Source organism: Cydia splendana, chromosome 1 (genome assembly GCF_910591565.1).
Source record: "Cydia splendana chromosome 1, ilCydSple1.2, whole genome shotgun sequence".
In the NCBI taxonomy this organism is placed as follows: Eukaryota; Metazoa; Arthropoda; class Insecta; order Lepidoptera; family Tortricidae; genus Cydia; species Cydia splendana.
The window spans coordinates 33409613-33672626 of NC_085960.1; the positions used below are offsets into that span (position 1 = coordinate 33409613).

At 38.1% G+C, this 263014-nt stretch overlaps 8 protein-coding genes and 1 long non-coding RNA gene across 12 annotated transcripts; 5 read left to right on the forward strand and 4 right to left on the reverse strand.

Moving 5' to 3' along the window:
- Window positions 1–3222: 3222 nt before the first annotated feature.
- LOC134793947 (uncharacterized) lies at window positions 3223–132512 on the reverse strand. The gene is made up of 3 exons (XR_010144598.1): window positions 132341–132512; window positions 132086–132267; window positions 3223–3350 (listed from the first exon to the last, which is right to left on the reverse strand). It is a non-coding gene; the product is annotated as an uncharacterized LOC134793947 (long non-coding RNA).
- LOC134798419 (peptidoglycan recognition protein-like) lies at window positions 21817–22713 on the forward strand. Its single transcript, XM_063770845.1, has one exon. The coding sequence runs from the start codon at window positions 21817–21819 to the stop codon at window positions 22711–22713; it is 897 nt and encodes a 298-aa protein (XP_063626915.1).
- On the forward strand, window positions 45182–85517 carry LOC134793827 (ATP-binding cassette subfamily G member 4). Of its 2 annotated transcripts, XR_010144589.1 has the most exons (12): window positions 45182–45462; window positions 79160–79330; window positions 79798–79934; window positions 80177–80322; window positions 80600–80838; window positions 81015–81265; window positions 82665–82833; window positions 83291–83391; window positions 83698–83853; window positions 84418–84623; window positions 84875–85112; window positions 85288–85517. XR_010144589.1 is itself a non-coding variant. In XM_063765530.1 (11 exons), the coding sequence occupies exons 1-11, from the start codon at window positions 45234–45236 to the stop codon at window positions 85014–85016; spliced, it is 1947 nt and encodes a 648-aa protein (XP_063621600.1). In that variant the 5' UTR covers window positions 45182–45233; the 3' UTR covers window positions 85017–85517. The 2 variants fall into 2 exon arrangements, 1 of the variants encoding a protein (XP_063621600.1); XM_063765530.1 differs by having other exon boundaries at window positions 84875–85517.
- Window positions 95566–109860, forward strand: LOC134798423 (O-acyltransferase like protein-like). The gene is made up of 13 exons (XM_063770856.1): window positions 95566–95679; window positions 96389–96449; window positions 96788–97052; window positions 104036–104224; window positions 104578–104654; window positions 104901–105100; window positions 106304–106418; window positions 106849–107063; window positions 107422–107606; window positions 107778–107898; window positions 108092–108263; window positions 108984–109126; window positions 109697–109860. Exons 1-13 carry the CDS (start codon window positions 95566–95568, stop codon window positions 109835–109837), a joined length of 1998 nt encoding a protein of 665 aa, XP_063626926.1. The 3' UTR covers window positions 109838–109860.
- Window positions 116063–126071, forward strand: LOC134798428 (O-acyltransferase like protein-like). The gene is made up of 8 exons (XM_063770869.1): window positions 116063–116259; window positions 116957–117116; window positions 117381–117495; window positions 117942–118156; window positions 119140–119321; window positions 125024–125144; window positions 125386–125557; window positions 125881–126071. The coding sequence occupies exons 1-8, from the start codon at window positions 116063–116065 to the stop codon at window positions 126069–126071; spliced, it is 1353 nt and encodes a 450-aa protein (XP_063626939.1).
- Window positions 132513–150475: 17963 nt separating the features above from the next.
- On the reverse strand, window positions 150476–222298 carry LOC134793854 (ATP-binding cassette sub-family G member 1). 3 transcript variants are annotated; one of them, XM_063765587.1, is made up of 13 exons: window positions 221756–222298; window positions 164003–164120; window positions 162994–163111; window positions 162465–162563; window positions 160887–161032; window positions 157663–157786; window positions 157440–157554; window positions 156832–157046; window positions 156101–156269; window positions 154084–154184; window positions 152768–152923; window positions 152112–152320; window positions 150476–151537 (listed from the first exon to the last, which is right to left on the reverse strand). In XM_063765587.1, exons 1-13 carry the CDS (start codon window positions 221904–221906, stop codon window positions 151396–151398), a joined length of 1863 nt encoding a protein of 620 aa, XP_063621657.1. In that variant the 5' UTR covers window positions 221907–222298; the 3' UTR covers window positions 150476–151395. The 3 variants fall into 3 exon arrangements, with proteins under 3 accessions (XP_063621657.1, XP_063621650.1, XP_063621643.1); XM_063765580.1 differs by lacking the exons at window positions 164003–164120; window positions 221756–222298 and adding exons at window positions 162182–162194; window positions 163574–163652 and having other exon boundaries at window positions 162478–162563; XM_063765573.1 differs by lacking the exons at window positions 164003–164120; window positions 221756–222298 and adding an exon at window positions 163574–163652.
- A 13096-nt stretch (window positions 222299–235394) lies between these two features.
- LOC134793739 (5-formyltetrahydrofolate cyclo-ligase-like) lies at window positions 235395–245424 on the reverse strand. Its single transcript, XM_063765399.1, has 3 exons — window positions 245089–245424; window positions 244415–244667; window positions 235395–235634 (listed from the first exon to the last, which is right to left on the reverse strand). The coding sequence occupies exons 1-3, from the start codon at window positions 245209–245211 to the stop codon at window positions 235414–235416; spliced, it is 597 nt and encodes a 198-aa protein (XP_063621469.1). The 5' UTR covers window positions 245212–245424; the 3' UTR covers window positions 235395–235413.
- Window positions 245425–249003: 3579 nt separating this feature from the next.
- LOC134793843 (esterase B1-like) lies at window positions 249004–255606 on the forward strand. Its single transcript, XM_063765565.1, has 4 exons — window positions 249004–249111; window positions 249791–249926; window positions 253020–254314; window positions 255224–255606. Exons 1-4 carry the CDS (start codon window positions 249044–249046, stop codon window positions 255384–255386), a joined length of 1662 nt encoding a protein of 553 aa, XP_063621635.1. The 5' UTR covers window positions 249004–249043; the 3' UTR covers window positions 255387–255606.
- A 1375-nt stretch (window positions 255607–256981) lies between these two features.
- On the reverse strand, window positions 256982–261882 carry LOC134793915 (splicing factor U2af 38 kDa subunit). The gene is made up of 5 exons (XM_063765631.1): window positions 261580–261882; window positions 260956–261110; window positions 259975–260132; window positions 259384–259583; window positions 256982–257147 (listed from the first exon to the last, which is right to left on the reverse strand). Exons 1-5 carry the CDS (start codon window positions 261621–261623, stop codon window positions 256997–256999), a joined length of 708 nt encoding a protein of 235 aa, XP_063621701.1. The 5' UTR covers window positions 261624–261882; the 3' UTR covers window positions 256982–256996.
- Window positions 261883–263014: the final 1132 nt, after the last annotated feature.

Below are 263014 nucleotides of genomic sequence, written 5' to 3' on the forward strand. Positions count from 1 at the left end.
GCCAGTCCCACCCCCACGCCCCAGACGCCCCAGATATCGCTGGTGCGACATGGTGGAGGCGGACCTGCGCGAACTTCGAGTCAGCAATTGGCGAGAGGTCGCACAGGACCGAGAAAAGTGGCGCTGTCTTGTGTCGGAGGCCAAGTCTCATTTTGGGTCGCTGAGCCAACGGAGTAAGTAAGTAAGTAAGGCCAGTCCAGACAGGAACAATTTTTTGCCAATCGAGCGCCGGATTACCGGACGCCTACTGTAAGTTATAATCTTTATTTGCTCTCGCCCACCCCAAATATAAATTGTACCTTGTATTGCTATTAATATTAAGTGGACTGTTCCATATTGCAAATGGATTTAACGTGTTCGTATTAGTTAGATAAAGTTATTTTAGTAAATTGACATTATTGACAGTGAACCTTTAGCAAAGTGCTCTAAAAGTAATATGTGGCGACCTTCATAGATGATAGAAGTCATTTGAAACAGTCTGATTGAGATTGGGACATTATACTATTCACTAAAGGTCAGGTTAAGATTTTAATATTCAATAATCGCTTCAGCGAGTATTAACAGCGAATTAGGTACATCTTTGAATGATTATCCCTGCCTGCCCTGCCTGTGAAGCCGATGGTCCTGGGTTCGAATCCCGGTAAGGGCATTTATTTGTGTGATAAACACAGATATTTGTTCCTGAGTCATGGGTGTTTTCTATGTATTTAAGTATTTATAAATATGTATATATTATACATATATATCGTTGTCTAAGTACCTACCTACTCACAACACAAGCCTTATTGAGCTTACTGTGGGACTTAGTCAAATTGTGTAATTTATTTAATTATTTTATTTTATTATCGTTAGATGTCAAGATCAAACATCGTCAGGTATTACTGGACGCCATATTACCCGTTATTTCATGGCTCTTCTACACCATTGGCCATGATGGGCAATTGCAGGAGATCCCGATCATGTGGAGGGCTTAATGGACTACAGCGGTCCATGGATGGCGATGAGGGAGCGTATTCGCCATTCTGTACTTAGGTTTTCGGGCAAATATCAAAGAAAGTGACGAACATGATTCCATACGTGTCCAGACAATGGAATAGTCACCCATTCTGTAATGGACCATCATTGCCGATGGTGTAGAGGTATTTTACTTTAAAACGGTCCATCTGTTACTTATTTTATAAAAATAAAACTACTTATCCATTCCAACACAGTTACCAAATCAACTTAGACAATAAATGTGCGAAGTGCGTCGCCTAAGAGCGATGGCTGGCGTGATCGTCGCTCGGCGTGCGTTATCATCAAGAAAACTCTACTCGAGAAAACTTGAGAGACACTGGATAAAATTCGTTGATGTTCCCCGAGAGACGTCATTCGAGACAATCGGTCAAAGTTCCCGCCACTTTACCGAGCTCATGTGTGTATATAAACATAGAGAAATAAGAACATAAGTACGTTTAAATAGAGTGCTCACGCCATAAGTATAAATAGGTAGGTACTTGGCTATATGCTCACTTTATACATTATTTATAGAGGGGGAGGCAGTAAAACTTATTATATTAAGGAGGTTAGCCTTGGGGCTCCCTCTGGTCGCATAATAACTTTTGTCATATTTTTAATTGTCATAACACTTTATTCATAAAATTGTAAGTCAAAAAATCTTTAGTCAGAATTATTCCTGAGCATAACTGGGTTTTTGTCATAAATGAGTTATGACATATTTTTTATAGTCATTAATTCGCATAACATTTTAAGTCATCTGCTTGATATCCATAATTGTTTTTCGTTCGAAGTATTGCAGTGCATAGTATTAATATAGACATAAAAAATAAGTCATATTTGTAGTGGTCATAATGTTTTTTTCATAAATGTTACAATGCATGAATAAGAAATATGTACCTATGTTTGTGACCCACCTATGAAGCAAATATTACTTTAGTCATAATCATAACCACAGAACGACCGTATAAAAGAGGAGATCCAAGGAGAGGAGCCCCCTCCTCCTCCCTAGGAGAAACGGTTTTATAAAAGAAATTAATCATAGATATGAGAATTATTCAAATAGTAGGTAGGTTAGGTTCGTTAGGTTTGTTTAGATGCCCGAAGGGCAAACTACGCAGAAATAGGAGCCCCGCGTGAGCGGGGCTCCGTCGAATTGTTTTTGGACGGAGATTAGGGCTATCAATAACTAAGTATGCCTTAAACCATTATGGTTGAAAATTATTATGCTACAAAACGTTATACGTAAAAACATTATAAGTATCGATAAATATGCTTTTAGCTGGTATGACATCTGATTCAATATAATTAAAACCTATATGCACAAAAAAATTATGACAACTGCTGAGTATGTCATCAAATATTATGGCTAAAAATGTATGACACAATATAATATGACTTTTCATTTGTATGCGCAATGATGATTATGACACAAGTTGTTATGCGCAACAAAGATATGACTTAAATTATATGCAACCCAATATGGACCCGTTAGCCTTCATCTGCGATATTATTTCTTATTCTTATTGTTCTTATTTAGTACTTCCATAGTAAATTCAACCCTCGACTTCCTCTTAAGCTATGAATGAATTTTTAAAAAGGCGGATCCATGAGTATTCGTGAGGTCTTGAGCTCACAGAGCAATCACAGAGCCTTTAGTATTTTATTGGTAGGGATGGCTTTTAGACATGTATGTACATATTGATGTATCCATGTATGGAATAAACACTCTAAGCTTACATTTTCTCTATGTCATAAGTACTCGGCTACCTCGCCGTCAATTCCCTGTAGTGCGCTAACGGCAAGAAGATACAACATTCTGACTAGCCTGAAGGTTAGGTTAGAGAGATTTTAAATAAGTATGACGCTCTTTTTACGTTTTTTTTTGTATTTACAGTCAAATACCCTATTGTATGGTGTGAAATAAAGTACAAGATAAATATTAGATAAACATACATACTTAGCAGTAATTTTTAAACTCGAGTTCTATATAACAAATTGAATAAATCGGATATAAATATAATAAGCGGCCAAGTGCGAGTCGGACTCGCCCGTGAAGGGTTCCGTAGCAGCAAGTAACATAATAAAATTCTTACTAGATCTCGTTCAAACCAATTTTCGGTGGAAGTTTGCATGGTAATGTACATCATATATTTTTTATTAGTTTTATCATTCTCTTAGTTTAGAAGTTACAGGGGGGGGGGGACACGACACATTTTACCAAAATGTCTCTCGCGCAAACTATTCAGTTTAGAAAAAAATGATATTAGAAACCTCAATATTATTTTTGAAGACCTATCCCTAGAAACCCCACACGTATGGGTTTGATGAAAAAAAAAATTTGAGTTTGAGTTCTAAGTATGGGGAGCCCCCAAAATTTATTGTTTTTTTTTTTGTATTTTTGTGTGAAAATCTTAATGCGGTTCACAGAATACATCTACTTACCAAGTTTCAACAGTATAGTTCTTAGATTATAGTTTCGGAAAAAAGTGGCTGTGACATACGGACGGACAGACAGACAGACAGACATGACGAATCTATAAGGGTTCCGTTTTTTGCCATTTGGCTACGGAACCCTAAAAAGTAGGTGAGTTGACCGTGACGTCATTGTATAATGTTTCATATAAATTCCATATTTAGCAAATTGTTTTGACAGTTCTTAAAAAGAAACTGATTTGATTAGTAGGAGAACACAATACAATTCTGTTACAATTTTCTATATACTTTGGTTGGATAGTGGTAACAAGGGAAAGTTTCAAAAACGTATGGAAGTTTTGAAACACTTTTCTTTTATTGAGATGGAAAGAGCTCGTAATCATAATATGAAAATGCAGAAAATGGCACAATGTATAAAAGTGGCAAACCCACTAGGTACCTACATCAAAACCATTTCCGTTATCTCTCACATCAGTAAGCAAGTGAGTTTTCTTTGTTGATTAACTCCGAAAATCGACATGATATTAGATTCTGTGAAGCTTTGATAAAATTGTTTTAGAGGGGACGATCAAGGGCCCCCAGGGGTTATTAGCGACTGCATAGTATTCGGGATTCCTATGGGATCAGAGGGGTGTCGGTGAAATGGAAACTAGCCATGTGAAAATGCTTTCATTGCTTTCACGCGTCGCCAGAGGCAATTTAGATGTTGCGGTGTTTATGTTATCATGGCGGGTTTTTGGAGGGTTATTTATCAAGCTCCGCGGACGGTGATATGTGCAAATGGTGCAAGTTTGGAACAGATAGCCGTCTTGATATTATTTTGCGCCTCCTTGCGTCGATATCTTTTCGGAGCAGTGGTGTCAGGTGTGGGTTAGAATCAGTGGTAGTTTATAACATTCATAAGTGCAGTGTAATGTGCTTGTGTGTGAATTGATGATGATGAGTAAATATTTCCCTTCGTCATATATGTACCTACCTACGTCTTTTTGATTTTACTTGTTACTTTAGGTACATAGTTTTATTGGAAGACGTGAGATGAAGTTGTATTTTCTGTAGAGATGCTGGATCAGCTTTTAATTTATTCAGATTCTCTGTGAACTCTCAAACTGTAGTATACCTAACTTTATTTAAGTTATTTTTTACTTATAAGTTTAGTTTAAGATTTGTTATATTTTAGTTTTAATTTAAACGTTTAGTTTTTTTTTCACTTTGTTTGTTATTAATAAATAAGTTATTGAATTATTGCGTGAATTATTCCAGGTGACTAAAATTTTTTTATGTTATTTGTACCTACAAGTATAATTCAGAATTATCTAGTAAACTCTTCAAGGATAATACGTATACAATACGTACAAGCGAAATACGTATTTAAACGGGGTATTCAAATAAAACTGAATGAATATTGTATCTAGAGATATCATTTAATCATTCATATCTATCACTTTGAACTGAACTTTGACCTTTGATTTTAATGAATATACATTTTCCTTGACAATTTCAGAATATCAAAATGAATTGAGTTTTCATAATTACACGTGCCCCGATCGTACTATAAATACAAACCAATACCTTGGTCAATACATATAAATACTATACATAAGTATGGTATGGTATGATTAAGGGCGTAAGGCTAGGAATTAGGAAGGGAATACAACATTTAAACAACTTTAGCTTTGTTAGATCTGACTGTAGACCTCGCGAGTCGCGTTAAGCCTAGAAAATGTAAAATGTAAAATACTTAGTTCGTTGAGTCGTAATAAAAGTAAACTTATAGACGCTATAGGCGCTGTAGACGGTATAAGAACTATATAATTATATACTCTCATCTGTCATTTATTAACGATAGATAAGGAATAAATCATAAACGGGTCTACCGCGATATAATTTCATTGTTTTTATCTTAAATTCCGACGTTACAGCTGAGTTGCACCAGCTGTGGTCACGGAAAGACTGACGTCCCAGTCACATTCCCGTTGACATTTGCTGGGACGTCAGTCTTTCCGTGACGTCAGTCTTGACGTTCACGCTAGCGTTTAATGTCAGTGTCAAACTGGTGGTAGCCGTACAGAAGCTAATATTATTTAATAGGTAAGTACGGTCGGTGCCCCAACCAAGCCGAGTTGCCATACGAATTGTATAGAAAAGTGGATACATATGTTAGGGAACCCACTGTACATGCATTTATGAAAAGTAAAGGAAAATTTTTGCAATGTCTCAGCCGCGTTACTTATTCATTTTCGTTATCCTACACCGAGCCTATAAAGTAACGCAAAGTAACAAAAGGGAAGCAATGGCTCGTCATAAATAAAGGAGCGTCGTACAGAAATTGGTAGCGCGGCGTCTGCAGCGGGATGGCGCAATTACTCAATCCACTACACACCCTGTATATACGGACGGTGTTTAGCAAAAATGTGTCAACCCACATTTTGCAATAAAATGTCAACTTTAAGCGTCATTTTTGACATTGGAAATGTCTTTTCGTTCGCTCCAGTATAGGGTCCGATTTCACGAAAAAGTGCGAACCCCTTATATCTCAGAAAGTTGTGAAGATATGATATTAAAAAAAGGCTCACAAGACGCATAATCACGAGAGCTGTAAGGTGCAAAAATAATTATTCGAGAAAGTCAAAAACAAAAAAAGTTATGGTCGAAATAGTGAAAATAAAATTCAATATTTTCCGAATTTTTGATTTTGGTGCTCGATAATTTGGAAACGAAGAATGATATCAAAATTGAGAAAAACGGCTCTGGACAATTTAGTCAGCTAGAATTTGAGCCTAAAACAAAGACGTTCGGCTTAAGGGTTTGCCCTGTAGCCTAACCTTAAAATAGTCAAAAAGACAGAACGACATTTTTCACATGACATTTATGATTTCATGTTTCGCAGAGTTCGTTATCGGTGTTTGTTGTGAATTATCGGGATTATGACGGCAGAATAACACTTGCACTGCGTGGGCTATCAAAATCGCTGCAGATTTTTCTTGGTCTAACTCTATCTATCCTGTTTGAGACGGGCGTAGATAACGTGTTCACTATTCGACAATCTATGCATTCTTGTGGTGGTGGAAATAGAAATAGAGATAGAGATAGAGGTAGAGGTAGAGGTAGAGGTAGAGGTAGAGGTAGAGGTAGAGGTAGAGGTAGAGGTAGAGGTAGAGGTAGAGGTAGAGGTAGAGGTAGAGGTAGAGGTAGAGGTAGAGGTAGAGGTAGAGGTAGAGGTAGAGGTAGAGGTAGAGGTAGAGGTAGAGGTAGAGGTAGAGGTAGAGGTAGAGGTAGAGGTAGAGGTAGAGGTAGAGGTAGAGGTAGAGGTAGAGGTAGAGGTAGAGGTAGAGGTAGAGGTAGAGGTAGAAATAGAAATAGAAATAGAAATAATTTTATTCGTGAGCACAAACACAAAATAAAAACTTATACAGAGAAACATAAAAAAGAGAAAGTGCCACGAATTGGTCTCACCTCAGCATGTTGCTGGTGGCTGCTAGCAGATAGCTGATGCTGAACCCTGGCAGTATCTAGTGGAGCTCGGGTTTAATACAACATAAGCACACGCTGTTTTGGTCATCGGACTCGTCTCGATGAGCACTTAGGAGAGTAGTACCCAAGATAGAGCTGATGCTGAACCCTGGCTGTACCTAAAGGAACTCAGGTTTGTTGCAACATAGGCACACGCTGTTTTGGTCATCCGACTCGTCTTGATGAGCACTTAGGAGAGTAGTACCCAAGATAGAGCTGATGCTGAACCCTGGTTGTACCTAGCGGAACTCAGGTTTGGTGCAACATAGGCACGCGCTGTTTTGGACATCCGATTCGTCATGATGATCACATGGTAGAGCATTACCCAAGATAGCTGATGCTGAACCCTGGTAGTACCTATTGGAACTCAGGTTTGGTGCAACAACGCTGTTATGGTCATCTCTCGTCGCGTCAAACTGCTGTCAAGAAAATTTCATATCTTGCAGCAAATGGGCCGCTGCCGATCAAGACTCGAGTGACGATAACGGCGATGTGGCTACCACTTCTCGAGTTGACTACGGATTTGCCGTGTAATAATTTTCTTGTACTTTGAACATTAATATATCCTGCTTATTAATCGAAATATGTAATATGTACCTATACTTATGCGCCACGGCGACAATTATTCAAACTTCGGTACGCGTGTGGAAATTTTGCAATTTGTTTGTTTACATGCGTTATGTCCAGGATACTTATGTTAATCTAAGAATATAATAATTATCATTCAACGTTGTAGTTTTATTTTGCAACTTTTTCCTTATCCAGACTTTCTCGTCACTCAGCGACAATATTTTTTCGAATTCCGTAGATTCATTTCCAATGTGCTCGATAGTCGTGTGAGGCACGAAATCTGTGAATTTTTTGAGTTGACATCTTATTGCGTAATAAATGTGGGTGGACACATTACTGCTAGACACCATCCATTATTTTACAGGGTAGGGTCGACCCTCTTACTATTTTAGTCAAGGTCTGCCTTGAGGTTAATTTAATATTTATATTAATAGGTATTAATTTAACTTTATTGCATAAACAAAGAAAATTGTAGAAATGGCGGACTTAATGGCAAAAGGCGTTCTCTACCAGTCCACCAGGCTACATATATGTTGGGGCCAGAGGATCCGAGAATCATAACTTACGAGAAGAAATTTGACCGTGGAGTCAATATTATATGTAAACATAATTGATTAATTTTTGAAAAGTGTTGTCGACATTTGAATGACTTTTTTTTTGAAAAATTAGTTTCTTAATGATTGTGTATAGACTAGAGGGTTTTTAACAACAAACAATATAGAAGGTGGAGGACACTTATATATCGACAATTTTATGGCACTATACAGCCAATTGTAAGGAGCTGTTGATATTTGTATGGCAACTTTACGACATTGTATGGCAGTATCGACGAAGTTAGAACATTGTGGGATAATTTTATTCTACTTTGTACCGAAAATTGGTACGCGGCGTCTGCAGCGCGATGGCGCAATTACTCTGTATATAGCAGGCTGGGTGTGATTATTTTACGCAACTTAAGTTATACATTTTTTTTTCATTTTAAAACATCATAATACAAAAAAAGTATCTATGTAACATATCATCGCCTAGTACCCATAGAACAAGCTTTGTTTAGTTTGGGGCTAGATTGATCTGTGTAAGATTGTTCCCAAATATTTATATATTAAATAAATGTCAAATATTAAAATAAAAATCTCTGACAGAATGATAACTACGGAACCATACACTGAGCATGGCCAGACATGCTCTTGGTCGATTTTTTTAAGTACACGCCTTAGAGGCACATAGCGAAATAAAATTATCAAAGTAATAAAGTGTCTTTGAAAGGAAGAGGAAGTTCTTTTTTTTATTTCATAGTATCTAAAGGTAATATCCGGCCCGATCGGTCTCCTATTATACCTGCAAAAACATACAGTCGATGGCTTATACGTTTATTCATAAATCTACATCTGATATATCCAAATTACATTGATGAAATATATTAGTCGCAACAAAGACATATGTAACTTCGTATAAGATGAATAAAGTCTAAGGAAAACACGTGCCTCGGAAATCAAGAAAAAGTCATTCTCGGATAGATGGCGCACTCACCTTTAGCCTATGCTCGGCTAGATGGCGTGACGACACTGTTTCATATTTAACAATTTTAACACATAGATATCAGTGAATGAACATGGGTCAAAATTATATAAAAATAATAAAATCATTTATCCATATATAGATTTTTTTTTGATAATTTTATACGTTTTCATTTTGAGTTTTAGTCGTGTGTCGATAGATGGCAGTAAATTTACTGCGACTACAAAATTTACTATGACAGGACCCCTCTATACTATCTATTCTCTTTGGTCGCAAGGAGACTCAAATTGAAACTTCCGTGCCGTAGTTCGTAAAGTTCGATTTTAACCTTCTGTTATACCTAGTCCGTAACATTCGTAGTCTAAACTTTCGACCACGGCGTAATCCATAGCGAATTATAAAGTTTAGACTTCAAAGTAGTACCTACAATATATAAGATTCTAACACCCCAATCCAATAATATCCTAATCTATAGTTTAGGCTTCATAGTAGTTCATAGTATATGTGATGTCCCAAGGTACCTTATGGCGGTTGGCGTTTACGCTATTATTAACGCCGCTCCAATACTATTGCGGTGCTATGCGACGTAAGCCCCATCCACCATATGGTACCTTTTCCAATGGAATGTCACAGTTTGGATTTTGGACCCGGGTATGTCCTTAAACTACGTCCAACAAGAGAGGTAGGGCACAGCGTAATGTCATCACGCTTGAAACTGGAGCAGCCCAACTGGGGGAGTACCTCCACCTTACAGAAGACCACAGCCATAATAGCACTGCTGCTTACTCTGTAGGTATGTAGTGCTGTGTTCCTGATGGTGAGTAAGGTTCCCAGAGCTCCAACCCCCCCCCCCTTCTTCTCTTAATGATGTCGCAGTTAAAGAGGCTACCCCAGGAGGGTACCAGCTGCGCTAGCGCTGGAGAAGCCCTCACTGGGCTTCCATGCTCAGGTAATATTATGCCTGAGCGTGGACGCCGAGGCCGCCCCACGTCGTACTCTGGGGGGGGGGGCAAAACCGCGCTCAATCATCTGCCATCTGCCCGAGGCAAGAGCAAAGCAACTTCGGCACCCCTTGCCACACTGGCCGTGGACTTCTGCAACATTAGGGGTTTGCATTCCAATCTTAATGCTGTCCATCTACACCTCGAGACAGCTAAGCCGGCCTTGCTCTTTTTGACCGAGACGCAGATATCGTCTCCAGCGGACACATCTTATCTCTCCTACCCTGGGTACGGACTGGAACACTCCTTTTCGCCTAGGGCTGGGGTGTGCGTGTACGTTAGAGACGATATCAGTTCTCGCCGCCTCCGCAATCTTGAAGGTAGGGACCTCTCCACCTTATGGCTGCGTATAGACAACGATGATCATCCCCGTGTCTATTCGTGCCTATATAGGTCCCATAGCGGTGATGCCGAAACTGACCGACTCATTGAGCAGATCCAAATGGCTGCAGACTCTGTGCAGCAACAGATCCCATCCGCTGAGATCATTATACTTGGTGATTTCAACGCCCACAACGCCGAATGGCTGGGCTCTAGCAAGACTGATCATGCGGGCAGATCTGTTTATAACTTTGCTCTGGCATATGGCTTAACACAATTGGTCACTGCGCCTACGCGAATCCCAGATGTGGAAGGCCAGGAACCTTCCCTGTTGGACCTTCTGCTGACCTCTCATCCGGTTGACTACCATGTTTCCATTGAGGCCCCACTTGGTTCGTCGGATCATTGCCTGATCCGGAGTACGGTGCCACTCGCGTGCCCGCCGCGTCGGCGAGTTGCTTGTAGCCGCCGGGTGTGGCACTATAGGTCAGCAGATTGGGACGGGATGCGTACCTTCTTTGCCCTTGGAGGCAGGTTTGCTTCACGCCGGATGATCCCAATGTCGTTGCTGATTCTATTGCTGACGTTGTGCTGCAGGGAATGGAGCTATTCATTCCATCCTCTGTGGTTCCTGTTGGTGGCAAATCCCAACCTTGGTTTGGTCGCTTCTGCAAAAGGGCCTCTCGCCGAAAGCAAGAGTGCTACCAAGCCTGGGTAGATGCAGCGACAGTACGGGATGTAAAGACTAGCGCATTCAGATTCAGATTCAGATTCAGATGTTTTATTGGTAAAAGGCAATCATTTTACAAGTCAATAAATATATGTACAATATCCAACTGTTATTTTACATTTCAGGTATTTGCTGATAAATTATTATTACATATTGATATTAATATTATCTGAATATTATATATTTACATTAATTTTTGCATTTAATTGTCTCATTTCAAACATTGTCAGAGATAATCATATTAAATTATCTTTGTCTTACACTAGTACTAGCACCCAAAAGAAAAGGATGAGTGTAGTTTTTTGTTCTTATTTACTGACAAATTTTACCTATATTTTTTGGATTAGTGATGATATTCTATGATTCGAAAAAATCATCAATGCTATAAAAGGCCATGCCTAGAAGATATTCTTTTAAGAAAGATTGCATCGTTTGGTGAATTTTTAATATCTGCTGGAAGAGCATTATAGATTTTAACGCCAAACACAGCGAGCGACTTGCGAGTTTTGGCTAGGCGGGCGCGCGGCACGAGCAGCAGGTGCGGGCGGCGGCGCGCGTCGCTGCCGAGACGCTGCGCGGTGGTCATGTATGAGCTTAGATTCAGTCTGACGTATTTGCAAGCCTCAAGGATGTAAATGCTATGCAAAGTTAAGATTTTGTGTTTTTTAAATAGTTCTTGTGCCGGGTATTCAACAGGTTTTTTAGCAATAACCCGGATGGCACGTTTTTGGATTTTGAATATCCTGTCACGATCGGCTGCGGTACACCACAAATCAATTCCGTAGGTTAGAATGGAATTAAAGTATCCATAGTATGCTTTTTTTAAATTATCTATAGACAGACTGGGAGCCAACCTCGATAATGCATAGGACGCTGAAGACAGCTTATTACAAGTTTCATCTATGTGTGATGCCCACGATAGCCCCTCGTCAATTACAAATCCTAGGTATTTTACGCTATCAACTTGCGGCACAAGTACATCATTCAAACTTATATCGAGCATACTGTTGTTAGTTTTGCGCAGCTGAAAATGAATTATATTGGTTTTGTCTACGTTTAGACACATACCATTGACTGTGAACCATCGAGATATTAGTTTCATAACTTCTCTCAGTTTGGATTTTAAGTCTAATAAATTATCTGCATTAACTATGATGCATGTATCGTCCGCGAACATAACATATTCTGGGCCGATACATGCTGATGTGATATCATTGACAAGCAAAAGAAACAGGTAATTTCCCATTGTCGAGCCTTGAGGAACCGCCGCATCAGCCATGGTTTCCAGGTTAGACTTTGCATTTAAGACGTAGGTACACTGCTTACGATTGCTTAAAACTGATTCTATTAATTTGTGAAATTTACCTTCAATACCGTATCGAGACATCTTTGCCAAAAGCAGCGCGTGGTCGACCATTTCGAAGGCGCGCGAGAGGTCACAGAATATCGCCGCGACCTGTCGCCCGCCCTCCAGGTGCGCTAGCACGCGCGCCACGACGTCGCGCGCCGCACTCACAGTCGAGCGGCCCGCTCGATATGCATATTGATGCTCATTCAGAACATTATTGGAGACTAGGTGTTTTAGAATTCTGGCACCAAGGAGGCGCTCAAAGATTTTTGAAACTATAGGAATCAATGATATTGGACGATAAGATTTTGGAAGATGCATTTCACCTTTTCCTTTATATACCGGTTGCACTTTTATAATTTTAAGTGCATTTGGAAATTTTCCCGTCAGAACGCAATCATTAAATAACTTTAGTAGTAGGGACACTAAATTTGGAGGTAGGTATCCTAGTATGTGGGTTGACATATCATTCACATCCTTTGATTGTTTAAGTTTAATTTCTTTAATAAACTTTATAATTTCTTGAAGGGTGAATAATTCAAAATCAAATTTTAACGGTATCAAAGGCAGATAGTTCTCAAGATATGCAAGTGCATCACTAGTGCATGGTTTGACTCCACCGTGAGTCGCCGACACGTAGTGGTGGTTTAGCCGCTCGGCGGCCGCGGCAGCGCGCGCGGCGTCGCTCGCGCCCTCGGACCGGCTCACCAACACGTCTAACGCGCAGTTTCCTCGCTTATTATTCTTACAAGTTTCAGAAGAGATAATTTTCCATATATTTCGGCTCATGTTGTTAGTATTACTCTTTGATATTTTTTCATTTAAATAATTACTTCGTGTGTTTTTTAGTGCAACCGAGTAAGTAGCTTCAAGTTGCTTAAAAAAGGAGTATAACTTTGCCTCCAGGTCCTTCAAAAGAGTTATTGCCAGAGCAAAGTCACTGCACATTGGTAGAATTGGCGAGAAATTAGAGCGCCTCCCTTCGGGAACTCGTGCGTTCTGGTCTCTTGCCAAAGCTATCCAGGGAAATTTCTGCACGCCATCTTTTCCGCCTCTGCACATGGGAAATGATTCATTGGCCCACGACGCAAAAGACAAAGCCGACCTTCTGGGTAAACTCTTTGCGTCCAACTCGACTTTGGATGACGGGGGATACGCGCCGCCGACCATACCGCGGTACGAGAGCTGTATGCCGGATATCCGGTTAAACCAAAGCTCACTTCTTTCCCTCGACACTCATAAGTCGAGTGGGCCTGATGGAATCCCTGCGATTGTGCTGAAGATGTGTGCTCCTGAGTTGGCACCGGTCTTAACGCGTCTTTTCCGGCTCTCTTACACTTCTGGCGTAGTCCCAACCTCGTGGAAGTCAGCTTTGGTGCACCCGATCCCTAAAAAAGGCGACCGCTCAAACCCGTCCAACTACAGGCCAATAGCTATAACCTCCCTTTTCTCGAAGATAATGGAGTCCATTATCAACTGCCAGCTCCTTCGGTACCTAGAGGATCACCAGTTGCTTAGTGACCGACAATACGGTTTCCGTAGAGGCCGCTCGGCTGGTGATCTTCTAGTCTACTTGACACATCGTTGAGCACAGGCGATCGAGACAAAGGGTGAAGCATTGGCTGTTAGCTTGGATATTGCGAAGGCCTTCGATCGCGTTTGGCACAAAGCACTTCTTTCGAAGCTACCATCCTATGGGCTTCCCGAGAAATTATGTGTATGGGTCAGTAGCTTTCTAGCAGACAGAAGCATAAAGGTCGTAGTTGACGGTGAATGCTCAGACCCCATGTCTGTGAATGCTGGTGTCCCCCAAGGCTGTGTGCTATCACCCACGCTATTCCTTCTGCATATCAATGACATGCTGCAAATCAGCGGCATTCATTGTTATGCTGATGATAGTACAGGTGATGCCTTTTACACCGGCCGCACCAATATTTCTCGGGAAAACGTCATCGAGAGCCGGAACAAACTTGTGTCTGAAATTGAGACTTCCCTAAAGGAAGTCTCTGAATGGGGTCGACTTAACTTAGTCCGTTTTAACCCTAGCAAGACACAGGTTTGCGCGTTTACCGCAAAAAAGTTAGAGTTTGTCGCGTCACCTCGTTTTGAGAGCACTCCCCTGAGTGCCGCAGCCAGTATCGGAATCCTTGGTGTCGACATTTCGAGTGAAGTCCAGTTCCGCGGTCATCTAGAGGGTAAGGCTAAATTAGCCTCCAAGAAGCTCGGTGTGATCAACAGATCGAGACGGTATTTCACACCGGCCCAGCGCCTACAGCTTTATAAGGCGCAGGTTCGCCCACACATGGAATACTGCTCTCATCTGTGGGCAGGGGCACCCCAATACCAGCTTCTCCCTCTGGACCGCATCCAACGAAGAGCGGCTCGAATTGTTGACTGCCAGCGTCTTTCGGAACGGCTTGACTCCTTGGCGCTGCGTAGAGATGTGGCCTCGCTCTGCATTTTCTATCGCATGTATAACGGGGAGTGCTCCGAGGAATTGTTCGGATTAATCCCTGCCGCTTCTTTTCGCCATCGCCCTACGCGACAACATTACCATCTTCATCACTTGGATGGTTGGCAGTCCTCAACTGTGCGTTTCTCCAGAAACTTCCTGCCTCGCACAGCCAAACTGTGGAATGAACTGTCGCCAGCGGTATTTCCGGACCGATACGACCTACAAACCTTCAAGAAAAGAGCGTACTCCCATCTTAAAGGCCGGCAACGCGCTTGCAACCCTTCTGGTGTTGCGGGTGTCCATGGGCGGCGGTAATCGCTTACCATCAGGTGATCCGTCAGCTCGTTTGCCTCCTATTTCATAAAAAAAAAAAAAACATATAAGCTTCCTGCCTCGTACAGCTGAACTGTGGGATGAACTGTCGCCCGCGGCATTTCCGGACCGATACATCCTTCAAAGCTGCAAAACGCAAAAAACTACAATCTAAATTTCGTTATTGTCTCTATTTCATTATTGTCGCCAGCCAAGTAAGTATCACCATTTTTTTTATTGAACTATTACATTAGCAATGAGTTGTCATTTCTGAATGTCTCCTTGCCGATTATAAGTAATATATTGAAATGTGGTATCCGCCCTTCAGAAACGCGCACGCTGGCAGCACCTGAAACCTGAAACAGACTTACAAATTGTACGCAAGTAATTAATTTCATTGGCATGTTCAATTTAAATTATTATTAATGAAATAATTACCGCAATGGGCTTTGTGTTATTACCGGCGAAAACAATTTTATGTACTTGACCTGAATATGTGTTAAATGTAGTAATGTTCAGTTTTATAGTTGCTCAATATCATACTAGATGTCGTTGTGCTGTTCGGCTAAGATATGATAAGATAAGATATCGTTTTTGCGTTTATCGTTTATATCGAGCTAATTATTAGGCCTAGCGCGCACTGCGATTTTAATTTTTGCGACACGATTTCGAATCGCTCTGTAATAATATATCGCAGAAAATTCACTGCGCGCACTGCGATGAAAAAGTCGACGATTTGTTCATTCTCAACATGGATTTCGTACCGGGCGCTTGTGTCTGAAACGTGTCTTTAATATGCGACTGACGAACGTATGACGAATATGCGTATGACTTTGAGTATTTATACCACAAAGGTGATCTCCTTATATTTCCATAATTAAATGGTCAACATCTACCGTCTCATCTTGAGACTACATTGGAGAAGCAAGTTCCGACATGTTGAGGCTTGGAGAGCGAAATGCCGACTGAGGTCCGGGGTGCGATTTTATTATCGCAGTGCGCGCGGGGCCATACAACTCCGTATGCTGCAATTCACTTTGCGACAATCGCGTCGCGAGCAGTCGCGGAAAAATGTGACAAATCGCAATTTTAAAATAGCTGCGATTTTTTTGACGCATATGCGCGCACTGACATATAAACACATACGTTGCATTTTTGCGACAAAATAATCGCACGACAAAAAATCGTAGTGCGCGCTAGGCCTTAAGAATTTGGTAAAGTAAATTTGCTTTCCGAATAAAGGAGTACCTAAGTATTAAGTTAACAAGTGAATTGTTTCAATACAAAATATAGTCTGTCAATCAACTTTGTCAGTAGAAAAAGACACGATACTTATTCAAATGTTCTATGGGACAATAACCCTGCATTTTTTAAATTTGCAGCTTTTTTCTACTGACGGGTGACGGGTATGTTTCTAATGACGGAAATGGCTTGACAGACTATGAATTGTTATAAAATGCAGGTGTTTCTCTATTTACTCGTACATCACTTACATTCGCAATATTCGTAGAGTAAAAAAATAGAGTCACTGAATTTTTAATTGAAATTCGCGTTTATTGTTTAAAAGCTTTCGTTTTTACGGCACGTCGAGAATTTTAAAACACAGAGTAAAACGTATTTTACTGGTTGTATTAAATATATTAAAAACGGGTCACTCACGTATTTTAAGTCGAAAAACGCTCGACATGTTTCACTCGGTACCGAGGAGTGTCATCAGGAGCTTGCGTTTACGGTGACGGACCGGCGCAGACTCAGAATAATATGTCTGTGTCTCACGGAAGTTTTGTTATTAAAATTTACTGGTTGTTTCTATAAAATTCTATCAGAAAAACAATCATTCCGGAGCCCGGTTCAGAGGGCCTACCGCAAACCACGTTCGATGTGTTGCCTCTCTGTCGCACTTGTAAATTCGTACGTATGTGTGACAGTGAGGCAACACGTCGAACATGGTTCGCGGTAGGTCCGTCCGCTTGAACAACTTGTCACGGTTTAGATTACGACCTTGAAGATCGCTCACGCTGATGGGCGCACGCGATATGGCAGGTGTCAGTTTTGATGCCTTCAATCGGGTTGACACGATTTAATAGGGGGTATTACTGCAATGTTCTGCCGACAGAGTGCAGTAACCAGCGCCTCTAGTAAACCATAGAGTACCTTATACATACCGTGCCTTAAACTGTTTTTTGACAAGTTTTTACAGACAATAAAATATGACATTGATGGAAACGCGAAAATCGAAATTAAGTTATCTGCCTCTTTATCGCTCGAATGAACAAGAGTGATAGAGAGGTTAGTTAACGAAATTTCGATTTTCTTGTTTCGCGGTAGACCCCCAGATTGTGATAGATTGTGGTAGTGGCGCCCCCTACGCACAGTTTCGCGTAATATTCCCTATTGCTTGCATTTCACCATTGTGATTTGTGACTTCAGCGTAAAATATTGAGAGCACCACTTCCTACGCAACTGCCACATTTATGACGTAAACATGGCAACAATTTAGCATGGATTTTTTTTAGTTCCATTTTATTTAATTTCTACTATTTTATGTCGCACTATACCAAGGATCAGTATCACCGATAAGGCAAGCTTTGCAGGTTTTAAGACCGTCCCGGGAAATATGTAGAGCTTTTGCCTTAGGGGCTATTCATAAATTACGTCATTTCAAATTAGGGGGCGGGGGGGTCTGGACATCGGATGATGGTAGCATGACGTAGGAGGAAACGGGGTCATTCGAAGCATGATTTTTGGATGATTTTAGGGGGGGGGGGGGGGGGGGTCAAAAATCGTCAAAAAACGATGACGTAATTTATGGACAGCCCCTTACCCCTAAATTATTTGGTTGATGATTCCTTGAATTCAGGCCAAGGTCACGAAATCTCGTCAAATCCTTTACAGCATAATTTTCCCGTGCATATAATCCAATTCTACATATTATACGTTGTCATTTTTTATTACATTGATGTTTTTTCTCGATTGTGCATGGCGCGCGGCGCACTCGCGATTCTAATAAAAGCGGCCCCTCGAGGCCTGGAGATTGTAGACAATATACCTTATGCACACAGAGATATGTCCACTAGACCACTCACAAGCGTGACATGATCGACAGGAACACTTACAATTTTAGGTTATTCCAAATCAGGATTACCTTTTGATTTGATCATTACAATCCTGACTGAAAATTATGTGAACAAACCTACAGATTATTGTTTTACTTTACTGATAAAGTAAGAATTCCTGAGAATTCCATAATTTTAGCCATCGCTAAAATATTCATTAGAATTTAAATGCAGTAATTCACATGTTTGACTCGAGTATAGATAAGTACATATAAATCACTTAACATTATATGCACATATAAGAATTACGCGATGGTCCTCCCCCATCGTTACGTAACACTTCTTCTGTAGGTAGAGACATTGAATTTACTATACCTACCTCCCAACAGTTCCAAACTAGGCCTTATTGGAATAAGTCACACCCGCGACTTCGTCTTTAGTTACCGAATAAAAAAACAACAATAAAATATTAAATAAATATTGGACATTTGTATACGTGAACTCTTTTTATAGGTATCTTCTCTCTTTAATTACTTTTGTTTTGACTTATTTTCTTATTTATTTTTTCACTATAAGTATTTTTAACTGTAAAGAATTTTCTAGTTATATAATTGTGTTTATTTTAACTGCAAACAAACGATTGATTGATTGATTGAATGAACAATATTTCATACAATACATAATATACATATACATCAATCCAGGGTTCAGAGGCTGTATGCCATAGGTACATATGTCTTATGCCTTATACAACTCTGTTACCAGTTACATGCGGTATCTACTCAGTTAATATATATCTATAAAAATACAACGTCCTATATAAACGACTCGCAGATATCAACTCCAATCTGAGTTTATACAGGATTTCATTTTTATTTGTGTATCCTCGACGAACGAAATATGAGATCGCGAAATTTTCCTCGTCTTCAATCAAGTTTTGACAAATTGTCTGTCAATTAGAATAAATCTTTAAATTAAATTGATCTAAAAGATTATTTATCTGAATATCATATTGACAGAGAAAATACCAGTTTTAAACGTCAGTCTACGCAAAACAGATATTATATTACTTAATTGTAGGTAATACGTAAAGAGGTAAAATCTAAGAAAAACCGGGCAAGTGCGAGTTTTTTTTAACTCACGCACCGAGGGTTCCGTACAAATTTTCAATTGTTTCAAGCAACTATAAACATGAAAGTTTATTTTTTATTAATCTTGTGTACAGAGCCATCTGTTGGCGAATCGGATCACTAATTCTAATTTGCCATACCTAATTTATGGTCTGGCAACCCCAATTTGTCAGTAAATAAAACACGCACGCACGCAAGCACGCACGCATGCACGCACACACACGCGCGCGCGTCCACAGCCACAAGCACAGGTATGCCAGATGTGCAAGTCGTAGGTAGTCAATATAATTATGTTAGTATTGTAAGTACTCTAATCTTATTTACTTACAATAATTGCTATGATTTGTCTGTTCGATGATTCACAGCCACAAGCACAGGTATGCCTGATGTGCAAGTCGTAGGTGTAGTCAATATAATTATGTTAGTATTGTAAGTAGTCTAATCTTATTTACTTACAATAATTGCTATGATTTGTCTGTTCGGAAGTTTTTTGAAGTAATGTAGGTAAATATGTCGCGCCGGGGAATTACCTTATCATCACTACACCTTATAAAACAAAGTCCCCCGCCGCGTCTGTCTGTTTGTGTGTTTGTATGTTCACGATAAACTCAAAAACTAATGAACGGATTCTCATGCCGTTTTCACCTATCAATATTAGAGTGATTCTTGAGGAAGGTTTAGGTGTATAATTAATTAACCCATGCGAAGCCGGGGCGGGTCGCTAGTTAACGTTATAGCGCAACAGGGCTCGCCAAACATTCGCGGAGACCTATCTAAACCCTGACCAGTAATATATGATCATTGTCAAGAGGGCGCTGTTATTCTCATGTAGGTATATGGTGACAGTCCAGTATAGTATGAAAAAAATAGTTTCAGTGAAATTCCGCAACATGACGCGTGATCATGTGTATATTCCTGCTTTACTTTCTTATCAAGTGGACACTGGCACATAAACAACAACGCTAATTTAACATTAAATCGTATCACACATTAAGCCACATTATCAATATAAACATTCTAAACTAAAGCCCCATTTAGATTGATCAAGAACTTGCATGCAATATTCGATGCGAGTACATTCTGTAGGTACATTGCTAATTAGAGTACAATCAATTCAGACGTTCGAGCAAATACCGTAACGTCCCTAACCAAAATCCCATGCAATTTCTTGAAATACAATAGAATAGTAGATTGTTAACCAAGGGATGAAAGGCACTCATTTCTGCCGAGGTAGTTTGGCGCTCGAACGCAGTGAGAGTGCCAATAGTACGAGGCTGAAATGATGCCTTTCACCCGAGTTAAACACTCTACTTTTCATTTCGAATACGAGGAAAGTAAAATGCATGTGTTTTTTTAAAAACATGACTAAGTATAAATTTTTATATAAATGTTTGAAGTGAAAACTTCTTTAGCGGCGCTGTGCACTTTTTGAGGTGGGGAAAAAATGATAAACTCGAGACAGCGTAAGGCGTAACGCGTAAGGCGTCTCTTTCTACCGCACGGCGAAAATGTATGCCTGAGCCTGCTGTTTCATGTAGGCGGCGCAGGGCGCTTGCGTGACGATATGTTATATGCGACGGACAATGTCATTGTTTTTTTATTTAAATGCCATCTAGTGAGTTTCCCTCAAACTGGTATATAATACTCACAGTGATGTGCTTAGGGGTTTTAAGTAATGCGACGATACAACGCTAGATGGCGTTAACCTCAATAGGTATACATAGTGCTGCAGACATTTTGCACTATATGGCCCTGTTATTAATATTTTGAGTTACAATTTCGTTGAGTTTTCACTTCTACCGGCACTCCCGGAGTGCAACCCGTTGTTTTTTTGTCAAAGGTTGTTGTAAAATAGACATCTGGTGGCACGGTAGTGCCCCCGCCAAGGCGAGCCTGAGTAAACTTACCATGAGTTTTCCGCGGCCGTAAACTCTAGCGACTGCGTCAACTCAAACGCAGTAGATCTCGCTTGCACCAATGTCAGTACGAGAGAGAAGCACTGTGAGTTAGTTGACGCAGTCGCTAGCGAATATGGCCGTGTCAACCTCGTGTATAGGTGAAGCTCAAGACAAATGCAAATTTATTTTTATTATTGGACTATCACTTTTCGTTTACGGAGGCATAATAAACTAAAATCAAAGGAAAGGATAAAATAAAATTACATTATAAATTATTCTAGACTAATCTATCTATACTTATAAGAGTTATAAGTACATGAATTTGTATTATGATCGTCATTAATATTTATAATATAATATTAATAAATGAATATAGATACTACAAATTAAAAATAATCAATCTATGTCAACAATTTTATCCATTCGTAAACAGGGTTTCGCGTAGATTATGTTTATCGCAGGAGTGAATTTAAGTGAGTCGCGTTCTGAGACCAGTGCAGAGATATTGTGTGTAAATCATTGTGAATATTTAGTCATGGGGTCGCCCAGTGACCAGGGCATGTCCGGCTTGGAGATGGCAGTGGTGTCCGGGCCACCCACGGAGCTGATGCCAACCGGGCCACCAGCCCAGATATTCACCATGAATATCGGCTCGAAGTTCATCTCGGCCACGCAGAACGCGGAGAAAGCTAAGTTGGTAAAGGCGTACTCATGCCCGCTTTACCTGTTCTTAAGTCTCTCGTGCGCATGCATCTCTCTCGCGCTGGTGCTGTGCACGGCGCTCGTACTCTACTTCTCGCTCGTGTTCAAGAGCGGCGAGTTCAACATCGTCGACAGAGCCCCTCACGAGTGGAACATCACCCGTGAAGACTGGCTGGCGCGCGACCACACGGACAACACCACGGTGGCACGATTCGCGCCGCTCAAGCTGGTGGTGGTGCAACACACCGTCGGCCCCGAATGCCACCGATTCACCAACTGCGCCACGGTGCTACGGAGCTTACAGAGGTACTACTTGGATTCGAAGGATCTTGGCTACGATATACCGTATAACTACTTGATCGGCAACGATGGACGCGTGTACCAAGGCCGCGGTTGGAACCGAGAAGGAGCGCACACATATGGCTACAATCGGTGCTCCCTCGGCGTCGCTTTTATAGGAAACTACAGTGAAGAGCTAACCATTCACAGCCGCGTGAGCGAACTGCAGCTGCAGCGGTTTAACATGCTGCTGGAAGACGGCGTGGTCTTGGGCTTCCTCCGCCCTGACTACACCATCCTGCCAGCGATGGATGTCCGGAACACCACTAGCCCCGGGAGCAACCTCTACCGAGCATTACAGAACTTTGATCACTACGAGAGAACCCATAGTTTTAGGGGCATGGACTGTGAGGCGATATACAATAAATTAGGTTTACCTTATCATTTATGAATTAGTATATATATTTAATTACACAAACGGGTCTACCGCGATATAATTTCATTATTTTTACCTTTAATTCCGACGTTTCAGCTGAGTTGCACCAGCTGTGGTCACGGATTATATCGCGGTAGACCCGTTTGTGTAATTAAATATGGGTACATAACGCGAGAATTAGTATATAACTTATGTAATACCAAAAATATATTACATATATTAATTACATTTTATAAATGCAGTGTAGTGTGATGCGTGCTTGGAATCGGACCGCCTCACTGCATAATATCAAATAACATATTATTCATTCTTACGACTTAGGTCGCTGCTTCGTATTTTTCGCAATGGATTTGCAATAACTCATACCGAATGAGTTACTGGCGTTCGTACAGATGTCAGAATGCCATGCCATGGACGAAGTCAGCATCAAACAAATCTTCAAATCGAGTTACAGTGAAGACGCTACTCTTCCAGACGCTTGGCAAAAGTGGCAAAACTGACCGAAGGAAATATCTTTTCATATTCACGATGTTGGAATTTCGACACAATGCGAATTTCAAGTTTTTTGTGGTCAGCGACCTTGGCCTAAGGGTGTCAAATGTCGCCGGCTCCCTGACACTGTGGGGTTGCGTAATTAATATCAACCATAATTATGAAGTTTTTACTTTTAAGAAAAGTATATCTTTTTAAAAATAGGTACTATGTAGGTAGGTAAGTAGGTACCTGCTTATGCTAGTTTTAAGGGCCACATTATACGAGTAGTTGCCTAGAATAAATATTTACATTCCATTTTTATTTCATTTAAATGTAACCGGCAAGCTATTTAGCAATTTCTGTACGATGTCCGATCGTGGATAGAGTTAGACCAGATAAGTCTGCAATTATTTTGATAGCACACGCAGTGCAAGTGTTATTTGAAACGTCAAACTTCTATGACGTATAATAACACATGCACTGCGTGAGCTACCAAAATCGTTGCAGACTTGTCTTGGTGTAACTCTAGACACTAAGTGCCCCCCTCCCCCCTTGTTTGGCCCTCGCCGGCAGCTGAGTCATCATTTTTTATGCTCGTCCGCGACAGGTAATCAGCACTGTTATCACTTATCAGCGCTGCGAATGAATTCAATAGAGGTATAACCTACTAAGATAGCTAATTATACGGTTTAACTCTAACTAAAGTAATTAAAACCAAAATATTACTTTGCTAATCCGCGAAAAGCAAACCGCAAATTCGCAAAGCAAATTCGCGGATTACCAAAGTAATATTTTGGTTTTAATTAATATGGATTTCCGCAAAGTAACGCCTGATTCTATTCACTATCTAACTAAAGTATTTTAGTGATGTGTAATAAACCAGTCATTGGTCCTCTGCTGCCGGCGTGGGCCGAACAAGGGGGGGGGGGGGGGCACTAGTGTCTACAGTTAGACCCAGACAAGTCTGCAACAATTTTGATAGCACACGCAGTCAACGGTTGTTTTACTAATTTTACTAAATACCTACCTCACTGGCGACGAGGATGGAAGTCACTCGTGCGGCATGTTTTGGAGAGCCTATTAATAGGTCTCCATTTTCAAGCACTGGCCTTTTATCTAATGGCACGCGCAGCGCGCTGCCCAGCAGGTGGCAGTACGCGGCACGCAGCTATCGTGAACGGCTACTCATGCACTGCTAGTGCTTGAAAATGGAGTATCTTAGTGTTAGTATGACCCACGACAGTTTAAATTCGATTAGTTATAAGCACTTAAAACATCATTATGTAAGAATGATAGAGACACAGAAAGCGTTTCGTTGTCGTAACGCAAACGATTGGCATCTTGGCTAGGCTCTCAAAGTCCACCTACGTAAGTAATTAGTGGTTGTTTTTGGAAGGAGGCACACATATGCATACACATAAAGGCACCTATTTGTTTTTGCTAAGTTAAAACAAGTTTAAATTACATTGTGTGCACATACTGTACCTATATTGTATATTTATATTGTATTCGCACACCTGACAATTAAAATCCAATCACTATCAAATTATGCGTCAATTAATATAGTCCATCATCATTAAACTACTAAACAATTAGAATGGAATATACCAAGTAATGATACTAATGATACAATAATTAATTCATTAGGGTATTATCATCACATTATTAACTACCAACCATATGTGATACTAGTTTCTGCCCGCAACTTCGTCTGCGTTTAATGATGATGATGATTGAAATATACATAGTTAGTTTGAGGACCTTCCCCGGACCTCAAACTAACTACATACGTACATATGGGCCGAATATTCGGTAATTATTCGGTATTCGGAATAATCGGCATATTTTTCAATGTTCGTATTCGGCCGAATAGTACAATTTGAAGTGCCGAATATTTACCGAATAAACAAATTATTTTTGTAGGGTGTCCCCTAGCTGGCGCCGGGCGCGGGTGAACTTCGCTGTCAGGCATGAGACGGTTCCGTGTCTTTTCATAAACATTCCCGGCCGGTCCAAAGGGGAAGTGTCAAAAACACGTGCGCAGTGCAGATCGCGGACCTGTATGAACTTGTTTTCAGCGTTTTAAGCAGTTTTAGCCCAACCGAATATTCGGTTCGGTATGATTTGAACCGAATATTCGGCCGAATATTCTGTTCTGCAAAGTCCATATTCGCGCAGCGCAGCCCATCTCTACTTCATACCAAATTTCATCTACGAGTAAATCTACATTTTCTAGGCATTTTTTTGTAAAGTGTACCTAGCAATGCACTCACGAGAACATTCCAAAGTTGCAAAACTTTCCACATGAGAATTTCTCGGTAACTTCTGAGAATGTTCTCGAGAACGAGAATTTATTTATTTATCGTAGTTTATACCATGAATATTCACGATAGTTTAGGTGTAGTATCCTTACCCCCAGAAAATTCCGACTTTTGGTCTACCGCTTCCGGTCAGAAAATGTATGACGGCCCGGCCAAACGGTCGGACCTAGGTGTGGGGTGCTCGACCAAATGTCATAGAGGGACCCTGGCAGTTTTTGACGCCGCCATGTTTTTTTCAATATGGCTGACTTTTTTTTTTATTTTTTCAAATGTTGTCCTAGCGCGCTGAAATTTTGGTCACGGAATCTCGGGGTCCCTACATACCTATAAAATTTTTTTTTTTGAAAAATGCTACAATTGCGGGAATACTGGTCACTTTTATTTTGTATGGCAACTTTTAAACGGTGCGTGATAGGTGGGGGGTGCCCTACCAAATATAGGAGCAAATAGAGGGCCTCGAGACAAAACAAACTGCATTAAAAAAATCAAAATGGCCGACCTTTTTTTTTTCAAGTTGGTCCGAGCGCGCTGAGATTTGGCATGGCGGGAGATAGAGGCCTCTAGATTCCTATGACAAAAAATTTTTTTTGGAAAAAATCCAAGATGGTGGAACAGTAATTTCCATGTTGCAGGAATGTTCTGAGAACATTCTCTAGAACGTAGAGAAGCTTTTTGGGAATGTTCTGCAATTTGTACATTGCTAAGTGTAGCTGACTTTATGTATTTGTCGCAGTCGGATCGTATAATCCGCCGTTTTCAAAAACAGGGGCGTTTTGAAATGCGGCGGTTTAACGATTAGCCGGATTGAATGCGGCTGAATGAGAATCCGCCGGAATGTATTCGACGCCATACGTTCTTCAACACGGCTAGCCGTAATGTAATACAGCGAGTCATTAGCCGCCGCTTTGACAGTTTTTAGTTCCCATTTTTAACACTCGTGGCGCTGCCTGACAAACGCTGGGGTGTCCATCAAATCTGAAGTTCGTCGGACTGTTTCTTTACAAAAAACATTTCCTTCGCAACTTAACTAGACGGCGGCGGCTTAAGCGGGGCTCCTATTTCTGAGCGGTTTGCCCTTCGGGCATCTGAAGCTACCTAACGAACCTAACCTACCTACCTATTGATTTAGTGAGACGTCCGTGAAAACATTACACTTTGGGGAAAAAAGCGTAGGTAGGTAAGTAGGTTAGGTTCGTTAGGTAGCTTTAGATGCCCGAGGGGCAAACGGCCCAGAAATAGGAGCGCCGCTTGCAGGGCTCCGTCTATTTAAGTTGTGAAGGAAATGTTTTGGAAAAGAAACACATGCGGTGGGACCATGGTAAAAATAAATTAAATTGCAAACATTTGTCAAACTCCGGTTACGTAGGCGACCGAAAGAACTGGTCACTCTACAATCTAAAATAGTAGTACGATGCGGCTAAACGTTGGCCGCCTTATTGAAGAACGTGTCGCAATGACAATCCGGCTAATCGTCGAACCGCCGCATTTCAAAAAGCCCCTGTTTTTGAAAACGGCTAGCCGTAATGTAATACAGCGGATTATACGATCTGACTACGACATATTCAATTTTAAATCAAATTTCGGGTCGATTCGAGCCTAAATTATATGAGAATTTGTTACCTGAAAACATAGTAGTACCTACATATTATTGATCGTTTGATGTTGTTTTAAAATGAGAGCGTATCCTCAATTGTATGGCGGCGTATAGATTTGTGTGACTTTTAAACCACCACAAAATTTCAAGTTTAATGGTTAATTTAAATGCCATAAATCCGATGCTTGATTTTTACAGCTAACTGATATGATTCCAATATTACCTATATTCCAATATCGGTTTGATGTCAAGTGCACGTTCGAATTGGACTGTAAAGGCCTGTGCACACCGGATACGAGTTCGTATAGACGTGCACGTGCGCGTGCGCGTTGTAGTATACAGATCCTTATGAGAGACGGCACACCGCTTGCGTGACGTGTGCGTGTGCGGCTCCAACATTTTAGTGCACGCGCACGTGCACGTCACGCACACGCAGCCGGTGTCCTCTGGCCTTAAGTCGCTCGGTGCCGGGCGGCACGAGGGGTGATTTGCGCGACTAGATCAAAATGTATAGACTTGAATGAATTTTAAACTGAAATAAATGTCATATACTAAGAAAAAGTGACCAAGGCCTCCAGTGCCCCAGGCTGGAATCGAACCAGCGTCCTCTGCTATCGCGGCAGGTGCCTGAACCACTCGGCCACCGGGCCACAGCGACATTAGTCAAATTTTCCAAGTATATGTACTTCCTACTGAAGGCTTGTGGCGCCCCCTAGCCATCTCTAAGGTAGAACAGTATGGTTCGAACCTTCTATCTGGATCATTCTCATGATGATACCGAGCTAGCGAGAGAGATGGCGCTGCCAATCAATACTATGAAGTATTTGAACAAATTAAATTATTTTTCAGAAAATATTTTAATTTGTTTTTATCAAGTAGAAACACTACTATATAAATTATAAACTGAAATAAATGTCATATACTAAGAAAAAGTGACCAAGGCCTCCAGTGCCCCAGGCTGGAATCGAACCAGCGTCCTCTGCTATCGCGGCAGGTGCCTGAACCACTCGGCCACCGGGCCACAGCGACATTAGTCAAATTTTCCAAGTATATGCACTTCCTACTGAAGGCTTGTGGCGCCCCCTAGTTTGTTCTGTTTGTTCAAATACTTCATAGTATTGATTGGCAGCGCCATCTCTCTCGCTAGCTCGGTATCATCATGAGAATGATCCAGATAGAAGGTTCGAACCATACTGTTCTACCTTAGAGATGGCTAGGGGGCGCCACAAGCCTTCAGTAGGAAGTGCATATACTTGGAAAATTTGACTAATGTCGCTGTGGCCCGGTGGCCGAGTGGTTCAGGCACCTGCCGCGATAGCAGAGGACGCTGGTTCGATTCCAGCCTGGGGCACTGGAGGCCTTGGTCACTTTTTCTTAGTATATGACATTTATTTCAGTTTATAATTTATATAGTAGTGTTTCTACTTGATAAAAACAAATTAAAATATTTTCTGAAAAATAATTTAATTTGTTCAAATACTTCATAGTATTGAATGAATTTGTCCTGAACCCGCCACCGCCCGCCGCCCAGCTTAACGCGCCGCCGCTCGCTTGTTTCCAGTCCGCAGCCTAAAGTGTGTTGCTGTTAGTATGCCTCCCAGTGAATAAGTGATTAAGTTAACCTGCTGGTGTAGTCGGAGAGCTAGCGCCGGAAATTAGTGTACAGTAATACCGGGTGTGGCCTGTAACAAGAGCAAAATATTAAACTGTACGCTGTACTCCGCAAACTGACCAACATAGCATATTTGACGACCGGCCTGGCCTAGTGGGTAGTGACCCTGCCTATGAAGCCGATGGTCCCGGGTTCGAATCCTGGTAAGGGCATTTATTTGTATGATGATACAGATATTTGTTCCTGAGTCATGGTTGTTTTCTATGTATTTAAGTATTTGTATATTATATATATCGTTTTCTGAGTACCCACAACACAAGCCTTCTTGAGCTTACCGTGGGGCTTAGTCAATTTGTGTAAGAAATGTCCAATTATATTTATTTATTTATAGCGACTTTTAAAAATAACTTGTGTTTCGATTTTTAGTACACTTTAAAATTTATACTAAGATGCAATAATGTATTGCGAATTTCGTTGTGTTTAAGGCGTAACAAGAACAAGCAACGTCAGTTACAATGATAACGGCGTACACTTAAGATAATATTTAATTTGTATGAAAATAGGAAGTCTAAGGCAGTACCGTCTTTACCATACCATCCTCAGGGGCCCCGAAGGATAGACAGTAACAGTACGTATATTTGATTACTCATAATAAATAGCAGATGATAGTAGTTAAAATGTTAGTTTAATTAGCTTTCTTTACTTTCCAAAAGGGCCCCAAATTCCTATGCGCCCAAGGGCCCCAGCATAGTTTAAGGCGGCCCTGGTCTAAAGATCGTTTGAGGAGTACAATAGTAGTAAAGTAGACTAGGTCAGATTACAAACATGAGCCCCGCTCTGCCATTTTAAGACCGAATCGACATTAGCAAAACAGGCATCAAGTTGGTTTATAAACCTACCTCTTTCCGGGGCTGGCTTTTAGGCTATATAGGTACACTAAAGTACGGATTTTTAGACCAAATCGACATTAGCAGAGCAGGCATGGTAGGTTGGTCTATTAACCCACCTCTTTCCGTGGCTGGCTCTTAGACTATTTAGGTACAGTAAAGTAGATTAGGTCAAGTCAGAAACATGAACCCGCGCTGCGATTTTAATTTTAATTAGGGAGCCCTTCTGCATAATCATTAAGCAGACTTTGACTTCGTGTATGCATTTAATCGTGAATACATTTTGTAAAAACAGGGCAGGGCGGGTATAATTGACTGAAATGAAAAATAACGATAGAATTTATATACCTAGTATTTTGTGCAACAGGTACATAGTAAGGGTTCTTAAAATTCAAGGGCCGAAGTATCATATTTAAACGAAACGAAGTTGAGTTTTTTAAGGTTAGGCCCGAGTATACCAAGACCACAATAAATATTTTTACTAAGACAGCGGAAAACACCGAAAATTTGAAATAATATCAAAGTAAATATTGGTTTGTAGATGCCTAGAAGTCAGAATTAAAAAAAAAAACAACAGTTGCAATTGTATGAATATCCCTAAGTGTTGTCAGGCGTGGCTCACTCTGCGATTTCGTCGCATCGCTGCAAGAACATGCGGCCCACACCAATTTTGGTGTCTAGCCCTAGTAGTTGCACGGTTGCACGGGCACCCGCTCTTGCGCCACCTAGCGGTCATATCTGTCCTAATAGACGCGTTTTGTTAGAGAGTGAACCTTCTGTAGGTACCTAAGTACTACTATTTTTTCTTCTGTGGTGCTGTTAGGATCCTATTAAAAACATTGCGCCGGGGCCCCGCCCATGAAGTTGATTTTGATCTCACTGGCAGTCATTTAATCGACAAATAAGAGTGCTGCAGTAGAAAAAATACAATGTATTTTTACAACTTTTTTTATGATATAGGTGGCAAACGACCAAGGAAGGAATGCCCTGATGGTGAGCACAATTAACCATCGCCCGCAGACGGTACGGTTTTTTGCAGGATCCAGTTTTCTGTAGTATGCGTGCAGGATCCCGCAAACTGAATCCTCGTGTGAAAGTTACTATATTAGCACCTATACTACTATAACGGGATATTGCAAAAAACCGCACCCGCAAAAAACTGGATGTCAGTGAGAAACGGCTCCTATGGCGCGGCGGGATGGCGGTGGGATGGCCACTGTGTCGGTTTTTCGTCTGCACCTCAAAGGTAGTGGGCCACCGATGGTGCGTACGCATCTACACGCAGGCCATTCCATAGTGCGTGTTCTCAACCATCGCATGGCCATCTCGCTGCTACAGCACTGGGCCATCGTGTAGACGAGCCATAACCATCGCATGGGCATCTCGCTGGTCCAGCGCTGGGCCGTCGTGTAGAGAGGCCATAAGTTACATACCTATATGAATTATGTCATAAAACTTATAAGTTTTAACATAAGTAAACTACTAACTACTTAACATCACTAAATCATGCTTCAATGGCGGGATTGGCGGGTAACCTTTTTATGCCTACGTTAAATTTGCATTAAGCTGCCTGCTACCAAGAAAAACGGTTATCTTGATATTATACTAAATAGCAATGAAAATAGGTCTGTTTGTAAGGAAATTTATTTGCAATTTGACCCGTTACTACTACTACTACAAATTCTGACTTGAGCAATATTACGTCAAAATGGTTTTTGTTCGCCTCGCGCAATATATAGAGAGAGAGAGAGCGAGCTTTTACGATAAGCAATTGAAATTTGTTTTTAAATGGATTTGTTTTACAATTTCTATTCTGATATTTCCATGTTTAACAAACACATGTATTTTACTTTCTTCGTGAAATGTAGTGTTTAACTCGGGTGAAAGGCATCATTGCATCTCGGCAGAAATGAGTGCCTTTCATCCCTTGGTTAACAATCTACTATTTACGGAGTGGGTACCTATTTTAAAGTTAGGTTTTTGAGTGTAATTACCTCGACATAGTGGATTTAATATTTGAACTGCTGCAATGCGGTAAGTTAATGGGAAGAGCGATATGCGAGGACGGGGACGGCCGCCAGTCACGACCTGTAATTAAGTGGCGGTTTGTTATAATTCCATTATTTTTTTATGAAAATAAGTAGGTACTTCAATATTTAATATATACTTAACACTTTAAACTATCCCGTTTTGTACACATAATTAATGTCATGAACGGGTCTAACGCGACTTTTAATTATATTACTTTTTGACGTGATAACTAGGGCTTGCAATTCGATTATTCGAATATTCGAATATGTCGAATATTCGGCCTGTTTTGATAGGTATTCGAATATTCGGCCGCTCAGGTTTCGTATATTCGAATATTTTTTTTTACTAAAAAAAAATCTCTTTTCATCCGCTATAGTTACAGTTTCTGTGTATTTGCCGGGTATTTACAGTGAATGAGGAACGGTAGGTACCCAAATGCGAAGGAAATAATGTTTTTACTGTATTTCTCGCGATAGGCTTCGTGTATACAGTTAAACCTAACTCAATGTCAAAGGAAAAGAAATCAAAAAGTATGTTTTATTACGGTGCGGCTAATGCTTTTTGTAGATACAAGCAACGTTACGTAAATTATATCTAATCATGCACCTTTAGCTAACGAATAATCCATCCAGTAGTTGGCCAACTTTTTCCCTTAAATATTCCAATACCTATTATATAATTTATATACATAATAGCCGACCATTTAGGAATCAAAACTAAACTTGCCAAGACAAATAAAGTCAATAAAGATTTAAAATACAATGGAATTAAAGGCCATTTTACAGGCCTTATTTAATTTAAATCAGAAAATGATTACCTATTAAAATTATTTTTCTCTTACATACGTGTTTGGATGGTTAAAGTAATATTAATTCACGCAACGACGCATTTATAATATTTTACCTAGAAATATTGAAAACGTCAATTTTTTGCCATTAACTTGCTTTTATAAACGTGGGCGTCTCAGAATAGGATGATAAAATCTAGTCAATTAAGTGGATTTCAGCAAAATATCATTCGTTTGAGCAATATGTGAAAAAAGCTTTTGAATAAAACGATAATAAACCGATTTCTCGGTCCTTTTCTTATTTTTTAAAAATATTCGAATAATTATTCGAATATTCGAATATCTCATCAGAAAAAGTCGAATAATCGAATATCTGAAAGTTTCGAATATTTGCATTCCCTAGTGATAACGTCATAAATCGATGAACACCGGTATCATGCACGAAAAAGTGTCACGTTGTGGACAGATCTCCATGGTAACGTTGTGGACAAATCTCCATGGTAACGTTACGTAATGTAATGGTAATGTTTTCTTATGACGTTATCACGCAAAATTATCGTCCGTAAATCGACTTTAGAATAAAATAGAATAGATTTATTCGTAAGCACAAACAATCGATATAATACATGATATAAAAGAAAACACAAAATAAGATACCTACACAGATACAGACAACCATATTTTTTCCTCTTTTTCTTTATTTTTTTTTTTTATGAACTTCAATCGCATTAAACCCGTTACTGGCATTAATTATTTAATATGGGTTCTTGGTTTAAAATATACATATAAGCCAATTCGAACGTACCTAAAAGTACATTAATATCTGATGAATGATGAAATTTAGTTGTCGGGCGTCTTCTCGCGCCAATAGGTACATGTACGTACAAGTAAGATCATTTATACTTAAGTAGCGTATACACACACCCACATACACACACACGCACACACACCACTGTATACACACCACTGTATACACACACCCACGCACACACATCACTCCTTAAATATCAATTCCACTTACGCATATATTTTTCTCCTGAACCTGTTATATTTTTGATTGTAATTTTTTTTGTATTTTCCTGCATGCACTTCTTGTACCTACTTAAATCAATCTTATATTTGAAAATGTCAGCAAAAACGTCGTTCACTTCGGTGCGGAGCTAGCTTTGTCATCTATTCCCATTTGTCCCCGCCGTACGTGACCGCCACCATACTAGAGGCGGGGACAAATGGAATGATTTATATAAAACCACCTGTGCCCGGCGGGGACAAATAGGAATATACCGAGAAACGAGTTATAAGGAAAAGCCTTCAATGAATACCCGTCACCGCCGCACGTACACGGTGAACCGGCCAATTATCGAAAACCTGGATGTTGCCGAATACCGGCTAGACAAGGGTAGTCTAACAAGCATGTGTTCAATGACTGGGCCTTGTTCACATACGAGTACAATCGACTGCAAATTGGACGGGTAGCTAAGCCTATTGAAGAACAAAGGTACCGTAAAATCAGGTAACTTTAGTCCACAACTTACTACTATGGTCCAAATTCAAGTTAAATACAGTAAAATATGTATTTAAGTATTTTTCAAATTATGTTGAGTATATAATATAAAAAGAGTATTAGTGTATCTAAGCTCCAAAATAAATCAACGTTAAAAAATGGTCCATAGTTGTACTTAAGGACTAGGTATAGTTATCTACCTGATTTTACGGCAGCAATTTTTAAATGCATTTCGTAAAGGTAGAGATGCGAAAAGTAAAAACAGAAAATTAGTAATTCAGCCTATATACATTCCATTGCTCGGCACAGGCCTCCTCTCGCGCGGCTTGGGCTATAGTCCACACGCTAGCCCAATGCGGATTGGGGACCTCATATACAACTTTTGTATTTCTTCGCAGATGTACTGCTGGACTACTGGTTTCCTCACTATGGTTTTCGTCATCGAAAAGCAAGTGGTAATTAAATATCAAATGCATGATGCCGGGCAACTAGATTTATAATACATTTTTTCACGGTTAAGAAATAGGTATGTTTTCCCGCGTCCCTTCAAAATCTTTTAAGTGTTATATATATTATATAAACAAGTATTTTTACGAACCACATATGTAACATACGTTTTTAAAGGAACTATTAGTTATATAAACAATAATATTACTTTTCCCATTGCTATAAGTACTATAAGTAGGTGACCTATAATCACAAACATTGCTACCTTTGGAGGACCCGTAGGAAATCGCCTTTTCATACAAACGTAGTCCTCATTTTCCTCTCTGGATATTAACATTATTGAAAATATTTTGACACAATTTGTTTTATATCAACCACAGCTATGCCCCACATTTGACTTATTTCGCATTTTTAATTATTATAAGAGTTAGGAGCATATAAAATTTTGTATGAAATCTGTTTTTCGCACCCAATTTTTACCATAATCATAAAATCGAAAGAAAGTCAAACGTAGGGGTAACTTTAGCGCATAGCTATGGTTAATATACCTATACATCCAATTATGTAAAAATATTTTCCATAATGTCAAATCCAGATAATCCAGATGTTTTCCATAATCCAAAATATCCAGAGAGGAATATGGGGACTACGTTTATATGGAGAAACGGCCGTCCCCTTTCCTCTTAAAACTAACAAGGAAGCAAACTAAAACAAAACAAGGGGAAAAACAGTTGAAAAGCTTCAAAAAACTGTTTGTTCTTTGTTTCCACACGCAAGTCGGCGTTTAGAGCTAATTGCCACTTGTCGTAACGGAACACATGTCGTTTATCATATACTCGATCGATAATCTATTAGGACTTCTGACTCAACCAAAGTGGAACATTTGAATTTTATAACCTGTTAAATCCGTTTTTGAAATTAATTTATTTTTAACTTTAATAGGGTAATTCGCCAGTAACTGGCCACCTGTTAGTACCTGGCCACCCTAAACTAAAAATGAATTGTATTCACCTATAAACAGAATTCATTTTAGTATAAAGTTGCAATAACTGGCCACCTTATACTAAAATTAATTATGGTTATAGGTGAATATAAGTGAATATATTTTTAGTTTAGGGTGGCCAGTTACTAACAGGTGGCCAGTTACTGGCGAATTACCCTATCTAGGTATAAAAGTAGGTACAAAATTCTCTATTTTCAATGATCCCATTTCTATTTCACTCTCAGCGCATAATAATAACCAAACGCCTTGTCTGTAATTTTCTGTACAAAACAGTCTGCCGATATTTGCGGGGAGGGGCACGTCAAATGTAGGTAAATATACGTAACGTAAATAAGTTTTTGGCAAAAATTTCATTTTTGGTACAAGCTTTTATCGCTGACTGTACTTTTCTTACGACAGACAACTAATACTCATCGAGACAATTCTAAAAACCCCTAACACAATTGGTTTGCGTTGTTTCATCACAGAGTTCCTATGGCCACCTCCTGTCTCCATCATCAGATCAGCTCGATGGTACCATAATATTGCATTGACATCCTATTTATACATGCAAGCAAAATTTCAGCTCAATCGGAAACCGGGAAGTGGATCAAATTTAACTTGCAAGATTTGATTACAGACAGACAACGGGACAGGTGAAAGTAAATAAAAGCTTGTAAAATGCATAATGACCATTGGTCATAACATAGAGTTTCGACAAAGGGGAACGCCTGTTAATGACTACTCCGTTGGGTTATATCCTCCAAGCTCTTGAGCGAGATGTACGTACAGTCAGTATTAAAAGTAGCGGATCATAACTGTTTACCATTCTCTAATACCATAACTACAGATATCCAGTAACGGATATTGCATGAAGGAGGTCATAAGAGGGTCACAAATCGCAAAAGCAGCAGTGAAGCGCTTGGAGAAGATTTGGAGAAACAGGAATATATACCGCCACACGAAAGTCCGACTTATGCGCACCCTTATCTTCTCCATATTCCTCTACGCCTCTGAGACATGGGTATGGAAGCCACGTGTGAGAGCAAAAATAGACGCATTCGAGATGTGGTGCTGGCGCAAAATGTTGGGCATATCCTGGACGCAACGCCGCACCAACGCGTCTATTCTCGAAGAGCTACATATTACCACCCGGCTTTCAACTACATGCTTCCAGAGAATGTTGACCTTCTTTGGCCATGTGGCCCGCCAAGACCCGTCCAGCTTTGAAAAGCTCGTTCTGGTTGGGTGCGTTGAAGGGAGAAGGAGTAGAGGCAGGGCTCCAACTCGGTGGTCTGATGCCATACGCGACGCTACGGGCGTCAACATCCAGGGGTCAATACAGCTGGCCCAAGACAGGGGGGTTTGGAGAGCGGTGGTGAAGAACTGCACTCCTGATGGTCACGACCCTCAGCCTTGAGGAACCGACTGAGAAGAAGAATACCATAACTAATAATAAAATAGATGTCTACGAAACTCAACTATGTTGCTTAAATTAGCAACTTTTGAAGCCGTTTTGTTTTAGCAATATTTAAGCAACTTCCAGAGACACATCAGCCGGCCTAGCCAAGGTTACAATCGCTATCGCTTCGACAACGACAAGCATTATGTCTCTCTATCACTCTTTCATATTAGTGTGACAGTGACAATTGCGTTTCGATCGCTACGGAGCGTAAGCGATTGGCATCTTGGCTATGCGGCCAGTTGTTTTGTTTATATGTTTAATACGTATATTTTTTCAGATTTATATATTTATAATTTTCCAATAATTGCGAAGACCTCTTATTTTAAAAGCAATATTCCCTATTTTTAGACAGATAATATTACTAAGCAATTTTCTATTTTCTTTACTTTTGGGACCAGCATGCACGGCCCCGTGTGTTTCTCGCCTTATTTCACGGGAGCAATTTTATAGAGTTTAAATATTACACAGTAGTCTAAGAGCTAGCCCCCGGAAAAGGTAGGTATATACAATTTATCTAACCACTCACTTGATATTTTTCAGTGAACTATATTTGTTATAATAAAATAAGGATGACAGCTGGTAGCTAAAAGCACGGGGACTCACATGCACTGACAGTTCATTTTTATATAGAGTAGCTGTCATGCAAAATATTTGTAGACATTTTTCGGAAGTTAACATAAATTTATTTAGTAATAAAAATACAGTTATATACCGGGTGTGGCCTGTAACATGAGCAAAAAATTAAACTGTAGACTGTACTCCTCATATTGACCAACATTTGTTCAGCGACTTTTAAAAATAACTTGTGGTTTGATTTTTAATACACTTTAAAGTTTATTCTAAGCCGCAATGTATTGCGAATTTTGTTATGTTTAAGGCGTGACAAGCAACGTCAATCACAATGATATGGCGTGGCGATGGAATGGACGCCCATTGAAGATAATATTTATTTTGTATGAAAAATAGGGAGTCTATATACTTCATAATTTTTAAAAGTTGTTGAACAAAAGTGTCACGGTTTGAGGAGTACAATCTATGTTTTAATTCTTTGCTCGTGTTACAGGTCACACCCGATATAGGTATTTCTTCAAATATTTTTTGAATTAAGCCCAAACAAAAGAGACTTGAATTCGACGCGAGAGATATGCTTAAAGCAGTGGGCGACACTTCTCCTTTCGGGCATTCTCGGCTCCGTTCGGCTCAGCATTGCTCCGAGCAATTATTAGGGTTGGCACAACTTGACGTCCCTTTGCGTGCAGGAGCACATATAAGATAATGACTTGAATTTTGACAACTCTAAATAGCCGAAAGAGAGTACATTAGAAAGTGATAGCATGATTCGTCCCTGGATCGCTGTCAAACTTCGGTTTTTTAGGAAGTGTCCTTTCTGTACGGTAGTACTGTTATATATTCTGAGATTTCTGTGACTCTAGCTCTTCGACTACGAGCTAGCTAGCGCTCCCTATTTTCATTTTACTACTGTTTGCCGGAGGTGGGCATGGGCACTGTTTTACTTATTCCTGGCTCTGCTCTACCGTACCGTAACTCCAAATACGGGGATTGGCCTGGATTCCGTCTGTATAGAATGGGAAACAAAGTACCTAAGCATTGCATGTGGTTTAGTAAAGTTTGGTTTGGTGGTTTGTGTCCCAGGCGAGAGAAATGGAGAGGAAAAAGGAATTAAAAAAATAGAGCGAGTAAACTACCGACTCGCTCTATTTTCTTAGTACTTATGTATTACAATTTTTAGCAACGAAAACTAATAGAGTTAGACCAAGATAAGTTTGTAACGATTTTGATGATTGACTTGACTTCTATGAAATTGTATCTTGGTCTAATAACTCTACCATACATTTAAAGGTTCAAAGTCAAAGTCAAAGTCAAAAATACTTTATTTCTGTTGGCCTAGTAACAAGCACTTATGAACGTTTTACATAATAATATATTATCTTAAGCTAATTATCAGAGCAATTTGTTGAAGTTAATATTATTCCATAGTAATATTGGATTATTATACAGATCAAATTTAATACTAAGAATTTCACAAAAATATCGTCAAACATAAAAAATTGTATAAAAAATACTAGTCTAGAATGTTTCTAGAATAAAATCTAAATGTCAATAACAAATGTCAATAAAACATAACAAAGAAGTACATACATTGAATTATCCATTTCGAGTCACAATTAATCCCACGTTGTTTTATCACTCATGTAGTCTCGTGTGGTATAATAAGCTTTAGAAATAAGTTTACGCTTTATGTAATTCTTAAATTTATTAATTAATAATTCAGTAATATGGTTTGGAAGTTTATTATAAAATGTTACACAATTACCCATCAATGCTTTTTTAATTTTATGGAGCCGTGTGACGGGTAGTATTAATATTATGAATATCACAGTTTTTCCTAAAATTAACAATATTTTTATGTACATGTCGTAGTCAGATCGTATAATCCGCCGTATTAAAGCAGTGGGCGACACTTCTCCTTTCGGGCATTCTCGGCTCCGTTCGGCTCAGCATTGCTCCGAGCAATTATTAGGGTTGGCACAACTTGACGTCCCTTTGCGTGCACACATATAAGATAATGACTTGAATTTTGACAACTCTAAATAGCCGAAAGAGATAGTGCATTAGAAAGTGATAGCATGATTCGTCCCTGGATCGCTGTCAAACTTCGGTTTTTTAGGAAGTGTCCTTTCTGTACGGTAGTACTGTTATATATTCTGAGATTTCTGTGACTCTAGCTCTTCGACTACGAGCTAGCTAGCGCTCCCTATTTTCATTTTACTACTGTTTGCCGGAGGTGGGCATGGGCACTGTTTTACTTATTCCTGGCTCTGCTCTACCGTACCGTAACTCCGAATACGGGGATTGGCCTGGATTCCGTCCGTATTGAATGGGAAGCAAAGTACAGTCGCCATCAGATATATAGGAGCGGCCAAGGTGTTCACAATATCTGAACACGCGCTCTAACGCCCTGACAATAGAGGCGTGTTCCGATATTTGTGAGCACCTTGGCCGCTCCGATATATCTGATGGCGACTGTACCTAAGCATTGCATGTGGTTTAGTAAAGTTTGGTTTGGTGGTTTGTGTCCCAGGCGAGAGAAATGGAGAGGAAAAACGAATTAAAAAAATAGAGCGGGTAAACTACCGATTCGCTCTATTTTCTTAGTACTTATGTATTACAATTTTTAGCAACGAAAACTAATAGAGTTAGACCAAGATAAGTCTGTAACGATTTTGATGATTGACTTGACTTCTATGAAATTGTATCTTGGTCTAATAACTCTACCATACATTTAAAGGTTCAAAGTCAAAGTCAAAGTCAAAAATACTTTATTTCTGTTGGCCTAGTAACAAGCACTTATGAACGTTTTACATAATAATATATTATCTTAAGCTAATTATCAGAGCAATTTGTTAGTATTATTCCATAGTAATATTGGATTATTATACAGATCAAATTTAATAAGTACTAAGAATTTCACAAAAATATCGTCAAACATAAAAAATTGTATAAAAAATACTAATCTAGAATGTTTCTAGAATAAAATCTAAATGTCAATAACAAAATTAAATGTCAATAAAACATAACAAAGAAGTACATACATTGAATTATCCATTTCGAGTCACAATTAATCCCACGTTGTTTTATCACTCATGTAGTCTCGTGTGGTATAATAAGCTTTAGAAATAAGTTTACGCTTTACGTAATTCTTAAATTTATTAATTAATAATTCAGTAATATGGTTTAGAAGTTTATTATAAAATGTTACACAATTACCCATCAATGCTTTTTTAATTTTATGGAGCCGTGTGACGGGTAGTATTAATATTATGAATATCACAGTTTTTCCTAAAATTAACAATATTTTCATGTACATACAGAATATTCTCATAAATATATTGACAGTGCACTGTCATTATGTCAAGTTCATGCAAAGATTCATGTTATTTCAGCATGTCGTTTTAAAATAGAGCGTAACTTCGATTGTATGGGAGCGGCTTTTGGCGGCGGGTTCGCGAGGCTCTTAAATATGTTTTACCTACTTTTTCGACCTCACAGGGAAAGCGCTTGGAAAGCGCGAATCGTCCGATTTTCTCAAAACTTCCCGAATGATGTAAATTGTTACCAATGTTGCCATCTACCGACAACAACCAACACTTCTTTTTATTGTAATAATGTTAGCACAGCGTGGTATCACACCTAATGCAAGGACTGGAGCTTGGGCCTACTCCATTTAGTTTACGACAGAGTTGATAGATGGCGCTAAACACAAGATTCGTACTACTACGACCGACTACGGTAATTAATAAGTAATATAATACCTAAGTAATTGGTCAAGCCAACCAAGAACGGTTTAAATACCTAGACGATATGATATAATTATATTTGCTAAGTGTAACCTTATGATTTTCAGCAGTCTATATTTATTTTATTTGATAAACGTAGGGGGCGTAGTAGAGCCATAAAAGATGTAAGTAGGTACATACCTTTAATTCTTAAAAAGTATGAGAATTATTCATAGCATAATTTACCTAAAGACTATTGGAACCATCAGTTAGTTTTATTTAATTCTAAATAGGTAGGTAGGTATAGTCACCTGCAATAATATGTGACACAACGAAGGCAGCAAAAATATCTGATACAATCTTATTTATAGAGCTATAAGAGCGTGTCACATATTTTTGCTGCCTTCGAAGAGTAGCATATTATTGCAGGTGACTGTACCTGCCATACACGGTGGCCCCAAAATACGTACATATTATACTTTTTTACTGCGGCGTGACTGCGGCATATTTTTGATAACTTTAACAAACGTTTGCGTTTATGTATCAAAGCTAAATAAAAGGAGTATATTTGAAAGATAATACGTTTTATTTTAGTTAAATAATTATTGTTTTAATTTTTAATTACATTTTGTAAATAAAGTAAAGGTAAAAAAATATTCTTAAAAATTATTTGTAAACGTAGTAGTGTCCGACCGAAACATGTTTTTTTGCCGAAACCGAAACCGAAACCGAATGTTCGGCTTTGGCTCTAGTTTCGGCCGAAACCGAAACCGAAACCGAAACTTTTGTAGACTTGTTAAAATCGTTGAAAAAATCTCATAAAACCGCTTTTACACACATATTATGGGGCTGTCAACACCCAATGTCCTTGAAACTGATGTTACTTAAGCAGTTTTTTAAGAAAATTACTAGAGTTAGACCAAGATAATTCTGCAACGATTTTGATAAGACATGCAGTGCAAGTGTTACTTTAAACGTCAAAACTTCTATGAAATGATGACGTATAAATAACATTTGCACTAGTAGCACTGCGTATGCTATCAAAATCATTGCAGAATCTTCTTGGTCTAACTCTATTCATTCACCAGTCAAGCTAACATGTAGATACAGGGTCAACCAAAAATGCGAGCGCAGCGAGCGCGAAATTTTTTGTTAACAATATCGCAAGGCCGGGTACCGATCTACACCTGGGCCTAAAAGTCCGAAGTGCCCCAGTGAGGCGAACTTTCATGCGAAGTCAAAGTCGTGCTTCAGGCTTCAGGATAAGTAGTTAAGCACAGACTCCAACCAATGTCCATTGTATTAAGCGAGACCGCAGGCCGAGCATGGCGCAGCGAGGCCAAAGGCTAAGCTGAAGTAGAGGACATGTGGAACACAAACCAATGGTAAATTGAGGTAAAAAGTGAGGCTAAGGTCGAGCATTCGTATGAAAAACTGTACTGGGGACACTTTTAAGGGTTTTTTCTTCGTTTTAATCAATAGTCAGCTGTTCAGCTTCGCAAAATATTAACTATTGAGAAAATCAACTTTGCGGCCCTAGTTGAGCGTAGCCTTTAACCTCGCTTAAAATTTGCCATTAGAGGTAGATAGAAAAATGACTGAATAAGAGCGAAAAAGACATCGTTCGACTCGGGCCGAGCTGACACTCGGCCAACGGCTACGTGCGACAGTGCTATCTCATTCACTCCGATACAATTAGACAGTGTGCGCGTTATAAGTATTGACAGCCTCTTAAGACTGCGTCGACCGTCCAGTGGCGCTCTCATTAGTGGAATTGTGTTTTATAATAAACCAATTAATTTCTGTACCTATACATGAATCAGTATATGTAGATATGTATTAATATTGTTGTCCTACTTATTCCCCAACTTTTGGTCTTTGTCCGAAGTACCATTTCGTAAGTTTCGGCCAGGCCGAAAGGTTCGGCCGTTTTTTGGCCGAAACCGAAACTACAGCCGAAACATGATTTTTTGGCCGAAACTGGCCGAAACCGAAACCGAAACCGAACCTTCGGTCGGACACTAAAACGTAGTAGGTATTTTGGGCCACCCTGCATAGCCTTACATCAAACCAAACAATGCCCTTATTTTCTATGTAGGTACACATTAATGCCGGTTGTTTTGGTTATTAAATAAATAACAGGTAATTAGGTAATTACAATTACTAATTAGGTAGTTCTTAAAAACAAAATGTGTTTTCTAATTTAGGTACTTATTTTCAAGTACGAGAGTTAATTAGGTAGGTAGCAATTATTACAAAACTACTTATGTGGGTATTGTGGGTAGCTTTGTAATCAAATACTAGTATTTTTTTAATAACAAAACAAAATAATGAAAATTTAATTATGTTTCATAAAGACAACAGCATTTTCCCATTTTTATCCGACTTCAATTTCATAGAAGGAGGAGGTTCTGTATTCGGTTGTCGTGGTTGTGGCTATGTTTTTTTTTATTTTTTTTCGCTTTATATAATAGGTACCTTCGTAAATATGTCACCTACGGGTATTTATGACTTTTAAAAGTAAAATCCGGTTTTCCTAGCCGCTGTCATATGCACAAAAGTACAATTAAAGCATAACAAAAGTATTTTAGGCATAATTTTATATATATCATCTGCTTTTAAATGTTTTAAACATTTTGTAAGGGCTTGTAATACTTCCAAGACGAGTATTTAAATTTACCTAAAAGAAACTGTTGCAAATTTGGTTTGCGAAAGCAGTAATTTAAGAAAATCACTTTGTTATCTAGGTACGTCCGAATAACGTGCATTACGTAGGTACGTACGTAATTGTAAACAAAGGAGGATTTTATTTTTAGATGTTGCTACAATAACAATGACATTGACATATATTAAGGTGAAGGTTTCCCTTCCACCGTGACCACACTTTTCATGAACCAAAGCGATTGTTTTCAGAATACCTACTTAGTTGCACTCCAATGCAATTTAATACATTGAGTGCAGGGAATACGCTCGGAGAGAGAACAGAGAACTGTTCGTAGTAGCTTTCCTCTACAAGGCGTGAAAACGCTGGGATCGGCTACGAGCGTAGCGCTACGAAAACATTGGCAGTGAATAACTGAATATGTTAATGAAAAACTAATTAACTTACGGCTCGATTCGGAAAATGAATTAGATTTCTACTAGACTTCAACAAGTTACGATACGGATAATTTAAAGATATTTGTAAGATAGATATGTCAAATTTGACGTTTCCGAGATTCTGGAGGTCCTCTTGAACGATTTCGACAAGTTATGACTTAGATATCCAAGTCACATCTAGTCGATATCTAATGTAGATCTAGTTGATCTCTAAATCGTCTCAAGATCTTGTGATTATATCGAAATCCGAATAGGCCTTGCAGTTCTACTTATTGCCGGTCACTGTCCTTTTGTCTCGTCTCGTGGTAAACATTCACCCAATAAAGCCTATTGTTCAAACATCTTCGTAAATATTGCCACTTACAAATTACCGCGACAAGCATGATTTAAGAGGAAAGGGGACGGCCGTTTTTCCATAAAAACGTAGTCCTAATTTTCCTCTCTCGATATTAACATTATGGAAAATATTTTTACGTGACATGATTTTTTACGTGAAATTATTTGCTGTAAGTAGGTATATCAACCAGAGCTATGCCCCTACATTTGACTTTTTCGATATTTTGATTATTGTATTTAGTAGTGAAAAACAGATTTCATACAAATTTTGAAATGCTTCCTAACTCTTATAATAATTAAAAATTCAAAAAAATTAAACGTAGGGGCATAGCTGTGGTCGATATACTTACAACAAATTATGTCAAAATATATTCAATAATGTTAATATCCAGAAAGGAATATGAGGACTACGTTTGTATGAAAAGGCGTTTCGCGCGGGTCCTCCACTTTCGTCTTAAGTCGATTATCTCGTGGACAAAGGGTGCTAACACATTCACACAACAATCACCCACAAAACCAGTATATTTAGACCTCCTATTGCACTAATTTAGTACCTGCCGCTATTCTGGTCAGCAAAAAGACCGTTGGCGAAGTAAAAACAAGAGCTGATGACAGATGGTCGATGGTCGCTCGCGCATTCGCCCGCGCGACATTCGCCAGCGCGCACGTGTTACGCACGCGCGAATTTCGAAACGAAAATGATGCTCGCCGGAGCAGAAATTGTCGACAAGAGTGTCGCGTTCAGTTCTGATGGTGTGGTGCTGCCTGCTCCTGCGGCAGTTCCTGCCTCGGCTGCTCCTGTTCCTGCCATGGCAGCAACAATGACCCAGGCTGCCTCGCAAGGACTGTCAAGGGTGCCTGAGCGGGAAGCTGTGGATATCCACTTCAGCAACATAACGTGTACAGTCAAACTTGGAATTAATAAAGGTATTTATTTGTATTTTTTATACCATGATGGTTGCAAAAAAGCAGACGGAGCTTGAGTTTGAATGTTCGGAAAAACGTGATATCTTTTTACTGGTGTTTGAAATATTATAAAACCACAGCGAAGTTGCTTTAGAGTACTCTACCTATTTTAAGAAGATTTTGAAGTTTAAAATACTTATAAACATTGGGAGAGTACATCACGTATTTAATATTTTAAAATTGAAAAACATTGACTATAGAATACTTACTACCGTAAACTTCTTCCCAGCATTGCCTGACTTGAAAAACTGATAGTCTACCAAACCTCTATCCATATCTAATTCATCTATCTAATTTTAAGGGTGACCGTTAAAAGGAATACGACATACACAGCTATAAAATAATATATTATTAATAACCCCGATTTCACTAAACTAATACCTTCTCTCTTATATTATTTTAAGTCAAAAAGTCTCGTCTCTAGTATTTTTCACATACGAGTAGCTTGGGTAGAGTCGCGTGTGTGCGGAAAGAGAAGAGTCATAGAACGTATCGATTCCCTTATATTCCACGACTCTTCGCTTTCCACACAGACTCTAAGGTCCACTTGCACCATTCCACTAACCCGGGATTAAGCGGTTAAACCGTTAACCTAGTGTCAAATTGTACTGGTAACCATGGTAACGCCAGGTTTAACCGTTTAACCCCGGGTTAGTGGTGCAAGTGGGCCTAAATGGACTAGGTAAATATTTTTTGCGTTTTAAATTAAGAATTGTATGGAGATGACAGCTGTCACCGTAGGTACCGTAGGTACTGAATCTAACGAAAAATAATAACTCTGTCCTCAATAGGTCAAATATCCTCTAATTATTGCAATTTCCTCAAGATGACGCAAATATCTTAATGAATACCGAGATAGCTCGCTAATCAGAACCAAAGGTCGCTTTTAAGGTCATCTAGCGTTAGATATTACAACCGGACCTAGATAACTCGTGCTTAGGAACTAATGATAGGTATCAAGTGCGATTATAAATAACTTAATAGATAATATGAATGAGTATTTCCTATTTAATAACTTAATATTCCGTGTCTTTATTGTTTAAAAAGTTAGGTTTAATGTCGCCAAAAAATATAAAAAGATGTGAACGGAATGCAATTATAAATATATCCTGATAACGACTCCTTAATGTTGAACTAACGTAAAAATATGTTTGTGTACCAATTAACTATACAGTCTAAATAAGAAAATAGACTCATCACCATTCATTACATAGAAAGTTAGAAACTACTTATATACCGGGTGTGGCCTGTAATATGAGCAAAAAATTTAACTGTAGGCTGTACTCCTCATACTGACCAACATTTGTTCAGCGACTTTTAAAAATAACTTGTGGTTTGATTTTTAATACACTCAAAAGTTTATTCTAAGACGCAATGTATTGCGAATTTTGTTATGTTTAAGGCGTGACAAGCAACGTCAATCACAATGATATGGCGTGGCGATGGCGTCCATTGAAGATAATATTTATTTTGTATGAAAAATAGGGAGTCTAAATACTTCATAATTTTCAAAAGTTGTTGAACAAAAGTGTCACCGTTTGAGGAGTACAAACTATGTTTTAATTATTTGCTCGTGTTACAGGCCACACCCGGTATATAAGTACCTAGGTTGTTACTAAATTATGTACTATGTAGTAAAATGTATCCATCCAAAAAGGAAAACAATAAATGTACCTACCATTATATTCCTCGAAGCATTAAAAACTGGTAACTTTTCGTATACCTAACTAGATTTCAATAAAAACTCGGCCGTTTTCAATGCTCAGAATTCTAAGTAACAATTATTTACAATAACACGAAGTAAAGCTAATGTAAAACCGTGTAAAATACCTAAACGCAAAAACACGACTTCTTGAAATGTAACCGTTAAACGTTAAATACCTATCCTCTTATCTTCAATCCATTTGAATGATAATTGGTAGAGCAGTTGTAAATAATAACTTAATGACATTAATGACTTAGGTGCTTAGTGTAAAAGTAACGAGCTAGACTAAATTTAATAAGTTTTTACTGACCGAGCGTTAGGTACCGAAGGTCTCCGTTGACCGAGTCCGAGCTTGGGCAAAAATGCTGAAGTATATCCGGATGATGAAATAGAATTATTTTGTCGATTCGGCTATGGAACAGCCATACATTTATTCAGTTTTCAATTTGATAGATATATAGAGATAGATATAAGAGCCAATATATAAGTAGTCAACTTGGTTGTAAATGGAAAATGTTATATAGGGAGAGGGAGTAACAACAGTTATTATTCCCAAGGGTACTGGTTCGTTAACTATGTCGCAAAGTCATGAGAACTTGACGCGGCGGCGAAAAGGTTAAAATGCGAAATGCCAAAATTAAGGTTATACATAAATTAATATTTTATCTGCTTAGTTTTACAAAATATATCGTTAATCAGCAAATACGCTATGAAACGAGATCCATGCACATAACTTAATATATTAATAGGTATATATGTGTGTGCAATTGTGCATTGAGTGCGCCAACGCAAGGTGCATGCGGTTTTGTCTTCACACACTTGACTGACTCGTAACGGACTATTATTATTTAAATTACAATGTGGGAGACATAGCAAAAAATATACACGATACTAAAGCTGCCTTCCCACTGAGGTGGAGATGAGAGGAGAGCAATCAATATTATTGGTTGTAATCCAACGGAGAGGAAAAGAGAAGAGAACCAATGCTATTGGTTGATTCCCGCACGTCTCCTTTCATCTCCACTCATCTCCTCCTCAGTGGAAAGGCAGCCATTAAGACAATTTAATGGTAAAACTTTCTCTAAATATTCAGAAAAATATCATTTTATATGGTAGCTTGGTAGCTTCTCTTTTTCAGGGTTTTGGTGGTCATATAAATGTGTATTCTATTTAACCCGTTACAAAAACGAATCGACTGCTGATTTTTTATTCATCAAAATCGACTAGTTAATTTTGATGATACACATTCCAATGTAAAAATGTAGAGTTTTGTCTCTCGTCCGATTATTTGTGAGTCCTAAAACAAAAATAAATAATGAAACGAAAATCTAAAAATATTTGATAAAGTAATTTTATTTCTTACTCATTCCGTATTTATGCTTAACAAATGTAAATGTGTATAGAAATTCTTTTCACGCCTTACGGATATAACTTATCTGATATCTCGTATTAAATATTTCGAGGTGAATTTGATTATTTGATTAGATACAGATAATGAAGTATTACTTCATAGTAAGAGAGTTGATACATTTAAATTTTATCTTCGGATTAATTACAAATTAATTTCACAATTTTCACGCGAGGCAAGGATACTTCGATAATTTCGATATTCGTTCTCTTATAACATAGATATGTATGTTTTAACATAGATTACTTCCACAAGTTCTCGCACTTTGTAAAATATACTATATTATTTCATAAACTAATAATCTATGATTAGCTGAGTAACAGTATGATAAAAGTCAGACGTTCTGTACTGATTATTTCAAGTATCAATATCGGTTAACGAAAAGACGAATTGAAATCATACTCTATGCAGCGTGACGTAATTTTTCTGTGGCCCTTATACTCGTATAGGTAATAGTTGTAGTATTGCCGTACTGCCGCAGTTTTCAGGCAAAAATAATTTATTGCATTTTTATGCCATCCTTATCGAAGCCTGATTTTTACGCCTTATATCTCAGTTCGTCATCGATATTACGATAAGAACTTTATTGTAAATTATAGTCTTGGTTCTCAAATATAACGCTCCATACATATAATCTTTCTAGCGTTGTCCCGACATTCATGTATCACTTAGGGTAGGGGGCATGAAGGCCTTGCCAAGTGACGTTTCAGTGCGATTGTCAACTTGGGTACGCCCTTGGGGTCCGCTCGGGAACGATACGCTCCCTAATGAAGTAGCCAGTGGGAGGCAATCTATACTTTCCCCCTTCGATAGGATGCCGCCAATTTTACCCAATTATGGTGTATTTGTCTCAATTGTTCTCTGTTTTGGTGCACCTAATATAAAATGAATAATATATATTTATGTAGAGCTGACTTTACATTTTTATAAAGGGCACGTACCAAATAACTGTATAAATGTAGATTATTGGCTCGCATGTTTATAAAAAAAAAAGGATATTTCATGAATAAATGTACCTAATTGACTTTCTGTTGAATCATTTGCATGCCATTTGTCGTTAGACGTGTACTAGTCATAGGTATAGCATGTTATTTAACATTAATATTTATTATCGGTGTAAAATTAAATTTTGCATGCTTTTTGTGGCTAAACATGTATTGCTACTTAATAATAACTAGCGACCCGCCCCAGCTTCGTACGGGTTAACAAATTATACACCTAAACCTTCCTCAAGAATCACCCTATTGATAGGTGAAAACCCCATGAAAATCCATACAGTACTTTTTGAGTTTATCGCGAACAAACATACAAACACACAAACAGACAGACGCGGCGGGGGACTTTGTTTTATAAGGTGTAGTGACCACTCAGCAAGCTTCGTAGCCTAAACATGGTACTCGACTGAAAAGCTCCATTATATCACGATTTTATAAAATACTATTTGCGAATCATCAGTTAACAGTGTGGACAGCACATTTCGATGCGCAAGCGCCATATCTACGATAACAACCTTTCTTTGTCTCTGATTCTTTGTTATATACCCAGTAAATTAAAGTACCACGTTTATTTGTTGTATGATTCAACAACGTAGTTGATTACATTCACATAATAGTTATAAATACTAGTGATTCTTGGACATTGAACTGTTTGTGAGGTTATCTGGAATAAACAGAAAACATTGTGTTAACCTAATAATTGAGCGTTTTATAACACCGCCATTATTGTAGCCATTATACAATCAGACATAGAACTGTTCGTGGAAAAAATGAGTGTTTGAGAACATAAAAAATCGATAAATCCGTTAATAGATTAATAAATAAAAGATATATAGCCGGTTAAATAACTTTGTCAGTAGAAAAAGGCGCGAAATTCTAATTTTCTATGGGTCGATTACTACCCTGCGAGCGTCTATTTTTTTAATTTGCCGCTTTTTTCTACTGACGGAAATGGCTTGGCAGACTATAACTCCTACTTGCCGTAAATTACCGAGAAGTTTCAAGAATGTAAGTAAATCAATTACAAATCGGGTAACTACATAATTTTCTTGACACATACGTATATGTTTAGTGCCTAAAAACAAAAACGAAAACTGTAGTACTAACTCTGTACAGACTTGGGAAGCGACAAAGTGTATCAGCGTCACTATAAATAAACGTCACATTTTTATAGGATTCTAAAGTGTATGGTGGCGAATCCACACTCTGTCGCTTCCTAAGTCCATGTAGAGCAATTTTTGACCACAATATGTAATTGAATGGTACCAATCGACTCCTTTCATTTACATGAAAAATAATTAATGTTTCACCAACTATTTACATACTTGAAAGCAATAGGTACTTATTTATTCCCATTAATTCAATATGAATCATTTTTTGGCTTCTGTGCCTATTATAAATAATATTATGTTTTAAAAACAGTGTGTTCCATATAGTTATATGGAACATCAAATTTGATCCTTGGAAAAAAAATGCATATACCTATTGACAGTATTGACACCAGAAAAATAAAGTCAGCATGCGAATTCAGCCACACACGTGTCAGATCAAAATACGCAAAACGTGTGGCGGACGTGTCGCCTGCGCAAGCCGATATTATGCGGTTATACGACGAGGAAGCTCATTAGGAAATGGACAAACAAAGGTGGTGTTTATCTGACAACACAATGACTATCCCGAGACTTCAAGAGTCATACGAACCTAGCCGCTGCCGTACAATCGATGTTACGCTTTAATATTAAAACGGCATTATACGGCCCTTTACCAGGCTGACAGTTCAAAAATGGCAATCGAATGTCAGTCTTACTCATCGAAAATTGAACACATGTTTGAAGTGCCATACGTGGGAAATATATATCCCTTAGCCTGGTAAAGGGTTAATTATAACATGATATAATTAACATAAGATTAGAGATTATGCACATTCAAGTAACATAAATATTTTATATATTTAATTAGGTACACAAACGGGTCTACCGCGATATAATTTCATTGTTTTTACCCCCGACGCCACCCCGTAAACCCGTAAGCCGTTTGTGCAATTAAATATGTGTACAAAACGCGAGAGTTAAAGTGTTATATAACATAATTATAATGTATGTCTGGTACAAATTTTCGTTGCCAGAAATTATAATACTTAGGGCATACTGAAAATTCCTGGACTGGCCACTTAGAAAAAATAAGTCGTCTCATATATCAGAATCCAGAAACTTTCAGTATGGCCCACTTTCAGTATAAATAAAAAACGAGCGAGTAGAAGTTTTAAATTTTCGACGTAGTTATGTAATGTTTATTATAGCACCTGGTGTCGTAATGGAGCACCAGATGTCCTGTATTAGTACATTATTGTCGAGGCTCGGAAGTAGCTACTTGCAGGCTGAGGATTCGTTTTAAACGGACGACCTTGGGAGTCCGTTTAATTGAATCCGAAGCCAGCAAGTAGCCTTCCAGCCGAGTCATATATAGTGCTTTTCTCAAAAATGGTGCAAGAAATATAAATATCATAGAAATATTTTACAAAAGCAACGTTCTTACCTATATATTTTCACAGAAAAAAGTAGAAACAATTGAAAAAATTAGCTCTGCCGCCTTTTTATTTTTTTAATAAAAAAAATAGAAGTGTATTTTTCTGCCGAAAATACGCCAACCTATTTGAGACAGCTAAATAGTCGCGGTACTAATCATCTGTTTGGCTGTTTAATGGGCCTGTGCCTTCATTTGATATGGCCATTTCAACTTTTAAAAAGTTTGGAACTCGACAAATAATGGAATTTGTATGCAACATTGCAGTCCCAAAATCGAGACTGCAATGTTTTTAACTTTTGAATTTTTGACTGACCATAAACTACGCGCTTCGCGACCTATTTTTTAAACAGCAGAGTCGACTTTGCCGTCCATTTTTGAGAAAAAGCTTGTAAATAGTCCTTGAGCCAATTCCCAGGATTGCCAATGCCAAGTTCAAATATTCATGACTCTACTTGCAGCAAAATGCACTCGCATATCCAGTTTGATGCGAATATTAACATATGCGGTCAACATGCATGCGGCCGCGGTCGGGTTTTCCAATCAAGTTGGCAGCCTTGAACAATTAACGCGAGATCGACTGAGCAAAGTCGAACATTGTTGAACGACACTGTCAAGGGTACTAAGTGCTACTCAGTGTTAGCGAGATGACAATTAATCAACGAGAAAAAAAGAAGCATTTGAAAAACTATAGGTACGGCCACTTACATACCAAAATTTTCAAAGGATACTTAACTATTTTTCTCAAAAATGGACGGCAAAGTCGACTTTGCCGTTTAAAAAATAGGTTGCGAAGCGCGTAGTTTATGGTCAGTCAAAAAATTAAAAAGTTAAAAACATTGCAGTCTCGATTTTGGGACTGCAATGTTGCATACAAATTCCATTATTTGTCGAGTTCCAAACTTTTTAAAAGTTGAAATGGCCATATCAAATGAAGGCACAGGCCCATTAAACAGCCAAACAGATGATTAGTACCGCGACTATTTAGCTGTCTCAAATAGGTTGGCGTATTTTCGGCAGAAAAATACACTTCTATTTTTTTATTAAAAAAATAAAAAGGCGGCAAAGCTAATTTTTTCAATTGTTTCTACTTTTTTCTGTGAAAATATATACGTAAGAAAGTTGCTTTTGTAAAATATTTCTATGATATTTATATTTCTTACACCACTTTTGAAAAAAGCACTATATATGACTCGGCTGGAAGGCTACTTGCTAGCTTCGGATTCAATTAAACGGACTCCCTAGGTCGTCCGTTTAAAACGAATCCTCAGCCTGCAAGTAGCTACTTCCGAGCCTCGACAATAATGTACTATTATAAAGATCTAATCTTCAATAGGTAATCATAAATGTGGAGATATGTCCTTATAGCAAGCAGCATACAAGGTAGTGACTACTAATACCTAATAATAAACAACCAAAATTGCGAAAAATAAACATTATAATAAAGTGGAACGGATCCCTTGGAACGCAATTTCGACTTCAACTTGACCGCGTTCCTATACCTATCTACAGAAGCTATAATATTTTTTAAATATTTATTATTCATGTCAAAAAATACAAATTGAAAATCTTAACTAACTATATTTTGAGCCATAAATATACTTGAAATATATAGAAATAAGTCACCACGACACGAATAGGAATAAACGCATGCAAAGTTTAATTCTTTCTGCTGTATGAAACCATAATTTAAAAAAAAATATCGGAAGCGGTAATGCAAAATTTCGCAGTAGCGCTGAATATGATAGAGAAACTTTAAAATATCGAGTTAAAACGTTCTTTATCATTTACCTGTCTTTTACCAAACATTCAGCGATCCGGTCAAGGATAACGATGTTAGCGAAATCTGCTACTTCGTATTTTTTTCTGTTTTTTAATAATTATCATGTAGGTACATGCTAAGAGGAATTATCATAACTGATCATTGGTAGACGTTATTTCTTTGAAATAAGGTTTATTTTCAGTAAACATTGAGGACGCACTTACGCGTAGATGCTAAAATAGTCGTGGTCAATGACAGGAATGGCATGATCAGAATAGGGGGTATTACTGCAATGTTCTGCCGCCAGAGTGCAGCTCTAGCGTCTATCGTAAACCATAGAGTAACTTAGGTATACATACTGTGTCTTAAACTGTTTTTTGACAAGTTTTCATAGATAATAAAATATGACATTGATGCATCAAGGCGGTTTGTTTACAAAGGGCCTTCCGGGAAACGCGAAAATCTAAATTTAGTGCCCGATTCGGATTTTGAAATAGACATCTATTAGACATCTTTTAGACCCACCAAGATACGATAACGATATGTTTAAGATTTAACCTGTCAAATTTGACATTTGCGCGATTCTGGAGATACTGTTGAACGATTTCCACAGGATATGTCTTAGAGATCCAATTCACATCTAATGGATATCTTACTCTATCTAACGTAAAAGTGACATTGGTTGCCCGAATTGCGGTGCAAAAGAGAACTAGTTGATATCTAAACTATAACGTATCTAGAATGGATCTAGTACGTGTCGTCTCTTGTGAATATCTTGAAGTTCGAATACGGCAGTTAGTTAGCTGGCCGCGTAGCCAAGAAGCCAAGATGCCAATCGCTTACGCTCCGTAGCGATCGAAACGCAACTGTCACTGTCGCACTAATATGGAAGAGTGATAGAGAGACATAAAGCTTTTCGTTGTCGAAGCGATAGCGATTGTAACCTAGGCTAGGCCCGCTGCTTCTTTATCGCTCGAATATGCAAGAGTGATACAGAGGTTAGATAACGGAATTAAGATTTTCTTGTTTCGCGGTAGACCCTCAGATTGTGATGGTTTGTGGTAGTGAGGTAGTGACGCCCTCTACGCAGTTTTGCGTAATATTCCCTATTGGTCACTTGTATAAAGGTGACGTTTGGATGTCAAATGCAGCTGCATCACTGTTGCGGCGTCGTTGTTACCGCCGCTGAAACTATCTTTAAATTTCCTTATAGGTACAGATGGAGTGTATAATTGTGTCCCATCGTATTTTCTCGGAAACATTCGTATTTGTCATGCTACTTCAGTCAATGTCAGTACTTTTTGTACCGAGACTGACTGAAATAGCAAGACACGTTCGTACGTTTCCGATGGAAAATAATTATGCACTTCATCTGTAGCTAAGGGACGGAATGAACATGACTGATAAAGCGTATAGTTAGTGGCTCGGCGAGATACGAGATTTTTTCAAAGTAGCCTCCTAAGGCTCAGCCATACCTACAAATGAAAAAACCGGGCAAGTGCGAGTCGGACTCGCACACGAAGGGTTCCGTACCATTATCTATAAAAACGGTCACCCATCCAAGTACTGACCCCGCCCGACGTTGCTTAACTTCGGTCAAAAATCACGTTTGTTGTATGGGAGCCCCACTGAAATCTTTATTTTATTCTGTTTTTAGTATTTGTTGTTATAGCGGCAACAGAAATACATCATCTGTGAAAATTTCAGCTGTCTAGCTATCACAGATCACGAGATACAGCCTGGTGACAGACGGACGGACGGACGGACGGGCGGACAGACGGACAGACGGACAGACGGACAGACGGACAGACGGACGGACGGACGGACGGACAGCGGAGTCTTAGTAATAGGGTCCCGTTTTACCCTTTGGGTACGGAACCCTAAAAACCCAAATTTTGCCACTGAAGTTTGAACCTCTAGTGCAGGGAATAGAGTTGATTTTTATTTGTTTGAAAATTTTGCGAACCAAAAGACATGCAACTCTGTTCCAATTGAATATGGTTTAAATTTCATCGATCTGAAGAAGTACTCTAGGTAGGACCTTGGGCCTTAGGAGGGTAGTGACGATATGGCCCTAAGCATATTTAGCTTAATTATTTCAAAATGACCCTGCCACAATACATTATGTCAAAATCATAATAATTTGGCATAATCAAGCATAATGCTAAGAGTGCCGTTACACGATATTATGATATGATATAATCCGGTTTTGAAGACAAAAAGAATATGTTATTGACCTGATGACCTTTGTGCCATAAATGACGTAAACTTAAACATATATATTATATGACATGGGTTGTTAAACTGGTATACTTACATGTTTATTTATTTACTAATTAATTATGTAGGTACTATTCGGGGATCCAACAGCTTAGCGACAGAGTGAAGATTCGCCACCAAAAACTTTAGAATCCTATTAGTATTTTGAACAACCTTTTTGGTTCCCGATGCGGCTAGAGTTAGACCAAGATAAGTCTGCAACGATTTTGATTGCACACGCAATGCAAGTGTTATTTATACGTCATAATTTCATAGAAGTTTTTTTTTTATTCGTTTGACACTTGCACTATGCTATCAAAATCGTTTGCAGACTTATCTTGGTCTAACTCTACAGACAAAGATGCAATATGGATATTGTATGTACATAGGTACATTTGTACATAAATGTACCTACTATGTGATTTAAGTGCCTATATATATGTAAACAACAAACAGTAGTAAATAGGTACGATCAAAGAGTATAATAAAATATGTATAGTAAAAGAGAGCCAACTCGCGAGTAAATGTCAAAAAACGTCGACACTAACGCTCCTAGCGGATTTTTGTTACAAACCTTTACGTATGTGTGCGTGGCACACATGCATACTAATAAAAACTATGGCGCCTTTTTCCTTGACCGTTTACAGTGAACTACAATGAGGGTTCCATTCTTTCACCTTCTTGCAAAGCAATCACGTGAAAAATGAATACACCTCATTGTAGTGCACTGTACACGGTCAAGGAAAAAGGCGCGAATATATTATGTACTATAATACCTATTCATTCAGTGACGATTTACTACCTAAACTAGTATTTTATAAATGTTCATACCAAAGAATATTTTAGTCGCAAAAGTAAAAACACGATGTGTAAAAATGACATTTATTTTTCATTACTTACATGCGTAACAAACCAAAAAAATATTTTCTTAGGGTTCCACTTACTATAGTAAATTAGTTCCAAATAATACAATCAACTATTAAAACTTGGACGTAAATTTAACTAGCTAGCACGAGCCACGAAGCATTGATGCGTTTTGGAGTCATTTTGTTTTAATTCGCACAGCCGAAAAGGCAATATCGTTTCTTTCTCCCACGCGCACTCATTTTCATCAATTTATAGTGATTATACTTTAAATTATTAATTAAAATTACAAAAATTCTTAATTTTTTGTTTGACTTTTATAGTTTGACGGTTACTATGTTTTTTGTTTTAACGTTTCCTTTCACGTAAGGCACTTGGCGAAACTATTTAGTTAGTTGTTGTTAATAAAAACCGATTATATTATTTTAATATAAATAAAATTATATTAAAACGATTAAAAAATGTGAGGTACCTAAATTACAGAAAATTTTAAACGTTTCATACTTGAAACGGAATTTGTGATAAAAATGCAAAGACAATTTATTTTTTCTTTTTAACAATTATGGCCTGGATGCGTGTTTTTTACGACACCACAGACAAAGGAGCAAACATGTTTTTCAGCGGTGACACCATCTAGTTGATTTATATGGAAGCATCAGGTGAGCAAATTTTGCCATTAATATGACACCGACGTCGCCTGTTTCTATGTAAAAAAGCCCCCCTTTTAAGTTTCTTCTCCCTGGGTACGATGTAAAGGTCCACATTACTTTATATGTAGGTAAAGCAGTTTTGAGATTCTGAAAAATATGTGATTCGAACGTGCACTTGACATCAACACGATATTTGAATCACGTTCGTGCGTTTCCGTGAAAATACGATGGCAAAAGGATTATATGCACTACATCTGTAATCAAATTAAAAGTTAAAATATAAATAACTTCAAGGATTGCAAGACATTTTATTGTAAGTTTTAGACGTATATTTAAATATATTATTGAGTTGTAAAACCTTAAAGAGAAAAGACTCGAGTTCCCACTAACAGTACTGTGTGTGTGATTAAGTAAGTCTGTATATAGATATGTGTTAGTTTAATGAAAATGCCAGTAATGAATCACGCTAGACGGATACCGGGTGCCAACTCAAAGTACATAGTCTGTTACACACTAGGTACTTATCTCGCATATTCACGCTGACTAATACCTAATCGTTTAAACATTAGCATGTACTTAAATCATAATTTTCCATCGTTTTCATTATGACATTTATGACCGATCGTTTAACCCTTGAAAGGACACACACTTATATTAATATGGCGAAAATGACCACTCTATGATGAGATTTGAGATGAGACTTGAAAACTTTAATTTGTTACATTAAAATAGTTACATTACTTATGATAGTAAATAGATTAAATATATTACAACCGGATGTGTGTACATAGTACTCAATAATAAATCTAGATACACATTTCCTGCCGTTTGGACTAGATTGGAATAAACTCTGATTAATGATCAAATACCTACCTAACATTCACGGCTAATAATTATTTTCTGATGTTATATACGAACATATAAATTAGACACAAAGATAAAAATGCTCAAAATTATGTTCATTACGATACAAGTGCGAAAAGTAGGACTTCCCAACGAGTGGCGATAAATTAAAACACACAGTGTTTTAAATCGACACGAGTTGGAACTGGAAACTGACGTGATTATTTCCATTCTCCGCGAATCTAGATTACCTAGATTCAACAGCGAAGCTAGCGGTCAGAATCCCTCAAGGCTAACTAGGTTTAGTAGGTTAACCTCTAACACTAAATATCATCAACTACTTGGTTGTTCATACTTATACCCGTTATTAGGATACCTAGGTATTAGTGGTAGCTATGTAAAAAAAATTAATGACTACTTACAGCTTGATTTTTTTCGTACCTAATTAATTCCCTGTGACATGACATCCTTTGCTACCATCGACTGTCGATATTTATTTATTTAATCTTTGTTGCACAAGGAAAATACAAACGTACAAAAGGCGGACTTAATGCTACAAGGCATTCTCTACCAGTCAACCTTCGAGCAAAGCAGATGAGATGTTCATTACGTTTGACTTTTTATGATACCTAAATAAAATTTCTAAGGCTGTAGTCTATAGGGTTTGTAGGCATTAGGTACAGCGAGCTGCAAAATTGCATGAACAGATTGGACAGTATGAACTATTAATGAATTCCTTCACTTGTATAATTTACTAAAAAAAAATAACATTCACAATATTTACATAACAATTAACAATGTATGTATACTATGGCGAATATCTTGCGAAAACTATCATAATATATAAATGCAAATACGAGTAATTTAGCATAAAATATAACACCTACAATAAAGTTAGAACGCATTTTAATCACCAACAAGTTGCTTGGTGTCGCGTTTCTGCTTATTGGACAGAAGGTCGCCGTTACGATTATGTTACCCTAGTAGCCGTGGAATTAAGAATAGGTACGTAATGTAAGCTGTAATTATTATTTCATTTGTTTGTCTAAGGCTAGTTAGTCAGATTGAGAAAAACTGCTTTAGCAAAATAATTTGACCCAAAATTGGGAAGCGAAATACAGATTTATAACATTGCCACTTCAAGGGGTAAGATGACCGGCTCTTTATCATTTGTCACCATGCCTGTCACGTTCTGTGTAAGTGCGAAAGTGACGCACTGACGCATGACATGACAGGTGATAAAAACGCGACCATGATACTGCTGCCAATTTACAGCATTTTACACACGCTAAAACGCAATTTTCGCGAAATACGATACCCACAATGGCTACAATAAAGTTAGTAGGCACGTATTTTAATCACCAACAAGTTGCTTGGTGTCGCGTTTCTGCTTATTGGACAGAAGGTCGCCGTTACGATTCTGTTAAAGAAAAAACTGCTTTCGCAAAATAGTTTGACCCCAAATTGGGAGGCGAAATATAGATTTTTAAGATTGCCACTAACTGATTTACACACGCTAAACACTGGTTAATATAAAACGCAATTTTCGCGAAATACTATACCCACAATATAGTTAGCATTTTAATCACCAACAAGTTGCTTGGTGTCGCATTTCTGCTTATTGGACAGAAGGTCGCCGTTACGATTCTGTCTGTTACCCTGGTAGCCGTGGCACTAACAAGAAGTAATTATAAGCTGTACTTATTAGTAATTTGCTAGAGTAAATTGAGGTTTGCGGGAAGTATTTAAGTCGTTTATCACACTAACTGACTAACTTACTGACGGCTTAGAACCTCTTAGCCTTCGGAGAGACGTTGGCTCTCTTTGCATGTTCTACCGTCTGTACAATGGGGAATGCTCGGAAGAACTTTTTGACTTGGTGCTTCGTTTTTATCACCGCACCTCCCGCCAAAGGAGCAAAGTTAATCCCCACTTCTGATACATGGGACACCAAAAATAAGCAGGCATCTCGCTCGTTTCTTCCCAGAACGTGCGTCCTTTGCGCTACGACATGGGATTCTTCAAGAAGCGGGTATTTAGAGTTCTCAAGGGTCGGCAACGCTTAAGTGGCTCCTGTGATGTTGCTTATGTCCATGGTCGCCGATGACCGCTTCCCATCAGGCGGCTCTCATCTCACATAAAAAAATTTGCTGGGTAGCCTGGGTAGAGGAACTTGAAGGACTTTGGTAATATACATATATTATAATGCCAAAAAACATAAGTACCTAATATTAATATAGTATTTCCATTTAATGGAAAAAATAAATGCCAATTTTTTTCAATCCTAATTGGGGAAACAATTGCTACGACATATTTACTTACCATTATAAAAATCTATGAAAAATGGTTAACGGAATGGAAACAAAAACTGAGACTCTATTATCTTTTCGACAGATCGAAAGACCTTGTACCTATTGTAATTCTGAGCAGTAAAGTACCATTTTTGTTTTTCTATTTACACACGTGAATCATTACTCATTAATCACCCAGATAAAGAAGTAAAACGACGAGCTACATTCAACAAAAAGCATGTTAGATAATATGCTTATTTAATGGGTATTGACCTTGATTCGTCACATTAGACAGTGTATTAACGGAGTCGGAGTTCTAATACCTTTTTTGTGAAGGCAAGGACGTCGCTCGACGAAAGTAGGGCAACATCAAAATAACATATTAGGTGAGAATGATTATTGGAAATAATATGTACTATTATTGCGACTTCAGTTAGTAAAACAATATTTTTAAGTTATTTTTGTAATACCTAGTTTTATTTATTATCTTAAGTAGGTACTATACAAGGAAGTAGTCAGTTTCAGTAGCGGTGAGAGTTGTATTTTTTTTTGTGAGAATGATGAAGCTTTTTATTTAAATAATTTAAATGATTATACTATAGGTACTTATTTTGAAACAGCCACGAATGTCTACCGCATGCATTGTCACTCTACTTTCTATTTATTCGTGAATATGGGTTTTGACACCAAAATTTAACTCAATATTCTCCAACTCTTAATTCTAAAACGTCCAAAATATTTACTTTTAACCTTTTTTCCTAAGCAGAATTATTACAACTACATACAGGACCGAATAATGAATTGTTTTATTTACCTCCAAACAATGTAATTCCACTAAGAGTAAACTAGATTGATGATGTTAAGAGAACATCACAAGTTATATTGAACATCAAGGGGTTAGATTAGAATAAGAACTCAAACCTTCATTGTTTTGTGTGCATTTAAGAGCTAAAGTACGATTATGATGAGGGGTGCGATTAAAAATGAATACCTTTGAAATTATTACCTAGTTATTTACACTGTCACGCGTGTTTTTACACGCCAAGGTCACAGATAAGGAGATATATTATAATAACCGCTACCACACGTTGCACAAAGACCTATTATCATTTACATGTGTAGGTTAGGTAGGTGCAGGCTAGATTAAAAGTAATTAAAACGACATAATACTTTGGACTTTGTATGATAAGCAAGTACATATGTTGTTGCATACCTACCTATGATTATTTCCAGAGGTGTCACCAATTAGTCAATCAATGATCTGCTGTTAACTGTGTTGTTTTTGTTTTTATTTGGGAGTTTTTATGTGATTTCTACTCAAAATCACTAGCTCTTTCGATCCTAAAAGGAAAAAAATCCCACTAATTTGATTTCCATTCCGTTACTATTTTTTTTAGACTACCCCCTTAACGCCTGCAACTTTACGGGCATTTAGTTAAATTATGTTTTATCCCTTTCTTACAAATACATAAAAATGTCAGATAAAGACAAACGATTATTAGCTAATAGGTTTGTACCGCGTTTATGAATAAAGGGGGCTTGTATACAGGATGTAACAAAAATAGTAGGGATCCGTGTAAGCGCATATCCCAAAAATTTCCATACAATTGTAACAAAAGGTTTATGGGTATATTCGGTATCGTGTTCTGATAAGGAAAAATAATGCTTAAAAACGAAGTACCAAAGGATTTAGCAAACGCATCAGCACGTGCGCGTGAGTTTCGGCAAACAGTGGCCGTATCGGTGTCAGTGAACGCGTGACGTCACGACAGCTGATAACTGATACCGATGTAGAACAAGGGGAGCTGCGCGGGCGCACAAAGAACACCTCGCGGTCACTGACTTTGCTTAAAGTCTTTGAGTAAGTACTTTGTTTATTTTTGTGTGTAATGCCAACAGATGGTCATGACTTAGGATTGACAGGGCGATTCGGGAAATGAATTAGAGATTCACTAGATATGAAATTGTAAAGATATGTGACGTTCCACGGCAAAAGGTACCTTATGGCAGTTGGCGCATACGCTATTATTAACACCGCTCCAATATTATTGCGGCCGCCAAAGCTACCTTTTGCCATGGAACGTCACATATCTTTACTATTTCATATCTAGTGAATCTCTAATTCATTTCCTGAATCGCGCCGTAACAGTTAAAGTGCAATAGGGAAATGATACACATCTTCTTCTTGCACTACTTTTCTCGGTATTTTTGCGGCAATAAATATAACTTTTATAATTTAGCAAATGATCCAATATTCAAAGAATATTACGGGACATCGAACCACATTTGAACCTTTGTGGCTACCTTTTTCAATTTGCCGTAATTTTATTTTCTAACTACATATACAGAACAGAAATGTTCCAGATTTTTTTAACGGAAACACATATTTCTGATGCGTCCCGAATGTACAGGTAGACATGCAATTTTTTTTTAATTAAAAAGATCCGATAAAAGTATTTAAGTATGTACCTGCTTGTTATGTTCAAAAACGCGTTATCAGTTTTTCTAACACAGTTAGGCCCGGAATAAAAGCGTTGCGCACAGGTAATTAAATTAAGTTTGAATTGAACCGATTATCGCTAAATGTAGGCATTGGTCACTATGATAAATTGGGCAACTTTTTGGTTATATTTATTTTATTCCGAGGCGACATTTAGGCCGGCGCCACACACGGCGACAATCGATTCGATAAATAATATAAACTGGGACAATGCCAGCGAGGAACCGAATAAATATTTATCTTTAATGCACATAAGGAAATACACTGTACAAAAGGCGAACTTAATGCCATAAGGCACTCTCTACCAGTCAACCTTTAGGCAAAGCAGATAAGTTGTAGGCGGTGCAAAACAAGTGGTATAGATGATACAATTAGGTACCTGTACGAACACAATACAGACATAATAAATACACAAACATAAACATACATGTATCTATATAAATAATATTGATACAAATACATATACCTACTTACATATACATACATACATATGAAATCAGATGAACTTACAAAGCAGAAACACTAAGATTTTCCAGTACTGCCAGCAAAGTGCTCACTTAAGGATTTTTAAAAAGCAAACCTGTTCGGACACTATTTAATTTTGACAGGGAGACTATTCCAAAGGCGAGCTGCCTGAATAGAGAAGGAATCGGACATGTAACCAGTTCGGTGAGATGGTATGAGACAGAGAAAGATTGCCAGAAGAGCGAAGCTGACGGACACGAGAGACACCATAGCTTAGTGGAAGAAAGATTTTAGATATTCGGGGGACTGAGGGCTGCGATCATATATAACCATGGATACCGCCTTTAGGAACATTACCGTTCAAATTCTCGGGCCAAATTAGCACACATACACAATTACGCCTACATTCAAATAAGACGACGCGTTTACAGAGCCTGTAATCAAAGCTGGTAAACAAAATAAGAGTCATCTTTATTACACTAATGGTACATAGCTAAGTGTAGATGAAATGCATATAATGTCAATAACTACCAATCAGCGACATTAATCCGCTAATAACCTTCTTGCTGTACGTACTGGCCGCTGAGAGTTCGCGGTTCATATTTGATTAGAATATGACTTGGACAGGGATAGGTTTATGCCATACAGTGAAGAACCAGTCAAATAATTCACGTATAATAATTTAATGCAGATTAAAAGATAACTAGTTAAAATGTTGTTATGACATGACAGACTAACTCAACATAAGTAAATATATAATTGTTGTATAAATGTATTCCGCTATAATAAGTATTTTGTATATTTTATTATCAATCTGCATGGCAGTGTGAAGTCACGTTCAGGTATAGTCTGTCCGTTTTTCTAAGATCAAGTACGCCATAGTAAATGTATGGCGAACTTGATCTTAGAAATCGGACTGGCTGTACAGTCTGCAAAATTTACATGGGTACACGAATCGGGTCAAAAATATTTGAACAGGCGGAGTCACAATAAATCCCCACTTTCAGTTCAGAATATTTTATATGTATATAGCCGGTCAAGCAAGTTTGTCAGTAGAAAAAGGTGCAAAATTAAAATTTAGTAGGTATAGGACCACAGCCGTTCGCGCGCTTACATTTTCTAAATTTGCCGCTCTTATAATATTTTAAACTTTCGCGTTTTGAACACATATTAACTCACATTATACGAAACGAAACTGATTTACGTCGGTAAATCAAGGTAATTGAATATAATTCGCGTTAGACCCGTCTATAATGTGAGTTAATATGTTTGCCGCTCTTTTCTACTGACGGAAATGGCTTGAGAGAGAACCTACATATATATATGTGACAGTAGAGGGTGGATTCAAATGATCAACATTTTCAGATAATGTGTTTATTTGTTAAATTAATTCAGTGAAAGCATGATAGGAAAAATGTATCTACATATAGGAGACCGGGTATGATTATCTCACGGGTTATATCTCATGAATAGAACATATTCTAGATATCTTGCCAGGCATCCACTCAATTTCATGTCTCTCTAATTGGACAGCTTTTTTCCATAGTTCTCTGCGAATAGCATCTTGTGAGAATCTGAATGGAAAGTAATGTAAAATGACAATACCAAATTTGATTATTAATTTGAAATAACTAGGTAGTTTTTTTATAGCTCCATCTCATGAAATAAAAAAGGAAAATACAAATCTGTAAGAAGGAATTTATTACTACATTTATAATTATATAGAAAATACCTAAACCAAACACAAGTTAATAAAATAGTCTACTTCATTTAGCATAACACCATCCCTATTATCCTCGCAATTTAAAAAGTCGTATGTTGTTATGAAAGTCGTATGCAGTTGTTACGTTTTAGCTTAGCACGGTAGTATTGAAAACAAATCGTCATGTTTTTTCCAAATTCTACTGAAGTTATCTGTTTACTACAAGTGAAAAGTGATTCCACTGTCCTTGGTATGAACTAAAATAACTTCTGCACCACTTCACGACACATTAATATATTTTTAATTACAAAAAAACGTTGTTTTTATAAATCAATTTAGCCATTTGTCACTGACTGTCATCTCGGTGGTACTGAGATTGCCAATCGAGCAGTTTGTAAGTACCGCCTATCGCGGGGTAGTTTGCGTTGGGTCATAATTGAGCGGACAGAATACTTCCATGTATAGCATTTCGCTGACTGAGGGTCGTTAAGAACAGAAAAAAGGGTGCAGAGCATGCGAATATTGCGACGAATACAAATAGGAAATCAGCCAAGTTTAGAGCGGAATGAGGAGACATGATCGTATTTACGGAGACAGCTATCGCCCAGGGGAGTTGAGGTGAATGATTACACAGAGTAGGTATTAATCGCAAAAACAGTATTGAATGAATAAATGAGTGACTTAAACGCACGATATTAAGAAAAAAACCTACTATAAACTTTTTGGTACATCTTAAGACTGGCGGTTCAACTTGCTGTCAGTACGACAAAAAAACTCATTTCAAAATCTTGCCGTCATTACATGATTTTGTTGTTGTGTGCGTGACTTCTACTCTCCTGACTACCTATATACTAACAACAAACTTAAGAGGATAGTGGACAACCACTTCTCTATACAAACGTAGTCCCCATTTTCCTCGCTGGATATTGACATTATGGAAAATATTTTACACGATTGGATGCACATTGATTGAATTTATTGGATTTTTTAATTATTATAAGAGTTAGGAGCTTTTAAAAAATTGTATGGTTTTTTTTCCGCTCTAACTCTTATAATAGGTAACCACAAAAATTAAAAAAAAAACAAACTATAGACCATAGCTATGATATGATTATGATTAACATACAGTAAACTTTGTAAAAATATTTTGCATAAAGTCAAAAATAAGCAGGACTTTGTACTATCTAAATAAACACATGATGACGAAATAAGAAACATATATACTTACCTACGTCAAAACCATTTGTTTTTATACTGTCATTTGGAAATAGTACATTACGATACAAGTGTGAAAACTAGGGAATTCCGTTAGTGTACACAGATGTATCACGTTTAATGTTGTGAACGATTATCAATAACATATCAATTTAACAAAACTATGGAAACAGCTGTCTCTGTTACTGTTTTCATAACTCCACTTGAGCACCACGTCGCATTAAATGGTATATACACATTTAAAGTAAACATAATGTACCATTTCGTACCTTATCCCAGTGACCGTCAATTATTTATTTTTACAGTACATCCGGTGCTCCATTACGACACCATGTGCTATAATAAGCACATTACGTAACTACGTCGAAAATTTAAAGGGCCATAATGTACTGTAAAACGTTGTGCGATAGGTACACGTGTGAATAGGTAATTCGCAACTAGTGTCGATTTAACACGTTCACTGCGGCAAGCCAAAACCTTTACCTAAAATGTAGTGCGTTACGAGGCCTAATCCGCCCCGTAGTGGTTTAGACCTTGGTGCGTTACGGGTATAAAAGTGCCCCGTACACCCAAGTCTGTTAAAACTGCTATAAAGTCCTGAAATATTTTATTGTATAATTTTTTTTCTGACAAATTTAAAGAGTATGAAATTACCTACGTCATGTTCCCTTCGCACGTAGATTCGATAATAACGTTTGAAATTATAGAGAAATGAAAGGACGGGGTTATTTACTCCCCGTATCGCACTAAAATTGAAAAACTACGGGGCTTAGCAAACCCCGTAACGCACATACCTTATTTATGTCGATAAATGAATAGTGATGGGAAATATAACAAACGATATTTTAGCGTTTACTATAGTAATAATTAGACATTGTTATTCAAGTTGAAACCTGAAGTTTTAATATTAGTAACGTCTATTTCGGACACAACATGTCTGGAACTGATTGATCAACAAAACGTAACATTCAGTGATATGATATCTCGTGAAGTATTTTACTTGTTCTAAATTATAGCAATTGTTAACTACATTGTTTTTGCAATAAACCATTCTAGCATGCGTCCCAAACGCATTATTTTTAATTTATCGATAAGAAGTCTTGCAATTCTGACTGCACTAGTGACTTTGTGGTCATAACCCCGTACGGGCCAGCTGAAATCTATACGGGGTTCTCTGGAACCCGTATCGCACTAGAAGGCGAAATTTGTTCCCTGGTCGGTACGGGGTTCCTGAGACCTCGTATATTTTGAATATACCACTTGGTTATACTTTTGACAAGAAACTCAAATGTATATTTGTCTTTATCATAGTCATAAAAATATCTAAGATACAGCTTCCGCACCAGCGAGTAAACATGATTTTTTAGTCTCCGCACTGAATGATGACATCGTACGGGGTTCAAAAGCCCCCGTAACGCAGTGAACGTGTTAAAATACTCCCTTCGGGCGTGTTTTAAAAATCGCCACGCGTTGCGAATAGGGAATATTAGGCAAAGCTCTGCGTAGGTGGCACAACTAGCACATACAGTAAACAAACATCAATGACACATCATGCGTCACTACGTCAATCACATGGCCTACCGTGAAACACGACAATCGAAAGTTCGGTTTCTGCCTCTCTATCACTCTTGCATATTCGAGCGATAAAGAGGCAGATAACTAAATTTCGATTTTCGCGTTTACCGGTAGGCCCTTGTTAACAAACCGCCTTGATGCATCAATGTCATGAAAACTTGTCAAAAAACAGTTTAAGGCACAGTATGTGTAAGTTAGTCTATGAATTTACTAGAGTCGGTAGTGCTGCACTCTGGCGGCAGAACATTGCAGTAATATCCCCTATTTCCTATTTATCGCACCTGTATTGTAAATAACTAATTTATTATTATTCGATTTTTGATAGGCAGTTTCTATCAATAAAATGTCATCTTGACTAGCATTAAAATGTTAGCTTTCGTGAATATACTGCCTCCTGTACGGATATGATGGTCGCTTATGTCTACGTGACAGTGTGATAAAATGGTGTCCGTCACTTTCTATCCCACGGTGTTAAAAAGTGACAGTTATTTTATCACGTGGATAAAGATGGATAAAGCCATCCATAATACCCCGGTGGCAGTACATCATCAGGTATAACTGGGTCAAAATTATTTTCGATGTCTCGTTTTATGTCCCCAAAAATGTGACGGAGTGAAGCTAAATGTTAGGTGAAATTTAGTTTATAATTTTTCTCAAGAGAATTATAATCTATAGCTAGACAGACATGCAATAATACTCTACTTTTTTATTTATTTGACAAAAGACAAAAATAGAAGCGTCACAGAGTGAGAAACAAGACAACGAAATGAATTTCGACTCAGCTGGGTCATACACATTTTTTAGCAAACTCATTCGCGTATGTCCTGTAGACATCGCAAATTTTAAGGCAATCTAAAGCTAATTTTTACGCGGCACCTTTACAGACGAGTTACATTTTGTCAGTACTTGAGACTCAAATAAGAAAAACAGGATATCTATATCTAAGTCCTTGCGACATGATCTGCGTCTCTTTAATACTAACCGTATTAAAGAGACTATTGAGCGAAACCAAGGCTCCAAAGTGTTCGCAAAGGACAAGTCTATTGGGCAAAGCCAGCTGACAAAGCTGAAACGGGAAGATGGCAGCATAGCGTCGAGCAAAGCGGAGGTTTTAGGTGAGATCGAGAGGTTCTATGGACAGTTATACACTTCGATCGCAAAGCCCGTTGACAGCTTGGTAGGAGATCCAAGAGCCAAGCTGTCCCGACATTATACCGAAGATATCCCGGACATCAGTCTGTACGAGATTAGGATGGCCCTGAAGCAGCTTAAGAACAACAAGGCGCCGGGCAAAGACGGAATCACTTCAGAGCTTCTGAAAGCGGGTGGAACACCGGTACTTAAAGTCCTCCAGAAGCTCTTTAATTCCGTCTTGTCCGAGGGCATAACGCCTGAAACATGGAACAGAGGCGAGGTGGTGCTGTTCTTCAAAAAAGGTGATAACAACCTATTGAAGAACTACAGACCCATCACGCTTCTGAGCCATGTCTATAAGCTGTTTTCAAGGGTCATCACGAACCGTCTCGAACACAGACTTGATGACTTCCAGCCTCCCGAACAAGCCGGTTTCCGAAAAGGCTATAGTACCATAGACCACATCCATACGCTGCGGCAAGTTATACAGAAGACCGACTTGCCATTATGCTTAGCGTTTGTGGACTATGAGAAAGCCTTCGATTCGGTGGAAACATGGGCGGTGCTTGAGTCTCTTCAGCGATGCCATATTGACTATCGGTACATCGAAGTGTTGAAGTGTTTGTATAGTAACGCCACCATGTCGGTCCGAGTACAGGAGCAGAGCACAAGGGCGATTCCATTGCGAAGAGGCGTAAGGCAGGGTGACGTTATCTCTCCGAAACTGTTTACTGCCGTAATGGAAGACGCCTTCAAGCTCCTGGAATGGGAAGGACTTGGCATCAACATCAACGGCGAATACATCACTCACCTTCGGTTTGCCGATGATATCGTAGTCATGGCAAAGTCGATGGAGGAACTCAGCATGATGCTCGATGACCACAACCGAGTTTCACAACGGGTGGGCTTGAAAATGAACATGGACAAGACGAAACTTATGTCAAATGCCAATGTTGTGCCCATCCCAGTCTCTGTTGGGAACTCGGTACTCGAAGTTGTTGACTCGTACATCTACCTAGGACAAGTAGTCCAATTAGGTAGGTCCAACTTCGAGAAAGAGGTCAACCGCCGAATCCAACTCGGTTGAGCAGCGTTCGGGAAACTACGTAATGTCTTTTCGTCCGACATACCTCAGTGCCTCAAGACGAAAGTCTTTAATCAATGTGTGTTACCAGTGATGACTTACCGCTCCGAAACGTGGTCTTTCACTATCGGCCTCATCTCAAAACTCAAAGTCGCTCAACGAGCTATGGAGAGGGCTATGCTCGGAGTTTCTCTACGTGATCGAATCAGAAATGAGGAGATCCGTAGACGAACTAAAGTCACCGACATAGCCCACCGGATTAGCAAGCTGAAGTGGCAATGGGCAGGCCACATTGCACGCAGAGAAGATGGCCGATGGGGTCGAAAAGTGCTCGAGTGGAGACCACGGACTAGCAAGCGCAGCGTAGGACGTCCACCCACAAGATGGACAGACGATCTTGTTAAGGTCGCCGGAAGACGCTGGATGCGGGTCGCTTCCAACCGGCACGTATGGAGGTCCAAGGGGGAGGCCTGTGTTCAGCAGTGGACGTCTTATGGCTGAGATGATGATGCTCCAGAGTCGTTAACTTTGATTGTTGTCCACAGAAGTGTCATTTTTCTAAAATGTGTGTGACCCAGCTGTCGCATTCTTTACGGATCAAACAACCTTAATAACTTTACTACTTTACAACCATAATATAATTACTTAACTAACCGTATTGTTACTAACCGTCTCATTTAAATCTTCCTATAATTGTCTGTTAACCATGTGGCATGCCAAAGGCCACGTATATCTAACGTATATTATCAAATTACCTAAACAAGCGATAAACAAATAATTAAACGTCTTCGTTAAATATTTCACAATGCCGATCATTTGGCAATGCTATTGACAGGCGTATGTAGGTCAAAACTAATTGATTATGTGCGTTCATTTAGTACTGAATTACTAAGGACGCTAGTCTACAAAATTAGGAAATATACCTAAATGTATAGATTGTGAATTAAGCAAAAACGTCTGCAAATTATGCGTATTAGCGTGGAAATAAATAAAAAGGGTTATTCTCAAAAAAATATGCCTGCGGTCTAATTGGCGTGACCCATACAAAATGTAGGTTTGAAAAGAGTTGTGGCAATTCGACGCAACCGCAGACATACCTATTATCAGAGAATGAGCAAAAGTATGTCGCCCGACACAGTGAACTTTTCCACTTTTCATTTATTTCCACAAGCTTTGTAGCTTTGTGAATAAATTGTAGGTACATTTTATATTTTAAAAATGACACCGAAACTATATTATAATAATAGAAAGGGCAAAGTCAAACAAAAACCTTACTAAGCGCCACTTGCACCCACCCACTAACCGGAGGTTAAGCGGTTAAACCGTTAACCCAGTGTCAAATTGTAATGGTAACCATGGTAACTCCAGGTTTAACCGATTAACTCCGGGTTAGTGAATAGTGCAAGTGGCCCTAATAGGTTAACGTTGGCTCGATAGAAAAAATCACGAAAACATATTATTTAAGTTTAATTTATTTTCAATTCTACACATACCTATTGTATGAGGTAAACATTAAACTTATTTCCTTTACTTTATATCTATTTAAAATCTAAAATCGTGACCATTTCACGTCACACGACGACTATTATATTCCGGTTTAGACAACGTCACATGAAAATTCGCAGTGTTTAGTGTTAAGTCCAAAGATCATTCAAATCTTGAATTTATAACAGCTACTTAAACGCTAAAAATACGAAATAAAATGTTTAAATACCTACGTCATTGTCTACGTATTATTTAAACAGGTTTTATTGCAGTCTATTTTACGTTTTCTAATGTTAAAGGAATCCTGTCTGAGATCAGCTACTTCCTAAATCTATGCTAGTTTTCAATAGAACCTTAATTTAATATCTGACTTAACTTGTATGTTTATTTACCCTTTGGACCCTATTAACGCATAGAGTCAATTAGAATCATAATGATAAATCGTATCCACGGCCCTGTAATACGCTTATAAATGTTATGTTATTGCGTACGGTCAAAGAATTTGTGTGCCACTTTTAGTACCTAAATTGTCATAGAGATAATTAATCAATCAATCAATCAATAATCATTTATTTAGAACTAAAATCCAGGTAACATACTATCTAATACTTACATAAATCGAGGGTTAGTACAAACATGACATTAAAACTATTTTTATTTGGGAGGGATATAAGAACAGGGTTAAGAGCAAAAAGGAACGTCGTGGTTAAAATATTTTATATATTTATAATTTGAATCAAAAACATAAATTTCATCTCAAGGCTCCGTTGAATCGCCTGCTCTTGTGTCGGATTCGGCAGTTTGCCCCGGAACCTCCGAGGCACGAAACCCTTCGGTCAGAAGTCGGTGCACTCATGGTTTTAAATTAACCTCATCAACTATTTATCTTAGCAAAGTCATTAAGTAGTGAGCATATAACGCCTTGTTATATCCGCAATAGTTAACAAAGATGAGTTTGTTATGCTTCCGCACATTTATTTACAAATATACCGCACTATCGCTACCTACGTGAGTGATGTTGTTGATACTATTCTAATTGTGGGAGAGTCGATCGCGCTTGAGAACCAGATAAGGGTAAGGATAAGGTACTAGTGCTCGACATGCTAATGCCCAATAGATGACACCCCGCTGTCACCTCTATTGACAATTAATTAAGTTTCAAGATGACATGTACTGGGACCGCGTCGAGCACCAGTACCACCACCTTAGAGGACCTATTTACCGACAAAATCGAAAATTGAAACATTATCTGCCACTCTGACAGACAAAATTGAGGCTCTCGGTGTTGGATAATGTTAATGTGTTGAACTAAATGCAATAATCGCAAAACTGTAACGTGAAACTTAATTTTTATCCCGACCAATCATTACGGTCTCAAAAAAGGGGCAAATTCTATATACATTTCGCAATGTTCTGCCGCCAGAGTGCAGCACTAAGCTAGCTAGTAAACCATAGAGTAACTTATACATACTGTGCCTTTAACTGTTTTTTGACAAGTTTTCACAGACAGTGAAATATTATTAGAAGTATTAGAACAAATTAAATTAGTTACAAAAAATATTTTCAGTTAATAAAATATTAGGTACATTGATGCATCAAGGCGGTTTGTTAACAAGCGCCTACCGGGAAACGCGAAAATCGAAATTTAGTTATCTCCCTCTTTATCGCTCGAATATGCAAGATTGATAATATCTGAGGTTAGATAACGAAATTTCGATTTTCTTGTTTCGCGGTCACCCCCAGATTGTGATGGATTGTGGTAGCAGCGCCCCCTACGCAGAGTTCCGCGTAATATTCCCTATTGTAGCCATTGACATTCCGTCATACCCATATAGATCTTAGGGTATTTTTTATAATCTCTTCTCGTACCTACTTATATTGCTCTAAAAACTACTGGTTCATCCAATAACTAGACTCGCGACTAACTAGATGCGCACCAATCGGAACGTAAACGGCTCAAGTGTCAACACAATATGTTTATCTCTGTAAACATTTCTGATGCCCGTGGAGAATTGTATGTGCGTGTGCGCATATTGTTTCGGATTTATAAACATACTTGACATTTGAAAGATAAATGAGGATAGGAGCTGCTTGAGTACTGAGATTAATCAGTTTTTATGAGATAAGAATTTGGGAGTTAGGTATTTGTTTGTATTCAAAGATAAAATAATATATAAATATTTCTTTTTAAAATATGTAGCTTCTTTAGTAATTTCCTAATTTCTATTGGCTTTTCTTGGAACTCCTCGTAAACTACTAATAGGTAGGTATAAGCAAAAAGGTATAAGTATTTGTAGGTAAGTTGCTCTTAAGAAAATTTTAAGAATAGAATAGAACAGAATCGACTAATATAGTATTACAAATGCAAAGTTATTATAAACATCGTATTTCCTAGTCTTCTTAAATCTGTACATGTAATACCTAACAAAAATTACTAAACACCTAAGTAGGTTTTATTAGATTTGTTCTAAACATAAACGCAGTAGATTTATTCAATTAATATTGTCCTTGCAACAACTCAACAATATAATAAACATTCAATATCAGCCAATTAATGTCATGTAGCCAACACTCAAGAGCAGGTCAATCTAGGAGCCTACTCGAAAATTAAAATCTTTGATAGATCAGATTTCATTTTGACGCTTGGAGAGCCTTTACACCTCCAAATCTAATTAGTAGTAGATACGGCCAAGGAACTTTAATTTCAGTACAGTCAGCAGCTGTAGTCGCTAAGCTAGCGAGGTGTTCCAAATTACCTTGACGCGCTCTTATATTCTTAACAATAAAGCCGCGTCAAGATCATTTTGAACACCTCGCCCGCTTAGCAACTATCGCTGCTGACTGGACCATTTCGTACCTTGTCACAGTGACAACAAGCGACCCGCCCCGGTATAGTCATAGTCATAGTCATAGTCATTTATTTATAATATTTTAAATATTACATGTCAAGTTATTAGGTAATAGGTATTCAGTTTTTATATAACATTCAAATTAATTAAATAATCAGCTTAATTAAAATATCAGGATAGGTACAATGTCAACACTAGGGAATGCAAATCGGTTATTTTTTGTATGGAAATAACCGCGGTTTCGGTTAATAACCGATTATTTCCATACAAAAAATAACCGAAAATAACCGATTTGCATTCTCTAGTCAACACGCACACGCTTCGCACGGGTTAACAAATTATACACCTAAACGTTCCTCTTGAATCACTCTATTGATAGGTGAAAACCGCATGGAAATCCGTTCAGTAGTTTTTGAGTTTATCGTGAACATACAAACACACAAACAGACAGACGCGGCGAGGGACTTTGTTTTATAAAGCGTAGTGACAGTGATACTATGAGGTCCCTAATGTACGAAATGGTACAGAAATTAAATTCTTTGACTACGTACTAGTTTTTTTTTTATCTAACTTTTTTTTAAATTATTATTTGTATCTCCTTGGATATTACGGGCCTATTCATATTCATATTCAATTCTTTATTGCAGATAACAGATGATCCATATTAAATTAAAATAATTAAAATTACGTACACAATAATAAAACAATAAATAGGTACACTTAAAAATGATTAAAATAATAAAATTAAAAATTAAAGTATTCAGTCTTACACAAAAAATAAAAATAAAAGGTACCTACATTTTGGAATTACAAACACAAAATAAATAATAATAATAGTTAAAATTCAGTCAATTATTTACATGCAAACTATTCCAGTGTCTCGCTATGGGGGAGTCCAAACAGCTAGCGATCATACTCAGAATGCCGTTGTTACTCCCACGCACACGGCGCATGATGGAGGCGACCCGCTTTCGAACAATGGCATGGAAGCCGTCTACTCGCATTTCCGCAAACATGCCCGATGCGCTGCAGCACCTGGGTAGTCCCAACAGCATCCTGAGCGTGTTATTATATTGCACCCTTAAGGCACTGACTGCCCGCTGAGTATAGTTCACCCACAGGCAGCACGAATAAAAAGACTGGCAAAACGCCTTAAACAAAGTAATTTTAACTTCATTACTGCATCGCGCAAACCTGCGGGTCAACATATTCCCCCGAACAGCCAGCGCCCTACGCTCCCTCTCAATGTCCAGGTCATCCGAGAGACACTCCGTGACCCAGTGACCCAAGTACTTACTTAAATTTAGCGGTTCTTTTTAGTGGTACTCCATTCAACATAATATTCGGGACCCTATCCACTTTAAAACCGCGCGACTGAAATACGAGTACCTCACTCTTCGTCGTGTTGTAAAGTCCATGAGCCACCGCGTACCTCTCACATTTGCCAAGCAGCCTACTAACTGCACACGCAGAGGGCCCCAACAGCACCATATCGTCGGCATAGCTAATATTGTTCACCATTTTACCTGCCACACAACAGCCAACCCTGGTGCTGCTGAGATCTCCTATCAAGGCGTTCACATACAGATTGAAGAGTCGAGGAGATGATAATCCACCCTGCCTCACTCCACACTTCAAACTGTACTCCTCCGATAATGCATCTGCCCATCTTACGACATTCACCTGGTTCTTGTACCAATAATCAAAAATACCGATCACTTCATCTGGCAGGTTTGTTTCTGATCTTAGTTTATGCCACAGAAGCTCATAGGACACCATATCAAAAGCTTTAGATAAGTCCAAGAAACACGCGTATACTGGAGTTTTTCTCTCAGTATAGTACCGGACAGTATGCTTGAGACTTAAAATAGCTGCATCAGTCGACAGCCCAGGCTGAAAACCAAACTGAGCATCATGCAATTTAACATATTTACTAAGCTGTCGATCAAGCAGACCGTCCAGTACCTTGGCAATGGTAGTAGCTAGTGATATGGGCCTATAGTTGGAACTATCCGAATAGTCACCGGTTTTATTTTTGATTATTGGCACCACCACCGTTTCCATACACTCGTCCGGTAAGTAAGAGTGCCGTATACACAACGTATAAAACATGGACAATACGCGCGGCAGATGTACACCGGCATGTTTAAGGTGCTCAATACTTATGCTATCGTGACCCGGTGATCTCCCCTTCGACATACTACGTATGACAGAGGCGACCTCACCAGCTGAAAAGGTAATAAGTGGGCCCGACATGCACCTCAAACCTGTCCGAACGGTAGGAGACGTGATATGCAGTGGTTCAACTTTAAAGCTATCTTTAAACATATTAGCTATTTCCACCGGCCCACTGATACCATTAACATTGAGCGGGGCGCGCGGCTTAGGGTTGAGGCTATTAGTCTGCTTCCAGAAATTGCGGAAGTCCTTTTTAGCGTGTTGCTCTGCCAGAATATCCATCCTTATCTGTTCGGCATTGTCCTGGCACCACTTCAGCCTTGATTTAAATATACGCTTTGACTCCACCATGCGAGCGTAAAAAGGCCCACAAGACGGTTTCCCATACATCAACCAACACTGAAAATGGTGCCTGGCATCCCTATGAGCCAGATAAACAATTTAATTCCATAATCCCGGTTTTTTGATAGGCTTGCGTGGGGACACAGATCCAACACGTAGAGGCCCCTTGAAGAGCTTTTATCTCATGTAGAACGCCTGCTGGAACCCGTTCACAGGTGCAACAATAGACACCCATGAACCGGTCTCAGCAGGCATTGGGACTATTGTAGAAAAAGAGAAGAGTATACCGGTCTATGGATTAACAATAGAGACTTTAAATATCTGTTATGTTGTATTGTAGTTGTTTATTTTTAAGATTATTATACTCGTGAGTTTATACCCAGGTAACTAGCTGTTGTATTTATAAATGTCGTTCATTCGTTGTGGTCGTTGTTGTAATTTCATATCACTTTATGATGTCATTGTAAATGTTTTATTGACCTGTGAAAGCCCTCGTAATCTAGGTAGGTATAGTTTGTCAAAGGTTTGACTCATTTCAACCATAGACAAAGAGAATCATACTATTTTTGTCTTACACTAGTACTAGCACCCAAAAGAAAAGGATGACTATAGTTTTATTGGTCTTATTTACTGACAAATTTGGTTTGACCAACCATACCACCAAAATGTTTTTATTGGCATTTTCAGTTTTTGATAAGGACTTAAGTGACACGTGCCGCGTGTGATTGGTGCGCGCAAAATGCATTACGAGTCGAGTCATGCTCGCATCAGTCGCATCATATCAATAACGAGTCAAGCAAAGATCTTTAAATTTCAAATAGGCTTCGTTGACAGCTAATCGCTGACGTCCGTATAGGTTATCGCAGCGGTTGAGGAGGGGGGGAGAAGGGTCAGCAGTATCGCGGAAACGGGCCCTGTCGATCAACTAGGTCATTTAGCGGGTTGTCAGGACGTTTGTCAATGCGAAATAGCCTTAACCCTTCGTATGCATTTGACGAAAATTAGACACTGAATCAATTAACTTGAAATTGTAAATTACTGTCCAAATTGTATGGGCCATGTACGAGATAAGGCATTCCAAAGGTTAAAATTTGGTTAAGCTAAGGTTAGGAAAAATCTCTTCCCTTTATCCATAAAAGTTTACAAGCCTCAATTACTTTTTTTATGTTTGTGCCATCGGAAAGTTTCCAAAATTGCGAAATTCCCATATAGAAATATTTCGGAAACTTCTCGTATTTGTATGGGAATCGAAATTTTCCGTTTCTATTTTCAACTTCAATCACTTGTCATGCAAAAGTACGTCTAAGAATTCATAGAATACAGTTACTATGTAAATACAAATAGGTATATATATAGAATAACTGATCTTTGGAGCCAGTAAATGACGCAAAACCCCTGATAATTCGTATACGAATCAACATAACAATAAATAGAAAATACAGTTTCAACCACTAAACTACCATGCATAATTATTAATTAAGTTAATTTTGTTTGCCACTTCTATAAAAGAACGCATTCCCACTTTCTAAAAAAATCTAATCAAATATGTATTTAACTCTATAAAACACGGACTCTTAACCAGTGGGGAGATACTCCTGACTTCGGGCAAACTCGGCTCCGTTCGGCTCAGGATTCCTCCGAGCAATTATTAGGGTTGACACAACTTGACGTCCCTTTGCGTGACGCTACGTATAGATCACGACCATTATCTGACTTGAATGTTGACAACCCTCAATAGCCGAAAAGGATAGTGCTATAAGTTAGAAAGGGATATCATGATTCGACCCTGATTCTGTGCCTTAACTCAAGTAGCAATAATTTATTTTCAGGGTACAAAGAGATCCTCCATGGAGTCCACGGGCGCCTCCGGCCGCGGCAGCTGGTGGCCATCATGGGCCCTTCAGGCGCCGGCAAGTCTACATTGCTGGACGTGCTCTCAGGGTACAGGGTCACTGGGGTTGGAGGAGCGGTGTTCCTTAACGGCAGAGGCAGGATCATGAGTAAGTCTCACTTTTTCTACCATTGCTATTGGACAAATTGCTGTGTCCTTTGAACCGCTGACCTTTTCAGTCCCACGGGCGGAATATTGGGCCAGTAATGACAGTCAAAATTCAATTCTAAATTTAAAAGCTTAAGCTTGTTTTTTCGGTGGCAAATTATGATCCCGGGATGGGACGATGAGATTTCTCACTTGCTCAAGCAGTTGCCTTCGTAGTTATAGCCTGTCCGATTTCTAAGATCAAGTTCGCCATACATTTACTATGGCGTACTTGATCTTAGCGAAACGGACTGACTATACTTTAGTTTCAGCTCTGTCGTGAAATACATAGATTCGGGGTACGGTAACTTTGCACAAACTTGGCAATAATAATGCATACATATCCCTATAAGCTCCATACGTGACGTAGCACTTGCATGAAAACTTACCGTGGTCCGACTCTAAATCATTTCCATATTGCAATTCCAGAGCAATTCAAGAAGATGTCGTGCTACATACAGCAAGACGACCGGCTGCAGGGGCTGCTTACTGTAGGCGAAAACATGACCATGGCTGCCAACCTCAAACTACCCACCAAGATGGATAGCTACGAGAAGGGGGAGATCGTAAGTAAAGTTACTGTACATTCTAGCACATAATAAAATCATTTGTATGACGCATATTCAAGTAGAAACACTCCCCCACTTCTTTGACTCGACTTTCACTAAGTATTTAATAACTTCTGAAAAAACGGTAAAAGTTACAACAAAACTGCCAATGAACAATGGGTACCTAGTACCTATATTCGTTGTATACTGAAGTGTGTTACTAGGACTTATAGTTTTCAAGTTATATTCTCCTTTTTCAGATAGAAAATATTCTCACCAACCTCGGCCTCTACGAACACTCCAACACTCGCGCAGCACAGTTATCCGGCGGACAGAAAAAGAGGCTCTCCATAGCTCTAGAGCTTATTAACAACCCTCTTATTATGTTCCTCGATGAGCCCACTACGTAAGTAACTTCTTTACTAACTAATAGGTTATAAATAATAAGAATTGGGTTAGCTGTATGTGATTTCTTAGGTATGTTGTGGCCAGAATATAAATTTTGATAATCTCATGAAACCATCTTAGAATTGATCACGTCATGATAAATATGATTAGGTTAGGCTTGACTTTTTCATGATGTGGCCAACCGATCTTCATGATTGCCACATCATGAAATGATCAACTATAAGATCTGACCACGATGCATACAACTATTCTAACCAAGTATCCCAACTTTCTAGAGGCCTCGACAGTTCCTCGTGCACACAAGTAGTCCAGCTCTGCAGCAGCCTCGCCCGCCAAGGCCGCACGATCATCTGCACCGTCCACCAGCCTTCGGCCTCGCTTTTCGCGCTGTTCGACCAAGTATACGTGCTGGCCGCCGGACAGTGCCTCTACCAGGGCACCACACAGAACCTGGTGCCGTACTTGGATCAGACGGGCGTGCCTTGCCCCATCTACCACAATCCTGCTGATTATGGTAGGATATGAAGCTTCTTACCTAAACTTTTACAGCAAGGAGCATTCCACCAGATAGACGCTTTCGAAAACTAATCTTTAAGTTTTGGTTTGACACTGTCAAATTTAGTACCTAACCCAAAGAGTAGTAGTACATAAAATCCCAAATTAATAAGCCATAAATAATATTGACTTCAGTAATCGAGCTAGCATGCGGAGAATACGGCGAAGACAAAATCCAACTCCTAACAACCAAATCAGAGAACGGGCGAGCACTGAACTGGTTCGACAACCCTGAGTCCATCCCCAGCATGGAGGCTCTGAGGAAGCAGTTCCCCCTGAGCGTGCTAAAGGCCCAGGACAGGGGGACCAGCAATGAGGAGACGCCGCAGTCCAACCAGAGATCTGTACTGATCAGGACAGGGTTCCTTAAGGCTAAACGAGATGCTGTGAGTACTTTTCTTATCCACTCTCTTGCTTGATATCCTTCAGTGATAGATAGACAGATAGATGGCTAGATAAATCATTTAGATAGATAAATCATATATCTGTCGTAGTCAGATCGTATAATCCGCCGTATTACATTACGGCTAGCCGTTTTCAAAAACAGGGGCGTTTTGAAATGCGGCGGTTCGACGATTAGCCGGATTGTCATTGCGATACGTTCTTCAATAAGGCGGCCTACGTTTAGCCGCATCGTACTACTATTTTAGATTGTAGAGTGACCAGTTCTTTCGGTCGCCTACGTAACCGGAGTTTGACAATGTTTGCAGTTTAATTTATTTTTACCATGGTCCCACCGCACTACATGTGTTTCTTTTTCAAAACATTTCCTTCACAAATTAAATAGACGAAGCCCCGCAAGCGGGGCTCCTATTTCTGGGCGGTTTGCCCTTCGGGCATCTGAAGCTACCTAACGAACCTAACCTACTTACCTACCTACGCTTTTTCCCCCAAAGTGTAATGTTTTCACGGACGTCTCACTAAATCAATAGATAGGTAGGTTAGGTTCGTTAGGTAGCTTCAGATGCCCGAAGGGCAAACCGCTCAGAAATAGGAGCTCCGCGAAGCGGGGCTCCGTCTAGTTAAGTTGCGAAGGAAATGTTTTTTGAAAAGAAACAGTCCAACGAACTCCAGATTTGATGGACACCCCAGCGTTTGTCAGGCAGCGCCACGGGTGTTAAAAATGGGAACTAAAAACTGTCAAAGCGGCGGCTATTGACTCGATGTATTACATTACGGCTAGCAGTGTTGAAGAACGTATGGCGCCGAATTCGCCATTCTGGCGGATTCTCATTCAGCCGCATTCAATCCGGCTAATCGTTAAACGCCGCATTTCAAAACGCCTCTGTTTTTTAAAACGGCTAGCCGTAATGTAATACGGCGGATTATACGATCCGACTGCGACATATCTACGGCATCGTCTCATTTTGCAGACAATCAGTTGTACTTAATTGAAAAGGCTTATTAAAACTCATAACCTGTTATTACAATACAGAATAGGCCTCCAGCTGTCTTTAGTTTTCCTATATTAAGAAATGTCGAAACCAGAATGCTGTAGACATTTGTTGTAATACAGCAAGTATAAAACTTGAAGATTTTTGACTTAACTAGTATGACTTAGTAGTAAATTCGTCTGACTGACTGGCAATAGTCCTTACACTCTGACGAATGCTGCCTCTGCATGCATCCCATGACACAGGCAAGATCAGCGTCCGCTCGGTGTTCACCTAACATTTCATTAAATTATCAAAAATGCGTTGGTTTCGGCTCCGCGCACGCCTCCCAAACTTTTGGAAGAATTTCCGTTTACGGGGAAGGTGTAATAAAATATTTTAAATTGGACAGACCATGACCCACATCCGTGTCCTGGTGAACATCCTGGTGGGCATCATGCTGGGGAGCCTCTTCATCAACGCAGGCAACGAGGGTTCCAGGGTGCTGGAGAACTATAACCTGTTGTTCGCCATACTGATGCACCATATGATGTCGCCGATGATGCTGACCATTCTTACATGTGAGTTTTTCAAGTTCTTACATGTTTAGCTCAGAAAGACTACGAGCACCGTTATATTGGTACAAACAGCAACACTTCTAAGTGTACATCGGTGGACCTTATTACAAAAGTCCACCGATGTACAGTTAACAGTGTGGGCGATGGGAATGGGACTGCAGGTGGCCATTCTAATTTTCGTTTTACCTATATAAGTTTAGCGATTTTGGCCATTAGGTACTTTCATTTTCTGTAAGAGTAAGAGGCTTCTTCATTAGGCTATCAATCCCGATAGCTTTGTTCAATAAATAACTACTGTAAATATTCTTAATTACAGTAACTCGGTGGTCCTTGACTGTCTCCCGGTTATGTATGAAAACGATGCATTTACCACTGCGTTACCATCTTTTTACATTTAGTTCTGGCTGGTTTTGGTTAAATTTTTCTTACTCACTTAATATTTTATAATTTCTTCTTTCAGTCCCGTCAGAAATGTCGATCCTGTCCAAAGAACACTTCAACAGATGGTACTCATTGGGATCCTACTACATCTCCATAACTCTCGTCGACTTGCCCGTATCTGTAAGTACCCTTCATATATGTATTTTACCTACTTAATTTTATTTTTCTGAAGACAATGGCACGAACTGAAATCCTTTCAAATAATTCGAAATTGGGAAGAATACATAAAAAAGTAGCTCTTGTCTGCCTGTCACCTCTTCACATTTAAACCGCTGAACCCATTTAGATCAAATTTGGTACCCGTGGTGGCCCGGAAAGGACACAACACAGGATAGTTTTTACCAATCATCATCATCATTAGCGAAGTCGCGCGCAGAAGCTAGATCACCATAATTATTTTCCTAAAACGAAACTGTTACTTTCCAGGTGGTATCATGCTTCGTGTTCAGCGTGATAGTCTACATCATGTCATCGCAGCCGCTAGAGCTGACCCGATTCGCCATGTTTTTCGCCATCTCCATGTACACCGTCCTGGTGGCGCAGAGTTTCGGACTCATGATCGGAGCAGTCTTCAACGTGGTTGTGAGTATCATTATGTGCCTTATGATTTATGCCTTTTCCAAGGATCTTGACAATAACCCCGACTGAACATCTAGCGACCTTCACCAAGAAGGAGTTTTGACCGAAGAGTGTAATCTTCCGGCGGTTCAGCGGCCGCCTCCCTGACACTGCGGAGTTGTGAACTGCATCGCAGCCATAATTGTGTGTTTTTAGTTATAAGATATATTTTATAATAATATGTATGCTAGTTTTAATGTATTTATCTATGGGCCAATAGTTGCCTGAAAATAAATATTTTCATTCATTAATTCATAACCGGTCGTACGCTGCCTTAATCCAATGGTTCCCCGCGGTCTTTCTTACCTTATCTGGCTGCGTTCTCCAGTAACTATTCAAGAAATTCTCTGCCCCAGCAGTCATCGGTTCTACGATCAGTATGCCGTATGTGTTTGATATTCTCTCTTCTTTTCTTAAGAATTTGATAAAATAAATAAATAACGCTTTCTACGTGTATCTGAATTCGGTTAATTGTCACCGTCCAGATTGCCAAGCACTACATTTGCATAACTTCAACTTGCTTTACAGAACGGCACATTCCTGGGCCCGTCACTCTCTGTCCCAATGATGATGTTCGCCGGTTTCGGTGTGACGCTGCGAGACCTGCCCTCCTACCTGTATTGGGGATCCTACGTGTCCTACCTGCGCTATGGGCTCGAAGGACTGATCAACGCCATCTACGGGATGAATAGGCCCGTACTCGCCTGCGAGGATGAATTATATTGTCATTACAAGTGAGTAGTTACTGAAGGTTCTATGATCTTTAGCGTGACTAGCTATCCTCTGTACTGGGGATCGAACGTGCCCTACCTGATTTAAATGAAATTTGGCATGGAGATAGTTTGAGGCCCGAGGAGGGATAATATAAGATAGTTTTATCAATCATCATCCCACTCAGACGAAGTCGCGGGCAGAAGCGAATTCTCCATATTTTTATCTCCATGATAATTCTGTCAAACCATATATTTTTTTCTTTTTTTTTCAGGTATCCCAGCAAGTTTTTGAAGGAGATTGCGATGCGATCCGACATGTTCTGGTGGGACATCCTCGCTCTGACCGTCAATGTTGTCGTTCTAAGAATACTGGCCTTCGTATTACTAAAATGGAAACTAAACGCAGTGCGATAAAATATGTTTGTACTGAATATTTGTGTAAATTGGTCGGGTAGTAGGTGTAGATACCAGTCTAGCTCTAAATTATGTGACAAGTGACAATTATTTAATACTAGCGACCCGCCCCGGCTTAACTTATACACCTTCCTCAAGAATCACTCTAATGACAGGTGAAAACCACATGAAAATCCGTAAACTCGAAAACTAAGTTTATCGCGAAATACACACACACAAACAGACAGACGCGGCGGGGTAGGTACTAAGCTGTGTTTTATAAGGTGTAGTAATTTAGTCTAAAATTGCCGAAAAGAACTGGTAGCAAGTAGCTGTATTAGAAACAAATTTATTTAAGTGTTATTAGAATAAATAAGTGCATCTTTGAAATTTCTGAACCAAGTTAAGTAATTTGTTAATTTGATGTGATATAAAAAAGTGACACAAAATAATCTATTGTAGTAGGAAATGAAGCTGAAGCTTCTCGATAAAAATCATTCCATTATAATAAAAAAAAAGAAATTTTGATTGTAAGGTTTATTCCAATGGAAAATGTGATGGTTAGATTTTTAATCTGTGATATTATTCCATGATATATTTTTTTTGTTATACTACTTCTACTTCGTAGTTTTGTGTCAATCAAAGACAATATGTGTATTGAAGCGTCTATTGTATGCCAATTCTTTTTACATTCCTTGACATTTAACAGCCTATACGTTGACATTTACCGACTATGACAAAAGAAGAATAAGCATTAAATTTCTTTTTTTACATGGTGAAGACGCAAGGATTAGGGTTAGGTATCTACTTCTAGATAGTTCGCTAAGAAAGTACTTGCCTAAATTATACTTCCAAAGATTAAGTGGTAAAGTATACCTCTTTTACTATTAAGTGTAAATTGTTGAAGAGTTGAGGCTCAGTACGGTTACCATCAGTTTGTCACTGACATAAACGCCGTCGAGAACGTAATTTACTTTCTATACATCCCGTTTGCACTAATATGCGAGTGCGAGCGAGATGTATAGAAAGTAAATTACGTTCTCGACGGCGTTTATGTCAGTGACAAACTGATGGTAACCGTACAGGTCACATGTTTTTAAAGTTAAAGTAATATACGCTTAGGTATATTAGTTTTAAATGTATACGACGAAACATGTTAATTAAGTAGTAATAATTTTGGAGCGCCTTTAAATATACAAACAAATCTGTAGTTTTGTATAGACATTAAGAGTCTCACGGACCCTTTGCCATAAAGCCGCTCCCATACAATACAATCTTTGCTCTAAGCATACAATAGAAGTTACGCTCTCATTTTAATAGTACATAGTTACAAGCTGAAACAACATGAAACTTGGAATAAACATAATTAGTTTATATTGCTAAATATTGTAATACAGATAAAAACAGTGTGTTTACCAGCTCTAGGTACATACCTGAAGTCCTAGTGAAAAAGGGTACAAGTCACGTGCAGCTCACGTGTAAAAGGGCATAAGTGTTACGTGGAACTTACGCCCTTTTACAACTGCGCTGCCTGAGACTTGGACCCTTATTCTCTAGGGCCACAATTACTTTCTTTATATTACAATTATTAGCAATATAATTATGCTAGTCGAATTTCCGTGCCAACTTGCCAAGTTTCATGTCAATTCCGTAAAAGATGACTCACGCTACACCGGGCCGTACCCGGGCCATTTTATTTAAAGTTGTCCCCCACACGTTTTTTTCAAAATTGGGATTTCTTATGTTATTTCTACTGAGAATCATGAGCTCTTTTGATCCTAATAGGAGAAAAAAGTGTCCCAAGATTTCCATACATTTTTCGATCTTTCCATTCCGAAACCGCCATACAAAGTCTATGAAAAAATGGTAACGGAATGGGAAAATAACCTTGGGACACTTTTTTTCTCCTATTAGGATAGAAAGAGCTTGTGATTCTGAGTAGAAATAACATAAAAAAATCCCAATTTTGAAAAAAATGTCTAGGGGACAACTTTAAATAAAATGGCCCTGGTCCGGGCCGAGGCGTCCGACACGTCATTTTCTATGACGGCTGATCAGTGATCACGTGGTGCTATCCATAGAAAACGAAGCTCCGGAAGCTCCGGCCCGGCCCCGGCCCGGTCTAACGTAAGTCATCCTTTAGTCGTTTTAAAATGAGAGCGTCACGTCGATTGTATGGCGGCGGCTAGGTTCGTGTGACTCTTAAATACTAGGTATGGTTAGTATTTTTAGGTAGTTTTCGAAGTTTATGTTTTACATAATTTAATTGTACCTACATCGTCTGTAGGAGTAATGTATGCACACGTCTGTGCTTATTTCCTATATTTTGTTTGATATTCTAGATATATTAGCTGCTCAATTATATTATTTATTATTGTATAGGTTAAAATATTTATAATAGGGGAACTTGTCAAGACATTTTTATAACTTTTGTACAAAAAATACGTTTCCTGGTAACTTTTTATAATTATCAATAAACATTATAAACCTATAATTGTCTTTTATTCAGACTTAATACGACCCCGACACTATCATTAGTAATGACATGAAATTTCATGACGCTCCAGCGTTTGGTACAGTCAGATCATGACATTCTTAAATCTCCCCACACACTTATCAGTATTTCTATCAGTATTTAAACATCATTACTTTTCACGGGGAATTTTAAGTTATTATTTTCCTAACCGTTCTTAGTTATGTTGTAGTGTACGCTTTGAAGAACACAAATCAAGACATTATTCAATCATCGATTCAAATATTTCTAACCTGTCGTAACTATACTATACTGTGGCAACTCTATGCCCGATGAGCCAGAAAAATGCAGAAAAAGAAATAGGTAATTAAAAAGAATATTAATTTAGTTTCAACCTTTTCGTGCTTGCGTGCGTCATCACTGTGTGAAAGATTGGTAGTTAAAAAATATATCCAAATATTTTTTTTTATTCTTACCACGAACCGGAAATCAAACTATTCTTAAAGTACAATCAGCATCATATAGTAGGTAGCATCCAAAGTATTCAAATAGTTCGGTACGCCATACATATAGGTATATGGTGTACCGAACTATTTGAATACTTTGGATGCTACCTACTATACGACGCTGACTGTTTTAAATGAGACCGTAACCACAGAATAATTAATAGTAAGTACTACCGTACAGAAAAGAAACTTCCTACAAAAACGAAGTTTGACAGCGGTTCAGGGTCGAATCATGCTGTCCCTTTCTAATATATGGCACTATCCCTTTCGGCTATTTAGGGTTGTCAAAAATCAAGTGATTATCTTATCTGTGGTCGTGCACGCAAAAGGAAGTCAAGTGGTGCCAACCCTAATAATTGCTCGGAGCAATGCTGAGCCGAGCGGAGCCGAGTTTGACCGAAGTCAGGAGTTTCGCACCCCTTCCGTAACTTCGATTGTATAGGAGCGGCTGTTTGTCAAAAACAATCTATAAAAAATCTAGGACATATTTTGCTACCTATCACATTACCATATATCGGTAGACTACGTAACATGGATTATTCCAACACAGACAATCTTACACGGGTATTAAGCGAATTATAAATAATGCATTATCTATTATGCATTATCAATATTATCATTAAACCGGTTAATTTTTATGATAAATATATTATGTTGATTTAATATTAAGCGAAAGATAAACTGCTAATCAGTCACTTAAACCACCAAGAAGGGGATGTATTAGTGAAAGTAAAAAAAATGATTTTTCAAATAATTTTATTCGTGTTTTTTGTAAGCGTGGAGAGTAAAATCGAGAATTTTGTTCAGAGATTTGCATACGACTATGAGTTATACGAAAATGTTTTGGATCCAGAACTGTGTCAACGACATTTACGTGAAATGGATACGTTTGAATGTAAGTATGTATTTCCATCGTGACTATTGAAAGTCCAGCTACCTATCACTTTACTAAACGCACGGAACAACGTCAAGCTCTCTAGTTTTACGAGCACACTTTTGACAATACCGAAATCATTATTTTCATGGATTGAAGGTATTTTTTTCATGAAGAAGTATGTACGTACCGATTTTTACCCGACTTACTAGGAAAATTAATATAAATGGAAGGGTACGATTTTGATAGCTTAGTGACGATGGGAAAACAGGCTGTATTTAAAAATTTCCAAAAATATGTAGGTACTATGTTTTATTAACGGCTATAACGTACTACTCTGACAAAAAAAAGTTGAAACATTTTTTTGGGCGATGAACAATTAAATATTTAATGGAAATACTGTGTCAAAAAATAGTAATCAAAAATTTTGGTAAGACTGAAATATTCACCCCTTTCCCAAAAGGTTTTAACTACAATTTACTATTAGGTAATTATTAGGTCATTACCTATGAAATTGGCGTTTTGTTCGGAGAATTTCAACGAAACACGAATTTCCATACAATTAATTTTGCGGATATTTTTTTGATGGCTAATTCAAACCAAACAAAATTTTTCCAGTAATTTTTGACACCTTTAAGGTATGTTTTCAATATCTCCATTTCTTGAAAATTGGTACCATTAGAAAAATATAAGTAATTTTAATACTCGAACCGACAGCACATGAAAAGACCTATTTTCAAGGCTTAATTCTGAACACTTAACAATAAAAAATAACAATTAATTGTATGTAAAATCGTTGTTTATTGAGTGCACTGTAGTTTTATTGTAATTGTGTATGTACTTTTGTAAAAAAAAAAAACTAGGATCAGACTTATATCTATGAACAAAAACGCCAATTTCATAGGTAAGGACCTAATAATTACGTTTAATTTTATGGTTATATACGGGGGATGAGCAATATGAGCATATGTCTTTATTACTGAGTCATGGGCATTTTCTATGTATTTAGGTATGTATTTATTATATACATACATAGATAGGGATATATCGTGGAGAACCATTTTGGAGGGCGTACCGAGTGGTCGTGCCCAGAGCGAACAAATAAGCCTCATAAAGGCCCAGTGAAACAATAGCACCCATTGCCAGATGGTCGAGCTATCGCCACGTTAACACCTAAGAGCCGGCTCACGCTAACCATAGCTTTCTCGACGCTTGCTTACTCAATTCCAGCATTCCGTGAAAGTGTTTATAGTTTCGTTTATCAGTGCATCCCAATTATATAATATTTAAGTGAAGTGCGTTAATCTGTGTGCGGTCCGTGCCTACGCAAGCCAAACGCGACGATCGTACTAGTGGCCCGGCCAACGAAAGAAAAGTCTTCTAGAAATCGATTTTCCTCATGTCGTCTCGGATATGGATGAATATAGTATCGACGCATTCAGTGTAATGCCCTGAATACAAATATATGAGATGACAAGCGCGAAAGTAGTGGGGGTAGTTGCTGTGACGTCATAAAGTCGGCAGTACAAACCTTTTTTTTCTTCTAATTGCTCTAAATTGAAAATGGCTGAATGGATTCGTCCAAAATATATACCAAGTGACTGTGAATATCTTCTATATAATGTTAAAAAATAATTAACCAGATATATCAAAAAATAAGAAAAGTACATCAACTTGAAAAAAGTATAATTTTCTGTTACATTAAACTGCAACTATTATTAAAACAAACAAAAGACCCGACAGTTCGACATATATTTTTGAAATGGTATTTTTACTAGCTTTCATTTGGTACCCATATTGCTATAGTAAGGAAAAAAAAACAATCCCCCCCCTCCAGTTTTATATTAGCGGGCGCCATTCTCAAAATGTATATAGCCTATGTCACTACCACAATTCTGACGAATTCAACCACACCTCATATGTCAAAAATGGCGCCGGCTAAATAAAAAATGGAGGGGGTGGGGTATTGTGTTTTTTTTCTTACTATAGCAATATGGGTACCAAATGAAAGCTAGTGAAAAGACCATTTCAAAAATATATGTAAACTGTCGGGTTTTTTGTTTGTTTTAATAATAGTTGCAGTTTAATGTAACAGATAATTATACTTTTTCAACTTGATGTACTTTTCTTATTTTTTTATATATCTGATTAATTATTTTTTAACATTATATAGAGAATATTCACAGTCATTTGGTATGTATTTTAGACTAATCCATTTAGCCATTTTCAATTTAGAGCACTTGAAAGTCAACAGTGGATTGTGAAATTTTTGAACGTTTTCTAATATTTTTATAGACCAAGTATTGTAAATGTTACAGTATGTTATATATTTGTGATCTACTCACAAAGCCCTTTTATTTGGTACCCCATATGGTATGTTTAAAAGAAACTAAAAAAAAAGTTTGTACTGCAGACTTTATGACGCCACAGCAACTACCCCCACCACTTTCGCGCTTGTCATCTCATATATTTGTGTTCAGGGCATTACACTGAATGCATCGATACCATATTCACCCATATCCGAGACGACATGAACGAAACCTAACCTAAAACCTGAAATTACGGCCCGCTATACGATTGCTGCAGCATCAGCAATCCAACGTCGCGACGCGGTGACTGTCGTCCCCGCCTACACCACGGCCAAATTTGGTGAGGTCGCTCCAAATCTGCTCAAAGGCTAGATGTGCCCAAGTACTAAGCCTAAATTCCTACCCTAAGTAGCTAGGCCCATAATACCACACTGATCTAGAGGTACATAATAACTAGACATTTTGACTTGACTACTCATCGACAATCGCCCGATAATCTTAATACCCTTAAATAAGCGAATAAATAACATAGGAAGACACACGTAGGTATCACCTTCAACCGACTAACAGTAGTTAGCACTCCATAAACAGTATAATATAGATCAAATATAGATCAGGTATTGCACATAGGCTAATATCTTGCAATCGCACCTAGGAAAACACAGTTTTAGAATATAGAATTCACTAGTTCATTACTATTTCAGATACCTATTAAACGCACCTATCTCCATAGATGTAAGTAAATTGAGGTAGATATGGTACCAGGCGCACGATCGTGAGCCATTAAATATAGGTTCCGGAACCTATATTTAGTTAGTCGTATGGGTGACGCCAACCTGTCAAGTTGTCAAAATCGTTGGATCAAGTTTTAGTTTTGTCAACTATGAACGTCACACGTCTACATAAATAAAAGGTCATTGCCTATCTCGCAACTGCACGTAAGAAAAATCTAGAAATAAAATTAGGGCACTTATTTCAGTACATTGAATTTATTTCAGTTAAATACCTAGTTTCTTCTAATCTAGTAGCGATGCATTATTTTGCTAGCTTTAATTTACACCACCACCTACTGGGCTTAGCTTCTGCCGCGATCATATCGTTTTAGGTAAGGAAGGCAGATCACTTACCTACTATTTAGTTTATTTCAGTTATATAAGGTATATAAGTAGTAGTAGTGTAAGTAGTCCACCACCTACACCTACCTACTAGTTTATTTCAGTTACATACCTAGTCTCATCTAATCTAGCTTTAGTGACGCCTTATTTTGTTAGCCTTTATTTCAGCACCTCTAGCTACCACCATCGAGTCAGCTTTGGCTCAAAGCGCGATTATATTGTACTAGCGAAAGCAGAAATAATTTTGTCAGTTTTTATTTACGAACTTAGTTTTGTTCTATTGATCTGCATTAAAAAAGAATAAATTATTCTACCTTATTAATCGTATATGTATATGTATATGCGGTCAGTATATAACGCAAGATTACGGGTACACTACATAATTCCGAAATATTTTATGCCGAATTTTAAAATATCGAATATGATTATTCCGATTTTCAAATGATCGACCCATCAAAATTCCGATTGTCGTAATTTCCGAACGATGAAAATCACGAAGCTTTATATTTTCGAATAATAAAACCGTCGATTTTTTAAATTCCGAACCACATAATTCCGAATATAACAATTCCGATAGGGAGAAACACCGAATTTAACATTTACGATTTTTGATATCACGAATTCCGAATTGTCATAATTCCGAAATTTTGAATTCCGATTTGACATGATTCCTATTTTTTTAATTCCGAATAACGATATTCCGAATTTGTTGTTAATAAATAAAGGTACCTACGTTTCTACGGGCGGTAGCAGTTCTAACGTAACCTACACCTGCTTTTTTAAAAACAGTTATTTACTGTAGGGGTCGCAGTTCTAACCTAACCTATACCTACTTTTCTGTAAGCAGTAAGTTTCTAGGGGAGGGAGGGTCGCAGTTCTAACCTAACCTACACCTACTTTTCTAGTAGCAGTTGGTTTCTGTAAAGGTCGCAGTTCTAACCCAGGGGTCTCCAAACTTTTTTACCTGAGGGCCATATTGCGCCTCAGAAACTTTCGCGCGGGCCACTGTCGGTTTTTGCGCCGGGGGAGGGTGTCTGGTTGCTGCTGTTAGGAACAGTTCCATTCTCAATGAATGCTGAACCCCTGGAGCCTGGCTCCCGCGGGCCGGACAGTGGGCACTCGCTTTGGGTGTCGGCGGGCCGGATTGGAACGCGTCGCGGGCCGGATTTGGCCCGCGGGCCGGGGTTTGGAGACCCCTGTTCTAACCTAACCCACTTTTCAAGTAACAGTTGGTTTCTGTGAAGGTCGCAGTTCTAACCTAACCCACTTTTCTAGTAGCAGTTGGTTTCTGTAAAGGTCGCAGTTCTCACCTAACCTAACCTACTTTTCTAGTAGCAGTTGGCTTCTGTGAAGGTCACAGTTCTAACCTAACCTAACCCACTTTTCTAGTAGCAGTTGGTTTCTGTAAAGGTCGCAGTTCTAACCTAACCTAACCCACTTTTCTGGTAGCAGTTGGTTTCTGTGAAAGTCGCAGTTCTAATCTAACCTAACCCATTTTTCTAGTAGGAGTTGGTTTCTGTGAAGGTTGCAGTTCTAACCTAACTTAACCCACTTTTCTAGTAGCAGTTGGTTTCCATAAAGGTCGCAGTTTTAACTTAAGCCACTTTTCTAGTAGCAGTTGGCTTCTGTGAAGGTCGCAGTTCTAACCTAACCTAACCCACTTTTCTAGTAGCAGTTGGTTTCTGTAAGGGTCGCAGTTCTAACCTAACCTAACCCACTTTTCTAGTAGCAGTTATTTTCTGTGAAGTTCTAACCTCACCTAACCCACTTTTCTAGTAGAAGTTGGTTTCTGTAAAGATCGCAGTTCTAACCTAACCTACTTTTCTAGTAGCAATTGGCTTCTGTGAAGGTCGCAGTTCTAACCTAACCTAACCCATTTTTCTAGTAGCAGTTGTTTTCTGTAAAGGACGCAGTTCTAACCTAACCTAACCCACTTTTCTGATAGCAGTTGGTTTCTGTGAAGGTCGCAGTTCTAACCTAACCTAACCCATTTTTCTAGTAGGAGTTGGTTTCTGTGAAGGTCGCAGTTCTAACCTAACTTAACCCACTTTTCTAGTAGCAGTTGGTTTCCGCCGTAAAGGTCGCAGTTCTAACCTAAGCCACTTTTCTAGTAGCAGTTGGCTTCTGTGAAGGTTGCAGTTCTATCCTAACCCACTTTTCTAGTAGCAGTTGGTTTCTGTAAAGGTACCAGTTCTAGCATGTCCAAATAATTTAAATGCATTTTTTTGCAGATCAATTTTAAAAACGGCTGACCATTTAATTACTTCCCTTTGAAAATCACGAATTTCATTATTCCGAGTTTACAAAAGATCGAATTTCTGAATTCCGAATTATTTTATTTCCGATCGGTCAATGATTTTTCGGAATAGACAAATTCGGAATAAAAAAATTCGGATTTTTTAAAAATCGGAACTTTAAGCTTTCGTTCATATGACAATCGGGTTTTAAGTATTCGGAAATAGCGCAGTCGTGATTTTCTTCTTTCGTGATTTTCAAAGTCGTGATTTCGATATTTCGGACGTATAAAAAATCGTGATTATGAAAATCGAGGTTATGAAAGTCGGAAAAACATATTTCGGAATATTTGGGTGTTCCCCAAGATTACACCGCAACATTGTATTCCAGAGAACCAATGATCATAAAATACATTATATTATATCAACTGACACACAACAATAACGATCTTTGGTACCTATCTAGTTTACCAACTCACAACCCGAAGGCATATCGCTCCCTGGAAATCCAGAAATATCCACATCCGCCGCTCAAAAAAAAGGGGCTTTTTCTTTGAAACTATCTCCCCAGTACCTATCAAGATAAATTATTTTAAAGAATACCAACGCAATTTATTTGTAAAAAAGTACACATCTGGCACCATTCATAGTATTTCTACAAAATACGATCATTAACAGCGATAGATACATTACCCAAGACCATAGGACGCAAGGGTTGTTTGCCTGCCATTGTCTTCATCTGTAGGACGCCAGCGTGAACATAATAAAACAGATGGTAACTATATATCGGGTACGGTTAGTAAATGTCAGAAACAACGCCGCAACCCGGTAAGATTCGCGATATATTGAACGGCAAAACAATAACCAAAAGGATTAAATGCCTCTGAATGTGCTACCTAGGACACATCCTAAGACGGCCAAAACCGTACCTTTTAGAAGCCGCCTATAGCTATAGAGCCAGTAAACTTATAGTTGGCAGACCAATCTAGGTACACTTGGAAAAACCCACTGACACAGGACATGAAGTATTACACCAGGCATCCCTCTGAGTGGATCAACATGGCAGACGACAAAGGCGAATTCAACAAAGCAGCAAGAGAAATATATCAACTGGACGAAACCGACAGCGAATCAGACGAAGAAGAACCAACACCTCGAATCGACGAGCAAACGGCACCTCAAGAGGACATCGACCCTACTTGATACAAGATATCTCGAAGACCGAAACGGAAACGACGAGCAGCATGTCACCAACGCTCTCCTTCGACGACATAACCTACCCCTCCTGCCTTCCAATATTGGCTTGAGGCTGCATAGCCGGCTGATTATAACTATCCCTTCCCATCCCAGAGCGTGTCCCCACAAATTTCCCCCCCACAAATATCCCCACAAATTTCGTCCCCTGGTATGCCGGCTGGTCCGGAGCGGGCATGTCCCCGGCTGGGTGTGGCGCATTCTTGTCTTGTCTTGTCTTGTCTATATATATAGATAGGTATATACCGTTGTCTAAGTACCCACAACACATGCCTTTTTGAGTTTACTGTGGGGCTTAGTCAATTTGTGTAAGGATAATCCCATCAAAAACATAAATGTGAAATGAGAGCCAAGTTTAATATTCTTAATATTGAACTTGGCTCTCATTTCACATTTATGTTTTTAATATTCTTAATATTGAACTTGGCTCTCATTTCACATTTATGTTTTTGATGGGATATCATTATTTTTTGTACGGAAATTTTATTATTAGTATTCATCATAGTTGATTTCACAACTAAAATTTATTTTTGCTATTACAAAATCGTTAGGCGCTTAGTATGTAAACACAAACTGTTGTTTAGACAATTTTACAAATCGTAAAAAATACACTGTTTCTTTATCTCAGTTTCGTAACCACAAAATTAATAAGCTGGATGCCAAATTTCAACTTGCTAAGTCATCTGGAAGTGGGTTAGGTTTTTGATGATACTAATTAGGTCAGTACGTAGGTACGTGAGTCAGTCAGATAAATCCCGATTTTTAGATGTTTGTATCTTAACAACCGGTTGAGCTATATTCATGAAATTTGAGGTTCTAGTTAGCCTTGAGGGTCTTAATAAATGAACCAAATTTCATATGTTTATGTTTAATAGATTTTGAGTTACGCAGGGGTTAACAGTGGCTCAAAATGGTTCGTGTAATATAACACACGGTCGCTGCGTCGCCAGTTATTTTTTCTTTTGAACTTGGCTTGACACGCTGCCGCGTATCTAGATCCTATAATATTTAATTTATTATTTCCCAGTCTACGACGCAAGCTTCAGATTTCCACAAAACTTGCTCAGAGGCAACGTCTTCAGTCTGGGCAACTACCACCAATGCCTCGCTATAAACCAGCCTGAAGGCATCCGAGGCAAATACTGCCTCATTCAGACCCATAGCCTGCAAATACCTATCTTGGCTGGGGGCAACGTCACTTGGGCTGAACTTGAAAATGTATGGAGTGAAGAGAATTTGAGGGCGTTTAAGGCGGCGCCAGGACTTGCTTTAAATGATGAAGACATTTCTAGGTAAGTGTGTTGAAAACCGACGCATGAAACGTGTGTGCATTGGTAATTACACACATCGGCTTCCTTATTGCGAACTCGCTTACAGCTCGCGCGCACAATATCGCCTCGTGTACCAACGTAGCACACTTGTATACAAGCTTACTATAAGCTTGCGTTCAAATATCATCTCCTTTTTTCTCAATAATCCATGATCAACGTTTCCCCGCAATTCAAAGTAACTCCAGTTTATGGTAACTATTATTCCATTTATTAAAGTAGACGTAGTTAAAGGAAAAATATCCAATCCACAGAAAGTTGAACAAAAGTTATGGCAGTTTAAAGTTTGAATAGGTATTCCTCTATACTGGTAGATATTTTTTATACTATGTGTTTGGATGAAAAATGAGCCAAATCGCCTTTTATATATTTATACATACATTGTTCAGTTTAATGCAAAATGCAACATTTTTCGAGATATTTGACCAAATGTAGGGTTGGATCCTTTTCGTAAAATTGCAATTTTTTAAATTCTGCAATAAGGATTAAAATTGGAATAAAAATCATAAATATATTATTATTAAAAACAATTGAATTGATTATTATGTATTATTTAATCATAAAAATTGAAATTAGTTTTGCTAAACAGTATTAAACCTAATAATAATCGCAATTTTTTTTTTTAAATGATCTATTACCGTTTTAAATTTAGAGTTCAAAATTAAAACAAAAAAACATAAACTGTCTCACAGTAAATTTTTCAATGCGCAGCAACACTATGACACGAACAGTGTTGCAAGTTACCAAAAAGAGAACAAATTACCAAAGTTTGTGACTTTTATAGCCATTTCCGTCAGTAGAAAAAAGCGGCAAATTTTAAAAAATGTAGGCGCGAAGCATTATCGTCCCATAGAAAATTTGAATTTCGCGCCTTTTTTTACTGAGAAAGTTGTTTGACATACTATATATAACTTGCTAACTTAGGAGACAAATTAAAAATATATTTAATTATTATGGTTTATTATTTATTAATTGATATTATTGATAATCATTTCAAAATTTGGAATCGGTTTGCCATTCTTAATAAATATGTCCTTATCCTTTTCCAAAAAATATGATTCATATGGCAGGGATGGTTTTGTTTTTTTGATTTTTAATTTTTATGTCAAGATAAAAATAAATTGCAGTAAATGATCAAAAACGATTCATATGTTTAAAATCCTATTTTATTATTTTAATGATAATTTAACAGTTAATACCACGTTGGGTCGTTTTTATGTTTACCGTTAAATAAAAGTTGTAAGTAATGTCAATAAAAAAAAATGGTTTGTATTGTTGCACATTTTTACAATTATTGCATATTTTAAAATATTGTAAAAATTCCAAAATAATTGAAAAATATCAATCAGAATATGAGACAGTAAATAAAGGCGTGCCTCAGGGTAGCATTCTCGGGCCTCTTTTATTCTTGGTTTACGTGAATGAGCTCCCGAAGGTAGTAGATGAACTCTGCGTACTATTTGCCGATGACGTCACAATATTTTTTTCTGATGCAAAGTCAAATGTCTCAAATTTAGAAAACAACATAAATTGCACATTAAGGAAAGTTATAGAATGGCTAGGAAAACTAAACCTAAATGTAAATTTAACTAAAACAAATGTTATGCAGTTCAGAAGTTACAATACAATCCCGATGACATTAAATATTAGTGAAGTGGGGGGTAACCATTGAAACTGTGGACAGCATTAGATTTTTAGGAGTAAACATTGACCCACATCTAAACTGGAAATCCCATATAGAAAAAATCAATAAAAGCATATCTAGTCAATGCTACGCTTTATCTATACTATCTGAAACATGCTCGGAAGAAATCACTAGAAATGCATATTATGGGAATATCTATCCGTTGCTTACCTATGGAATTATCTACTGGGGAAATTCTACAGATGTCCAGTCTACTTTTATCCTACAAAAGAGGTGTCTACGAACCATTTACCATATTAATATTAAAGAATCGCTATCACATAGAGCCTACTTTAAGGAGAAAGAATTTCTTACGCTAACTGGAATTTATATTTTAGAACTATGTAGTTTTGTAAAGAATAACGTTGAATATTTTGTTAAGAAATCGGAAACATTTATTTACATACAATATATATACAGTGGTACTACTAAACGAAATTAATAACTAGCTTAAATCTAAAATAGGCCCTTGAGGCATTGTACCAAGGATAAATCGGAAATAATAAGTAACTTGCGTAACCAATATAAGCATGATTTAGTTCGTCCTAGAGTCAAAACCTCCATTTTTAAAAACAGTACATATATAAATGCGATAGATGTATTTAATAATCTCCCCGATGAACTTAAATGTCTAGAGGGCAATCAGTTTAGATATAAATTAAAACATTGGCTAGTTAATACAGGGAGCATTTTACAACATTAAAGAATATTTTGAATATGATAGAGATATGTAATATATTGTATAACACCTAGCTTTTAAGTCACGAAATCTAACTATTAGTTCTAGGTAGTGCCTAACTAATTAGTTTAAGACATAATTTGCATGTAAATATAGGTATTAAGTAGATGCAAAGACATATGTAACTCCGTATAAGATGAATAAAGTCTAAGGAAAAAACGTGCCTCGGAAGTCAAGAAAAAGTCATTCTCGGGCAGATGGCGCATACACCTTTGGCCTATCCTCGGCTAGATGGCGGTGACGACACCGTTTCATATTTAACAATTTTAACATATAGGTATCAGTGAATGAACATGGGTCAAAATGATATAAAAATAATAAAATCATTTATCCATATATATTAATTTCTTTATAGTTTTATACGTTTTCATTTTGAGTTTTGGTCGTGTGTCGATAGATGGCAGTAAATTTACTGTGACTACAAAATTTACTATGCCAGAACCCCTCTATACTATCTATTCTCTTTGGTAGATGTAAGTAAACATTGCACGCCCATGTCGGGTAACTGTTGGGACAATGTTCTTGTATAAATGTCATCTTCTGTACACAGTTTGTCAATAAAGTGTTTTTATTCTATTCTATTCTATTCTATTCTATTCTATTCTATTCTATTGGTTCAAGCCAATACTTACAGTAAAAAATTTGCAGTGATGACTTGATCATACCTAATAGTTAAAAATAACGCCATTAGAATTTAGAAACGAATCTTAAAAATACCTTTTAACTACCTACATGGATTGGCTTAAAGGACTTGTATCCAGGCCATAATTGTTAAAAAAAATACCTACATGGATCGTTTTGCTCATTAGTATCACACCAAAGTAGAATTTACAACAGCTCTTAACAAAGTGATCCAAGTGAGATGAATTCTTTTTGCTGTTTATCTAAAGGATTGAAGTTTATTAAATTTTGTTTCTCAAAAGGATCCAAATAAATTGGATAATATTAAGGACTAGCTGTGCCCGCGGCTCCGCCCGCGTGGAATTCGGTCTGTCCTCTCCCCTGGAGGCGGAACTTGAAGTAAAGTTGACAGATGGATATGCTAGAGGACTTTAGTCCAGATAAAATATTTTACAATTAGGTACCACTAAATAAAACTACACTCCATAATCAATAGTTTTTTTCGCAATTATTCAAATTTTACACGTGATTTAAACGACAGAGTAGTAGGTGTATATCGGACGATACAGTAAGGTATAGGCGCGCGAGCGAAAGCAAAGCGGCCTGTCTGGTTAGAGCGCCACTCACCGTGGTCTTCTTCCTAGACTCCTGAGGTCGACTACGTGCGCCTTGTAACCTCAATGCGTTGCGAGACTTTCGCGAATCATTCGATTTTTTTCGGGAAGGCATGGTAAGTAATACGTATAAAATGCGAGTCCCAAATCGTTTGACTCCGCAAACGACCAGTGCCGGATTAAGATATTTTGATGCCCTAAGCATTTCTAGACCATGGTGCCCCCTCTCCCTAGGATCATCAAGATTATATTGAATTTTTTTGGTAAATTGAGTGACGTTCATTGCCGCATTACAGCTGAGTATGGAATCAGTCACATCATTTTATCACGAAAATTGACAGTCACGTTGTCACGTTGCAACAGAGTAATGCTGCAGTGAGTCGCCACCCGAATATCACCTTTATCAAAACATAACTTAGAATGTTATTGAAAACGCGAGCGAAGCGAGCGCGAAAATTTTTCGATATAAAAACGCAATTTGATAGACAGTTGTACATTTTTACTTTTAGTCTGGAAATCAGTCACGTCATGTTATCACGAAAATTGACAGTGCTGCAGCAGTAACGTTTCAACAGAGTACTCGTAATGCTGCTGCAGTTGCCACCCGAACATCACCTTTATCATATCTTAGAATGTAATTCAAAACGCGAGCGAAGCGAACGCGAAAATATTTCGATATAAAAAACGCAATTGTACATTTTTACTTTTAGTCCCAACCAGGCGCGAATCCAGGATTTCAAACAGAGAAGGGATGGGACAGTTTTCTATCAGCCTAGCTTCGCATAGGGCTCGATATTTAAGGGTCTCAGCGAGGTTGTTTTCATACAGAAAAGATGCAAGAAAGCAGAGCTTGGAATTGACCAAGTGAATTGAATTGGCGAAATGTGAGCAAGGCAGAAGGCCCAGCTGCGAAAGAGGAAAGCTTGGATTTGGATCCACGCCCAAGTGTAATTAAGGCAGAAGATCAACTTTGCCGTAAGGCAGAAGGCCTCGCATAAGACCTCACGCCGAACTGCAAAAGAGTGGCTTGAAATTGAATCTATGCATGTAATCACGACTCTTCTACTGCTCGCTCTTTGGCTTCACTCGAAAGCGCTACTTGATAGGATGCTTTTAGTTTTCGGCTTTCACGGGGCCCCTGAGACCTAACAGACAGTTACACACACAGACACAGTGAGACAGTTAGGTCTCAGGATCGCGGCTTAGGAGCAACTCGCCTTGGCCGACAGATCTGCCGTGCAAGAGAGCAAAATTCGCTATAAAATCGGTAACATATGTCGATAAAATCGGCTGGCCGCAAGCCCGAAAGCAAGTCTCTTACTTTTAGTATGGAAATCAGTCACGTCATGTTATCACGAAAATTGACAGTGCTGCAGCAGTAACGTTGCAACAGAGTAATGCTGCTGCAGTTTTCACCCGAATATCACCTTTATCATGTCTTAGAAAGTTATTGCAAACGCGAGCGGAGCGAGCGCGAAAATGTTTCGATATAAAAACGCAATTTGATACACAGTTGTACTTTTTTACTTTTAGTATGGAAATCAGTCACATCATTTTATCATGAAAATTGACAGTGCTGCAGCAGTAACGTTGCAACAGAGTACTCGTAATGCTGCTGCAGTTGCCACCCGAATATCACCTATATCATATCTCAGAATGTAATTGAAAACGCGAGCGAAGCGAGCGCGAAAATTTTTCGATATAAAAAACGCAATTTGATAGACAGTTGTACATTTTTACTTTTAGTCCCAACCAGGCGCGAAAAAGTTTGCCCCTCTTTCCTAAGTAGCGCCATAAGATTCAGGGGCAAACTTAAGTCAATCGAGTGTTGTGGCTACCCCCCCTTTTAGGGGTTGAATTTTTATAGCCTATAACCCGGCCGGGTATTTTCTCGACAGATTAGTAAAGTTTTCATCAAAATCCGTTCAGCCGTTTTCACGTGATGCGCGTTCAAATAAACAGACAAACAGATAAACAGATAGACAGACAAACAGACAAAAATTCTAAAAACTGTTGGAACGTGTTCTTGTATCGATTCTAAGTATCCCCAGCCAAATTTTTTTCGAATATCTTCCATGTACAGACTTTCGACCCTCTTCAGCTTTATTATATGTATAGATAGTATTAATATTAATATTGGTGTGAATTACATTTTCTTAAAAATGATCCAAGCAGGTTGGATTTCTTTCGAGAAAATAAATGTGGAGCAGTTCCGTAATTGATCGAATAAAACTAAAGGTTCCAAGAGAAATGGATACTTATTAGCGAATATATATTTTAACCCGTCCTACATGTGGGATGGTATCCCATGTTGATTAAAATATGAAAACGCAGTGTAAACTAGCTGGGTCTCTTTTTGCTAAATGAAAATAGACACCATAGAGACCTCTCTGGTATACTTAACTCATGTTTTGGTAATTTTGTGGATTGAATCCTTTTCCTTTAACTACGTCCAAGTGTAAACTGCTCGAAACCCGAGATTACTCTACCTAGATACTCCACCACGGCTATGTCTCTGAAATACCCTTCCGTAAACTTTAGCCTAATCTAGGGGCAACATTGCCCCGTGATAAAACACCAGCACCGTAAAATGGTCCTACTTTGCTCACAGGGGTGAGTAATTATGCTCCAACTCCTTAAAATAATTTAACTTTTGACATATTAAAATGACAACTCATCGGCAGTGGCTTGGAGGAGGTTTTTTTTATTTATAAGGCCGTTATTTTAAGTTAAGAGCTATTTTTTATCGTGCAGTCTTGTTGATAAATAAAACACAATTAAACATATTCAAATATTATACGTATATAGGTAAGTACATAGGTGAACAAAAATATGTAGGCATATATCCAAGGTGTAACAAAATTAGCGGGGATCCGTTTAAAATTAGGAGAAAACAAAATTGACGCGAAAAGTTTTTGGCCTGTGTATGGAGGGTTGGTCGACTTCGAAATTAATTTAAAAAAAAAATAGGGTAACTTTGCACCTCTATGTTGTAGACTACATATTCCCCAAAAAAATCGTATCTTTTGCTCCTTATTAAATTGCTTGAGACATATAATAAATTATATCATAACGTTGATTCACCGATAAAAATAATATGTTACATAATATCTTAATATTAGATTATAAAATATTCATATTTTACTTAATTTGAAGCAAACATTAATAAATATTGGGGACATCTTACACAGATCCTGACATTGGAGCAAAGTAGGACCATTTTATGGCAGTTTATTTGACCACATTGGTAACTACGTTACAAAGGATTTATTAGTTTGATATTTTTCAGAACGTCTGTCATTGATATAATCAATGGGGCTCCATCGTTAACACTCGCCGTCTGCATACCGCGCTCCTGTAAAGTGGCCGATGTCTTAGACGCGTTGGACAGCAACTATAATGTGCAGTTCAACTACACTGAACAGTTCTGTCGTTTGCCAGGTGACAAGCCTCACTCCGGAGCTGATATTACTGCTCTGTAAGCTTCATTATTATTATTTCTTGAAATATTTATTGCACAACTGCACCACGCATAATGGCCATGAAAAAACCCATTAAACAGTTTTTTTAGACACGTGCAATATGTTTCAAATTAAAATGACTGTTACGGCGTTTATGTTTGGTGAGGCAGAGCTTAAGAAAAGAAAGAAAAAAAAGAAGTTAAGATCTATTTAAGTTCACTAGTCAACCGCTGAGTCTAAAAGATACTTGTTATTGCTCAAAAATTCAAACAGAAATCTCTATGAATCTATGTAAATATGTATATATACTCGTAACATTTCAGTCCGAGTTTGAGTGTGAATACATTTAAATAAATTTATTATTTTACAGTGTGATATTTTCTATCATCGGATGTTTGACTTTGGCAAGCACGGCATATGAGCTAAACCACATATTTATAAAGAAAGGTAACTTGCCTATGAGCACTGTAAATACGGGATACTTTAGCCCAAGAGGGTAACATTGCCCACTCGTATATAATATGTAAACTTCAATAACGAGGCATGTAGTTTTATTTTTATTTTTTATGATTTGGATTTTATGAAATTTATAAATAATGATTACCTATTGAAAAGAGTTGTGTGCAGTCATCTAAAATATGTAAGCGCTAATCGAAAGTTTTTTTGTTATAATACAGCGATAACATGTTTTAGCCACCACAAAACCTGATGAGCTACGAAGCTGTTTCTCAGTATACGGCAACACAGACCGCCTGCTGACGCTCGCCAGCAAGCCCGGCGCGCTTGACTGCCTCGACGGCATCCGAGCCCTCTCCATCCTCTGGGTCATCACAGGACACTCGTTCCTTGCCCATCTCAACACGTATTTAAGCAACTATTTTGATTTGCTTGAAGTAAGTTTATGGGTCCAATAGTTTTTCTAAGCCGGGGTTACTTAAGTCCTGGGGATAACTGTGTCCACATATTAAATACGAGTAACACCCAATAATCAAATTATATACCAAAGCAATTACAAAGTCGTCATTTAATGTGAAGAATTTATCAGCAAAATAATATACAGTGTGGAAAGATAAGTCGGGCCCTGGAGGGAAACTACCTTAAATCCTTAAGTTGGCTCATTTTACTTAAAGGAGACATTTCTTTATTTTTAAAAAGAAACAAAACTGCATTCAAATTTTCTAAAACTCGCTTGCCTCGCCCGGGACTCGAACCGACTAAAAATTTCAAAAAATAAGCACTTGCAATTTTATTGTACTAGTCGAGACAGTTAATGTTAATGATAACATTTCTCCAAGAAACATTAAATCTTACACTCGTCTGTCGTACAAAATATCCATAAAATTTAATATTTAGTACTCAAGATTTTTTTAGACAAGACAAATTGAAGAAAAAAAGAAATATATTTGAATGCAGTTTTGTATCGTTTTAAAAATAAAGGAATGTCTCCTTTAAGTAAAATGAGCCAGCTTAAGGATTTAAGGTAGTTTCCCTCCAGGGCCCGACTTATCTTTCCACACTGTATGTGTTCCCAGGACAGCACTATATTCTAATCACTGTTTTGTTATGTCCATGAAACTTTTTAACAAGCTACCAAAAACGTTAAGAGAACTACCTGTACATAAATTTAGAAATAAATTGATGAAGCTATTGACTGATAAAAGCTATTACAGTGTAAAAGATTTCCTCTTTGAAGATATACAGCCAGATTTGTAGTAGTTTTAAGATTTTTGGAAATAGCACAAATAGCAGAATAAGCAACCAATTGTCACTTACCACCTAAGACACTATTGTACCTACTTATTCTTTGCAAATAAATACTTATACTTACTTATACTTATACTGTAGAGTTACACCAAGAAAAGTCGATCCCGATAGCACACGAAGTGCAAGTTTTTTTTATACATCATAATTTCATAGAAGTTTGACATTTAAAATAACATTTGCACTGCGTGTGCCATCAAAATCACTGCAGACTTTTCTTGGTCGAACTCTAGAATTTCATGGTTGTGTAAAGTACAGTATTAGTCACCTAAAATGTAACAGGGGTTTATGTCATTTACATTTCCTTCATAAAAAATGTAATAATTTTGTTTCAGTGGTCAACAAATTTAAGAGCATTTTACATTTTGGCTGCAAACTTGAGCGTTGACTCGTTCTTTGCGCTCAGTGGTCTCCTGCTAGTTTACACAGCAGCCAATAAAATGAAGCCTAGTAAGTATATTATGTATAACATATGTATATAATATAGCACTTTTTCACTTCTAGCCTTTCTCTTTGATGATTTCGAATAGCATATTTATCTTTAAAAAAGTCTATCATGTTTTACACCTAAATACATCAATATGTAAAATTAAATATACATTAATAATAATTTGTGCATTGCCCTAATGTTAAAATTATGATTACAGTCACTTTAGCCTTAATTAAGAGGTAAAATTGCCCAATAATCAATTATAAAAGTATATTTACTACCAACACTACTTGCCTTAGGTACTTTACACTACTTCATTACTTAAAACTCGTATTTTCTTATTTTAAAGATTTTTTTTCGAATGGGTAATATCCCAAATTCTACCTTAAAGGCTAACCGTGTTTACGATATTAAAGCGTAGACTTAGTGTAAACTATTGATTTATTTCAGTGCAACTAATAAAAAGCCTGCACCTATTCTACCTTCACCGACTCCTGCGCATGTTCCCGTTGCTGGCAGCCGCGGTGTTGCTCCAAGCATCCGTGTTTCACCAGGTGTCCGACGGCGAACGTTGGAACCGCGTCGCGTGGGAGACACAGAAGTGCCGCGACCATTGGTGGTCGGCACTGCTGCATATACAGAACCTGGTCAACCCTCGAGCAATGGTATATCCTTTTCGATACTACTTATTATTAAGGTGGACCGACGATCTGTCAAGATCGCAGACCCTGCTCTTGTATGAAGGCAGCATCGTCGTCATAGACATTTATGAGAGAATGCCCATGAGTGGATATCTGAGCTGAGCGAGGGAAACATTTACAAAGAATCAAGAATATGGGAAATTTGATACAAAAATGTTCCAAGAATCTTATGTATGTTACAAGGAACTAAATGTCGACAAGAAAATGATAGCTCATGAGCCGATGAATCGTTCGGAGCGGTGCTAGGCATCGTGAGCGCTTCTTCTTTTCTGTATAATGGGGTATCAAAAAAAGAAGACCAATAATTTTGTGGTATTTCCAGTGCGTGGCCCACTCATGGTACCTGTCAGTGGACGTGCAGCTGCACATCCTGTCACCGCTGCTTCTGTTCTGGGTACTTGGCAGCCGCCGCTCCGCCTGGGCCGGGCTCGCTGCCGCAATCCTGGGCTCTCTCACCTTCGTCACTGTCTATAGCTTCCTGATGAACTTCAATGGAGACCAACTAGAGTAATTAACATCAGCTTGTATTATTCCTCGATTTTACAATTGTGACTTGAAATTAGTTTCATCGAATATTCTTAAGGTTCAACAAGAATGTAAAAACATTTTTAGAAATTATTCAAAGTACTGAATTATTTTTAAAATCCCTTCCTTATTTTTTAAATATTTTCTTCACAGCGATCGTTACTCAGTATACTTCTATCGTAACACCCTTGCACGGTCACCGGTATTCATAATCGGCATGCTGTGCGGATACGTGCTGCACGTTTCAAGAAATAAGAAGATTGTAATGCCTTGGGTAAGTTCTAGAATATTTTTACCAGCAAGTATCCCATATATTAATTCAGCCGTGTGCAGCGAGCTTCGAAATTGCATTGACACATAAATGAATGAATTCATAAAGCCATGCAATTTAGCGGCTGAAAACCTACAAATACGAAAATAATAAGGCCTTCGTACTGGACTAATTTCTAACTAATCTCATTTTGCAGTGGTTGGTTTGCTTCGGACACACATTGGCTATAGTACTGTCAGGGTACTGCATGTACCACGACCACCCCGAATGGAGCCAATTAGCCATCAATTTCAACATAGCACTGGTACGGCCTGCTTGGGCTGTCTCGCTCGGCTGGCTCATTGTCGCATGTGTCAACGGATACGCAGGTATATTTTTCCACTATGTTAGCATTACGAACATTAGGGTGGTTCACGTTTGTATGGGAAAAATTCAAACTCTAGCTAGAGTCGGACCAAGAAAACTCTGCAGCGGATTTGTTAGCCCACGCAGTGTAAGTGTTATTTTTACGTCATAATTTCATAGAAGATTGACGTTTAAAAATACACATGCACTGCGTGGGCTATCAAATCCGCTGCAGACTTTTCTTGGTCTGACTCTAGAAGAACCGGCACCCCCTCATTTTGTTACACTTGGTATGTTGACAAAATACGCCAAGTTTTGTAATCTTATCTCAACTACAAGGTTGGGCTCAAACACTTTTTTTATTAATCCTATTTGTATGGGGATCAAATAACTACATATATGGGACCAAACACATCATAGCAAGTCAAAAGTCAGAAACTACAGTGAAAGTTGTACATTTTTACAGCGCAAAAGGCGCCATTCTGGTGGCAATCGAGTGTTGTAGTATTTCTTGGGCTTTTATATTGCTTAGGTACCATACTTTTGTATTACTTACGTACGTTACGTATAGTTTTTGTTACGGACTTTAGACATTAACGCATCATACTTTAATTTCAAATGTATGAAAATGAGCTTACATATATAGGTACATAACATTGTAACACATACACATATATGGGTTCTATTATGCTTGAAATAAATGATTATTTTATTTTATTTAAAACACGGATATTTTTACACAGGTCCGATCAACTGGTTCCTTTCCATCAATCTTTGGAAGTTTGTAGCCCGAATCTCATACGCAATGTACATCTTCCACCTCCCAATGCAGTTCATCATGGTTGGCGCCAACATCATGCCCATTTACTTCAACTTCGAAGGCGTTGTAAGTACAATAATACTAAAAAGAATCACACATATACATAAAATTCTAGACTAGTATTTTTTTATACAATCTTTTTAATGTTTGACGATCCTTTTGTGAAATTCTTAGTGTTAAATTTGATATGTATAATAATCCAATTTTATTATGGAATAATATTAACATCAATAAATTGCTCTGATAATTAGATTAAGATTAATTACGATTCATAAGAGCTTGTTGCTAGGCCTACATGAATAAAGTATATTTTTGATTTTGATTTTTGATTGATAAATTGACTGTTTCGGCTGATCAGATGTCAATTTTTAGTAAGAGTTTTTACCGAGTTTCACGATTTATCGAAGACGAATGGATTGATTCGGACATTCTATTCTATTCATTCTATTTCTATGTTTTTGTTTAAATGGGGTGAGTTAGTTTTTTGTCGCGTTGTCATCAAATCTGGATAGTATGATCCTGGGGAAACCGAGGAAACTTTTCAAATGCTATATAGGCACACCAATAATACATTTGGGTATTTTCGTAGATTAGGTAACTCATGCATTTTGCTACATAATTTGTTTATGATGGCAGTTTATAAACCTCGCGAGTGATGTGGCGTACGCGGTAATCGTGGCGGTAGTTATGTGCGTGCTTGTGGACGCGCCCTTCTCTACGCTTATCCGGAGGCTGATGGCGGGTAAGTATCACCCCTATCAATTGAAGGTACCGTAAATTCGAGTAACTTTGGCCCAAAGGGATAACTTTGCCCACGCGATTAGTCTTACAAATTAAAAACTACAACAACAAATCAGGTGTCCAATCAGTAATATGATTTATGGATGTGCAATGTTAAGCTCTAGGGCTGAAATTACCTATTAACTTTAAATTTTCTATTAAATCGACTGCCCCCCTAAAAATGGACTGTTCTCAATTTTTATCTATCTCAATTGTTAATGCTTCCTTACCTACATAATTATACCAAAAGGAAAATTACGTTATCATTTTTAATCAAAGTACGGTTGATATTCTATTATTATAATCAGTATACCTAAATCGGTACACCTAATCAGTAACCTAATTAATCAAATTTTATCTGTTTCTAGTAATCGCTCCTGCGCCTGCGAAAAAACCAGCCTAAAAACAGGAAACTCCGGATTAGAATCTTCAGACGATAAAATAATATAAGTGATATTATGATATAATTTTTTTCGTTTTGCTCACTCTTGTCATGAAATTTTACTTGTGGGTTTTTTGTAATCTTACTTACTTTGATATTTTGTCAACCAGGTCTGTCATAAAAACTTTTTTTAGTAGGTACTTACCTAATAGTACATTACGATACAAGTGTGAAAAGTAGGAACGAGTAGCGATAAATTGACACGACCGAAGGGAGTGTTTTAAATCGACACGAGTTGCGAATTACCTTTTCCCACGTGTATTGTACAACGTTTTGCAGTACATATGGCCCTTTAAATTTTTAACATAGCGTCGGGTGAGAATACGTTTGTGCCATACGCCACTTACATGGTTTACAGGAGAGCGAAAAGAAGCAAAAAAAATTTTTTCGGAAAGTTTTACATTTAGGAAATATTGAACGTATATATCATTTAGGAATATATGTTTACTATTTATAGTACCAAACATATATTGTGAGTATAGTGGTAGGTAATCATGAAATAAAAGCATTTTTATTTTTGCCATATCCGTTTTGATGAGTAAATGTTAAACGTATAATGTATGACATGACACAAAAGTTGTGATAATTTTCGGTTGACAGAGTGTAATTATCCTATTGTAAATAGCGGATATGGCACAACATTTTTCAAAAATGTTTTTTTTTTTTTTTTCAAAAACCGATTAGTGTCAATTATAGCATATTTTTTGGCATTTTAGGAATCATTAAAAAACGATTTTCTCAAAAATGGATATGGCACAAACGTATTCTCAGCCGACGATAGGCAGTATTGTCCTTAATCGCGCCCTAGGGCGGTATAGTAGCACCATATGTAGGTACTGTAAACATATTTAATGACTGTAAAGAGATATAGAGTTGAATAGAATGGTTTACGACCCCGTGTTTGACAGCCGAGGAGCTAGGTGGCGCAACTGAATTGTCAAACGTTAATAGGCACTGCGTCAGACGTCAAATTCGATTCCCGATTTTTTGAAGAAAATTATTCCAAAATTCGAAATATAATATTTTTTAAATTATTATATTGTTGTCAGTTCTATATATGCTGACTTAAACTAGACCATCACTACTATCATGATGTTGTGAAATAGTTTTAAGTAGCTTTTGCCTGCGACTTCGTAAGCGTCGCCTACATCTCCCCCTTGTCCGCCTGCACCTGCGCCACTGCCGCCCTCCATAGTGTCTCCTGGAGCTGCATAACAGATGGTGACCATACGTGGAAGCTGTTCCACCCTGACGGCCCAATCATACCCGAGGAGGGATCCCAAAAGGGACTCCTGTAGCTGCGCTTGTAGGAGGACATTCAGGTAACATATGTATCTTAGTTACTTACATACTTAAGAAATTCTAACCACCTAGGTATTTAAGAGTCACGCGAACCTAGCCACCGCCATACAATTGAAGTTACGCTCTCATCTTAAAACTATTTGCTGAAATATATCTCTGTCAGGTATTTCGTAGCTATAAATTGTATTACAAAGAAAATAGGGCGGGTTCGTAGGACTCTTAAAACGGCATAAAAACCCAATTAAAAAAAATTAGGACATACACGTCGGTAGGTCTTGCGTAACATGGAATATTCCAACATTTTCAACACATACAAACATAACACGGGTATCCTGAAGCGAATCATAATTCATTATCATGCATTATCATTCAATCGGTTAATTTTAATGATAACTATATTCTGTTGATTTATATTAAGCGAAATATAAACTGTTAAGTAGTCACTTATTTAAACCACCGAGAAGGGGATACAGTGAAACGAAAAAAATGATAATTCAAATATTTTTATTCGTGTTTTTTGTAAGTGTAACCGCGGAGAGTAAAATTGAAAACTTTGTTCATAGATATGCATACGACTATGAGTTATACGAAAATGTTTTGGATCCAGAGCTGTGTCAACGACACTTACAAGAAATGAATACGTTCGAATGTAAGTAGGTACTTATGTATTTCCATCGTGACTATTTGAAAGTCCGGCTATCACTTTACTAACCGCAACTACCGAACAACACCACCCAACAAACAATTAGGCGACACTTAGCACTTATTTTATCACCTAAAGACATATAACGGCTGGAGAATAGCTATATACTCTAAGCTTACAGGCTCTGGTGACATCAAGGTCTTTAAGAAGTCCATGTATAGCTTTAAGATCCACAGTAGCCGTTTTGGCCGCTATAATGGATCTTAAGCAGCTAGTGTTATAGCTCAAAGTGAATTCTACCACCTTAACATCTATATGAGTAATAAGCAGCTGCAATTTTCACTTAAGGTTCTAAACAGGCGATAAAAACTCTTTTATATCTCCGTTACTCGCAATCGCTTCTTAACTCTCTTGTCTCATTTACAGTCGAAAAGAGAAGTTATGAGTCACTTTTATAGATCATGTAGTCGCAGACGGGCGTTATTCAATACCTTAGTACATCTTATAGTGTTATTAGAGTCTTACTTACAACCTAAGCCTATAGTGCCATGTTAATATGACCGATGAATCAATAAGCAAAACGAAAACTGTTAATTAGAACGTAAATACTTAATAAAAATCGATAATTTTACTCAATATAGACATAATGTTAGTATTGTTGTATTTAAAACCGGACTTCACGTATATTGTGTAATTTTGCGAAAATTAAATACGGTGGACCACAATTTAAAAAATATTATATTCAGATAAATATGCAAAGGATCAGAGGCCCTTTAAAATTTTGTTAGTAATACATATAGTTATTGACAGTGTAATTAATTTCGCCATCATAAATCCGCAGATAACACCGGCATCGGTGAACTAAAATAATTATTTGCTTTTATTTATCCGCCATTACATTTCACTTCAAGCTGTCACAGTGCAAGCTTACAAATAATAATACAAAATGGAAACATCTGCAACCAAAGCAGTCAGGGCTAAGGAAAAAATGTGCAATTACCTTCTTGAGTGTTACAAATATTGACTTTAAATGCTAATATACCATCTAAAGCTGAAAGTATCATCTATATAGCTCTACACTACTACTCAAACAGTTAGTAGTCGCTTATTTGGCACCCTTTTAAATCCTAAGTTGTTAATCAACGCTATTACAGCACTACTTTAGCGCTCTTCTACTACAACAGTTTGTAGTCACCTATATGCAACCCATATAGCTCCTAAAGAATTAATTAACACTATTGTAGCTCCACTATACCGCTCTTATGTCTCTTTTTTTATCCCCTAACCCTACTGTAGCACTGTTATAAATCTTACGGTGATAAAATTTGTGCCCAATCCGGGGTTAAAACGGGGTTATAGCCGGCTATAACTCCTATTTTTAGAGTACTAACAACACCTAAAGAGTAAATAGGCGCTTATATAAATCTCTTGTAACCCTTAAATTTAGCGCCTAATGTTAGTTGGGCATGGTCTACGAGCACACTTTAACCATTGGCGAAATCATTGTAAAATTGATGGAAGACAATTTTTTTAATGAAGAGGAAGAAGTATTTTTACCCAATTACGGCAAATCAAAACAAAGGGACGATTTTGATAGCTTCCATATAGAAGCGTCAACTAGCAAGTGAAAACAGGCTGTATTTAAATATGTTCTATATCCAAAAAAAACGTACCTGATCCGCCAAAAGTATTTTAAATATTGCGCGATTAAAAATAAATTAATTATATAAATTAATGCAAATACATCGTCAAAGAAATAGCAATCTTAAATATGAATAAGACTACACTTTACTTTGATTAAGTAGGTATGTTTAATTTTAGATACATGAACGTAAAAACTAGAAATAATAGTATGGTATATTTACAATACAATACAAATTCTCTTTATTGCACAACCTCAGAGTAAATGTACTTACATGGAAACACAAATAATACATGAATTTATATATTTATTATGAGTACTTACATTGCATATTACAAATTTAATTCCGTACGTAATCTCCTCCGCTATCCCTAAAAGTTAGCTATAGGTCAATGTGGTTAAGACCGTATATCAGGTTAAATCGTCTACAAGCTCTTTCATCGCTTCTAATCATTACGTTTATACACATACGCTTCTTACAGAAGCTCAGTAGAGCAGAAGGAGCGAAGCTCTTCATTTCTTACTATGTCTGAGCGAAGTACGTACACCAACACGAAAGTTCTTGCACTATGACTGTCATCCCAACGAATTTTTTTATACATATGCTGTCTTCTCCGCATTGACCAATACGTCTCACCAATCTTAGCAATTTATTATTTCCCAGTCTACGACGCAAGCTTCAGATTTCCACAAAACTTGCTCAGAGGCAACGTCTTCAGTCTGGGCAACTACCACCAATGCCTCGCTATAAACCAGCCTGAAGGCATCCGAGGCAAATACTGCCTCATTCAGACACATAGCCTGCAAATACCTATCTTGACTGGGGGCAACATCACTTGGGCTGAGGTTGAAAATGTATGGAGTGAAGAGAATTTGAGGGCGTATAAAGCGGCGCAAGAAGGACATGCTTTAAGTGATGAAGACATTTCAAGGTATGTAATTGATATTGAGATTAGTGTGACGTTAGCGGCCGAAGGGTGTCATGTTTTGGAGGTTCCGGGGCAAACTATCGAATCCGACACAAGAGCAGACGATTTAACGTCGGTATAATATCTACAGACATTGAGCGTACCAGGCACGTGCTTTGGCACTCCAATTATATCTTTCTATTCAGTGTCCATCGGCGTCTGAGCGGCTGTGTACCAAGATATAAATACGTTAACAAATAGAAGAATATTTTTTTGGCTGCAAAGGCGCGTGCGTGGCAGGCTCAATGTCTGTAGATAAGTATTTTTTAACTTTAACGAGCCACGACATTCTATCGACTAAATTACACATTATTTCGTCAGTTACTTTGAGTCGCGGGGTGACATTAATCATCGATTTTTTCCAACGCGTTCATCATGTTAAGGTTGCCAACTACATCATACAATTCTAATGCTTGCGCTAAAAAATCAACTCCCTATTTCTCATAAATCATTGATCAATGTTTCCCCGCGATTCAAAGTCTACTATTACTACTATTAATGAGTAAATTTCTCGAGAGCCGAGATACTCCAACGCTCTAGATACTCCACCACGGCTCTGTCCCTAAAATAGCCTTCCGTAAACCCGCCTAACTTTAGCCCAATCTAGTAGCAACATTGCCCCCTTGAAAAAACACGAACAGTAACACGAAAAGTTTATTTAACCATTAGCCTCTGCCCGCGACTTCGTCTACGTGAAATGATGATAATGATGATTGATAAAAACTACCCTATGTCCTTCCCCGTGCCCCAAACTATCTCCATACCAAATTTCATCTAAGTCGGTTCAGCGGCTTAAGCGTGAAGAAGTAACGGACGGACTGGCAGGCAAAGTTACTTTCGCATTTATTATATTAGTATGGATGTAGGTAACGATGTTACAAAGGATTTATTAGGTAGTTAAATTTTTTATTATTATTTCAGAACATCTGTCGTTGATATAATCAATGGGGTTCCATCGTTAACGCTCGCCGTCTGCATACCGCGCTCCTGTAAACTGGCCGATGTCTTAGACGCGTTAGACAGCAACTATAATGTGCAGTTCAACTACACTGAACAGTTCTGTCGTTTGCCAGATGACAAGCCTTACTCCGGAGCTGATATTACTGCTCTGTAAGCTTCATTATTATTATTTATTAATATTTACGCCACACCTAACACTGATCCTCCAGTTCATTTAAAAAAGCTTTACCAAATTCAGTTTTTTTGGCTTGGTCACCTGGAGAGGATGGGGGAGGATCGGGCTGTGAGAAGAGCGTATGTGGGGCACCCGGGCGGAAAACATCCGTCTGGGCGTCCCAGATACCGCTGGAGTGACGAAGCCCAAAAAGACCTGTCCGCCCTCGAAATACCGAACTGGCGCGAAGTGGCGCAGAATACGGCAGAGTGGCGCTCTCTTGTGTCAGAAGCCAAGATCCTCTTTGGGTCACTGAGCCAGTGATGTATGTATGTATGTATGTACCAAATTCAAACTAGTTTTTCGATGGTTGTTACGGCTGTTATGCTTGGCGAGGCAGGTTACGAAGAAGTAAAAATCGAGGACTAATGCTTAAAGCCAGCAGTCATTCATCAAACATAATCTTATAATTACAAACAAAATGCTTTGTGAATTTATATAACATTTCAGTCCAACTACATATTTAAAATTCTTACTTTTCAGTGTGATATTTTCTATCCTCGGATGTTTGACTTTGGCAAGCACGGCATATGAGCTAAACCACATATTTATAAAGAAAGGTAACTAATATGCCTATAAGCACTATAAAAACGGGATACTTTACCCCAAGAGTGTAACATTACCCACTCGAAAATAACCATTTATGTTCAAAGACGATTGCAAAGCAGTTAAATTTAGAGGATTTATTAGTAAAATATACAATAATTTGACGGGTGGGCAATATTATCACCTAGTGTTTAAGTAAATCGGGTTTTAGGCACCTAGTTTTATATAAGTTTTCCTACTAGTGTGAAGCTACTAAATAATATTAATTGAAAAAAGTTGTGTGCAATCATGTAATATACAGTATATAAACGTTAAATTTACCATTGTTATTGTTATAATAGAGCGATAACATGTTTCTAGCCTCCACAAAACCTGACGAGTTACGAAGCTGCTTCTCAGTATCGGCAACACAGACCGCCTGCTGACGCTCGCCAGCAAGCCTGGTGCGCTTGACTGCCTCGACGGCATCCGAGCCCTCTCCATACTCTGGGTCATCGCGGGACACTCGGCCCTTGTTCATTTCGGGACGTATTTAAGCAACTTTGTTGATTATCTTGAAGTAAGTTTATGGTTCAAGTACTATTTCTCCGCCAGAGCTACTTAAGTCTTGGGGGTTATCCACGCATTAAGTACCTACGAGTACACCCAATTATCAAATTATAAACCAAAGCCGTATCATTTTATCAGCAAAAAAATATAGAATCTGATGGGTGTGTAACGTACCTACAGTAGAAAAAGTCACCAAAAAAGTAAGAGAGGTTACGTTACGTTATTTACATTTTCTTCATAAAACGCATAAAAAATGTAATAAATTTTGTTTCAGTGGTCAGTAAATTTAAGAGCAGTTTACCTTTCGGCTGCAAACTTGAGCGTTGACTCGTTCTTTGCTCTCAGTGGTCTCCTACTAGTTTACACAGCAGCCAATAAAATGAACCCTAGTAAGTATGTTACGTATTAACAGGGAACTTTTTTTACTTTTAGCCTTTCTCTCCGCTGATTTAAAAAAAAGACAATCACTACACCTTGCATTTAATAAAATTTTACTGGTAATTGGCAACCGGAGAATAGAATCTCTGACTTAAAAAAAAAACATAATTACTGCAAGAGTCAATTTAGCCTTAAGAAGTAACATTGCCCAATAACCGTTATATCACTACTAGCTAAGACCACCAATAGCTTCTTTAAAAAGATAATAAGAATATACAGATTAACTTTAATAAGATTTTTTTCAACTGAGTAATGTTCCAAATACACTATCATGGCTAAAGTTATCCTCTTTACGATAGTCAATATTTTTGGATCATCATCATCATCATCATCATCATCATCAGCCCGTTTCAGTCCACTGCTGGCATATTTTTTGGATATTTTTGATTTATTTTAGCGCAACTAATAAAAAACCTTCACCTATTCTACCTTCACCGTCTCCTGCGGATGTTCCCGCTGCTGGCAGCCGCGGTGCTGCTCCAAGCCTCAGTGTTTCACCAGGTGTCCGACGGCGTACGTTGGAACAACGTCGCGTGGGAAACGCAGAAGTGCCGCGACCATTGGTGGTCGGCACTACTGCACATACAGAATTGGGTCAACCCTCGTGGTATTGTATGTCCTTTTCCATACTACTTGTATGTCTTTCCCATCACGGAACAATGGTGTTCCGGACCTTTGGGAGGCGTGCGTGGAGCCGAAGCCAACACGTAGAGGCCCTTTTGACACTTTAATGAAATGTAAGGGGTACACCGAGCAGATGCTGGCCTTACCCGTGTCATGGGACGCACGCAGAGGCAGCACCCGCCAGGGTGTAAGGGCTATTGAGAGTTGATGGAATCTAAAATGAACTAGGTTATTGGGTGAAAGCGATGGACTAAGTACTGAGCTATGGGGTAAAAAACCGGACGCCTGCCTAATAAACCGGTATGCAATTTTATTTCCGGCAGACGGTGACTCGCCCTCACAAGATGGGCCCCCACAAAAAGCGACATCTAGGATGGCTCAAGGGCAACACCGGTGTGAGCGGCTCAGGGGTGTCGAGAGGTGTGCGCCGCTTTCTACCCAGTGGCTGTTAACAGCCACTGTACCAACTCGCGTCTTATGCATATTTCACTTCCACCCCTGGAGCTTATAGCTCTAACGACTCCACTCTGGCCGGCCGGCTAAGGCAAGCCAGAGGCAGATAATCCTGTCCCACCCACCCTCCTTGCGGGTAACAGAACTCCCCAGGAGCACTCGGGTACGTGAGGTCGCTAATCCCCAACAGCTCGCCACAAGCTGCCCTGCGTTGACTGATTGCACTGGTAAAACCAGCGGGCGATGGGGTCGTCATATCCCTACGCCTTATTATTAAGGTGGACCGACGATCTGTCAACAGGAGTGAAGTGCCCATGACTGGATCTGAGTGGATCTCTCTGCTGAATTGATGATGATGATAATTATTGTCACAGTGGCTTGCCTTAGAGAGATATTTTTTTTCAGTGTCACGTAAATGTGAAATTATTATCTTAAAAAATGTTCCAAAAACCTTATTATGCTATATTGACAAGAAAGTGAAAGCTCATATAAGCCGTCGAATTTGGTGGTATTTCCAGTGCCTATCCCATTCGTGGTACCTGTCAGTGGACGTACAGCTGCACATCCTGTCACCGCTGCTGCTGTTCTGGGTACTTGGCAGTCGCCGCTCTGCCTGGGCCGGGCTCGCTGCCGCAATCCTGGGCTCTCTCACCTTCGTCACTGTCTATAGTTTCCTAAACAACTTCACTGGAAACCAAGAGTAATTAATATCAGCTTAATGTTGCCTTTGTAACTTGAAATTTTATCGTAGAATCTTAAAGTGGAACAAGAACGTATCTATCTATAGATATAATAAAGCTGAAGAGGGTCGAAAGTCTGTACATGGAAGATATTTGAAAAAAAGTTGGCTGGGGATACTTAGAATTGATAACAGAACACGTTCCAACAATTTTTAGAATTTTTGTCTGTTTGTCTGTTTATCTGTTTATCTGTTTGTCTGTTTATTTGAACGCGCATCACGTGAAAACGGCTGAACGGATTTTGATGAAAACTTTACTAATCTGTCCAGAAAATCCCCGGCCAGGTTATAGGCTATAAAAATTTAACCCCTAAAAGGGGGGGTAGCCATAACACTCGATTGACTTAAGTTTGCCCCTGAATCGTATGGCGCTACTTAGGAAGGAGGGGCAAACTTTTTCAAATATGTGCTAACACTATAGAGTACCCTGGTAAACTAACAGATGGCGCTGAATTTAATACTATGTGACATAAATAAGCCACCGAGGAAGGATTTTGCCAAATTAACTCTAAGTTTAGAAGACCCCTTTTCTAAAATTTCAATCAATCGTACGGATATCAACAAATTTAATTGAATAATTGTGTTGATTTAATAATACAACAAATTTAAACAACAGTAAATTAATTGCCCCTCATTGCACAGTGCCATCTTTTGGGGAGCTGAGTAAACATTAAGTAACCAAGAAAACTAAAAATGAGTTTACATACATAGTTACGTAGTGGTAAAATAAACACACATATCAACACGCGTATAATTGCATAAAATTATTTATTTTCTCCGTCATGAATTATACCTAATCGTAATTATATCGCATCCATATCTGAAAAAAACAAAACATTGACCTCTGTCATTTGCAGTGCCGGATTAACCCTTTTAAGCAAAATAAGCACTTGCTTAGGGCACTATGTCTAGGGCGCACCAAAAATTATCGAAAAATTTTCGCGCTCGCTTCGCTCGCGTTTTTAATAACATTCTAAGATGTTTATGATAAAGGTGACATTCAGGTGGCGATTGCAGCAGCATAAGGTACTCTGTTGCAACGTTACTGCTGCAGCACTGTCAATTTTCGTGATAAAATAATGTGACTGATTTCCATACTAAAAGTAAAAATGTACAACTGTCTGTCAAAATGCGTTTTTTATATCGAAAAATTTTCGCGCTCGCTTCGCTCGCGTTTTCTATTACTTTCTGACATATGATAAAGGTGACATTCAATTATCGTGATATAACAATGTGACTGATTTCTATACTAAAAGTAAAAATGTACAACTGTCTATCGAATTGCGTTTTTTTATATCCAAAAATTTTCGCGCTCGCTTCGCTCGCGTTTTCAATAACTTTCTAAGATATAATAAAGGTGACATTCGGGTGGCGACTGCAGCAGCATTAGGTACTCTGTTGCAACATTACTGCTGCGGCACTGTCAATTTTCGTGATAAAATGATGTGACTGATTTCCGTACTAAAAGTAAAAATGTACAACTGTCTATCAAATTGCGTTTTTTTATATCGAAAAATTTTCGCGCTCGCTTCGCTCGCGTTTTCGATAACTTTCTAAAATATGATAAAGGTGACATTCGCGTGGGGACTGCAGCAGCATTACTCTGTTGCAACGTTACTGCTGCAGCACTGTCAATTTTCGTGATAAAATGATGTGATTGATTTCCATACTAAAAGTAAAAATGTACAACTGTCTATCAAATTGCGTTTTTTTATATCGAAAAATTTTCGCGCTCGCTTCGCTCGCGTTTTCAATAACTTTCTAAAATATAATAAAGATGACATTCGGGTAGGGACTGCAGCAGCGTTACTCTGTTGCAACATTACTGCTGCAGCACTGTCAATTTTCCTGATAAAATGATGTGACTGATTTCCATACTAAAAAACATTCTACGGTGTTTATGATAAAGGTGACATTTGGGTGGCGCCTGCAGCAGCATTAGGTACTCTGTTGCAACGTTACTGCTGCGGCACTGTCAATTTTCGTGATAAAATGATGTGACTGATTTCCATTCTCAGCTGAAATGCAGCAATGAACGTCACTCAGTTTACCAAAAAATTCACAGATTTCGTGCCTCACACGACTATCGAGCACATTGGAAATGAATCTACGGAATTCGAAAAAATATTGTCGCTGAGCGACGAGAAAGTCTGGATAAGGAAAAAGTTACAAAATAAAACTACAACGTTGAATGATAATTATTTTATTCTTAGACTAACACAAGTATCCTGGACATAACGCATGTGAACAAACAAATTGCAAAATTTCCACACGCGTATCCAAGTTTGAATAATTGTCGCCGTGGCGCATAACTTATAGGTACATATTTCATTTTTCGTTTAATAAGCAGGATATATTAATGTTCAAAGTACAAGAAAATTATTACACGGCAAATCCGTAGTCAACTCGAGAAGTGGTGATCGGCAGCGGCCCATTTGCTGCAAGATATGAAATTTTCTTGACAGCAGTTTGACGCGACGAGAGATGACCATAACAGCGTTTGTCTATGTTGCACCAAACCTGAGTTCCGCTAGGTACAACCAGGGTTCAGCATCAGCTCTATCTTGGGTACTACTCTCCTAAGTGCTCATCGAGACGAGTCCGATGACCAAAACAGCGTGTGCTTATGTTGTATTAAACCCGAGCTCCACTAGGTACTGCCAGGGTTCAGCTCCCTCTCCCTCTCCCTCTCCCTCTCCCTCTCCCTCTCCCTCTCCCTCTCCCTCTCCCTCTCCCTCTCCCTCTCCCTCTCCCTCTCCCTCTCCCTCTCCCTCTCCCTCTCCCTCTCCCTCTCCCTCTCCCTCTCCCTCTCCCTCTCCCTCTCCCTCTCCCTCTCCCTCTCCCTCTCCCTCTCCCTCTCCCTCTCCCTCTCCCTCTCCCTCTCCCTCTCCCTCTCCCTCTCCCTCTCCCTCTCCCTCTCCCTCTCCCTCTCCCTCTCCCTCTCCCTCTCCCTCTCCCTCTCCCTCTCCCTCTCCCTCTCCCTCTCCCTCTCCCTCTCCCTCTCCCTCTCCCTCTCCCTCTCCCTCTCCCTCTCCCTCTCCCTCTCCCTCTCCCTCTCCCTCTCCCTCTCCCTCTCCCTCTCCCTCTCCCTCTCCCTCTCCCTCTCCCTCTCCCTCTCCCTCTCCCTCTCCCTCTCCCTCTCCCTCTCCCTCTCCCTCTCCCTCTCCCTCTCCCTCTCCCTCTCCCTCTCCCTCTCCCTCTCCCTCTCCCTCTCCCTCTCCCTCTCCCTCTCCCTCTCCCTCTCCCTCTCCCTCTCCCTCTCCCTCTCCCTCTCCCTCTCCCTCTCCCTCTCCCTCTCCCTCTCCCTCTCCCTCTCCCTCTCCCTCTCCCTCTCCCTCTCCCTCTCCCTCTCCCTCTCCCTCTCCCTCTCCCTCTCCCTCTCCCTCTCCCTCTCCCTCTCCCTCTCCCTCTCCCTCTCCCTCTCCCTCTCCCTCTCCCTCTCCCTCTCCCTCTCCCTCTCCCTCTCCCTCTCCCTCTCCCTCTCCCTCTCCCTCTCCCTCTCCCTCTCCCTCTCCCTCACCCTCTCCCTCTCCGTCTCTCTCTCCCTCTCCCTCTCCCTCTCCCTCTCCCTCTCCCTCTCCCTCTCCCTCTCCCTCTCCCTCTCCCTCTCCCTCTCCCTCTCCCTCTCCCTCTCCCTCTCCCTCTCCCTCTACCTCTGCCTCTATTTCTATCTCTATTTCTATTTCCACCACCACAAGAATGCATAGATTGTCGAATAGTGCGTTATCTACGCCCGTCTCAAACAGGATAGATGTTAGACCAAGAAAAATCTGCAGCGATTTTGAAAGCCCACGCAGTGCAAGTGTTATTCTGCCGTCATAATCCCGATAATTCACAACAAACACCGATAACGAACTCTGCGAAACATGAAGTCATAAATGTCCTGTGAAAAATGTCGTTCTGACTTTTTGACTATTTTAAGGTTAGGCTACAGGGCAAACCCTTAACCCGATCGTCTTTGTTTTAGGCTCAAATTGTAGCTGACTAAATTGTCCAGAGCCGTTTTTCTCAAATTTTTGATATCATTCTTCGTTTCCAAATTATCGAGCACCAAAATCAAAAACTCGGAAAAAATTGAATTTTATTTTCACTATTTCGACCATAACTTTTTTTGTTTTTGACTTTCTCGAATAATTATTTTTGCACTTTACAGCTCTCGTGATTATGCGTCTTTTGAGCCTATTTTTTAATATCATATCTTCACAACTTTCCGAGATATAAGGGGATCGCACTTTTTCGTGAAATCGGACCGTATACTGGAGCGAACGAAAAGACATTTCCAATGTCAAAAATTCAATGTAATCTTGATGACCCTAGGGAGAGGGGGCACCATGGTCTAGAAATACTTAGGGCATCAAAATATCTTAATCCGGCCGACTGGTCGTTTGCGGAGTCAAACGATTTGGGACTCGCATTTTATACGCATTACCATGCCTTCCCGAAAAAAATCGAATCATTCGCGAAAGTTTCGCAACGCATTGAGGTTACAAGGGGCACGTGGTCTTCCTCAGGAGTTTAGATCCTTAGAGAATATACCTAACCAACGGAGACGCCATGTCTATAATTTTCGGTACAAAATAGTCTGGCGTTTTTTGCGGGGGAGGGGCACATCAAATGTGTACCTACGTAACGTAAACATAGCCATGTCAGATAAACGTAGGTTGACCATTGGCCTCCTATTTTCGACAGAGGGGAACGCCTGTTAATGACCACTCCGTTTGGTTATATTCTCTAAGTTTAAATCACGTGTAAAATTTTAATAAGGGCGCATAAAACTATTGATTTTGGAGTGTAGTTTTATTTAGTGGTACCTAATTGTAAAATATTTTATCTGGACTTCAGTCCTCTAGCATATCCATATGTCAACTTTACTTGAAGTTCCGCCTCCAGGGGAGAGGGAGAGAAATTAGGATTAGAAATTAGCCGCTTACTGACACAGACCGAATTACACGCGGGCGGAGCCGCGGGCACAGCTAGTTGACTATAAAGACATTTCTAATTTCGATAAGACGATATGACGACAACTGATCAACACGATTTTAATGGCTTTTCCCTTGAGAATCGTGCTACGAAATTATCACCTTATAACAATTTTAAAAATAATTAGATATTTACTTTTACTTACACTTAACCTAAGAAAATAATAAATATAGCAATAGTTATTTGTACAACAAGAGATCAAAGTTTGATATTTCTTCGAGTGCTTATTTTGAGTCCCGTGCAAGCGAAAGATTCTATAATAGATTCACGAGCGTAGCGAGTGAATCTAATTTAGAATCTTGAGCGTAGTAAGGGATTCAAAAGCGCACGAGATGTAAATAACTTTGATCTCGTGTAGTACACAAAATTTTTCACCCTAAGCAGTGAGAACATACCTAGAGGGACAGAGATAATAGAACCCGAGTATATCGAACTTGTATTAGACCCCGCATATTGAAATGACTATAAAGGTCACTTGAATGTCATTTTGTCTCACTCAGTGAGCAAAATCGCATTTTGCTCACTGAGTGAGACACAATCAGTGAGCAAAATGCGATTTTGCTCACTGAGTGAGACAAAATGACTCAGTGAGCAAAATCGCATTTTGCTCACTGTTTTTAAGAAGCAAAGTACCCTTGTTCGAGCTGCTGAGGTGAAAATAATATTTGTTATTTTCTTTACAGCACTCAATACACAGTATACTTCTATATTAACACCCTTGCACGGTCACCGGTATTCATAATCGGCATGCTGTGCGGATACGTGCTGCACGTTTCAAGAAATAAGAAGATTGTGATGCCTTGGGTAAGTTCTTGAATATATTTACCAGCAAGTATCCCATATATTCATTCAGACGTGTACAGTGAGCTTCGAAATTGCATTGACACATAAATGAATGAATTCACAAAGTAAAGCAATTTTGCGGCTGAGTGTACCTTACTCCATAAATGTTAGTAATATTAAGAAATACGTTAATAAAACCTACAAATTCGAAAATAATAAGGCATTCGATCTGGAGGAACTACTAGCTAATCTCATTTTGCAGTGGTTGGTTTGCTTCGGACATACATTGGCTATAGTACTGTCAGGGTACTGCATGTACCACGAGCACCCCGAATGGAGCCAATTAGCCATCAACTTCAACACAGCTTTAGTACGGCCCGCTTGGGCTGTCTCACTCTGCTGGCTAATTGTCGCATGCGTCAACGGATATGCAGGTATATTTTTCCACTACATTACTATCATTGATTACATTTTGTTAATCTGTGCTATTTGTATGGATCAAATTTATCATAACAATGTAAAAGTCTAAAATGAGAGTCAAAGTTGTACATTTCTACAGCGCAAAACGCGTCATTATATTGGCAATGAAGTGTTGTAGAAATTCTTTGACTTTGATTTTGGTCTATTGAATGTAAGTAACCTTACTTTTGTATAACTTACCTTAGTTTTTGTTACTTAGTACCTTAGATATTAAATCATCATATTTTAATTTCAAACATGTGTGAAAATGAGCTGACACACGGATATTTTCACACAGGTCCGATCAACTGGTTCCTCTCCATCAACCTATGGAAGTTTGTAGCCCGAATCTCATACGCAATGTACATCTTTCACTTCCCGATGCAGTTCGTAATGGTTGGCGCCAACATCATGCCCATTTACTTCAACTTCGAAACCGTTGTAAGTAGATTAATACCAGAAAATAGAGGACCATTTTATACAAAGTAGGACTTTACTCCAATATTTCATACAAATTAAGGAAATTATGAATATTTTTTAAACTATTTGCTATAGATGAACTGATATTTTAAGTAGATCTTATTTAACATATTTAAATAGGTAAATCGAATATTTTATAGTTTATCTGAAGCAATGAATAAGGAGCAAAAGATACACTGCTTTAGGGTAACTTTGTTCCTACCCATAGTTCACTTCGGGGCGCAAAGTTACCCCATGGTGTGTCAGGCTATATTTAGTTGTTAATCACATTCTCAACCGGGTATTTTACAGAGTAGATAACTTATGCATTTTGCTTATGTTTTTTATGATGGTAGTTCATATACCTCGCGAGCGACGTGGCGTACGCGGTAATCGTGGCGGTGGTTATGTGCGTGCTTGTGGACGCGCCCTTCTCTACGCTTATCCGCAGGCTAATGGCGGGTATGTATCACCTCTATCAATTGAAGGTACCGTAAATTCGAGTAACTTTGGCCCAAAGGGATAACTTTGCCCACGCGATTAGTTTTACAAATTAAAAACTACAACAACAAATCAGGCGTCCAAGCGGTAATATAATTTATTGATGTGCAATGTTAAGCTCTAGGGCTGAAATGACCTATTAACTTTACATTTTCTATTAAATCGACTGCTCTCCCAAAAATGGACAGTTCTCAATTTTTATCTATCTCAATTTTTAATGCTTCCTTACCTACATATCCACTCACATGATTGATATTTTTCAGTGACCTCTATTATTGTGATAAAATAAGGGTACAGTTGCATAAAGCATGTGAGTGGATATACCAAAAGGAAAATTACGTAAATTCATTTTTAATCAAAGTACGGATTATATTCTATTATTATAATCAGTATTTAGACCTAATTATATATATAATTAATCAAATTGTATCTGTTTCTAGTAATCGCTCCTGCACCTGCGAAAAAACCAGCCTAACAACAGGAAACTCCGGATTCGAATCTTCAGACTGATAAAATAATATAAGTGATATTATGATATCATTTTTTCGTTTCACTCACTCTTGTCATGTTTTTTTTTTATTATTTATGACGATTATAAGATAATAAGGTAATCGGTAACTAAACCGGTCGTCATATAAGTTCTAAACTATGCATTTTTTATCAAAAAGGTCTAAGAACTAACTAAAGTTAACTAAAATTGCAACAATTTGAGACTAAAATCAATTTTGTAAGTTCAATACTTACCGAGATACCGCTCTGCAAAAATGGGCAATTTTATCCAGTATAGTGAAATTTTAACATTCGGCCAATTTTCGACCCCGCAATCAGAAAAAAATACTTATTTTACGGGTAATTTAATAAAACGATGTTGTAGCAAATGTAATTACATTTAATATTAAGCAAACAATGATATCTCTTGACTGTACCGTTTACTCACTAATCTTAAAAATCCAAAAAGTGGGAAAACTGCATTTTTCGCAAATTTGCTCTGTGTAGTTCTCACAATGGTTTGAGGGTAGTCTGAATTATAAATATTTATTAAACATATTTAAAAGGAATCAAAAATAACATTTAGTTAGCTGTTCATTTTGAAATAATTCAGTCTGAAAAATAGGCATATCGACGTCGTCTTCAATTTCTTCTGCGATTTGAAGCTTGGCGACTTTGTGACAAGAGACACCGGAGCAAAATTTGCATAACTCTGAGCATTTAAGGCCTGCTGCTTTTATGCAGGTACAGCCGCCTCCGCTACAGCCTTTCTTGTACCCGCAAAATTTCAGAAGGAAGGGAGGTGCCACTACTTCACTCGTCATTTTTATTGGAATGACCAAACAGGGGCTTGGTCTTTTCCCATCCCCATTGAGTTGCATCGTTTTCCACCACCAACCACTTCTGAATTTGGTGGTAAGTTCGGTAAGCATGGAATGTTGTACCATCTTCCGTTGGAGGCAAACGAGCCAAGTCAACCTTAGCGAAGGCGGCTGTTTTTATATATTGTTTGTAGCGTAAGCTATGGAGCATGGAGCGTATCTTTTGTGTAGTCCCCTCCATATAAAGCTACTAGACATTTGGCTCCGGCATCTGCGATGGCTGGGTAGGCTGCATTAGGTTGCAGGAATACTTCAGCTATAGTGATAAGCTCAACGTTCTTCTTAATGCTCCACAGTTTGTCACACCCAGTGAAGGCGGGGAGAAACAACTCGAATCCTGGGGGAACTTCCAAATCTCCGCGATTAAATGAGGTTGAGGAATATTGTATGGGGCCAGAGTCACCACTGCCACTTTTCTGGAAATAAACATTCTTCACAACCGAACCCATTTAGAAGGACAACACATCCTGGCCAATGATTAGCACTGATTTAAAAGAGGTGCTCTTGTCAAGTGCCGCCTTGACGATGCCACAGTCAGCATCCTCGACTGCCTGCTTTGTCTCAATTCCCTGGCTTTGGAAGGCGGAGCATATCAGGGCAATCAGTCGCCGCTTGTTGCTGTCGTTAGCCAATGATTTCTCCTGGGCTATTTTTATTATGGTTGACTCTTGAAAGACGATTTCGTTACACTGCAGAGAACCATAGCGCCTTACGCGTTCGGCAGTTTTTGTGTTCTTCTCTGCTCCATCCTCAGGATATCCGTCAAAGACCAGAGCAACGTTCCGTCCGAAATGATTGTAGGTACATACCCTGCAACGATATTCCTCACGGAATTGTTACGATGCCATATCACATTGTGCAGTAAGAATTTAAGAAACACCCATCTACCACAACAAACATGTCGGCTCCTACTGAGATGCCTTGAGGTAGCGGAGTGAAAACTGAGTAGAACCACGAACCCTCTTCTGTGAACAATGCCGTGGGGGGTGGAGACAGACTAACTAAACAGAGCAAATATGCGAAAAAAGCAGTTTTCCCATTTTTTGGATTTTTAAGATTTGTGAGTAAACGGTATCTGGAACCAACCTACCTACCTACCTACCTATATACCTACGCTACCCACGAATATGATCGTATCATCCGATACATGGATATGGTGGGAAAAGCTCTTGAGTAGTTGACGGATCTTCTCTAGGGGGTAACTGCACAAAAGATCCCTATGGGTCGAAGTGTATCCGCAAGGGCCCCCGAAAACAATAAGATAAGATAAACGGTATGGTCTAGCTCTAGACCTCATCTCTAGATGTCGTGCTTTGCTTAAATTAAAGGTAATTACATTTTATAGAACATCGTTTTATTATTTTACCCGTAAAATGAGTATTTTCCCTGATTTCGGGGTTGAAAATTAAACAAATCTTAAAATTTCGCTATACTGGATAAAATTTCCCATTGTTGCAGAGCAGTATCTCGGTAAGATTTGAACTTACAGAATTGACTCTGGTCTTAAATTGTAGCAATTTTAGTTAACTTTAGTTTGTTCATAGACGTTTTTGATAAAAAATTAATAGTTTAGGAGCTGTATTGAGAATACCAAAAAAAGTATGAAAATTTCGCGGTTTTTCGAGTGGTACAAAGTTAGCACAGGTCTTTCGAAGCTGCAAACTAAGATTTACAATGCTGGTAGTGATCCTAACAACATATTAAAAAATCAGAACTAGCCGTTAGCTTGCGAATTTAGTATTTTTTTGTGCCTATCTGTCCCACCAGCCAGGAGACAATAGTAGCATAGTTTCTTAGAAGATCTGCTGTACCATGTTTTACAAATGTGCTTAGGAGATGTCCCATTATGGAAAGGCCTTATAACTACCAAAAAAATCAAGTTTGGTTCATTTAAATACGAAATAACTAGTATTTTAAGAGTGACCCAGGAGACCGTAACCATGGCAACTAGTGACAAGAAAAAGTTGATTCACCCATAAAATCTAAAGAACTAAAACTGGAAGAGCAATGCTTTTGGGCAAGACAGGTTACAGTAAAAAGTGCAACTCTTTATTTTTTATAAATATAAGTATTACATTTAAATAAAAATAATGACTTGGCCTCGATAAACATTGTTTTAGTTTATCTAGATACATTTTTGTTTCATATGAAAAAGAGCTCATCATACTTACATTAAATTCAAAAACTCGATGACAGGTTAAGATGCCACTATTTTGAGAATCACTCGGGTACTGTAAAAATATTTAATGACTGTAAAGAGACATAGAGTTGAAGAATGGTTTACGACCCCGTGTTTGACAGCCGAGGAGCTAGGTGGCGCAACTGAATTGTCAAACGTTGATAGGCACAGCGTCAAACGTCAAATTTGATTCCCGATTTTTTGAAGAAAATTATTCCAATATTCGAAATATAATATTTTTAAAATTTTTATATTGTGGTCAGTTCCATATATGCTGACTTAAAGTAGACCATCACTCTGCCATCACTACTATCATAATGTTGTGAAATATTTTTAAGTAGCTTTTGCCTGCGACTTCGTAAGCGTGCAATTAATTTGGGTAGCTAATGTGATTGTCACGAATAAATGTATCTTAACTCAACTCAACCCAACTCGACACAACTTTCTTTTTTTTTTCTTGAAATGCATTAACGCATCCACCCACAGGCTGGGGAAGCCCATTTTGGTATGTGGCACTCGCGCCTCCCGTAACTACCTCTGCTAGCCAGAGGGAGGGAAGGAGAATACCCACTAACATACCTGCGGCGTCACCGGCTTTGCCGTTAGGGGGGGGCGTCATGGGATCGCTTGCGTATTCTAGCCGTAACGCCCCCTGGCAGCCGACCGACCTGTCGGTCGGGCACCTATGTCAAGGGTAGGAGAGCCAGGATGCGTGGCTCTCGTCCCAGCCATGTAGAGCCATCCTATGTGGGCCCCCAACCCACTGGCTCTACGGGGGGGGAGAGACTAGCTGTTGGCTAGGGCATGTCGCCTACATCTCCCCCCTGCCGCCTGCATCCGCGCCACTGCCGCCCTCCATAGGGTCTCCTCGAGCTGCATAACAGATGATGACTATACGTGGAAGCTGTTCCACCCTGATGCCCCAACCCGGAGTTCCACGGGAGGGACCCCAACAGGAACTTCCTTTAGCTGCGCTTGTAGTAGGACATTCAGGTAACAAATGTGTCTAAGTTACTTACATACTTAAGAAATACTAACCTCTTAGCTATTTAAGAGTCACGCGAACCGCCGCCGCCATACAATTGAAGTTACGCTCTCATTTTAAAACGACTTGCTGAAATATATCTCTGACTGGTATGTCGTTGCTATAAATTGTATTACAAAGAAAATAGGGCGGATTCGTAGGACCCTTAAAATGGTATAAAATCCCAATAAATAAAAATTAGGACATACACATCGGTAGGTCTTGCGTAATATGGAATATTCCAACATTTCGAAGACATACAAACATAACTCGGGTATCCAGTGAATCTATCATTCGTTATCTATAATGCATTATCATTCAATCGGTTAATTTTAATGATAACTATATTCTGTTATTTATATCAAGCGAAATATAAACTGTTAAGTAGTCACTTATTTAAACCATCGAGAAGGGGATACAGTGAAACGAAAAAAATGATTTTTCAAATATTTTTATTCGTGTTTTTTGTAAGTGTAACCGCGGAGAGTAAAATTGAAAACTTTGTTCATAGATATGCATACGACTATGAGTTATACGAAAATGTTTTGGATCCAGAGCTGTGTCAACGACACTTACGTGAAATGAATTCGTTTGAATGTAAGTACATGTATTTCCATCGTGACTATTTGTAAGTCCAGCTATCACTTTACTAACCGCAACTACCGAACAACATCATGGTCTACGAGCAAACTTTTGACATTGGCGAAATCATTATAAAATTTATGGAAGACAATTTTTTTAATGAAGAGGAAGAAGAAGTATTTTTACCCGATTACGACAAATCAAAACAAAAGGAAGGGCACCTACGATTTTGATAGCTTAGATATAGATGCATCAACCAGCAAGTGAAAACAGGCTGTATTTAAATATGTTCTATATAAAAAAAGCGGCCAAGTGCGAGTCGGACTCGCCCATGAAGGGTTCCGTAGCAGCAAGTAACATAATAAAATTGCGGTTTACGATTTATGACGTATTAAAAAAAAACTACTTACTAGATCTCGTTCAAACCAATTTTTGGTGGAAGTTTGCATGGTAATATACATCATATATTTTTTTTAGTTTTATCATTCTCTTATTTGGAAGTGCCTCTCGCGCAAACTATTCAGTTTAGAAAAAAATTATATTAAAAACCTCAATATCATTTTTGATGACCTATCCATAGATACCACACACATGGGTTTGATGAAAAAAATATTTTTGAGTTTCAGTTCTAAGTATGGGGAACCCCCAAAATTTATTGTTTTTTTTTTCTATTTTTGTGTGAAAATCTTAATGCGGTTCACAGAATACATCTACTTACCAAGTTTCAACAGCATAGTTCTTATAGTTTCGAAAAAAGTGGCTGTGACATACGGACGGACAGACAGACATGACGAATCCTTAAGGGTTCCGTTCTTTGCCATTTGGCTACGGAACCCTTAAAAACGTACCTAATCCGCCAAAAGTTTTTCAAATATTGTTGGGGAGTAACGACCCCACGGACCCGAGTGCTCCCGAGAGTCGGTCAGGGTCTCCGTCTCCGGCGTGTCTTCGTCGGTCGGAGTGGACCCCAAGGGGACGCGCAGGACTCTCAGCTCTGGCTTGCCTTCATTGGCCGTCCAGAGAGGAGTCGCTAGAGCTATATGCTCCAGGGGTGGAAGTGAAAGATGCATAAGACGCGAGTTGGCACAGTGGCTGGTAACAGCCACTGGGTAGAAAGCGGCGCACACCTCTCGACACCCCTGAGCCGCTCACACCGATGTTGCTCCTGGTCGTCTTTACGACGGCAGTTTCAGGGGTCCATCTAGTCAGCGGCGAGTCACCGCCTGCCTCAATGACGGTGTTAACATTGTTATGGCAGGTGTCCGGACCTCTTTACAATAGCCCAGTTTCATTGTCCACCCAAACATCAATCCATAGACCGGTATACTGTTCACTTTTTCTACAATAGTCCCAATGCCTGCTGCGACCGGTTCATGGGTGTCTATTGTTGCGTCTGTGAACGGGTTCCAGCAGGCGTTCTACATGACATTAAAGCTCTCCAAAGGGCCTCTACGTGTTGGATCTGTATCCCCACGCAAGCCTATCAAAAGACCGGGATGTATAGGCCCGTGAAATCCAGAACGGAGAAACAAAATAATAATAATAACTTATGTACATACACAATACAAATGAACGTGCACCTAGGACCGTCGGAGGTGTCCCTGCATGGCAAGCGCGGATCGAGCGTAAGGAATGCAAATCGGTTATTTTTTGTATGGAAATAACCGCGGTTTCGGTTAAAAACCGATTATTTCCATACAAAAAATAACCGATTTGCATTCCCTAATCGAGCGACGTATCAGCTCGTTTAGGACTCTCATCGGAAAGCTGATCTGCTTCTGAGGGGGGGGCAACAATCGCCCCCGAGTAATGCGCTTTGTGAACCAGGCGTTCGCGGGGACGGATACCAGGCCCCGCGACTACATGGCCAATGTCACAGACTTTCTAAAGCAGAAAGTCTATGCATGGGCAAACCGTATTCGCCGCTACAGAGAGCGTGTGGATCAAAGTGACCAAAGGAAGGTGTACCGAAAGTGGGAGGAAGCCAACCTTCGTACGCCCGACACGCAGCCGCCGGATGCTACTGCCATGACTGACTTCTGGCGTAGCATCTGGTCGGTGCCTGTCGGACACACCGAGGGGAGTTGGATGAGTGTTGTCGAGCGTGAGTGCGAGTCCATCGAACCTATGGGGGCAGTCACCATCAGCCCCGATGACGTGAGTTGTGCCATCCGCACGGCTCAGAAAAGTCCTGGGCCGGATGGATTGCACAACTTCTGGCTAAAGTGGTTCCGATGCTCGCACTCGCGCTTGGCAGCACAATTTCAACAAGCCCTCGAGCTTGGTTCTCTCCCACCTTCCTTAACGACTGGTGTCACCTTCCTGCTCTATAAGTCCGGTAGTACCACGGAAGCGAAGAACTACAGACCCATCACATGCTTGCCTACACTCTACAAGCTCCTTACCTCCATTTTGAGAGCAAAAATCAACGCGCACATTGTTGCAAACAATATTCTGGCTTCCGCTCAAAATGGATGTAGGGTTGGGTCCCGTGGTACTAAAGAGCTCCTACTCATAGACATGACCATTTGCCAAAAAAACCGGCGGAACCGGCTCTTAGCCGCTTGGATTGACTGCAAGAAGGCCTATGATTCGGTGCCTCATTCATGGTTGGGGAGGGTCTTAGAGCTGTATAAAGTTGATGCAGCTTTGAGAGCCTTCCTAAGCGCGTGTATGAGACAGTGGACCACAGTCCTTCATCAACCAGGAGGCGGGGATGACCGCCCTGGCCCGCAGGATTTTATAAGGATTGAGCGAGGAATCTTTCAGGGCGACAGTCTGAGTCCCCTGTGGTTCTGCCTAGCTTTGAATCCCCTCAGCACTCTGCTGAAGGATTTGGGACTAGGTTGCCGGCTTCGGAGAGAGGGTGCAGTCATTACTCACCTTCTGTACATGGATGACCTCAAATTATTTGCACCAAATGGCCAAGACTTGTTGGAGCTACTGAAAACCACCGAAGTCTTCAGTAGTGCCATCCACATGGAGTTTGGTGTCGATAAATGTGCGGTTATGCATGTACAGCGGGGGAGGGTTGTAAATTCAACAAATTTACAACTTTCTGAGACAATGTCTTTCAGATCTATCTCTGAGTCAGAAACCTATAAATACCTTGGTATGTCACAGTCGTTTGGGTATTGAGGACGAGGGTATTAGACGGTCGGTGAAGGAGCGCTTTTTCAATCGGCTCATAAAAGTCCTTAACAGTCTTTTGTCAGGAGGCAACAAAGTGCGCGCCTTCAACGCCTGGGTAATGCCCTTACTCACATACTCCTTTGGCATACTAAGGTGGACTCAGACCGAGCTGGACGCCCTGGATCGGAGGGTCCGATCACTGCTCACCACACATCGCATGCTACACCCACGCTCGTCAGTTATGAGCTTGTACATCCCACGGAAGTGTGGAGGCCGAGGCTTCCTAAACGCCAAGGATCTCCACAACCGCGAGGTGTACAATATCTCAGGAACTATTTCCTTAACAACGAGTGTGAGATGTGTGAGATGCATTGTGATGTGGTGGCAGTAGATAGGAACCTCACGCCGCTTTCCTTGGCAAACGAGAATTGGCGCAAACCTGTGGTACTAAGTACTGCGGATCGCAAGGCGGCATGGGAGTAAGGTGCTACACGGGCGGTTCTACAAGGCCCTCACGGGACCCGATGTGGACCTGCTCGCGTCGGTGAACTGGTTACGATTCGGGGACCTCTTCGGAGAAACCGAGGGTTTTGCCTGTGCAATTGCGGACGAAGTTATGATGACGAACAACTATCGGAAATATATCCTGAAGGACGGTACGGTCGACATTTGTCGGGCATGCCGCCGTCCCGGAGAGTCACTCAGGCATATCATTTCCGGTTGTTCTCATCTTGCTAACGGCGAGTACTTGCACAGACATAATCTCGTAGCCAGAATTATTCACCAGCAACTTGCTCTTCTATATGGCCTTGTGGACCGCGAAGTACCGTACTACAAGTACTTACCTGCGCCTGTTCTCGAGAATGGTCGTGCCACGCTCTATTGGGATCGATCTATCATCACTGACAGGACTATTGTAGCCAATAAGCCTGATATTGTAATAATAGATCGATCGCAACGTCGGGCCGTGCTCGTTGACATCACCATCCCCCATGATGAGAATCTCGTGAAGGCCGAGAAGGACAAGTCCAGTAAGTACCTAGACTTGGCTCACGAGATAACCGCCATGTGGGATGTTGATTCGACGATCATTGTCCCGATAGTCGTTTCAGTGAACGGTCTAATAGCGAAGAGTCTCGACCAACATCTTGAGAGACTCACGCTAGGTGGTTGGATCAAGGGTCAGATGCAGAAGGCGGTGATCTTGGACACGGCGCGGATAGTACGTCGGTTCCTCTCTCTGCGGCCCTGACCACCGGTAGCTTGGGCCTTGCCCCGCTGCTGGCGGCACCCTAGGTTAGGTTTTTTATAATGTGTTCATATGTATATTTTTATTGTTTTGTAAGTGGTTTTATATTTTACTTTTATATTCATATTATAAAAAACCCTAGCCTAAGAAGGATGATGAATAAAGAGAATAATAACTTATGTACATACACAAATACTTAGAATTAGCATTACTTTTAACACTTATCATTATTTTTTATAAAGATAGATTATTAATTATTATATAGAAGTTAGAATATAAATAAGGAATAAAAAAAAACATACTAAAAATTAGGAAATAGTAATACTTAGGTTAAGATGAAAATCTGTAATCTTCAAATGCAAGCAAGAAATAAAAGGCTTTTTTATTTAAATTTTTTATTTATTTTATTTTATACAAATTATCTGTATTGCACAACCACAGAATAAATGTACTTACATGGAAACACAAATAATACATGAATTTATATATTTATTACGACCACGTCCTTATTGCATATTACAAATTTAATTCCATACGTAATCTCCTCCGCTATCCCTAAAAGTTATCTATAGGTCAATGTGGGTAAGACCGTCTTTCAGGTTCTAACCTAAACGAACCTAACGATCTATCGTCTACAAGCTCTTTCATCGCTTCTAATCATTACGTTTGTACACATACGCTACTTACAGAAGCATAGTAGAGCAGAAGGAGCGAAGCTCTTCATTTCATACTATGTCTGAGCGAAGTACGTACACCGACACGAAAGTTCTTGCACTATGACTGTCATCCCAGCGAAATTTTTTATACATATGTATCGGCATATGCCCATGCCGTCTTCTCCTCATTGAGCAATCTAATACATCTCACCAATCTTAGCAATTTATTATTTCCCAGTCTACGACGCAAGCTTCAGATTTCCACAAAACTTGCTCAGAGGCAACGTCTTCAGTCTGGGCAACTACCACCAATGCCTCGCTATAAACCAGCCTGAAGGCATCCGAGGCAAATACTGCCTCATTCAGACACATAGCCTGCAAATACCTATCTTGGCTGGGGGCAACGTCACTTGGGCTGAGGTTGAAAATGTATGGAGTGAAGAGAATTTGAGGGCGTATAAAGCGGCGCAAGAGGGACTTGCTTTAAGTGATGAAGACATTTCAAGGTAAGTAATGATATTGAAATTAGTGTGACGTTAGCGGATTAAGATACAAATCCCACTTCTGGCCGAAGGGTGCCGTGTTTCGGAGGTTCCGGGGCAAATACCGAATCCGACACAAGAGCACACTTTTTAACTACAGACATTGAGCGTACCAGGCACGTGCTTAGCCACTCAAATTATATTTTTCTATTCAGTGTCCATCGGCGTCTGAGCGGCTGTGTAACTATAGATGTAGGTAATACCTACGTTAACAGATAGAAGAATATTTTTTTGTCTGTTAAGGCACGTGTCTGGCACGCTGAATATCTGTAGATATAAACCGACATTTAATTTTAACGAGCTACGCCATTCTGTCGTTTAAATAGTTATACTTGTTGTTACGTATGTACTTAGTTTTACACATCATTTCGTCAATTACTTTGCGTCGCGGGGTGACATTATAAGCATCGATCTTTTCTAACGCTTTCAATCATTTAATACTACTGTTAAGGTTGCCAACCACATCATAAAAAAACCGACTCTTGCTTATTTCTCATAAATCGATGATCAATGTTTCCCCGCAATTCAAAGTTTATTATTAATGAGTAAACTTCTCAAGAACCGAGCCAGCGCTCTAGATACTCTACCACGGCTCTCTCTCTGAAACTCTCCTGCTTGCTTCGTTCTCCTCAATGCTGAGGGTCGTGAGCTCCTAGTGGAGCACATGATTCTGGTTTGCAGATTTCCAGCCTATCCGATCCCTTGCGACTTCTAAGGCATCATGGACCTTCATGAATAGCGATTTGCTAACCTGGTCGGCCATCGCGTTGGACTGCGGCCCCTTCTCTTTCTCTTTCTGAAACAGCTTTCCGTAAACCCGCCTAACTTTAGCCCAATCTAGTGGCAACATTGTCCCCTTGAAAAAACACGAACAGTAACACGAAAAGTTTATTTAACCACTAGCTTCTGCCCGCGACTCGTCTACGTGAAATATCGATAATAATGATTGATAAAAACTACCCTATGTCCTTCCCCGTGCCTCAAACTATCTCCGTACCAAATTTCATCTTCGTCGGTTCAGCGGTTTAAGCGTGAAGAAGTAACAGACGGACGGGCATGCAAAGTTACTATCGCATTTATTATACAGGGCGTTTTTTGAACAACTACCCATATTGTGCGAGGTGATTAGGTAGGCCAAACTAACAACTTTTTCAATGGGACCAACTCCGAAATCACAAAAATTTTTTTGGCCGTTTCATACATTTTGGTCGAGTGGATGTCGACGTTTTCTATGGGAAGGCCAATTTTTTTTTTTGGGATTTCGGGGTTGGTCCCTTAGAAAAAGTTGTTCAGTATGACCTATCTAATCCGCTTGCACAATATGGCTAGTTGTTCAAAAAACGCCCTGTATTAGTATGGATGTGTAACGATGTTACAAAGGATTTATTAGGTAGTTTATTATTATTTCAGAACATCTGTCGTTGATATAATCAATGGGGCCCCATCGTTAACGCTCGCCGTCTGCATACCGCGCTCCTGTAAAGTGGCCGATGTCCTGGACGCGTTAGACAGCAACTACAATGTGCAGTTCAACTACACTGAACATTTCTGTCGTTTGCCAGATGACAAGCCTTACTCCGGAGCTGATATTACTGCTCTGTAAGCTTCTTTATCATTATTTATTAATATTCACGCCATACCTAACACTGATCCTCGAGTTCATTAGATAGATAGATAGATAGATTTCTTTATTTCAAGATGAAAATTACACTATAAATTTGCTACATTCGTCAAAATTATGTTTATCTTCTCATCATGATCGTCAAAAATTACATTATAAATTTAAAATAATAAGATTAATTGTGTCTCCCAATAAGGATCGTCATGTACAAAGAAAAACATGTCAAACAATTGAATATAAACCAAGTTAACATTAAAGTCGATGTCAACGTAAATAATTTGTAAGTGTCATTAAAATGTCAAATAAAGATAAAAATATCCCAAAAGAACAAAATGTCATATTTAAAATACAAATGAACAATTTAATAATATATATAATCACATATGTCGTTACAAATTCAATTCCATCATTAAAAAAAGCTATACCAAATTCAAACTAGTTTTTCGATGGTTTTTACGGCTGTTATGCTTGGCGAGGCAGGTTACAAATCGAGGACTAATGCTTAAGGCCAGCAGTCAACCATCAAATATAATCTTTTAATAACTAACAAAATGTAAATAAAACACTGAGAATTTATATAACATTTCAGTCCTACTTACTACATATATAAAATTCTTACTTTTCAGTGTGATATTCTCCATCCTCGGATTTTTGACTTTGGCAAGCACGGCATATGAGCTAAACCACATATTTATAAAGAATGGTAACTAATATGGTTTAAGTTTAAATAAAATGTTATCTTCGAGTGGGCAATGTTACCCTCTTGGGCTAATGTATCTCGTCTTTACAATGTTTGTAGGCATATTAGCATACATCAGGGTTTTCGGTGCGGGAACGATTTCGTGTATTTATACTTAACTTTGTTTATTGTAAAATAATTACTAAACTATGAATTAAACGTAGGTAGTAAGGTCCAAATGTGCTTAGAAATGTTAAATTAGTATTGTTTTTTACAGTTTTTACCTGTTATTTGGCTAGTGTAAAACATTTCCGCACCGAAAACCCCGATGTATGCTAATATGCCTACAAACACTGTAAAGACGAGATACATTAGCCCAAGAGGGTAAAATTGCCCACTCGAAGATAACATTTTATTTAAACTTAAATAACGATTGTAAAGCAGTTAAGTTTAAAGTATTTATTAGTTTTTAAACAATAATTTTATGGGTGGGTAATATTATCTCCTGCGGGCTCAGCACGGTTCCATTTTTATCGACTATCACTATGCGCGTCCCTTTCGCACTTACATACTTGTTAGAACGTGACAGGCATGGTGACAAGGGATAAAAACGTGACCGTGCTAAGCCGCCTGGTATTAAAATAAACCGGATTGCATGAGTGTTTTTTATGATTTGTCTTTTCTGAACCTAGTAAATAATAATTATTGAAAAGAGTTTTGTGCAATCATGTAATATATACAAGCACTATTGTTTGTGTTATAATAGAGTGATAACATGTTTTTAGCCACCACAAAACCAGACGAGTTACGAAGCTGCTTCTCAGTATACGGCAACACAGATCGCCTGCTGACGCTCGCCAGCAAGCCCGGCGCGCTTGACTGCCTCGACGGCATCCGAGCCCTCTCCATCCTCTGGGTCATCGCGGGACACTCGTTTCTTGTCCATTTCGGCACGTATTTAAGCAACTATGTTGATTATCTTGAAGTAAGTTTATGATTCAAGTATTTTTTCTCCGTCAGAGCTACTTATGTCTTGGGGGTAACTTTGTCCACGTATTAAGTACGAGTAACACCCAATTATCAAATTATAAACCAAAGCCATATCATTTTATCAGCAAAAAAATATAGAATCTGATGGGTGTGTAACGTACGGTATAAATAGTCACCAAAAAGTAACAGAGGTTTACGTTATGTATGTAAACATTTTATTGTACATAAGACAGGTTAAATTACAATGAAACAAAAAATATATAATTGTGACGTTCCACGGGAAAAGGTACCTTATGAGGGTTTCTAGTTTCGGAGATATGAAATGTTTTGTAAAGAGGTGAAAAAATGCTCAATTTTTTTTTATTGTGTGATCTGAAACCTTAATGCGTAACGTTTGTTTACCTGTTTTTATTTTTGTTATAAGTTAGTTATAAGCCTAGTAATGTCGTCTCAGAGTTTAGTAGAAAAGGTACCTTATGGAAAAAAGATTGAAAATTCCCAAAAAAACTAGTCAATACGGGAAAAGAAGTTTGGTAGAGAACTGTATTAGCATTCTGCAAAACTAATTTGATAATTTCAGTTCTGGTTGGGGCGCCTCGCAAATATTATAACCGTACATCGACCGACATCACAAATCCAAGTAGCCTGCTATTATACCAAAGTTACTCTCGTCAAGTCTTTCTTAACTAGAATAATCTTCATTTGGTTTGGTCGCATGCAGTAAATCAGCCATTGGTTTGCTGAAAAATGCCAATACCCGACGCATTACCTTATGGAATATCTGAGGTCATTGAACCTCAATGCCGCTTATCTTCAATAGCAACCGAAATATATTATTGATAAGAAATAGACGATTTATACCATCTTAACCCCAAAATATTATTAGTTTATCCTAACTGTTCCATCATCATCATGCCTCATCATGTAACTTAATCACAAGGTACCTTTTCATTACATACAAATTATTGGTCTTTTTTAAGATTATTATGACGAAGAACTAATTAAATTTGGGGCAGTTTAATGTAAATTAATATTTTCTATTCATAAAAGATAAACTGTAATATGATTGATATTTTGTAGTGATGTATTATTAGATTTATTTCCATAAGGTACCTTTTCGTAAATGTATGGAGCAAATACTGTTATTGTTATGTAAGTTTAAAGTGGCATAAGGGGTTAAATATAGTATTTAGTTGGGGTTTTAGGATTTATTTCATTTGAATGACAGAATTTCTTTCATATGTGCTCAGAAAAGTTGATTGTGTGTCACATTAAAAGTAAAAATATTCAATTTTGTGATTTTATATGAAAAAGTCAGAAAATACATTTTCACCTCTAAATCGGTATTGTTTTTTGCTTAAACTGTCTGTCAGTGTCGTTTTCTAATAGATAAAATTTAAATCTTGAGAGCTCATTGCAATCAATCGTGAAAATGAAATAAAACTTTATTTTCAAGAGATTGGTTAGTATACACATAAATCAGTCGATATCAAAAGTTTCTATTTGCATTATAGAACAAGTCGCAATATTTTTTTAATCTCAGATATATAAGGTATTATTATTTGTAGTCAACTATGTAACTTACTTCAGGAACATAGTTTTTTAGGCGGCTAAACTTAAAACTTCTCTATCGTAAAGTTGCTCATTTCACAACATTATTTTCAAAAAATCATATCTCTGTAACTACGCAACCTAGAAGCTTGATCTTTTGTGTTATCGATAGCTTATTTATTGTAGAATACTGGGGTATGCATAACTCCATACCCGCCATAAGGTACCTTTGACCGTGGGACGTCACATATAATGTACAAAGGCGAACTTATCCCTATAAGGGATATCTTCCAGTCAACCTTTGAGCAATTGAGAGTAAATTAAAACAAACATGATAGACAAACGAACACTATGTACAAAAAAGTTAACTATGGTTCAATTATTACGCAAGTAAATCATTAAAACCTATAGCTTATTAGTACATTGTGTATTAAGGGCGGGAAATAAGAAATTACGAACGAGTGTCAATTTTAAGCCCGACGCGAAGCGAGGGCTTAAAATGTTCACGAGTTCGGAATTTCTTTACCGCCCGTGGCACACACAATGTTTTTCATCACACTTGTAAGGAAAAAAAGGAGAATTAATAAAAACAAACTTCTGTATAAAACACTTTTCCGCCCTAGGGCGAAAATTTCAATTTCCCGCCCGCAAGCCCTACGTGTAAATAAGTGTTTTTCATCACACTTGCTCGGAAAAGATTTTTTCCGCCCTAGGGCGAAAAATTCAATTTCCCGCCCGCAAGCCCTACGTGTAAATACATCTTTTCCGAGCAAGTGTGATGAAAAATATAATACGTTATTTACATTTTCTTCATAAAACGCATAAAAAATGTAATAAATTTTGTTTCAGTGGTCAGCTAATTTAAGAGCAGTTTACATTTTGGCTGCAAACTTGAGCGTTGACTCGTTCTTTGCTCTCAGTGGTCTCCTGCTAGTTTACACAGCAGCCAATAAAATGAACCCTAGTAAGTATGTTACGTATAAAATATATAACAGGGAACTTTTTACTTTAAGCCTTTCTCTCTGCTAATTTCAAATACATAGAATACTTATCTTCAAAAGTAGTCAATCACTCTATGTACATAGCATTTAATAAAATTGAACTGGTAAACTGCAACCAGAGAATAGATGCTCTGACTTTAAAAAATATGATTACTGTAAGAGTAACTGTAGCATCAGGAGATAACATTGACCAATAACCATTATATTATTACTAACTAACTACCACCACAGAATAAATAATAGTACTAGGTACAGAAGATTCACTCTCTAACAAAACGCGTCTGTTACGATTAGGACAGATATGACCGCTAGGTGGCGCAAGCGCCACGCGCGGCTTATGGCTAACTACCAAAATTGGTGTGGGACGGATCGGATGTACTTGTAGCTACTTGTTGCGACGCGACGAAATCGCTGAGAGAGCCACGCCTGGTACCACTAATAGCTCTTTTAAAAAAAGATAACGAGAATGTACTGCTTTTTATACTTAATTGAGATTTATTTTCAACTGAGTACCAAATGTTCCAAATACACTAGGGCTTTTTTTACAATAGTCTATATTTTTGAATATTTTTGATTTCTTTTAGTGCAACTAATAAAACACCTGCACCTATTCTACCTTCACCGACTCCTGCGGATGTTCCCGCTGCTGGCAGCCGCGGTGTTGCTCCAAGCATCCGTGTTTCACCAGGTGTCCGACGGCGTACGTTGGAACCGCGTCGCGTGGGAGACGCAAAAGTGCCACGACCATTGGTGGTCGGCACTACTGCACCTACAGAATTTAGTCAACCCTCGTGAAATTGTATGTCCTTTTCCATGCTACTAATATTAAGGTGGACCGACGATCTGTCAAGATCGCAGCGCAGGCCCCGCACTTGTATGAGAGCAGCGTCGTCGTCATAGAAATCTATGGGAGAGTGCCCATGAGTGGATATCTCTCTGCTGATGATGATGATAATTATTGTTATAACAGTGGCTTGTTATAAATTTTTCCTGCGCCACGTAAATGTGAAATTATGTTAAAAAATGTTCCAAGAACCTTATGTTATATTGACAAGAAAGTGAAAGCTCATATGAGCCGTCGAATTGTTAGGAATGGCGCCGCGGATCGCGGCTTTGCGTGAGCTCTTCTTCTCCTCTCTATAACGGGATACCAAAGAAAGAAGACCAATAATTTTGTGGTACCTATTTCCAGTGCCTGGCCCACTCGTGGTACCTGTCAGTGGACGTGCAGCTGCACATCCTGTCGCCGCTGCTGCTGTTCTGGGTACTTGGCAGTCGCCGCTCTGCCTGGGCCGGGCTCGCTGCCGCAATCCTGGGCTCTCTTACCTTCGTCACTGTCTATAGTTTCCTAAACAACTTCACTGGAAACCAAGAGTAATTAATATCAGCTTAATTTTTAATTAATGTTACCTTTGTGACTTGAAATTTTATCGAAGAATTTTCTGGTGAAACGAGAACGTAGTAGACCAAGATAAGTCTGCAACGATTTTGAAACCCCACACAGTGCAAGTGTTATTTACACGTCATAATTTCATAGAAGTTTGACGTTTAAAATTACACTTGCACTGCGTGGGCTATCAAAATCATTGCAGACTTTTCTCGGTCTGACTCTATTAAACATAACGACATTTCTAGTCTCGATAAGACGATATGACGACAACTGGTCAACACGATTTTAATGGTTTTGCCCTTGAGATTCGTGCTACAAAATAGTCACTTTATAACAATTTCAAAAATAATTTTAGATACTTTAACTTCTAGGCCCATCCTAGAAACTCAGAAAATAATAAATATAACAAATAATATTTGTTATTTTCTTTACAGCACTCAATACTCAGTATACTTCTATCATAACACCATTGCACGGTCACCGGTATTCATAATCGGCATGCTGTGCGGATACGTGCTGCACGTTTCAAGAAATAAGAAGATTGTGATGCCTTGGGTAAGTTCTTGATTATATTTACCAGCAAGTACCCCATATGTTAATTCAGCAGTATACACCGAGCTTCGAAATTGCATTGACACAAATTAATGAATTCATAAAGAAAGCAATTTTGCGGCTGAGTGTACCTAACTCCATAAATGTTAGAAATATTAAGAAATGTACGTTAATAAAACCTACAAATACGAAAATAATGAGGCCTTCGATCTGGAGGAACTACTAGCTAATCTCATATTGCAGTGGTTGGTTTGCTTCGGACACACATTGGCTATAGTACTGTCAGGGTACTGCATGTACCACGTGCACCCCGAATGGAGCCAATTAGCCATCAACTTCAACACAGCTTTAGTACGGCCCGCTTGGGCTGTCTCACTCTGCTGGCTAATTGTCGCATGCGTCAATGGATATGCAGGTATATTTTTCCACTATATTACTATCATTGATTATCATTTTGTTAATCTATGCTATTTGTATGGATCAAATTTATCATAAGTCAAAAATGAGAGTCAAAGCTGTACATTTCTACAGCGCAAAACGCGTCATTCTATTGGCAATGAAGTGTTGTAGAAATTCTTTGACTTTGATTTTGGGCTATTGAATTACTTACCTTACTTTTTGTATTACTTACCTTAGTGTTTGTTACTTAGTACCTTAGATATTAAATCATCATACTTTAATTTCAAACATGTGTGAAAATGAGCTGACACACGGATATTTTTACACAGGTCCGATCAACTGGTTCCTCTCAATCAACCTATGGAAGTTTGTAGCCCGAATCTCATACGCAATGTACATCTTTCACTACCCGATGCAGTTCATAATGGTTGGCGCCAACATCATGCCCATTTACTTCAACTTCGAAACCGTTGTAAGTAGATATACTAGAAAATGGAGGACCATTTTCTACAAAGTAGGACTTTACTCCAATATTTCAGACAAATTAAGGAAATTATGAATATTTTTTAAACTAGTAAACTAGTATAGATGAACTGATCTGTTTTGGGGTAACTTTGTTCCTACCCATAGTTTACTTCGGGGCGCAAAGTTACCCCATGGTGCGTCAAGTTTTATATTTAGTTGTTAGTCACATTCTTGACGGGGTATTTTTACAGAGTAGGTAACTTAAAATGCATTTTGCTACATTTTTTCTTTATGATGGCAGTTCATAAACCTCGCGAGCGACGTGGCGTACGCGGTAATCGTGGCGGTGGTTATGTGCGTGCTTGTGGACGCGCCCTTCTCTACGCTTATCCGGAGACTAATGGCGGGTATGTATCGCCTCTATCAATTTACTCCGGCTAACTTTAGCCCAATAGAGGCAGGTAACTTTAGCCCAATAGAGGCAGGTAACTTTAGCCCAAAGGTATAACTTTTTTTTACAAATTATAAAATACAACAACAGCGCAGACAAAAATGTAATAAGATTTGTGGAAGCGCAATGTCACACTAGGGCTAAAATAACCCTGTCGAGGACCTATTGACTTAATTTCCTACTAAATATATTTTTTTCCTAAAACAACTGTTCCCTATATCTGTCTCAATTTTTAATGCTTCCTTGTACCACCGCCCACTCCTCTAACTATCCGTCAGTTAGTGTACACTGTAACTATCAGTTAAGAGTGTTGCTGGCTGTACTGTAGGTACCTACATAAACAAAATCGAAAATTAGGTACGTTTTGATTTTTATTCAAATTACGGATCATAACATAATGTATAATATATTACATAATCATTATTTAGGCCTACCTATTTACATGTGAATTTTCTAATCGGGCACTTCTATTCAAAGTTGTACTCAAACTTTTGTGTTAGAATTGGAAATTTTTATGTTATCTCTACTCACAATCACGACAGATTTTTTCTATTTTTGCTGAAAAAAAATGTCCCCAAATTTTTTGTCCGTAACAAAACGGACAAACAATCAAAAATGTATGAAATTTTGGGGACACATATTTCTCGTATTAGGATCGAAAGAGCTTGTGATTCTGAGTGGAAATAATACAAAAATTTCAAACGTCATATCAATTAAATGCAACTTTAAAAGTAGTATTTCCCAATCAATAAAATTTTATCTGTTTCTAGTAATCGCACCTCCGCCTCCGAAAAAACCAGCTAAACAACAGGAAACTCGGAATTCGAATCTTCCAGAAGCAAAATTAGACGAAATGTCAAAACCGAACGGCCAATCAGCGGTTAGAACGGGGAATTGATATCAATTTTAATGATGCAAACCGGAGCCGGACGGATTACCGAATTAACATGAGTCATGACTAATTGAAGTTCCGATAAACAGATAATGCATTTCATAATAGTTATTTTTAACACTGATAGGCGGTTATCACACTGGTATCATAACCGGATAAGACGACGGTGTGAAGACCGTCTTTGTATCAAGGACATTAATATCCCGAAGACTATAAGATAATAGTCATTTGTTTTACAAGGGGGCAAAGTTATTGTTTAACCGCTCGTGCTAATATTGATACCCGAGCAAGGGAAAGATTCCAAAATTGACCCACGAGCGTAGCGAGTGGTTCGAAAAATGGAATTTGCCCCCTTGTAAAACAAATAACTATTAACCCCTTTAGGTGCTACTTTGTTTTTATCTAAGAGACTTACTTGAAGAAAATGTGACATTCGCCAGCAGATATATCAGAGCGGCCAAGGTACTCACAAATATCTATACACGCCTCTATTGTCAAAGCGTTAGAGTGCGTGTTCAGATAATTTTGAACACCACGGACGCTCCGATATAGCTGATGGCGACTGAAAAAAAGTTTTTATGAGATGGGCCCAGTTATAGATTTACAACTGTGCATATTAATTTGTTGTAAACTTATGACTCATAACTTCAATATGTTTTAAATTATATTTTAATAGGTTTATCTAGACTTAAGTGATAAAATAAAATAAGTGTTATAAAAATAATCGAATCAATTTATTTATTTACAAAAATACGATTTTATATTAAGTATTTCCGAAGTTTTCTCTTGGCCAAATATTTAATTACCTACATGATATTACATAATTATTGTTTTTATTAAATATGGCAAATAATAGCAACCAATGCATTCTTGTTTCGGTACAGTTAGCATCAAATAGAAAGTGAGTGGCCAAAATATATTGAACACACCTGTTTCCATCGAAATTTGTTACCTACATGTTACATTTATGGCCACTTTAGATGTCACCAAATGTCATTATAGGGACCGTGCGCGTTGGAGGGTCTGCCATCTTGTGGCCTGAATCGGAAACATAAACGTACACTGTATTCACGCCAAAGTAAGTGTTGCCCTCTACAGTTCACGTACGTTTTCTTGTGCAATGTAGGTTCTGGGCTAGATTGGCAATAAACTGGGGGCTCCTGTGCTGCCCCCTACAGTTCAGGCACGCTCCCTATCTGTTTGATGATGACTTTAATATGTAAGTACAAAGCATAAGTACAAAAATATTTTTTAAGGTGGCAGGTATAGTGCGACATAAAATAGTAGAAATTAAATAAAATGGAACAAAAAAAATTGTTGCCATGTTTAAGCATTTTACGTCAAAAATGTGACAGTTACGCAGGAAGTGGCGCCCCCAATAATTTTCTACAATTTCTTGTCGGACTATAGGTATATTAACGATCACACCTATGTATATACCTACCTACATTTTCTTCTTATTTAAAATTAAGTATCATTAGGTTAATTGAGTATAGGTAAACCAGAACTTTGGGAGTATTGTCAAGAGGGCGCTCGTTTTGAATTTTATATAGCAACAATTTGTATAGTGGGGACAATGGAAATTGGCAGATGATTTTTGTTTTATTCCGACAACTTTAATAAGTGCGAAGTTTGATGTTTGGATATTTCTTCGGTTTTTACGCTATAAAATTCGTGAATTTTACGACGTATGACACATAAATCAAAATCATCCAAATCTATTTTTATATTTATTTATTTATTTAAACTTTATTGCACAAAGTATATACAAAATGTACAAATGGCGGACTTAATGCCAAATGGCATTCTCTACCAGTCAACCATAGGGCCAAACAGACATCTACAATTGGTGCAGAGAGAGAAATATACCTATTCAGTGAATATAAAAAAAGCAAACTATACATATAAACTACATAAATAAATAAAATACTATTTTCTTTTTTTGTTTTCTTTTTTTTAGGTTTGGTCGTTTAATTCCGCCCTCACGCCCTTCGCTAGCAATGTGTGATACCGATGCATGCGATACACCTAATACACAAATCAAATTATTACAAGACATCAACCAAATCGTGACGACCTGACTATAGTGACATTTGTCCATAAGTTTGAAACTTACCCGTCAATTCAGGTGGTAATTTCGTTATGTTTTCTAATGGAAGAAATTTCTCTCCCACACGTTTTTTTTTCCAATAAATAACTATATACACTATTTACAACTTTTCTCTGTAAAATCTAAAACTTTCGGCATGATTATTGCAGTCTAATAATAATTCACACGAAACTAGACAAAGCAATGTTTACATTGTCAATATTGACAACTATCATAGAGGGTAGATGTTGTCTATTATTAAAGTTGTTGCCATTGCTAGAAATTAGTACCAACAAATTTCCGTAACATGGCGCACCCTCAATAGATCCTGGTTCACCTATATACACATATTAATGACCGGTTCACACAATAACCAATGAGATACCTATTTATATTACAACTTATTACATAATTTACTAAGCATGGGCCTAATTATTACCTAACAAACATTTGGTATTTATTTAATATATTTAAAAAAAATAATTTTACTGTCTTAAATATACAATGATCACAGTCCCAACAAACTTAACTAACTTAAACGACTAATAATTAAATACCTACCTGTATTTATAATCTTGCAGGTGCCTCACCACCCAAAACAACCATAAAGAAAGGATGACTCATGCTAGAACGGTACGGGTCCGGGCCGAGGCGTCTGACCATTGACGTATATCTAAGGACTGGCCTTACGGTCAATAAGAATGGGGTATGAGTGGGGCCAGTACAGCGGTGTGACACCGCTACAACGCGATTGGTTGATGAGTTCGCATCACGCGCGCGATTGCATGATCGCAACTAGTTGCGTTAGACTGCATGATTGCACACTGCACTACAACGCTGAACTAGTACCTACCAGTTTTAGTGCCCGAAAGGCCCGTCCATTAGATATATACGTCAATGCGTCTGACACTTAGTTTTCTATAGAAAGCAACACGTGATCACAGATTAAGATCACCCGTCGTAGAAAGCGAAGTGTCGAACGCTTTTCGGGCCGGACCCGGACCGTTCTAGCGTGAGTCATCCTTAAAAGTCGTTGTGTGATGGCAAAGAAAGAACTATTAGTGTCTGGTGGAGCTATATATATTTATTTAACCTTAATCTAAAAATGATTAAAAAAACTTTAATCATAATTGGTTTTAAACGACCATTTTTATGATTTGAAAACATATTTAAAAGTCACATGAACCTAACAAATAACAATCGTATCAAAATCGACACATACCTACCTAATTCACCAGTAACTGGCCACCTGCTAGTAACTGGCCACCCTAAACTAAAAATTAATTATATTCTCCTATAATTCATTTTTAGTTATAGGGTGGCCAGTTATTGGCCGGTGGCAAGTTACTTTATATGGAGAAATCATCATAATATAAATAATATTATGTTTGTTTAAGTTACCTACTACTTACCTATACTATACATTTGTGTTAAATGCCTGCACCAATTCATGTTTATGTTTAATCCAATCTACACTAACAGAAAACCTTTACATATGGGCAGAGTCGCAAATTCCATTTTAAAATTATAAGTGGTTAAATTTACTACCTTGGGTGAGACTTCAACTCACGATCTAGTTAAATTTTTGCACTTTTAATTTATTCCTAAGCTTAATAGCATCGTTCGCAGACGTTTCTGTTCAGTACAAAATTAATTTAAATTCCAATATTTTTAAGTACTTATTAAAGTCTTCAAAACTTAGTTACCGACATTTTGAAAACTGAATTATCTACCTACTTAATTACATTTATTTCACTTTGCAGTTTTTAGTCATATTCGTGGAAAATTAACGACAAACGTTAAATTTTTTACTGAACTTAGATTTGTCATAAAATTCGAACGAGAAAATCCGACTGAGAAAAACCTGTAAAGCGTTTAAGGCCATTTTAACCATGGTAGAGGGGCAAATAGGAACGAAGTGATTCGCATTTACATGTCTCTATTTAGTAAATATTATAAGTCGATTCACGAAATCCGGCGCGAATTTTCTATAAAAAATGTTGTCAATTCAGTACAGCTCTTAAGTTTAGCTATAACTATTAACCAGATCGTTTGATACTCCGACGTAGAGTGAGATAAGCCGCCACTCTGAAGAACACGATAGTCAGGAACAGCAGGACGATGTCCACCCAGAAGTTGTCTGGCTTGTAGCTGAAGAGCTTGATCACTTCCTTCGGGTGTCTGCGGACGACAAGGGATTAGTGTTAGGCGCTGATATAATGCAAGACAGGGATTTCTTCCGAAAAAAGTCAGGGTACTTATGGACAAATGCTTTTTAAGCTGATATGCTAGTAGAGTAGCTTAAAGTTTATGTCCCTGAATGAATTTTGAGAATCATACATTTTATGGTGCTGTCTAATCTGACAAAATTCGGAAGTTCAGTTCTTAAAAAAATATTTAAGGATGACCCCGGGCCGGGACCGGGCCGGAGCTACCGGCGCTTAATTTTCTAAGGAAATCATCACGTGAGCACCTATAGAAAATTAAGCTCCGAAAGTTCCGGCCCAGACCCGGCCCGGTCTAACGTAAGTCATCCTTTATTCTATTAGACAAATTTCCGTAACCAATAAAATCATTCAAAATCGTATCTAAACCACTTTAAAACAGCGCGGCACTGAGGAATATTTAAGTACCTACCTACTTTTAAAAGGGCCTTGTATAAGTTTCATCGACTGAAACTATGGCCAACATCACTACTCACACAACACCTTCCAAATTTAAGAAAACCGAGGTACTTAGGTTAAATTAAACTTACTTCATATGGCAGTATTCTTGATATTCAGGGCAGGGTAGAGCCTGGCGGTTAAACGAGTAGATACACAAGATGATGGCCTCGAAGGCGTAGCGTACGAAGGACGCGTTAGAGAGCAGCCGCATGAACCAGGACATGTGCGACAGCAGCACCAGGTAACCCGCCAGCACCAGCATGCAGCAGGAGTAGATGGCGCCACAGAATGTGCCATTCTGAAAGTAAAAAAAAAAGTTTTTTTTTAACTATGCACCCAATGTGCTAGCAAAATTACATTATTTAATTATACCTTTCGCGTCGAATAATGGACCCTATGAAATTTATTTTTTATATGGAGTAACTGTAACGCAGAATTTATTTAAAAGTGTAACATTAATTAATCAAAATGCGGTAAACATATTTCTCCAATTATTTTTTATTATTAAAGCCCAACCGAAAAAAGCTCCCAAGTGTTACTTGGGGAGGAATGGACTTTAGACTAGACTAGCAAGGGCTCTAGCAAAGACAGACGAGAGTACTGAATATTAGATATACGTTTTTGGTAAATTGCAACCTTTACGGTATCACGCACTGGGGGGCAACTGGCACGTACTTATGGTAATACCCCGGGTTTAGGGTGAGGGAATATTATATACATGGACTTGACAATAATAGGTACTCACGACGGGATTGAGAAAGGTCCCAATCAGATTGCCAAGCGCATCAGCTAGTAGCGTGGTGTGCGATAGCACCAACACGAACATCGCGAACCGCGATAGATCCTGAGGTTGCTCCGTTAAGAAGTATGACGGCGCTGAGTACACGAACGCGTACCAGATCTGAAACAAGTATTAACCTTTTCTCAAAAATGGACGGCAAAGTCGACTTTGCCGTATAAAAAATAGGTCACGAAGTGCGTAGTTTATGGTCAGTCAAAAATTAAAAAGTTAAAATTGCAGTCTCGATTTTGGGACTGCAATGTTGCATACACATTCCATTATTTGTCGAGTTCCAAACTTTTTAAAAGTTTAAATGGCCATATCAAATGAAGGCACAGACCCATTAAACAGCCAAACAGATGATTATAATAATAATTATTATAATGTTGGTACCGCGACTATTTAGCTGCCTTAAATAGCTTGGCGTATTTTCGGCAGAAAAATACACTTCTATTTTAAAATTTAATAAATAAAAAGGCGGCAAAGCAAACTTTTTCAATTGTTTCTACTTTTTTCTGTGAAAATATATACGTAATAAGAACGTCGCTTCTGTAAATATTCCTAATATATTTAATATTTCTTGCACCATTTTTGAGAAAAGCACTATATATGACTCGGCTGAAAGGCTACTTGCTGGCTTCGGATTCAATTAAACGGACTCCCAAGGTCGTCCGTTTAAAACGAATCCTCAGCCTGCAAGTAGCTACTTCCGAGCCTCGACAATAATGTACTATTCATATGTGTGTGGTGGTCAAAACTCGTGGGTACACACCTCGGTTGTACTGTAAAGAGCACAAAAATCGCTCTCGAAAAAAATGCAATATGTTGACTTAAAATCTTAGACAATAAACACAGACAAGAGGTTAAGACGACTTAGGACACACAGACACAGATTCTGACACAGGCACAGTTCAAACTGTGCACCATCCCACTAACCCGGGGTTAACCGGTTAAACCGTTAAGCTAGTGTCAAATTGTACTGGGAACCATGGTAACTCGAGGTTTAATCGGTTAACCCGGAGTGGAATGGTGCAAGTGGGCCTTAGGGAACAAAGCATTTCATTAACCCCCGACGAAAAAAGAGGGCTGTTATATGTTTGACGCCAATGACTGTCTGTCTGTGTGTCTGTCTGTCTGTCGATCAGAAATGAGATCGAGATGAAATCGATCCAGCAGTTTATATATACACGATTCAAGTAGCTTGAGAAAGTTCCTCAACCTACGCAAGTTACTAGCATATACTCCATGCAATTTCCATACTCTCTTTATAATTTAATTACCTGAATGGGAACGCCAGTGAACAGCAGCGCCACGTAATACGTCTTCAGCTGGTACCAATTGTTGAAAGTTTCTTTCTTTATGATCGACAGCTCGGCGGGAACTGGAAAAAAAAAACATTTTAAATACAAGAAATATCTTAATGCTCCATGTGTATAAGTTCCCTTTTCTGATGGAAAGCCACAGTTGTTAAATTAGCACCGATCTAAGTAATCTCTTAACACTTAACTAAAATTAAATGCCTATAAATAAATGGCTACAAATATAATGACCACCAAAAAATACTTTCGTACCCTAAATAAAAAAATCATGCTTACCAAAAAAAATTACTGAACACCAAAAAAATAAGGCCTAAAAATACAAAAGTACCACCACTTTAATTACGACTGCACTTCAAATTGTATTCAAATACCAAATATATTGAATGATCACCAAAAATCATTAATGATCACCAAATCTTGAAGACCAAATTAATGCAATATTTTCACCTAAATAAACCACTATGATTACCAAAAAATTTATACATATTACCAAATAAAGTAAACTGATGCCAAAATTACTAGCCCCTCCCGCTCAACCCCCCGTAGCCCGCACCGCATACCTACCTAACCTAATCTACTTTTCTAGTAGCATTTCGTTATGCTACTAGAAAAGTAAGTTAAACTGCTATCAGTTAAGTGGGTTAGGTTAGGTTAGCACTGCGACCCTTACAGAAACGAAATGGTACTAGAAAAGTAGGTTAGGTTAAGTTTCAACTGCTACCCATACAGATACGAAACGCTACTAGAAAAGTGAGTTAGGTTAGGTTTGAACTGCGACCCTTACAGAAAAGAAATGCTACTAGAAAAGTGGGTTAGGTTAGGTTTGAACTGCGACCCATACAGAAACGAAATGCTACTAGAAAAGTGGGTTAGGTTAGGTTTGAACTGCGACCCTTGCAGAAAAGAAATGCTACTAGAAAAGTGGGTTAGGTTAGGTTTGAACTGCGACCCTTACAGAAACAAAATGCTACTAGAAAAGTGGGTTAGGTTAGGTTAGAACTGCGACTGTTACAGAAATAAAATGCTACTAGAAAAAGGTGACGAAGTGGATTAATTAATTTAATAGGATAACGATATATTAAATGATTGCACATTTTTAATTAAAATGTGGTTACAATTTTGTGATCATTTACTATTTTTGCGTTTACAATGATTATTTTGGAGCCATTTGCATTAATAGGATAGCAAGATTTAAAAATTTGGTTATCATTTTACATTAAAATGGAGTTCTAATTTTGGTGGGCATTTACTATTTTTGGGTTTACAATGATTATTTTGGTGTCATTTTCTTTAATAGGATAGCAAGATGTAAAAATTTGGTTATCATTTCACATTAAAATGGGGATTGAAATTTGGTAATCATTGACTATTTTTGGGTTAATAATGATTATTTTGGTGTCATTTCCTTTAAAAGGATAGTAAAATGTAATAAAATTGGTAATCATTTCACATTAAAATGGTGTTATAATTTTGGTGATCATTCATGATTTTAGGGTGGTAAAATAGATTTTTTAGGTATTAAATTTTATTAAATCTGGTGATCAGTTAAATAGCAGCCTAAATAAATTAGCAAAGATAGTCGTGTGTCACACATCAGCAGCAGCAGTCTGCACCCCTAACACAAAAATGCCGCGACACTATCTCGCGCGTGAAAAAGACTATCCGTTTCATTCTAATTCGTACAGTTATTATATAGCTAAACAGCATTCGTGCAAGAAGTGCACTGTCCCAATAATTGCCATCTTCATACTTAATTTCAAGCAATAGAGGTGACAAACGGGTTGTCACAAGCGCAACTATTGGATGAAACTGTCAAACACTTGTATTTATTTAGACGATGGATATCATCAGTTAGCCAAGGTTCGAGAAGGTCTTGGCACCGTCGTTTCCTGACCCGTCGAAGAGCAGACCCTGACCCAGCACCACTATGTGTGACAGCACTTTTATGTAGTGGTGTTTACATGCAAGACAGACTTACACTTCAATATCCCGGGCATAAGCGACGTGTACATCACGTAGACGATGGATATCATCAGGTAGCCAAGATTCGAGAAGGTCTTGGCGCCGTCGTTCCCTGATCCGTCGAAGATTAATCCCAGCATCACGCCTACCACGATGTGGAACAACACTTTTAGGTGGGTCACCGTCTGTAAGAACAAATTTTCAGTCATGTCATTAGCAATGTTGATTAAAGTAAACAGGCGCAATGCGGGTATTCTAAGGATTTCCGGTTAATATTTTACACTTTAAGGATGACTCACGCTACTTAACAAACGGTCTGGGTCCGGCCCGAGGCTTCGGACTCTTCGTTTTCTATGACGTGATCGATGTTTTCGCTAGAAAAATGAAATGTCGAAGGGCTCGGCCTAGACCCGACCCATTCTAGCGTAAGTCATCCCTATACAGTCTTGTACAGACACCTGCAATTTTATTATATTCTACACAACAAAGTGTGCAAAAATACCTGTTACAATCTTATTTTGAGGGACATAAAGAGTGTGTCAGATATTTTTGCGGTCTTCGTGTAAGACATTATTGCAGATGGCTGTAAGGTAGAAGTTCGAGTGACTGCAAAGTCGCACTAGTAAGTATACCAGTATATGTCAAATTTAAACTATCAGAAGTGATAGCCAGCTGTAATCTTTTGAGCACTAGCACGTCGCGCAATGGAACATTCGACCGGCGCCGTCGTCGGTGCATAAAACTCACCCAGTCTCTATATTGCTGTATGAAACACCGCCGAAACAGTATCCCCAATCTGTACCACTCGGACGGGGGTTTGACCGCAGCAGAGATGGTGGTCTTGCAGAGCTGATCAGCTTTGCTCGGCATCGGCGCCGGCGCGCGTGTCCAGTCCATCTTGTTGCATTCCACTGATAATAGCTCGTTGAAGCTGCCGTATTCACCGGTCGCTATTTCTAGCACTGGAATTGAACAGTTTAGGTATAAGTGTATGTAGGTAATCCTTTTTGACTAAGCGTAGCGAAAGTCTAAACCGGTAGGACATTATGACGAGGCAAATAGTGAGTGCCGTTTTGTTACTAGAAGGACTATGATTGTATGTATAACAAAAAATGTGACGGTAGCGAAACGGCTAAGCCACATATTTTGACTCAAGTGTAGTTTGTGAAGTTAGGCCTTGTAGAGTTAGAAGCTTAGCTCTACATGAGATCTGATAACTTTTAGACAGTGCGAGCCATATGGCGACGAGACGTCTTGGCAACATTTTACATGAAAATGTTTTTGATGGGATTTTGAGCGGCCAAAGGTCCCGGTCTGGTACGCCCATTCTGTTACAGCTTGCTATTTGTACTCACTGTAGTCGGCGGGGTTGTGGTATTTCGGGCACTGGAGACCAACACTGGCGAGGTACGGCACTGTGTTCTCGCTCGCACCGTGGTATACGCACATTCCGTCTGCCAAGATGTATACCTGCAAATGCATAATTTGCCAACATACACATGACATGACAGTAGACATGAGGTGGATGGTTCTTTGACATTGCTAGATTGCAAAAATATTATTATTATTTATAATTACCTGATCAAAGAGCGAGTATATGGAGGCGGTGGGCTGGTGGATGGTGCATACGATGGTTCGGCCTGAACGCGCCAAATTCTTTAGCATTTCTATACACTGTGCTGACGTCACACTGTCCAGTCCGCTGGAAAAATAAAAGGTAACATAACATGAATTACATGAATCATTGAAATGCAATAAGAGACGCAAGATAACCAAGGTCAATATAGCTAGATTTGCCAGACTTAATAAAACGTGGTCTCCCACGTTTCAAGTCATAGAATCCATGGCCGCTGAGGTAGAAAGTTTCTTGATTGTATTGTCAAGATCGTAGAGGGAACCGCGGACCGTTGGATGGGTGCAGCGCACGACCAGCCGTTGTGAAGATCCTTGGGATAGGCTTATGCTCATCTTCGGATGTCTTTCGGTTGAATCCCAATCTTTTATTTTGCCCAGTTTGCTTCGAGCTACCAAAACTATAACTATTAAATTAAAATTCTAAAAACCTCCTACGCACATAAATACCTTACAAAATTTTGGTAAATAACTGTTACTCTTCAAACTGCTGGTTCCATATTTATCCAACACCGAAGTGTGTCGCTTTCACGAGTTTCACGTACAAAAAATCGCATCGAAATCGGTCCATCCGTTGGAGGGCACACAGACGGGAGTTAAAAACCCGGCGATTTACATATATTTGTAGACATAGACATAGACATAGAAAAACTTTATTTAACATCACAAACATCACATTAATGGTACATTTGAACATAGATCTAATGTATTTAGTCTAAGCATTTAAACATAAAACCTTAAAAACTTTTAAAACAAATTAAATTTATGTTTACATATAAACAAAACAGCGTGATGTTAAAAAGGGGCTCGACTCAGCATGATGTTGCAGTAAAATTAACTGCAACGCTGGTTTTCAGTCGGACCCTAATAAAATAATAAAGAACCTAAAGTAGGTAAAAGAGGAAAATAAAATATGTGACGGAACGGAGCGCGGAGTGCAAGTTATAAAAAAAAATATATGTGTACCTACTGTGTATTTTATGTGTGTTCGTTAGTTTGTGTTGTCTTTATTAGAAGTCTGTTAGGAATATACGCGTAACTTAGGGGTTAATTGAAGCATAGAGATACGAATTGATTGACATCAGCATCAGCATCTCCATTTAATTAAAACTTCAATGGTTCGACTCAATAGTTTCGGCTCCTAAAATATAAACAGTAGGTATGGTACCTATGTAGAGTATGTAGTCGAGTAAAAAGTGCCCTTTAAGTGCGCATGTTGTTGTTTAAAAAAATGGTTTTCGTTTTCATATAAAGCGTAAAATCAAATGTTAATTGATGTCGAATCGTAAATATTTTCCAACATTAATAAACAACTTAATAACTCCTGTCAAAATTATGACAACAGAATGACGATGTTTGACAATAAATAATAAAAATACATGAACAAATCATTTATGCAAATTTTGTTTATGTATGTGCAACCGTTCAAACGAAAAAAAAAGAATTTATTAGCAGATGAAGATGACACTGGCTCATACAATACCTACTTCATTAACCACTATACCTATTATTTTCGTTAAAGTATTGGCGATTTTTCGCATCTTGTGAGATTTATAGCGTTTTCATATTACCCGATCCGATATCAGAATTGGGATGGAAGTAAAATATAAGACAAATGTATTTTTCTGTACCTTTTTATTTATTCTTTTAATAAATAATTATTACTAAAAAAATATATATAATGCAAAAAAGGCAGACTTGATGCTATATGGCACTCTCCTACAGCTGTTTTGCTCATAGGCGCCATCCGAGATCCGATATCGGAAAGGCGCTTCCGACAATTTCAGTCATGTCGGATCCCCCGTCAGCTGTCGGACCGATAATATTTGTTTGTGTGCGCATGTGGAGGCGCGTGACCGCAAAAGACGGCGCCCCCGCGGCGTGACTACGCGGATGTAGGATACTACCTACATGTTTCATGTTATTTCAGCAAGTTGTTTTAAATTGAAAACGTAACCTCGATTGTATGGCGGCGTCTATTTATGTTCTTGTGACATTAGATTGACCTGTAGACGCATAGTAATTAACCTTAACGCTAGTGTGCGTGAGAATAAGAACTTTAATTAATGCATTTTATAAGTTGTCTCAATGCTCATTGTGAAAGAGCTATGAATAGTAGGTGTAGGCACTACAACCAATTACTCGTTTCTAAATGTATGGATGCCACAATACATCATGTGGCCATTGTTATAAGCCAGCACTGTAAGGGCACGTCCATTAATTACGTCAGATGTTTGAGGGGAGGGGGTATTAACTTAGATCACGCCGAATATCACCAAATATCACGTATTTTATACGAGAAAATTAAATTTAAATATGTTCCAAGACTAAATATGTCAAAATCTGACACAACCAGCCTCCAAATACTAAGTACTTTAACAAAAATAACAATGCAAATAGTTTTTTTTATAAATTCAATAAATTCAACGCATTTATACTCAAAATACAAATTTTGAAAGATTTCACGTGAGGTTAGGGGGAGGCGTGTCTAGGAAAATCACACGATATCTCACCAGAAGTCCCAGAAGGGGAGAGGGGGCAAAAGTCCTCACAAACACCTCACGCAACACGCAATACATGGGGGCGCCCTAAGGTGTATTTGGCACCAAGGCACCTCTAGGTGTTGGAATGATTTAATAACACCGGTCTCCCTATTACAGATAATTATACCGGTAATAGTTTAATTTAGCTCATCTGTCTTATGCATGTCATGCCTTGGCGCATGCGATTTGATCATCATCTCCATCTTCATCTTCCTCACGTTATTCCGACATTTACCACGGCTCATGGGAGCCTGGGGTCCCCTTTGACAATGACAACTAATCCTGAGAATTGTAAGAACTGTAAGAAATCGAATGCTAACGGTACCATTTTTTTTGGAAACTTAAATTTTGAAACTTTGAAGTCTTGTATTTTTTATAATTTGCATATTTTTGTGTCCAATTTATTGCGATATTGCTAATTTTTTGTCTAGAATTTTTTATAAAATTCAACATGTTCCATCATCTCAATACATACTGATGGCATTAACAATATACCGCACCGACTGACTCAATCAATGTGTGTGTGACTCGCTCCAAGAGCCAAAGTAACGTCCAGCAGTTCCAGAAGTTCCAGGTCTTCCAGAACTTGATCAAGGACTATGTCAAACAAGGTTATTATATACTTACGTGGTGGGCTCGTCCAGAAACAGTACTGGAGGGTTATCCAGCAGTTCCAGCGCTATGGACAGCCGTTTCCGCTGCCCGCCTGACAGGTTACCGCACCGCGTCTTCTCTGTGCCAGACAAACCCAGGTCTTCCAGCACTTCTCTTATCTGTTCAAAAGAAGATTTTAATTAAAGATTATTATTGAACAGTACTTACTTATACTCGTAGTTTAAGTACTGTTCAATAAGCACATAATAAGATAAGGATGATATTCTTATTGACCAGGGCCGTGTTGCATAATAAACTACAAGTAATATTACAAGCGGAACTCCTTTTCCATTTTCACTTATTAGAAAAGGAGTTCCGCTTATAATATTAGTTGTAGTTTATTATGCAACACGGCCCAGGTATTAATTCCATTTTTTATTTCTTAATTCGATTATTTTTACAACATTACTAATGGCACTCGAGCAAACACCACAGTTACCGACACTTTGGTGCAACCAGTCCCGAGCTCGACTCTTTTTTCTAAATCAGTTATTTATTTCTACCTTCAACAAATTCAATAAATCAAAGGTCGATTCTAATCCAACAAATTGTAATGGTTTAAAAACTGGTTTTGATACGTCCATGACGATCGTCTTGGTGATTAGCACGCATCTCACGCACGACTCATCAAAACCGTAATAAGCTGAATCGGACTCGCACGGACATCGGACCGCGAACCACATTCGACGTGTAGCCTCCCTGTCACACTTACGTACGAATTTACAAATGCGACAGAGAGGTTTAAACGTGGTTGGTTGGTTGGCGGTACGCCCTCTTTTGTGACAATCGTGACTGAAGGCGACTTTTTTACTCGGATAAGAAGTACTAACTCAATGGACGTGGCGTAGTTAAATGACAATTTATAAATACTATTACAAAGAAACAATGAACCAATTTTTTATCAAGCAGATACGTCTGCGAGCGAAACAATGTCGTATGCTTGATGTAATCAATGGGTCCATTTGCGTGTCTTATTTAATTTAACTAATGAAGGTCGATAATTACCACAATAGTAGGAAAAAAGTAGATTGTTTGTTTGTCAAGTTTCTTTAAAGCCTAAGTAGTGGCTGTAGTTCAGACCTGGGGGTCGCAGGATTGAATCCAGGGTCCACATCGGGCATATGCGGTCAAACAATGACGGTCAGAAACTTACCACGGTCGGCTTCAGTTTGTCGATCACGTTTCCCAGATCCTGTGGGCTGCGAACTTCATCATCTCCACCAAGACCAGCTCTTGTGGTCAAACAGGGGAAATAGTCGAAAACATACCACGGTCAGCTTCGGTTTTTCGCTCATGTTGCCCAGTTTCATGTCGACAGCAAACTTGATTAGCTCCTTGGCCGTGAATACAGGGTATCTAATGGTTGACTCACTTTAGACCGGGCCGGAGCCGGGCCGGAGCTTCCGGCGCTTCGTTTTCTATGGAAAGCATCATGTGATCGCTTATCATGTCATAGAAAAGTAAGCGCCGGAAGCTCCAGCCCGGACACGGCCTGGTCTAACGTGGGTCATCCTTAATGCGATGAAGCAAGGAAAAGTGTCAGAATCTTACCATAGTAAGCTTTAGTTTGTCGGTCATGTTGCCCAGTTTCATGTCGGCCGCAAATTTCATCAGCTCCTCGACTGTGAACAGCGGGCTGATGCGGTCATCCTGTAAAATTATACATTCAAGGCTTTAGTTTATTTTATGATATAGCATTCCATTACAATCATCGATAGGATGCCACATTTTTACAACTTTTGATTTTTGATATCCATTTGCATGAAATACTTCCAATCGTTCTCAAAAATGATCGCATCATTTAGTATACAAATTATAGGTCTAGGAACTTATATATAGTGTCAAAATGTTGGGGACAGGGTTCTCCCCACTTTTTTCAGCCCAAATCAACCCATTCATTACTGTTGTATACCGTCCACACGTATCCGTACCGTGCTCGTACATGTATAGAATAGGTATTATATACTGAATAGCTCTAATAGTGCTTGAGTACCCGCAGTTACCACTGATGTGTTCCCAGCTGACAGACACTGTTGTCTGTCCGTATCGTATCCGATACCTATCCGTGCCATATCCGTACCTGAAGGATGTATGCTGATTTGCTCCGGTAGTGTTTTAGTGCGCGCATTGACCGCTGATGTGTTTCCAACTGGCAGACACTGTTGCCCGCCCTGATCATGCCCGTCACGCCTTGCATGCTGAAACGTTTAAGGATGCGTTTAAAGTTATAGTTTTTTAGTCTACATTATTATTTAACGCAATAGTTGCATATTCTACACAATCCGACACACAGTGGCCAGTAGGTAATTGTCAGCAATGGTTTGTTTTGCATAACTGAATATTATTAAAAATAATTGTACATGAAAAGTAGTACGATCTAAATATGATTTACGTATATGATTTAACCGTACGATATAACCGGTCAAATAAAGAAATTCTATTCTCGGTTTCGTTAAACATAAATCTTCACTCCGCACTTCAAAATAGCGAGTCTATTTTACGAAATTTTGGAGCGCGTGGCCTTGACCGGTCGGATGGAAAATTTTCAAAAAAATACACGAGGGGGGGTCAAAAAGTAGCCGAAAACACCTCGCGTGATTTGTGTACAACCCTTGCTACAAATAAAGTTAGATATGTTGAGTTTATACAAAGTTACTTACGAGAAGCCAGTGAGCGCGTTCATGAGAGACGACTTGCCGGCGCCGGAGGGCCCCATGATGGCCGTCAGCTGCCCGGAGCGGAACAATTAGAGACAGATGCTGTCATCATCACGTTGTCAAGACAATTAATATAATAGTTACTAATGAGAAGTCGGTGAGCGCGTTCATGAGAGACGACTTGCCGGCGCCGGAGGGCCCCATGATGGCCGTCAGCTGCCCGGAGCGGAACAGACCGGAGACGTTCTTCAGGATAGTCTTCGTTCCTGGAATTACTCGAAGTTACTTACGAGAAGCCAGTGAGCGCGTTCATGAGCGACGACTTGCCGGCGCCGGAGGGCCCCATGATGGCCTTCAGCTGCCCAGAGCGGAACAGACCGGAGATGTTCTTCAGGATAGTCTTCGTTCCTGGAATTATTCGAAGTTACTTACGAGAAGCCAGTGAGCGCGTTCATGAGAGACGACTTGCCGGCGCCGGAGGGCCCCATGATGGCCGTCAGCTGCCCGGAGCGGAACAGACCGGAGATGTTCTTCAGGATAGTCTTCGTTCCTGGAATTAAACAAACGGTTTTTAATGCAAGTAATCGGCTTATATTAGCAGGCGCAGAGTCGGACATGTCAAAATTTCTGTTTTTTGCCGATATTATTTACTTTTTTCTTTAATGCACGAATTAATTAGAGGAATAAGAAAATTACTTATACATTAAGCACATACAGTACATGTTACAGTACATGTTACAGTACATACAGTACATCATATAAAATTTTAATACCTAACTAAATAAATATACGTATAGGACATTGTTTTCGTTTTCGCACTTTAACCCCTACCAGGCTGACATTTCAAAAATGACAATCGAATGTCTCTTAAGTACTCATCGAAAATAGAACACATGTTTGAGGTGCCGTATGTGGGAAATATATATCCCTTAGCAGGTAAAGGGTTAAGTATCTTACGCATAAATGTTATGCGAATGACAACAAAATGATATCATTTAGATATCATCTTAACATCAAAATGTCAGTATGAATTACTTCGAAGTTTTCATAAAATTACATTCCGTTTCATTAAACACATTCAACTTTGTTGCAGTTGGCCAACGATGGCCTTAAGATGGTCGCGCTGCTATCGTTTCATAATAATGTCCGTCAGTTTCTAACATGTAAGTGTAACGAATAATAACTATGTTCTGACTAGAGCTCAAAAATGACCCCACGGGAATTGGGTCGCGAGCGAGTCAACTGTACGGCTACCACCAGTTTAACACTAACATATTCGCTAACGTGTGCGTAACTTACTTTCTATGCATCTCACTCCTACTCGCATTAGTGCGAGCGAGATTTATAGAAAGTAAGTTACACAGACGTTAGCGAATTTGTCAGTTTGACACTGCTAAGGCAGACGTGGTTAAGACTTTACTGTAAGTTAACAACTTCAAATATTGTAAAGTTAGACCAAGAAAGACTGCAACGATTTTGATGGCGCATGCAGTGCGAGATTATAAACGTCAAACTTCTATGAAATTATGACGTATAAATAACAACTGCACTTCGTGTGCTTTCAAAATCGATGCAGACTTGTCTTGGTCTGACTTAGAGTCAAACCGCGCAGGAGGTTTGACATACAATGTGATTTTAGCCAATCATAACTGTTATAGATCATTCACAACTTATTTTTAATGGCGGGAAATTGTGTATAGGTATTGGGTAATATTCATAGGTACGGGCACAGTAGGTACACTTTTTGTGATATGCGTCAGACAAGTGTCAGTCATATGGACCGTTTTTTCAAAGTCGAAACGTACTGAACGCTTCGTCTATATATTCTGTCACTGTGTAAGTCAAAGAGTGACGTATGACACGGTAGACTATAAAAGTGTAGCCATCATACCCGTACAGGTTTCCTTTGCAATCCGGTTAACATTTAATGTAAGGACACGTTGGCAAACGCGGGGTTTGCGAAATGTACCAGTTCTAGCCCTTTCCGCTAGGCTGAACTTACTACGACAGGTTTTTTTACCCGACTACGGCAAAGCGAAAAGGAAGGGTTATGTCTTAGCTGTCTATGTATGTAAATGGGTGTGACAATTTTAATGGAGTTACAATAAACTAAGTTCGAGTCAGACTGGTGGTCTGAAGATTTTCAGTAAAAAGACGGGACAAGATTGTTTATCCTTTTTCTAATGCTAAATAAACGAGGTACCGTAAAACGCCTCACCCCACTTTACGGTACCTACCTATACCTATTAAGTCAAATCAGTTTCTTTTCTCAAACTGCCAAACTGCCACATATGAATTACTAGCAAATTACGTCATGTTACTTACTTAGGTACTCTTCATAGTTCAATACGATTTATAAAATATAAACTGTGTCCAAAATAACCGCTGTCTATGTTTCTCTATTAGTTAATGATCTGGTGATTTAAATTTTAATGCATGCAATTTTTATTACCTGTGCAACAAATAATAATAAGTAATTAAATTTTTAACAAGCAGAAACGTCTAAGAACGATGCTATTAATTAAGCTTAGAATAAACTACTAAGAATTACTGTCTTGGGTGAGACTTGAACTCACGGCCTCTGGTGAGTTCAAGTCCCACCCAAGACAGTAATTTTTCCACTTCTAAATTTAAATAATAATTTATGTAGGTAAATATACTCTATCGTAAATTATAATAAGTATAACCATGCATTATATATGAAAAACAAAGCTCTTAATGGCGTACAAGTACAACCTCATTGGAATGAGTGCAAATATGTTTAAATGTATTATAATAAATATATATAATTACCTTTATTATAAATATTTAATTACTACGTTACGTCCATATAATTGTTTGTTCAGAGGTGGGAAACCCACGGCAAGCGAGGATGCGGCTAAGTTTTAACTGCGACAAAACAAGTACATTAATAACAAATAGAGAATACAATGAATGTGTGCAAACTTGCAAAGGCGAACTTATCCCTTTAAGGCATCTCTTCCAGCTAGTCTTTAAAGCAACTGAGAGATATAAATACATAGTTAGAAGATGGTATAAACAAAAATTCCGATTAGATTACTTTTTTTTCCTAAAATGTTTTCCTAGAGCACAATTCAGATTTAACAACTGGTTATGGATTTGATCTTATTTTGATACAAACTTGAAGATCGGTCACGCTTATTGGTGCATGCGAAATGTATAAAAGTCGTGTGTCAGATGCGCATCAATCACCAAGATGGTCGTTAAGGTCGTGTCGAAACCAGATCAAAACCATAATCAATAGATTAACATCGACCTCTTGGTTCTTAAATGAATATCTATGACATACCAAAAACGGATGATTTTTCATGATTTCGTAGCAGGGATGTTGCGAACATCCGCATCCGCATCCGCAACCGCGGAACTTCCGCATTATTTTCAACATCCGCATCCGCATAAAATCGATGCGGAGCTTATGCGGATGCGGATGTCGAACAAGTCGGTACAAGAACGTCTTAGCGGCGTCGTAAGTGCTAGGTAATTTCGTCATTACCTATAACGAAATCGTCTAGATCCAGAAAAGTCGGCCAAGTTACTGTTTATTAAATATAACGCACATATATTCTTGCTCAAATACTAAACGTTTCGTTTTATTTAATAAAAAAATACTAAAAATGTAATATTTGACGTTTTCTAAGTACCTAATCTTGACATCCGCATCCGCGGATGTGAGCCTTTAAATATCCGCATCCGCATCCGCATCCGCGGATGTCCAAAAATCTGCATCCGCAACATCCCTGTTTCGTAGCCAGCGAGATATTAATAATTTAATAATATTTTTAGTCAGTCCGTCAGCGATAGCTCGCTAAAACTCATTAAAATATGACATTGACGTCGTCCGTGTCAGCACTTCGGCAAGTGCAATTGAAACAGCAATGCTACTGCACTACTGCAGTCCCCAACCGAATATAACCTTTACGGGTGTTTACACAGTCATCCGGCACAATAATTAAGCCTATATACGTCCCACTGCTGGACACAGGACTATAGTTCCCATGCTAGCCGAATGCGGGTTGGGGACTTGGGGACAACACATACACCGTTGAATTTCTTCGCAGATGTATGCAAGTTCCCTCACGATGTTTTCCTTCGTCGAAAAGCTAGTGGTAAATTTAATATCAAATGATAATTCGTACAAAAGTCCTGAGAAACTGATTGGTACAAGCCAGGGTTAGAACCCGCGACCTCCGGAATGTCGGACGTCAGATCCACTCAGCAATCCCGGCTTCCACACAACTCAGGGTTATTATTTTCTATTGCGCTTGGCTTTCTTCTTAAAGGTTTTCGACTCCTGACATTTTTAACGTCAGTAGGTAATGTACAGTGTCACCTCTATCAAGTCTTAACAAGAGATTATTATTTCTCAGAAGTATTTTATACTATTGCACTTAATTACAATAATAACAGCGTCCGTTAGGAGTTACCCTGACGGTATTTCCTTGAGCTCTTAGTGGACCACCTTGTTCTAGTCATCATCACATTATCCTCCTGGAATAAGAAATTTAATGGGCGGTTTTTTTTATAGTGCGACACAAAATAGTAGACTTTAAATAATATGGAACTAAAAAAATCCATACTAAATTGTTGCCATGTTTAAGCATTTTACATCAAAAATGTGACAGCTACGTAGGAAGTGGCGGCCTCAATAATTTTCTACAATTTCTTGTCGGACTATAAGTTCCTTCTCATTTCAAAACAACTTGCTTACATCACAGAATAAATAATAGTACTAACGTACAGAAAGGAAACTTCCTACAAAACCGAAGTTTGACAACGGTTCAGGGTCGAATCATGCTATCCCTTTCTAATATATGGCACTATCCCTTTCGGCTATTTAGAGTTGTCAAAATTCAAGTGATTATCTTATCTGTGGTCGTACACGCAAAAGGAAGTCAAGTGGTGCCAACCCTAATAATTGCTCGGAGCAATGCTGAGCCGAGCGGAGCCGAGTTTAACCGGTCAGGAGTTTCGCACCCCTGCTTACATTACATGAAATTTGGGATGCATATTTACGTAACATAATATATCTCTATGTGTGGTACTATGTTTACGTGGCTAAAATTGTTAATACAAAGAAAACAAAGCGAAAAGCAGCTATGTAGGTATTTAAAACTTCTACTTGCTCTAATAGTTAACGAAAACTAGTAGTAGGTACCTACCATACCATACATAGCTTAATTATACCTATATCGGAATGTTGTTTTAAAATGAGAGCGTAAGTTCATTGTAAGGCATTCATTTAAGGGGCCCACTGATTAACAGTCCGCCGGACGGTATCGGCCTGTCAGTTAGAACAAAATTTTGACAGTTCCGAACAACTGACAGGCCGATACCGTCCGGCGGACTGTTAATCAGTGGGCCCCTTGTTGGCCAGTACCTACCTGCTTTTTGGTGGAAAGGGTATTTGTGAAGTTTTCGATTTTTTTTTTAATTTCGTCGCAGATACCTACGAGTATACAGGGTTTTACACGATATTTTTCTTTGGCCTCGGCACATTTACGTATCCCGCAATTGGAAAAACTTAAATCTAATTGGAAAAGTATTAAAGTTGTTTCATCGGCTATTATTGATGTGGTCTGTACCTACACCATTTCTTGTGTAGGTACATCGCGTAAATACCTATTTAACTGTTCTTAATAGCTCATGTTCAGAGGCCCAACGATGGCACAAACTGATAAAACCGTAATGGTGAGAAAGACAAATAAATAATATAGATATCAAATCGCAGAATTCACATGTAAAGTGGCGTCTTTGAATTCCCTAACGCGCACCATTCAGGGTGGTCTGGGCTGGGGCCAATAAATTGTGTGTAAAAAAGCAAAAGTTTGGAGGCTCGGCCTTTGGCCCTACATACAGGAGCCGAGCATAACACAAATATAAAAGTTGGTAAAATCGTTTTTAAGAGCGCCTTCTAGCTCTTACCGCTATTCGCTATTGGTAATGCTGACATATATTGAGTATGCTGACATTTATATTAACCCCCTTCTTCATATACCTTTACGGGCCTGATTTATGTAGTTAAATTAATATAAAAAGGCAATTTTTAGAACTTTTCTCTTTTGTGGTCATATCTAATCACTAGAGCGACCCACGGGTTACACAAAACCTTAACAAATTATAGGTAGGTCAGTTGTTCTACATTGAAACAATCGGACACAGTGTAACTTTGCGATATCTCGGAAACTAGGTGTTACCAGCTAGTGCCGTCTGTCAAGCAAGGGCAGGCTCAGGGACCCCCAGCACCTCCCCAAAACACGAGCACGCCTCGGAGAAGGAGCACGCTGCTACGAGCATTATTGTGAATTCGTGCAACAAAAGTAAATTTTTTCATTTAAGTTTCGCAATTTTTTACCAAGATATAGACTCGAGTTTGGCGTTTCTTAAGTTTTTGTTATGTTCTATGTGTATTAAAGTTTATTTGGAGCTAAATATTTTTAAATTTCTTTCACACTTTGGTGCAGTTTTTATTAATTGATTAAAAAAACACCCCCTAGTCTCACTATGAAACATTTTTATGTAGTATACAATGAAACATGATGTTCACTGAACACCAGTACCAGCACACAATGAAACAAACTCATTATTTTTTTTAATAATTAAAACCTATGTGCTAAATTTGTGAAACTAAAATACCATGAAAATTGGTAATAATTTGTCTATCATATGACAAAATATAAGATACTTAACTTTAGGAATGGCTGAGATAGGATGGCTTATATGTTGAATGTTTCATTGATGGCAAGGTTAAGGACACATGTCTTACATTGAAACAGTCGTGTATAAACACTATGTTGCAAGAAAGTGTATAAAATCAAGCATGGAGATGCTCAAAACCCTCCCGCGTCTACCTAGTTGGCAATCATGGTCCGTGGACATAAAAGGCGCCTTTTTCGCAGCATGCCGTACCTGCCGACCAGATTTTCGATTCACAATGAAACTCAGGTGTGTGTACAATGAAACAAGTCTTTCGCTTTTAGATATTTCAGCAATCTTATAATGATCCCATATGTCGGAAACCTTTTAAATAACTAATTTCAGCCTACCACTATTTTCTCCTTTCCTTTCTCATTAATTGAGTGAAAGCATATATGTATTAATGTCACTTATTTATTACATCGTTTCAATGTTTATTAACGATGTTTCATGGTAGACTATAATTATTACATTTGTTTCACTGTAAAAATCAGAGTGTTTCATTGAAAACATGCACAAGTACACAATGAAACAAAACTCATTTTTCAAAAAAAGGCTTATAACACAGGAACTGTTACAGATAAGTTGAAACCAAGAATGCCATATGATAGCCAACGAAATTGTTTATCTTCATACGAAATGTCACACTCATAACTTTAAAAACACCAGAGATAGAAAGGCTTGAACTTTTAGTGTTTCATTGATCAACAAGTTACCGTACACATAGCAATGTACAAATTGCAGAACATTCCCAAAAAGCGGAAACGTTCTCGAGAATGTTCTCAGAACATTATGCAACATAGAAATTTATTGTTCCGCCATCTTGAAAAATTAAAAAAAAAAGTCGGCCATTTTGTTTTTTTTTTAATGCAGTTTGTTTTGTCTCGGGGCCCTCTATGACATTTGGTCGAGCACCCCCCCACCTATCACGCACCGTTTAAAAGTTGCCATACAAAATAGAAGCTAGCCAGTTTTCCCGTAATTGTAGCATTTTTCCAAAAAAATTTTTTTTCCAATTGGGCTCGTATCTAGGGGACCCCGAGATTCCGTGACCAAAATTTCAGCGCGCTAGGACAAACTTGAAATTTTTTTTTAAAAAAGTCGGCCATATTGAAAAAAACATGGCCGTGTCAAAAACTGCCAGGGTCCCTCTATGACATTTGGTCGAGCACCCCCCACCTAGGTCTGACCGTTTGCCCGGGCCGTCATACATTTTTCTGGCCGGAAGCGGTAGACCAAAAGTCGGAATTTCCTGGGGGTAAGGATATTACACCTAAACTATCGTGAATATTCATGGTATAAACTACGATAAATAAATAAATTCTCGTTCTCGAGAACATTCTCAGAAGTTACCGAGAAATTCTCATGTGGAAAGGTACACATAAACCTTCCTCACAAATCACTCTATTGATAGGTGAAAACCGCATGAAAATCCGTTCAGTAGTTTTTGAGTTTATCGCGATCATACAAACAGACAGACGCGGCGGGGGACTTGATTATTTGTTGTAGTGACATCGCTCTATTATTAACCTATCTCTGGTTGTGACAACAGGCAAAACAGTATCACAACACAGCCATCTAACGAATTGCGCACAACGGAGAACTGTCATACTTAGCGGCATCATTATGTAGGTACTTGACTCATTGTGTGTTTACCTTTACAAGGACAATCATTCTGTAAATATAAATATTGGACTAATTCGTACCTCGCTTGTGAACAGCTGTGGCTTTCAAACTTCAAAAGCATATACATATTATGATAACACACAGATAGTGCACCTCTGCATATTGACACATTGACACCTACTAACTAAGTGTTATCATCGCTATATTGCAATTTGCATGTGAGAGATCTTGGGATTCATATTTATTTATATATAGGTATAATTATTCATTATTTATTTTTATTCCTGTGTTATGGCCTTATGGATGTTTTCTATGTGTTTAAGTATTTATCTATAATATCTATATCTAGGTATAAACATATTATATATATTGTCGTCTCGTACCCAAAACACAATAAATAAATAAATATTAGAGGACATTATTAGTATTATTACACAAATTGACTAAGTCCCACAGTAAGCTCAATAAGGCTTGTGTTGTGAGTAGGTACTTAGACAATGATATATATATAAAATATATACATATTTATAAATACTTAAATACATAGAAAACACCCATAACTCAGGAACAAATATATGTGTTCATCACACAAATAAATGCGCTTACCGGGATTCGAACCCAGGACCATCGGCTTCACAGGCAGAGTCACCACCCACTAGGCCAGACCGGTCGTCATCACAAGCCTTATTGAGCTAAGTGTGGGGCTAGATTTTATACATTTTTAAGGACATCGCGTGAGAGCGAGCCACCGTCGAACCAGACCACCACCACCACAGACCAGATAATTAGTTGATAATTGATATTGATTTGACTCCATTGACCTCAAATACGATTCAATGATGCAACGATTAAAGTCGAATGATTACAGAGGTAAGAACTGGAGTCGGTAGTGACTCTGCCTACAAAGCGGGAAGATCGCGGTAAGGGTATTTATTTGTGTATTCTTTGAATTGCGAATATTTGTTCCTGAGTTATAGATGTTGTCAATATATATATTACATATATCGTGGTCTAGTACCCACAACAAAAGCCTTACTGAGCTTAAGGTGGGAATAGCTCTATCTGTGTAAAATTGTCCTGTAACATTTATTTAATCTTTATTGTTAATAAGAGAATGACCACTTCTTAACACTACACAAACATATTGATAGTGTTATTATGTTTTGTATAATTTTCTATTCTAAATACAACTTTTTCACAAGATTTTTTGGGGCGCCCCTCAAATAAACAAAGGGACATCAAATTGTATTATAATATTTTCTATTCTACATACCTATTGTATAAATTAATTATGCAAACAGTGACGTTAACAATTTACATTTATCAGTGTGTCAAATAAATCTCTTTCCAAAGTGCCTAATAAATCTTTTTCTTACACATATATTATTTTTCCGTACATACACAGAACACATAAAACCATCATGTCAAGCTACAAGTTTTAACTTTGTTATTACCTATATATTTTTTCACGATCGATAAACTATAAAATTTACTAATAAGATATACTTTGTACCTTGTACCCACCTATGAGATTAATTAAATAAACTATAATTAATAACTAGCGACAGCGATAATGAGATCCGTTTCATAAAGGTCTTCTCAGACGATAGTGCAATTTTATTGCAATACAGGGAGATTTTTCAACTTGTACCCACTCTGTGAATAAGTAGATCGTCGGTACTGGACATGACCGGTACTGACATTTTATTTGACTATTATGTAAGCTACTTGTAGCGACACTGTCTCAGGGCCAAATATAATCTTGTGTAGAGCTACTGCCACGGGGTAAGTGACACTTAACTGTAACTGGCCTTCCCATTAGAGCCTGTATACACATTGATTAGTGTTTATTGCGAGTGCATACATTTACCAATAAACAAAATTAAGTAGCAATCAAGAGGTACTTTTACTATAGTGAATAGAATCAGGCGTTACTTTGCGGAAATCCATACTGATTAAAACCAAAATATTATTTTGCTAATCCGCGAAAAGATAACGTGCTAGTCAATCAGTGCTAACCCGTTATACTTACTTGCGTATTTTTACATGCAATTAATATTCCCACCCTCCCACCGCAAAAATAAATACGCAAATAAATATAACAAACCACCACCAAAAGAATAAACCTCGACACGTGTTTCGCCTCTCTACGAGGCATCCTCAGGAGTTGTTGACGGTCTGACGCCCGGCAACGTAGAGAGGCGAAACACGTGTCGAGGTTTATTCTTTTGGTGGTGGTTTGTTATATTTATTTGCGTATTTATTTTTGCGGTGGGAGGGTGGGAATATTAATTGCATGTAAAAATACGCAAGTAAGTATAACGGGTTAGCACTGATTGACTAGCACGTTATCTTTTCGCGGATTAGCAAAATAATATTTTGGTTTTAATTACTTTTACTATATTAAACTCCTACTTTAAAAACATCCGTTAGTTAAGTAGGTATTTAAAAAGTTCCTTTTATGAACCATTCGGTTTAAAAAAAATAGGTGTTTAATTAGTTAATATTATAAAAAATGGTCACATTCGCGGATTGTTGGCCCTGTATATTTGGGTTGATTCCTTTAACCTTACCCAAAGTATTATCTTTAGTACAAACAACAACCTTTAACGTGAACTTTACTCAATAAACTGTTGACAGATAAACAGGTACAGTCACCCTCAAAAGTAACGGAGCAGACAATGCGTCAAAAGTTCAATAAACTACCTAGGTATCATTCTCTTAAACAGAGACAAGTTTCGATATGCATCAATTAATTTTGTATCAAGCAGAAACGTCTGCGAACGACATATGCTATTAACTAAGCATATAAATAAATTAAAAGTGGAAAAATTTACTGTCTACGGTCAGACTTGAACTCACGACAACTGGATCTCTAGCCGGTTATGAAGAATAATCACTTTAGACTCTGACAAATCATATCCATAACAAATCCAGCCGGCGTATTATGGATGGCTTTATCCATCTTTATCCACGTGATAAAATAACTGTCACGTTTTAACACCGTGGGATAGAAAGTGACGGACACCGTTTTATCACGCTGTCACGTAGACAAGAACGACCATAAATATCCGTACAGATCAAATTATTACAATCAGACTACTTCTCCATATCTTTCAATAATATGTGTTGTAACACGTGATTTTATAAACACGTGATTTCTTTGATATAGATATCGATGTAACGACATGACATACTTCTGTTTACGAATATTTGTAACAGATAAAATACACAATAATATTCCATAATAATAATTATACGTACGTACGTACATATAACTATAGATAGGTTATACGTACTATACTCTTAAATAAGGAGCACAAAAAATTCTTCCATAATTGTTATTTATTTCATTACCTACCTGCGAATGAATCTGTTTTTGTTGATTAATTTTGCATATCATTTATCTTTATGTAGCAGCGATGCGCTGTTAGGTACTAGTTAACAGTGCATGAGCAGTGATACACTGTCCATTTTCTTTCGATCACTGCTCATGCACTGTTAGTGCTTGTAAATGGAGACCTAGGCTCTCCGAAACATGCCGCGCGAGTGAATAAAAAATAAGTATCGCAACACGTCTTTAAGGGTCTATCCAGGTTTATCCGCAAAAGCCGATAGGAAAAACAAAAAGCTTTATGTCTGCGCAATATGAGCGAAAAAGTCGTCGTTCGGTTCGGCTCGCATCGGCCGGCGCCTGCCGACGCGTCGACGGCTTTTTCGCTCATATTGCGCAAACATAAAGCTTTTTCCTATCGGCATTTGCCGATTCCCCGTCGATATACCTATCTGAGGAGACCCTTAAGCTTAAGCAGCTGCATTAGGTACTGTTGCGGCGTCAGTGTTGCCACCGCTGTATCTGTCAATTTACTTGATAAAATGAGTGACATTCGCCACCGCATTACTTTCGCGATTATAAACGTTAATTCCGTCTCTCATTTACACGTACAGTGGCGGCAACAACGACGCAATTTATTCCCGATAGCAACAAAGGTGGGTTGCTCTTTTATACATATTTGGCTACTCTGTAGTAGTATATCGGTTGCTAGGCTGCAAAATTATAAGTTAATAACAAGTTGAACTTGGCAATGCCATTTTAAACAAGTTCCATTACTTCCAATTAAGGCGCGTTCCTACTTCTGCGACCTTGACCGTATATTTTCAGCCCGTCGCTTGCACACGGGAGAATGGATATTTTATAAAACTTTATCAAAACGACTTTAAATTTAAAGCAATTATAATATACTCTAATTATGATATACATGAAGACTTAGTTATACTGGGTGGCCCAAATATATTTTGTAATTTTTTTAAAGCGGTAAATTGTTGATAAATTAAACAAACATTTACGTTTGTGTATCAAAGCCAAATTAGAGGTAGTATAATTTTAAAGATAATACATTTTGTTTAAACCAAATTTATAAAAAAAACGGTATCGGCCTGCAAAAACTGCAAGGATAAGGTGAGGCCGACCATGACATACGTCAACAGGTTGAATTAAGCTATTATAATATTTATAATCCGGTCTTTATTTCATTCTATTTTTCGATGGGGTAAATTGTAGCCTCTGGTACCACAAATTCGGTCGGACACAGGAACCTGCCAACACATTTGGTCCTCAAAGGCAGCTATCCTACCATACAAGGTTCATTTTATTTTTCGATGAGGATTTTTTGGTGAATTTTTGTACCACGTACTTTTTGCCATTTGCGCAAAATTTACCAAGCTAAGCCGCGGCCGACCAAGAGCAGTTGAAGCCACTAAAAGTTAGCTACCCCTACAGAGTAGGTAGGTATGTATTTTCTATTTATTTATCAGAGGTAGGTTTCATGCAGTCGACCACCGGACTACAATGAGTGACGTAGCTGTTAAATGAAACAGTCGTCAACAGTTAAGAACATTAATAATAACTAATCTGAACGGGAACTTTCTAAGTGGAAACCCGCATGAGAATTTTCTCAACAAAGTTTCCAGAAATTTTGGACATTGTAAGAACTTTCTGCAACTTGCATATTGCTAGTCCGACTCGATTAACCCCAATAGTCGCCTTAAGTCGTTCGGTAATGACACACTGGCCGCGGCCGTCAGCTCACTCGCAAGTTCAAGGCGCATACGCAGCTGCCCAGAGGGCCTTCTCTTTTACTCCAATTAAAGGCGTAAGTAGAGTGACAGGGAAAGATGCCCGCAATTTGCGAACTTTGGTGTTCACGAAGCGTTGCACGGTCAAGCGTATCGAAATTTGAAATGGGCAGTCGAACCAAGCTACTGCTCGGTTACAATATCTGTGCACCTCGTTGGAATGCGACGGCGAGCGAGCGCCGTAATGACGACACGAGGCGAGGTGCACCTACAGATATTGTAACCGGGTAGTAACTCTGCATGTTTTATTTCCGTTCACTGACTCTGCATGGTATTTGCAAGGATAAAATGTGGCATGTCATCATTAATGTTAAAACTCTATGAAAATATGTTTATTTATGAGATTCCCGAACTTTATTTTAATCGTTCAGTTGAAATTGTGAATCGGTGCATATTTAGCTTAGACGGACGCTATGAACGTGCTATGAACTCACAATGGCAACAACACAATGCCGAAGTAAACCCGACTCCGGGGTCCATTCCGGGTCAAAGGAATTCTAGCCAAGATGGGACACTCTGACAACCAGGGCTCGGAACCGGTATTGAAGTACCTGTTAATATCGTTCCAAAACTGTTATATTATTTCGTTCATTAAAAAACCGGTTAATTGATGGAACGCGAACTAAAAAATTACGTTCTCTCTCCTAACCGGTAAGAAGAGAGAACGGAACTTTATGGTTCGCAGGGAACGATATTATACCGGTTGCTCTTGGCTTTCGGACACTCTCAGTTAAACTCGTTGTCATACGTAAAAGAGATAGCAATACTTACTCGTCCTATCTCGCTTCGATATTTTCAATTTAACCGGTTAATTTCGTTCAAAAAAACGGAAGGCGAACGAATTAGGCATAAATCAGTATCTTAATAAACAGTTCTTTAACCGGTAACCGCAAACGGAAACGAAATCAAAACCAAAATATTACTTTGCTAATCCGCAAAAAGATAACGTGCTAGTCAATCAGTGCTAACCCGTTATACTTACTTGCGTATTTTTACATGCAATTAATATTCCCACCCTCCCACCGCAAAAATAAATACGCAAATAAATATAACAAACCACCACCAAAAGAATAAACCTCGACACGTGTTTCGCCTCTCTACGAGGCATCCTCAGGAGTTGTTGACGGTCTGACGCCCGGCAACGGAATCCGTTAATTAGTATGGATTTCCGCAAAGTAACGCCTGATTCTATTCACTATTTGGAAACGAAATCTTTTTCGTTCCCGGGTGAATGAACGAAACCGGTTTGAAAAATAAAACGGTTTCCGACCCCTGCTGACAACACCGATTGTCGTATGTGTGGCGAAGAGTAAGAGACAGTAAAAGACCTAATGTGTGAATGTCACGCCCTCGTTAGACAAAGAATGAAGGACTTTGGAGCAGGATATCTGGAACCAACGGACTTTAAAACGCTACCCATGAGCTCCATCATCCGGCACATGGAGATGGTGGGAAAAGCTCTTGAGTAGTTGACGGATCTTTCCTAGGGGTTAATTGCACAAAAGATCCCTATGGGTCGAAGTGTATCCGCAAGGGCCCCCGAAAACGATAAGATAAGATAAACCCGACTCAGATAAAGCTTCCCAAATCATCTATTTCCATTGTGGCGCCAAAATTCTCTATTTAAGTCTATTTTCAAATTTGTAATAGGTTTATTTAGGTTTATAGGTTTATCCTGATTTTAACCCCGCATGTTTTAACAAGATAAGTACTTTTTGCGCTTAATCCCATTCGCTGCTGTTCATGCTGACTGGACATCGTAAAATTTTTATCAATATCATCGTAATAAATGTCAATTTTACATGACCAGGACTAGTAATTGTAATATGTACCTATGTGCATACCATCGCCCACTGTTAACTGACAGTTCGTAAACCTTATTACACAGGCATAAGGTCTACCTATGGACAATTAAGAGTGCTGCTGTTTGTATCAAAGAGCTGCTTAGTCATGGAAGAGCGATAGCCCAGCGTTGTTTATCAGCGTAGACACCATTTAACTCAATAGCTTAATTGACTAATTAGCGTCATTTACACCGACGCCGATTAAAAACAAGTTGTCGCATAATTTCTGCTACTGCGTTTCTAAGACTCCGTCCGAGGCTAAACGGAAGCTTACTATCTATTCTTTATTATTTCGTAGGTGGGACAAAATTCTTTTCGTTGGCTTTGTTTCTGATAATTCTGTTACGCTTCTTTTTTATCAAATTAATAAAAAAGTTGAGTGCTATTGCATGTCTTTCTAGCTGTAGATTATAATTCTCTTGAGAAAAATTAAAAAAAAACGAAATTTCACCCCATACAAAAAGCTCCATCCGTCACATTTTTCGGGGACAAAAAACAAGACAATTAAAAGAATTTTGACCCAGGTATCGGATATCTTTACTGTCCCATTTTACAATTTACCAGTTTTTTGAAGTGAAAACTTCTTTAGCGGCGCTGTGCACTTTTTGTGATGGGGAAAAAATGTTAAACTGTTACAATGTCATTGAGTTTTCACTTCTGCCGGCACTCCCGGAGTGCAACCCGTTGTTAGGGTTCCGTACCCAAAGGGTAAAACGGGACCCTATTACTAAGACTCCGCTGTCCGTCCGTCCGTCCGTCCGTCTGTCACCAGGCTGTATCTCACGAACCGTGAAATACAGCCTGGAATTTTGAAATTTTCACAGATGTATTTCTGTTGCCGCTATAACAACAAATACTAAAAACAATAAAATAAAGATTTAAGTGGGGCTCCCATACAACAAACGTGATTTTTGACCGAAGTTAAGCAACGTCGGGCGGGGTCAGTACTTGGATGGGTGACCGTTTTTATAGATAATGTACGGAACCCTTCGTTTGCGAGCCCGACTCGCACTTGGCCGGTTTTTTTATTTTTAATACAGTCATCTTCAGAAAGAGCAGACGTAACTAGCCGCCAAAAAGTATTTGCCACCCTCGAATACTTTTCCGAATAGTGATGACTATGCATACCTGTATACCTAATAGAAGTATCATGTTTTTGCCACGACATGACATGAGGAAACTTCGATCGAAGTTTAGTCACATCCTCATTTGAAACGTGCGCGTTGTAAAAAAAACATAAGTTCCAGGTATCTGATAAGTTCTAGACTAGAACATTGAAAAATATCGTGTGATAATAACTTGATTTTTTAATTAAAGCCTCTACCTTTTTTTTACCCAGCTTAATAGGTACGATGTACGATACAACTTTTTTTACCCAAAAACACATTTCTTGCCAATTAACCCAACACCCAACATATTTTTTTATACAAAATTCACTCCGATTTTGAGTGTGTTACCACTACCATTTATTTGTTGTAAAATGAATCAAGCTAACTATGAATTAAAAATAGCTCGTAAACTCCGAATCTGCTAAGAAATGTTAAAATAGTTCTTACTGTTTTTACAGATTTTACCAATATTTTTTGATTAGTGTAAAACATTTCCGCCCCCAAAACCTCGGGGTAATAATTTAGCCTAGCCCAGGCCTCCTCTCATGGTATACCACCTCGGGGTATATTTATGAAAAACAAATCAGGTTGTTTTTTTTAGCAATCCAACGGCACTAATCATTTATTTATTACAATAAAACGAAACCTAAAATTAAAAATAGTTCTACAAAACTAAAACTAATACCTAAAAAATAAATAAAACATAATAGGGGTGACCTAGCCCAATATGTAGGTACTTATATCGTCGGTGCGAATAAAAAAATCACTGTGTTTTTTTACGATTTTTTTATTTTGGCATATTTTAATTCCTTTTTCAATTTCCCGTCGACCCACATAAATATTTTTTTAAATTATCTTTATTACTATTGACATTATTTTAATAAATTAATTGATATTTTTATTTTAAATATGTGTTTGTATGTAAGGTAATAAAGTAATTTTATCCTATATATTTTTTTTTTATCTTTTCCATTTATTTTTAATATTTAAAGAACATTTGTTTATTTTACGCTTTTTTAATAAAACCAGTGTATATGTGTATTTTAATTTTTATTGAGATGAAAATAGGAGTTTTAAGCCTGTTTTTATGCATATACGTATTAATTTTATATTACGTTCTATGTAGGTATATTTTCTTTTTTTTTATTATTTTAATTATAGTAATTAGTTTAGCTTTTTAGATCTGCAGTTTTTTTTAATCTGTTTATATAAATTAACTATATACAATCGCAGAAGTAGGTAAATAACTTTTATTATTTAATTTTGGCAGGTGTTTTAAATGAAATTAATTTATTAAAGATTTTTTTTTTACTGGTGATAATTTAGATTAGATGATACTATTAGTGTTATCTGTTATGTGATATTGTTTGTAACATGTAATTTTAATTTGCTTTTGAAAGTATTAAATGGTTTGATATCTTTCAGAGTTTTAGGTAGGTTATTATATAATTTAGCACCATCATGCATCAAATTTAGGGTTCCGTATCTGGTTCTAGGGAAACGTAGTGCTAAGTGATCCGCGTTTCTGAGTTTTATTCTTTGGTATTTACTTTTTGTGTTGAAGGTAATTTCCGAATGTATACAGGGTGGAAAGGCACGACGATCCTTCCCGGAAGTATTAGGTCGTTTAAGTGATACAGAGACTATTGGTAATGGTAAGAATCGTTAATTGAGTAAAAAATAAAAATTGCAAAAATACTACTTTTTAACTGTGGTGATAACCCTATAGCATGTGCACATGACGGCTAGATTAAGGATCTCCGTCGGGAAAGCTCGGGACTTTACACTTTTTTCCGATCGTTGACAGTATCGCAATGATGTATGAATGACGCATAAATGTCAAATAAATCAAATGCATGCAAAAATATTACAAACAATTTTATTACTTTCTTAGATAATTACTTTTTTCCAATATTTAATACTATCCTCTTTTCACATACGGTGTTCAAATGTACCTCCGTGTATTACAACGCCGCCGCAGCCCGTACCCGAGTATGTCGATGCACATGCGATATAGTCAGTAGCGTGCACAGAGATTTGGGACTGGGTAGGCAAAATTATATCAGAAAACCGGGCAAGTGCGAGTCGGACTCGCGCACGAAGGGTTCCGTACCATAATGCAAAAAAAGGCAAAAAAAAAACGGTCACCCATCCAAGTACTGACCCCGCCCTACGTTGCTTAACTTCGGTCAAAAATCACGTTTGTTGTATGGGAGCCCCACTTAAATCTTTATTTTATTCTGTTTTTAGTGGTTGTTGTTATAGCGGCAACAGAAATACATCTGTGAAAATTTCAACTGTCTAGCTATCACGGTTCGTGAGATACAGCCTGATGACAGACGGACGGACGGAAGGACAGCAGAGTCTTAGTAATAGAGTCCCGTTTTACCCTTTGGGTACGGAACCTTAAAAAATGAGAGCTACTAACTCACCAAAAAAATTGCGTGATGGTTTTCATTTTGTTGTCAAGTCTTTTCAATTACTTCTTTTTTTGGCTAAACGAAAGCTTCGAAAACGCATCATTTTTAATAGTTTGCACACACACACACCCACACCCACACCCACAACTTTCACAGATAAAATTATCCATTTTTCACTAATCGCACTTTATAATTTCCGGCAACTGTTAACTGTTATCTCATAAACTCACCAAAACAAACAAACAATGGCGACCGAATAAAAAATGTAAATAAACTTAACCAAATACTGTAAACGAATAAAAAAATAGTCTCGTTTTTGCACTAAATTACCATAGCAAATGCTACTTTTTAAAATAGTCACGTAAACATCGGAACTATTCGGAAACTTTCGGGCGTCATTCGTTTATGTTTGGTACGAAAGACACTGCCTATTGCGTCTAAATGTGTGCGTTACTTGTATAATTGTGTGCTCGTACTTATAGGAAGGTCCACTACACTGTAACCGCGTAACGACGACTCACGGGGAGGCATACATAGAAAGATTTAGACGGAAATGTTTTCTGTCTTTGCCGTGCAAGGCACGTAGCGGCGCTAGTGCCGCGTGGTGTAAACTTCGTCGCGTAGAATTATTATAGATGATGACTTGATGACAAAGCTTAACCGGTAGATGGAGCGCTTATTAATTTTTAGAATGTTTTAAGTTATATCGATTACTGATAGTACGATCAGGTATAAATTAAATTAAGTAGTTTAAGAGGATAGACATCGGAATTATAGTAGGGTAGGCAGTGCCTTTTTGCCTTTATGAAGTGCACGCCACTGGATATAGTGTATGCTCTTCGTCATTTATCCTCCGCAGAAAGCACCAATTAGCCTTTGTCTCATTTCGTCCGCAGTTTCACATTCCGTTTGGTTTGGTACACCATATCTTTTACACAGCCCCACAAATTTAAATAGCCACGAGCATCTAACATTTTTATTTGAAGAATATGACATTCAATAAGTATAGTTCAATGAAAATTTAATTTCAAACATCAGACGTCTTGTCTATTTCCTACCACGCAAGAAGGTTTGTTAGTTTGGTATTGAAGAAGTATTTATTCTTGATTTATTCTTAGTATTTAATTTTTGCAAGTTCATTTGGTGCAACTAACACAACCTACTTGTTATTTTTAATTATTTTAGATAGTTTCCAATTATTCGAAAATAATTTTGTGAAACGTGTTAAGAAACTAAAACCTTTTTATCAGTCAAGGAAACCAGAGATATTTATAAGACGATTGCGTACTTTTGAGTGGTTGTCAATGTCACCATTTGAACTGTCGTTGTAAACAATGTTGTGGTTAGTATTATTAATATTAAGGAATAACATAACTATTTCATTCAAGTATTGAACAAGTGGAACCACTAAGAAAGCGAAAATCCTGCAATGATTCTTACCGTGCTGTAAGCAGACCTAAAAATGGTTAGATGGCAACAAATTAGCATAATTTCCTGTCGAATACTGATTGTTTACAAGTAAGTTCATTGACCCTGTCACCTGTTAGGGTTAGAACAAAGTAGTTTTTTGCGTGGATGTTTAAAAGGTCATAATTTAGAAACGGTTGCCCATATTAACATAGTTTCTATGGAGAAAATATAGAGCTTAGGCTAAACTATCTCCCATTTCCGGAAAGGATCGTCGTGCCTTTCCACCCTGTATATAGTACCGTCTAGTATTTTACGTATTAAAAGACATGTTTTATTTATTTATTTATTTAAACTTTATTGCACAAAGTATATACAAAAATGTACAAATGGCGGACTTAATGCCAAATGGCATTCTCTACCAGTCAACCATAGGGCCAAATAGACATCTACAATTGGTGCAGAGAGAGAAATATACCTATTCAGTGAATATAAAAAAAGCAAACTATACATATAAAGTACATAAATAAATAAAATATATATAAACTACTACATATTTATACAATACATACTATAAATATAATAATGATGGATATTATTCGAACTCTTGTTTTAGCAAATGCTTACGCAACAACCGCTTAAAAGAAAACTTACTTGGAGCTTGTCTAATATTTAGAGGGAGTGAATTCCAAAGACGACTAGCCTGGACGGCGAAAGAATTAGTCATAAAACCAGTACGGTGAGAAGGTATGGTCAGTTTGAGAACGCGGGAGGTACGCAGCTCACATCCTGGTTGTTTTATATTCGTGAATTTGTTTTAAGTTCATGAGACCTGTTTTTTGATATAGTGTTTTTGTAGGTGTTAGATAGTCGTAATTGAATAGTATTTTAATAACTTTTCAATTACGACTATCTAACACCTATTTTGCGCAATCTGGAGATCTTTGAGATTGGTCATTGCTGCATTGCCCCAGATTTCAGCAAGGTATTCCAGGTGGGGTTTAATTAGGGCATTATAAATATTAATACGAACTTGTTTAGGAAGGCAGTTTGAAATATTGCGCATAGCGGCTGTTAGAGACGTTATTTTAGGTTTTGTTTTAGCTATATGTGCTTTCCACGTGAGTTGACTGTCAAGGATCAAGCCTAGGTACTTTTCGTGGTCTTTCTTTTCTAAAAGTTCGCCATTTATATACAAGTTTAGATTTTTTCAATTTTTTTATTTTTAGCTGAAAAGATAACATAACACGTCTTAGCGGTGTTAATAGTTAATAAATTACTTTGAAACCAGTTGAAAAGTAGGTCTAGATCTTGCTGTGCCTGTTGGATTATACTGGAGAGCGAGGATCCAAAATAAAACAAACAAGTGTCGTCCGCATATAAGGTTAAATGGCCCTGTAGTCCTGCTTCATGTAAATTATTTACATATATTAAAAAGAGAATTTTATAACACTTATTATATAATAAATGAGCTTTAATCATGTATATAATTATTATAGCTATTAGGCTAAATCACCCAGGTCCGATCCCTGCGAAAGGGTTCCCATAAGGCTGGCTGAAAATTGAAATTTTAACCATAGGTTCGATCTCAGATTTGTAAGGCTCACCTTACCGGTCAGATTCCTTTTTTTGGGTAGATAGATAGATAGATAGATAAAACCATTTATTAGCTTGCCACAATACACACATTGATAGAAAAAACAGAAACAATAACAATATCAAACTAAAACTAAAATCAGGAACAAGATGTATCAATAGGTAAAAGTGCTGTGTGCGTTGCAGCAAAACAAACGGGTTCTGGCTCAGCAATACGCTCCACTCTTTCGGGTGAAGCACTGATGATACTGCCAGCACCCAGATCACGGACAGATTATCGATGTATAAAATAATAATAATAATATAAAAACCCCGCGGGGGCAGCTTGTGGCGAGCTGACGGTGAGTGGCGACACCGCGGACCCCTATTCCAGAGGGCACTTTCATCTGGCCCTCGCCTCTGTGCTTGCCTTGATTGGCCGGCCAGAGTGGAGTCGCAAGAGCGGGACCTATGCTCCAGGTTGGAAGTGTAAAATGTCATAACGCCGGCGGCCTGCTGAACGGATTACCGGGATCTGGCTACCGCAGACTCACCTCTCGACAACCTCACAGCCACTCCAAAGTGTTGCCCTGTTGTCGCACTGTGCGTGCGGCCATTGCGGGGCCCACTCAATGAGTTGGCGAGTCACCACCTGTCTTATACAATTTTGAGACTGATTGTCACGGCAGGTGTCTGCTAGTCTCCTCCCATAGCCCTATATCCAGTCCATCCAACATTCAAATCAAATAGCCTATGACCTTAGTTTCCATCGCAGCACAAAAGTGCTGCACTGCAATAGTCTTTGCACCTGGCGGGGACCATCTCCGGATGTATCACATTGTGCGTTCGGGGATGGTATCCGCCACGTGTATCCCTTGCTTTTAGATTAAAGTGTCTTAAAGGGCCTCTGCGCTGTTGGCTTCGGCCCCACGTACGCCTCCCAAAGGTCCGGGACCCCATGGTCCCGAGATATGGAACAGACATATAAAAATACAAAAATATTTAAAACTTGCCTATTAAATAATAATCATTGTCTTAGTACCTACGGATTGTGTAAAAGTGTGGTGCCTGTTAGTGTATAGTATGATATCAGACGAGGAATAAAAAACGGCCTACAATAACATAAAGTATTTTGTATATACAGACTAGGGTAGCCATGTGTAAGTATAATGCTTATTTTTATTGTAAGCAATTAACGTATTTGTGATAAAGCCGGAACTTTAAACTGGCTTCCATTTGGCCTTCGTTATGCTTGACTCTTGAGAGCAATGACAACAGACAGACGGACACGAAACTTGTGCTTATCACAAATATTTGTACGAGATTTTTCTTTGTATATATGTCGCAGGCATTTTGTAAACGGTCCGGCATTATGTAAAATACTTTATGACATTAACAGCGCCGTTTGTAATTTGCCGCGGCATTTTGGTCGAATTAGTTCTTTAATTTACCACGCGTGGCGCTGCACATCAAAACTATGAAAAACGCTGGGGTGTCCATCAAATCTGGAGTTCTTGGATGGTCCCACCGCACTGTTTCTTTTTAAAAAACATTTCCTTCACAACTTTAACTAGACGGAGCCCCGCGAACGGGGCGCTCCTATTTCTGAGCGGTTTGCCCTTCGGGCATCTGAAGCTACCTAACGAACCTAACCTACCTATTGATTTAGTGTGACGTCCGTAAAAACATTAGTTAATGCTTTACTCGTACCGTAACTTAATAGGAAACCGCATTAAAACTATTTAATACCTTGTCTCACTCTTCTGTGATAAATTAATATCGACAAAACAAGGTTGAATAACCTAAACATATTATAATTATCATAATAAAATAAAGTTAGTCGAGTTGTAAATCCGGTTTTACCTCATTTTAGACGAGACACCGATTCACGCGTTTCACACATCGCCACCAAATGAGAGCTAAGTGTAAAAAAAAAATTACCGTAAAAAGAAAACCGCCTTTAAAAGGATAACATAAAACATTATCCTATTCAAGCATAAGCATCACCAACTGAAATGTTTGAAGTCGGTGCCAAGCCAAACTTTGGGGCGTTAACACACGACCGAACCAAACGATGACCTTGATATGTTCTGACACTGGTTTTTTTCTATCAAGTATGTAGTCATAGAATAGAGCATACGGGTTTGTTTGTAAAAATGCGTAATTTCAGAGTAGTAAAAATAAATTGCTATGTTTACATTTTTGGCCTTTCTAATGAATTTCAAACAACTTGATTGCTACAGCCATATTTATTCAAAAGTACTGTCCATTGTGCTAGTGTGCTGTCCATTCTACCGTGTCCTAACTTCCTCAAACAAAACATTATTATGTATATCCGGTAATGTTAATCCCAAGGTCACGCAAAACAAAGTTAGCTCAAACTGATTACTGTATTAGAATTTTAAAAAAGTATTTGTTAATTATTTTTAAAATATAAATGTGGCATTACCTATGAAAAGGAACCTTATTGTCGATGGGCGCATCAAATACAACGTTGCGCCATCGACAATAAGATCCCTTTTCATATATAGATAATGCCACATTTATATTTTAAAAATAATATTAAAATGGTTGGCCTCGTGTCCTGCTAATTAACTCCTAGACAATTGTAAACTTAGGATTCTCTCTTAGGTTAGGTTATTTTCAAATTTAAATATATTAATAAATAATATACTTAATACAACACAATTATTCAAGTAGGTACATACATTTTTAGAAACGAATGTTTTAGAATTAATTATGTTGTATCTACCTACTATTAACGTCGCTGGAGGTATTCAGCGACATTTTAACAGATTATTTACAATACAATCAATAAAAATATATAATTTATGTCGCAGCGTACGGTGTGAATCGGAGATCAAGCCTATACATACAAATATTTAATGACAAATATTTTTACAATGAGTTTTAATATATTTATACACGGTGGCTAAAACATAACTGCATACCCCGCTGCCAGGGAGGTTTTGGGTCTTGGGATTATACTGAGCAACTTTTACTATGGGACCAACCCCGAAATCGCGAAAAAAAAATTACCCTCCCATAGAAAATGGACCAGCCTAAATGCATGAAATAGCCAAATTTTTGTTTCGCGATTTCGGGTTTGGTCCCATAGTACTTAAAAGTTCCTCTGTATAATCCCAAAACCTCCCCGGCAACTGGAATGCAGTTATTTTTTAGCCATCCTGTATTACTTACTGTCGGAAGATTTGTACATAATTAAAATATTAAATGAAACACAGCTATCATTCCGACCAAGTTTTTTGGACAAACATTTCAAGGTTAGTACCTACTAATTAACAATCTGCCAAATAATTAGAATAAACAAGATAAACCGATGTAATTATTGATAGGTATATTCCACGTCTACTTCGTAGTGTAACTTGATAATAAACGTCCCAGATTCTTGTCAAAAATATGCCAAGGTTGCCAAAGTCAAAGTCAAATCTGCGTAAAAAGTGATAAATGCAAAAATGATAGGTATCTTTATGTTTATCTAAAAATAATTGGCATGTTTATTTTTTAATCCCAATACGAATGATTTTCATCATAAGACCCAAATATTAACAGATTATTTAATTTAAATAAAAACCGGCCAAGTGCTAGTCGGACTCGCGCACGAAGGGTTCCGTACCATTACGCAAAAATGGGCAAAAAAAATCACGTTTGCTGTATGGGAGCCCCACTTAAATATTTATTTTATTTGGTTTTTAGTATTTGTTGTTATAGCGGCAACAGAAATACATCATCTGAACTGTCTAGCTATCACGGTTCATGAGTTACAGCCTGGCGACAGACAGAAGGACGGACGGACAGACGGACAGCGGAGTCTTAAGCCCTAGCTACACGGTCGCCGACAAGCCTTCAGACCGCGGGCCTTGGTCCGTCCCGGACCGTGTAGACAGTTGTTTCCAACAAAATTTGACCAAACTGACCAAGGACAGACCAAGGACAGACAGTTAGAAGGCTTGTCGGCGACCGTGTAGCAAGGGCTTTAGTAATAGGGTCCCGTTTTTACGGAACCCTAAAAATACCATGTCATGTCATGGTCTGCCAATTCAGATTTAAACAGTTGTTACGGTTTTGATATCATTTTGATACGATCTCGAAGATCGCTCACGCTGCTTGTATGAACTGAAGTAGGTAGGTAGTGCTTAAGATACAGTCTGACAAAAAAGAGTATAAATTAAAAAGTGGCAATACTGTAGTGTCGTCCCGTTTTCTTATATAGATTGATTTGAAAGGGACGACACTACAGTATTGCCACTTTTTAATTCCTACTCTTTTTTGTCAGACTATACGCGCAGATTAACAAAATTGTCGTCAAGGTCGTATCCAAACGTAGTGGAATTCTTATTATTTGATGTTAAATCATGTTATCTATTTTGTATTTTTATGCGTATGTATTGAGTATTGCGTGTTATTGACTATTGTAGTAACAAATAAATTTCTTATCTATCATGATATTTAAAAGTCAATCTTTGTCTTAGTGGCACATTATAATTGTTATCTTAAAAACAGTTTCGTTAGGACTCCATACAAAAATTCTATAAACCCTCGTTCAAATGTATCGCTGCTCTACTTACTCAACACCGGTTTATTCAGCGTTTACTAAGAAAGCGAGGTTACGACTCATTAGGTACAAATTTTTAACATAAAATAACCGACTTCACAATATTTAATGGTTTTCATCAGCAGCTCTTTTTCACCACGTGTTGCTTTCCAAGAGCAAATTAAAAACACGCGTTTTCAAAGGTCATTGACCTACTTACATGTTTATAAATTACATTTTATGTATGTTGATCAATTTATTTGAAGCTACTTACCGATTTAAGGATGACTCACGCTAGACCGGGCCGTGCCCGGGCCATAGGTGATCACGTGGTGCTTTCCATAAAAAACGACGCTCCGGAAGCTCTAGCCTGGCCCGGTCTAGTGTGAGTCCACCTTTATTAGCATAGGTACCTGACAATGATAAGATTAAAGTAATTGGATAATTACATATCACGCGATAACCATGTGAATATTAATAATCGAAGTAAAAAAAAGAAACACTACGATTATTCTTCAAATTACCTAGTGTCCGACCGAAACATGTTTTTTTGCCGAAACCGAAACCGAAACCGAATGTTCGGCTTTGGCTCTAGTTTCGGCCGAAACCGAAACCGAAACTTTTGTAGACTTGTTAAAATCGTTGAAAAAATGTCATAGAACCGCTTTTACACACATATTATGGGGCTGTCAACACCCAATGTCCTTGAAATTGATGTTACTTAAGCAGTTTTTTAAGAAAATTACTATAGTTAGACCAAGATAATTCTGCAACGATTTTGATAACACACGCAGTGCAAGTGTTATTTTAAACGTCAAAACTTTTATGAAATTATGACGTAAGTATAAATAACATTTGCACTAGTAGCACTGCGTATGCTATCAAAATCATTGCAGAATTTTCTTGGTCTAACTCTATTCATTCACCAGTCAAGCTAACATGTAGAAGATACAGGGTCAACCAAAAACGCGAGCGCAGCGAGCGCGAAATTTTTTGTTAACAATATCGCAAGGCCGGGTACCGATCTTCATCTGGACCTAAAAGTCCGAAGTGCTCCAGTGAGGCGAACTTTCATGCGAAGTCAAAGCCGTGCTTCAGGCTTCAGGATAAGTAGTTGAGCACAGACTCCAACCAATGTCCATTTTATTAAAAAGCGACACCGCAGGCCGAGCATGGCGCAGCGAGGCCAAAGGCTAAGCTGAAGTAGAGGACATGTGGAACACAAACCAATGGTAAATTGAGGTAAAAAGTGAGGCTACGGTCGAGCATTCGTATGAAAGACTGTACTGGGGACGCTTTTAAGGGTTTTTTTTTTCGTTTTAATCAATATTCAGCTGCTCAGCCTCGCAAAATATTAACTATTGAGAAAATCAACTTTGCGGCACTAGTTGAGAGTAGCCTTTAGCCTCGCTTAAAATTTGCCATTAGAGGTATAGCTGGTCAAACCAATTTGCCAGTCAGTAAGAACCAGGAAAACTATACTCAACCTTTTCTTTTGGGTGCTAGTACTAGTCTAAAACAAAGATATAATGAGACAGTATTTTGACAAACTATAGATAGTAAAATGACTGAATAAGTGAGTGCATGAATAAGAGCGAAAAAGACATCGGTCGACTCGGGCCGAGCTGATACTCGGCCAACGGCAACGTGCGACAGTGCTATCTCATTCACTCCAATACAATTTAGACAGTGTGCGCGTTATAGGTATTGACAGCCTCTTAAGACTGCGTCGACCGTCCAGTGGCGCCCTCATTAGTGGAATTGTGTTTTATAATAAACCAATTAATTTCTGTACCTATAAATGAATCAGTATATGTAGGTATTAATATTGTTGTCCTACTTATTCCCCAACTTTTGGTCTTTCTCCGAAGTACCATTTCGTAAGTTTCGGCCCGGCCGAAAGGTTCGGCCGTTTTTTAACCGAAACCGAAACTACAGCCGAAACATGATTTTTTGGCCGAAACTGGCCGAAACCGAAACCGAAACCGAACCTTCGGTCGGACACTAATTTAAACACATTTTAAGTTGCATTTGTTTTGTCACTGACAACCTTCGGATATGGGACGCTTTTATTAGAAACAGTTTCAGGAATAATCACAACAAAATGAATATGAGTAGTTATGAACTGTAATCAACTAATCAATCTGTCTTAATTTAATTGATTCGATTTTGTTACGAAAATTAGTCATTTTTAATTAGGTTACATGCATGTCTGTCGGTATAAGCTGTAAACATATATGTAAGTATTGAAGATAAATAATTTATATGTGTAAATTTCGTGGAGTTTAAAACTCAATCGAACGTACAATATTTTACAATTTACCCTTGAATTAATCGACGACCAGCTACATACAACATACAACGCAATCACGGCCATATAATTCGTGCAGAACCGTTGCCTTTATCTTCTCTTCTCTGTCGTATCGCTCTTGACAGAGCGGTCGTGGTCACGTTGAGGCGCCCGCTTCGGTAGTAGAGGCGGACACAGCTCTTCGCACTATCTCCCGCCATCTCTCTCTGTTGGCAGACTGTCTGGCACAGTCAGATACGCGGTTGCCCACTGCGGATTTTATTTGGTCAGTCCAGCGCATAGGTGATCTCCCGCGCGATCTGGTTCCCTCCACTCTTCCTTGTACGACCAGTCGCTCTATGGAGTCTTTATCTCGCCTAGAGACATGGCCAAAGTACTGCAGTATGCGCGTCTGTACTACGGTCGATAGACGCTGTGTGATGCCGAGCTCCTGGAGTATGGACACGTTGGTGCGGAAATCCGTCCACGATATCCCAAGCATTTTCCTCCAGCACCACATTTCCAGGGCATCTATCTTCCCCTTTTCCAACTCGCGCACTGTCCACGTCTCTGCGGCGTAAAGAAAAATGGGAAATACGAGTGTTCGCACGAGCCTGACCTTAGTGGTTTTGGTAATGTTGCGATTCCTCCATACTTTCTTTAACTTCTCCATCGCAGTTCTGGTAATAGCCAAATTTCCTTTATAGCTGTCGCCATAACGAATCATTTCGAAATCGTCCTTATTGACCGTTTTTTTTAATTAGGATTTTTCTAACCTTAAAAGTAGTGACAATTAACTTTTTCTTCCGAAATGCTAGGGTTCCTATGATATCTAATACATATTATTACGGTTTAATATGTAAAGTACACTACAATTTAGTGCATACATAGTTACTTAGATTTATTTTGGAGTAAAAGTTACCACTATGGAGAGTATGGAGGTTATAAAATTTAAAATCTGAAAAAAAAACGGACTATACAGACAAAAGTGATGCCTTTTACTGAAACCATCGCAGTCACAAACTATAAGGCTCTAAGGCTCAGAGACCTAAAACAAGCGCTTTCATTCAATATGATTCAATTGCACTCTGAATCTTTTTAAACGACTTCAAAATTCCAAAAGAAGTAGGTTCTCAATTCGGTTGCAGTTGTTTTTTTATGTTTGCGACTTCTGGACTCCGTAATTTCTCAGTAATTATTGTTTAGTTCTAAAGTAGGTATATATGTACTTATCTACTTACAGATTGGGCTCATTTTTGTCAAAATCATTTATCATTCAATTTTATTTCATAATTAAAAAATAAATGCTTACGCTATTATTGATGATGATGATGCTCCAATGCGGTGCAACACGACGTAAGCGCCGACCGTCATTTTAATGGCAATTCAATGAAACTGTTTTGTGAAGTCGGATTTTTTTTCTATTAAAGTTTATTTCTTACATATTAATTTGCAGTTGTCTTAACATGTATCGGTTCCTGGGCAATTAGAGGTTAGATTTATACCAAATTATTTCCGTTTATACAAGGTACTCTGTATACTTTGTACATAACCGGGCTGCCTACAAACTGCACATCGCGAATACAGGTTTGGAACACACACAAGTATGCGGAAGGCAGTTTGTATGTTTAATTTTACGCATGATGTCCGCCTTAGATAGTACCAAACAGATAACAGGTTTGGTCAATACAAATAATATAAGGTTAGGTTATGGCACTATAAATAGTTATTTTGTACTCTTAAAACGAACAATACAGTAAAATGTTTTTTTTTTTTTAAATTTACTTACGAAAGAAATAACGAACTTTTTTTTGGGTATTTATGTACTCAGAATATACATAAACATTTAGACCCAGGCGATAATAATTATTTACGATACAAGTGCGGAAAAGAGGAAATTCGAAACGAGCGGCGATAAATTAAAACACGACCGAAGGGAGTGTTTTAAATCGACACGAGTTGTGAATTACCTATTCGCACGTGTATCGTACAACGTTTTACAGTAGGGGGCTGTCCATAAATTACGTCATCGATTTTTGACGATTTTCGACCCCCCCCCCCCCCCCCCTAACATCATCCAAAAATCATGCTTCGAATGACCCCGTTTCCTCCTACGTCATGCTACCATCATCCGATGTCCAGACCCCCCCCCCTAATTTGAAATGACGTAATTTATGAATAGCCCCTAGGTACACTTTAAACTTTTAACATACACACGAAAAGTGCTATTTTACGCACTAGTGCGGGAAAATAGGGCCATATGTACAGTCACCTGCAATAATATATTACACAACGAAGGCCGCAAAAATATCTGACACCATCTTGTTTGTAGAGCCATAAAAGCGTGTCACATATTTTTGCGCCCTTCGAAGAGTAACAGATTATTGCAGGTGACTGGTACTGTAAAAAATGTTTCTTTTAAGTCACGTTTTTTATTTGTAAACTAGTGCGTACTTAACGCACCGGAAAATACAAAAAAAAAACCTCTTTTTAGATCGATTGAGCTAACAATTATGTTTAAGAGGTATTTCCTTCAATGAAAGCTAACTAATAATGTTTTGTACAAAAAATGTGGAAATCGCACGAAAAGTACCTAAATCCAAATACGTAGACATAAAATTTTTGCTTCGGCGCCGGTACCTAATTAATCATTCTAATTAGTACCTGGTCTACTCTCAAATCAGTAGAATTGGCCGCATAAGTTATTTTTTTTTCTACGAATATAATTAATTCCTAACATTATCGTTTAATGACAATGAATAACCTCAATTAACGTTGACCGTTAATATACGAGTCTAATTAAGTAAGAACTTAATATCATATAACGCAATGAACAGGTATCTCGATTTATTTAGAATATAATACCTAAAATGCTTAAGGAACCTACAGTGTGAGAAGGTTCTCGAGAAGATAGGCCGTTGAACTACCATTTTGACGATGCATATTGAGGATTGTATTTTGAGATGTATACTCTTTAATTAACTTTATTTTATATATTTTAGTATGAGTTACGGTTATGGAACTTTTTCAGTGAACATTATAAAATAAATATAATTTTCTTACTTGTTAATTAATGTTAAAACTTTCTCCTTCTTTACGGCTACCACCAGTTTGACACTGACATATTCGCTAGCGTAGCTTACTAGAGAAAGTACGCTCGTACTCGCATATTAGTGCGATAGAAAGTAAGTAACGCAGACGTTATCGAATATGTCAGTTTGGCACTGCTAAGGCAGTCGTGGTAAGGCTAACGATAAGTTGTATGATAAAAGTCTTAGATAAATGTACCCAACTCATTGACTTTTGTAATCTCCAGATCATAATCAATAATCATAATAATTTATTTGTCGCAAACCATGGTATTACAGATGTTCTTAATCTCCACAGGAAAGACGCCGCTTTTCCCGAACGCTTTAGACCCAGTAACAACAATTGTAGCTTTCCATCACAGAAACCTTATGCTTCAAGTGCAATAAGGACGTTTCCATCTGAAATTTCAACAAAAAATCTAAAAGAAACTTCTTTATTGCAGATGAAGCATAAGGACCCTTCTCTAATGGAAAGCCGCAATGTAATTTCTCAAATAAGAATGTTGAATAAGTTTTATATTCTTTGATAAGTTCCGTGTGATTGTCTGAAATGCGAGTTATTCGTGAATAAATGAATAAAATGATCGGTATAACCAGTTAGACAACAATCACAGGGCAGCGTACTCTGACGTCTTAAGGGGCCCACAGATTACCAGTTCGCCGGACGATATCAGCCAGTCAGCTGTTCGGAAATGTCACCTTTTGCGATTAACCGACAGGCTGATATCGTCCGGCCAACTGGTAATCTGAGGGCCTACCACGAAACACGTTCGACGTGTTGCCTTCCTTTCACACTTACGTACGAATTTACAAGTGCGACAGAGAGGCAACATGTCGAACGTGATTCGCGGTAAGCCCTCTCAGCCCTCTGTTACGACGCTTTACGACGAGCGATTCACGTCTTTGTCCCGTGGTCAATTTTAAACAAAAAACATGATTAAACATTTTTCGCATATATCTATCATGGAAATCTACTTAGTAAAATTTGTGTAAATATGCCAATATGCCTGGGTCGGATTGGTATTTGAGTGTAAAATAAATATATACAGGGTGAAATTTAATTCACTGGCCAAATTGAAACACCCGAAAGAACTCGAAAAAATATTAAACACGTGTTTTTTCTTTTAATACCGCTCAGTACATTTTTTTCGAAATAACTCATCATCAAGTTGTCCTAAAAACCTCGTACGTTATGGTGAACCGACAACTACCCACTACACCCGCTTCTCTCTTATCAGTTAAGGTCATTGACACCCCGCCCCTCCCGCTGTTTGCAATAGCGTCACCAATTATGAACCCTATTGCAGCGAGATAAGACGCTTACCTACATAAGTTGCTAATTTTTCCTTCATACTTTAACGGGCTTAGATCCGTCAAAATGTAAAGGCAACCCATTTTTAATCTAAAATATTATTTCTGACTAATGATTATTAACAAAACGTCCGTGGCTTAAAAACAATGAGTAAAAACTAGGTCAGGAATCTTTGCATTCAGGCGTATTTAAAAAATTGAATCATCTTATGTACTTACATTTGATTAAAAGTCGACGCAATTAACGAAAGTCCCACGAGATGGTACTCTTGGATTCAATCCTTGTCTGCGAAGGCGTGGAACTGATTCCATTTCGTATAATCTTTGTGCACCACGTAAACACTCACCACTTAATAAATAACACCGTACCATTTCCTAATATTCCCGGTTCGAAAACATTTTTTTAAACCTTAGTACGCGCGCGATTATTATTTTAAGGTTGGCGAGTGACTAATCATTTATGCTAACCGTTATGTTTACCGCTAGCGCGGAATGGTTTAGACTACCCTCGAAATTGATAAACCTGCCTACCATCGCCAACACTAACTAGGTGGACCCTATTGCAACGATTATAAGGTTTAGTGAAGGTCAGATAAGGGTTTTGCTGATGTTGTTGTTAAAACCTACTATTAGGTTTGTTTACATTTGTGGTAATAGGGTGACCACGACTCGTGGAAAGTATTTAAAATTTGAAAAATTAAAATTTAAAAAAAATGTACTCTTTTTTTTCGCTAAATAGATTCCTTAAGTGTAACCTAGTGCCTGGAATGAATATGGCCAGTGATTTAAATTTCACCCTGTATAAGCGGCCAAAGTGCTCAAAAATATCTGAATGTGGTTGTGGGTTCGAATTCCACGTTAGCCACAAGTTGATCCTCGTTAATTTTTTCATTGTGATTGACATTTGTATATACAATATTTTAAACTTTCGCGTTTTGAACACATATTAACTCACATTTATAGACGGGTCTAATGCGAATTTTATTCAATTACCTTGATTAACATTATGTGTAGTGGGTGGTTTGAAAATGTGATGTCTACCCCAAACTTTTCCATACACTTTTCGTCGGGTAGTTGCACAAATCTCTGTTTTGACATTTTGCTGGGACATCAGTCAGCCGCGACCACGAGTCCACGACCAGTGAAACCTGTGTCGAAACGTCGGTAAATCAAGGTAATTGAATAAAATTCGCGTTAGACCCGTCTATAAATGTGAGTTAATTTGTATATACTATTTATAAATACACATCGACTAAAAGTCCCGAAGTTGGTCTGGCGGAAGACTCTAGAGCTAGACTGACCCGACATTATACCGAAGACATCCCGGACATCAGCCTGTACGAGATTAGAATGGCTCTCAAACAGCTCAAAAACAACAAGGCACCCGGTGAAGACGGAATCACAGCCGGACTTCTGAAGGCGGGTGGTAAACCGGTCCTTATGGCCCTTCAGAAGTTGTTCGTCTCCGTCTTACTCGAAGGGAGAACGCCTAAGGCATGGAACAGAGGTGTGGTGGTGTTGTTCTTCAAAAAGGGTGACAATGCCCTACTCAAGAACTACCGACCCATCTCACTTCTGAGCCATGTCTATAAACTGTTTTCAAGAGTCATTACGAACCGTCTCGCACGCAGGCTAGATGACTTCCAGCCTCCTGAGCAAGCCGGTTTCCGAAGAGGCTTTAGTACCGTAGACCACATCCATACGCTCCGTCAGGTAATACAGAAGACTGAGGAGTACCTGCCTTTCTGCTTAGCGTTTGTGGACTACGAGAAAGCCTTCGATTCGGTGGATTACCGCTATATCGAAGTGCTGAAGTGTTTGTACGAGAACGCCACTATGTCAGTCCGACTCCAGGACCGGAACTCGAAACCTATTCCGTTGCAGCGGGGAGTCAGGCAAGGGGATGTTATTTCTCCTAAACTGTTTACCGCTGCATTGGAGGATGTTTTCAAGACTTTGGACTGGAGAAGGCTTGGCATCAACATAAACGGCGAGTACATCACTCACCTTCGGTTTGCGGACGATATAGTAATCTTGGCTGAGACTACGGAGGATTTGAGTATGATGCTCGATGACCTCAGTAAAGCTTCCGAGCGAGTTGGTCTGAGAATGAACATGGACAAGACGAAGATCATGTCAAATGCCCGTGTAGAACCAACTCCTGTTACAATCGGAGACTTTACACTTGAAGTTGTAGACGATTATATATACCTAGGACAGACTGTCCAGTTAGGTAGGTCCAACTTCGAGAAAGAGGTTAATCGACGAATCCGACTCGGTTGGGCAGCGTTTGGGAAGCTACGGCACATCTTTTTGTCCAATATTCCGCAGTGTCTCAAGACGAAAGTCTTCGACCAGTGTGTGTTGCCAGTGATGACATATGGAACTGAAACGTGGCCGCTTACTGTGTGCCTCATAAGAAGGCTCAAAGTCACCCAAAGGGCAATGGAGAGGGCTATGCTTGGAGTCTCTCTGCGTGATCGCATCAGAAATGAGGCCATCCGCAGCAGAACCAAAGTAACCGATATAGCCCTCCGAATCGCTAAACTTAAGTGGCAGTGGGCGGGGCACATTGCCCGTAGAACTGATGGCCGTTGGGGCGGAAAGGTTCTCGAGTGGCGACCACGTACCGGAAGGCGCAACGTGGGTAGACCCCCCACAAGGTGGACTGACGACCTGGTAAAGGTCGCGGGAGTCCGCTGGATGCGGGTGGCGCAAGACCGGTCATTGTGGCACTCTTTGGGGGAGGCCTATGTCCAGCAGTGGACGTCCTCTGGCTGATATGATGATGATGATGATGATGATTTATAAATTGTATGTTTGTAGGTATGTCACTTTATTGCACATAAACAAGTTTACACAACATAACAAAGTAAAAGATGTAGGTAAGTATATTATGTACAAAGGCGAACTTATCCCTAATAGAGATCTTTCAAGCTAACCTTTGAGCAAATGAGACAGGATTGTAATGTAACGTCCCACAATAAAAAAGGAAAAAATATTAACACCTTCTGTAGCCTACTCGATTTAAAAACTATAGCTGGTCAAACAAAAAAGTTTGTCATAGCAAAAGGCGCCAAAATCGAATTGTCTATGGGACGATTAAGTAGGTATACCCTTTACGCCTACATTTTTTTTTATTTGCTGATTTTTTCTACTGACTGGCTTGACAAAGTATATGTATATAGTTTTTCTACGAAACATTCTACGGTTCGTTTCCGTTATTCGTCATTCCAATGGTCAATTAGTAATTGGTATGAAGGATGCCAATGCCGTCTTGTGGGCACTCGGTCACTGGGTCTGGCCGTCTGGCGGCCGATAACACCCACGAAAACAGTCTTATTCGCAAACATTTGGTGAGGTCGCTAGGATGACCCCGAGGGTAAACACGTTTTAGATTACACTATTTCAACTAAACAGAATTAGGGAGAGGGACTTTTGAGAGTTCAGTAGGGAGAGCATGAACTTTTTTCTTATGATTCGGTTAAATTGTGTTCTAATGTATGGGGAAGACAAACTAATTATAGCCAGCCTTTTATGAATGTAGTATGATACCTTAGGGTATGGTACTTTACGCACACTAGCGTCCCTTCCCCTCCCCCTGACGCAATGCATGAAATATGTCCCGGTTCACAGTTTTTTACATTTTTTGAGGAAAGTATACATTTTAGGAAAAAAGTGTCAATAAAAGAAATAATCCTTAATAAATTCTTAATAAATCTTTTTATATGATGCACCATATTCATGTATTAGCTTGTTAAAATTCGAAATAACATAGTTTTTACTTAGGATTCGAAACTCATTTAATATACAAAATGTAACACGAGGAATCCGAATAATTTTAACAGGGTATTCCTGATCATATTTAGAGACAAAAATGTGCTATATTTTTTTTTTAAATCCGGCTAGTTTCAGAGTTAATACCAATTTAAAAAAAAAAACAAGTTTTTATTGTTACATAGTGCAAAACGCCTTTTTGATGGCGATGTTGCTACTATGGAACGTAGTCTAAATATCCTTATTGATAGATGTCAAAAAGTGACAAGTAACACTTTGCAAAAGCTAAGTTTTACGAAAAAAAAAGTAAAAATCCATTTTAACTGTCAAGTTTACCAATAACATTTACTTTTTATGTACAAATATATTCAAAAAATTTAAAAAAAGAACAAACAAAAAAAAAATTTTTTTGGCGAAATTGACCTAAATTCATATTACGTTTTTTCCTTCTTTTGACCTCAGAAATAAAATCTTTCGCATTTCTTGAGAACACCTTGTATAATAAGTGTTATAAAATGAATATAACCTTTTTTATTAAGAATTTAATAAGGGATTATTTCTTTCATTGACCCATGATGTTAGGTTCAGCCACTAGGTTTTCGATTTCACGGTTCGTAAGGACTGACCAGCTTCCGTCCGGTCTTTTTTTTGGGCCCAGAATCTTACGGAGGATCTTCCTCTCGGCCACTAGCAGCATGTTTTCTTCCTTGAGTGTCAGTGTCCACGCTTCGCATCCGTAGGATAGGATTAGGGCTTGCAATTCGAATATTCGAATATTCGAATTTGTCGAATATTCGGCCTGTTTTGATATTCGAATATTCGGCCGCTCAGGTTTCGAATATTCGAATATTTTTTATTACTATAAAAAATCTATTTAATCCGCTGCAGTTACAGTTTCTGTGTGTTTTCCGGGTATTTACAGATAATGAGTAATGGTAGGTACCCAAATACGAAGGAAATAATATTTTTACTGTATTCCTCTCGATAGACTTCGTGAATACAGTGAAACCTAACTCAATTTGAAAGAAAACGAAATCAAAAAGTATGTTATTTTTACGGTGCATAAGTTTTAAGTTAAAGGGTCATTCTGTTTATTAAGACTAAACCTTGCCCTCACTTATCGCAATTCTCAAATTTGATCATACCAAACCTGCCCAAGTGCCCAACTAGGTAATCTAACTATGCACCTTTAGCTGACAAATAATCCAGTAGTCAACTAACTTTTTCCCTTAAATATTCCAATATTATATAATTAAGCCGACCATTAATTAAGGCCTCTGAGTGACTACAAGTTAATTTAAATCAGAAAATAATTACCTACTAAAAAAAATTTCTTACATACCTAGGTTTGGTTTAGATGATTAAAGTTATATTATTTCACTCAACGGCGCATTTATAATAAAAGTTTTATCTAGAAATATTGAATACGTCTTATTTTGGCGTTTTACTTGTTTTTATAAATGTGGGCATCTCATAGTAGGATGATAAAATCTAGTCAATTAAGTGGATTTCTGCAAAATATCATTAGTTTTAGCAATATGTGAAATAAGCTTTTGAATAAAACGATAATAAACCGATTTCTCGTTCTTTTTCTTATTTTTTATAATATTCGAATATTCGAATATGTCGTCAGAAAAAGTCGAATATTCGAATACCTGAAAGTTTCGAATATTTGCAAGCCCTAGATAGGATTGGGCGAATCACGGTGGCGCTGTCTTGTGTCGGAGGGCAAGTCTCATTTTGGGTCGCTGAGCCAACGGAGTAAGTAAGTAAGTAGTCTTTTATTGACACTTTTTTCCTAAAATGTATACATGAGGTCAAAAGAAGGAAAAGATGTAATATGAGTTTAGGTCAATTTCACAAAATATTTTTTTTTTCAATTTTTTGAATGTATTTGTACATAAAAAGTAAATGCTATTGGTAAATTTGTCACCCAAAATGGATTTTTACTTTTTTTTTCGTAAAACTTAGGTTTTGCAAAGTGTTACTTGTCACTTTTTGACATCTATCAATAAGGATATTTAGACTAAATCCCATAGTAGCAACATCGCCATCAAAAAGGCGTTTTGCACTATGTAACAATAAAAACTTGTTTTTTTTTTAATTGGTATTAACTCTGAAACTAGGCGAATTTCAAAAAAGTTTATAGGACATTTTTGTCTCTAAATATGATCAGGGATACGCTGTTAAAATTATTCAGTTTCCTCATGTTACACCGTGTATAATAAATGAGTTTCGAACCCTAAGTAAAAACTATGTTATTTCGCATTTTGACAAGCTAATTCATGAATATGGTGTGTCATATAAAAAAAATGAATGTAACCTTTTTTATTAAGAATTTATTAAGGATTATTTCTTTCATTGACACTTTTTTCCTGTAATGTATACTTTCCACAAAAAATTTAAAAAACTTTGAACCGGGACATATTTCATGCAAAAAGGGGGGGTTGCGTCAGGGGGAGGGGAAGGGACGCTAGTGTGCGTAAAGCACCATACCCTAAGGTATCATACTACATTCATAAAAGGCTGGCTATAATTAGTTTTTCAAAAAACACAATTTGACCGAATCATTATGTGCGTACATAAATATGCGTACCGCAACGGAAACTTAATTTTTCTACATGAAATAGTTATTTGTTTTACAAGGGGGCAAAGTTGTTGTTTAACCGCTCGTGCTAATACTTATTGATACCCGAGCAAGCGAAAGATTCCATAATTGAACCACGAGCGTAGCGAGTGGTTCGAAAAACTGAATCTTGAGCGTTGCGAGTGTTTCAAAGCACGAGGGTTAAACAAAATTTGCCCCCGAGTGAAACACAAGTCACAAAGTTTTTCACCACACCAACCCGACGCAAATATTGAATGTAAAATATCAAACAAAATCAAATCCAAATGAATGTTATTAAATATTTATCATCCAAAATCATCATTTAAAAGTCAATTCTACCAGCAAACATAAGAAACCAACTCAAAATTTGCATTTGAATAAAACGCAACTTTGCTATCAGTTTTTGAAGTGCAAAGTTAGCCTTTCCGAGCTGGTGTGGTAAAAGAATATATACAAGTGTGGAAAGTTCCAAATGAGTGTCGAATTTGTAAAACATGCATGAGATCTATTTACAATTTTATGCGAAGAAATAAAAATATGTTCTTGACGTCAATTGATCGTGTAGTATTTTTAGGATTGAACTTCTATATATAATCTCAATATTATTAACTGTTGAACTTCACTTTAGGTAAGTTCGTTAATTCCTTTAATCTTATAATTCTAAATTAATTTCTATTTTAAACATCCGAATACGCGTCCGAGATAAATGGTCGCGCCACCTAATTAGTGTAAGTACGAGTAGGTACTTACCGTGCAAACAGATAACACGAATTGGGTAATTTGGGTAACAAGTATGACAATAAGACGTCACTTAGTTTCTAATTATTAACTGATCGTTGGTTAACTTTATTTCGTTGTAATAAGGCCAATAAGGGTCACGAATGGTGAGTTGAGGATGGTATTCGGTCGGAGCCAGGGCAGACCAGTCGAAGGAAGATCGGCAATCTTATGACAAGGGCGCTTTAAGAGTACATCTAAGCTAACTTAGCACCGATTTGAACAGAACAGTGAGGGAGTGTCATTATAAACGTCATATTTTTTACAGCAATTGGACATTAATGATGACATTGCCACACTTTGTCATTAAAAATGCCATACAGAGTTAGCTAGGATAGTGTTACAATGTTAGTCTAGGCGCGTATTATTTATTCTACTCGTAGTAGGCCTAACAACAAGCACTTTGAAATAGTCATTTATAAATATCATCTTAATCTAATTAGCAATTAAGAACAATAATATTGTTCTTAAAAAATATTGTTTTTTTATACAGATGTCAAACTTAACCTTAATATTTTTTTAATGTTTATATAGTTTAGATACACATGCCGCACAAGCGCCCATAACAAACTAAACTAAACTAATATATAATATACTTCACTTCTAAGCAATCGGAAGTCATATCGTGCCACCTAGCTATGTAAATAATTAATATACCTACTTAAGTTTATTATTTATTGTACTGCATTACGCACGGCAACACGTTATGTATCGAGCCGAGTCGAGTAATATGAGTATGAGATGCGTATTATGCAGATAATTATTATTCAAATTTAATTATTCGCGAATAAATTTTCCGTAAATAAATTATTCGTTATTTATCATATCTATCACTTTACGAACGAAGTAGGTATATTGAGAAAACACTCGCTTCAAACAGGGTCGTATCGTATCGTGGTGCAATGAATACAAGCGACGACAATGCGAAAAACCGGATAAGTGCGAGTCGGACTCGCCCACCGAGGGTTCCGTACAAAGAAATATACGGCTTTCAGATTATCCTCTTCTGTAAACATTAGTAAAAGTTTAAAATAATCTACAAAAAGATTTGGTCACCCATACAGTTATAACTGCGCAGGAAGCGCTGGTGGCCTAGCGATAAGAGCGTGCGACTTTCAATCCGGAGGTCGCAGGTTCAAACCCCGGCTCTTACCAATGAGTTTTTCGGAACTTATGTACGAAATATCATTTGATATTTACCAGTCACTTTTCGGTGAAGCAAAACATCGTGAGGAAACCGGACTAATCCCAATAAGGCCTAGTTTCCCCTCTGGGTTGGAAGGTCAAATGGCAGTCGCTTTCGTAAAAACTGATGCCTACGTCAATTCTTGGGTTTAGTTGTCAAGCGGACCCCAGGCTCCCATGAGCCGTGGAAAAATGCCGGGATAACGCGAGGAAGAAGAGACAATTATAACTGCGCATACCATTGCTTCACCTCGATAATTGATTACGTACCTACTTTAAATAAAGACTAGGTACCTATATATTATATGTATTAATGACAAATGTATAGTTTTAAATTTATTCCCTGTCCCCCCATTTCAATAAGGCTACAGTTGTAAGTAGCAAGTAGGTAGCAAGTAACAAAAGTATGAAGTCGCAATAAACTAATCAATGCGTAACCAGACCAATGTTAAGGTAAGGTCACTTACACTTACCCCGTAGACAGAAAAACAGTGGAAGTTTTATTTTAACAGGCAACCGTGTTGACAATATGTCCACATTGCCAACATACTGGTTTCCACCTGACTTTACTTCACCATTTCACATCTGTTGCAGAACCGTGCCAATGCCGTCTGAGACAGTTTCTTAAGAAAAAACTGATTTCTTAATCGATAGTATGAATAAATTAGTACTTTAGCAACTGAGGCTAAAACAGGTTTAATGCGGCGGGCGACAGTAAACATAAATAGATTAAGTAAATAACCTAAGTTTATAAATAAGTAAATAACGAATAACGTCGTTCAGTGTGACAAGTGTTCGGACTTTCGGAGGTTCTTTTTATTCTTCATAACCAGATAGCAAAATTGCATTTTGTCCACAGAGTGGCAAAGTAAATTGGCTGATAAATATTTGATGGAATTCATTTTGATTCGATTTGTAAATGGTTGTTTATATTAACTATTATGTTATATAACTATGTTTATCTTCGCGTTGGTGTGGTCACAGAATAAATAATAGTACTAGGTACAGAAGACTCGCTCTCTAACAAAACGCGTCTGTTACGATCAGGACAGATATGGCCGCTAGGTGGCGACAGCGCCACGCGCGGCTTATGGCTAGCCCCAAAATTGGTGTGGAACGGATGTACTTTTAGCTACCCGTAGCAAAGCGACGAAATCGCGGAGTGAGCCACGCCTGGAGTGGTGAAACATTTTGTGTTTCGCCTGTTGTTTAGTTCTCGCCACGTTCTTTTAACTTATACTTTTAGCAAGTATTCTTTGTTTGTTTGGATAGCTGCCCAACTAGCAAATCTATGTGCTATAAAAGTTGAGAGCACGTTTTTATTTTCGCTTTTTGGTGCTATAAAAGGCGCACTTATACAGACTAAAAGTGTTATAAAAATCGAGTAAGCGCTGTATAAGAAGCAAATCGATGCTGTAAGAGTTGAGTAAAAGTGGATAAAAGCACTTCTAGTATTTTAATAGCAACGATAGTGCTTTTACTCGACTATTTGTTCTATAAACATTAGCAATTTACTATTACTCAGTAAAAGTGTTCTATAAAAGCAGCCGCACTGCTTTTTCTCAGCAAAAATGTTTCGTAAAGGTAGCCGGATTGCTTTTACTCGGCATTTTAAATGTGTAAGAGTGCAGTAAATGCTTTTATTCAACTAATATGTGCTAAAAACGATCTCAGGTAAGCGATTATATTTCAATTATTTGATTAAGTTTGAGGCCTATAATCGTCTTCGCGTGTCTAATAAAACAAAAAGGTACTTAAGTATTTTTTACTGCTGTCATCCATGACATTTATTGTTACCGTGATTGTGTACATAAGTTTTTACTGTCTGTAAGTACACGTAATACAGTAAAACCCAGCGCGAAAAATACTTTATTGATAAAACCAAAGGCACTGGTTCATATATATTCACGGGCCGCCTATTTTCTTAAATTTCAATAAAAAAATATTAATAAAAATAAGTAAAAATTTGCTTACACGATCTAGTTTCTGTTATATCTCATTAATTCGACTATAAGTCGAGTAACTGCGTTTACTGCTACACTTATAGCATATGATGTCGCCATGTTTATGGATTTATAGTCCGATGGCCGACTGCATGAAACCCTACCTGATAAAAAAATTGAAAAATCCTACTCTGTAGGGGTAGCTGACTTTTAGCAGCTTCAACTGCTCTTGGTCGGCCGTGGCTTAACTTGGCAAATTTTGCGCAAATGGCAAAAAAGTGGTACAAATATTCATCAAAGAAACAAAAGTGGTCAGCTACATCCTGTGTTGGCAGGTTCCTGTGTCCGACCGAATTTGTGGTACCAAGTGAGCTACAATTTACCTCATCGAAAAATAGAATGTCACTTGTATGGTAGGATAGCTGCCATTGACTTTTTTTTTAATGCGGACGGACTGAAAACGCTGTCAGGCTAAGGTGAGGCCGACCAAGACATATGTCAACAAATTTAATGTAGGTATTACAATCAGTTGGTTTGATTCTATTTTTCGATGAGGTAAATTGTAGCTGTCACGTGGTACCACAAATTCGGTCGGACACAAGAACCTGCCAACACAGGATGTAGCTGACCAGTTTTGTTTTGCTGTCCTCAAAGGCAGCTATCCTACCATGCAAGTTTCATTCTATTATACGATGGGGTTTTTTTTTATGAATTTTTGTGCCACTATTTTGCCATTAGCGCAAAATTTTCCAAATTAAGCCGCGGCCGACCAAGAACAGTTGATGCTACTAAAAGTCAGCTACCCCTACAGAGTAGGATTATTCTATTTTTTTGTCAGGTAGGGTTTCATGCAGTTGGCCACCGGACTATATTGAAACGTCAACATGGCTGACTTGTGATGTTAATGTAGTTCAAAACTCTTTAAAAGTACTCTAAGCTGAATACATTTTGAATAAAACCTGTAAATACACTTCAGCTCCTATAACAGCGGTTTGAACCCCATTACCCGATTTATGATATAAGCGCGCTGTTACAGCAGCATTGTTGCCAAATGGTTATTTGATTGCTTTTAATAGGCTTTTATACCAACAGAGAAGAGAGTTAAGTAACAGTTGTATTAAAGCGCCTTATTCAGACAATTAGCTAATCTATAGCTGTTATATGATTTTAATAGAACAATTATGCTGAATAAAAGTGATTTAGTAGCGCTAACTCAGCATTTATTAAAAGGTGGAATAAAAGTGCTAAAAGATAGTGCTATAAACGTTTATACGACATGATTATAGCACTAATTAGCGAAAATTGCTAAATAGTCGAGTTAACCGCTATTATACGATATATTGGTGCTTCAACAACCGTAACTCGGCTGTTATACGATTACAGGCTGAGTAAATCAATTCTTATACGACTATTTTGCTAGTTGGGTGGCCTTTACCATGCGTATCATCGCCCACACTGTTAACTAACAGTTCGTAAACCTTATTACCAAAGGCATAAGGTCCACCAATGGACAGTTAAGAGCGTTGCTGTTTGTAGTACGCGACTCCGGTGAATGTGGTAAAAAGGTATTGTAAAGGTCGGGTACCTTTTTTTTACGATCTCCTTTGTTTGACAATACAATATGGCGCCAACGCCAAGTTACAGCTTAACCGCAACAAATCCCTTACATATATACATGCATACATAATATAATTGTGTGCGCTGGTGGCCTAGCGGTAAGAGCGTGCGACTTTCAATCTGGAGGTCGCGGGTTCAAACCCCGCCTCGTCCTAATGAGTTTTTCGGAAGTTATGTACGAAGTATCATTTGATATTTATCCAGTGAGCAAAATGCGATTTTGCTCACTGTTTTAAATAGCAAAGTACCCTTGTTCGAGCTGCTGAGGCGAAAAAAAATTATTCACCCATATAAGACGTTTATTCTTTATTTCATATGTCATAGAAATTGAAACTAACAGTAAGAAGGTTAGGTAATAAACGTGCAGATAATAATACCGAGAAGATTTGCAATTTTTTTTATTCTCTTTGCCACAATGCTACTTATAACTTGATCAAGCAAATCTTGTCAGTAGAAAACGGCGCGAATTTCAAATTTTCTATGGGACGATAACCTTTCGCACCTACATTTTTCAAATTTGCCGCCTTTTTCTACTGACAAGATTTGCTCAAAGAATTATATGACAAAGAACAACTGTCAATCTTCGAAAGTGTGACCAAAAATGAAATGCAAGTGTGTGCGTAAATTGTCTATGTGAGATCAAAAATAGTGATGTCATGTTACAACATATTAATAATTTGTCGATGTTTGATTGCTTTATCGACTACTTTTTCAAATGTGTTATTTTAAACGTTAAAATTCTACGACATTATGACGTACAAATAACACTTGCACTGCGTTTGCCATCAAAATCGTTGCAGACTTATCTTAATGTAACTCTTACTGTGTTGGAAAGTGAAGTTTAAGTTTACCGCTATACATAACACCTTCAAAAAGGTATAACAATCGTTATTATTTGAAGTCGGTTATAAAAGCTAATATCTTAATGATGTCTTGTGAAGAAATAATTACATAGCTATTAATATACCGACAAGTTATCGATACTGTCATGTGAACATTTTGTCAAGCCCTAGCGTAAAGTTAAAATATTTTGTGTAAAAGCAGATTATGTTTTTACACAAAATATTTTAAATTATAGACTAATATGATAAAATATTAGCACACAAAGGAAGAAAAACTTATAATGAACTGTATAAACCGGCTTCTTACACTTTTTACGCTGTTAATTTGACAAAATATCGTTATGAAAATTTCGCTCGGAATATCATAAATCCTCTTAAATGAGTATTTGCTTGGACTATTTGGCCCTGTGACACTGCAATCCGGCACACTACAAGACACCATCTTTACTGAATTACTTTATTTAATACTTTTCGTCCTAATCCGTGTATATTTTTCAATTTGAAAATTACCGTGATAAGCTCTTGGCCGTCCGCGGCCGTCGTCAAACTCAAAAGTGGTTACGTTTTCTCTTTGGTAGTCTGACTCTTTCGCACTCATGGGATGTTCATATACGTGATGGCTTCCCTTTCGCACACTTCAGCTGTCTGTCAAGCGCAAGCGAATCCTAGGTCTATGGATTTGCTTGACCAAGTATATAAAGTCGATAAAAAAATCTAGCGGAATGTCTGTGGTTATATGGCAAACGCTATCACATCACCCATATAGACAAACAATGTGATAGCAAATGAAATAAACAATTAACTATTGTGTACCTACTTAGAAATCCGTCTAATCGTGGTGACGCAACCCACTATAGCTGATAGCATTTTAATTAATCAATCGATTTAAAATGGAAATTATAGGTATTTAAAGTATTTTACCTTTAAATAAAACTATGTATATGGATTATATCGCATATAATTAATTTAGAAAACATCCCGACGTTTCGAATCTTATACAGCGTTCGTGCATGGTCAGTGAAAGGTACCGCTAGTAGGGGGACGAAAGTTGTAAAGGATTCGAAACATCGAGTTTCGGGATGTATTTTGTATTCATTATTAGTGTCCGACCGAAACATGTTTTTTTTTGCCGAAACCGAAACCGAAGGTTCGGCTTTGGCTCTAGTTTCGGCCGGAACCGAAACCGAAACTTTTGTACACTTGTTAAAATCGTTGAAAAAATGTCATAAAAGCGCTTTTATACACATATTAAGGCTGCGTCGACCGGCCAGTGGCGCCCTCATTAGGGTCTTAGGTAATTGTGTTTTCCAATAAACCAATTAATTTCTGTACCTATTCATAAATCAGTATAATATTAATATTGTTGCCCTACTTGTTTCACAACTTTTGGTCTTTGTCACATAGTTTAGTTTCATAGTTTCATAGTAGGTACGAAGTATCATTTCGTAAGTTTCGACTAAGTTAAGACTTAAGTTTCGAGTTTCGAGTGGCCGCCACCGATACTATGGGCGAAACATCATTTTTTGGCCGAAACTTGCCGAAACCGAAACCGAATCTTCGTACGGACACATTCACTATTACATATATACGCGTTATAATCTGTTAACATACCTAGTTTAATTTCATGAGTGATTATCGCAGACAATATTATTTCACTTTCAATGTGACCTGCTCTACTTTTGACAGTACTTGCGTGCTACTTTGCGTCATGTTACAATGTAAACACCACTTTGTCTAGTTCTAGAATTCTACCTTCAGTTTTAGGTTTACTGAATACCTGACTATCGTCTGCGTGTAATGATGATAATGGTTGATATAAACTACCCTATGACCTTCCCCGGGCCTGAAACTATTACCCCCATACTATTTTTTTTCTAAATTGGTTTAGCTATTTTAAGTGTGAAGAGGTAACAGACAGACAGAGATACATTCGCATTTATAATATTAAGGAGAGATTTACCCACTCATTGTTAAAATATTATTTAATTCATCGTAAAAGGAGCATATTATCTCCATAAGAAGATAAGAACGCCAATTTGAAGGAAACAAAATCAAATGAAAGATTATATTTCCTTTGGCCTTATCATATGTATGTACCTATACCTACACGGTGGCTAAAAAATTACTGTTCTCCCGTTGCCAGGGAAGTTTTGTGATTATACTGAGGAACTTTTACTATGGGACCAACCCCGAAATCGCGAAAAAATTTACCCTCCCATAGAAAATGGACCAGCCAAAATGTATGAAACAGCCAAATTTTTTTTTCGCGATTTCGGGGTTGGTCCCATAGTAAAAGTTGCTCAGTATCATCACAAAACCTCCCTGGCAACGGGAATGCAGTTATTTTATAGCCACCCTGTAAATATAAATTCTTGATTAGGCCTTCAAAACATGTTTTTAGATTGTACTTATTTATGTAGGAAAAAACCTTATCTTATCTTAATTCAGTAATTAATTAGTCTTTATCTGGACTTCCTATTTAATTCCAATCAAATTACATTTAGGTACCGAAGAATTAATTCCCAGCAAGCTGGAAATCGTTTTAATGCTTTCATTTGGTCCTAAATGCGTGTAATCTGACTCCGAGTTTGCGCAATCACAGGATGTGTGCATTAAATTTGCTCATTTTAAATTTATTGCTTGTAGATCGAAAACGGTACGTCCAACGGAAAATTTGTTCAAATCATGATGAAATTTGATATCTGAGGATCGAAAGGTACCTTTTTAATATGACCGTACCGTGCCGTACCGGTACCGTAGTCAAATTTGTAAAAAAATACCGTCATTTTGAATTTCTTTATTTTTGGTATGATCATGTTAATAATCCGAAATCGCCTTTTCATCAGTGTCTGATCCACCAAACCTTGCTGGTAGTGCCATTGTAATTGATGCTGGGTTCCTTCTACATCGAGTGGTTTGACAATCCGAGGAAAATTTTATCTTAAACCCGTTATGAACGGATATGAAACAATGTGGACACGGTGTAGTGGGCATAGTACCTAGTCCGTATCGCGGTACATTCCGTGCCTGATACGTTCACAGCACGGTCATGGTATGATACGGTGTAATGAGCAGAGGCCTTGAGGCTCCCAAAATTTATGTCTAAAAAAAGGCCACCGACATTTTGTTCAACGACTTTAAGACGTCTATAGGAATAAGTTTCGATTTCGGTTTTGGCAAAAAAAACCGGCTTCGGTCAATAGTTTTCCCACATCTATTGCAATACAATTGTTTTATTTAAAGTAACAATTGCAATAGGTATAAACGAATTATTGTTATAACGGTTATTTTGTAATGCGAGTGCTAAATGTAAACAATTTCAGACGTAGGTAAATGGGGTTTTACAACTTGCTAAATTGCCATTTGTCTAGTTATGCAATTTTATTATGTGATAATGCTCTGTTTAGGGGTCATCAACACTATAAACCACTGGGAAGGACACGCCCCGAATGCAAACCGGTACCGATTTGGAAGACAGATGCAAATACACGGGCAAACACCGCAAGACCGCAATTCAATATTTCTTATGAAAGCTCCTGTCATGTTTACAATACAATACATTTTATTGGGCCCCATACATTCCACGACTCTTCTCTTTCCGCACAGACTCAAAAAAATATTGTAGGTACATACAAAGAAAATAGAGAAAGTAAAATTTTTGCGTGTAGGTATTAAAACTTCTAATCGTTTCAAACTGAAACGGTTTCGGCTTTGGTAATAAATCCGGCTTCGGCCGGACACTAAAGTAGGTAAGTATCATTGAGATATTATTTTATTACATACTATAGAGAAGCCAATACCAAAGACATATGTAACTTCGTATAAGATGAATAAAGTCTAAGGAAAAAACGTGCCTCGGAAATCAAGAAAAGGTCATTCTCGGATAGATGGCGCAAACACCTTTAGCCTATACTCGGCTAGATGGCGTGACGACACCGTTTCATATTTAACAATTTTAACACATAGATATCAGTGAATGAACATGGGTCAAAATGATATAAAAATAATAAAATCATTTATCCATATATATAATTTTTTTTGATAATTTTATACGTTTTTATTTTGAGTTTTAGTCGTGTGTCGATAGATGGCAGTAAATTTACCGTGACTACAAAATTTACTATGACACGACCCCTCTATACTATCTATTCTCTTTGCAATCGCAACCTGAACCACGCGACCTAAAACGTCGTAAGCGCCGTAAAATGCATGACGCTTACGCGTATAGGTCGCGAGATTCTTGCTCCGCTTCTATGGGTTGTTGTCAAAACAACATCAACTCATGGCGCAAAATACTGGTTCTGCATGTGTGCCGGTTGTCTACATTAGTACTAATAGTACCATGGTAGGTATCATTCTTGTTTGCTTTGCACATCGCGTTAATTGTATCGCATCAACGCAAAGTAAGTAATAATTAAAGCGAAATAGTCAACAATTAACATGTTTTTTACGAATTTGTAATTCAAATAGGGCATGAGTTCGAGGTGTTTTGGCCTACGGCAGCACTGACGTCAACAATACATTACACTATCGCTGACCAATCGCTTAACTGTCGCCATCGCGTCGGAAAAATACACATTTTTGTTGATTAAATGAATCCAACGGAGAATTAAGTACCTAATAAAATAAATGCATTTGTATTTGTAATTAGAAAATACCTAAGTAAATTGTAGTCATTTAGTCAAAATCTTTACTTTCGATACAATATTTTATTATTTATTCAAGTGACAAATCATAAGTACTTATCATAATACTTATCTAATAATATTATATTCTCTCTTATAACCTTGGAGCCGCCATTAACAGGCGTTCCCCTCTGTCGAAAATAGGCGGCCAATGGTCAACCACATGTCAACCGTATGTATGGACTGACGTTTATCTGACATGACGTACCTATACATTTGATGTGCCCCTCCCCCGCAAAAAACTGCAGACTATTTTGTACCGATAATTTTAGACATGGCGTCTCCAAGCTTATAACCCTTCAGAATCCCTAGTATAAATTTCATTCGATAGCGTGACGTACGTTCGCGTTCGCGTTATGTCTATTTTGTATGGGATTTTGAACAGCGCGCCAAGCGGGACGTTTTGGAAAGTCAAAATCCCATACAAAACGACACTTTACGCAGCTTTCAGCATTCCATTCTTTAAAATGGCGTCAGTACATGCCACGCTGATGGAATACACGTCACGAACATACCTACAAACCTACATAAATAGACTGTATGCTAAAATTAGTCGGACAAAAATACTGCACGCAAGGTTTTATCTGACCCAGCGATCGTATAAAATAAACGTTGCAAATAGCAGAACGCCTACCGTGCAAAACGAATGTCGTAATTTGGTTATCTGCCTCTCTATCCAACGAATATGGAAGTAAGATAGAGAGAATCATATTATGAAATTTCGCGGTAGACCCTCAGCTCAGTGTATGTGGCACCAAGTCCTTTTATTTTTGCATTAACTCTTTCTTTTGAACATAAACAATATTATAAAGCGCGTTCTAGAATTTTCGCTTAGTTAAAATTACCAGTTATTAATTAGAATTATCGATTCTGATAAAATTAATATGTCCCACTACATCCGTTCCGGAATGTCACGTTAGTATCTGGTGACTTTGTTTGTGAGTGTGACACACCGGAAACATTTTTTAAGTCAGATAAATTTGTAAAACAACGAAAACCCGGTATACTTAAATATTCAATTTAACTACTGAATATGCAAAGTAATGCAATTTAGGTTTACAGCGCCCTAAAGAAACAACAAAAATTTTTTTTTTTTACAAAATGCTCTCGTGGAGTACCTAAATACGTGAAGATAACTTACTGGAGTGCAATTGTAAAAAAAAACCGGGCAAGTGCGAGTCGGACTCGCCCACCTAGGGTACCGTACTTTTTAGTATTTGTTGTTATAGCGGCAACAGAAATACGTCATCTGTGAAAATTTCAACTGTCTAGCTATCACGGTTCGTGAGATACAGCCTGGTGACAGACGGATGGACGGACCGACGGACGGACGGACGGACAGCGGAGTCTTAGTAATAGGGTCCCGTTTTACCCTCTGGGTACGGAACCCTAAAAAATATGGTAAAGTCTATTTCAATAGAACTTGCTAACTATGTAAACAAACCGCCATATTGAAATTGTCTCTGAATGATGAATTTACTAGTGATGGGCAAGACTCCTACTTACTACTTTACTAATGTCAAACCATATCGAATAATAAAATACCAAAAGTAAAAAATAAGTAGTTACTTATTTTTAATTTGTTTAATCACGATCAGAAGACAAATTAGTACTTAAGAATGATGTATTGATGTATTTTATAAGCGCGGCCGTAGGTACAGAGCGTGAGTTGGGTAGTGTGTAGCGGGTTTATATCACAAACTTTAGTCACAACACTATCCATCATAGACAATTGTAGAATTTAAAAGAAACAAAACCGTCATTCCAACGGGTCTTAATAACCTAACTTATGAACCCATTTTAAACTTTTAATTGAATATCCAAGATACAGTCATATATTTATGTATTTTACGGAACGGACCGTTTCAATAGTGTATATATATGTGTATGGTTTCAATGGTATTTGATGAGGTGGTGTGAAAAGTCAAAGAGAAACAGTGATAAAACAAAGTTACGTTGTTTGTTTACATAGTTAGCAAGTTCTATTGAAATAGACTATAAGCATTTACACCACAATTTACACCTAAACACAGCGAAATAATCAACAACATAATACACAATTTTTAAAACATCAAGTATTTTTTATTAGGTAGGTATATACTTAATAATATACCTAACTTAATCTTGTACAAAAACAGTATTGTGTAGAATTGAAAATTACTTGTTTATTGTATTTAAAGCAAACAAATACCACAATAATTACTTCATAAATAAACGCAATTGATATAAAATTGTAAACAAATACCTATTCTCGTATGATTTATATACTTAAGGGGCTACCCCACGCCAATGACCTTCGATCTGAATCCCTTAGTTTTCTAATGTTTCTTGTAGCTTATTATATTAACAGCAACGGCTTTAAGCAATATAGTATCCCATATTTACTTCAAAGTTCATTTTCTTCGAGATATTTGGCATCAAAGTTGAACAATTTTAGGCTAAAAAACTGGTTTTCGGGCCATAACTTTTGTTTTAATTAGTTTAAAATTAAAACCCTGGACACGTTTTTCGAGACGTCAAAGACGAACCCAAATATGTAGATTTCGTACATATAGCTGGTCAAGCAAATCTTGTCAGTAGAAAAAGGCGCGAAATTCAAATTTTCTATGAAAAGATATCCCTTCGCGCCTACATTTTTCAAATTTGCCGCCTTTTTCTACTGACAAGATCTGCTTGACCAACTATATATATAAGATCCTTCACTGCAAACTAGATACGAAAAAAGTGTTTTTTTAGACAATGTATAAAAAAATAAGTATCAATTTTTTTTCAAAATCCGGTGGACAAAACCGGAGATAAAATATTGAAAAACCGATAACCGTTTGTCTTATAATTCTATCTGTAGTCCAAAAAAAGGAGATACGATTCATAACTTGTCAAAAATTGATGAAAACCTCGGGTAGCCCCCTAAAGAATTGTTTTAAAGGCACGAGTTTTAGGGTTCCATTGTCAAAATGGTACGTACCTACAGTGTTGTCACATCTACCAATTTTTAGGTAGATCTACCTATTTTACCTGCGTCCTACCTATCTACCACCTTCGACGTCAAATCTACCTATTTTTTTCAAAATATTACGGTAATAGCAATTTTCCTCCATGCGTGTAACAAAACGTTACTTACGCGGCAAATTTGAAAAATGTAGGCGCGAAGGGATATCGTCTCATAGAAAATTTGAATTTCGTGCCTTTTTCTACTGACAAGATTTGCTTGGTTTGCTTGTTCATAAATATTTTAATACATTTTTAATAATTGTACTCTGACAAGCTAGCGTTTCAGTAGAAAAAAGGGGCAAATTTAAAAATATAAGCAAGAAGGATCGATATTTCATACAAATTTTCAATTTCGCGCCTTTTTTTTCTGACTAAAGCTAAGTAGGTAGATCTACCTATTTTCCATTTTAAATTCTACCTATTTCTACCGATTTTTGCATCGTGTTCTACCACTTAGACAAAATTGTATGTGACAACACTGCGTACACGTTCGTTTCGTCTCGCCTGATCGTGATCGTCCATGCGCACCAAACTATAAATTGTGTACCTACCTAAGTATTAAAGAAATGTAGAATACAGGGGAGTCAAGATGACAATTGTTAACAGAAAACGTCAATCGAAAATGTATGGATACAGTCACGTGACTTTTCGTAGCATCTGTCATCCCGATACATTTTTACTTTGGCGCATAGAAGGTAGGATCGTATAGAAGTGGTATACGCGTGCCTCCGTGAGGGACAAAACATACGCAAATGCGACACTGTAATTGGTCGAAATCATTTGTTGCCCACCATAATCCATACTAAAAAACGGTGGGGAACAAATAAAATGTGAGACAGTGACAAGGACAAACAATAATAGCTCTTTCGCTGCTACTCCTACTGAAAGATACATAAGACTATCCTGCTCGGTCACTTCTCCCCACCCTCATGCCAGATCCAGTTTTAATACTAGATTCATACTTTGGCGGTTGTCGATATACGATTGCCATCTTGGCTAGCAGTTGGCTGGCAGTTTGTGCTCCACATTCCACGAAATTGTCTACCTTGTCCCCTAAAAATACAAACGCGCGATATTTTGAAGTTTTGCAGGTCTGGGAGATTTTTTCCATCACAATGAATGTAAAAAAATCTCAGTAAAATTACCAATTCTAGATAGTTGTTAAAATTATCGATTTTGAAAAAATCTAAAGCCCTCAATTCATCAAAAATATGTCCCCACAAAAGATAGGCTGTTCAGCTCCGTGATGTCACTCAGCATTCAGCCGTTGCATGATCTCAATTCGGCTAACCGCATGTTATTGTTTTGACATACCGACAATGTATCTACTAATGATTCATTTCATTTGCTAATACCTAACAAAGTAGAACAAAATATAGGTATTTGTAACAAATAAAATAGGTAGGTATATCATCAATCATCATATAAATGTTTGAAAACTATTTATTACGGATTGAGAAAACGTGACATGATACAAGGTTAATAAATATTAGCAAAATAAATAATTATGAAAACAATTAGCGCGGAGGAAAACACTTATTTTTTTTTTGTATCATTAAAAAATATATATAACTTTATACTTTATGAGTGTCATGGTGGTATGTTTGTCTATCCGTCTGTGGAATCGTAGTTCTCCAACGGATGGGTCATACGGCTTTTTTTACGTGAAGGCGAGTTTTCTTGCGGTGGTTCTTAGTTATCAACCATAGAAATCGAACCGTCAGTTTGAAGAGTATGGTTCTTTACGCCTTTTTGGCATATAATGCTCGAAGGTTAGCTGGAAAAGATCCCTTATAGGGATAAGTTCGCCTTTGTACTTCCATTACTGTAATTTATTTTTGTAAACATGTGTTGTGTACAATAAAGTGATTACTACTACTACTACAATGGATTTTGTTGGCATAATATAGTACGGGTTAATAGTTATGATTATACTAGGACTACTAAATACCTAAGTAAATTTGTAGAAAATCAATATACATGAGGTACTTATGTTGTATAAACACTGAAACAGTTATACTGTGCAAAAAATACATTGCACGAGTCTGCCAATTTATGCTAATAAATAGTGTTGTTTGATTTACCAGGCTTTGCTAACCAACCGAGGTACCAAAAAAGCTTATTACCTATTGTTCAAACAGTACACTGCGTACACGTTCGTTTCGTCTCGCCTGATCGTGATCGTCCATGCGCACCAAACTATAAATTGTGTACCTACCTAAGTATTAAAGAAATGTAGAATACAGGGGAGTCAAGATGACAATTGTTAACAGAAAACGTCAATCGAAAATGTATGGATACAGTCACGTGACTTTTCGTAGCATCTGTCATCCCGATACATTTTTACTTTGGCGCATAGAAGGTAGGATCGTATAGAAGTGGTATACGCGTGCCTCCGTGAGGGACAAAACATACGCAAATGCGACACTGTAATTGGTCGAAATCATTTGTTGCCCACCATAATCCATACTAAAAAACGGTGGGGAACAAATAAAATGTGAGACAGTGACAAGGACAAACAATAATAGCTCTTTCGCTGCTACTCCTACTGAAAGATACATAAGACTATCCTGCTCGGTCACTTCTCCCCACCCTCATGCCAGATCCAGTTTTAATACTAGATTCATACTTTGGCGGTTGTCGATATACGATTGCCATCTTGGCTAGCAGTTGGCTGGCAGTTTGTGCTCCACATTCCACGAAATTGTCTACCTTGTCCCCTAAAAATACAAACGCGCGATATTTTGAAGTTTTGCAGGTCTGGGAGATTTTTTCCATCACAATGAATGTAAAAAAATCTCAGTAAAATTACCAATTCTAGATAGTTGTTAAAATTATCGATTTTGAAAAAATCTAAAGCCCTCAATTCATCAAAAATATGTCCCCACAAAAGATAGGCTGTTCAGCTCCGTGATGTCACTCAGCATTCAGCCGTTGCATGATCTCAATTCGGCTAACCGCATGTTATTGTTTTGACATACCGACAATGTATCTACTAATGATTCATTTCATTTGCTAATACCTAACAAAGTAGAACAAAATATAGGTATTTGTAACAAATAAAATAGGTAGGTATATCATCAATCATCATATAAATGTTTGAAAACTATTTATTACGGATTGAGAAAACGTGACATGATACAAGGTTAATAAATATTAGCAAAATAAATAATTATGAAAACAATTAGCGCGGAGGAAAACACTTATTTTTTTTTTGTATCATTAAAAAATATATATAACTTTATACTTTATGAGTGTCATGGTGGTATGTTTGTCTATCCGTCTGTGGAATCGTAGTTCTCCAACGGATGGGTCATACGGCTTTTTTTACGTGAAGGCGAGTTTTCTTGCGGTGGTTCTTAGTTATCAACCATAGAAATCGAACCGTCAGTTTGAAGAGTATGGTTCTTTACGCCTTTTTGGCATATAATGCTCGAAGGTTAGCTGGAAAAGATCCCTTATAGGGATAAGTTCGCCTTTGTACTTCCATTACTGTAATTTATTTTTGTAAACATGTGTTGTGTACAATAAAGTGATTACTACTACTACTACAATGGATTTTGTTGGCATAATATAGTACGGGTTAATAGTTATGATTATACTAGGACTACTAAATACCTAAGTAAATTTGTAGAAAATCAATATACATGAGGTACTTATGTTGTATAAACACTGAAACAGTTATACTGTGCAAAAAATACATTGCACGAGTCTGCCAATTTATGCTAATAAATAGTGTTGTTTGATTTACCAGGCTTTGCTAACCAACCGAGGTACCAAAAAAGCTTATTACCTATTGTTCAAACAGTCTATAGAAGAAATACATACAGAAGTGAGGAATATTTGCTGATTATTGTATAACATTTAATAAAAATGAGGTAAGGTCAATGCGGCCAAATCCGTCTGCGGGAAATCTCGTACAGGAGCGCTTTTTTTCTAACAATAGTACACGATTGTTAACTTTATCGATAAAGAAGCGTTGCTTTTGGTTTCAGCAGTCAAAAGTAGGTGGACTCTATTTCCTACGGTTAAAAAAAAAAAAAGAAAAAATCGATTTTTTAATGTTCCGCCAACGGATTTGGCCGCTTAGACCCAGATGTAATTTTAACGTTTGGTTTTGGTCGCTACATATATACTTAGATAAGTTAACCTATAATCCTGATAATAGCAATTGTACCAAAAGAATGAAGATCGCAAAACAGGACATATGGTGCCAATAAGTTACAAAAAACGATGACAGCAGGGTAATCGAATTCTGAGAACCTGACTACCCGTTTTTTTTCTAACTTCTAATAGTTTTGCTTCAAACCGACCTTGGTAGAAGCACATAATCTAAACTACCGTATTATGATAGAAGTTTAGATTAGATATTTAGTTTAAGTACTTACCTAGATATTTTTCTGATTCTCTGTTTTCCGAATTAAAATCCGAAGTAATTTATCGATCTCAACGCCAAACAAAACAAAGCATCGTTTGTGATAAATAAATTAACGGTTTCAAAAAACATGTTAAAACATTAATTCATTTTTATACATATTAAAAAAAACGGCTTTAGAATGCAAGTCTAGGAAGAACATCTAACTTCCTTCCTTGTTTTAACCTAGTTATACTAGTATACTCCTATTACTCCTTCTTGCCTGGCAAGTATTCCTGCTTCTCCGTATGTAGTAAAAGTAGTACTTACTTTTCTTCCTGAATCCTTCAGTGACTGTAAGCGAGAGATTTGTGAACTGGATATCCACAGAGGAGGGCATGTCGACCGCGAGCGCCCTCTCCCGCTCACCCCCAGAGATCATATTGCCCAACCCTTTCAGCATTGTCGAAGCCACCGCCATTTTTGGTAACCACTTTGATAATAAGTATCTATAGCATAGTCCAAGTCACTTAGTATATTTGGATGTTTGGTCGGGTCAAAAACGAATGTTCACTAAGCTATATAAATTATGTTGGATATTTCTATTTTTTTATACGTATCAAAGCATCTAATGTTTACTCATCCAAACCACTCACAATACTATTAATATCTATAAAAATCACAACAAAAAAGCGATAAAATATTTCCAAATATTAACCGTCACACAATTTTTTTAAATATCTGTCATAGAAACGCTCACTCAGACCGCCAGTCAACGCATATACTGGCAATATTTTTAAAATTTGGGGTACATGTGAATCTCGAGCATATTGTTTATGTTTTGCGCGGCGTATCGGCGCAGCGTGCGCGGGCCGGCGGCGGACTGCGAGTGCGACTGCGCCGTGCGCGTGGGCGGATCGCTGATAATCTCATTACATTGAAACCGGACTAATGCGTATTTTACGGGGTTCTGTATAATGCCAAATTTCGTGGTTTCGGCTTGGTAGCGTCATTGCGTCATATCATATCACTCGCGTTTGCCGTGATAAAGAGCTGCAAGGAGTGTTTGGGCAAATCTCAATAAGAAAATAGGTACGAAATGTATTGGACGCGTGATTAATCCTTAACGAAATATCTATGAATGATTTATTTATTTTGTCCTGGGCCTTACTTTTTAGCGGTTGTCTTACTTGGCAGTATTTCTAAGTGGTAACAAAAAATATATGCATAAAAGGAATTTCCGGTGCGTCACGAAAAAGTTCCATCTTTACCCGTACGGAACCCTATCACGTCACAGCTGAACGCGTTATCATAATAAGGGTATAGGCCTTACGCATCGTTAGAAGTCACAATTATGTCGCGGTAATTATTAGTCGCAAATAATGATTTATGTCATTACATCATTATTTGATCATTATGTATATCAAGGAGTCTTAATTGGAACAATTTTAATGTACCTAATGTACGTGACTTTTGTTCACGGACATTAAGTAGCTGTCAATCAAAATTTATCTTCACGGCTACCCGGTAGTTCCTGGTAATTAATAAAAGTAAACGCGGTCATAGTCTAATAAAACATGGTCTTTAGTGGTCATGGGTACATGGTCAGAGTGACACAAGCCTACGTCACAATAACATTGCCACTTTATATAGCGCTATCGCATATTATCATATAGCGCTGTCGCATGATGACGTAGGCTTGTGTCAGTCACGTGACCACGAAAAGACGGGATGAGAGTACCAGAGTATATTATTATACTATGAAACGCGGTAATCTTATACGCTCACAAACATTATCTAAGTCTGGAAAAGTACAACTGTCCCCCAAAGTGTTCTTCGATAACGTGCCGTGCCGTGCTGACGTGATGTACGCGTTTGCTGTCATTTTGTATGGGGTTTTAAGTTTCCAAAACGCCCCGCTTGGCGCGTTGTTCAAAATTCCATACAAACAATGCAAACGCGAACGCTCGTCTGATGAAATTGACACTAGGTACTTACTGTAGTTTGCATTGTACCTACATTTTAACCCATTCATGGCCACGAACCGCCGAGCGTACACAATACGCCAGGCCACCATACAAACCGTTTTTAGCTAAAACGTATGACTCAGCTTATGGGTCTCGAGCCTGGCGCGAACGGTAAATAAATCGCCGCTTATGAAGCCGGCCAGTTAGACAGCATTATGCAACATTTTTACTAACCACCGATTTTCTGTGCCTATCAAAACAGAAACTAATTATTGCAGTTTGTAGGAGTGAATATTTTTACTTTCTACAAGCTTTTAATGTCTGACCAAGCTTAGTTGGCAGCAATTTTTATAGCTCAGCCTGTGCAAGTGTTAAGTTAAACGTCATAATTTCATATAAGTTTGACATTTAAATTACACTTAGGTACTCAGCCTGTGCTATCAAAATCGCTGCCAACTTAGCTTGGTCTGATTTTATTTAACTTGCCGTGTTTTTTGTTGTTGTTTTTTGGGGCAAATCTTGGAAGTTAAATTAGACCCGTTTCCCGATATCCCGATCCAGTTCATAGCACAGTCGGTCAGGTTAGGCGGGTTCAAATTCCGGTAATCCATAGCCATGGTCACAAAATACGAAATCACTAAACAGCACAGGAGGAGTATAAAGTCGCCAACGAATAAATCGTGACTAAATAATATTTTCCATGTTACTCCAAAATACATCTCTAATGGGGGATGGGATGAATCACATCTTGAACTCTTGTGACAAATACCACATGAAAGATAATACCGCCGCCGCCGCTCGGATGCATTCCTTGTTTATTGTCCAAGTGTGTCCGATAAGCTTACACCTGGTCGGTCATGTATCTTTGTTTTAGTAAACGCCATTATATTAGTAACAATAGACAACTTAAAATGTATTATAGTACTTACTTTCTAATCTGCCGTAGAAACCACGATGTTTGAAAAAACTTGTAAATATTTGTCACAAACTATTTGTAATACAATACATATTAGTTAGTGGTGACTGTTTCAGCCGCCTTGTTCTATATTGAAACGAAAAAAAATTAACCTTAACATCATTGTTAGTAGGTAATTGCCTAAGATACAATACAACGATCACCAAATATTATGACATAAAAGTACAGTGGGAGAAAATCCTCGTTGCCTTACCCCTCATACAAAACAAAATATTATTATACTACGGCTTGGTTCCTACAAATTCTTGCTTACCATCATCCAAACAGTAATCAGTTGTAAAATGGTACAATATCAAACAGCTTCAACATGAAATAAGCTTTAAAACCAGCCAATAAAGTTTATTTTAGCCTGCTACGGAAACATTAGTAGTTTTTACAAGTAGCGCCAGGCCACGGTGACCCATACCTTGAGCCATGTCAATAACTTCTGAAATATATATATATTTTGTATTTTTTAAATATAGATCTTTCTGTTTTCTTGCATCGCATTATGTATCTAGAATTTCAGTATATTTACTATATTGCACTGATAGTAAATCAAACTTGAATATTCGAGACCCTGTTTTCATTAAAAAAAACGTGTTTATAATTTTTTATCCTAATATGCCTTATAGAAATGGTTGTTAGCTTATATGACACTTACGTTATTACATCAAATTACGTTTCGTTTAAGTTTAAATCAGATGAAGATGTCATCATACATTACATACATACATGTCATACATAGATGTCATTATATGTGATGTGATGTGTGTTTATAATTTTTTATCCTAATATGCCTTATAGAAATGGTTGTTAGCTTATATGACACTTACGTTATTACATCAAATTACGTTTCGTTTAAGTTTAAATCAGAATTTATTCAGGACTCACATGTGAGTCACTGGCCCTGCGGAACTGTTTGAGCATGACCCATACGCTGAGTCGCTGGCCCTGAATGGGTTAATTGAGGGTCACACGAAACTCGAACCCATACAATCGAAGTTAAGCTCTCATTTTAAACGACGTAACATGAAATTAAATTGAAATTAAGTATCATTAAAGTAACATCTGTTTGGTAGTAGTTATTTATTTATTTATTACAAAAACATAATATACAGCATTACAGTCGAAACCAAATCACTGTACACATCAGATTATAGAATACGTAATGTATTTATGTACACAATTTAGGAAAATCAGATCACAATACAGGATCTGATGAGTTATACAGGATGGCTTAAAAATAACAGCATTTCTGTTGCCAGGGAGGTTTTGGGATTATACCTACTGAGCAACTTTTACTATGGCAGTTATGGGACCAACCCCGAAATCGCGAAGAAAAATTTGAGTGTTTCATATCATAATATTTTAAATAGTGAATAGAATCAGGCGTTACTTTGCGGAAATCCATACTAATTAAAACCAAAATATTACTTTGCTAATCCGCGAAAAGATAACGTGCTAGTCAATCAGTGCTAACCCGTTATACTTACTTGCGTATTTTTACATGCAATTAATATTCCCACCCTCCCACCGCAAAAATAAATACGCAAATAAATATAACAAACCACCACCAAAAGAATAAACCTCGACACGTGTTTCGCCTCTCTACGAGGCATCCTCAGGAGTTGTTGACGGTCTGACGCCCGGCAACGGAATGACCTGTCTAGAATGGTCGGCCATATTTATACCTTGACCACTCCCCCTACCGTGCAAGTGTGAGTGAGATGGAAAAATTCGTAATAACGGCGATGACGCAACATTCAATTGTTCGTTAAGAATCATGCCCCTATTGTTGTACCTAATTATTTCCAGTTGTTCCAGAACACCCAAACGCAATCCCTTTTCGCAAACATGTAAAATATCAAAAGAATGATTCTCAGATAAAGTGTGACCTGTATCTAATAAGTGCTTTGCAAAATTGGACTTCTCTGGATGGTTATGTCTATATGACGCAACATGCTCTTTATACCTAGTAGTGAAACTACGGCCCGTTTGCCCCACATACACTTTATTACAATCGTCACAGGTAAGCTTATAAACTCCAGACTTTTTCCCATTCTCGATCTTATCTTTGCCATTGCAAAGCTTCGAGTGCAAAGTATTATTTGTCTTAAAGGCCACAGGAATGTCGTTAGACTTCAAAATTTTGTAAATTGCATCAGACAACTTGCCAACATAAGTTATGCTCGCTTTATATTTCTTAATCGGTTCAGAGGATCGTGCCGCATACAACATAGTGTTGACCATACTATTCCGCTTTTTCCTGATGATACCATCCACAACAGACTTATCGTAACCATTCGAAACTGCTAAGTGATAAATATTATTTAATTCAATCTGATAGTGTTCATCAGAAAGAGGCACAGTCAACATTCTATGCACATAACAATGAAAAGCAGCCAACTTATGCTGCCACGGATGCGTGGAAGAAGCCGGGATAACTGTATCGGTATGTGTAGGCTTACGGTAAATTTTGAACTGATGCCTGTTGTTTACTTTAGTGATTGTTAAATCTAGAAAATTCAATGAGTTGTCTTGCTCTAGTTCCTTTTTAAACTTAATTTTTGGATGCTTACCATTAATTTCAGCAATAAATGCATCCAGCAGGCCCATACTACCCGTCCAACAAATAATCAACGATTAGCGATTTAGATACGTGGATGATTTGATTATTTGTTGGACGGGTAGTATGGGCCTCTGAACCGATTAAGAAATATAAAGCGAGCATAACTTATGGTGGCAAGTTGTCTGATGCAATTTACAAAATTTTGAAGTCTAACGACATTCCTGTGGCCTTTAAGACAAATAATACTTTGCACTCGAAGCTTTGCAATGGCAAAGATAAGATCGAGAATGGGAAAAAGTCTGGAGTTTATAAGCTTACCTGTGACGATTGTAATAAAGTGTATGTGGGGCAAACGGGCCGTAGTTTCACTACTAGGTATAAAGAGCATGTTGCGTCATATAGACATAACCATCCAGAGAAGTCCAATTTTGCAAAGCACTTATTAGATACAGGTCACACTTTATCTGAGAATCATTCTTTTGATATTTTACATGTTTGCGAAAAGGGATTGCGTTTGGGTGTTCTGGAACAACTGGAAATAATTAGGTACAACAATAGGGGCATGATTCTTAAGAGCGCTCTTACAAGAAAAGTCGAAATAACGCAAAATTGATGATACTAGTCGACGAAATTCAGGACTTTGTGCTCATTATTAGAAACAATGAGTACTTGTTCCAGTAAAAGCGTCTTCTTATCTTTTTAAATATCGTTGTAAATATTAGAAAAAGGACTTATTAAATTAGTAATGATTTTTTTTCTGATGGTCGTTTCCGAAAAACCCCGTGAAGCACTGAATGGCAAGCTCTTATTTGGAAATGTTGAGAAGTTTACTCTGCTAAACCTGGCTATTTTGTATTACTAATACCCTGTACTTTAGGCATATCAAACGATATTTTTCCTACACACCTTTGAGAAAGAGAAAATCAAAGTAAAACGAACTCAATTTTCTCTCCGAAACAAGTGTCAATTCCTACGAAAATCTACTTAATATCGAAGTCATTTTCATACTCAAGTAATCTGCAACGTTTGCTTATACTGTTGGTATACATTAGTGTTTATGAAATTCGACTATAATTTTTTGGCAATTTTTTGAAAACTACTCTATATTACCGATGACGCGCGCTGCGCCAGCTCAGTGCCGCGGCAGAGCTTGTAGAGGTAGGACGTGTGTCGGTCGGCTCCGCACATTTTCAACGGCGACAACGAGATTTTTTATCATTGTGTGCGGCGGGCGCCGTGTAAAACGCTATACTGTGTGCGTGTAAACCGCAACGAGAGACTTTGATCCTAGCACTGTTTTTATAGTATTATAATTTATAATGGTACAGTTTAATAAACTACCGGACAGGATTAAAAATATTTGAAACGACCTGACATTCTATATGTATTAATTTTGACTCAAGATAGTACTCAGGGTCTGATGATGGAGCCGGAAGGTGGTCACCGGTACCAATCAACCATGCAACTAAACCACTTCGTGTTTAGGCTCGTTTTATTCATCTCAACAAGATCTTTGACACAAGATAGTACTCATGGTCTGATGATGGAGCCGGAAGGCGGTCACCGGTACCAATCAACCATGCAACTAAACCACTTCGTGTTTGGGCTCGTTTGATTCGTCTCAACAAGATCTTTGACACAAGGTAGTACTCAGGGTCTGATGATGGAGCCGGAAGGTGGTCACCGGTACCAATCAACCATGCAACTAAACCACTTCGTGTTTAGGCTCGTTTTATTCATCTCAACAAGATCTTTGACACAAGATAGTACTCAGGGTCTGATGATGGAGCCGGAAGGTGGTCACCGGTACCAATCAACCATGCAACTAAACCACTTCGTGTTTGGGCTCGTTTGATTCATCTCAACAAGATCTTTGACACAAGATAGTACTCAAGGTCTAATGATGGAGCCGGAATGTGGTCACCGGTACCAATCAACCATGCAACTAAACCACTTCGTGTTTGGGCTCGTTTGATTCGTCTCAACAAGATCTTTGACACAAGATAGTACTCAGGGTCTGATGATGGAGCCGGAAAGTGGTCACCGGTACCAATAAACCATGCAACTAAACCACTTCGTGCTTGGGCTCGTTCGATTCGTCGCAACAAGATCTTTGACAAAAGTTAGTACTCAGAGTCTGATGATGGAGCTGGACTGTGGCCACGGGTACCAGCCCAACTAGCAAAATCACGCTAACAACAGTCTCTAGACTACAATTTTGTCGCTCTTATATTGATTTTATATCATCGTATAAGCCCGGGTTTGGGCACAAAGCATAAGCGTATTTATTTTAATATCGTTCTAATATCAGTCTAATTGAATGTTGTTTGCATTCACAGTAATCTTTTTCAAAACTATATTAAGCTGCTTTAGGCTAATATCGCTTTTACGTAAGTATCTTGTAAGCCTACATAGGCTTATATTGGTCGAACGTAAGTATCTTGTAAGCCTACATAGGCTTATATTGGTCGAACGTTAGAATCTTGTAAGCCTAAATAAGCTTATTTTGGTTTGAAACATTCTATTTGTGAAGTATAAATATACGGGTGAAATTAACTGCAACGTGACAAAAACATATTAGTGTAAGTGTTTATCAAACTTTTTATGAATTATGTTTAAATATAATAACGTGCTGTTTATCATCGTCTGTTTATGTTTCAGGGTAAGTATTCACATGGGAAAATATTATTTATTGTAAAGTAGACCCTGTTTTACACTTCAAACTTCATGCGCCTACTCAAATATGGTATTTGAATATTTTTATAATTATTTTATTTCTTTATTTTGTATTGATAGTCAGCCATTGATGTAGGTGTATTTTTCAAGCGCACTATTAGAGTATTTTAAGCATTCTGAATACAAATGATGTGGCCATGTTGAATAAATTACGGTTCCTTGCTTTACTTATACTAACAATAGTGTTCCCAAAAACGATTTAAGATCAAACCATCTTATATTGATCTTCTCTTTTGTGATATAAGTGTCTTGATCTTATATCACTCTAATATATCTTACTAAAGTGCTGCTGTTGATCTTATTATAGCTTTAGTAAGATCAGAAAAGTACGTACTTACAGTGTTCTTATGCTATGTTGATATTAGTCTTACATTCTTACAATAGCATTTAGAAATCTAATATAAAATCAAATGAACTAAGAGAATGAGGATATAGGACCAGGTACTCTCAAGTTCAATGAGACTTCGTAAATGTTGTTGTAAGAGCAAGAGGCTTATAATAGTATTATGCTATGTTGATATTAGTCTTACATTCTTATAATAGCATTTATAAAGTCTAATATAAGATCAAATGAACTTAGAGAAAGTGGATAAAAGACCACGTACTCTCAAGTTCAATGAGACTTCGTAAATGTTGTTGTAAGAGCAAGAGGCTTATAATAGTATTATGCTATGTTGATATTAGCCTTACATTCTTATAATAGCATTTAGAAAGTCTATAATAAGATCAAATGAACTTAGAGAATGTGGATATAAGACCAGGTACTCTCAAGTTCAATGAGACTTCGTAAATGTTGTTGTTGTTATGCTTATAATAGTATTATGCTATGTTGATATTAGTCTTACATTCTTATAATAGCATTTATAAAGTCTAATATAAGATCAAATGAACTTAGAGAAAGTGGATATAAGACCACGTACTCTCAAGTTCAATGAGACTTCGTAAATGTTGTTGTAAGAGCAAGAGGCTTATAATAGTATTATGCTATGTTGATATTAGTCTTACATTCTTATAATAGCATTTATAAAGTCTAATATAAGATCAAATGAACTTAGAGAAAGTGGATATAAGACCACGTACTCTCAAGTTCAATGAGACTTCGTAAATGTTGTTGTAAGAGCAAGAGGCTTATAATAGTATTATGCTATGTTGATATTAGCCTTACATTCTTATAATAGCATTTAGAAAGTCTAATATGAGATCAAATGAACTTAGAGAATGTGGATATAAGACCAAGTACTCTCAAGTTCAATGAGACTTAGTAAATGTTATTGTAAGAGCGAGAGGCTCATAATAGTATTATGCCATGTTGATATTAGTCTTACATTCTTATAATAGCATTTAGAAAGTCTATAATAAGATCAAATGAACTTAGAGAATGTGGATATAAGACCAGGTACTCTCAAGTTCAATGAGACTTAGTAAATGTTATTGTAAGAGCGAGAGGCTTATAATGGTATTATAAAATGCTCTTATATACATATATAAGACTAGGTAATAAGACTAAACTTACTAAAGTGCGTATTAGCTTGTCTAAGACTAATATAAGAGCGATGATAAGTTCAAAACAAAAATAAGAGCGCTATAAGCTCACTACTCTTATAAAGTGCGCAATCTGAGACTTTTTTGCTAGTTGGGAGTCTACCATGTAACTGAACCACTTCGTGTTTGGGCTCGTTTGATTCGTCGCAACAAGATCTTTGACACAAGATACTACTCAGGGTCTGATGATGGAGCTCGAAGGTGGCGACGGGTACCAGTCTATCACGTAACCGAACCACTTCGTGTTTGGGCTACGTGTTTGGGCTTCGTGTTTGGGCATCGTGTTTGGGCTTCGTGTTTGGTGTATCACCTAGTGTCAAAGATCTTGTTGAGACGAATCAAACGAGCCTAAACACGATGTGGTTTAGTTGCATGGTTGATTGGTAATGGTGACCACCTTCCAGCTCCATCATCAGACCCTGAGTACTGTCTTGTGTCAAAGATCTTGTTGAGACGAATCAAACGAGCCCAAACACGAAGTTGTTTAGTTACACGATAGACTGGTACCCGTGGCCACCTTCCAGCTCCATCATCAGACCCTGTGTATCTTCAGTGTCAAAGATCTTGTTGAGACGAATCAAACGAGCCCAAACACGAAGTGGTTTAGTTACATGATAGACTGGTACCCGTGGCCACCTTCCAGCTCCATCATCAGACCCTGTGTATCTTCAGTGTCAAAGATCTTGTTGAGACGAATCAAACGAGCCTAATCATGTTACTACATGGTTGATTGGTATCCGTGACCACCTTAATCATCATCATTATCATCAGATCCTCAATACTAGTTCGTTTTTAAACCCTCGTTGATACAAACTTTACAACCTATAGGTACCAAATGCTATGACGAAACATTTAAATAAGCGAGTACCTATAATTTATTTCGAGTAATACTTATACCTTCATAAGTACGAGTATGGGGCTATTCATAAATTACGTCGTTTCAAATGGAAGGAGGGGGGGGGGGGGGGGGGGGGGGTCTGGACATCGGATGATGGTAGTATGACGTAGGAAGAAACAGAGTCATCCGAAGCATGATTTTTGGATGATTTGAGCGGTGGGGGGGTCAAAAATCGTCAAAAATAGATGAAAAATTAATTTATGAACACTGCACACACTTACATTTGCACTGCATTTAGTATTTTCGTACTTACCAAATAACAGTTTTAGGACTTTAAAAGTTAAGCACAGTTAGTGTTGTTATGGTTGATTTCAATATGCTTCGCGAAGGATCAAGAATGTTTAATCCATCATTGTAGTGCGAGTGTGGTAGAAGGGATCGGCATACTGAGCTCGCACGGCCTGCCGCAGCGCGTAAAATACCTAAACTCGCTCAACGCCGAAATGTAATAGCGCTCTTAACGAACAATTGAATGTTGCGTCATCGCCGTTATTACGAATTTTTCCATCTCACTCACACTTGCACGGTAGGGGGAGTGGTCAAGGTATAAATATGGCCGACCATTCTAGACAGGTCATTCCGTTGCCGGGCGTCAGACCGTCAACAACTCCTGAGGATGCCTCGTAGAGAGGCGAAACACGTGTCGAGGTTTATTCTTTTGGTGGTGGTTTGTTATATTTATTTGCGTATTTATTTTTGCGGTGGGAGGGTGGGAATATTAATTGCATGTAAAAATACGCAAGTAAGTATAACGGGTTAGCACTGATTGACTAGCACGTTATCTTTTCGCGGATTAGCAAAGTAATATTTTGGTTTTAATCATAATATTTTGGCTGGTCCATTTTCTATGGGAGGGTAATTTTTTTTTTTCATGATTTCTGGGTTGGTCCCAAGTAAAAGTTGCTCAGTATAATCCCAAAACCTCCCTGGCGACTGGAATGCAGTTATTTTTTAGCCACCGTGTATAGTACGTATTAGTTTTTGTTGATAAAAATAGCGAGTAAAAATTTGGTATGGTAAATTCTACGTAACAACACGACGAGCGCGTAACTTCGACTATGGGAGCGGCTTTTTGCGTTCGAGAGACTCAACACAATAAAATAGTTATTTACGATACAAGTGCGGAAAAGAGGAAACTCGAAACGAGTGGCGATAAATTCAAACACGACCGAAGGGAGTGTTTTAAATCAACACGAGTTGCGAATTACCTATTCGCACGTGTATCGTACAACGTTTTACAGTACATATGGCCCTTTAAACTTATGACATACGCACGAAAAGTGCTATTTTACGCACTAGTGCTGGAAAATAGGACCATATGTACTGTAAAGTATTTTTAAAGAGTTGTACCTAGCCCAAACCTTGCATTAAGGCCTGGCCAAACACACAGCGCGACGCAGCGCCGCGTCCGCACCGCGGCACATGCTAACAGGTTATCGACGTCAAACAGACTGCGTCCCGCCGGTATCAGTATCACGCCCCGCTTCTTTCGCGCCCCGCGCCGCGCGGCCCTTTGCGTCCACGCGGCGCGTGCGCAGCGCTGCGCCGCGCGGACGCGGCGGCCCGCCGCGTCGCGCTGTGTCACATCAGTCGGATCGGACGTTAGGCAGCGAGCGGTGCGCCGCGTTCCCGCGCGGCCGCGCCGCGTTCGCGCGCGCGATGAGGGCGTGTCGAGAGCGTAAGGCCGGCGCGATCCGCGCGCGCCCTGTTTGAACAGGCATCGCGTCGGCATCACGCGGCGCTGCGTCGCGCTGTGTGTTTGGCCAGGGCTTAAGCTCCAAGATCCGAGGCACTCCGTATAAGGTTTTTGCCAACGCTTGTATTCGTAAATACTAGAAACATTTATGAAACAACAGGTTTGGACCACAAGGATAAATAAATACATAAATAAACAAGCAACTGTACCTTTTCCTCGATAATTAAAAAAAAAATATCACCAGTATCGACTTACAACCAGTTTTGCATAATTGGTTGGGCCAAGGGTAGTTTTTATCCAACTCTTGGAAGATTGATTTATATAAAATTTAGGTACATACTTACTTTGATGATTTTGACATTTTTGACTGATACCTAAATATTGAATTTTTAATTTGGATTTGATTTCTATTGTTTTACAGTAAGATTAAATATTCCTCGCGTTGGTGTGGTGAAAAACTTGCAATTTGTTTAACCCACGTGCCTTGCAACCCTCGCAACGCTCAAGATTCCACCTTTCGAACCATTCGTAGTTCAATATTAGAACAAGGAGTTAAAAACAACGTTGCCCCCTTGTAAAATAAGTAACTATTAATCCATCCAATAGTCATTTCAAACATGATTAAACATAAAACATAACTTCGGAAAATCATCATTCCATTTTCCTCCTGACCACATCTGATCTGACGAATCATCGTGCACATGCACATATAAATTGTTGTTACAAAAAATGTCCTTGCTAAAAAAATGCCCTTGCCCGAACAAACTTTGAACTTGAATTAATTTTGTGACTAAACCTTATTTTATTCTACTAAACGTAAAATCTATATACATGCCAAGTTTCGTGCTTTCTGCCGGATGGGACTTTAGCTCCATACTAAATCGAGCTAATAAGGAGCCGCACTATTTAATAATCATCATCATCATCATCAGCCCGTTTCAGTCCACTGCTGGACATAGGCCTCTCCCAAGGTACGCCACGTGGCCCGGTCTGCCGCTTTATGCATCCAGTCGCTGCCGGCCCTCCTGTGCAAGTCATCCCGCCATCTGGCCAGAGGGCGTCCCACGCTACGTTAGCCAAGATCAATTTGTGGTGGCCTTCATTTAATAATGTCAAGTTTTTATTTTTTATGTACAAATTACATAAAGTAAATACCTACAAATTACCGTCAAAAATATATTTTTGATTCACGCTTTGCCGACTGTACTTACATTCCTTTACATGTAGGTATGTAATGTATATAAAGTACCTAAGGTACTCTTCGAGATCTTTCTATGAGCCTAAACTCGAATGTGTTCACGTTTTTCCGTCGAAGAGTTCCTTTGGCTATCTTCCGACAGCATTATCAGATCAGCTCCATGTGAGCATATTATTGCATTATCATCATACATACGGAAGTATGCCAAATTTATATGTAAATACATATAAAGTGTCATTCTATAGAACTTGCTAACTATGTGAACAAACTGCCATATTGAAACTGTCACTGAATGATGATTTCAGTATGGCAGTTTGTTTACATAGTTAGCAAGTTCCATAGAATGACACTTTATGTATTGTCCTACAATACGTGGTAAAGCTAAACAAAGTGTGTAAAAACTGCTTTTTAATCAAAATTCCATTTATTCAGCCGTCAAAACCTCATCAACTTTCACATCATTGATATCAACAGGTATTTCAGGGTATATCTGCTGGTTAAACCCCACGGCTAGCACGTGGAGGTCGCGGTTCGCGTGTCGCTCGCGCAGCGCGGTGAGGTAGCGGTCGTAGTAACCGCCGCCGTGCCCGCAACGCCAGCCGTCGCGCGTGAACGCGGCCCCGGGGGCTATTACTAGGTCTAATCCTGAAACAAAGGGTAAATAGTTATTTGTTTTACAATGGGGCAAAGTTGGCAAGGCAAAGGGGGCAAGGGGACGACTTTTGCCACCGAGTGAACCGTGCCCATACCGCGTCGCCCATGGACACTATTTTAAACACACAAATCTCTTGATTTGCTATTTAATTTCTGTAGGAGTGATCTGTAAAAATAATCTGTCTTACATGTTATAAATAACATCGGCAACACAACTTCTCGTGTTATCGTCAATCGAACTGTAATTTTAGTACCTGTACCTATACAAGAAAAACAGAGCTTAAGAGTCACACGAACCTGTCGCCAAAAAGCCTATCTCCTACACATCTATCTATCTATCTATAATCTTCTATATATCTATATAATTATATACTCGTAAATGCAAGTATCCTGACTGACTGATTCACCAAAGCAGAGCCGAAACTACAAAAGATAGAAAGTTGAAATTTGCACACCAGATTACATTTATAAAGTGTACATGGGATAAGAAGCGATTTTGAGAAATTCAACCCTTAAGGGGATCAAAAAGGGGATGAAAGTTTGTATGGGGTTCAAGATTTATTTTAAGCTAGGAATTTGAAATTTCGTAAAAAGATATATTCGACTACCGTAGGCTCAAAGGGCTTAACGGACAAAACGCGATTTTTCAGGAGAGCCACAACACAGTTTGGTTTTGAGAAAAAAAATCATAACTTTTTGTTTGTTTGAATAAACTGATGCCTGTATGTGGCTTAATCTTAACTTTTTGAGCTCTTTTAAACTGATTGCTTGAACTTATAATACAATGCTTATGTCCAAATTAGGCTAAGTAGTTAAGTACTTATGCTATACATGCGAGCGCATACCTAGTTATAGGTCAATATATGTATACAGTCCACATCGATATTTTGTTAGTATAGAATAAATAAGCATCGAGATCACACGTTTTGAGTTTAAATTTCCCGGCTCCTCAATAATCAACCTTACCGCCTGGACATATGGTCCATATCGAGCCGGATGCAATTGGTGCATACCTGTGGCCAGGCGGTCGGCGATCGAGATAAGGATGAGCCGGACGAGTGTTTACTGCAAGTTTTAAGTGCAATTATAATTACGCGTAATAACATTGAATGTGAACATTTACATTTTTGGTGTCTATAAGTGATTTTTGAGACCTTTTCGCTAAAGTTTATTACGCTTAACATTATGAGTGAGTTATAATATCGAACTGAGCAATATAAACCGAGTTTTTGAGACATTTTCATCTGAGTGCTAAGTTATCTACCTACTTATAGCTACGAACAATACGAACATTCGAGAGTGTGCAAGTCATCATGTCTACATTAGAAAAGCTTATTGAATATCAAGAGGAGTTAATCAACAATTTGAAGAAATCTGAGAAGAACTATAAAAAATCGCCTAAAGAGAGAATTAAGCAGCCGTATGTAGAAACTAGACTGGAACTACTTGAGCAACAATTTAACGAGTTTCAAAGCGGACATAAGGCGATTATTTCCAAAGCGTCAGGAGACAGAACGGATACATATTTTACACAAGAGAAGTATGAGGAGTTTGAGGAGTTGTATGTTCAGTACAAAACGATTTTACGTGAAGCTTTGAAAATGTTTTTGCCATCAAATGCCCAATCATTACCGCAAACTAGTGACAAGGCCATTGTCAGTGAAAATGGGAATTGCGACGTAAAATTACCTCGCATTATTTTGCCGACTTTTAGTGGCAAATATGAAGAATGGCAAACGTTCTATGATATGTTTTCCTCATTAATCCACACAAATAAGAATATTATGGCGGTTCAAAAAATGCATTATTTGAAAAGCAATTTATCTGGAGAGGCGCTGAGTTTACTTAGTAATTTTTCGACTACCGATGCAAATTATGATGACGCTTGGAAACAATTAGTTCGACGTTATGATAACAAGAGATATAACTGTAATGCTGTTATGAGGAGCTTATTTTCGACCAAGAAAATACATAACGAGTCTGCTAACGCTGTGAGGCATTTATTGGACAATACATCAACATGTTTGAAGTCGTTGCAGAATATAGGCATTAGCACGAGTACTTGGGACACAATTATCGTGTATTTGGTGATTACAAAATTAGACGCTGAATCTATTAAGCAGTGGGAGCAGCATTTGAATATGCTAGGCGACGACTTACCTACCTGGGAGCAGTTGCGTGAGTTTTTGGAGTACAGATTCAGGTCATTGGAGATGATTGACACCAACACGTCCCGCCCAGCACCACCAGTTAAGCCTGCAGCTAAGGTTAAAACATTTCACACTGCTATCGAGAATAAAGTCAAGATGAGTGACATCGAGTGTGCTATGTGCCATGAGACCCATCACGTTTATCACTGCAAGCAGTTTGGTTCTATGACGCCCAAGGAACGTCAAGATTTTGTGCAAAACAATAAACTGTGTTTTAACTGCCTGATGCCCACACACTCTGTAATGAAGTGTCGTCAGACGTCGAGTTGCCGTAAATGCGGAAGGAGACATCACACTCTCCTTCACTTCGAGAGAGATACCAACCAGGAGACGAGAGCTACGAGCGAGGTTGCTGCGTCATCGGCGTCACCGAGTGTACCCCTACCCGAGAAACCGAGCACAACACGAGCTATCAAGCTTAAAGTGCCTAAATGGACAGAGATTGAAGACTTACCTTTAGCGGATCCTGAGTATTCAACGCCAGGTAAAGTTGAGATCCTTCTAGGTGCCGAGGTGTATGCAGAAATATTACTCGAGGGCTTAATCAAGAAGCGTTCAGAGGCGAGCAAAGGAACCATGATAGCTCAAAATACTATGCTCGGATGGATCGTGTCTGGCCGAGCAGTGAGAGGATCTGAGTCTGAGGTGAGTGCGAGATTTACTAGTTTGCATGTTCATATTCAGGAAGATGACTTATTGAGAAAGTTTTGGGAGATGGAGAACGAGCCTAAGATGATTAAAAAAGACATGACTAAGAGTGAGCAACAATGTGAGGAGTTTTTTAACTCAACGACTGTGAGAGATGACGATGGTAGGCTTGTAGTAAGACTACCATTCACGACTGAGGACCCTAAGTGTCAATATGGCAATTCTAAGGAAATTGCTATCAAGAGATTAGAGATTTTAGAGAGAAAATTAATGAGAGAACCTAAACTTAGAGAAGAGTGTAACAAGGTCATGGAAGAATACCTAAGTCTTAATCACATGAGGGCAGTAAGTGAGAGAGAGCTAGAGAATCCGAAGGCTGTATATCTTCCTTTCCACGCTGTGATTAGGGAGGACAAGGAGACGACACAATTTAGAATTGTATATAATGCTTCGAGTAAGGGAGTCAACAATGTTTCCCTTAACGACGATCTCCTTGTCGGCCCTAAACTACAACAAGATTTGAGACACATTTTAATGAGAGCTAGGAGTCACAAGATCTGCCTTGTCGCAGATATCATTAAGATGTACAGGATGATTCGTGTAGCTGAGGAAGACACGGATTTCCAGAGAATCGTTTGGCGGTTTAAGTCAGACGGATCAGAGCCAATACAACACTACAAGCTATTGAGATTGACATTCGGGACAGCTTGCGCGCCTTATTTGGCCGTTAAGTCATTACAAAAGCTTGCAGAGTTAGAAGAGAGTAAGTATCCATTAGCTGCGAGAATAACAAGACAAGACTTTTACATGGACGACTTAATTACTGGAGCTGACACTGAGACTGAGGCACTAAAAATATTTGAGGAGATGAATGAGTTGATGAGATCTGGTGGTTTCGAACTTCAAAAATGGAATACTAATTCTACAACTGTACTGGAGAAGATTGTAGGTAATAAAGAGGTATCAGAGCAGACAGTGCACCTAAAACTAAATAATACAATGAAGGTTCTTGGAGTGAGTTGGAACAGAGATACAGATAATTTTGAATATACATTAAATTTATCCAATGTTCAAGAACCTATTACTAAGAGAAAAGTGTTGTCTGATGTAGCTAGGTTATACGATCCCCTGGGGTGGATTGCTCCAGTCGTGGTTGTTGCCAAAATCTTCATCCAGAAGTTGTGGAAGTCGGGTCTAGAATGGGATTGCCCATTGACAGAAGAGTTGGTGAGAGAGTGGCTGTCGTTCAGAGAGGCATTGGTAGATCTTAAGCAGCTGGCTATACCAAGATGGCTAAACGCCACGCCGAGCTCAAAGATCGAATTGCACGTTTTTGCAGACGCTTCAAAGTCAGCGTTTGCAGCAGCGGTCTACATGAGAGTGACTGATGAACTAAATGGTGTACATGTACATCTGATAACAGCTAAAACAAAAGTAGCCCCGACAGAGAGAGAAATTTCCATCCCGAGACTTGAGCTGTGTGCTGCCGCCTTAGCAGCGAAACTTATATTTGAAGTTGCACAGGTAATGGACGTACCTAAAGAGAACCTACACGGTTGGACAGACAGTACAATAGTTCTAGCCTGGCTCAAAGGAGGATCAGCTCGTTGGAGTACATTTGTGAGTAACAGAGTGTCTACGATCTTGAATATACTGGAGTTTGAGCAATGGAGTCATGTACCTACTGAGTTTAACGCTGCCGACTGTGCGTCTCGCGGTTTACAACCAAGAGATTTACTAGACCATTCATTGTGGTGGAATGGTCCGCAATGGCTAGCCCAACCTGACTTTGAGAAAAACGACATAATCATAGAAGACACACATGAGGAGGAAAGAGTCGCATCTTTAACTGTTGTATCCCATGTTGATGAAGAACCCCCAATCTGGTCGAGGTTTTCTTCATTGTCGAGACTGTTAAAAGTTATTTCGTACTGTAGAAGAGTATTAAATCTAAAATTGCCAAAAAACGAGAGAGTTAAATTACCTAATTATGTAACTTCTGAGGAGATGGATAAGACTTTGCTTTCGTGTATTAATCAAGTTCAAAAAAAAGAGTTTTCACATGAGATAAAACAGTTAAAGAGTCGAGGAGTCGTGCCTAAAAAGAGTTGTCTACGCACTCTTTGTCCTTTTTTGGATGAAAAGGGGACATTAAGAGTTAGCGGTAGAATAGAACAATCTGATGCAAGTTACGATACGAGACATCCGGTGATTATGCCTGGTAAAAATCAATTTACCTCGCTTCTAATTATTGATGCTCATCATCGTACTTTGCATGGCGGTCCTCAAATAATGTTAAACTTTTTAAGATCCAAATATTGGATATTGCAAGCGAAGGATCGTACTAAGAAGGTTTATAGAGAATGTGTCACGTGTTTGAGATATTCGAGCAAGAAGTCTATTCCTATAATGGGACTTCTACCTGAAGCGAGAATGAAACCCAGTAAGCCTTTCAAATCTACGGGGGTAGATTACTGTGGTCCTATTAATATAAGGTTTTCACCAGGTAGAGGAGCTAAGTCTTTTAAAGGCTATATATGCCTGTTCGTGTGCATGGTTACCCGGGCAATACATCTCGAGGCAGTTACGGATTTGACAGCCAAGGGTTTCATTGCTGCATTCAGGCGTTTTACTGCAAGGAGAGGTTACTGCCAAGAGTTGTATAGTGACAACGGCACTAATTTTGTTGGTGCTGACAGAGAGATGAGAGACATGTTTAACACTGCTAAATCATCATTACCTAATGAGATAGCAGCCATACTTACCTTAGAGCATACGACTTGGCACTTCATCCCTCCGCACGCTCCCAATTTCGGCGGTCTTTGGGAAGCTGGGGTTCGTAGTACAAAAGGGCATTTGAGGAAGGTAATAGCTAATAGCACACTTACCTATGAGGAATTAGCGACGGTCCTGGCGCAAGTGGAATCATGTTTGAATTCTCGGCCTTTATCTGTATTAAGCGATGATCCAAGCGACCCTCTACCATTGACACCAGGTCACTTTTTGGTAGGTGAACCATTGATAAATATAGCTGACGAATATAATCCCGAGTGTAATGTAGTTGGTTTAGATCGTTGGCGCTTAACGCAAAAAATTGTATCTGATTTTTGGAAACGGTGGTACAAAGAATATTTAGTAACCCTTAGTCAAAGATATAAATGGAATTCTAATGTTACTACCGAACCTGAGATTAATGACGTTGTTATTTTAAAAGAAGACAATGTACCTCCTGCTAAATGGATTTTATGCAAGATCATTCAAAAACATACTGGGCCTGACAATATAACACGAGTTGTTACCGTTAAATGTAAATCAGGAATCTTGAAGCGCCCAGTTAGTAAATTGTGTGTAATAACTAAGTGATGTTATACATAACTAAGTTATACTTGTACATATTAGTTTAGAGTGCCGACTGTGTTATGTTTGACATTTTTATTGTTGTTATTGTATAGATTTTGCTGTGTAAATAAAGAACTATGTTCTTGGCGGGCGGAATGTCCAAATTAGGCTAAGTAGTTAAGTACTTATGCTATACATGCGAGCGCATACCTAGTTATAGGTCAATATATGTATACAGTCCACATCGATATTTTGTTAGTATAGAATAAATAAGCATCGAGAGCACACGTTTTGAGTTTAAATTTCCCGGCTCCTCAATAATCAACCTTACCGCCTGGACAGCTTATTTAGGAAAATAGCATGTCCGTTACGCCAAAAACACAACTGTTTTTAAGAAGGGCGTCCCTTACGCCTCTTTTTATGGTTTATCTTATTAGAAAAAGGGCGTAATGTACAAAAATAATTACTGTTTTAGTACCATTTGGCGTAAATCTAACAATTTCGTTACAATATTGGCAACTTGCATTTAAGGAACACTATACTTCTAAGTACTACAATTTACAATGATTTTTATCAAAAGCTTATAGAGATGTATTGTATTCACTGTTAAGTTTTTTCCCCATTTTTGTTACTTTTGGATACTTAAACTTGGAAAAGGTCGTTTTTTTAGCCACGAAACCAATGTTTTCTTTTCTTTTAGTTTATATTACTAGAACAGAATCACTGCTGTCCTACCATCTTTATCTATTTATGTATATCAAAACAATTTATAACAATTACTTTTACTATAGAAAATATGTGTGCGTTATTTCTGTTTGTAATCTTAATTTGATCATAATTTTTACTTTTACACACTATAATACTATTAGGTATAATAGTAGTTTTGACATTTTGTATGTCTGTTGAGTAAAACTTAATGAATATGCGATTATTTATGACATAACATCAGAGTATGTAGCAAAAAAGTCATATGCCCCGGCCTACGTACTTCTATGGATTTAAATCCAAAAGTTTTAGACAATAACTTTCATAAGGTTAAGCCTATAAATTAGGGTTTAATTTAAACAAAAAAGTATTAATATTACGTCTAATCATAATTGCAAATCGCGCATACAAAACTAAAAGTTATTCATATAACTTTAATTAATCGCCATAATTATCATTTATATATAGTCATGTTTTATTATTTTCATACGTAAACCTGATAGTTTAGTTTAAATTGTCAAATTTTAGTAACCCTATAAATAAATCATTAACGAGCACATACATACATACAAAAATGTAATGCAAGTACATACTCAATAAAAAACTTGACAAGGAAAGTACTAGGTCATCCCACTTAAACACAAAAAAGCAACAATTTAGCATTGATTTTTTATCGGACATCTTTTCAAGTTATCGAGACGTTAAATATATCATTCGATAGGAAAAAAATACTGAGTATAACTGCATTCATAACTCATTTTCGCCATTTTGTCCCTTACGCCCTTTGAGCCTACGGTAGTCGATTATTAAAATACAAGAAAACTAATTTCAGCGTTTCTGAAAATTCATCCCCTAAAGTGGTGAAAAAGGGGTTGAAAGTTTGTATGGATATCAAACATTTTTTTCGAACGCGGGACTTGAATCTTTGTATTTGGGGATATTATTAAAAGACAGGAAAAGCAATTACAGTGTTTTGTAAAATTCATCCCCTAACAGGGTTAAAAAGGGGTTGAAAGTTTGAATCCATTACAAATGCTTTGAAACTTCTTAGAAAGGCCGATTACAAAAAAGTAATTGCTACTTTTTTGGAAATTCAATCCCTAAGGGGGTTAAAAAGAAGTTCGTCTTGGGGTGCAAATTTTATTTTAAGCTGGAAACTTGAAACTTTTCAAAAAGGTATTACTTAAATTAAAAAAAAAACATGAAAATGAATTTAAGCAAATTTTTAAATTCATCCCCCAAGGTGGTGAGAAAGGAGATCAAATATTTTGTGAGTGCGGAACTTGATGAATCTTTGTATATTATTTGAATAAAAGAAAAGTAATTTCAGCGTTTTTAAAAATTAACTCCTTAAAGGGGTTAAAAGGGAGTTGAAATTTTGTATAGGGTTCAAATTTTATTTTAAGCTAGGAATATTTAATTTCGTAAAAACTTATTTCATAAAAAGAGAAGATAACTAATTTCAGCGTTTGATTATAGGTACTAAAGATGTAAAATGTTGAAGATAAGATTCCACGCGGACAAAGTCGCGGGCAACAGCTAGTAGGTAGTATGTACCTGTCCTCTGTCTCCATTTTCAAGCAGTACACATAAACTAGAGCGAGTAGAAGTTTTGTATGTAAAATTAGGCGGCGGCATGAACCTTCGCGTGACTCTTAATAAGCATATAGCCATATACATATTATTATATCTTACCATTCTCCATAGCATCTTCCCTATTCGAATTATTCCTATGCTGCTTAATCTTCCAACTAGTCTCAACCATAAGCTCCGAAACCCATGGCAGCACCCTCAATCTTCATCTACCCCGCGAGTACTGCGGTACGAAAGCTAAGTCCCAATTTAAAAGTCTAATAAAGTATATTTTACCGTTCTCCATGGCATCCTCCCTATCCGCATCCTTCCTATGCTGCTTAATCTTCCAACTAGTCTCAACCATGAGCTCCAAATCTCCTGGCAGAACTCTCAACATTCTCATTTGTCCCCGTGAGTACTGAGGCACAAATGCTGCATCTCCTCGTGTCAGAATGTCGTTGAGGATCGGTTCGGTTGGGACTTCGGTCGGCAGACTCAGGAATAGGGATATTCTTTTTGCTGATTTGTATTTTGGGTGGGCGAATATCTGAAATTAATAAAAGTGGACGAAGATATAGGTAGGTATGTACTTTGATAATTAATGAACGCTGGCAGACTGACATGTTTATTATTTAACGGATATTTTCACCTACAAGCAGATATAGGTACTTATATAAAATATTTCTTAAATAATACTTGAAATACTTAAAAAGGCTAAATCTAATGAAGGTTAAGCATTTAAGGTAATAATTACAATATAATCCTATGATGATTGATAAACCATGCCTGAAAATTGTCAAGTTCTAAGGTAGGTTTGTTAGGAACATTTACTATTTACATACCTATATTAATATATTTTGTGATTATTAATTCTCATTCAGACACGTAAAGTGTACCTACCTATAACTTAGCACATGAATTAATAAACTATGCAACAAAAACGTCAAAAACAGATATCACTCACTTACTTTGTTCAAAATTATTTCCGACTGCCGGTCCCGGTCCTCATCCGTCATCGCCGCGAGTTTCGCATCCACATCCAGGCGGAGCTGGGCTTTCAACGGGTTAGGTTTTACTTTTTTATCACTCATTATTCAAAATTTTGTTCCTTGATACTAAAAGTAAAGAAAACGAAAACCACGCTTGCGCTTTCTATAGCAAAAATAATTACCTATGTGTGTACGAGTATCAAGTAATGAAAAGTTGCAAAATGTATAAGATATGGCGTCAAAAATGTTAATGTTAATTCTATTTGTGTAATTAAATTGAGACGTGCGAACAGTTCCAGTATACGCGTTTTATGAATAAAACTTATTTGTTATTACACAACGTTTAATAAGAGTAAAATCAAGTAAATGACACTTTAAGACTTAACAACTATACCTACTTACTTGTTGATGCATTATGTAAGTACATACTTACATTTTGAACGATAACGCAAAGCGGGGTTATCTAAGACCGAGTTAAGAGCAAATGTCCAACTTATCGTGCTATTAAAGACTAGACTAGTCACGTTAAAATATCTAATTTGAACGGCAAATGTCAGTTTCATCTCATTGCTCGTCGAAAATCACAGGCGTTTAATTACTTAGATTGTGTAAAAAAAACTTACTTATGTACTCCGTTGGCTCAGCGACCCAAAACAGACTTGGCATCCGGCACAAGACAGCGCCACTTTTCTTGGTCCGACAGGACGACCTCCTGCTGGGCGGCCCAGGTACGCTCTTTTTACATTCCGATCTTCATCCATTCTCTCAAGAAAAAAAACACGCCAAGACTTTTCGGGATTAATACCTTAATACCTATCTAAACCTAATGTCTCGCTAGCTAGAATAATTATCTTGTCCCAGTACCTATTATTATTATTATTTGGGGTGTTGTGGGCCTTTGAGTGCCACTTCGACCAAGCTGTGATCTATTATGACGGCCCTTTAAAGTTCATTACTAATGCCCGTTGAGTCCAGGAAATTCCAGATTCTTTGGGCCGTAATGCTCTGTACCTCATAGGGTTCCAGACGTTCCAGTATGTGTCGCCCTAGGTAGGTACTTCTTTTGGACATTCCCAGTACCTATAACCGTTAACCGTTTATGAACTCATTTACAAATATGTAGCTGATTAAGAAAATTAACGTAATTTTTTAAGAATGTAAACTATTAAATGAAATATGAATTGAATATAATATAGTAGGATTAGTAGGTATTATGACTATTATGCTTGTAAGGCATAGAGACGTTTATATGGAAATATAGCATAAGGATATAAGTAGCTAAGTAATTGTTTTCGAATTAGCACACAGAGTCGACGTGGGGATTATCGTACCGTATGGTAACGATGTCGCCATAAAAGCGCTTTCAGATATTTCAGACTATAGGTCATTTACTTAAGTAGGTACTTAACTTAAAAGTGGTTCTAGGTGTAAACATATTTTAAACCTAAGGTATTGTAACTTTAAAGTTTAAACCTTTGAATGCCTTTGTTTTTTTGAACTCTTAAGGCCCAAAGTATAAGGAATGCTTATAAATGTAGGTATGTACATTATTGTCACTGTGGCAATATCTTGTGTAAGTAGGTACTTAAGTGGTATCTTGATACTTGCTCTTAGAGACATCAAATTGTATGGAGTTGCCAAGTCATTGTTCCCAAGCTACCAAACGAGCGTTAATTGTCGGGCAGACAACCAATAAATGCGTAGTTAAGAAGCTGTGATTACTGATTAGTCTTATAATAGTGCTAGCGGTACGCCAAAAAACGCTGCAAATTGTGTTGAAAGCATGAAAATCGGTACGATTGATCTTTAGTCCATTTGAATCAAATTTGACCCGTAGCACCAAAAATCATTGGAGAGGATTATGACGTGACAAAAAAAGATGACGTCATAACTCCTCTCCTTTTTTTATTTTGTTTTGGTGCTACGGGTCAAATTTGATTCAAATTGACTAAAGATCAATCGTACCGATTTTCATGCTTTTAACACAATTTGCAGCATTTTACTGAATTTCGGAGTGTACCGCTAACACTATAAAGTTAATTGATTCAATAGGGTTGTTGACACATGTTGAATTGTATAACTAAATCTAGTTAAATATATAGAAAATGAGCAATTTATCACAATAAATTGGAAACTTAAATAATATATGGGAAAAATAAAAAAAATCAAGACCTGATTAAAAAAAATTAACTTCTAAATAGGGAAACAATAATGGTACCATCCGATTCCTTACATTTTATTTAAAAAAAAAGTATACCAACAATATACATAAACGCAATATTTCACCGACAAAATCGCAATTTCCTTGTTTTCCATACCTCGAAACGGCCTCTAACGTTACATGGTGACGTCACGATGTATTGCCATTTTGTTAGAAGCGCTTCGTCAGTAAAGTGCGGGTGCCAGACTTTGACCATCATTTGTGACTTTTGTATTGCTTTAAGACAATGGGTACCATACAGACATTTGATCCTCAAATCAAACCTGATCGATTGATACCATTCTTTAAAAATTGTCAAATACCCTATTGTGTTACGAAAATTAACCATGTACTTAGGTACTTTAAATGGAATTTTATTGTACTTAATTCATACACATTTATATATATAGCATACGCTAACACACTTTCATGCATATAACTTAAAAACAAATGGCTTAATTTTATTGTCGTAACACAGTGGAATTAATTAACTTTTCACTAATCGCAGGCAATTTTTTTGCAATTCACTCAAAACGCGCGGAAAATATCCTAGTGTGAAAGGGCTTTAAAACAATAAGTAGATAAGATTTTATCACCCAGCCGAGTAATTTGTTCCTGCAAAGATAATGATAACAGCAGATTACATCCAGAGGCACCAGTTGTAGGCACGTAGGTACACCGCTATTAATTTACCTGAAATTTTAATTGTTTCTCCGTGGCAATGTTATTGTGATGTAGGCTTGTGTCACTCTGGGAAGAGAAGACCATGTTTTATTAGACTATGGGTAAAAACCAATAAACATTGTTCTGATTGGTGGAAAATAAGTTTTTGTTGCTCTCGAGTGTAAACTTGGTTTATTTTTATTGTTTGTGTGTATAGTCCAATTAGTGTAGTAGTTAAGTAAAGTAAGTACTTAAGATAACATGTTTTAAACGAAAAGTGCATCCAATCGTAATTAATACAAGCATAAAAAGCAAATTACTCTGCATTTTTTTATGATTAAAAAATATAATTAATGCTTAACAAAAAATAATACTTAGGTAAATATTTTTAAAACAGTGTTTTAAAAAAACTGTCCCAGTTTCTGTCCGTGTCATTGTCGTGATTCATTAGGTATATGGACCTCTTACACGTTTGATTTAATTGACAAAAGTTGTCTTCGGCACCGCGCACTACTCCCAAATGGCCCAGACCAGGGGTGCGAAACTCCTGACTTCGATCAAACTCGGCTCCGCTCGGCTCAGCATTGCTCCGAGCAATTATTAGGGTTGGCACCACTTCACTTCCTTTTGCGTGCACGACCACAGATAAGATAATCCTAAATAGCCGAAAGGGATAGTGTCATATATTAGAAAGAGCCAGCATTATTCGACCCTGAACCGCTGTCAAACTTCGTTTTTGTAGGAAGTTTCCTTTCTGTACGGTAGTACTATTTATTATTCTGTGCCCAGACATAGAAATATAAGTTCCCAGACGGGTGAAATATTTTTCATTGTTTACAGTAAGTAACTTACCCGAGGCCGAATGGTGACAAACGGGATCCCATTTCTAAGGCCCCGCTGTCCGTCCGTCTGTCTATAAGTAGCCTCTATCTCACGAACCGTAACACTTACGCTATATTTAAATTCGACTAACCGAGAACGGTGCAAGATAAATTTTAAAAAGTATTCATCTAAGTGTAAATCTTTTCCAGCCTGTTTACCAAGAGCATTGATACTCGTACGGCAGTAAAAATGCATTGGCGGTCAATATGTTGCCCAGTATGTACTCCACCGGCTCTAACCCCGAAAAGAACATCGCAGTAAGTAATTTCATGTTCATAATTACACGCGCATACACCCAGGATCCCAGTCCCAGGAAATTAGAAAGGAATAAAAAAAATATGGCGCGCCGCGCAAAACTTGCGACGCAAGCTTTGACCATAGCGCGGGTTTTAATTAAAAAAAAAAACCTCAATAACTCTGCAAGTATATCTACTTCTGATTAAAATTTCGCTAGTCAAATCTATCGGCCGTTAGTTTTCGATTCTACACCTCAGCTGTAGAGGGTAAAAAAATCATCCCCACTTTATACGTCTAGGCATAGAGAAACATCTTCTCTATGGTGTAGGGAAGGTACCTTATCCTAAATTTTTTTTTTCTAGTTTTTATTATTAATATCCAATATGTTCAAGCCTTACGACTTTCTAGCACTAACGATCACCGAGCAAAACCGCGGACGGACAGACTGACATGGCGAAACTATAAGGGTTCCTAGTTGACTACGGAACCATAAAAATGGCCCATCATGTCTAAAGGCCACTTCATTATCGATTCCCAACCGTCAAACCACGCGCATGTCATTTACACGCCTCGCGACAGCCACAACAAAAATAATACACAGCTGATCAGTTTGGCACCTAACCAAAAACCTTTAAAAGCATAAATATCTATTTTTAACTCCATCACTCCTTAGTTGAATCGGGTCAGTGTCAATTTCAGGGTGGTGGAAATGGCGGTGGTGAAAACGCAGTACGGAGTGCTGCAAGGCTGCGTGTGTGATGGCATGGAAGGGAGCTATGTTGCGTTCAAGGGCATCCCATACTCTAAGCCGCCAGTTGGAGATCTCAGATTCAAGGTGAAGTTACATTACAACGCTATAAATATACTACATTATACGTTTTTAACAAAAATGTAACGGTCATGTGAGTTTGTTCAATTTATACGTTTTGTAGGTTAAGTTACCTTACATATGTGACGTTCCACGGGAAAAGGTACCTTATGAGGGTTTCTAGTTTCGGAGATATGAAATGTTTTGTAAAGAGGTGAAAAAATGCTCAATTTTTTTTTATTGTGTGATCTGAAACCTTAATGCGTAACGTTTGTTTACCTGTTTTTATTTTTGTTATAAGTTAGTTATAAGCCTAGTAATGTCGTCTCAGAGTTTAGTAGAAAAGGTACCTTATGGAAAAAAGATTGAAAATTCCCAAAAAAACTAGTCAATACGGGAAAAGAAGTTTGGTAGAGAACTGTATTAGCATTCTGCAAAACTAATTTGATAATTTCAGTTCTGGTTGGGGCGCCTCGCAAATATTATAACCGTACATCGACCGACATCACAAATCCAAGTAGCCTGCTATTATACCAAAGTTACTCTCGTCAAGTCTTTCTTAACTAGAATAATCTTCATTTGGTTTGGTCGCATGCAGTAAATCAGCCATTGGTTTGCTGAAAAATGCCAATACCCGACGCATTACCTTATGGAATATCTGAGGTCATTGAACCTCAATGCCGCTTATCTTCAATAGCAACCGAAATATATTATTGATAAGAAATAGACGATTTATACCATCTTAACCCCAAAATATTATTAGTTTATCCTAACTGTTCCATCATCATCATGCCTCATCATGTAACTTAATCACAAGGTACCTTTTCATTACATACAAATTATTGGTCTTTTTTAAGATTATTATGACGAAGAACTAATTAAATTTGGGGCAGTTTAATGTAAATTAATATTTTCTATTCATAAAAGATAAACTGTAATATGATTGATATTTTGTAGTGATGTATTATTAGATTTATTTCCATAAGGTACCTTTTCGTAAATGTATGGAGCAAATACTGTTATTGTTATGTAAGTTTAAAGTGGCATAAGGGGTTAAATATAGTATTTAGTTGGGGTTTTAGGATTTATTTCATTTGAATGACAGAATTTCTTTCATATGTGCTCAGAAAAGTTGATTGTGTGTCACATTAAAAGTAAAAATATTCAATTTTGTGATTTTATATGAAAAAGTCAGAAAATACATTTTCACCTCTAAATCGGTATTGTTTTTTGCTTAAACTGTCTGTCAGTGTCGTTTTCTAATAGATAAAATTTAAATCTTGAGAGCTCATTGCAATCAATCGTGAAAATGAAATAAAACTTTATTTTCAAGAGATTGGTTAGTATACACATAAATCAGTCGATATCAAAAGTTTCTATTTGCATTATAGAACAAGTCGCAATATTTTTTTAATCTCAGATATATAAGGTATTATTATTTGTAGTCAACTATGTAACTTACTTCAGGAACATAGTTTTTTAGGCGGCTAAACTTAAAACTTCTCTATCGTAAAGTTGCTCATTTCACAACATTATTTTCAAAAAATCATATCTCTGTAACTACGCAACCTAGAAGCTTGATCTTTTGTGTTATCGATAGCTTATTTATTGTAGAATACTGGGGTATGCATAACTCCATACCCGCCATAAGGTACCTTTGACCGTGGGACGTCACATATTTAATAGTAGATTGTAGAACAAGGGCATAAAGTGACACATTTTTAGCCGAGGCAATTTATTGGTCTGAGCGAAGCGAAGACCAAAATAGTAGACGAGGGTAAAAATGGACATTTATGCCCTTGTGGTACACTCTCCTTTTCACTTCGATTGCGAGGAAAATAAAATTGTATTTTTCACGGCAATTTACACCACGAAATTGTCGTAAAGCGAAAGAACATAATACATAACCAATTCCCGCCAACTAACTTTTTAATTTTTTTTTTTGATTTTCAACATGTGATCAGAGTTTCAGACGCTTGGTTTTCTGCCAAGTCAAACATTGCGGAACATTTTTGAACGATAATCGACTCCTGTTTTATGTGATTTACTAAATTTAATGACAGAAAATACGGATTTCTAATAAATTGTAGCAAAATAGTAGATTGTACAACAAGGGCATAAAGTAACCCATTTTTACCCGAGGCAATTTTTTGGTCTGAGCGAAGCGAAGACCAAAATAGTAGACGAGGGTAAAAATGGACATTTATGCCCTTGTTGTACACTCTGCTTTTCACTTCGATTGCGAGGAAAATATACAAAAAATCTAATATTTTAGGTTATTTTAACGTATTTATTCAAGACTAAAGAAAATTGTTCTTGGGCCGGTCGGAGGCGCGGGGCACGCCGATCGGGAGATCTTAGTCTTACGACGAAAATTTTACTTTTATGCTCTAGAGCATAAAATGCGATTTTATGTCGTCTACGCACGACATAAAGGTGCAATTTTTGAGCATGAGAAGTGAAAAGTCCATTATAGTTGTTTTTGTATGATGACTGCTCTGTTTAGACGTGTTATGTGTAATGCCGCAGGACGCAATTAATGCGTGATGTTTCAACAACTTTTTTTATAAACAGTTTGAAGTTGAACGAGTCATTATTTGTGTAGGTTTCGATCATTAGTCATTATTTTGAAAAGCTGGCATTATTGTACAAATTTTCATAGATTGGTAACTTTAAATGGCATACCGAGGATGTATGTGTGTAGGTATACTACCTGCCTATGGCTTAAAAATGCTTATACCTAATATTACGCTTGCCAAAATGCATGTCGAATAGCTACTGAGAATTATTTTAGTTTACATGACCTTACTTACGATTTCATTAGGATCTGGCTAAGCACGACCATAATCCTAATTGGCATTGCTAAAGGGACGAATGCTTTATGTCAGATATACAGCGATAATGTTACCGCTTTTGGTTGAACCCAAATCTTTAATACCTACCTTACCTATCTACCTTATACAACCTGTCGGCAGAAAGGTTTCAAAATTATCAAGCTTTCTACATAGAAAGAAATCAGAAAATTCTATAAAATCTTGTTTCGGCAACTTTCTCAACTTTTTGGAAACTTTCTGCAGCTTGCACCTTGAAAGATAGTAAAACTAACAGATATGCTTCCAGGCTCCCGAACCACCAGAGCCGTGGGAGGGAATTCGTGACGCAACACAACACGGCCCCGTCTGCCCGCAATACAACGAGCGCCTGGACCGTATCGACCTCGGCAGCGAGGACTGCCTCTACCTCAACGTGTACTCCAAGACCCTCACGCCCCCCCACCCCCTCCCCGTCATGGTCTGGATACACGGCGGCGGCTTCTACACCGGCTCGGGAAACTCCGACTTCTACGGGCCCGACTTCTTCGTGGCACAAGATGTTATACTCGTCACTTTTAACTACAGACTAGAAGTTCTAGGGTTTCTATGCTTGGAAAGTGAAGAGGTCCCTGGCAATGCTGGTCTTAAAGACCAGGTAGCAGCTTTGAAATGGGTGAAGCAAAATATTGCCGCTTTCGGCGGTGACCCGAACAACGTAACTATATTCGGATGCAGCGCGGGAGCGGCCTCCACATCCTTACATTTAGTATCTAAAATGAGCCAAGGGTTATTCAATAAAGCCATCTGCCAAAGCGGCGTGTGCTTGAACGAATGGGGCTACACTTTATACGGCCGGAAAAGAGCGTTTCAGCTAGGAAAGCGACTAGGCTTAGAAACAGAGAACCCGCAAGAATTATTAGAATTTTTAAGAACTGTACCTGCCTCGTCTTTAATTAGTATACAATTGCCGTTTATAGAATCAGGATTGAGTGACATCGCTGATGGTATTCTGTTCGGTCCCGTCATTGAAAAGTCTGAACTCAACGTAGAAAAGTTTATAACAGATCTCCCTCCAGACTTGGTAAAATATGGGAAAATAGCTAATGTCCCAGTCATAGTTGGTTACACATCGGGAGAAGGTATAGAAATAGCTAGAAAATTACCGACTTTGATGCCGTTTTTACCCGTGCCTGGAGCAGTTGTCCCACGAGAATTGAAACTAAAATGGGAAACTGATAAAATACATGCAGCAGATAAGAGAATTAGGAAAATATATTTCGATGGGAATGAAGTAACACCAGAAATGTTGCAGGAGGTAGCTAATCTCGAAACGGATAGAATGTTTTCGTACAACATTCGTAGATATGCTCGGTATCACTGCTTGTATAACACAGAGCCGGTGTATTTGTACAAGTTCACACCAGAGACTGAAAGGAACTATACGAAGAAGCTTTATAAGATGGAGAGCGTGAAAGGCGTGTGCCATTCTGAGGACCTGCACTATTTATTCCATGTGACATGTCTGGACATACCGTTGACGGACGAGTCGAGGGGAGTTATACGACAAGTAGTAAAACTATGGACGAACTTTGCTAAAACGGGGTAAGCATCTACGACAGCTCCAGTTTAAAATACAACGGTCAATGTACAGTCGCCATCAGATATACCGGAGCGGCCAAGGTGCTCAACTGCTCACAAATATCTGAACACGCCTCTATTGTCAATGTGCTAGAGTGCGTTAGTAAACTGCAAAACGTAATTCAAGACCAAAAAAAGTAAGACTATGTTGCCACTGCAATAATTTGTTTGTAAAATTGTAAATTCCTTTTGATAAATAATCACGCTAAGATAATTTATTAATTAGTAATTTTACTCCTATGATTTAAAAGAGTACTTTTATTTACTTATTTTTACATAAATACAAGACGCGCTCGTAAAAAGTGGCAACATTTTCTTACTTTCTTTGGTCTTGAATTATGCACATATTTAATTACACCTTAATAACCTTACCTTACTTAATTAATTAATTAATTACCTTATTTAATTAATTGAATTATGCAGTTTTTAATAGTTATTAGTTGCTTGCTTAGCGCGTTATGCTGTGTGATTAGTATTTAGGTTAGGGAGCATTCCATGAAATTGGCTACCGTTATCCCGTACAAACGCGAGTTTCTGAAGATTTACAAATGGTCAAAAATATGACCAGAAAAATAATTGTCTACTTTAAACACCAAAAAAAGTGCTAATATACGAAATAAAATGATTTTGTACGGGACAGCCCGTGGAATGCTCCTTAAGCGCTTCACACACCTAATATAATTCAGTAAAATTGACGACAGGGACGCAGGCGATGCAGCAATACGTAGAAGTGAATTGCAGATGTTTCTACCGTGTCTTATGTATAGCTACGTCTCTGTCCTCAGTTACTAAATTAAGTAAAATGTATGAAGCACTTTCGGTTAGTATTTTTAATTTTTTATGCTGTTCGTTTAAGTACCCTTTATTTTTCAGGAAGCCCACAGCGGATAATTTCACAGAATGGAAACCGTTCTTCGAAACGGAACGCAATTGCTGCATTATCGCTCCCAAACTCAGCTGCGTCCAAGATATAGATGGGGAGCATATGAAATTCTGGGACGACATCTATGGAGAAGCCGAAATAAAAAGACTGTAACTTAATGTCACACAAAAGCTGTCACTCAGACGCCATGTCACCGAAGTGTCAAAACCGAGGTTGAACTTTATGCATATGCACGTAGGTCTATGTTGCTCTGTGGTCTGTGACGGATTAATCCGTCTTCGGCCTTGTACCTACGGTGCGGATATATTCGTCATCGGCGTCAAAAAGGTTAAACGCATAAAGGAATAGGAAATTCAAAAAATAAATATTAAGGAATGAATACTCATAGTTATTATTAAATGTCACAATTTCTTACATAAGTATAAACTATCTTAGATAGATTGCAACACCGCACTGTGACAGACAAGTCTTATTAAAAGACAAGATAAAATAAGATTGGCTTGTGCGACATTGCAGTATGCAAATCAGTAACCACTGCTTTGAAGACTCCTTTTAATATCATTAGCTTGGTTATTTTGTTTGAAGTTGTATACAAAATAATGTAACTGATAGGATATTTGAATAAAAATCCATCATCTTCCTTGAGACCTTATGGCTTTTTTGCCACAGCTCACTTGGCAACTTATCCCAACAAAGCAATAGTTTTTTTTACGAAAGCGACTGCCATTTGACCCTCCAATTCAGAAAGGAAACTAGACCCTATTGGGACTGGTCCTGTTTCTTCATTTTTTTTTTCCTCTTGCCGAAAAGCGAGTACATTAAGTTCCAAGAAAGTTACTGGTACAAATCAGAGCTCTTACTTAACAGTAGAAATAGGATGTGGGTATCCCAACACCAAACAAAGCAATCAAACTATCGATACCTGATTTTCGCGTTACCCGAGAAAATTCACCAACAGAATTAAAAAATTCTAAAATTATGATTTTAGGAATTCGAGGCCACCAGATATTATTCAATAGAATTTTTCATTTGACTGAATTACACACATTTAACCTCTCGTGTGCCGTGATTATTTTTTTCTATTATTTTCCTCGTACGCGGATCCGCGCTCCGGCATACGACGGCTTAAACCTGGATTCTTTGACTGCTCCTTGCACTCGGGGGTATGGTATCAATATGCCCCGTTTTCATGACGGTAAATTGTGGGAAAGATAAGACTAACGTGTTAACGTGTTAGGAAAGTTTCTTTTTTAGCTTCCTCCGTATAGTGTGCATTCAGCTATTTTTTATCTTACCGAAGGTTGATAAGTACCGTGTTAACATTACCTTTTGTCTCACTTTCATCGAGGTCGCGGGGTCGTTTTTGTCAACCAATTTTTCAATGACACATTTACGAGCCAATTAAAAAAGTATCCGACGAAAGATTCTTTTCACAGTTAGGCCTACTGTCCACGGAAGCTGCATAGACGCGTATTCGTCATTGTACGCTTGGCGTACGCTTGCTCGCAGCCTACATACAAAACCGCATAACTCTGTTCACGGAGCGGCTGACGCGACGTTGACGCTCCGTGGACAGAGTTGTGCGGTTTTGTATGTAGGCTGCAAGCGAGCGTACACCAAGCGTTACTCGGTCACAAACACTCGCGCTCAATCGGATCGACAGGTGATGGCAACTTAACACGGGTGATGTCTCAGTTCGTTCAGCTGCGGGAGAGGTGTTTGTGTCTGGCGGTGGCTTGGGCGTCGGTGGTGGCTTGTGCGGGTCAGTAGCGGCCGGCTCGGGAGTTGCGCGGCGCGTCCCTCCTGCCGCCGGCGCCGGCGCCGCGCTCGCGGCTGCGGGAGCGGCGCGGCCGGCGCTCGCGCGGCGAGCGGCTGCGCGAGCGCCGCCCGCCCTTGCGACGCGAGTATAGGTATCTGGAAAAAAAGACAAGTCAGTTGTGATAAATGATAAACTTCCGGGACTCATTTGTAAGAAAATGAGACGTCTATCCCCCTTATTCATAAACGCGCTACAAGCCTCAATTAGCTAATAATCGTTTGTCTTTATATGTCATTTTGACTTATGTATTTGTGAGAAAGGGATAAAACATAATTTAATTTATAGTCTGTTCGAGAAACGGAAAACGGTGAAAAATAGACATAATACTCCTAATAATACGTGTGATACCTCATTAGATTCGTAATGATGTCTAGAAAAATGTATTCGAAGCGTGTATTAGCACACAAAAAATTACAAAAGTTGTTAACAAAAAAAGGGAGAAAAAGGTACCTAGATTTTTCTTATTTCCCAAATATCTCAAAAAGTATTAATATTTAAGAAACTAAAATTAATATTGAAAAAGAGGAGGATATTTCCAATCAAACATTCCATACTTCAAGAACTGTATCTCCATTATGTATACTTTTTATTCAACGCTGAACACAGCCCTCCGCGCCTCATTTTCGGGAAACGCGCCCGGCGTGAAAAAGCGATTACGTAACATTAAATATAATTTTAAAGGTATTAAATGATTTTTCACCTCAGCAGCTCGAACAAGGGTACTTTGCTTCTTAAAAACAGTGAGCAAAATGCGTTTTTGCTCACTGAGTCATTTTGTCTCACTCAGTTACAAGTCATTTTGTCTCACTCAGTTACAACTCAGCCTCAATTACATTCAAGTTACCTTTATAGTCAAATGTCATTTCAACATGCGGGGTCTAATACAAGTTCGATATACTGGGGTTCTATTATCTCTGTCCCTCTAGGTATGTTCTCACTGCTTAGGGTGAAAAATTTTGTGTACTACACGAGATCAAAGTTATTTACATCTCGTGCGCTTTTGAATCCCTTACTACGCTCAAGATTCTAAATTAGATTCTAGATCTATTAGATCTATTATAGAATCGTTCGCTTGCACGGGACTCAAAATAAGCACTCGAAGAAATATCAAACTTTGATCTCTTGTTATACAAATAACTATTTTTTTTTTAAATATGGTGTATTTAAAACATGTCACAAATGTAATACTTGTAGAAATTTATCTTAAAGTTATTTTTTCAACAAGTTAGGCAATTGTTAATGAACAAAATTTTCTCGAAATTCCTTCTTTATTGAAAACGAAAAAAAAATGTGTAAATAACTATTGTAAAATTTCTTGCTTTCTAGAGCTCTTCTCATATACATGCTTAATAAGATCACGTTATAAAAGTTCTGAAAAAATTAATAGTTTGGTTATAATATTGTTTTATATTTTACAATTTTACCTTGATTTTTCGTTTTTCGACAATTTTCTATGTTATTCTAAAACTTATTTTAAGCAAACTATTAATTTAATTAAAACTTTTATAATGTGATCTTATTAAGCATGTATATGAGAAGGGCTCTAGTAAGCGACAAAATTTTACAATAGTTATTTATACATTTTTTTTCGTTTTCAATAAAGAAGGATGTTCGAAAAAATTTAGTTGATTAACAATTGCATAACTTATTGAAAAAATAACTTTAAGATAAATTTATACAAGTAGTACATTTGTCAACATGTTTTAAATACACCATAATTTTTTTTTAATTTTTCAAGCAATATTTAATATCTTTAAAATTATATTTAATGTTACGTAATCGTTTTTTCACGCCGCGCGCGTTTCTCGAAAATGAGGCTCGGAGGGCTGTGTTCAGCGTTGAATAAAAAGTATAAATAATGGAGATACAGTTCTGCAAGTATGGAATGTTTGATTGGAAATATCCTCCTCTTTTATATAATATTAATTTTGGTTTCTTAAATATTAATACTTTTTGAGATATTAGGGAAATAAAAAATATCTACTTTTTTCCCCTTTTTTTGTTTATAACTTTTGATATTTTTTGTGTGCTAATACACGCTTCGAATACATCATTACGAATCTAATGAGGTATCACACGTATTTTTAAGAGTTTTATCTCTATTTTTCACCGTTTTCCGTTTCTCGAACAGACTATTAATCAGGCCCGTTAAATTTTATGAATAAGGGGGTATATGTATAGTGCCGAATACAGCCTGTGTAACTTAAAAACGAATTTTTACTGATGTAGTTGCACGTTATGTTTTCCTACTCTGCCTTTATGCCTTTTTAAAGCGACCGCGTGTTTGCCTCGCAGAAATATGATATATTAACTAGAGGCCCCTCGACTCACCTCCTGAGTTCCCTAGAGATAGGCTTAAGGTGCATAAAGTTGCAAAAGCCGGAGCGGGTGCACTCGCCCATCTCGTACTGGCGACAGCAAGCCTCGCGGAAGTCCGTGACGGGGGACAGCTCCGCGTAGACGGGCCGGCCGCCGAACCAGCGGTTGTTGAGGTCGTTCACGGCCTTCTCCGCGTCTTCTTCGCGACGAAACTGCAAAATCATATAAATTATTGTAAGCAACAAGGCACTGCCATGAGCCCCATCAGCACACTACAGATGACTGAACAAAAGTACATGGTCATAGTCAGTAGTCATTGAGGGTATACTTGGAAATGGTTGAATAAGCTCTTAATTAAGCATATTTTAAACAATGCCATTTGCCATTTTTGTGAAAAAGTCATTTAATAAAATGAGAAATCTTTTCTTCTTGTTTCCAGATTGAGATTATATATTTGCATTACATTCACAAGCACATTCAGTGTCTAAATTTGCTTGAAAATGTAATGAATTTCAATATCTTTTGTCAAAGAGTCTCCTTGCCAGTAAAATAAATTAGTAGAAGGCCAAAATAAAATGTTGTCAGTCTATATTTAATACTCACTTTAATATAAACATTCCCGACTAGGTGATCTCCCAAATTGTCACAAACATTCATTTCCTCAATCTCTCCGTATTTGTCTTCGCACTCTACAAACACATCTTCAAAGAAATTATCATAGTGCTCCTGCATCTCCTCATCTGACACATTGGCTACAACCACTGTAACAGAACAAGAAAAATATATTGTATTATCATTTGAATTGGATAGGATTACTAGATTAGATAGGAAATACTATTTGAAGAGGGGAAATGAATAATGCGACCATTGCTTTAGATTGGAAACCGCCGGACAGAAGAAGCCGTGGCCATGAGCACACTAGGTAGGGTTGAGCTGGAGCGGGGCCAAAAGGTAGATAGGAAGGCGTGGCGCGAGCTTGTGAAGGCCCTTTGTACCTCTAGGGTGCCATATGAGAACAACATCATTTGAATTAGTATCTAAATAAAACTAAGCACACAGTTTAAGCAGATTTTCTCCATATGTGTTGAAGTGTAGTCAAAGGTCCCACTTAGTCGCTTACCATAAGGATGAGATTAGCTTGTATCTCTATACAAATAACCTGTCAAAGCGTCCTTATGGCAAGCTACAAAGTGGGACTTTTTGCTTGGAAACAACACATGTTTTCCTTCAGGAAGATTTTAGTAGCAAAAATCAAGTAATACTCTATTCTCACTAGTTCTAAGAACTGCTACAAGCATGGGAAGCAGGGGATGGAGCCCAAACCTCTTGTATGAAAGTTGCTTGGTAAACCACTCCATTATTGAAAAGTGGAAGCTTGCACGTTGCTCTGATGTGCAAGCTGGATGTCACTATAATATGCGCATAGTGTTGTCTCACTCAAAGATCAGAGCTCAAGGCGCCCATGTTAAACAAATGCAAAGTCAAACATGAGCAGCCTTAGAGCATGTTGGTTATTACTCTGGAAGCTCAATAACGTGCTGCAAGCCCTGTTGGACATGCTTAAGTTTAAACAATATTACTTACAATGGCTACCATCAGCAGACTTGGCAGAGTTTTGAGGATTCACATAAAGGTTTTGCAGCAACACTGTTTGAGAGAATGTTGGCTTGTTATGAATCCGAGAGCACCTGTCTCCATGACGACACGCTCCAATTTTGAAATAAAAGGAGCAGTTGACCCTGTAACATAAAGATTTATGGTTATTTTATGGTAGCAACCAAAGCCAAATTATGAGGCAAAACTACAAATAGGTATTTAGTTTTAAAAGAGACCATACACTTATAACCTGCATATTAACTGGAAACCCTACTTATATAGAGTATAAGCTAGTGCCCACCTAATCAAACAATTATAAATGATAAAATTTAGAAAGTTCTAGTTGATAGGTTATTTATTTTCTATGAAACTTGGAATGTTTTATAGAACTGAGAAAATGATGATATTATAAAGCTATGTGTTATCATGAACTATCTGCATTATAAATCATACTGTTACAAAAGATCCTGTTTGACGATAACTGAAGAGTCAACCATGGATTTCAGGTGTTCATGATGAAAATTAAGTTAAGTAGATCATAACCTCTACGCATCGTAATAATAAAAATTAATCAGAGGCAGTAGACATTTAGATTCAAATACAAAAACTTACTTGTCTTTTTCTGTGCCAAAGATAGCAGCTAGATACTCCGCCATGGTATTAAAACGCCGTTGATGACGGGTGTAATGCTGGCTTAGCTTGAGCTGCTTGTGTCAAGTACGATGCACAACAAAATTACCATGAAACGCTATAACGGTTATAGTTCTTATTATATCACTTTGCTTATATTGGCCTGCTGAACAAGCCGCCGTACATTATCGTGCTGAAAAGACAAAAGTAATAATGTTTCGCTCAACAAAAAAGAACATTAGCGGTAATCGCGCCGCTGTCCGCCATTGTGGCATTACACAGATAAGAAATCAGGAAATTTCATGATTGCCAACATTAGAACTCTAATGGGCTCTACAGCACTCTACAGACTTGACCAATTATCGATTCATTGCCGACTACTCAGTTGCAACGAATTCAATAGATCGATTAAATGCAGCAATGTATCAATAATCGCGGTTACAAAGTGTTAAAACAGTAAATTCATTTCAATTTTTATTAATGTTTTATATGCAGCGAATTAAATATAAATAAATACAATTATTTGGTTAACTTGTATAAAATAAAAACTTGTTTATTCTATAGATACCAGAAACCGAATCCATATGAGTATTGCAACATTTGCACACCCTATTTCCGATTTTTTTCCTCTTGCTTGCTCTTCCTTGACTTCCTTCTGTCACGCTGCGTGAGTCGTGTTGTCTCGTCGCCGTCGCGCTGTGCGGTTTTCGTGGGCGCTACACAATGTTGTAATCGACCATACAGCACCTTCAACATTCTTTAAATTTTAGAACAGAAATATATACATCACCCGCTAACGTGTTGTGCAGTTAATAGTTGATAAATAACGGTCGCCGTTTTGGCAGTTATCACATGTGTTGAGTGTAAAAAAAGTTAAACATCCAGTGCGAGAGTAATTTTCTGATAAGTTTTATATGAACGGCCGTTAGATTTCTCGTTGCAAATCTATGGGAGATAACTGGTTCTACGCTCACGTAATAAGTGACAATGTCTTTCGAGTCTCCGCTTGACAGATTTTGCGGCTCCAAGTTTTGGGTAAGTCCTTATTTATTTTGGTAATCGTGTTTATTCGAAATATTTTTAATGTATACTTTCAACTACCGACAATAAGTTAAAGGAAACATTGGCATGATAATTTTAACTTTCATAAAAAATAATATTATAAGATGTTTATAATGTTTCTGAATAACGATTCTGTGCGAAATAATACAACTGTGAACTAGTTACATATTTGTATTTGTTCTGATTCAGAGCGCTAAAATAGTCTTATGAAGGTAAATAATTTAGTAGATACTTATCTTGAATGTACTACCTATTGTTTCTGAAGAATATAAATCATAATTATACAATAACTTATCCACTTTTCTATTGCTTATTATTGTCACCATGGCAATCTCTCAAGAACCACAATGGAAAA

Bases quoted from the DNA above. Each gene is read 5' to 3' on its own strand.
- LOC134798419 (XM_063770845.1), top strand. From the start codon at position 21,817: ATGGGGTCGCCCAGTGACCAGGGCATGTCCGGCTTGGAGATGGCAGTG.
- LOC134793827 (XM_063765530.1), top strand. From the start codon at position 45,234: ATGATGCTCGCCGGAGCAGAAATTGTCGACAAGAGTGTCGCGTTCAGT. The intron at 45,463-79,159 runs GTATTTATTTGT...ATTTATTTTCAG, and splicing joins CAAACTTGGAATTAATAAAG to GGTACAAAGAGATCCTCCAT. The intron at 79,331-79,797 runs GTAAGTCTCACT...TTGCAATTCCAG, and splicing joins CGGCAGAGGCAGGATCATGA to AGCAATTCAAGAAGATGTCG.
- LOC134798423 (XM_063770856.1), top strand. From the start codon at position 95,566: ATGGCAGACGACAAAGGCGAATTCAACAAAGCAGCAAGAGAAATATAT. The intron at 107,607-107,777 runs GTAATTAACATC...TTTTCTTCACAG, and splicing joins TTCAATGGAGACCAACTAGA to CGATCGTTACTCAGTATACT. The intron at 109,127-109,696 runs GTAAGTACAATA...TTATGATGGCAG, and splicing joins ACTTCAACTTCGAAGGCGTT to TTTATAAACCTCGCGAGTGA.
- LOC134798428 (XM_063770869.1), top strand. From the start codon at position 116,063: ATGGGGGAGGATCGGGCTGTGAGAAGAGCGTATGTGGGGCACCCGGGC. The intron at 119,322-125,023 runs GTAATTAATATC...TTTTCTTTACAG, and splicing joins AACTTCACTGGAAACCAAGA to CACTCAATACACAGTATACT. The intron at 125,558-125,880 runs GTATATTTTTCC...ATTTTCACACAG, and splicing joins ATGCGTCAACGGATATGCAG to GTCCGATCAACTGGTTCCTC.
- LOC134793854 (XM_063765587.1), bottom strand. From the start codon at position 221,906: ATGGCGGTGGCTTCGACAATGCTGAAAGGGTTGGGCAATATGATCTCT. The intron at 157,787-160,886 runs GTAAGTATATAA...TTATTTTTCCAG, and splicing joins TTTCTGGACGAGCCCACCAC to CGGACTGGACAGTGTGACGT. The intron at 156,270-156,831 runs GTGAGTTTTATG...TTGTTCTTACAG, and splicing joins TACAGCAATATAGAGACTGG to ACGGTGACCCACCTAAAAGT.
- LOC134793739 (XM_063765399.1), bottom strand. From the start codon at position 245,211: ATGAGTGATAAAAAAGTAAAACCTAACCCGTTGAAAGCCCAGCTCCGC. The intron at 244,668-245,088 runs GTAAGTGAGTGA...TATTAATTTCAG, and splicing joins CGGAAATAATTTTGAACAAA to ATATTCGCCCACCCAAAATA. The intron at 235,635-244,414 runs GTAAAATATACT...CCTTTGTTTCAG, and splicing joins GGAGGATGCCATGGAGAACG to GATTAGACCTAGTAATAGCC.
- LOC134793843 (XM_063765565.1), top strand. From the start codon at position 249,044: ATGCATTGGCGGTCAATATGTTGCCCAGTATGTACTCCACCGGCTCTA. The intron at 249,112-249,790 runs GTAAGTAATTTC...TGTCAATTTCAG, and splicing joins ACCCCGAAAAGAACATCGCA to GGTGGTGGAAATGGCGGTGG. The intron at 249,927-253,019 runs GTGAAGTTACAT...ATATGCTTCCAG, and splicing joins TTGGAGATCTCAGATTCAAG to GCTCCCGAACCACCAGAGCC.
- LOC134793915 (XM_063765631.1), bottom strand. From the start codon at position 261,623: ATGGCGGAGTATCTAGCTGCTATCTTTGGCACAGAAAAAGACAA. The intron at 261,111-261,579 runs GTAAGTTTTTGT...TTTATGTTACAG, and splicing joins TTTGGCACAGAAAAAGACAA to GGTCAACTGCTCCTTTTATT. The intron at 259,584-259,974 runs GTGAGTATTAAA...ATGATTTTGCAG, and splicing joins TCGGGAATGTTTATATTAAA to TTTCGTCGCGAAGAAGACGC.